Source organism: Cetorhinus maximus, chromosome 13 (genome assembly GCF_964194155.1).
Source record: "Cetorhinus maximus chromosome 13, sCetMax3.hap1.1, whole genome shotgun sequence".
NCBI classification, from domain to species: Eukaryota; Metazoa; Chordata; class Chondrichthyes; order Lamniformes; family Cetorhinidae; genus Cetorhinus; species Cetorhinus maximus.
The window spans coordinates 3,407,119-3,672,628 of NC_135891.1; the positions used below are offsets into that span (position 1 = coordinate 3,407,119).

A 265,510-nucleotide genomic window follows, 5' to 3' on the forward strand; every position below is an offset into this window, starting at 1 on the left:
AAGTCTTATTTTTTGATGTATCACAATGAGCGCTTCAGTTTATTTGATCTAATTTTCCAGAATCCCATCTCTATCATTTTCACTTAACACTATCCAGCTGTCTTGTTAATGAATCCAGTTTTGTAAGCTCACCCGCCCTCCCCAGTAAGACCATTCGATCTGTTTCCCATCCTGTGCAGTGAAACGCTCTTCCACAACCCTCCTTAATTTCACAGCCCGGTATCTGTAACCTCCTGACCTGCTCCTCCACCACTTCTGAAATCATTCTTTCAGTTTCAAGTGTACTGCCCAGCTGAGTTTCTTTTATACTTTAGATGAAAACACTGCACTATGTTCAAACGTGAAAAAAAACCCAGCATATTCTACAATTGCACAGCAGATCAGTCAGACATTTAAATGGAAAAGACAGGTTGACATTTTGAGTGAAAACCAGTCATTAACCCATCTTTGTTGACCTCCATTACCTCAGCCCCATCAATGTCTCATATTTAAAATTCACAACCTTGTTTTTTTTAAATCCCTCCATGGCATTGCCTCTGCCTATCTCTTTATTCACCTCCAGCACCACCACTTTCCCCAATGCAAAATGCTCTGTTCCTCTGACCTTCTATACACCGCCCTTACGTTTGTGTGAGGCCAGAATTGGAGGAGCACAGACATAAAAATGCAAGTATTTCTTTGACTGGCAGAATCTTTCATATTTTTAAAAATTTTCGATTAATAAGGGACCCAGTCAGTGTTTAGTTCTAGCTGTTATTTCTGTATCTAAATAGTCAGAAGGTGGTGCCCTGCAGTGTAAATATGATGACGTAGTTAGCATTTCAAACAAAGGTACTTTTCATTGCTATCTCAATGCCTGTAGTTGAGAGCAGAGACACCTACAGAGATGTGCTATCATTACAAGAAGCAAAGCAATTGCTGGAGCATAGAGAGGAAATAATAGGCATCGGCCAGATCTTGATGAAATGCTGCATCTCACAACGTGCAATTAGTTGGACATTTTCCTGTGCCCTTCAGCACAAGAAGTTTTTGCACCTTAACTTGCTGCAAGTGTGACCTGATGACAGTGCAGAAAGGGCAACATGGCATCTGGGGACCTCAGTGAACAGCGGAATCAATAGTTTATCTCCTTAATCAATGAGGCTTAGGAATTAAGAAAGGAACAAAGGAATGCTGGAGAAGGAATATATGCAAATTAGAGTCAAATTGAGTACAGGAAGATAAATAAAGAGAGGGAAAGAAATATTGGATTAAGAGAGAGAGAAAAAGAGACAAAAGGAAAATAAAGAAAAAATGTTAATGTGTAAAATTTGAAATATTAAAAATCCCTATTAATATATTACCCGTAGGAATGAGAGCCTACAGTTTCTCAGGCTGGGCTGGACTGTTTGAGATATATTTCAGGAATATAAATGTCCTCATTAAAAAGGTCCTTAAGTTGCTAAGTGGCAGCTCTAATTTTCTGTGGCAAGTTTAATGGGTAATGCGTATGTCAGTGCAGCAACTTCACAAAACACATGGCGCGGTTGGCAGCGAGGTATTGATTTTTCAGGGTTAGTCACGGAACAAAGCAAATCGCCCAGCCATTTGTGACGATTTGCAATTCACAGTGTTTCCCTTCCTTGCCACAGGCAGTGGGATGACTTGTACATTACTAATGGTGACCACCATTAAACATGCCATCATCCTGGGGGAGATGGTGGTACAGTGGTAATATCACTACAACAGTATTCCAGAGGCCGGGTTAATCCCCTGGGGACATGGGTGCAAGTCCCACCACAGTATCAATTCAACTAATAAAATCTGAAATTGAAAGCTAGTCTCAGTAATGATGACCATGCTTTTGTCATTAAAAAAAAAACACCTTTTAGGGGAAGGAAATCTGCCATCCTTCCCTTGGCAAGCCTGCATGCAATTCCAAATCCACAGCAATGTGGTTGCATCTTAACTGCCCTCTGAAATGGCTGAGCAAGCCACTCAGTTCAAGGGCAATAAATGCCGGCCTTGCCAGTGATGCCCACATCCCATGAAAGAATTGATAAAAAATCCTGACAGCAAATTCTGGGCCATAGTATGTTTTGGAGTTCCATCATAGTGCCATTGTCATTCAAACCACACTGAGTGACGCTTAGGGAATATTGACAAGTCCAAGCATTTAAATATTATGTGATAGGCTTTGAGGCAAAGTTAGATGAACATAATTTTTTTCCAAAAAGTATTGACATGTCTTTTGTAGAAGGGGTGGAATGTGAAATCTAATCTATTATCGTCTTGACAATGTAAAACACTCTGCAGTAAGTGGATGAGTTTATAAAGACACTGTAAATCCCCTCTAGAATGCCACCATTCAGAATCATTGCAATAACAGTGTCATAGAGGCAATTTGTTTTTAAAAACTGCCTTGTTCCAGGTCCATGCTGAGTAAGTTGATCACCCTACATTTGCCAATTGGCTTTAGTTTCTTGAGGGAATAAAATTAGTCAGGCTTATTGCTGCTAATCACTCTGCACTGAGCCCTGCTTCAAACTGATTGTATGAATTAGGCACCATGGTTGGAAGCTATATCAACACTCATGAGGTACCAATGAGCAACGGGTAGTTGTGCAACACTAACCTAGCTCATAGCCAGCAAAGGAAGAGAGAAAATCACCTGAAAAAGCAGTTTAGTATGAAAGGTTTTTATTAGGAATATGGTAATATGCAATTTATATCAAAAACCAAAGAATATCAGAGAATCTTATAAAGGAGAAGGGTCTCTTTTTCAACTATGAACTTAACTATTCCGACGATCCCTGTAGCCTCCTTGAGCCCTACAAGCCTATAACATCTCTGCTTTTCCGATTCTAGCCTATTGTACATCCCTGATTTTGCTCACTCCAACATTGGTGGCCGTGCCTTCAGCTGCCTGGATCCTAAGCTCTGCAATTCCCTCCCTAAATTTCACTAAAGCACTCTGCATGCTTCTCCTTCTTTAAGAACCTCTTTAAACCTACCTCTTTGACCAAGCATAAGGTCACCTCTCCCAATATTGCCTTCTTTAGCTCAATGTCCATTTTCTGACTACATCTCTAGGAAGCATTTTTCTATCTTAAGAGCATAAAATGAATGTAAGCTGTTATTGAATATTTATGTGTAAATAAGGCATACATAATGTTACAGTGTGAATTTCTATTTTGATTCGCACTCACCTATGATTCACACTCAACTTGATCCATATTCACTAGTGACTAAATCCCATGTTGTGTGACAGATGCTCCCAGGTGAACAGGATTTTCATGCATTCTCATCAACTCTGCTACTTTCCAAGATTCCACTTGGCTTGAGTTTTGCATCATCAACAAATTTCTTAACCATGAGAAGGGATTAATGTGAAACTCCAGAACTCTGCTGGTGGCTTAGATAGCCAATGCACGACACCGTGTAAATAATAACAGGAAGAAGTCATTCAACCCCTCAAGCCTGTTCCACCATTCAGTTAGATTACGGTTGATCTGTAGCTCAACTCCATTTACCTGTCTTTGCTCCATACACCTTGATGTCCTCACTCAACAAAAATATATCAATCCTAGTCTTGAAAGCTCCAATTGTTTCCCTGCATCCACAGCCCTTTGGGAGAGAATTCCAGGTTCTGGCTCCATTTTTAAGATTGTGCTCCCTTATTCTGGATTGCCCCATCAGCAGAAGCCTCAACTTTTCTTGAGTATATGGTAGAATATTTGACTCTCTCAGACTAGGAAAGTTCATCTACCAATCACTGCATCCCAGGATTTAAGTCCCCCCACCCCACCCTCCCTCCCTTCGGCAACGTGTTGTTGACCCCACTTTGTCTCTTGCCTCACACCGAAACCTGGTGAGTGTGATTGAATGCAATGTTCTTTTCAATCACTTTGCTTTTCCGAGTTTCTCATTGCTCACTCTCGAGAGATAAGCAGCTACTGAATTACTGGAGGCAGAGGTGGACAGAAAAGCTGACAAATATTTTATTATTTTCAGCACTGAAAATGCCAAGTCAAAAATTTTGCCTTGAATGCATGGAGCTGGCATTCCCCTCTCCTCGATAAAGGACAGAACTGTTCTATTTCTCAATTACATCCAAATTGCACTGCGACAAACAGGTTTTTTGACTGGATCTGCCAGTTCAAAATGAAACTCTCATGAATACTCAGTCAGGGAGACTTCCCAGCGTCAGCAACATTAGTGTCCCGTGAAATCTATATCTAACTCATGATGAAACATTGTAGACTTAACAGAGAAAACTCATCTCTCGCAGCGTCCAAATTCATCTGGCGAACCGGATGAGGTTGGCCTAATCAATGGCAGCATTCAACCTTGACAAGATTACAGAGATGTATCTGACTGTCGATTCTTTCTAGGATTCGGACTGCAGCAGGACCACATAGGAACGGGATCTTAGTATTTGTGTCAGCAATGCAGAAGCATTAGCAGCTGCACCCCAACATTCTTGATCAATTGAAAATGTCCACACACAGTCCTAGCCTTGATCAACGTGTTTAAACACCAATTCTCTGAGCAGCGTTTGCTGTCATCAGTCTCTTTGTCCAACCATGTCAAAAGTATGTCCCTTTGTTATACTTGCTGTGGGTTCCTTTTTTTAAAAATAAAAACACCAAGTTCATGGACTACATCCCACACACAAGACATCACCAAGACTGAAATGAGTAAAAAGGATTAAATAAATCAGAAAATGGTAATTAAAGGATATATCTTCCTAGATTTCCTATTTCTAGGAAAAAGTAGACTTGAATATGCAGCAGTATTGCTGCTAAAATTGAAAAATGTCCTGGAAACATTGAAATCAGGTATTTTCTGGGGCTATTAACTTCTGTCCTTAATTGTAGAGTGTTTGAGCCAAACCAAATTATTCATGTACCCTGTCCTCATGATAACACCCTTAAAATTAATCATATTTAACAATGAAAATATAAATAGAATGTAAACTGCTGTGTCGACAGATGAGATCATGAGGCTGATTATATTTTACTACTTCTGGGTTATCCTTACAGCCTCACTTTTGCAAATAGTTAGTTATACAATAATAGAGTTAATCTCTGTGTTTATCGTTACAATTAGTAAGGTTTAGTAAGTTGCTCTCCTCGCCCATGCTGGGCTATGACTTGAAAGGAACAAGCAGCCTTCCATTGCAAAATGTAAATGATTATGGATTCGCCAAAATAATGAGCACCAGCAGGTCAGCGGGTTTCATCACTCCAGGCTGAAGTAGAAATGGTGGGGGGGGGGGGGGAGGCATCAAAACTCAGATTAACCCTATCCTTGCCCAATTCTGTCTCGCTCCCTCTCTCTTACTCACACAAACACACACACTTTTAGAATATTTTCCAGGGGAGTTACTGGGCAATGATCAAGATTAGGAATCTAGCTGATTTTTCTCATTACTGCAGTCAGTTGTAGCATTGATTGTAACACCAGGTGTAACAGCATTACTCTCGCCCAAGCTGAAATCAGTTCACACAGTGCAGAAAGCAGATGGAACTTGGATATTCCTGGTCTCTATGGCTCAGCATTTCACAGCTTTTATCAACTATACCATCAGAAAGCTGAGCTAAGTTGCCTAAGAGTTAGTTACCATCTCACGCTGTCCATTAAATGCTGAAATGATTGGAATACTACAATCCACTTTTTCTTTCCTTCTAAATGGAGTGAATACTGTGTTTCAAATGCATCTTGGCATGAATGTATGATTTATCAAGGGTAGGTTATATGTCAGAATGAATATAAATGCAACACAGGACAAATAGATCATGACCACCCCCCGCCCATCCCTAAAACTAGCTTCCCAGAGGCTTGCTTGTTGCTATAGTGATGTTGTCTGCAACAGGGAGCAAGAAGATTCCTATTGAGATGTCAGACCAGGGCCAGTAGAGGTGGCAGTAAAGAGAGTAAACAATGCAACTAAAATATCTCCCCTGATTTATCATCCTGGATGTAGAAATTGGACCATGCTTGAATTTGGGTGCAATACAGGAGCACCAACCACTGTATGGGCCTAAAGAGCCGGGCAGAAGGATCAAGTGAAATGGGTCTGCTGGCCTCATTTGTACATTACAAGTGAACTGTCATCACCATTCAGAGACCCAGATGAAGGCATCCATCATATAGTGAAGTGCAGTCAGTCAGTCAGCTAGGCTGTCTACTATAGGCAGCAAATATGTCTGGAAGGGGTAGGAAGGGGGTGTGGAGGTGGGAGTAAGGCAATCAGAAGATGGGTGGCTAGTGGTGCAGGTGTGTTACTCTTGCCTCCAAATACACTTAGTAAAAAAAATTATGCTGTCTTCCTCTTGGCAGCCTCCAGCTGCCCCTTTAAGACCTAATAGTTCAGCTTAGCACCCGATAAAACTGACTGAAGTAAGCACAGCTATCCAATTAGGCAAATGAACCACAAATGAGTGTTGGACCCCTGGTTTGGATAGACAGTGGGTCTAATGCCTGTTTCAGCCAACCTCCCTGATATGATAACACAGCACCCACACTAAGGTGGCTACCAGTGCACTGCTAGTGTGAAATCAGCATGTGCATGCTGCACTCCAGCCCCCCACCCCACCCTACCCTACCCCACCCCACCCCACACAAGCAAGGACACTGCACAGTCCAATTTCTGGGTGCAGTGTTTGAGGTTAACATCAAGAGGACCAAACACAAATATATTCTGGAATAATAGTATCTCATAATGCAGCAGGAGGCCATTTTATCCATTATGACTGTGCAGGCTCTTTGGAAAAGCCATCAAATTCCTGCGCTTTTTTTTTCATTTTTCAAGTATTTATCCAACTCACTTTTGAGAGTTACTATTGAATTTGATTCCACCAGGCAATGCATGCCAGATCATAACCTGCTGTGTATAAAGAAAAATCTTCTCATCTCTCCTCTAGCTCTTTTGCCAATTACTTTAAATATGTTCCCTTTGGTTATCAACTCCCCTCTTAGCGGAAATGGTTTCTCCTTATTTACTCTATCAAAGCTCCTCATAATTCTGAACCCTTTGATCAAATTTTCCTGTAACATTCCATGCCCTGAATTGAAAATTCCCAGCCCTTCCGATTTCTCCACTTTGAGTAGGAGACAAAATGTGTATTTTTGTTGAATAGGGAGTGGAGGGGTTTTTTTTTATGGTTTCCATAAAAAGATTTCTTTAATGCATGCAAATATTAACCTCCACTAACTTTACTTTAGATCTCTAAAGATCTCAGTAGGCTGAAACGCACCAGTAGGTATAATTGAGTTGTTCTTATACAGATATTTCCATTAGTAATGTACTCATCAAATTCCTTAACAGACATTGCAGCAATGCTGGAATGAGGGGGAGGCGATGGACTAGTAACCCAGAGACCCAGGGTAATGCTGTGGGGACCTGGGTTCGAATCCCGCCATGGCAGATGGTGGAATTTGAATTCAACATAAAGAAAAATCTGGAATTAACAGCCTAATGATGACCATGTTGCCAATTGTTATCACTAATGCCTTTCAGGGAAGGAAATCTGTCGTCCTTGCCTGGTCTGGCTACACGTGACTCCAGACCCACAGCAATGTGGTTGACTCTGAAATGGCCCAGCAACTCAGTTAAAACAAACTGCTACAAAATCACAAAAAAAGGAATGAAACTGGAGGGACCACCCAGCATCGACCTAGGCACTGGAAACGACAATGGCAATCGCAGCCCTGTTGACCCTGCAAAGTCCTCCTTACTAGCATCTGGGGGCTTGTGCCAAAATTGGGAGAGCTGTCTCACAGACCAGTCAAGCAACAGCCTGACATAGTCATCCTCACGGAATCATACATTACAGGTAATGTCCCAGATGCCACCATCACCATCCCAGGGTATCCCACTAGCAGGACAGACACAGCAGAGGTGGCAGCACAGTGGTATACAGTTGGGAGGGAGTTGCCCTGGGAGTCCTCAACATTGACTCCGGACCCCATGAAGTCTCATGGCATCAGGTCAAACACGGGCAAGGAAACCTCCTGCTGATTACCAAGTACTGCCCTCCTGCAGCTGAGGAATCAGTGCTCCTCCATGTTGAACACCACTTGGAGGAAGCACTGAGGGTGGCAAGGGCGCAGAATGTACTCTGGATGGGAGACTTCAATGTCTATCACCAAGAGTGGCTCGGTAGCACCACTACTGACTGAGCTGGCCAAGTCCTAAAGGACAGAGCTGCTAGACTCGGTCTGTGACAGGTGGTGAGGGAAAAACATACCTGATCTTATCCTCACCAACCTGCCTGCCGCAGATGCATCTGTCCATGACAGTATCGGTAGGAATGACCACCGCACAGAAATTGTGGAGACGAAGTCCTGCCTTCACATTGAGGATACCCTCCATCATGTTGTTTGGCTCTACCACCGTGCTAAATGGGATAGATTTTGAACAGATCTAGCAACCCAGGACTGGACATCCATGAGGCGCTGTGGGCCATCAGTAGCAGCAGATTTGTACTCGAACACAATCTGTAACCTCATGGCCCAGCATATCCCTCACTCTACAATTACCATCAAGTCAGGGGGTCAACCTTGGTTCAATGAAGAGCGCAGGAGGGCATGCCAGGAGCAGCACCAGGCATACCTAAAAATGAGGTGTCAACCTGGTGAAGCTATAACACAGGACTACTTGCGTGCCAAACAGCATAAGCAGCAAGTGATAGACAGAGCTAAGCGATCCCACAGCCAACAGATCAGATCTAAGCTCTGCAGTCCTGCCACATCCAGTCGTGAATGGTGGTGGAAAATTAAACAACTCACTGAAGGAGGAGGCTCCACAAATATCCCCATCCTCAATGATGGAGGAGCCCAGCACAGCAGTGCAAAAGATAAGGCTGAAGAATTTGCAACAATCTTCAGCCACAAGTGCCAAGTGGATGATTGGCTGATCCACCTTGGCCTCCTCCGGAGGTTCCCAGTATCAAAGATGCCAGTCTTCAGCCAATTCGATTCACTCCACATGATATCAAGAAATGGCTGAAGGCACTGGATACTGCAAAGGCTATGGGCCCTGACAATATCCCAGCAATAGTACTGAAGACTTGTGCTCCAGAACTTGCCGCACCCCTAGCCAAGCTGTTCCAGTACAGCTACAACACTGGCATCTACCCAGCTATGTGGAAAATTGCCCAGGTATGTCCTGTACACAAAAAGATGGACAAAGCCAACCTGTCCAATTACTGCCCCATCAGTCTACACTTGATCCTCAGTAAAGTAATGGAAGGGGTCATCAACAGTGCTATCAAGTGGTCTTTGCTTAGCAATAATCTGCTCACTGATGCCCAGTTTGGGTTCTGCCAGGGCCACTTATTTCCTAACCTCATTACAGCCTTGGTTCAAACATGGACAAAAGAGCTGAACTCCTGAGGTGAGGCGAGAGTGACGGCCCTTGACTTCAAGGCAGCATTTGACTGAATGTGGCAACAAGGAGCCCTAGCAAAACGAGTGAATGAGAATCAAGGGAAAAACTCTCCACTGGCTGGAGTCATAGCTAACACAAAGGAAGATAGTTGTGGTTGTTAGTGGTCAGTCATCTCAGTTCTAGGACATCACTGCAGGAGTTCCTCAGGGTTGTGTCCTAGGCCCAAGCATCTTCAGCTGCTTCATAACCTTCATTCATCATAAGGTCAGAAGTGGGGATGTTCACTGATGATTGCACAATGTTCAGCACCATTCATGACTCCTCAGGCATTGAAGCAGTCCATGTCCAAATGCAGCAAGACCTGAACAACATCCAGGCTTGAGCTGACAAGCAACAAGTGATATTCGCACCACTCAAGTGCCAGGCAATGTCATCTCCAACAAGAGAGAATCCAACCATCGTCCCTTGATGTTCAATGGCATTACCATTACTGAATCTGCCAATATCGACATCCTGGGTGTTACCATTGACCAGAAACTGAACTAGGCTAGCCATATAAATACCATGGCTACAAGAGCAGATGAGAGGCTAGGAATCATGCAATGAGTAACTCACTTCCTGACTCCCCAAAGCCTGTCCACCATCTACAGGGCACACGTCAGGAGTGTGATGGAATACTCCCCACTTGCCTGAATGAGGGCAGCCCCAACAACACACCAGAAGCTTGGCACCATCCAGGAAAAAACAGCCCCTTTAATTGGCACCACATCCACAAACATTCACTCCCTCCACCACTGACACACAGTGGCAGCAGTGTGTACCATCTACAAGATGCACTGCAGGAACTCACCAAGACTCCTTAGACAGCACCTTCCAAACCCACAACTACTACTATCTAGAAGGACAAGGGCAGCAGATAGATGTGAACACCACCACCTGGAAGTTCCTCTCCAAGTCACTCACCATCCTGACTTGGAAATACATTGCTGTTCCTTCATTGTCGCTGGGCCAAAATCCTGGAATTCCCTTCCTAACAGCACTGTGGGTGTACCTACACCACATGGACTGCAGCAGTTCAAGAAGGCAGCTCACCACCACCTTCCCAAGGGCAAGTAGGGATGGGCAATCGATGCTGGCCCGTCCAGCGATGCCCACATCCCATGAATGAATTTTTAAAAATGCCAGTAATACCTAATATTTGCGGAACTTAAGCAGAATCTCTGATAAGACAGGGAATGAGGCAGATAAGAGGAAATATGGACATTTCATTTATGCAGTGGGTTGTTGTGATCTGGAATGCACAATTGGAAGGGGCGATGGAAGCAGATTCAATAATAACTTCCAAAGGGAATCTGGATAAATACTTGAAAAGGAAACAATTTTAGGCCTGTGGAAATAAAGCACAGATGATTGGGAATAACTTGATAGCTCTCTCATAGAGCAGACTCATGAATGATGGACCGAATAGCCTCCTTCTGTGCAGTATGATTTAATGAATCTGACTTGGAAGAGGCATTGGAAGAATTCCAAGCATCCCAATAAATGTGTGGGCCTAGATAGGGAATATTAACCAGCTATTCCACTGTATCAAGTATAACAGGCCAGCCCTGCCCTGCATTTAACTCACATTCACCCATTATCAAATGGTTAGGGGCGATCAAAAGTAAGATTTCAGGTGGGTTTTCTTTGCAGTCCAGGGTCTCCCAGGCTATCTCGTTGCCCTTGCCTGGCTCGTGTTTATACAATGTTAATTGGGAATAAAGTCTGAGGCCGCACTGAACCCCCGGGAAGGGCTCTGAAAATGATTTCATTGGAGATTATCATTATTTAGTCATCATTAATGAGTCGAGGCAGGTTTGTTTGAACCCCGATACTACAGTCCGTGCTGCGGCGTTCGCTGTCTCAGGTGCTGAACGCTTTCGCCGGTGACACTTGAATTTGACATCGCTTTCAGGACCAAGGACAGCTCTTAGCTGAATTATGTTTTCTTATACCTTCTGATCTCGCCAGAGACGCGCGAAGTTAATTCACCGTTAGCAATTATTTAAAAGTACAAGCTAAAGGGTGAGAATGGACGTAGAAAAATAAACCGGTTTCAGTTTGTCTTCTCCGTTTCGTGAAATATTTTGGAAGTCTGAATATCTTATTTAAATATTATTAGTATTTTTGAACTTCTGTCTGTTAAAAGCAGCTTATAAGGCGCCGAATGCAGCCTTGTTCTGCAGAATCAGCTTCCCACTCCATCCCAGAAATAAGCAAAATTAGCCCTAAAATCCTGGTTTTTATTTTCACCCTCGCTGATGTCTAATTGGTATTTAGAGTTATATTAAAACCTATTAGCGTGGGCGCTTAAGGTGCAAATGAATTTTGCTATTTATCGTATCGTCTATCTTGTAACAACAAAAATATATCAGCACTAACTTACAAAGCTTGAGAAATCATTGAAGCGTGACTAAATATCGCGTACAAAGTGATGCCACCACCAACCCCACACAACACCCCCCCACCCGCAACACACACACACACAAACAAATATACACACGCATACTCCCTCCATCAAAACAAGTCAATACGTTTAGAATGACACTGTTTCTATTATTGAGGAGAGAAACACTGATCGGGTTCAAAAGAATCCGTTCTAACTATAAAATAAATGATATCACAATAAGCTCTGGCATTCACTGTCAGGGTTAGAGAGCGATGCTAGAGGAGGAAAACATAGGTGAGCGTATTACCTTGTGCAGTTGTTCTGCATTATGTGTTTGCATGTGTGTGCGTCTATCTGTGTGTGGTATTACATGAATGTGTGTTTGTATCTGAGCTTGTTTGTATATCTGTACGTGGTGTATGTATAAGTATATGTGATATATTTATGAGCGCAAGTATGTGTCTATGGATGTCAGTTTGTGTGAGATATTGTGTGCATTGGTGTTTGGATTTGTATGTGTATGGGTGTAAGTGTATTTTCAAGTATGTAAAATACTATATAGGTGAGTGTGATGGATGCAGTTGTGTTTGATATTGTGTCAGAGTTTGTGAGAAGGTCTTTGGATTAATATCATTGTATGTAAACTGGTGTGTATGACCAGAAGTGTATCAGTGTGAATGAATTGATGGGGTTGTTTAGAAGGGTATGTATGACTGGTTGTGTGTGAGATTGTATGTGTGACATTATGTGCATATGTGTGTGTGTGTGGTCCAGTGTGTGTATAATTGTGTCAATTAGTGTGTGCATGTATGTGTCCCTGTGTATGGATGTGTGTCTCTGCATTTTTGTGTTTGTATAATAGCATGTCACCACATCTGTATGCATGATTGTGTGTGAATGAGTGTGTGGTTGTGTGAGGCTGAATAAACATTTCAGGTGTTTGCCTGTGTATATATAATTGTGTGTGTAGATTAATGTGTATGTTTGTGTATAGTTGTATGCATGTGTGTGGGTGTGTGTGTAGTTCGATATATATATATACACCTATGATTGTGTGTAGATGTGAGTTTGGTCAGTTGTGTGTCATTTTGTGCGTGTGGCTGCATTTGAGTGTGGTTATGTGTGTGTAAATGTATTTGTTTGTGTGCATGTGTGATTGTATTTATGTGTGTTTGTGCACATGTGTATTTGTTTTTGTAAATGCTGTTGTGTGTGTGGTTGTGTTTGTGGTATGGCTGTGTTTGTGTGTGTGTGTGTGCTGGTCTGTTTGTGAGTACGACTGTGTGTTTTTGCGTGTGTGGTTGAGTGTGGCTCTGTTTGTATGTGGTTCATTGTGTGTTTGTGGTTGAGTAATTGTGTGTGGTTGTAGTTGTGTGTGTGTGTAACTGTATGGGAGTCTGAGGTGTGTGTGTGTAATTGTGTGGTTGTGTATATAATTTTGTGTGGGTAGGTGTGTGTGTGTGTGTCTGGTTGTGTGTTTGCATGGTTGTGTGTGGGTGAGTAATTTTGTGTGATTGTGCGTGTGTATGTCTGGTTGCGTGTGAATTTGCGTGTGTGGTTGTGTGAGTGTGTTTGTGTGTGTGAGTTTTTATGTACGAGTGTATGTATGTATGTATGTGTGTGTGTGTGTGTTGGTACCTGTGCACATTACACCCATTACACTGCCTTCATTAAACATCAATCTTCCGCCGATCTGGAGGAGTGCGTGTCTCACTTCCGAGCAGCTTTTTAACTGATCGCCAGTCTCCGCTCAGCCCCTGTAGCTTGTGAGCTCGTGTTCCGCGGAGTGAGATCGGCCGAAGCACACGATCAACTCTTTGGGAAAACTCGGCTAATGACTCGGGCACACTTGTAGATCGGAGCTGGGCTGTGGAGTGAAGTGAGCGCCGCTCTCACCTGGGGGAGATGCGGAGAGGAGGGGGAGGCAGGGAGATCTGTTGTGTGGGCTCCGGCTGACCGCCTCGCCCGGAGTATCTCGGGTCTGTGTCTCTGTCCCGCTGGATCCTGGCAGCTCGGAGTTTCGCAGACCGGGAAGAGGCAGAATGAGAAATTGGATTTTATCAGAGCAGCGGCGAAGGGAAGGCGAGACACCGGCTCCATCCAGGACAGCGAGTGTAACCTGGATTCCACCGGGAGCGTAGGGCTTGTGGACCGGAATGCTTCGCCCGTGAAGGACTCTCGCACACACGAGAGAGGCTCGTGATTAAGGGAGTCAGCCAGCCGGGCAGACCCTAAACCGGGACTGAACACCTGGGATCGTCTCATCTTCACCCGGGATAAACGATCTGGCTCCAGGAACTAACTGGCCATCCACAGTCTCAGGATAAAACTACAAAAGTTAGACCAAGGAGAGGGTCTGACCTACCCGGGTTGGGGGGGGTTGGGAGGTTGGGGGGGGCGGTGGTGGCGGGGAGCTGGTATCGGCGCTGCCCTCGGAGGGGGTTTGATTCCGGCTCCGAGGAATTGCTTTTTGCGGGTGGGCGTCGTGTACCTGGATCGTTCCGGCTTTAGCAACTGGCATCGGAGCCGATCAGGTCCTACTTGGGGGGGGCGGGGAGAGGGGAGGGATATTTGTCCCGACCTGGACAAAAGCCAAACCGACACAACCCAGGCCAACTAAAGCTGAAGTGATCCAACCGGTGACAACCCAACCCGAATTAACCCACCCCAACCAATCTAACCCAAACTAATCTAAACCAACCCAAATTAACCCACCCCAATCTAACCCAAACTAATCTACCCCAATCTAACCCAAACTAATCTAAACCAACCCAAATTAACCCACCCCAAACAATCTAACCCAAACTAATCTAAACCAACCCAAATTAACCCACCCCAAACAATCTAACCCAAACTAATCTAAACCAACCCAAATTAACCCACCCCAAACCAATCTAACCCAAACTAATCTAAACCAACCCGAATTAACCCACCCCAACCAATCTAACCCAAACTAATCAAAACCAATCCAAATTAAACCCATTCCAAATCAATCTAACCCAAACCAATCTAAACCAACCCAAATTAACCCACCCCAGCCAATCTAACCCAAACTAATCTAAACCAACCCAAATTAACCCACCCCAAACAATCTAACCCAAACTAATCTAAACCAACCCAAATTAACCCACCCCAAACAATCTAACCCAAACTAATCTAAACCAACCCAAATTAACCAACCCAAATTAACCCACCCCAAATTAACCCACCCCAACCAATCTAAACCAACCCAAATTAACCCACCCCAACCAATCTAACCCAAACTAATCAAAACCAATCCAAATTAAACCCATTCCAAATCAATCTAACCCAAACCAATCTAAACCAACCCAAATTAACCCACCCCAGCCAAACTAACCCAAACCAATCTAAACCAACCCAAATTAACCCACCCCAGCCAAACTAATCTAAACCAACCCAAATTAATCCATCCCAACCAATCCAACCCAAACTAAACTAAATTAACCCAGACTAATCCATCCCAAACTAGTCCAATTTAAACCATCCAAAATAACCCAACTCAACTAAACCCAAGCCCGGTTTCCCCTCCCGTAGCCGTGCTCCCGGTTGGAGGGTTTCTTCGGTTGCACAATTAATTTACTTAATTGCTAAATTATTTTAGGGCGTGTGCACGTTGCGGGAAGCGCGCAATCCTGCGCGTCCCCGCGGCCGAAGTGCCCGGGGTGCTGTTGGTGGGGGAGGCGGGGATGCGGCGCGCTGGAGCCGGGCTCTGGTGGTCATGAAGCGGCAGAACGTGCGGACTCTCTCCCTGATCCTCTGCATGTTCACCTACCTCCTGGTGGGCGCCGCCGTCTTCGACGCACTCGAGTCCGACTTCGAGACCTCCCGCAAGCGGCTGCTCAACTCCAAGCGGATGGAACTGAAGAGCAAGTACGGCATGAGCGAGGAGGATTACAAGGAGCTGGAGTGGGTGGTTTTCCAAGCCGAGCCGCACCGGTCTGGGCACCAATGGAAATTCGCTGGCTCCTTCTACTTTGCCATCACCGTGATCACGACCATAGGTGAGAAAGGTTCGAGGCTTTTAAAAAGAAATGTGTTCCACTCACACAGGGACCGACTGGCAATGAGTCCAGCGGAAGTTCTGGAGCAGAGATCTAGAGAAATACAACTGGGAAAGGGGGCAGGAGAGAGAAAGTTTGGCAAACATTGGACTTGGGAAACCTGAGCTCTGGTCGGGCGGCCTAATTGATAGAGGTCCATCCCGATGATAAGTCAACAAGTCCATTGTGATTGTGTCAATGCGATTACAAGGATGGTAGGAGGTAAACTGGACAGAACCTCATCTTTTATTAGCCCAGTAATTCCCAGTTTCTAATGCCTAAAAGTATACTGCAAAAAACGATCATGACCTTACTTCAGAAATATAGCCCCATCAGTTCCAACCTTCCCCAGTAAGAATACGAACTCGAAAAGGAGACTTTACCCTTAGCAGTGGGATTGGTCTCTAGTTGCTTCGAGGATTCTAGAGAGAGACGACAGAGCCGTCATCAGTAAAACATTCTGCAAGTAATGACAAACTTTCAACAGGAAAGGCCGGGTATTTAAAAGCTGCCATTGAGATCCAGGTTTTTAACATTATTTCAATGTTTTCGAAAACCCATTAATTACTATTTACTTCCCTGTGCGTCCCTGTAATGCAGGAAATTGCATGGAAATGGATCCAATTCACTACGCTGGGGCAATATGGCGCTGAGGGTCCATCCACTGTAATTTCAGCTGTTCCCAACTCAAGTATCCTATCCGGGGAGAGAAATGCATCATGTGCAGCCAATCATCTCAAGGAGTCAAACTAATCAGACAAGGGCTGGAATTTTACAGGAGACAGCTGAGATCCCGCCTCTGGGGCCAAAATCAGGAGATACACCTTAGGCTGGAGATGGAACCCGGGAGGAATGTACCCAGTGGTGGCAAGTTGAGTGACTATCGCCAGGGCTGTCATCCCAATTAAAGATGGCATTAGTCTGGGAATAGTGTACTTCTGCTTGGGTTTATTGTAATTGAGTCTGTGGGATTAGTGTAATTCTAGCTGTGAGATTACTGTAATTTAGTCTGGGATTAGTGTAAATCAGTCAGTAGGATTAGTCTAATTCAAACAGTGGGATTGGTGTAATTCTTTTAGAGATTAGGGAATTCTGTCTGTGAGATTAGTGTAATTCAGTCTGGGATTAGTGTAATTTACACTGGGATTAGTGTAATTTACACTGTGGGATTAGTGTAATTTACACTGTGGGATTAGTGTAATTTACACTGTGGGATTAGTGTAATTTACACTGTGGGATTAGTGTAATTTACACTGTGGGTTTAGTGTAATTCAATCTATGGCATTAGTGTAACTCAATCTGGGATAGTCTAATTCAGGCTGGATTTAATGTAATTGAGCCTGGGATTAGTGTAATTCTGTCTGGAATGTGTCTTCTTCCAGCTGTGAGACTTGTGTAATACACCTTTGGGAATATTGTACTTCAATCTGGTTTTGTGCAATTTGGTCCATGCATTCAGTATAATTTAGTCTATGAGGTGAGTGCAACTAAATGGGGATTTGTGTAATTCCATCGGTGGCATTAGTGCAATTCAGTCTCAGGCTCCCATCCCCCTGCCAAACTAGTTTAAACCCCCACCTCCCCCTCCAGCACTAACAGACCTCCCAAACTGCAAACAGTTTGGCTTGCACAGGTTCCACCTCCCCCAAACCGGTCCCAATGCCACAGGAATCTGAACCCTTCCCTCCTACACCACCTCTCTAGCCATGCATTAATCAGCTCTAGCCTCTTATTCCTATGCTCACTAGTGTGTGGCACTGGTAGTAATAAAGAGATTATTACCTCTGAGGTCCTGCTTTTTAGTGTCTTACCTAGCTCCTTAAAATCTGCTTTCAGGGCTGCATCCCTCTTTCTACCTATTTTGTTGGTACCAATGTGAACCACGACCTCTGGCAGTTCACTCTTCCCCTTAAGAATGTTCTGCAGCAACTCTGTGGCATCCTGGATCCTGATACCCAGAGGCAACATGCCATTCTGGAGTCACATCTACAGCCACAGAAATGCCTGACTGTTGCCCTAATGATCGATTCCCCTGCCATTGTTTCTCTTCCACTCTTCTTCCTTCCCGCCCATGCAGCTGAGCCATCCCTGGTGCCCATTGCCCTCGCCAGTGTCCAAAATAGAAAACTGGCTTGTGGGTGAGACGGACTCAGAGGACTCCTGCACTACCTGCCTTGTTCTCCTGGACTTTCCCTCTCTGCCTCGGGGCACATGACCTATGGTGTGACCACCTCCCTAAACATGCTATTCACGTAATTCTCAGCCTCGCAAATGCATCACAGTGGCTCGAGTCACTGCTCGAGCCCCAAAACCCAGAGCTCGAGTTTCTGCAGCTGGTGACACTTGCAGCTCGTGTGCTTGTCTAGGCCACAGGAAGTGTCCACGACTCCCCACGTGCCACAGGATGGGCATTCCGCCTGGCTGAACTGCCCTGCCACACCTTAAACTTACTTTTGGGTCTATTTACTATAAACTGGAGACTAGACAGTAAAGTAGACTTACTCACCAAGCAGCTCCTTTTCCCTTGCCTATAAATTAGTTACTTAAGGGTCATATAAAACTTTTATGTTTTTTCTATAATCCAGCTATTTACAAATTAAGTGTTAATTATTTACTTTTTCAATTAATTGCTTTTAATTAATAAACACAACTACTCCCAATAAACTTTACTACTGCCACTACAAAAACCTTACTAATAACATAGCCTTACAGTTACCAATAAATTGTACCAGCTCTTAAAAGATGAACAAGCAAAATAAGCAAAATGCTTACCGCCCAATCACTTACCTATTTCCTGTGATGTCACACTTTAATTGTCCCCGAATCTGAGCCCCACCAGCAGATGCTCCGGGTCTACAGGAAGTCTCAACCCCTCTCCCGCTTTTTGAAACACCTGGATTTGCTTAAGTGTAGTGTAATTCAGCCTGGGACTCGTGTCATTCAGTCTGGGATTAATGTAATTCCATCTGCAGGATTAGTGTAATTCAGACTGAGATTGATGTAATTCAGCCTGGTGTTAGTGTGATTCAGTCTGGGGTTAGTATAATTCAGTCTGTGGGAATAGTGTAATTCAATCTGGGGCCAGTATAATTCAGACTGGGATTAGTGCAGTTCAACCTGTAGGATTAGTATAATTCAGATTGGGATTAGTGTAATTCAATCTGGGATTAGTGTAAATCAGTCTGGGATTAGTGTAATTCAGTCTGTGGGATTAGTATAATTAAATGTGGGATCAGTGTAATTCAGTCTGTAGGATTAGTGTAATTCAATCTGTGGGATTAGTGTAATTAAGTCTGGGATTAGTATAATTGAGACTGGGATTATTGTAATTGAGATTGGGATTAGTGTAATTCAATCTGTAGTATGAGTGTAGTTGAGTCTGGGATTAGTGTAGTTGAGTCTGGGAGTAGTGTAGTTGAGTCTGGGAGTAGTGTAGTTGAGTCTGGGAGTAGTGTAGTTGAGTCTGGGAGTAGTGTAGTTGAGTCTGGGAGTAGTGTAGTTGAGTCTGGGATTAGTGTAATTAAATCTGTGGGATTAGTGTAATTAAATCTGTGGGATTAGTGTAATTCAGCCTGGTGTTAATGTGATTCAGCCTGGGGTCAGTATAATTCAGTCTGGGATTAGTGCATTTCAATCTGTGGGATTAGTGTAATTATAATTAAATTATAGGGCATTAATAATGGGGGATTTCAACTTCCCCAATATTAACTGGGTTAGTCATAGTGTGATATGGTTAGAGGGAGCAGAATTCTTAAAATGCATCCAGGAGAGCTTTTTAAGACAGTACGTAGAAGGTTCTAGAAGAGAGGGGATGGTCCTGGACTTAATTTTAGGGAATGAAGCCGGGCAAGTGGTAGAGGTATCAATTGGGGGGCATTTTGCAGATAGCGACCATAACTCCGTTAAATTCAAGGTTGTAGTGGAAAAGGACAAGGATGGGCCAGAAATCAGAGTTCTAAATTGGGGGAAGGCCGATTTTAATAAGATCAGATATGATTTGGCCAGAGTGGACTGGGAGCAGCTACTTTTAGGTAAATCTGCGTCAGAGCAGCGGGACTCATTCAGGAAGGAAATAGGGAGAGAACAGGGCCAACATATTCCAGTAAAGATAAAGGGTAGGACCAACAAATCCAGGAAACCCTGGATGTCGAGGGATATACAGGATTGGATAAAGAAAAAAAGAGAGGCTTATGGCAGATACCGAGGGCTCAAAACAGCGGAAGCCCCAGAGGAGTATAGAATGTGCAGGGGGAACTTAAAAAGGAAATTAGGAGAGCAAAAAGGGGACATGAAAAAACATTGGCAGGCAAAATAAAGGAAAATCCAAAGTTATTTTACAAGTACATTAAGAGTAAGAGGATAACTAGGGAAAGAGTAAGGCCCATTAAGGACTATAGTGGTAATTTGTGAGTGATATACAGAAGATATAGGTAGGGTTCTAAATGAATACTTTGTGTTGGTGTTCACAAGTGAGAGAGACATCGTGGGTATGGAAATCGGGCAGAAGGACTGTGATATAATTAAAGAAATTAACATAGAAAGGGAGGAGGTTCTAAGTGATCTGGCAGGCTTAAAAGTAGATAAACCTCCAGGCCGGTGTGAAATGTATCCCAGGCTGTTGAGTGAGGCAAGGGAGGAGATAGCAGGGGCGCTTGGCAATAATTTTCAAGACCTCTCTAGCCACAGAAGAGGTGCCACTGGAGGACAGCCAGTGTGGTACTGTTATTCAAGAAGGGAGGAAGGGATAAACCAGGAAACTACAGGCCAGTCAGTCTAACCTCAGTGGTGGGGAAACTATTGGAAGCAATTCTGAGGGACAGAATTAATCTACACTTGGGGAGGCAGGGATTAATCAAGGACAGTCAGCGTGGTTTTGTTAAGGGGAGGTCATGTCTGACCAATTTGATTGAATTTTTCGAAGAGGTGACCAGGTGTGTAAATGAGGGCAATGCATTTGATGTAGTCTACTTGAACTTCAGCAAAGCTTTTGATAAGGTTCCGCATGGGGGACTGATAACGAAGGTAAGAGCCCATGGGATCCAAGGCAGTTTAGCAAAATGGATCCAGAAGTGGCTGAGTGGCAGGAAGCAGAGAGTGATGGTCGAGGGGTGTTTTTGTGACTGGATGCCGGTGTCCAGTGGGGTTCCACAGGGATCGGTGTTGGTCCCTTGCTGTTTGTGGTATATATAAACGATTTATACTTGAATGTAGGAGGGTTGATCAGCAAGTTCACGATGACACGAAAATTGGTGGGGTGGTAAATAGTGAGGAGGATAGCCTTGGATTACAGGAAGATATAGATGGGCTGGTCAGACAGGCTGATCAGTGGCAAATGGAATTTAATCAGGATAAGTGTGAGGTGATGCACTTGGGCAGGACAAACAAGGCACGGGAATACATGATGAATTGTAGGACCCTGAGAAGTACTGAGGATCAGAGGGACCTTGGTGTGCATGTCCACCGGTCCCTTAAGGTAGCAGGACAGGTAGATAAGGTGGTTAAGAAGGCATATGGGATACTTGCCTTTATTAGCAAAGGCATAGAATATAAGAGCAGGGAGGTTATGCTGGAACTGTATAAAATGCTGGTTAGGCCACAGCTAGAGTATTGCATGCAGTTCTGGAATCCGCATCATAGGAAGGATGTGATTGCACTAGAGAGAGTGCAGAGGAGATTTACCAGGATGTTGCCTGGCCTGGAGAGTTTTAGTTATGAGGAGAGATTGAATAGACTGGGGCTATTTTCCCTGGAGCAGAGGAGATTGAGGGGGAACATGATTGAGGTGTATAAAATTATGAGGGGCATAGATAGGGTAGACAGGAAGGAACTTTTCCTCTTGTTGGAGGGACCAATAACCAGGGGGCATAGATTTAAGGTAAGGGGCAGGAAGTTTAGAGGTGATGTGAGGAAGAACTTTTTCACCCAGAAGGTGGTGAGAATCTGGAACTCACTGCCCGAAAGGGTGGTAGAGGCAGAAACCCTCATAACATTTAAGAAGTATTTGGATGTGCACTTGCAATGCCATGGCATACAAGGCTATGGGCCTAAATGGGATTAGAGTAGTTAGGTACTTGTTTGACCTCGATGGGCCAAAGGGCCTTTTTCTATGCTGTGGACCTCTATGACTGTATATAATTCAGTCTGGGATAAGTGTCATTGAGACTGGGATTAGTGTAATTGAGACTCAGATTAGTGTAATTCAGTCTGTAGGATTAGTGTAATTCAGTCTGTAGGATTAGTGTGGTTCAGTCTGTAGGATTAGTGTAATTCAGTCTGTAGGATTAGTGTGATTCAGTCTGGGATTAGTGTAATTCAGTCTGTAGGATTAGTGTGATTCAGTCTGTAGGATTAGTGTAATTCAGTCTGTAGGATTAGTGTAATTCAGTCTGTAGGATTAGTGTAATTCAGTCTGTAGGATTAGTGTGATTCAGTCTGTAGGATTAGTGTGATTCAGTCTGTAGGATTAGTGTGATTCAGTCTGTAGGATTAGTGTGATTCAGTCTGTAGGATTAGTGTGATTCAGTCTGTAGGATTAGTGTAATTCAGTCTGTAGGATTAGTGTAATTCAGTCTGTAGGATTAGTGTAATTCAGTCTGTAGGATTAGTGTAATTCAGTCTGTAGGATTAGTGTAATTCAGTCTGTAGGATTGGTGTAATTCAGTCTGTAGGATTGGTGTAATTCAGTCTGTAGGATTGGTGTAATTCAGTCTGTAGGATTGGTGTAATTCAGTCTGTAGGATTGGTGTAATTCAGTCTGTAGGATTGGTGTAATTCAGGCTGGGATTAGTGTAAATCAAAATGGGATTGGTGTAATTCAGGCTCTGTAATCAGTGTAATTCAGCCTGGGATTAATGTAGTTCAGTCTGGGGTTAGTGTAATTAAATCTGTGGGATTAGTGTAACTCAGTCTGGGGTTAGTGTAACTCAGTCTGGGGTTAGTGTAACTCAGTCTGGGGTTAGTGTAACTCAGTTTGGGATTAATGTAATTCAGTCTGGGATTAATGTAACCTATCGGTTTGGATTGTGAATTGGTTAACAGGCAGGAAACAGAGAGTAGGAATAAGCAGGTCATTCTCAGGATGGCTGACTGTTACTCGTGAGGTACTGCAAGGATCAGTGCTGGGGCCAGAGCTGGCCACAATCTGTATAAATGATTTGCTGTAGGGCCAAATGTAATATTTCCAAATTTGCTGATGATACAAAACCAGGCAGGGTTGTGAGTTCTGAGGAGGGCACAAAGAGGCTTCCAGGGGACTTGGACACGCTAAGTGAGTGAGAAAGAACATGGATAATGGAATATAATGTGAATAAGTGTGAAGTTATCCACTTTGGTAGAAAAAAACAGAAATATGATGTTTCTTAAAAGGTGGGAGATTGGGAAGTGTTGATGTCCAAAGGGACCTGGGTGTCCTTGTTCATGAGTCACTAAAAGTTAGCATACAGGTGCAGCAAGCAATTAGGAAGGTAAATGGTATGTTGGCCTTCATCACAAGGGGATTTGAGTTCAGGGGTGAAGATGTCTTGCTGCAATTGTATAGAGCCTTGGTGAGACTGCACCTGGAGTATTGTGTACAGTTTTGGTTTCCTTATCTAAGGAAGGATTTGCTTGCCAAAGAGGGAGTGTAAAGGAGGTTCACCAGACTAATCCCTGGGGTAGCAGGATTGTCACAACTGACATGTGGGGGGCTTTCAAACATCAGTTGATAAGAATTCAGGACCGGCATGTTCCTGCTAGGATGAAGGATAAGTATGGCAAGTTTCAGGAACCTTGGATAACAAAGGATATCGTGAGATTAGTCAAAAAGAAAAGGGAAGCATTCATAAGGGCTAGAAGGCTGGGAACAGATGAAGCCTGTGGAGAATATAAAGAAAGTAGGAAGAAACTTAAGCAAGGAGTCAGGAGGGCTAAAAGGGGTCATGAAAAGTCATTGGCAACCAGGATTAAGGAAAATCCCAAGGTCTTTTATACATATGTGAAAAGCAAGAGGGTAGCCAGGGAAAGGGTAGGTCCACCCAGGGACAGAGGTGGGAATCTGTGTGTGGAACCAGAAGAAATGGGAGAGATACTAAATGAGTACTTCTCATCAGTATTCACCAAAGAGAAGGACTTAGCGGTCGATTTGTCGGGGGAAGAGTGTGTAGATAGCCTGGATCATGTTGAGATCAAAAAAGAGGAGGTGTTAGGCGTCTTGAAGAATATTAAGGTGGATAAGTCCCCTGGGCCAGATGGGATCTACCCCAGAGTACTGAGGGAGGCAAGGGAGGAGGCTGCTGGGGCCTTGACAGAAATCTTTGTATCCTCACTGGCTACGGGTGAGGTCCCAGAGGACTGGAGAATGGCCAATGTTGTTCCATTGTTTAAGCAGGGTAGCAGGGATAATCCAGGAAATTACAGGCCGTTGAGCCTTACACCAGTGGTAGGGAAATTATTGGAGAAGATTCTTCGTGACAGGATTTACTACCATTTGGAAACAAATGGGCGTATTAGTGAGAGGCAGCATGGTTTTGTGAAAGGGAGGTCGTGTCTCACTAACTTGATCGAGTTTTTTGAGGAAGTGACAAAGATGATCGATGATGGAAGGGCAGTGGATGTTATCTACATGGATTTCAGTAAGGCCTTTGACAAAATCCCTCATGGCAGACTGGTACAGAAGGTAAAGTCGCACAGGATTAGAGGTGAGCTGGCAAGATGGATACAGAATTGGCTTGGTCATAGAAGACAGAGGGTAGCAGTGGAAGGGTGCTTTTCTGAATGGAGAGCTGTGACTAGTGGTGTTCCGCAGGGATCAGTGCTGGGACCTTTGCTGTTTGTAGTATACATAAATGATTTGGAGGAAAATGTAACTGGGCTAATTAGTAAGTTTGCAGACAACACTAAGGTTGGAGGAGTTGCAGGTAGTGAAGAGGATTGTCAAAGGCTACAACGGGATATAGATCGGTTGAAGACTTGGGCGGAGATATGGCAGATGGAGTTTAATCCGGACAAATGCGAGGTAATGCATTTTGGAAGGTCTAATACAGGCAGGAATTATACAGTAAATGGCAGAACCCTTAAGTGCATCGATGGGCAGAGGGATCTGGGTGTACAGGTCCAAAGGTCACTGAAAGTGGCAACGCAGGTGGAAAAGGTAGTCAGGAAGGCATATGGCATGCTTGCCTTCATCGGCAGGGGTATTGAGTATAAAAGCTGGGAAGTCATGCTGCAGCTGTATAGAACCTTGGTTAGGCCACACTTGGAATATTGCATGCAATTCTGATCGCCACATTACCAGAAGGATGTGGAGGCATTGGAGAGGGTGCAGAGGAGGTTTACCAGGATGCTGCCTGGTCTGGAGGTTATTAGCTATGAGGAGAAGTTGGAGAAACTCGGATTGTTCTAACTAGAGCGATGGAGATTGAGGGGCGACTTGATAGAAGTTGACAAAATTATGAGTGGCATGGACAGAGTAGATAGTCAGAAGCTTTTTCCCAGGGTGGAAGAGTCAATTACTAGGGGACATAGATTTAAGGTGAGAGGAGAAAACTTTAGAAGAGATGTGCGGGGCAAGTTTTTTACGCAGAGGGTAATGAGTATCTGGAATTCGCTGCAGAGGAGGCGGTGGAAGCAGGTACGATAGTGGTGTTTAAGAGGCAGCTTGACAAATACATGAATATGATGGGAATGGAGGGATACGGACCCCGGAAGTGCAAAATGTTTTAGCTTGAGAGGCAATATGATCGGCGCAGGCTTGGAGGGCCGAAGGGCCTGTTCCTGTGCTGTACTTTTCTTTGTTCTTTGTTCTCTGTTCTTGCATCTGTATTCTCTAGAGTTTCGAAGAATGAGAGGTGATCTCATTGAAACTTACAAAATTCTTACAGGCCGTGACAGAGTCGATGTAGATAGGATGGTTCTCCTGGCTGGTGAGTGTAGCATCAACAAACACAGTCTCAGCTGTTATTGAATAGCAGAGCAGGTTTGAGGGGCCGAGTGGCCTACTCCTGCTCCTAATTCATATGTTCGTATGTAGAATAAGGGGCAGGCCATTTAGGACTGAGATGAGGAGGAATTTCTTCACTCAGAGGATGATGAATCTTTGGAATCCTCTAGCCCAGAGGACTGTGGAATCTCAATCTATGAACATGTTCAAGACAGAAATTGATAGATTTCTGGATATCAGCGACATCAAGGGATTGGGGATACTGCAGGAACATAGGGTTGGGTTAGATGTTCAGCCATGATCTGTTTGAATGGCAGAGCAGGCTCGACAGGCCGAATGGCCTACTCCTGCTCCTGCATTTCTATGTTCCAATCAGTTCAAATTAATCTGGGGGATTAGTGTAATTCATATTGCGGAACTTGTGTAATTCAGTCTCTGTGATTAGTATAATTAAGGCTATGGTTGGTGTAATTCAGGCTGTGGGATTAGTGTCATTCTAGCTATGAGATTAGTGTAAATCACTCTGTAGGATTAGTCTAATTCAGACAGTGGGATATTCTTTTAGGGATTAGTGTAATTTACACTGTGGGATTAGTGTAATTTACACTGTGGGATTAGTGTAATTTACACTGTGGGATTGGTGTAATTTACACTGTGGGATTAGTGTGATTTACACTGTGGGATTAGTGTGATTTACACTGTGGGATTAGTGTGATTTACACTGTGGGATTAGTGTGATTTACACTGTGGGATTAGTGTGATTTACACTGTGGGATTAGTGTGATTTACACTGTGGGATTAGTGTGATTTACACTGTGGGATTAGTGTGGTTTACACTGTGGGATTAGTGTGATTTACACTGTGGGATTAGTGTGATTTACACTGTGGGATTAGTGTGATTTACACTGTGGGATTAGTGTGATTCACTCTGTGGGATTAGTGTGATTCACTCTGTGGGATTAGTGTGATTCACTCTGTGGGATTAGTGTGATTCACTCTGTGGGATTAGTGTGATTCACTCTGTGGGATTAGTGTGATTCACTCTGTGGGATTAGTGTGATTCACTCTGTGGGATTAGTGTGATTCACTCTGTGGGATTAGTGTGATTCACTCTGTGGGATTAGTGTGATTCACACAGTGGGCTTAGTGTGATTCACACAGTGGGCTTAGTGTGATTCACACAGTGGGCTTAGTGTGATTCACACAGTGGGCTTAGTGTGATTCACACAGTGGGCTTAGTGTGATTCACACAGTGGGCTTAGTGTGATTCACACAGTGGGCTTAGTGTGATTCACACAGTGGGCTTAGTGTGATTCACACAGTGGGCTTAGTGTGATTCACACAGTAGGCTTAGTGTGATTCACACAGTGGGCTTAGTGTGATTCACACAGTGGGCTTAGTGTGATTCACACAGTGGGCTTAGTGTGATTCACACAGTGGGCTTAGTGTGATTCACACAGTGGGCTTAGTGTGATTCACACAGTGGGCTTAGTGTGATTCACACAGTGGGAATAGTGTAATTCACACAGTGGGAATAGTGTAATTTGGACTGTGGGTTTAGTTTTATTCAGGCTGTGAGATTAGTGTAATTAAATCCAGGGTTAGTGTCATTCAGTCTTGGATTAATTGGTTGGTAGTACAGAACTTCAGTATTGCTGAAAGTAGAGACATGCTGCCAAAGCATTTCATCTTGCACTCATCAGGACAGTTTGCTGTTATTATCTTGACATATTAATGGGAACTGCATGAGAAGACAGTGCTGATTGGCTGGTTGGAAAGTGGGCTCTGGTTGGTCGAGACTTTGCCATGAAGAATGCACCAGGGAACAGTTAACTGCCAAGCTGTTGTTCAAATTCAAACCAGCAGGTCAACTTTGATTGGGCAGGTCATTGTCATGGGGAATGAACAAGGGGATGGCTGTCCCCCAAGCTTTTGTGTAGTTGAAAAAGCCGCAACGTGTGAATACACTCCCTCTGTCTGAAAAGTACAGAGCCCTGTTTGTGAATATATGTAACTTCCAACATATGTGAGTGAGTCACACTGAGAGCCCAACTGACAATCTTAAATTGGTTTTCAGTGTAATTCTTAACACAATCAGGATTGTTTAGCAAGTGTTGTCTAATCATGGAATCACATCTAATGAACACAATGTTTTGCAAGCATGACTGATTGGATACAATCTGCACTTTGCCTGTTGCGAACAGCCGAAGGTCAGAAGCTAGGAATCCTGCAATGAGTAACTCACCTCCTGACCCTCCAAAGCCTGTCTACCATCTACAAGGCACAAGTCAGGAGTGTGATGGAATACTCCCCGCTTGCCTGGATGAGTGCAGCTCAAGAAGCTCGACACCATCCAGAACAAAGCAGCCCCTTGATTGGCACCTTATCCACAAACATTCACTCCCTCCACCACCGACACACAGTGGCAGCAGTGTGTACCATCTACAAGATGCACTGCAGGAATTCACCAAGGCGCCTTCGAGAGCACCTTCCAAACCCACAACCACTACCATCTAGAAGGACAAGGGCAGCAGATAGATGGGAACACCATCGCCTGGAAGTTCCCCTCCAAATGACTCACCATCGTGACTTGGAAATATATTGCAGTTCCTTCACTGTCGCTGGATCAAAATCCTGGAACCCCCTCCCTAACAGCACTGTGGGTGTACCTGCACCACATGGACTGCAGAGGTTCAAGAAGGCAGCTCACCACCACCTTCTCAAGGGCAACCTGGGATGGTCAATAAATGCTGGCCCAGCCAGTGACACCCACATTCCGTAAATGAATTTAAAAAAAGAACGTGCTGTTTGACTCAATCCACCAGTAGCCTACATACCTGGCATCACTCCAGCATTGAAAGTCATATACCACATTACTCATTTATGTGATAGGCAGAACTTCTTTTTAGCTTGACTGCAAAATCCTGTTAGTAGTGAATACCACTCATGTTGCTACTGCACAGTAGCAGTGCGAAATGGCTAACCTCACCTGTTGGCTCAAATTTTTGAGACACTTTAATCTGAAGCAGACTGGGCAACCTTACTGGCGACCTTAGGCCCAATGATGAGTGATATACAGCGAGCAATGATCTGATCAGGGTAGCCATTAACCTGCAGGATGGCTCTGATGCGCCTTATTTCAGCATCAAGCTTGCATGGTGAGTAAATAGCTTACGTGCTGTTTATGAGGTTGTCAATAAGGCCGACCGTATAGCGCTTGGAACTGTAGGAATCCCAACGCATATATTGACCAGTGAAGGTAGGCTTGCAGTAGACAGTCGTGGAGAACCCATTGGCAGATTTCTCACCCAGCACTTTGAGGAAAGGGAACTCATTTGACTGCTCCATTTCAAAGGTGGATTTGAGTGCAGGATGGAGCCCATCATGGATTGTAAGGAAGTTCTTACATGCAGCTGCAGATTCAAATATAGCAAATGTACTAACTACATATTGGAAATCTGCAAGGGGGTAGTAGGTTAGGTGTAATCCCATTGTAGGTGTATTTCTCATGGAAACCGATAAAGATGTTTGTGAGAGCTGAACCTAGAGGATTCCCTGGCAACACCACCTATTTGGGCATACATGGTGTAGTTACAACTGACTCAACTGCACAGGTTGCTGAGTTCATAAGTTCAATGAATACAGATTCTGACAATGGTGGTGCATCTAGATCACCATGATATAGTGACACAGTGCAAACACCTATGGTTCCCTTGAGTGGTACATTGGTGAATAGGCTAGCAATGTAAATGAGCACATGGACACAGCATTGCTATCGATATGCAAGTCCTGTGTGGTCTTCGCTATGTATTTGGAAACCTTGCTCAGAACTGGTTGTAGCAAATTGACCAACCATTTGGCCAAATCACGTTATGCAGATATAAAAACAGAAAAAGCCGGAAAAACTCAGGAGGTCTGGAAGCATCTGTGGAGAAAGCAACAGAGTTAACGGGTGGAATTTTCCCAAATTTGCACCAAGTGTGGCAGCAGGTGGATCAAATGTCGGTTTACTCACCGGCCGCGATGATGGGTTTTCACACAGGAAATGTCCCAAGCCCACTTCATTATTTATGCATTCCCGGGAACCACGCCGTTTCCATGGTGAGTGGGCTGTCATTCGCAGATGAGGAGCCTCTGGAGTCGGTCATGTCACAGTTGCTGCAGCTGCAAAGGCAAGCTTGGGAACATCAGGAAGGGATGTCCGCTGCACTCCTCAGATTGCAAGGCACAATGGAGGAGTCCGTCCGTCTTCAGGCTGAGGTTATAGTGCCGGCATTGTCAATGCACCGAGGTCAACACTGGTAGGGTGCAATGGAGACCTTGGTCCAGAGCTTGGCCTCTGCACTGCTGTGTGGGCTCAACTCCCTCCCTGATGCCATAGTTGGCCTCCAACAGTGTGTACGTGAGAGGGGTGCTGGGCAGCTCGATCTCACTCCAGTTTCCCCTTCCTCTCACAGGGTCAGTCTGGGGCCCTCGGGCACCCATAGGGAGGAGGATCAGCAGGTGCACACTCCGGGGCCATCAACCCAGGCGACTCTGGGAGTGTCCGACCAATCTGACTCCCCTCTTCCTGTAACCTCCGCAGCTCCAGCTCCACAGGCCGAGGAGGGTGCCACTGCCACACAGCAGGACCCCGAAAGCAGGCCGGGGCCCTCCAAGTCACGGCCCTACAGAGGATGTCTGCCAAAGTCATCACAGACAGGGCGTAGCAGTCAGCAGGCTGCCTCCACCGCTACTGTGGATGTCGGGGGAGCACCAAGAAATGGCGGCAGGGTTAGGACAGTTAAGGGGAATTAGTTGCACAGCCTGGGCACGGGTATTAATCACTTGTACATATTGTTCATTATTGCCAATAAATTCCCAAGAATGTCCCCCTGCCTATGGCTCCTTGTTCTGATGAGCAGTGTTCTTGTCACTCAGATGTGAAACCTTTCTGCACAAGATAAAGGCAGGTGTCTCAGTCCAGTGTCTCTTCCCTGTGTCTGTGCAGCCTTCAGACCAAAGTGATGGTCCGGCCTCACACTCCCTGGACATATTACTGATGCCTGCACCTCGATGGTGCTGGTCATTGCTGCCAGAATGTACTGGGCAGGTGCCACAGAGTTCCCTCATTCTCCCTGTGCTCTCAGCACCTTTAAGGTGGGGCTGGCCCCCATCTCTTCAGCATCTGTGACCAGTGATGCTGTGCACCAGCTCCTGAAGGGCTCAGGTGCTGAAGGTGGACAAAGCATCAGATGCTTCTAAAGATTCATGGCTGCATCTCTATGATATAACCTGGATCACAGAGCACAAGTGAGCTGCCCTCGGCCAGACAGGAGTCAGACATTCACAGAGGCTGTGTGAAGATCTATGGAGTGTCCTCACTGCAGGTCGTCATCATCCTCCTGCGATTGAATGACTTCTAGGGCCTCCACTGCATCTCCGTGACAGGAGCTTTCTCACAGAGGGTATTGGCGCTGCCATAAGCCAGACTGGAGTCAAACATTCACAAATTCAATGCGAGGACATATGGGGTCAGCTCACTGCATGTCGTCATCATCCTCCACAAATCTAGCAGCTATGAGGGCCTCCCGAGCCTTGTCTAACCAGTGCGAGGGTCTCATCCCTGTCATCGTCACCTCTGAGGAACTCCTCAGCCTCATCTCCATCAGCGCCCTCCTCATCTGAGACGATGTGCAGCTCCTCCACCTCCTCCTCAGCAGCCGCTCTCCCCGTTGCAGCGCCAGGTTGTAAAGGGCGCAGCAGATGCATGACACCCTCTGCAGACTGTATTGCAGGCTCCATCAGATCGGTCCAGGCACCAGAACCTCATCTTCAGCACCCCTGCTCTACCAAGTTGCGAGCTGCAGTATGAGCCTCATTATATCTTCTCTCTGCAGCAGTCTGAGGCCGCTGCACGGGTGTCATCAGCCACGACCTCTGCGGGTAGCCCTTGTCCCTGAGGAGCCATCCCTGCAGCTTCTGTGGACCCTGGAAGATTCCAGTGATCTGTGACTGACTGAGGATGTAGGAGTCATGTAAACTCTCTGGAAACCGTGCGCACACCTGCAGGATGTGTTTCTGGTGGTCATATACCAGCTGCACATTCAGTGAGTGGAAGCCCTTGCGGTTGATAAAGACCATTGAGTGCAGCAATGGAGACCTGAGCACCACATGAGTGCAGTCAATCACACCCTGCGCCTGTGGGGATCCCGAGATCAGGGCAAATCCAATGGCCCTTCCATCCTGGCTGTCCCGGTCCCGGGCGAAATGCACAATGTTCTGGGCCATGGAGAAGATGGCATCCGTGACCTCATGGATGCATTTGTGGGTGGTGGATTGTGAAATCCCACAGAGGTCACCTGTGGAGCCCTGAAAGGAGCCACTGGCGTAGAAATTGAGCATCACGGTCACTTTTACAGCCACTGACAGTGGATGCCCTCCATGTCCCATTGGCGCCAAGTCCTGCAGTAAGTGGCAGATGTGAGTCACCAGGTCCCTAGACATGCGCAGTCAATGGCAATACTGGTTCTCAGTCATCTGCAGGAATGACAGGCGGTGTCCATAGATCCTGGGCGTCGCTAGGCGCTGACCAGCAATGGCTCACTGTCACTCCTGGGCAGCGTGTGCGGAAGCCCCAGCAGCCCCTTCTTCATGAAGTTGCTGCTCCTGCCTTTGCACGGCCAGGAGCCTCAGTCGCTCCCTCCTCCATCTTCTCTGCTCTCTGTGGGCCATCAGGCACACAGCTAGGTCACCAGGACCCATGATCCTGACGTGATCCTCCTGCAGCATGAAAGAGAGAGAGACATGGTTACCATGACTGTACTTAGCACCTTTCCTGCCCCTGTGTGGCCACCACTTAACGCTTCCTGGAGAGTGCTTGTCACCCCTCGGATGGCCAGAGATGAGTGCGCTGCATGGCTGCCCTGTCAGCCTGTGACATGGGGGACACTGGTCCAAACCAGAGTGCTGAGATTGCAAGAGGCTGTGAGCACCTCCAGCAGTGACTGCTCCATGGCCAGTGTTGGTGAGGAGATTGTACAACGTGTGCAGTCCAACTGCTCCCTGGTCCAATAAAGTGGTTGTAGACTCGCAGTCTGTGTCGGGGTTAGGCGGGGTAAGGGAGGGGGGTGGTTGGGTGGGGGGTCAGTGGGGGAGGCCTGGAGCACTTGGTGGCCCTTTGGTGCCCCCACATTGCTTGCATGGGCGGGCAGGCTAGGAACCCGACTGCAATGATATCACTGTGGCTGTGCCTGAACTGTCTCAGTTGCAGAGAAATGGCCAGTTTATTCAGGTGTCCCCACTGCGCGGCCACTCTTCTCACTTACCCTGCCCCCCACCTTGACTTCTTGTGTGCGGGATCCAACGCCAGGGCAGCAACCCCCCCCCCAAACAACAGTCACCTCTGTGGCTGGACAGCAGCTGCCCCCGCACACACCCACCAACAACAGTCTCATCCGTGGCAGAGCGGCACTTGACCCCGGCCCCCCCAGTGCCGCTGAAGTCTGCCAAGCAACAGGCGACCCTGGCGATCTCTGCAGAGCGATGCTGTTCACTCACATCCAGTTCCCCAAAGTGCAGGCCGCCAAGTGCATGTTGCCTGCGTGCTATTGTGAAACACGTCGACGTGCTTTCCCGCTGATGTGGATGGACTATCCGGCAGGGGTCCAAGAGCCTGAGGGAATGGCCTTTTAATGATACACTGATGTGTTACAATGAGCTCCCCGATGACTATTGTCAGGAAATGGCTGAGCAGACAATCGCAACCTGCCTTCCCGCCCTCGTGAAGCCAATTGAGCCATATTGTCCGCTCACGCCACCTATCACGCCCGCTGACAGAGGGCACAGAAAATTCCACCCAATGTTTCAAGTGCATATGACTCTTCCTCAGAGCTGAAGTGTTGTGCAGAATGTTGTGCAGAACCAGCTATAGATAAGATAGGGTGTAAAGGGACATCACTTTTGTATATCTTGGGCAGCCTATACATATGCACCATTTGGAGGAAACACTGAGGGTGGCAAGGGTGCAGAATGTACTCTGGGTGGGGGGACTTCAATACCCATCGCCAAGAGTGACTCGGTAGCACCACTACTGACCGAGCTGCTGAGTCCTAAAGGACATAGCTGCTAGACTGGGTCTGCGGCAGGTGGTGAGGGAACCAACAAGAGGGAAAAACATACTTGGCCTCATCCTCACCGACCTGCCGGCCGCAGATGCATCTGTCCATGACAGTATCTGTAGGAGTGACCACCGCACAGTCATTGTGGAGATGAAGTCCCGCCTTCACATTGAAGATACCCTCCATCGTGTTGTGTGGCACGACCACCATGCTAAATGGGATAGATTTCAAACAGATCTGGGCATCCATGAGGTGCTGTGGGCCATCAGCATCAGCAGAATTGTACACAACCACAATCTGTAACCTCATAGCCCGGCATATCCCCTATTCTACCATTACCATCAAGCCAGGGGATCAACACTGGTTTAATGAAGAGTGCAGGAGGGCATGCCAGGAGCAGCACCAGGCACACCTAAAAATGAGGTGTCAACCTGGTGAAGCTATAACACAGGACTACTTGCGGGCCAAACAGCATAAGCAGCAAGTGATAGACAGAGTTAAGCAATCCCACAACCAACAGATCAGATCTAAGCTCTGCAGTCATGAATGGTGGTGAATAATTAAACAACTCACTGGAGGAGGAGGCTCCTCAAATATCCCCATCCTCAATGATGGGGGAACCCAGCACATCAGTGCAAAAGATAAGGCTGAAGAATTTGCTACAATCTTCAGCCAGAAGTGCTGAGTGGGTGATCCATCTCGGCCTCCTCCGGAGGTCCCCAGCAACACAGCTGCCAGTCTTCAGACAATTTGATTCACTCCACGTGATTTCAAGAAACGGCTAAAGGCACTGGATCCTGCAAAGGCTATGGGTCCTGACAATATTCCAGCAATAGTACTGAAGACATGTGCTCCAGAACTTGCCACGCTCCTAGCCAAGCTGTTCCAGTATAGGTACAACAATGGCATCTACCTGGCTATGTGGAAAATTGCCCAGGTATGTCCTGTACACAAAAAGCAGGACAAACCCAACCCAGCCAATTACCACGACATCAGTCCACTCTCAATCATCAGTAAAGTAATGGAAGGGGTCATCAACAGTGCTATCAAGTGACACTTGCTGAGCAATAACCTGCTCACTGATGCCCAGTTTGGGTTCCGCCAGGGCCACTCAGCTCCTGACCTCATTACAGCCTTGGTTCAAATTATGGACAAAAGAGCTGAACTCCCGAGGTGAGGTGAGAGTGACTGCCCTTGACATCAAGGCTGCATTCGATAGAATGTGCCATCAAGGAGCCCTAGCAAAACTGGAGTCAATGGTATTCAGGGGGAAAACCTTCTGCTGGTGGGAACCATACCTAGCACAAAGGAAGATGGTTGTGGTTGTTGGAGGTCAGTCATCTCAGCTCCAGGACATCACTGCAGGAGTTCCTCAGGGTAGTGTCCTCAGCCCAACCATCTTCAGCTGCTTCATCAATGACCTTCCTTCCATCATAAGGTCAAAAGGGAGGATGTTCGCTGATGATTGCACAATGTTCAGCACCATTCGCAACTCCTCAGTTACTGAAGCAGTCCATGTTCAAATGCAGCAAGACCTGGATAATATCCAGGCTTGGACTAACAAGTGGAAAGTAACATTCATGCCACACAAGTGTCAGGCAATGATCATCTCCAACAAGAGAGAATCCAACCATTGCCCCTTGATGTTCAATGGCATTACCATCACTAAATCCCCCACTATCAACATCCTGGGGGTTAGCAATGACCAGAAACTGAACTGGACTAGCCATATAAATACTGTGGCTACAAGAGCAGGTCAGAGGCTAGGAATCATGCGGCAAGTAATTCACCTCCTGACTCCCCAAAGCCTACCCACCATCTACAAGGCACAAGTCAGGAGTGTGATGGAGTACTCCCCACTTGCCTGGATGAGTGCAGCTCCCACAACACTCAAGAAGCTTGAGACTGAACAAAGCAGCCGCTTGATTGGCAGCACATCCATAAACATTAACTCCCTCCACCACTGACGCACAGTAGCAGCAGTGTGTACCATGTACAAAATGCACTGCAGGAATTCACCAAGGCTCCTTAGACAGCACCTTCCAAACCCACGACCTCTACCATCTAGAAGGACAAGGGCAACAGATAGATGGGAACACCACCACCCGGAAGTTCCCCTCCAAGTCACTCACCATCCTTACTTGGAAATATATCACCGTTCCTTCACCGTTACTGGGTCAAAATCCTGAAACTCCCTTCCTAAAAGCACTGTGGGTGTACCTATACCACATGAACTCTAGCAGATCAAGAAGGCAGCTCACCACCACCTTCTCAAGGACAACTAGAGATAGGCAATAAATGCTGGCCCAGCCAGCAAAGCCCACATCCTGTGAATGAATAAAAAAACAAAACGCAGATGCAGTGAACCGTGAAGACAAATCCTATCAGATATACTATCTGTCAGCTTGCTATTCGCACTCAGGTCCAACAAGCATTTTTGAAACTTGCTTTTGATCAGTGTTGTCTGGTCATGCTTAGCTGCTGGTCCAACGGATATATATTTAGACCCATCATTAAGAATGCTATGCTAGAAGCTGCATCTATTCATTCACAGGGCCCTGTCCTGCAGGTTGAAGGAACGTGTCCACACATTGTGCCTTTTTTCATCTAAACAAAAGCTTGGGGAATAGCCATTCCCTGATTCATTCCCCTGGCAATGCGTTGACCAATCAGAGCTGACCTGCCTGCTTTGAATATGAACAAAAGCTTGGCAGTTAACTTATTCGCTGGTGCATTTTCCATGCAAATGCCTTTACCAATCAGTGTCTACTTGCCAATCAATCAGCACTCTCTTCTCAGGCAATATAAATTGTTGTTCCCTTTACTATTTGTATACTTGAAAACTATGCTGATGAGTGCAAGAGGAAAAGCTTCAACAACATGTCTCTATTTTTTTCAGCAATGCTCTGGGGTTTGTGTAATTCCGTCTTGAATTAGTGTAATTGAGGCAGTGGGATAAGTAATTCGGTCAGTGCTAGTGTAATTCAGTCTATGGGATTAGTCTAATTCGGTCAGCACTAGTGTAATTCAGTCTGTGGGATTAGTCTAATTCGGTCAGCACTAGTGTAATGCAGTCTGTGGGATTAGTCTAATTCGGTCAGCACTAGTGTAATTCAGTCTGTGGGATTAGTCTAATTCGGTCAGCACTAGTGTAATGCAGTCTGTGGGATTAGTCTAATTCGGTCAGCACTAGTGTAATGCAGTCTGTGGGATTAGTCTAATTCGGTCAGCACTAGTGTAATTCAGTCTGTGGGATTAGTCTAATTCGGTCAGCACTAGTGTAATGCAGTCTGTGTGATTGGTCTAATTCAGTCAGCACTAGTGTAATTCAGTCTGTGGGATTAGTCTAATTCGATCAGCGCTAGTGTTATTCAGTCTGTGGCATTTGTGCAATTCAGTCTGGGATTATGTTATTCAGTCTATGGGATTAGCGCAATTCCAGATCTGGGATTAATGTAATTTAACCATGGGATTTGTGTTATCCAGGCTGTGAGGTTATTGTTTCTTTTATTCATTCTTGGGATGTGAGTGTTGCTGACTAGGCCAGCATTTATTGCCCATCCATAATTGCCCTTGTTTAGAGGGCGCTTAAAAGAGTCAACTACATTGCTGTGGGTCTGGAGTCACATGTAGGCCAGACCAGGTAAGGACAGCAGATTTCCTTCTCTAAAGGACATTAGTGACCCGGATGGGTTTTTACAACAATCGACAATGATTTCATGGTCATCATCAGACTTTTAATTCCAGATTTTATTTTTATTGAATTCAAATTCCACCATCTGCCATAGCAGGATTCGAACCCAGGTCCCCAAAGCAATACTCTCGGTCTCTAGATTACTAATCGAATGACAATACCACTGCCTCCCCCTAAATTGTTAGTCAGGATTTGGATTACTGTAATTCAGTCTGTGGGATTAGTCTGAAATCAGGCTGTGGATTTAGTGTAACTCAGTGTGCAGTTAGTTGTCATGTGTGTTATGATGATACAAGGACACCAATCACTCATAATGGATTGTGCAAACGTGTTGTGGGTTCATTTATTAATTGTAGACACATGTGAACAGATATAGAGGGATGGAAAGCTTGAGGATGACAGAGCTGTATGCCTGTGTTCTGCTGCAGGTCAAAGTGAAACTGAGGCTGGATCACATGACACACTTCCCTTCTCGTGATGGCATGCTGCTATCCCTTAAAGCATATGACAACACTCCCCTTTCTTAAAGATGCATTCCACCCCCCACCCCCACCACCCCCCCCCCACCACCCCCACCCCCATCCCACCACCACCCTTCCAATGGAGTATAACTATTTACAATACATGTCCATGTTTAGTTACCATTACATTAGTATATAGGACTGGTGAATCTATGAGTCTCTAAAGCGTGGAGGTGATCTACTGGTACACCCAGATCTTGGTTCTGAACAAATTCTTGTCACCTTGACTGGTTGCCACGGACCTCCTGTGGGATCCTGGATGCAAACTTGCTGTACCAACTGTAAGCTTGGTGATTCTATACCCACATTTTTATCATGTGAATTGGTTATCTTCTCTTGCAGTTTTAAAACTAGTGCTCTAGTTTCTGAGAGAGCAGAATGGGTAATAGTAGGTAAATTGGTACACACTGGTCGGCCAAACATGAACTCTGCTGGTGATGGAATAGTTGCACTTTGAGTTATCATTCTCAAATGTAACATTGCAATGTCTAGATTTTGTTTTGTTTCTCTACATTTGATAATTATGGATTTCACCCTGCAAATCATTTGTTCAACCAGGCCATTATATCTGGGTGATGAGGAGAAGATGTAGTGTGATCGATATTCCACTTCTCTTACATATTCCAAAATGGCTTACAAATAAATTGTGGACCATTATCCATAATGATCTCTCTAGACACACCAGATAAACTTAAAATAGCACTTACAACATGCGTGAAAGTTATACTTGACATGTTGTGCAATTGTCGAATAGTAGGGTACTTGTAAATTAGTTGACGATGATGATGAAATCAGTGCCATGGACATGAAAGATGTCAGATGTGATTTTGGACCAAGGATGGGTAGGAACATCATGTGGAATCAGTGGTGCTTTGTGCTGACTTGGTATCTGCTCTTGACATGTCTCACACTTCTTGACGATGACTTCAAAGTCATTGCTCATTCCCAGCCAATAGACTGTCTCTCCTGCAGGTCTTCTCATCTGATCTATTCCCATGTGCAAGTTATGAAATTGTTGAAGAATATCAGGTTGCAAAGATTCCGGTATGATGACCTGCCTACCTTTATAAATGACTCCGCGGGAGATGCCTAGCTCACCCCGGTAAGGCCAAAATGGTCTCTCACATTTATGGACATGCTGAATTGAATCAGGCCATCCTTCAATGATGGTTTTCCATGGTTTCTGTAGCGTGGAATCTTTCACCATTTCATCTTGTAACTGCTGGCATTTGCATTGTGCAAAATATACCCGATCAGCTGACGGACTTGCATTCTCCTGCAAGTGTAGTGTTGCAGATCACTTGAGGCTGCCAATGTTGTCAAAAAATTCTGGATATTTCGATTTTAGATCATTAATTGAGGTGATAGGAGTAGTTTCTGAGGTTGACCTGCCGTGTGATGTCTGACTGATTCCACGCATTGCCACTAGTGTGAGGTCACAGCATGCTGGTAGACATTCAGTCGCTGGACCTTTAGTCTCCATGATGTAGAATACCTGTGGCACCCAGGAGGATTGATTATATTTGTACTCCAGGATTATGGAACCTGCACACATAATTAGTGAACCGTTGTATGCCGAGAGTTTCAGACCAGTGGGTTTCACCATGGCCTTCCATGCCTGTTGATATATCTCTTTTAGAACTTGCAGTAGTGTGTTGGCAATTGCCCCATGTCAATCTTGGGCAATAATAAATAGTTACCAACTTTCTTAGGACAGATAATTTGAATCTTGGCAAACACTTCAGATGGCATCCATGTTCTCTGCGAGATTGATGGTATGAAACATGTGTTCCCCACTCCTCGTCTCATCAGCATATCATTATCATTTTCTCTAGTGCACTGCCACTGCCGATTGCCTTTTCTGCCACATACCTTTCAGTATTGATCGAAAAGTCACCTCACCTTCCACATGGTTTGCTAGATTTGGGTGCTCTAGTGAATTCATCAACAATTGGGATTGTATTAAGGACCTGGAAGCTTCATCGACCTGCAACGATCACTTCATACTTACGTCCATCCTTGAGTAGCTCTTCAATGCTATACATTTTGGGTTTGTCTAGCAGATCTTTTCAGAACTCTTCCATGGGAGTGGATGCTATCGCCAACCCAACGATTCTGTTTGAGGGATTAGTGTAAATCGACCTGGGGGATTAGCGTTCTGGAATTAGTGCTATTCATCCTGGGTTTAGTGCTATTCATTCTGGGATTGGTGTTATTCAGGCTGTGGGTTTGGTGAATTCAGTCTGGGGTTACTGTAATTCGGTTTGTGGGATTGGCGCATCTGAGTTAGATGTTGGTGTAATGCAGTCTGTGGCCAATGTAATTCAATCAGTGCGATTAATGTAAATCAGGCTGTGGGATTAATGTAATTCAGGCTGTGGGATTAATGTAATTCAGGCTGTGGGATTAGTGTAATTCAGTCTGGGATTAGTGTAATTCAGTCTGGGATTAGTGTAATTCAGTCTGGGATTAGTGTAATTCAGTCTGGGATTAGTGTAATTCAGTCTGGGATTAGTGCATCACAGCGGCTGGGATTTTCCGGCCCCTTCGCGGGCGAGGTGGCCCCCCAGCCAGAAGTCCATTGACTGGCGGCAGGACCGGAAGATCCTGGCAGCTGCGGAGTGTGGACAATCCCATCCAGTGTGTTGGATAAGTGTAATTCAGTCTGTGGGATGAGGGTATTTCAGTTAGGGATTAGTGTTATTCAGGCTGTGGGATCAGTGCAATTTAATCTGTGGAATTAGATTAATTGTGTCTGGGATTAGTGTAAATCAGTCTGTGATTCATGTAAATCAGTCTTTGGGATTAGTGTAATTCAGGCGTCAGGTTAGTGCGTTTCAGATTTCAATCTGGGATTAGTGAAATTCAATCTGGGATTAGGGTAATTCAGTCTGTAGGATTAGTGTAATTCAGTTTGTGGTATTAGTGTAATTCAATTTGTGGGATTCATGTAGTTCAGTCTGGGGTTAGTGTAATTCGATCTGCAAATAGTGCAATTCAATTTGTTGTATCAGTGTAATTCAGTCTGTGATTAGTCTAAATCAGTCTGAAATTACTGCAATTCAGTCTGGGTTTAGTGCTATTCAGTCTGTGGAATTAATGTAATTCAGTTTGAAGGATTAGTGTAATCCAGACTATGGGATAAATTCAACTCATTTTGGGGATTAATGTAATTCAGTCTGTGAATTTAGTTTTATTCAATCTGTGGAATTTGTGCAAATTATACCCAATTTTCTAGTAGGTTTTCCAGCACTCTCAGATCTATGCTCTCTGACCCAACTTGTGTTTTGTGGAATCATATAGCTGTGTGCAGCTGCACTGCCGATATCAATCATTGTTCTTTGCCCCTATTACCCTGAGTGCCTGGACTAATGTCAGAATCTTGATTTTTGTGTCCTTTCTGCATATTGACTGGACAAATCAGATTGGCAGGAGTAACATGGAAGACGAATTTGTAGAGTGCATCAGGGATTGTTTCTTAGAGCAATACGTTGCAGAACCTACCCAGGAACAGGCTATTTTAGATGGAGAAATGTGTAATGAGGTAGGATTAATAAGAGATCTCATAGTTAAGGGTCCTCTAGAGGGTATCGATCACAACATGGTAGAATTTCAAATTCAGTTTGAGGGCAAGAAATTCGGATCTCAAACCAGTATCTCCAATTTAAATAAGGACAATTACAGAGGTATGAAGAAAGAGTTGTCTAAAGTGGGCTGGGAAAATAGACGAAGGGGAAGGTCAGTGGATGAGCAGTGGCAGACATTTAAGCAGATATTTCATAATGCTCAGCAAAAATTTATCCCGGTCAAAATGAAGGACTCGATGAGAAGGATGAATGACCATCGTTAACAAAGGTGGTCAAGGAGAGCATCCAATCAAAAACTAAGGCATACAAAGCCTGATGCACTCTACAAATTTGTCTTCCATGTTACTCCTGCCAATCTGATTTGTCCAGTCAATATGCAGAAAGGACACAAAAATCCAGATTCTGACATTAGTCCACACACTCAGGGGGCTGAATTTTTCCGTCAGTGAGCAGGGGGCGGGGCCCACTCACCGACATGGGGTGACATTGGGAGGAAACCCCTGACGTCATCCCGCCCCATTTAAATCTCCAGGAAGGTGGGGGTGCAGCGAGATCAGCTGTCCTCCCGCCGACCTGTCAATGGCCAATTGAGGCCATTGACAGGATAATTAAAACAATTAAAGGACCTGCCCGTCCAACCTTAAGGCTGGCGGGCAGGCCAGGGGCCCCAGCGGGCTTCTGATAATACATGAAACCTCATCCACTGGCGGGTTGAGGTTTCATGTAGGGTTTAAAAAAGTTTATTAAAGTTTCGGTAAAATTTATTAACATTGTCACAAAAGGGGGACATGTTAAGGATTTTTTTATTTTTCTATTTTTAAAGTTTATAAAGCTGTCAGCGCTCTCCCTGAGGTAGCAGTTAGCCTCAGGCATGCGTGAAAGAGCGCATTCTCGCTTTTGGGGAATTCCCCCCACTGCCCGCACAGGGAGCGCATAGCGCTTCCCGCCGGGCATCACGCTGGGCGGGCCTTAATTGGCCCGCCCACTCAAAATGGCGGTGGGGCCCGCTTCTCCGGCGGGGATCGGCTCCCTGCCCGCCGGAGATTGGGTCGGGCCCACCCGTCCAACAGGCAGAAAATTCTGCCCAGGGTAATAGGGGCAAAAAACAATGATTGATATCGGCAGTGCAGCTGCATGCAGATATATGATTCCACAAAACACAAGCTGGGTCAGAGAGCATAGATCTGAGAGTGCTGGAAAACTAGTGGTAGTCCAGAGGATTGGGAATTTTTTAGGAACCAGCAGCGGTTGACTAAAAAGCTAATAAAGTGGGAGAAAATTGATTATGAAAGTAAATTGACAAGAAATATAAAAACAAAACAGCAAGGGCTGATACGGTATGTTAAAAGAAAGAGAGTAGCTAAAGTGAGACCCTTGGACAATGCAACTGGAGAATTGATAATGGGGAACAGGGAAATGGCAGATAATTTAAACCGATATTTTACATCGATCTTCGCAGTGGAAGACACTATAAACATTCCAAAGATGTCAGATAAGCAAGGAGCTAATGGGAGGAAAGATCTTGTAACAGTCTCTATCACGAAAGACAAAGTATTTGACAAACGAATGGGACTAAAGGCAGACAAGTCGCCAGGACCTGATGGCCTGCATCCAAGGGTTTTAAAGGAAGTGGCTGCAGAGATAGTGAAGGCATTGGTCGAAATATTCCAGAACTCCCTGGATTCTGGGAGGGTCCCAGAGGATTGGAAAACCGTTAATGTGACCCCCCTGTTCAAGAAGGGAGGGAGACAATAGGTCAGCCAGCCTAACATCTGTCATTGGGAAAATGCTAGAATCCAATATTAAGGAGGAAATAGTAGGACATTTAGAAAAGCTTAACACAATCAAACAGAGTCACTGCAGTTTTGTGAAAGGGAAATCATGTTTGACAAATTTGCTAGAGTTCTTTGAGGATATCAGAAGCAGAGTTGATTAGGGGAACTGGTAGATGTAGTGTATTTGGATTTCCAGAAGGCATTTGATAAGGTTCCACATAAAAGGTTATTGCACAAGATAGGAGCTCATGGTATTGGGGGTAATGTATTAGCATGGATTGAGGATTGGTTAACACACAGAAGGCAGAGAGTCAGGATTAATGGGCCTTTTTCAGGTTGGAAAGATGTAACTAGTGGAGTACCACAATGATCAGTCCTAGGGCCTCAATTATTTACTGTCTGTATTAATGACTTGGAAGAGGAGGCACAGTGCAATGTACCCAAATTTGCTGACAATACAAAAATAGGTGGGAGGGCATGTTGTGATGAGAACATAAGGAATCTGCAAGGGGATATAGACAGGTTGAGTGAGTGGGCAAAAACCTGGCAAATGGAGTTTAATGTAGGAAAGTGTGAGGTCATGCACTTTGGTAGGAAGAATCAAAAGGCAGACTATTATTTAAATGGAGAGAGACCCAAAAAAGTGCAGCTCAAAGGGATCTGGGTGTTCTTGTGCATGAAACACAAAAAGTTAGCCTGCAGGTGCAGCAAGTAATTAAGAAGGCAAATGGACTTTTGGCCTGTTTTGCTAGGGGGTTGGAGTTTAAAAATAGGGAAGTTTTGTTACAACTATACAGGGGTTAGTGCGGCTGTACCTGGAGTACTGTGAACAGTTTTGGTCCCTGTATTTAAGAAAGGATATACTGGCATTGGAGGCAGTTCAAAAGAGATTCACTAGGCTGATTCCTGGGATGAAGGGGTTGGCTTATCAGGAACGGCTGAACAGGTTAGGCCTTTATTCATTAGAGTTTAGAAGAATAAGGAGTGATCTTATTGAAATGTACAAGATTCTGAGGGGACTCCAAATGGTAGATGTTGAGAAGATGCTTCCACTGATGGGGGGATGTCAGTTGTCTAGGGGACATAGTTACAGGATAAGGGGACACTCATTTAAAACTGAGATGTGAAGGAATTTCTTCTCTCAGAGGGCAGTGAATATCTGGAATTCCCTACCCCAGAGAGTTGTGGAGGCTAGATCACTGAAAGTATTTAAAGAGGAGGTACATAGATTTTTGAAATATCCGGGAGTTGAGGGTTATGAGGGACTGGCACGAAAGAGGAGCTGAGGCCTGGGGCAGATCAGCCATGATCCTATTAAATGGTGGGGCAGGCTTGAGGGGCCGAATGGCCTGCTCCTATTTCTTATGTTTTTATGTTCATTGCCTTTGTTGAAGGTGTCATTGTAGGAGTTCAATTGGTATAAGTAGTGAGATTCACAAATAACCAGACTCTTGTGGCTAGCACAACAGTAAATCTACAGGTACCAATGGAAAGAATGAATGAAGTTATGAAAGTTTACAGAATGAAAATTAACGTACAAAAAAGGTGAACATTATGAAGACTGCCAGGAATACATAATCATGGGAGAGGAGAGAGGAGAGGGATCAAGGGGGCAATCTATGGGTGGAGCCAGAGGACATCGCTAGAGTGTTGAATGAATACTTCACTTCCGTCTTTATCCAAGAGAATGAGGATGAAGGTATCGAACCCGGGGAGAGAGACTGGGAGGTTCTTACGCAAATTGATATAGGGAGTGACAAGGTATTGGAGGTGTTTTCAGGTTTAAAAGTGGACAAATCTCCAGGCCCAGATGATTTGTGTCCCAGACTGCTGAGGGAGACAAGGGAGGAGAGATCACAGGGGCTCTGACCCAAATTTTTAATTCCTCTCTGGCCACGGGGGAGGTGCCAGAGGACTGGAGAACAGCTAATGTGGTACCGCTATTTAAGAAGGGTTATAGAGATAAGCCAGGGAACTACAGGCCAGTGAGTCTCACGTCAGTGGTAGGGAAACTATTGGAGAAAATTCTGAAGGAGAGAATCTATCTCCACTTGGAGAGGCAAGGTTTGATCAAGGATAGTCAGCATGGCTTTGTCAGAGGGAGGTCATGCCTAACAAATTTGATTGAATTTTTTGAGGAGGTGACCAGGTGTATAGATGAGGGTAGTGCAGTTGATGTAGTTTTTATGGATTTCAGCAAAGCCTTTAACAAGGTCCCACATGGGAGACTTATAAAAAAGGCAAATGCACATGGGATACAGGGTAATTTGATAAGATGGATTCAAAATTGGCTTAGTTGTCGGAGACAGAGGGTGATGACAGAAGGATGCTTTAGTGACTGGAAGCCAGTGTCCAGTGGCGTACCACAGGGATCTGTGCTCGGTCCCCTATTATTCATCATTCATATAAACGACATAGATGACTATGTGGGGGGTAGGATTAGTAAGTTTGCAGATGACACAAAGATTGGCCGGGTGGTTAACAGTGAGGTTGAGTGTCTTGGGCTACAGGAAGATATAAATGGGATGGTCAAATGGGCAGATAAGTGGCAGATGGAATTTAACCCTGAAAAGTGTGAGGTAATATACTTTGGAAGGAGTAATTTGACAAGGAAGTGTTCAATGAACGGCATGACACTAGGAAGTTCTGAGGAACAAAGGGACCTTGGCGTCTGTGTCCATAGATCTCTGAAGGCGGAGGGGCATGTTAGAGGGGTGGTGAAAAAGGCATATGGACACTTGCCTTTATCAATCGCGGCATAGATTCCAAAAGTATGGAGGTCATGTTGGAGTTGTATAGAACCTTGGTGAGACCACAGTTGGAGTAGTGTGTGCAGTTCTGGTCGCCACATTATAGGGAGGGTGTGATTGCACTGGAGGGGGTGCAGAGGAGATTCACCAGGATGTTGCCTGGGATGAAACATTTAAGTTATGAAGAGAGGGTGGATAGACTTGGGTTATTTTTGTTGGAGCAGAGAAGACTGAGGGGCGACCTGATCGAGGTGTACAAGATTATGAAGGGCATGGACAGGGTGGATAGGGAGCAGCTGTTCCCCTTAGTTGAAGGGTCATTCATAAGGGGACATAAATTCAAGGTGAGGGGCAGGAGGTTTAGAGGGGATGTGAGGAAAAACATTTTTATCCAGAGGGTGGTGATGGTCTGGAATGTGCTGCTTGGGAGGGTGGTGGAGGCGGGTTGCCTCACATCCTTTAAAAAGTACCTGGATGAGCACTTGGCAAGTCATAACATTCAAGGCTATGGGCCAAGTGCTGGTAAATGGGGTTAGGCAGGTAGGTCAGGTGTTTCTCACGTGTCGGTGCAGACTCGATGGGCCGAAGGGCCTCTTCTGTACTGTGAGATTCTGTGATTCTGTGAAGATAAGCTCAACAGGTATCATAATTTAACTACCTGAGAACCATCTTAGCAGAACATGCTTACAGCCATAAAGAAATCAGAGTTAGACTCACAATGGCAAAGAATACATTTTCCAAACATAAAGGCCAGGATCTTTAGGTCGGCGAACAGGGGGTGGGGCTCACTCACTGATGCGTAAAATGACACAGGATGACATCGGGTGGAACTCCGAACGTCACCCTGCCTCATTTCAATTTTCAGTTTGGCGGGGGCACAGCCAAATCAGCTGTGCGCCTGCCAACCTGCCAACGGCCTATTGAGGCCATTTAAAAAGTAATTGAGGTACATAATGTACCTGCCCAACCAACCTTAAGTTTGTCGGTCAGGCCGGGAGCCCTTGCATTCTTAAGAAAAAGCGTGAAACCTCATCCACAGGCGGGATGAGATTTTATGAGGGTATTTAAAATTTTAATAAATGTTTGATTAAAAGTGATGGACATGTTCCAACTCACATGACAGTGTCACATGAGGGGACAGGTCAGGGAAATATTATTTTTGCCCCTTCACCATTTTTAAATTTGGCGCCGATCTCCCTGAGGCAGCACTTAGCCTCAGGGAGATCAGTGCACTCTTTCACGTGCATGTACAAAAGAGTGCACCCCCAGCTGAGGGAACCCCCCTCACCCACACAGGGAGTGCATAGTGCTTTCTGGCAGACGTCATGCTGGGCGGGCCTTAATTGGCCAGCCCACATAAAATGGCGATGAGCCCTCGACTGAGGGACGCCAATCAGAGGTTCGCCCACCCATGCCCGCTCCTGCATATCCCCCCCCACCGACGAGGGGAAAATTCTTCCCAAAGAATTGCTCAGCAAGAGAGAATTTTGATCGACAAGGAAGTCAAGGGTTATTCTAGAGGCAGACAGGAAAGTGGAGTTAAGGCCACAATTAAATCAGGCATGATCTTATTGAATGGGGGAGCTGACTCAATGGGCTAAATGGCCTACACCTGCTCCGATTTCTTCTCTTTCTTTTAAAAATGAGTTGAGATCTAAAGAAAAGAATAGTCTGTGATTTGGAGTGTCTTACTGCATGGAGCTGAAACACTAACCTTGAGAAAAGATGATACCCAAAGGCTGGTAAGTTGTGAAATGTGGTTCTGGAGAATGATGGAGTGGGTCAGATGGAGAGAACAGAAGAGCAATGAAGAGGTTCTCAGAATGGTGGAGGGGGGAAAGGTCATTTGTGAACATCATCAAGAAAAGGCAACAAGGTTGGAATGGCCAAATTCTAAGGTACGAGAACTTCCTGAAGAAAGGTTAGAGGGATGTAGATGAAGAGCGAGGAAGAGAAAGACAATTTGAAATTGAAATGGGAGGCTCCAGGGGCAACTGACGAGGAAATTGCAAGACCACAAAGTGTGGAGAAATGAGCAGCGAACCCACCCTTAGGCAGATCACTACTACTACTTGCTCCTGCCTTGATTAGAATCTATTTGATCTCTTGCATATAGGAGAAAATTTCAGCTGTGATGTTTTACTGAAGCACTTGATGATTAAAGCGCTAACAGCAATGGCATAAAGGAGGCAGTTAATAAATGACCAACATTCACACTGCTCTCAAACAGCAATTGCTGCCCACTTAATAGACACCATTAATCTTCTGGGAATAGATTTACTTGAGCGAGGCTGATTCTTACGTACAAAATCTGCTTAACCCGAGCTATCTTTGAGAGAGAAAGAGAGATGTGGAGGGGAAATGTTACACCTTCAGGTTCAGTTTGAAGTAGAAGCTGATACAGTTTGCAGGGGCCTTCAATCACGTTGATCAAGAAGAAATATTGGATACTTGTGATAAAGGGGCAGCAATAATTGTAGGTGGCAAGATGTGACAAGTGGAGTCCTGCAGGGGTCTGTGCTGGGGCCTCAACTTTTTATAGTTTATTTCAATGACTTAGATGAGGAGAACGAAGGCATGGTAGCTAAATTTGCAGATGACACAAAGATAGGTAGGAAAGTATGTTGTGAAGAGGACATGAGAGGTTGTAGACAGAGATAAATAGGTTGAGTGAGCAGGCAAAAATCTGGTGGATGGAGTATAATGTGGGAAAATGTGAAGTTGTTCACTTTGGCAGGAAGAATAAAAAAAGCAGAGTATCACTTAAATGGAGAATGACTGCAGAATTCCGAGGTGCAGAGGGATCTAGGTGTTCTAGTGCATGAGTCACAAAACATTAGCATGTAGGTGCAGCAAGTAATTAACATACAAACATATGAATTAGGAGCAGGAGTAGCCACTCAGCCACTTGATCCTGCTCTGCCATTCTATAAGATCATGGCTGATCTAATTGTAACCTCGGCTCCACACTCCTGCCTACCCCCGATAACCTTTCACCCCTTTGTTAATCAGGAATCTATCTAGCTCTGCCTTAAAAATATTCAAAGACTCCGCTTCCACTGCCTTTTGAGGAAGAGAGTTCCAAAGACTCTCAACCATCTGTGAGAAAAAATTTCTCCTCATCTCTGTCTTAAATAAGTGACCCCTTATTTTTAAACAGTGACCCCTAGTTCTAGATTCTCCCACAAGAGGAAACATCCTCTCCACAACCACACTATCAAGACCCCTCAGGATCTTAAAGGTTTCAATTAAATCACCTCTTACTCTTCTAAACTCCAATGGACACAAGCCTAACCTGTCCAGTCTTTCCTTATAAGATGACCCGTGCATTCCTGGTATTAGTATAGTAAACCTTCTCTGAACTGCTTCTAATGCGTTCATATCTTTCTTTAAATAAAGAGATCAGGGCCAGGATTTTCCATTTGTCAGGTAGGCTTGGCGGGAGCGGGCGAGGGCAGTTGTGGAGCCGACTGCCGCCCGCGATTAGCTCCACACTGCGATTTCACGCGGTGAGCCAATTAAGGCCCGCCCTGCGTGGATCGCGAGTGGTAGCACTGAGCGCTACCTGTGTGGGTGGGGGGGAGGAGGGAGAGCCGGGCCTAGCGCGTAGTTTGCACATGCGCGCGAAAGAGCGCTACAATTTCCCTGAGGCACGGAGATTGAAGTGCTTTTTAAAAAGATTAATAAAAAGCAGAAAAATTCAATGAAACATGTCCCTTCATGTGACTGTATCACATGAGATGGGACATGTTTTTAAGTTCAAATGAAACTTTTTATTTAACTTGTAGTAGCTTCAGGAAACCTCATCCCACTCATGGATGAGGTTTCCTGACAAACATAAAGGCTGCTGGGCCTTTTTGCATAAAATTCAGGTTAATTACCTGGTTAATGGCCTTAATAGGCCTTTCAATTACCGCACGACTTCACGATGATGTCGGGATGCACGCCCGCATGCCGGATGAAAACTTCTGCCCCAGTACTGTACACAGAATTCCAGATGTGGTCTCACCAGTGCCCTGTACGACTGAAGCATAACCTCCCGACTTATGTAATCAATTCCCCCTCACAATAAATGATAACATTCTATCAGCTTTCCCAATTACCTGCTGTACCTGCATACTAACCTTTTGTGATTCATGCACTAGGACGCCCAGATCCCTCTGAATCTCAGAGCTCTGCAATCTCTCACCATTTAGATAATAAGCTCCCTTTTTATTCTTCCTGCCAAAATGAACGATTTCACATTTGCCCACTTCATATTCCATTTGTCAGATCTTTGCCCAATCACTTAACCTATCTGTGTCACTTTGTAGCCTCCTTACATCCTCTTCACAATTTACTTTCCTGCCTAACTTTGTATCATCAGCAAATTCCTTCAGTCCCTTCATCCAAGTCACTTATATCAATTGCAAAAAGTTGAGGCCCCAGCACTGATCCCTGTGGCACACAACTCATCACATCCTGCCAACCAGAAAAAAAAACCCATTCATGCCAACTCTCTACTTTCTGCCAGCCAGCCAATCTTCTATCCAGGACAATATGTTACCCCCTACACCATGAGCTTTTATTTTCTGCAATAACCTTTGATGTGGCACTTTATCAAATGCCTTCTGGAAACCTAAGCATGGTACATCCACCAGTTCCGCTTAATCCACAGCACATGTGACTCCTTCAAAGAATCCAATAAATTGGTTAAACGTGATTTCCCTTTTACAAAACCATGTTGACTCTGCCTGATTGCCTTCAATTTTTTTAAGTGCCCTGCTATAACATCTTTAATAATAGCTTCTAACATTTTCCCTATGACAGATGTTAGGCCAACTGGCCGATAGTTTCCTGCTTTCTGTCTCTCTCCCTTTTTGAATAAAGGAGTTACATTTGCTATTTTCCAATCTAATAGAACATTCCCAAATCTAGGGAATTTTGTAAAATTAAAACCAATGTATCAACTATCTCACTAGCCACTTCTTTCAAGACTTAGGGTGAAGTCCAACTAGACCTGGGGATTTGTCAGCCCACAGCCCCAACAATTTGCTCAGTGCCATTTCCCTGGTGATTGTAACTTTCTTGAGTTCCGCCCTCCCTTCCATTTCCTGATTTGTAGCTATTTCCAGGATGTTCCTTGTCTCCTCTATAGTGAAGACCGAAGCAAAATACCTGCTTAATTCATCAGCCATCTCCCTACTTTCCATTATCAGTTTCCCAGATGCACTCTCTATAAGATAAACGCTCACTTTGTAAACTGTTTTCTTATTTAAATATCTATAGAATCACTTACTATCCATCTTTATATTGCTAGCTAGCTTTCTCTCATACTCTAATTTTTGCCTCCCTGTTAATCTTTTTGTCGTTCTTTGCTGTTCTCTATATTATTTCCAATCTTCTGACCTCACCCATCTTTCCATAATTATATGCTTTTTCTTTAAGTTTGATACTGTCTTTAACTTTTTTAGTTAACCACGGATGGTGGGCCCTCCCCTTAGAATTTTTCTTTCTTATTGGAATGTATATATTCCGTGTATTCTGAAATACCCCTTTAAATGTCTGCACTGAAATTCTATTGACATATCCCTTAACCTCATTTGCCAGTTCACTTTAGCACACTCTGCTTTCATGCCCTCATAATTGCCCCTATTTAAGTTTTTTTTTATTCATTCGTGGGGTGTGGGCTTTGCTGGCTAGGCCAGTCCTTGAGAAGGTGGTGGTGAGCTGCCTTCTTGAACCGCTGCAGTCCATGTTGTGTAGGTACACCCACAGTGCTGTTAGGAAGGGAGTTCCAGGATTTAAAATACTAGTCTTGGATGCACTCGTTTTTCCCTCAAAATGAATGTAAAATTCAATCATGTCATGATCGCTGCTACCTAGGGTGCCTTCAGTAGGAGGTTATCAGTTGATCCTATCTCGTTGCTCAATACCAGGTCTAGTATAGCCTGCCCTCTGGTTGGCTCCAGAACGTGCTGTTCTAGGAAGCTATCCTGAAAACATTCTATGAACTCTTCATTTACGCTACCTTTGCCCATCTGATTTTTCCAGTCCAAATGTAGATTAAAATCCCCCATGATTATTGCTGTACCTTTCTAGCAAGCTCCCATTATCTCTTCTTTTATACTCTGTCCTACCGTGTAGTTACAATTAGGGGGCCTGTACACCACTCCCACAAGTGACTTCTTGCCTTTATCATTTCTCACCTCAACCCAAACTGCTTCTACACCCTGGTTTCCTGAACTTAGGTCATCCCTCTCTAATGTGCTAATGTCATTAATCAACAGAGACACCCCTCCACCTTTTCCTTACTCCCTGTACTTTCTAAATGTCACGTACAAGAAGGCTAATGGAATGCTGTCCTTTATTATGAGACAAATTGAATATATAAGTAAGGATGTTTGGCTTCAGTTATACAGGGCATCGGTGAGACCACATCTGGAATACTGTGTGCAGTTAAGGTCTCCTTATTTAAGGAAGGATGTAAATACATTAGAAGCGGTTCAGAGGAGGTTTACTAGATTGATACCTGGAATGAGTGGGTTGTCTTATGAGGAAAGGTTAGACAGACTGGGCTTGTTTCCACTGGAGTTCAGAAAAGCGAGGGGTGATTTGATTGAAGTAAACAAGATCCTGAACAGTCTTGACAAGGTGGACGTGGAAGAGTTTTTCCTCTTGTGGGTGAGTCCAGAACTAGGGGGCACTGTTTTAAAATTAGGGTTCGCCCTTTTAGGACAGAGATGAGGAGAAGTTATTTCTCTCAGAGGGTTGTGTGGCTTTGGAATTCTCTGCCTCAGAAGGTGGTGGAGGCGGGGTCATTGAATATCTTTAAGGTGGAGGTAGATAGATTCTTGTTAGGCAGGGAGATCAAAGGTTATCGGGGGTAGATGGGAATGTGGAAATCGAAACACAAGAAGATCAGCCATGACCTTATTGAATGGCAGAGCAGGCTTGATGGGCCGAATGGCCTACTTCTGCTCCTATTTCAAAGGTTCGTATAATCACAGTTATACTGTAGCTACTGAACCCAGAGTGGTATCTTCTATCCCTACCATGTGTGTTCAGGTTGCTTTGATTAATGTCAGCCTCTCACTAATTTTTATTATTGCTGTATCACACCCACCCAAAGTTCTAATGTGCCCAGTGTAGGCGAGAAACAGTGCATGATGATCCCAAGGAAGATTGACAGCCGAGCCTTCAGCTGCCGAGGCCCCAGTGCTCTGGAATTGACTCCCAAAGCCTTGCATTCACGTAGCACATCCTGCACATCCCTAAGTGCTTTCATGCTGATGAAATGTAGTCATTGTGATAGTGGAGGAAATGTGGCAGCCAATTTATATACTCTAAGCTCCCACAAGCAATGTGATAATGATCAGATCATTTGTTTTTAGTGGTGTTGGTTGAAAGTTAAAATTGATTACGCTAACAGGCTCCTCAGAGGTGGTAATGTTTCCGAAACCCAGAGGCCTAGATTCATGTTCTGAAGAATGAGTTCAAATTCCACCTTGGCATCTGGGGAATTTGAATTCAATTCAGTTAATTAATAAATTAATTCAATTAATTAATAAATCTGGAATAAGATACCAGTCTTGTTAATAATGATCATGAAACTACTGAATTGTTGCAAAAACTCACTTGGTTCACTTCTGTTCTTTAGGGGAAATCTGCTATCCTTGCCTGGTCTGTGATTCCAGATCCATGGCAATGTGATTGGCATTTAGCTGCCCTCTGACATGGTTTAGCAAGCTACTCCATTGTAGCAGCTCAACAACACTTGCTCAAGGACAGCTATGGATGTGCAATAAATGCTGGCCTTGCCAGTGATGTTCACATCCCAAGAACAAATAAAAACTTGCTCCTCTTCAAACTTTTATGTCCACCTTAGATGGTAGATAGGACTGTGGTTTAAATTCTAATCTGAAAGATGGCACCTCCAACAGTGCAGCATTTCCTCAGTTCTGTACTAGAACGTCAACCTAGGCCTGGAGTGGGGCGTCAACCTCACCTTGTGACACAGGTGAGAGTGCTACCAACTGGCACATACGCTGCTCCTTAAAACTTACCTCTTCAACTAAGGTGTTGGTCATCTGCCCCAATATCCCCTTAAGTGGGTCCATGCCAAATTTTCCTTTATTCTTTCATGTGTGGAATGTGGGCATCACTGAACTGAGTTGCTTGCAAGGGGCACTTCAGAGGACATTTAAGGGTCAACCATATTGCTGTGGCTCTGGAGTCATGTGTAGACCACGGCAGGTTTCCTACCCTAAGGGACCAGATAGTTTTTTACAGCAATTGATGATAGTTTCATGGTCACTGTTCAGACTAGCTTTATAATTCTAATTCTAATTATAATTTTATAATTTTATTAACTGGATTTAAATTCCACCATCTGCCCTGGAACCCACTGGCCATTCAATTACTAGTTCAGTGACATTACCATTACATCACCATCTCCCCATGTTCCTGTGACGCATCTTGGGAGGTTTGACTATTTTAAAGGTGCTACACAAATACAAGTTTTTTTTAATGTATGTGGGTCTCAACTAAGCACTTGACTTTTTAAGTAATGCAGGCATTTTTTTGCGCTGATGCGTAGCCAGGATATCTGCAGATTGTCAGTACAACTGCACCTGAAGGAATGTGTTGACCCAACCCTAGCATTTTTTTTTTAAAAAAACAACCAGTTTAAAGAAATAAGCCAACTATAGTATAGTCCTGAAACGGAAACAAAAAATGCTGGAAAAACTCAGCAAGCCTGACAGCATCTGTGGAGAGGGACAGAGATAATGTTTCGAGTCCATATGACTGCTGTCAGACCTACTGAGATTTTCCAACATTTTTTGTTTTCGTTTCAGATTTCCAGCATCTGCAGTATTTTGCCTTTATTATAGTATTGACCTGCCTGGATAGTTTTAATGCAAGATACCAAAATCTGATCTTTAAATCCCTTTCAGTCACAGACTTCAGTGGAAGGTATATCTAACTGCTATTCCAAGTTGCAAGTTGAGCAAGGATATTTGCAGTGTGCCGGTACATTAACTGTAGTTTGCATTTAGGAGTACAGTACCATAGTGGTTATGTTACTGAACGAATCACCTGGAGGCCTGGAGTAGTGATCAAGAGCTCAAATCTCACCACTGCAGCTATGAAACTTAAATTCAATGAATTAAATAAATCTCAACTAAAAAGCTGGTATCACCAATAGTCATCATGAACTACTGGCATTTCTGTAAAAATCTATCTTATTTTCTAATGTGCTTCTGATCTAGACGTGCCCCTAGCCAAGCTGTTCCAATACACCTACAACACTGGCATCTACCAAACAATGTAGAAAATTGCCCAGGTATCTCCTTTCCACCAAAAGCAGGACAAATCCAACCCAGCCAATTACCATCCCATCAGTCTACTCTTGATCATCAGCGAAGTGATGGAAAGGGTCGTCAATAGTGCTGTCAAGTGGCACATACCCAGCAACAACCTATTCACCGATGCTCAGTTTGGGTTCTGCTAGGGCCATTCAGCTCCAGACTTTATTAAAGCCTTGGTCCAAACATGGACAAAAGAACTGGACTTGAGAGATGAGGTGAGAGTGACTACCTTTGGCATCTTGGCAGAATTTGACCAAGTGTGGCAACCCTGGCAAAATTTAAGTCAATAGGAATCAGGGGGAAAACTTTCCACTGGTTGGAGTCATACCTAGCACAAAGAAAGATGGTTGTAGTTGTTGCAGGTCAATCATCTCAGGACATGCAGGACATCACTGAAGGAGTTCCTCAGAGTAGTGTCATAGGTCAAACCATCCTCAGCTGCTTCATCAACACCAAAGCTCCTTCGACAACACCTTCAAAATCCATGACCTCCACCACTTAGAAGGACAAAGGCAATAGCCGCATGGGAGCACGTCCACCCACAAGCTCCCATCCAAGTCTGTACCAAACCACTGTTATTGTACAGGCGTACTAGCCCAGGGCTCTGGATGATTAGTTCAGTAACATAACCACTATGGTACTGGACTCCTAAATGCAAGCTACAGTTATTGTCCTCACTATCCTGACTTGGAACTATGTCGCCATTCCTTCATTGACCGTGGGTCAATAACCTGGAACTCTCTTCTTAACAGCACTGGATGTACCTGCACCACATGGGCTGCAAGGGTTCAACAAAGCAGCTCACCATAACTTATTGAAGAGCAATTAGGGCTGGGCAACAAATGCTGACTTGCAACAACACTCACATCCCGTGATGAATTTTTAAAAAAAGTCATTTAGAGAAGGAAATTTGCTGCCCTTACCCTGTCTGACCTACATGTGACTCTAGACCCACAGCAAGGTTTGTTGATTCTTAACCGTCCTCCCTAATGACCTCGTGAGCCACTTGGCTGCATTCAAGAAGGTGGCTCAGCATCACCTTCTAAAGGGCAGCAGGATGGTGTAGCAGTGTGGGTAAAGCTGAGCAGAGTGGGACAAGAAGGGACAGAGAGTTTAACAGTAATTGTGCATCAGCGAGTAAGGTCCATGCAGGGAATAGTAGTAAAAAAATGAAATTAAAAGCTCTTTATCCAAATGTACAAAGCAGCCACAATAAGATAAATGATCTAGTGGCACATGTAGGGATAAATAATTGCATGGTAACCAAGGTGAAGAATGAATATTCCAAATATATTTCAAAAAGACAGTCGGAAGAGCAAAGGAATAACCATGATAGTAAACGATGACATAAGGAATGATCTTGGCTCAGAAGATCATGAAGTAGAATTGGTATGGCTGGAAATTAGGAATAGCAAGAGTCAGAAAATGCTGTTGGGAGTAGTTTATAAAACCCCTAACTGTAGTTATATTGTTGGGTAGAGCATGAAACAAAAAAATTATTGGATTGTGTAACAAAGGTAATGTAATAATTGTGGAAGACTTTAATCTTCATATAGGCTGGTCCAATCAAATTGGCAAGGGTGGTCTAGAAGATGAGTTTGTTGAATGTTTTTGTGCTAATTTCCCGGAGCAATGCATTGTGGAACCAACTAGTGTTGTGATCCCAGACCAGACCCCCAAATTTAGTTATGATCCAGTTTGGAACCAGTAACTTTTGTTGCAAAGTATGCAAAAATTTGAAACCCCAGTTACTTACTAAAAGAATAAAAGCCACAAGATTCCATGGTTTTAAGAAAAGAAATGTTACTGTACTTAAATCAGCAAAGCAAACAGTCAACACTATCTCTCTTATACTCTAACATCCAGAATTAACAGGAGGTAAGCATGAATTAACAGGCAAACTGGTCAAACATACCACAAACTCCACATTAAATTACAGACACCACCAAGACAGATTCCATACATCTCCCAGCAACCCATATCACCGTGAATCAGAACAATTCATTAAAACCCTGTCTTCCTCATGAAGAATTTCAGCACCTCTCCTAAGAATTAGTTTGATCCCCAGCTGACAGCAGCTCCTGAGTTCCATGGGTACAATCATCACCAAAAGGACACACTATTCCCGATCTTTCTCAGATCTTGTCCCAGATCCAGCCTCATGGGCATCTTTTCCAGCTGACCTGACCTACCTCTGAGACTGTGTCCCCTTGTGTTGGCCAGACTACACTCCAAAGTCTAAACACAAGCATAGTCCCAGCTCCTCAACCATGCTGCTATGACTAACTGCTCCTGGGCTTCCCCGAGCCCCAATCTCCCCAGGTGCCTCAGGCAAATACTGTACCTGGGCTTCCCTGAGCTCCAACCCCCTCTGCAGCATGGAGCTAATGGCAACACTTCAGGTGCATGGAGCCAACTCTCCTCTCCATCTGGTCTCAAGTCCCTGTCAGGTGGGCTTGTTTTCCCACTGTAAAACCCCAACCCCGTGGTTGTTGTTTGCATGCTATCTTTCACACGTGTACATTGCTGTCAGGATGACTGAGCATTTCAGGTTCTGAGATCTGAGGCAGGGCCTGGAGGCTGATGCTGTCCAATCACCACAGGAACTGAACGCAATGTGAACCAAGCTCTCAGCTCAAAGCCCCCAGCAAAAGAAACTTCAAGATATTCCCAAGCAGCATCAAAGAGAAACTGTAACAGAGAATGCACAGCCCATCCCCCTGATGACCTCTGTGCCTGCACTGCAATCCCAAGGCATGCTGGGAATCGTAGCCCTCGACTACGAAAACCCACCGAAAAATCCCAGGAATACAAAATCCTCCAGACGTGACCCCTTGGGTAAAAGCAAGCTTCACCATAGTGAAGGTTCCTTCACAATGACTTTACAGTTTCTTTACAACAAGCGCTTATCATCATAAACTTTTCTAACAAAAAGGATATTGTACATGTAACCTTTTCAGTTTTCACAATTACACATATGGTATTTACAGATTTACAAGAGCTTAACAAAAATGAAAGAAACTACATGGCAACATATCTACCAATCAAAGTCCACTTGCCAACTAATCAGCCCTCTCTTCTCATACAGTATTAATACATCGTTTTCCGTGACATTGGCATTCTTGCGATTTGTCCTGATGAGTGCAAGATGAAAAGCTTTGGCAAAAAAGTCTCTTTTTTCAGCAATACTCAAATTCTTTGTTATGTCGAGGCTTGGAGTGGGACTTGACTTATATAATAGCCTTTCTTTCACCCCATAACCTAAGCTTTCCTTTAGCCAATTCATGCTGTCTGATTTTCCCCTCTCTTTGAAACTCTCTTTCCTTATCTCTTTCCTCCCTTGCTAACTTCTCTTCCTGGAGTTCAAGTTCAAGTCTTTGCATTTCTCTTTCTATCTCAAGCTGCCTCATCTCTTTTTCTTGTTCAAGCTACTTCAACTGCAACTGAATTCTGGCCAACTTATGCTGTGTTCTTACCTGAGTCAGGCTTTTCTTCTTCGAATTACAAACGCTGTGCAATTACCTCAATCATGTCTGATCTTTAGCCCCTGCTTTGAACTAACTTTGACTTTTCTACGAATGCTATTAGCCTAGCCTTGGTTAATTGTTACAAATCACTCGGGGATAAATATTCCCTTTGCAGAAAAGTCATAGCAATTGACAAAGCTATTCTGCTTTTCAATAATTATAGTAAAATTCACTGTGAGAATGTTCCAGCACCTGTATCCATCTGTGGACTCGAAACCCCACAAAGTACTCCCAAGTTTGTTACGATCCGGACCAGACCCTGATTTTTGTTACGATCTGGTTAGGGTCCAGTAACCCTTGTTGTAAAGTAGACAAAAGTTGAAATACCAGTTGCTGACAAAAAGAATAAAGCCACAGAAAGCCACAACCAACAGAAGAAATGTTACCGTACAAAATTCAATGAGGCAAACAGTCAGCATTATCTATCTTATTCTCTAACATCCAGAATTAAGATGACATAAACATGAATTAACAGGTTGAACACAGCACAAACTGCACATAAATGGGAGATACCACAAAGGCAGACCCCATAAGTTTCTCAGCAACCCACCCAGACATCAGTCATCGCTCTTAGTCACAAAAATTCTTTAAAACTTTTTTTTTCATTCCTGGGATGTGGGTGTCACTGGCCAGGCCAGCACTTATTGCCCATCCCTAATTGCATTTCACATTGCTGGATTGGTCTGGAGTCACACGTCGGACAGCAGATTTCTTTCCCTAAAGGACCTTAGTGAACCAGATGACTTTATACAACAATAGCAATGGTTTTGTGGTAATCATCAGACCTTTATTTCCAGATTTTTTATTAAATTCAAATTTTAACACCTGCCGTGGTGGGATTCAAACCTGGGCTCCCAGGACATTACTGCGGCTCGCTGGAATACTAGTTCAGTGACAATACCACTATGCCACTGCAGGTGTGTAAAAGCAATAACAACAGGGTAATTATATTAGGTGATTTCAACTTTCCCAACATTAATTGGGATAGACATAGTGTTAAGGGCTTGGATGGAGTGGATTTCTTGAAATGTGTACAGGAGAACTTTTTAGGTCACTATGTAGAGGGTCCAACAAGGGACGGTGCATTGCTGGACCTAATTCTGGGGAATGAAGCCAGACAGGTGGCTGAGGTGGTGGTGGGTGAGCATTTTAGTGATAGCGACCACAACATGGTACAATTTAAGCTTGTTATGGACAAAGAAATCGACAAGTTGCAAAAATATGTTTTGGATTGGGGGAGAGTGGATTTTAGTAAAATAAGGCAGGATCTGGCCAAGGTAGACTGGGAACAGTTACTTGTGGGGAAATCTACAAAGGAGCAGTGGGGGGTGTTCATAAATGAAATGGGGAGGGTACAGGCTCAACATGTTCCCTCTAGGGTGATAGGAAGGAGTAACAAGCCCAGAGAACCATGGATGACCAGAGATGTTCAGGATACGATGAGAAGGAAAAGAGAGGCTTTTAGCAGGTACAAGGGAAGCAAATCAGCGGAGGCATTAGTGGAGTACAGGCAATGCAGGGTGGAGTTTAAGAAAGCAATTAGGAGAGCAAAGAGAGGATATGAGAAAGCTCTGGCTGGTAAAAGTAGGGAAAATCCCAAGATACTCAATAAGTATATCAATGGGAAGAGGATAACCAGGGAAAGAGTAGGGCCCATAAGGGACCAAGGAAGCAATCTATGGGTGAAGCCTGAGGACATCGCTAGAGTGTTGAGTGAATACTTCACATCCGTCTTCACCCAAGAGAATGAGGATGAAGGTATCGATCTCGGAGAGAGAGACTGGGAGGTTCTTACGCAAATTGATATAGGGAGTGACAAGGTATTGGAGGTGTTGGCAGTCTTAAAAGTGGACAAATCTCAAGGTCCGGATGATTTGTGTCCCAGACTGCTGAGGGAGGCAAGGGAGGAGATCGCAGGGGCTCTGACCCAAATTTTTAATTCCTCGCTGGCCACGGGGGAGGTGCCAGAGGACTGGAGAACAGCTAATGTGGTTCTGCTATTTAAAAAGGGTTGTAGAGATAAGCCAGAGAACTACAGGCCAGTGAGTCTCACATCAGTGGTAGGGAAACTATTGGAGAAAATTCTGAAGGAGAGAATCTAGAGAGGCAAGGTTTGATCAAGGATAGTCAGCATGGCTTTGTCAGAGGGAGGTCATGCCTAACAAATTCGATTGAATTTTTTGAGGAGGTGACCAGGTGTGTAGATGAGGGTAGTGCAGTTCATGTAGTTTATATGGATTTCAGCAAAGCCTTTGACAAGGTCCCACATGGGAGACGTATAAAGAAGGCAAATGCACATGGGATACAGGGTAATTTGATAAGGTGGATTCAAAATTGGCTTAGTTGTAAGAGACAGAGAGTGTGTGACAGAAGGCTGCTTTAGTGACTGGAAGCCAGTGTCCAATGGCGTACCACAGGGATCTGTGCTCAGTCCCCTATTATTTGTCATTTATATAAACAACATAGATGACTATGTGGGGGCAAGGATTAGTAAGTTTGCAGATGACACAAAGATTGGCCGGGTGGTTAACAGTGAGGTTGAGTGTCTTGGGCTACAGGAAGATATAAATGGGATGGTCAAATGGGCAGATAAGTGGCAGATGGAATTTAACCCTGAAAAGTGTGAGGTGATACACTTTGGAAGGAGTAATTTGACAAGGAAGTATTCAATGAATGGCATGACACTAGGAAGTTCTGAGGAACAGAGGGAACTTGGCATGTGTGTCCATAGATCTCTGAAGGCGGAGGGACATGTTAGCGGGGTGGTGAAAAAGGCATATGGGACACTTGCCTTTATCAATTGAGGCATAGATTACAAAAGTAGGGAGGTCATGTTGGAGTTGTATAGAACTTTGGTGAGGCCACAGCTGGATTAGTGTGTGCAGTTCTGGTCACCACATTATCGGAAGGATGTGATTGCCTTGGAGGGGGTGCAGAGGAGATTAACCAGGATTTTGCATGGGTTGGAACATTTAAGTTATGAAGAGAGGTTGGATAGACTTGGGTTGTTTTTGTCGGAGCAGAGAAGACTGAGGGGCGACCTGATCGAGGTGTACAAGATTGATGGGCATGGACAGGATGGATAGGGAGCAACTGTTTCCCTTAGTTGAAGGGTCAGTCATGAGGGGACATAAGTTCAAGGTGAGGGGCAGGAGGTTTAGGGGGGATGTGAGGAAAAACGTTTTTACCCAGAGGGTGGTGATGGTCTGGAATGCGCTCTCTGGGGGAGTAGTGGAGGCGGGTTGCCTCACATCCTTTGAAAAGTACCTGGATGAGCACTTGGCATGTCATAACATTCAAGGCTATGGGCCAAGTGCTGGTAAATGGGATTAGGTAGGAAGGTCAGGTGTTTCTCACATGTTGGTGCAGACTCGATGGGCTGAAGGGCCTCTTCTGCACTGTGTGGTTCTGTGATTCTGTGATTCTCCCCCATCTTCCTTACAAGGAGATTTCAGCTCTTCTCCTTCAAAGACCTAGTCTGATCCCCAGCCAAAAGCATCTCTACTCCACCTGAGTTGCACAGGTACCGTCCACACCCAAAAGGCACACAATTCCAGATCTCTCCAATCTGCTCCCAGACCCAGCCTCCTTGGTCTTCTTATCTATCTGAGCTGACCTGCTTCTGAGCCTGTGTCCCCCTGTGTTGACCAGGCTACACTCCAATGTTTAAACAAAGACACACTCTCAGCCCCTCAGCCATGCTGCTACCAACATACTGCTTCTCTGCTTCCCAAGGCCCATTCTCCCCATCTGCACCAGGCAAACACCACATCTGATCTTTCCTGAACCCCAACTCTCAGCTGCACTGAGCAGACGCTGCTCCTGGGCTTCCCGGAGCCCCAACCCCATGAGCAGCACAGAGGTAATGGAGGCACTTCAGCTGCACGGAGCTGACCCTCCTCTCCCTCTCTCCTCACTCCCTATCACTGTAGGCTCGCTTTCGTGGCACAAAGACTTGGACCCGTGGTCATTATTTTCATGCCATCTTTCGCAGGTGGGCGCTGCTGTCAGGGTGTCTGAGCGCCTCAGCTTCTGTTCTGAGGGGGGGGCGGCCTGGAGGCCAATGCTCTTCAGCCGCCACTGGAACTGAACGCATTGTGAACCACGCTCGCAGCTTGAAGCCTGCAGCGAAAAATGCTTCAAGCCTCACCCGAGCTGCTGCCAAAGAAAAGTTAGAATGGAGCATGTGTGGCTCATCCCCCTGCTGCTCTCTGCATTTGTACCTGCGCTCCCAGGCATACCGGGAATTGTGGTCCTTGGCTTTCCACCCAGAAACCCCACTGAAACAATCCGGAAATACAAAACCTTGCTGAAAGAAAGAGACATGCCGAAGCTTTTCATCTTGCACTCATCAGGACACTTTGCAAGAATACCGATCTAAGGGGAAAAAACAACAATTTATACTTATTGCAAGATGAAAATTTCTGTACTACCAAAAGACTATTTGAATACAAAATCCTTCACAGTAAGCCTAAAGCTATTTTATATGTAGTATTATGTAATGAGGCAAGACTAATTAGTAATCTCAAAGTAAATAATTCACTGGGAACTGGTGATCATAAAGCAATTGACTTCCATGTTAAGTTTGAAAGTGATATACCCTAACCATAAACAAGAATCTTAAACATAGACAAAGTAAACTCCAGGGGGCTGAATTTTCCCCCCTTTGGGTGGGGGGGAGTTGATGGGCGGGCGTGTGCAGGTGTGCTTCCGATCGGTGCTCCCGATTGGAGGGGCGGTGCCATTTTACGTGGGTGGGCCAATTAAGGCCCACCCAGCGTGATGTCCACAGGGAAGCGCTATGTGCTCCCTGTGCGGACGGTGGGGGGAATGCCTAAAATTGAGAGTGCACTCTTTCGCACATGCGCATGGAAGAGCGCACATCTCCCTGAGGCTAAGTGCTGCCTCAGGGAGATCATCTCTACTTTCAAAAATATTAAAAATAGAAAAAAAAAATTCCCTTACATGTCCCCCTCATGTGACAATGTCACATGAGTTGGGACATGTCCATAATTTCCAAAAAAGCTTTATTAAAATTTTTAAAACCCTACACGAAACCTCATCCCACCTGTGGATGAGGTGTGCTGCTTTTTCTACTTCCCGCTGGGGCTCTTGGGCGACCCGCCAACCTAAGGTTGGTCGGGCAGGTCCACTACTTACTATAATTGCTCTGTCAACGGCCTCGATTGGCCATTGACAGGTCAGCGGACGCGCAGCTGATTTTGCTGCGCTCCCGCCTTCCTGAAAATTTAAATGGGGCGCGGTGACATCGGGAGTTCCGCCCGACATCACCGCGCATCATTTTATGCGTCGGCGAGTGGGCCCCATCCCTGCTCGCCGACGGTAAAATCCTGCCCCATAAGTATGAGAGGAGATCTGACTTAAGTTGATTGGGTAAATAGACTAAAAGTTGTGGCCGTAAATAAACAATGGGAAACATTAAAGAAAGGATTCAAAGTGTTCAACAAAAATACATTCTGTTCAGAAGCAAAAACTCAGCAAGACAGATCCATCCCCTGCCCACTCAGGAAGTTACAGGTAGTATTAGATTAAAAGAAGAGGTTATAATGTTGCAAAGAATAGTAGCAAGTCTGGGGATTGAGAGTGTCTAGAAACCAACAAGGGCCACCAAAAAGTTGATAAGGAAGGGAGAACATAGGATATGAGAGTAAACAAACCAAGAATCAGGAATACAGACACAGATTGTAAGAACCATAGCAAGGAAGAGAGTAGCTAAGAGAAACTGGGGTGAGATGCTTGATGTGTTATAGAGTGAGAATTGTGATAACCATTAGAAGGGAGAAAGATATAATGAGTTTGGTGGAGGTGCAGGGCCGATTCATCGCAATGATACCTGGGATGAAAGGGTTAAATCACGAGGTTGCAGAAAATGATCCTGAATTTTCTTCGGTAAAGGAAATTGAGGGGTGATCTGATTGAAGTGTTTGACATAAGAAAAAGATTCAATAGGGTGGATAGAGAGAAACTATTTCCTTTGGTGGAGTTGTCCAGAACCAGGGGGCACAAAATCTGGGCCATTCAGAAGTGATATCAGGAAGCAATTTTCAGACAAACGTTCAATTAAATCTGGAACTCTCCACCCCCAAAATGTTACGGATCAATTAGATCTTTGAAGACTGAGGTTGTGGGGCTTTCACAAGATTTGGATATCAAGGGCTAAGGAGCTAAATGGCTAATTAATTTTTAATTTGTCCGTGGGATGTGGCTATCACTGGCCAGAAGGTTTATTGCTCATCATTAATTCCCTTTGAGAAGATGGTGATACTTCCTGGATACAAAAAATTCATATTGCTGGGGATTAAAAACAGAAAATGCTGGAAATACTCAGCAGGTCAGGCAGCATGCACAGAGACAATCAGAGTTAACATTTCAGGCTGATGATCCTTCCTTCATCAGGACTGATATGTGTCTGAAGTCATGTATCAGTCAGACTGGGTAAGGACGGCTGATTTCCTTCCTTGAAGTACATTAGTGAACAAGATGGGCTTTTACGACAACCCATAGTTTCATGGTCACAATTATTGATAACAGTTTTCTATTCCAATTTACTGAACTAATTGGATTTAAATTTCTCAAGCTATTAAGATGGGTTTTGTACTCATGCCATCAAGATCATTAGTTCAAGTTTGCTTGTTTATTAGTCCACTAACATAACTATTATGTTACAGAATGTAGTTGAAGTACAGATCAGCCATGATCTAAATGAATGGTGGAACAGGCTATAGGGGCTGAATGGCCTACTATTGTCCTTACACTCTTACGTTTTTCCCTCTTTACCTTTCTTGCCTCTTCTCCTGAAAGTAAGGGTCTGTGCTGAAGTTCTGACCTTGAATGCTCAAGTTGCTCCAGTATCTTCTGATGTTCTAGAATAACAAAACTGTGAAACTATATCATAATCCAATATGAAAACTGGTAAAATAATTGAAGGGAAGGCTGATGGTGTGATTCCTGAGATGCCTTTGATGAGAGCTGATCATTTGATGAGTTTCCAGTGAAATAAATGTCATGTTATCTATCTAGATCAGTGGGGAGGCTTACTTAGAATTTACAGAACAGAAAGAGGCCATTCCTTCTCAAAACCCTGGAACTCCCTTCCTAACAGCGCTGTGGGTGTACCTACACCATATAGACTGCAGTGGTTCAAGAAGGCAGCTCACCACCATCTTCTCAAGGGCAATTAAGGATGGGCAATAAATGCTGGCCCAGCCAGCAAAGCCTACATCACGTGAATGAATAAAAAAATAATTCGGCCCGATTGGTCTATGCTGCACACAAGCCTCCTCATGCACCTCTTCATCTCACCCTATCAGATAGTTCCTGAAGCCCAACTCAGGGAGTTCTCCTGGTGACTGGGCCAACCACCCTCACTCATCCAATTCGACAGGAAATCACCAATTAATTGGCTGTTTATTTTGATGATGTAGAGTAAAGGGTTAACATCCAAAGCATACATGAGGCTGATGTAATAATGATGTCAGATCACATGACTGAGAAGTAAGAAAGATCTGGAAGGAGGAGAAGCTCCATCCTCGTGTAGAGGCCCAAATGTGTAAATACTTGCTGTAAATAAAGAGTAATGGTTTTGGGAAACTATAGACTCGAGCAGCTTTCTTTGGGAGAACAGGCAACCCCCAAAACACCCGTCTAGACCCCAGACACACCACAAAACAGTTGCTGTTTCTGATCTTGCTGCGCATGAAATTTGTGCCTGCGTAACAGCAGAATGTGTTATCGCATCTGTAGGGCCTTTGAAATGTTTCTGAGAAAAAGAAGGACTTGGATTTCTATAGTGGTTTTGTAAATCTCAAGACGTCCCAAAGTGTTTTGCACCTGGTGAAGTACTTTTGCAGTGCAGTCACTGTTGTAACACAGAAAATGCAACAGCCAATTCGCACACAGCAAGATCCCACACACAGCATGGTGATAATGACCAAATCTATTTCTGTGATGTTGATTGAGGGGTAAATATTATCCAGGACACTGAGGAGAACTCTTCTGCCCTTCTTCAAAATATTGCCCGAAGTTTTTCTACGTCCACCTGATAAGGCAAACAGGACCTCAGTTTAATGGCACCTCTGAAAGTGCAGCAGCCCCTCAGTACTGCACTGGAATGTCAGCCTAGGCTCTTGTGCTGAAATCTGGTCATTATCACATTGCTGTTTCTGGGAGCTTGCTGTGCGCAAATTGGTTGGCACGCTTCCTACGTTACAACAGTCGCTTCATTTCATTGGCTGTAAGCCTGCCGCAGATGCATCTGTCCATGACAGTATAGGTAGGAGTGACCACTGCCCAGTCGTTGTGGAGACAAAGTCCCATCTTCACATTGAGGATACTCTCCAACCTTCAAAAGTTACGGGGAGAAGGCGGGAGAATGGGGTTGAGAAACTTATCAGCCATGATGGAATGGCGGAGCAGGCTCGATGGGCCGATTGGCCTAATTTCTGCTCCTATGTCTTATGGTCTTATGGAGAGGAACAGAGTTATTGTTTCAGGTCAATGATCTTTCATCAGTTCTGATGAAAGTTCATCGACCTGAAACATTAACACTCTTTCTCTCTCCTTAAACGTTGCCTGACCTACAGAGTATTTCCAGCATTTTTTTTTTAAATCTCTGGATCAGGCCTCTAGTCTGGTAATATAACCACTGCACAAGTCCTCACACTCACATGGTGTAACAGGCGCTTTTCCAGCTAGCAGATAGGCCACTGGGTGCTACGCGCTCACAGACTGGTCTCCATATTGGCTTTTCTTTCACTTCATGTCTGCATAACGTAAGGAAATGGTAACTTCTCTGTTCTACCCACAGACGGAATTGTCAAATGTTGACAGACCTGCTGAGTGTTTTCAGCGTTTTCTTTGCAGATGACACCAAAATAGGTGGGAAAGTAAGTTGCAATGAAGAAATAAGAAATTTACAAATGGATATGGACAGGTTAGGTAAATGGGCCAAAATTTGGCAGATGGAGTTTAACGTGGATAAGTGTGAGGTTATCCATTTTGGTCGGAAGAATAAAAAGGCGACTTATTATTTAAATGGAGAGAAACTTCGGAATGTTTCAGTGCAGAGGGATCTGGGTGTCCTCGTGTATGAATCGCTGAAAGCTAGTATACAGGTACAGCAGGTAATAAGGAAGGCAAATCGAATTTTGGCATTTATTGCTAAAGAAATATAGTATAAAAATAGGGAAGTGTTGTTGCAACTGTACAAGGCATTGGTGAGACTGCACCTGGAGTACTGTGCACAGTTCTGGCCCCCTTACTTGAGGAAGGATGTAGTTGCACTGGAGGCGGATCAGAGGAGGTTCACTAGATTGATTCCAGAGATGCGAGGCTTGTCTTATGAGGAAAGATTGAGCAATTTAGGTCTATACTCGCTAGAGTTTAGAAGGATGAGAAGAGATCTAATTGAGGTGTATAAGATGCTAAAGGGGATAGACAAAGTAGACGTGGAGCAGATGTTTTCCCTTCTGGGGCATTCTAGAATGAGAGGCCATAGTTTTAGGCTAAGGGGTGGTAGATTTAAATCAGAGATGAACAGGAATTACTTTTCTCAAAGGGTCGTGAATCTGTGGAATTCACTACCTCAGAGTGCAGTGGATGCCGGGACGCTGAATAAATTTAAGGAGGAGATAGACAGATTTTTAATTAGTAATGGGTTGAAAGGTTATGGGGAGAGGGCGGGAAATTGGAGTTGAGGCCGAAATGAGATCAGCCATGATCGTATTGAATGGCGGGGCAGGCCCGAGGGGCTGAATTGCCTACTCCTGCTCCTAGTTCTTATGTTCATATGTTATGATTGTGGTTGTTGGAGGTCAGTCATCTCAGCTCCAGGGCATCACTGCAGGAGTTCCTTAGGGTAGTGTCCTCGGCCCAGCAATCTTCAGCTGCTTCATCAATGACCTTCCTTCCATCATAAGGTCAGGAGTGGGGATGTTCGCTGATGATTGCACAATGTTCCGCAACATTCATGACTCCTCTGACATTGGAGCAGTCCATGTCCAAATGTAACAAGACCTGGACAATACCCAGGCTTGGGCTCACAAGTGGCAAGTAACATTCACACCACGCAAGTGTCAGGCAATGACCATCTCCAACAAGAGAGAATCTAACCATCGCCCCATGATGTTCAATGGCATTACCATCACTGGATCCTCCACTATCAACATTTTGGGGGTTACCATTGACCAGAAACTGAACTAGCTCATTGGCTGGACTGAACTGGACTAGCCATATAAATACTATGGCTACAAGAGTAGGTCAGATGCTGGGAATCATGTGACGAGTAACTCACCTCCTGACTCCCCAAAGCCTGTCCACCATCTACAAGGCACAAGCCAGGAGTGTGATGGAATACTCTCCACTTGCCTGGATGAGTGCAGCTCCAACAACACTCAAGAAGCTCGGCACCGTCCAGGACAAAGCAGCCGGCTTGTTTATCACCCCATCCACTAACATTCACTCCCTCCACTACCTTCGCACAGTAGCAGCAGTGTGTACCATCTACAAGATGCACTGCAGGAATTCACCTTAGACAGCACCTTCCAAACCCACCACCACTACCACCTAGAAGGACAAGGGCAGCAGATAGATGGGAACACCACCACCTGGAAGTTCCCCTCCAAGTCACTCACCATCCTGACTTGAAAATATATCGCCGTTCCTTCACTGTCACTGGGTCAAAATCCCGGAACTCCCTCCCTAACAACACACCCTGTGTTCCCAGGATGGCTTTAATGGATGTTTGTCAGGAGTGGAACTGAGACACAGACAAGTGTTAGGAAGTTATGAATGTGCAAAAGCTTCAGACAGGAAAAGACCAACTCATCCATTAAAACCGTTCCCAAACAGTCACGACCCAGACACTTGCTATCTACTCCCAATTCCTGGGTCAGCGTCTCTGCTCTGTCTCAGCCAGTGAGCTAGTATGGGGTCTACAATTGGTTTCATTACCTTGGGACACCACATGGACTGCAGTGGTTCAAGAAGGCAGCTCACCACAACCTCCTCAATGGTAACTAGAGATGGGCAATAAATGCTGGCCCAGCCAGCGAAGCCCACGTCCCATGAATGAATTTAAAAAAGGACATCCGGTGGTTGTGAGAAGTGCTACATAAATGCAAATCTTTCTTTTTGTTTTTATATAACAGTACATTTATAACTAGGAGCTCAGATACCTTTCAGAATGTATTTCAACTTCCCACTCATTACTTTTCAGCTGTGACTCAGGGAGTAACACTTTTATGATTTCTGAGTCAGAAGATTGTGCATTCAAATCTCACTCGAGATACTTAACTGCACCAGGTTGACAATCTGGCGCAGTACCATGGGAGTGCTACACTGTCGGAGGTGCCCTCTTTCCGGGGGAATGTTAAACTGAGACCCAGTGTGCCCTATATCAGGTGGATTTAGAAGATCCTGTGGCGCTATCTGAAGAAGAGCAGGGCAATTTTCTCTCCTTCGTGACAATAGTTATCCCCAGACATCCCTAAAACAGATGATCTGGCCATCATCTCATTGCTGTTTGTGGGAGCTTGCCGTGCATAAATTGGCTGCTGTGTTTTTGACGTTACAACAATGATTACTCTTCAAAAGGATTTAATTGGCTGCTGTGGAGCATTTTAGGATGTCCTGAGGTCATGAACAGGTGATGTGTAAATAAACATTTTTCATTCATTCCTTTACGAATGTTTTATTTTTCAATCAGCTGTGCCCCTTGTGATGAAGGGGAGGAGGTGGCATAGTGGTATTGCCAATGACTGGTATTCCAGAGTAATGCTTTGGGGGACACATAATCAAATCCCACCACAGCAAACGGTGAAATTTGAATTCAATAAAAATGTGGAATTAAAACTCTGATGATGACCATGAAACCATTGCTGATTGTTATAAAAATAAAATCCATCTGGTTCAATAATTCCCTTTAGGGAAGGAAATCTGCTGTCCTTACCTGATCTGCCCGATATGTGACTCCAGATCCAGATTCACAGCAATTGTTGACTCTTATCTGCCCTCTGAACAAAGTCATTTAGGGATGGGCAATAAATGCTGGTCTAGCCAGCAATGCCCACATCCCATGAATGTATTAAAAAATACCTTGCAGCATCAACCTCTCCAGAATGCGGCATCTAATAGCACAGAGTAAACCCTAGCTCTCAATATTTTTGACTGCAGGCTGTAATTTGTCACCTGCAGAGATTTTTAAACCTCTCTTAAATGGTGTGGTAAGTGTTCCCAGGATGGCTTTAATGGATGTTTGTCAGGAGTGGAACTGAGACACAGACAAGTGTTAGGAAGTTGTGAGCATGCAAAAACTTAAGCCAGGAAAAGATCAACTCATCCATTAAAACCGTTCCCATACAGTCACAACCCAGACACTTGCTACCTATGCCCAATTCCTGGGTCAGCGTCTCTGCTCTGTCTCAGCCAGTGAGCTACAATTTGGGGTCTACAATTGGTTTCACTACCTTGGGAAGACTGGAGGGGTTAGGGAAGAGTAAAGTCACCTAAGAAGTGATGGGTGTAAGAGGACAGGGAAATCTTCAGCTGTGATGCATCCCACAGCAGAACAGCCTACAGCCATCATTATCATGTGTTCCTATGTGAGTAACTGTCACTTGGATATCATAGCGGCTTAGAACTGTTCCTGTCAGAAAGCTTGAAGAAGAGGATGAAGCAACTGAGAGGAAATTGGAAAAAGGAAATTGATTTATATGACAAATGAATAATGTTATGAAACTATGAAACCATACACTGTCTCGAGGTGCTTTTCACAATCATTAAACAGAATTTCTGTCTCTAGAGAGCTGTTAAATCAGACACAACAGTTACAACAGATCTCAACTGTATTATTTTATTCTCGCAGTGGTATTTTTGTTACAATGATCAGTTCAATTACTACGTAAGTGTGTTAAAAATACCCAAATCCACTTCAATTGGATGTAATAATTTCACAAAATCAGAAAGCAATAGCAAGTAAAGTGTTAGAGCGTCTCTCATAGTAACTCATGGCAACATCGATAGCTATTTTATTCAGCGTTTTCCAAATGAAAAATCTCAATTTGTAAATTAATCTTCCTTTTAGGTAGCACATGCTTTGTGAATTGTCTTCCATCTTGTCGGAGACCAGCTGATATTTGCCAGTGAGGCTCTGTCAGCAGTAATGTTTCATGTGCCGGCCTATATTAGAAAGTTTGGTGTGGGGATGAGAGGGGTTGTTCTTAGAGCAGAGAAAATTAAGAGGATATTTAATAGAGCTATTTAAAACGATGAAGGGTTTAAATGGAGTCAATCAAGACAAACCTTTTACAAAGCTGAAGAATCGATAACGAGAGGGCACAAATTTAAGCTGATTGGCAAAAGGACCACAGAGGAGACATGAGGATAAGTTATTTTGTGCAGCAAGTGGTTATAGGATTTGGAATTTGAGTGTCAGATACAGATTCTATAGCAAGCTTCAAAGGGGATTGGATAAATACTTGAAGGAGAAAAAGGAGCTTCTGGCTCCGAGGCGGGGTCGCTACCCACTGCACCACAGGACGTCCTGGGGTCAGTTATGTTCTAACTGAATAGTATAACAGGCTCAAGGGGACAAATGGCCTCCTCCTGTTCTTGTGGTCACATCCTCACCAAACTCCAAACTGGCTCATTAGATAGGGACATGGAGCAAGAATTCTGACTGATTCAAGCCCCCATTAGCTGAGGAGCATCAGGATAACTATTTGTGAGATCGGCTAACAGTGCATACTGTTTTCTAACCTGAAGATCATTCTGTTTTGTATTGTTTACAGTACATTAACTAGCTGAACCATTGAAGAAACTGTGGTGTGCACATATTATACATATTAAATTGTGCTAACAGGTCTTTTCTCTTTGCTCTGATACAGGTTATGGTCACGCAGCTCCAGGCACCAATGCTGGCAAAGCCTTCTGTATGTTTTATGCAGTCTTGGGGATCCCGCTGACTCTAGTGATGTTCCAGAGTCTGGGAGAACGCATGAACACCTTTGTTAGATACCTGCTGAAGAAAATAAAGAAATGCCTGGGAATGAAGAAGACTGAAGTCTCCATGGAGAACATGGTAACTGTTGGCTTCTTCTCATGCCTGGGCACCCTGTGCATTGGAGCAGCAGCATTCGCACACTTTGAGGATTGGACCTTCTTCCATGCATATTATTACTGCTTTATAACTCTTACCACCATTGGGTTTGGGGATTTTGTGGCTCTACAGAACAATGAAGCGCTACAGAAGAGGCCTCCTTATGTGGCATTCAGTTTCATGTATATTCTCGTTGGACTGACTGTGATTGGAGCCTTCCTGAACCTGGTGGTGTTGAGGTTCCTCACCATGAACTCAGAAGATGAAAAGAGAGATGCGGAGGAGCGTGCTGGGAATAGGGACCACGCGGCTATGACCATCGGAGAGGACATTCAGAGCAGGAGCACTGTATTATTGCCCCTGGAGGAAGGACAGAGTAGGAGTAATCTGATCCCCCTGATGGAGGGGGAGGTGGAGATAAGGCGTGAGAGTCTACCAGAACCTGTCTCAGATGTTGGTTCTCTTTGCTCCTGTATGTGCTATAGATCTCAGGACTGTGAAAGTCCCACTGGCTTCCACCATGGCTCCTTCAGTGCCCATACCAACCCAGTTTACTTCAATTCCATCTCCTTCAAGGTGGATGAGATGTCGTGGAGTGCACGAGAGAACTTTGTCTTCTCCTCCCCTGGCAGCACCACCTCCCTTGGATACCCCCCCTTCAGCCAGCACCTCCGAGCCCGTCGGAGGTCAGTGTGAGCCCACTGCATGTGCACTAGTTGGAGTTTGCTCGGTGGAAACGCTCATTGCATTGGCAGCAGCAGCAGCAGCATGGCAACCAGTGCCAAAAAACAAGCATGGCTATTGCACACCAAAGCTCAGTAACAGCTCGTCTGGGCTACTGGGTGAATGGAGAAGCCCTGAGAGAATGGTCAGAACATGTGAAGCCTTCCAAAGATGTCTGAGTGACACATGGCTCCAGAATTAACCGAGAGTCACAGGTGTGAACCCTACTCTTTGTACTTCAAAAACAGGTTAAGACAAACGTTAATGCAGCCAGAATTTGATTGCCTGTTCAGACAACGTGGATCTGGGAATAATCCATTTTTCACTTGGATTTCCCTCAATCTCCAAACCTATCAGATTGCCTTGGGTGTGACCGGAGCTGATGATTTGGTCTTGCCAACGGGAAGGCACGAGTCCCCCAGGGTCCGGCACGCACTTTGAACTTGCCACCAGGCTGCATGTTGTAATGTCCAAAGTATTCAATTTCTCAAACATTTCACGGAGGGCTGCTGCAAAATACTGGTCCTCGCAAGCAATCTGCTCTTTGTACGTGACTGTTGACGTCTAGTCTCTGAATTTAATGCTGCAACAATAGTAACAACAAAAACGACAAAATCTAGACACAAGTTTACTCTGCATAAGGCTGGACTTCCTGTGGAGACAAAGAGGTGATAGATTCAGCCCTGTGGAGTAATGTTGTTATTAGAATCCTCAAGGGATTTGCCAGGTTGTGCAGTCCCTGCGTTGTTCCTGAAACAACCCCTAGGGGTGACATGATGCTCTGCTACAATACAGAGGGACACAGGTGAGGGAGGCGGTGGTAGGGGGTGGGGCTGGGGGGCTCTGGGGTGGGGCGGAATCGTTGCAGTGAGCCTCCAGTCAGCCTTAGGCACCAGGTTTTTAAAGAATACCTCATTCGTATGCATCAGGCAAGCTGCCTGCTCAATGTCTTACCACAGATCACCAACCCCCAGATTAGTAACATGGATGGTAGACAAGTTGGTCCAAAGGTGGGTGGGGCGTAGAGAGTAGGGATATATTGCAGAGTCAGGGACCCATGTTATTCTCCCAGAGCCCAAAGGAGCACTCCCCTCTCCGGTCCTGTTCCTCTTTATAAGCACCAGTGCTTTAGAGAGCAGAGTGACAACAGTGTATCATCTACCCTGTATTTTGTTACAGTTCCCCTTGGGGAGGGAGTGGGGTGTCTCACACATGTCGGAGAGGTTTCACCCTCACGCTCACGACATGCCCAGGTCGACGAGCCTCCCACCTGAATCAGGTAGGTGCCTTGGCCCCAGTGAAAGTTCCAAAGGGCAATATGGTGGCAAGCAGGAATCCACAGGGGCAGATAAGTAAGTAACCACTGCTGAACTTTTAACCCCATCCCTTGACACATCTTCACCAGGCAGACAAAATTAAAAGCAACCTGTGCACTTGCGAGAATTTTTTAAATTCGTTCGTGGGATGTGTGGGCATTGCTGGCTGGGCCAGCATTTATTGTCCATCCCTAATTGCCCTTGAGAAGGTGCCTTCTTGAACCGCTGCACTCCATGTGGTGTAGGTACACCCATGGTGCTGTTAGGGAGGGAGTTCCAGGATTTTGACCCAGCGACAGTGAAGGAATGGCGATATATTTCCAAGTCAGGATGGTGAGTGACTTGGAGGGGAACTTCCAGTTGGTGGTGTTCCCATCTATCTGCTGTCCTTGTCCTTCTAGATGGTAGTGGCTGTGGGCTTGGAAGGTGCTGTCGAAGGAGCCTTGGCGAATTCCTGCAGTGCATCTTGTAGATGGTACACGCTGCTGCTACTGTGTGTCGGTGGTGGAGGGAGTGAATGTTTGTGGATGCGGTGCCAATCAAGTGGGCTGCTTTGTCCTGGATGGTGTCAAGCTTCTTGAGCATTGTTGGAGCTGCATTCATCCAGGCAAGCGGGGAGTATTCCATCACTCTCTTGACTTGTGCCTTGTAGAAGGTGGACAGGCTTTGGGGAGTCAGGAGGTGAGTTACTTGTCACATGATTCCTAGCCTCTGGCCTGTTCTTGTAACCACAGTATTTATATGGCTAGCCCAGTTCAGTTTCTGGTCAAAGGTAACCCCCAGGATGTTGATAGTGATAGCCTGCTATTCTAACGGAGGTGTCAACCTGGTTAATGCAAACCAAAGGATGCCCGAGTCATGATTGAGGGCTAACAGAATTCATATGTAAGTTTGTAATTTAACATCACACAAAGTGACTCCATCCCATTTGGGGCTGAATTTCTCCTGGTAACACTCGCGTTAACAACCTTGCATAAAATTCTACTCTGCAATTTTAACTCATTAATTTGTTTGTTTATTTTCAATCAATAAATCACTTGATTAAAACAGAACAGTGCAACGTTATATTAGCAGAGAAACTTAAAGATCAAGTTTAAATCTTCAGGAGATGACCATACCAGTTGCACAACGTCAGACAGTGGGGTGATGAGGGGTTTAGTGGTGGCAGTGTGTATCCGATCAGTTCAGCAAGGCCGAACTGGGAGGGAACTCGGAGAATTGAGGAAGTGCGCGAACCAAGAATTCCAAGACCGGATTTTTTACGAAGTTAAAGTCCATAGGTTTATTTTGCAGAACTTGAGGAAAAAAGAAAAGATGGAACTCAGACAGGGCTCCAGACTGGAAATGAAGTGGGGCTTGGATAACATTATCACTGTAATCTGTTTCCAGGTTCTAGTTATAAATAATTCCACTTTTAATATTGCCATAAAAAAATAAGTCCTTTTTGCATGAGTATTTATATATGTTGTGGGTTTAATGAGTCTGCTAACATTACTAAGTCCAGCATGATCTAGCGATGCTGAATTCAAGTGGCTCTGTTGCAGTCAGTAATTCAAAAGTGCCATTTTCACCAGCCCAATTCCTGCCAGATTAGAATTTACAATGCTGGTTTATAACTGTCTGTAACCCAGGCAAACAAGACAATCCAGAAGATTAATCGTCTAAGAAATTGAATAATGCAATGAGAAGGCTACAGAGAGGCCTCCCCTTAGAACAGAGTTCATTCTCATTGTTTCAAATGCAGAACAGCTTTTTTTAAATGTAAGTTTCTAAAATCTAAAATCTGCATTCTCATGTCCGGTGCACACCCATCCACCAACCAAACCACCAAACAGAGGAAATCAAAAGTAATTTGGAGGGTGGGAATCTTTCTCATTTCGTCCAGTTAGATTAATAGTGACAGTTTCAGGAATTGGACTGAGCTCAACAGGGCTGAACACCTGAGCTGTTGTGAAGTAGTGGGAGAATGCATGGGCTGATTAATAGTCTGACAGGCCGCAATACTCCTTCCATGGGCTGTAGAGGTGTCAGCTGTGGCTCAGTTCATAGCACCCTCGCCTTTGAATCAGAGGGTTGTGGGTTCATGTCCCACTCCCGGAAAACCAAGAACTGTGATTGTACTCGAAAGAGTTGCAATCTGTGACTGTTGATAACTCGAAAGAGTTTCCATGGGCTGTAACCATTCTCATTCCACCCAATATTTTGGGGGGGGTGGGGAGCAGTTGGCAGTGGTGGTTAATGAGCTCCCACAACTCATGCAATACACGAGGATCCTATTGGATGTAAGTCCAGAATTCAAAGCTGGAACTTCAGCCGTCACTTACTGGGACTGTCTGTAGTGAGGATTAAAGCCTGCAGTGTGAACCATCCGCTAGATGATGAAGCAGCCTTAAACCACTCTGCGAAGGCATTTCCAAAACCCATCACAAGTCCAAAGAAATAACAGACAAAAAATTCTCTTCACTTCCAACAAGAGCCAAATTTTGATTGACAAAAAAATGCAATCCATCTTTATCTCAGGCTTCCCACAGGAACTCATTAGCGCTGACACCAGTGGTCAGCCGGCATCAGTCTGGTTGAAGCCCTTTAACAAAAGCCCTTTGACCTCACAAAGAGCAGACCAAAGACCCTGCTGTTCCCCCTCCAACCTCAGAAAAATTTAAAGGGCCAATGGAAATTGATTGGAATCCCAGTTTAGTCCAGGTTCTACCCCAAACCTCACTTTCCACTATCTCCAACCCTAGATGTTTTGAAGTCTGAGATGGAATTATTTTGGGTCCCTTGATGACTCAGTGAGGAATGAGGTATGGCAGCGAAATATAACACCGAGGAAGATTGCAGCTTAATTTCTGGTCAGCTGTGAGTTAGCTGATCTCTGCCAAGACAACTGAGGTACAATTGATCTCAGTAATCCTGGGCTGGAGAAGGGGAAAACTAGCTAGGGATCCCCTCCCAATTGCCATCCAGGAGCTCCTGCTGGGAGGTGTACATGGAATGACAGGATCTGGTTCAACTGGGAAACCCCTACAGTTGAATAGCTTGTTGAGACTCACTGCTGAAGCCCTTACAAGAAGACGGGTTTGGTATTGGGAGAATCCAACACCTATGGAACTTCATGAGAAGTAGGGAGAACATTGAGAGAAAATTGAGAGAAACTGGTTACTTCCGTCCTCCATTCTTAGATAGAATTCTCCATTCAGAAATTGTAGACCATTATTGAGAACTTGTGTATTGGGAAGAGAATCATTGAATGTGGGAAAGAATGAACACTCTGGAATGCGCTGACAGTATAGGGCCTGAACTGGGACGGGAAACAGAGAATGCAATATCGTCTAAACAATTAGGGCAACAGAGTCATTTCATGGAACCAGAAAAGTGCTGGCAGGTCAGCACATGGGTCAAATTGAATAGAAATTTACCCCCAAGAGCAGACTTGTACTGACTTAATTGAGAAAGAGGAGGTGAACTTAAACATGGGGACAGAGGACACAAAACAAACAACGTCACACTGACTGCCCGTTATATGGTCTGGACCATCATCTGTTCCCTGTCGGAACTGAAAGATGATGTTTGCTATCCTACATCTCTGCTCATGTCCAGTTTCACCCCAGTATCTCTTGAACAGCTTGCTATTCTCAAGGTTTTGCATTCCTATAAATTTATTACAACTTTTAGGAACTGTTTAGTGATGAGAATATCATTTTCAGTAACAATGTGAGGCTCAACAACCTGTGCATTGTTGATTAACCTCAATCTAACCTTCTGTCTTCACTCTCGGTCCAAAAGTACATTGAATTATTTCAACCCATTTATAGAGTCTGTTTCAATTGCCTTCCCTGGCCACTTATTCAATAAACCTATTACTTTTTGAAATCATCAGGTTCGAGGCCTATTCCCTTTTAATAAGTTAGCCTCTCCTACCCATTTTTTCACAATATCTCTTGTCTTCCCAGAAAGACATCCTATCATTTTTTGAACCCAGTTTGATTGTCTACTTTAATGGTCTCACTTGCTACCTTATTCAGTAAATCTATTGCCCTCAGCTTCTCTTCCTATTACAAACATTTTCATTGTTAAATTGAGCTTCAGGCATTTGAACTCTTCACCAAAGCAAATAATTTATTTGGGTATACTTTGTCAACCTCCTTCACTGTCTTGCAAACATCAACTAGATCAGCTCCAAAGTTCCTCCAATTAAACAGAAACCAAGACCAATGTTCTTGATCTTTCTTAGATCCCAAAACTCAAGACTATTAAACATTTCCTATCAAATTGCCTTTGATTAATTGATCTAGAGCAAGTTAGTCATGAGTTAATTGTGTTTTGTCCGTCATCTCCAGTGCTTCCTAGATTGGGGTTCATTTTGACAGTGTAATGGTCAAAGATGAGTGCTAGCAAATTGGCTGCCCCATTACATCTCTCCCAATTTTAATTGACTTCAATAAAACTCGGAAGAGATGTAACACAGTTTGTCAACTCACCATCAAGTACTTTACACTATTATACAAAGTCAAGATCCAGCCCATATTCTCTACTCTTTTACTCCATATCTCTGATCCCCTGATAAAGTTCTTTCAGTTCCTTCTTGCAGCAAACCTCAACTTTGTTCCTTTCAAGAATTAACTTTCTCTGGTGCAAATCCAACTGATATTTCTTGCTTAGTTCCAAATAAAGGTCATTTTGGCAAAAACCTTTCTGTAGCTGCTGCCTCTTTGCCCCTCAGACCCATCACCCTGAGAACGTACATATGGTAATGTTGCAGAGAGCTCAACCAAGCTGATCCAGAGAGAGTAGCTAGTTTTGAACATTAGCTGCAATCAGAGTTCAATTGCAGTTGGAATTGCAGCTCTGATGAAGAGTCATACAAACTCGAAACGTTAACTCTGTCTTTCTCTCCACAGATGCTGTCAGACCTGCTGAGTTTTTCCAGCATGTTTTTGTTTTTGATTCAATTGCAATTGGTTCTGCCTGACACTCATCCTGTATTGAGAAACTTATTGAAGGCCAAAAGCCCTTAATGAAGATAATTAGGTTGGAAAAAGTGGAAGTAGCCATATAAAAAAACTCAAGCAGGAGTGTTTAGGCAACACCACAGTCGGTGCTTAAAAGCTTATACAGTGCTACAGTATACAGGAAGGAAAGGCCTACAGGAGGTGAGGAGCTCCTTAGAGTAGAGTCCTGGAAAGGAAAGAGTTGGAGGATGAGACAGTGCAATGACTCTCTGTTGCATGGGGTATGGAATCGAGATTACGGTGTTGCAGTTTGATTTCTGACCAGTGCTCACAATTAATCAGTCTCCACAGCAGCAGCTTGGTTTCCCTGTCCTGGAATTGCAATGCAGCAAAGATGCAGAGGAGGAGGAGTGTGTGGGACAGTGTGTTTTGGAGTTTGGGATGGATCATAAAGGAATTTCAAAGAGGAAAGGCATAACTGTAAGCCAGGAATTTCCCCTGAGCTGCTCCTGCTCCTGTAGGAAGTAGGTAAACGGTGGTTTCTGCCACATTTCTGACCAAGTTACGAGGCAGTAAAAAAAATCCTAGGAAACTTAAGGTCATATTTTTTCTCCATTTATAATATAAACTGCCTATGTGAATACTTCACACTGTAATTGCAACTTTACCTTTGTGGCAGGGGGTGTGGGGTTGGGGGATGGACAGGAGGGTGTAATTACCTAGATAATAGAAATGTATAATTGAAATATAAATTTAAGGACAGAATGTTTATCTTTTAAAGAGGGATTAAATAATTTCAGTGCATCCAGGCCAAATGATCCCCTACTCTCCAACCTCACTTTACCCAAAGACTAACCCCTCCTTGGGGGTTAGCGCAATAGCAGATTTTTTATTCATTCGCAGGACATGGGCACCATTGGCAAGGCCAGTGTTTATTTCCCACTACCATGACAACAAAATGACTTACTCAGCCAGTTAATAACCAACCACATTACTGTGAGACTGGGGTCAAATAGATTTGGCGGACAGCAGGCTTATTTCCCTAACAGGCATTAGCGGACCAGGTGGGTTTTTATGACAATTTGGTAGTTACAGGGTCACAATTACTGATATTAATGTTTTTATCCCAAATTAATTTAAGCAACTAAATTTAAATTTCCCATTTGTTAGAGCAGAATTTGAACTCCTACCTCTAGGTTCATTTATTCCAGTCTTACAGTCACAAGTCAAGTTACATAACCACTATACTACCATCACTGTTGATTATATGTGTGACCATGATTCAACCAACCACTGACTGCAACACAAATAAAAATGTGGCAAGGTGTATAATGGGCAGCAGAATTAATGTTGTTCATTTTATACTATTGCCCATGGTAATGCCAGAGGACAATGACTGGCACTGTTGTAATTGTAAATATTTATAATGACAAGACTTTAAATGGTATTCAATTACACTAACATCCTTTTAATGGAGAATTAAATACAGTCATTGAAAAAAACAATCCATACTGAATAATTTACAATGGAAAAAAGCACCTTAGTTTTCCAATAAAACCTCTTAAGAAGGGAAGACTAATAGATTGTGTTATCTTATTTCCATAAAACATCCTTAAGTACTGAATATTCAATGAAAAATAACCATTTGTTTTGCAAAGCAAAGAGGAAATGGTTGTTTCCTCTTTGCCAATTAGTGTGAGCATTGATCTCAGAAACTTACTGTATACGTGTGAAATTTCAGTTTTGCCATACACACTAATCCTTATAGTCTTGCTAAGCAGAATTAATAGTAAGTAGAACATATGAACAGGTGGACAGCATTCGGCCCCTTGAGTGTGTTCTGCCATTTAATTAGATCATGTTTTAACCCCATTCACCCATTATTGATCCATATTCATTGATACCTTTAACCAACAAAACCTGTTAATCCCAGTTTTAAAATTTCAGTTGATCCCAGAATACATAGCCTTTCAGGGCACAGAGTTATAGATTTTCATTGTTTTATACAATGTGGTCCTCATAACTGAACCTTTTTAACAATGGTATCACTTTGGTAAATCTGCGCTGTACTCTCTCTAAGTCCAATAATTCCTCCCCAAAATGTGGTGCCCAGAACTGAACAAAATAGGCTAGATAGATTCTAACTAAGGTTCTGTGCAGCTGGAGTCTCTCTTCTTCCCATTTCTGTTCCAGACTCCTTGAGATAAAGACCAACATTCCATTAGCTTTTTTGAATTACTTGTTCACTTGTGCACTAGCTTTTAGTGACTCATGTACCTGGTCACCAAAACCCCTTTGCTCATCTACTCTCCTTAGTGTCTTGCCATTTAAAAAGAATCCCAATTTGTCTTTCTTGGACTACACATTTCTCCACATTGAACTCCGTCTGCCACAGTTTTGCCCATTGTAAGAAAATTCAAACTTTATCCACAAAGGCTTCAACTGTTTGATGTTTCATGCAAGCGTTTTTAATTTCAATTCAAATTCAAGCCAGAGAGAATTCTTATTTACCAACTACAATGGCCCAGCTCTCCAACTCCAAGTGTTATGTGCCCTGTTGTAGCTCATACTGATGTTTATTGGGGCCTTGATTGAAATCACTTGACAGGTTTTATATATTCAGTTACAATATGCAGTGTTCAGATCAATCTTCCATCCGATGGTCAGGAGCCAACATATGATGGCAGATCCGAGGACAGTTTTACCCAGATGGTTTCTGATCAGATCCAATAAATGATCCTGCTTCTTCCTGAAGGCAGTTTTCAGTAGCACAGAAGATTTTGTAAATTCAGTTATTCCCCATGGTTTGTCAGTGGTGTGTATTTTAGCCTTTGAACAACCCAAAAATAATGCAATCTTTTTTCCTTGATATATGTCTAAAAGCATAGAAAATGGAAGCAGGCATAGGCTATGCAGTCCCTCGAGGCTTCTCCACAATTGAATAAGATCATGGTTGGTCTTCTCCCTCAGCTCCACTTTCCCATACTGTCCCCATATTCCTTGATTGTCTTAGTGTCCAAAAATCTATCAGTCATAGTCTTGAATAACTTTCTCCTCATCTCAAAATGGCTGATCTCTTATCCTTAGAACATAAGAACATATGAAAAAGGAGCAGAAGTAGGCCATATGCCCCTTCGAGACTGCTCTGTCATTCAATAAGATCATGGTCGAACTGACTGTGGCTCTAACTCCACTTTCCTGCCTGCCCCCATCCCCCCTCCATAACCCTTGACTCCCTTAATTGTAGACCAAAAATCTATCTAACTCAGCCTTGAATATATTCATTGACCCAGCCTCCACTGCTCTCTGGATTAGAGAATACCTTCTAGTCCTAAACTTTCCAACCAGGGAAACAACTTCTCACCATCTACCCTGTCAAGCCCATTCTACTCAATCTCTCCTCACAGATGAGCTGGGAACTTGCAGATGATGGTGTTCCCATGCGTCTGCTGCCCTTGTTCTTCTAGGTGGTAGAGATTGCAGGTTTGTTGGTATATATGTGTGTGCATGTGTATGTTTGCGCATGCATGTGTGTGTGTATCATGCACAAGGGACACTGATGTAATCATCCAAACATATCACTTATTTATTTTTGTTGTTTTTCTGAATTACAGTCAGGACTGTTTTGTGAATCAAACATTCTTTTATTCTTATAATTTGAAGGAATATCACCACATGAACAGAACTTGTGCTGAAGAGTAATCTTTGAATGACCAAAAAAGTGTTATTTACCTCGAAAGAGGGTGAATTTGCTGAGGAAGTGCCCCCACTCAGCTACAGTAATTTCCATTGAGTAAACTGCGAAGAAAGCGTAGTTAGCGTGAAATGGAGAGACGGTTTGTGGGGTTGGATTAGTATCACTCGCTTCCAACAGGATCCCGAAACGTTTTGCCTGCTTTATCTTTTTTGAACCGTAATAATTGCCGGATCTGTGGTGGGCAACTTGTGCATGACTGGTGCAGATGGTATAAACTTGAAGGGTCAAATGGTCTTTTCTCACAATGTTCTGCTGTGCGTGTGTTTGCAGGCTATTTGACTCTGGAAGCCATCACAAGTGAGAATGATTATGCCCTCACCCTGATTTATACACTCTTAACCTTTCCAACAGTGACCTGCGATTGGGAGGAGTAGGAATCCTACTCAGGTCAATTGTCGTCCCTATTGGCGACCCACCTAGGATCCATTAAATAAGCAAAGAGTGAGGACCAAAACTCTGACCACACTTTTAGCTACTGCTTCCTGACATCTCCTTTGGCTCAGCGTCAATTTTTGTTTGTTAATGCTCCTTTGTGAAGAGCCTTGGGATGCGTTCCTCTGTTAAAGGAGCTATATTAATGCAGTAGGTAACAACATTATTTTTTTGATGTGAGTAGCCACATTGTGGACGTTATTGTACCGTGTTATAGCTGCGCCTTTCAGAAGCATCAACCCTTCATGTTGCCATTCATTTCACGCAATTTCCAGGAAGCTCAGAATTGATGGAGATTTTGTTCTGCTTTGTGAGTAATAACCTCAGTCAGATTGCTTGTTCAGGGTAACTTGGGGATATTTGGAGGAATCGTGTTTGAGAACTGATAGAGAGAAAAGGATTTTGTCTGGCGGGTGTTGTTATTGAAACCTCCTCAGGCTGGAGAGGAAATTTAAGCACAAGAGGCAGGAGAAAGGATCAGAACATATTTCCAGAACTGTATATAAAATTCAGGAGAGCTGCTAAAGATCTTTGATTTATAATGCTGATGAGGTACCCTGATAATAGTGGACACACCTCACCTGATAGGGTGCAACAGTGTTGTTGACACTACTTTCAATGCTTCAAACAGTTAGAATCTGTGGGGTGACATTGTGGCAAATCTGTGGGCACACTGATGTTCTGTGCCATGTTATACTTGAGGCTCTTTGCTCTTTCCACATCCTGTGTAGTCAGAAGCAGCTGAGACATGTTTACACAGTACTACTAACCTTCTGGACTGGCAAGGCAGAAGATTGTGGTCTTGGACTCCACTGCAGAGACCTGATCACAAAATCCAGGCTGATACTCCCAGTGCAGTCAGGATGTCTCATCCTTCAGAATGAGATGTTTAACCGAGGCCCCCACCTGCCCTCTTAGGTGGATGTAAAAGATCCCATGGAACTATTGAAAGAAGGACGGGGGAGTTCTCAATCCTGGTCAGTTCTTATCCCTTAACCAGCATCACTGGAAACAAGCTATCTGATCATTATCTCATTGCTCTTTATGGGAGCTTGTACAAACTATTTGCCTCATTTCTTTCCTTCTTAGGCAGACCCCCTAGAATCGAGGATGACTTGCTTCCACTCTGGTTCGATGGGTTCTGATGTGGCTGATAAATCCAAAGAACGAGCTGCAGGCTTTGCCACATGTGGGGTATGTGCTTGAAGGGTTACGTAGGTGAGTTGTTTGGAGGTTTGTGCGCGCTCTCTCTGACGCCTCAGCTTTGCCTCTGCCTCGCCCGACAAAGTCTCTTGATGTGTTCAGTGCCTCCCTGAAAGTACCTTCTCCACTTTGGTTGATCACAAGCTCCCAGGAGTCGGCAGGAATGTTTGATCTCTTCCGGAATCATCCCGGCAGTGTTTCCACTGTCCTGCTGGGAATATCCAGCCATAAGTATTGAGTAGAGCAGTTTCTTCAGGAGTCTGGTATCAGGCATATGAGCCACATTCCCTCTCCAGCGGAGCTGGTTTTGAGTGATTAGCGCCTCGAAGCTGGGCATGTTGTCTTGGGAGAGGACGCTCCTATTGGACCACCTTTCTTGCCACCAGATTTGGGGGATCTTGCAAAGGCACTGCTGATAATGCTTCTCCAGTGCTTTGAGGTGAGGCTGTAGATTATCCAAGTCTCTGGAACATACAGGAGTACAGGGATCACCGCTGCCCAGTAAACATCGACCTCAGTCTCAGGTTCGATATCCTGGTCCTCAAATACATTGGAGGTGATGATGAATTTTGCCATCTACTTCTGCCTTCACCGAAAGGAGGCTCCAAAGATTTGGAAAATGGTCCATATTTTCCTGGACCTCGCAGTTGACCTGGGGGGAGGGTGTTGTGCTGTGGGAGCTGATTGGAAGGGCAACCTTGGTTTTCCAGATGTTTAGTAAAAGCACACTGAAGCTCAGTGACTGAGGCTGGACTGGTTTTGGTTTTGGATTGACGGCTGCATAGTTTGCACAGTTTCCTGTTCTGTAAACTGGCTCCAAGCCTGTGGGTAATTTTCTGGAGGTGAGGTGCAGCATTGCAATGAGGGATATGGAGAAGCGAGCTGATACAATGACACAGCCTTGTCTGACCCCGGTCTTCATTGGGATTGAGATTGTTTTGGTCCTGTTGGTGAGGATTGCCACTTGCACCTCATCGTGGAGTAGGTGGAGGATGGTGACAATTTTTTGAAGGCAGACAAATTTGAGGAGGAAACTCCATAAGCCTTCGCAGTTGACAGAGTCAAAGGCTTTCATGAGGTCCTAAAAGGCCATGAACATCGATTGATGCTGTTCCTTGCATTTTTCTTGAATTTGCCAGACAATGAAGATCATGATTGTCTGATCATTATCGCATTGCTATTTGTGGAAGGTTGTGTGGATTGGCATTTTGAGACATTCTGAGCTGTGAAAGCTCTACAGCAATTCAAGTCTTTCTTTTGCTGCACAAGTAGGGAGGGGGATTGGAGGATGAATCAGCTTTGGGCTCTGCATCTGGGATTATAAATTCTCCTTGAGTGTTGGCACACAACGTGTAATAGTGAATTGACAGCAGGTTCAGCACTGGATTTGGAAAAGAAAGCAAGAGAAGCATTTTTTTTAAAAAGGAATTAAATAAGGTTCTTAATTCATTTTTAAATTTTAAAATCTCATTCTTGACAAGGGCTGAGGTCAATGCTGAAATGGTCCCAGGAATGTACTTATCCAGCATGACAGACGGATAGTCAGCAATTCATGGCTGCAGGGTGGAGCGGAGGAGGGGTCTTTGGGGGGTAGGGGCGATGGGTGGAAACCCCCAGGACAATTGTTCAAGCAGTTAAATATGCCCATCTTCATCATTTTTCAGGACTTTGGGTCAGTCTCCTGCAGACATTTGTGCTGCTTCATTTTGTAAACACTACAATGGAACCACCTTAAACTGAACTAGCAGAAAATCCAACAGAAGCAACAGGCGTCTTGATTTCAGAAAGTCACCCCTCCCCCATATTTTCCCCAGCCTCTCTCCTCTCCCCCATCTTTCCCCTCCCCCATCTCTCCTCTCACCCACCTCTCCCCTCCACCCTCTGTCCCCTCCCCCTGCCTTTCCCACACCCCAGGCACCGACCACATAGGCAGGTGGTGGTGAGCTGCCTTCTTGAACTGCTGCAGTCCATGTGGTGTAGGTACACCCACAGTGCTGTTAGGGAGGGAGTTCCAGAATTTTGACCCAGTGACTGTGAAGGAATGGTGATGTAGTTCCAAGTCAGGATGGTGAGTGGTTTAGAGCGGAACTTGTAGGTGGTGGTGTTCCCTTGAATCTGCTGCCCTTGTCCTCTGAGGTGGTAGAAGTTGCAGGTTTAGAAGGTGCTGTTGAAGGAGCCTTGGTGAATTCCTGCAGTGCATCTTGTAAATGGTACACACTGCTGCTACTGTGCATCAGTGGTGGAGGGAGTGAATGTTGAAGGTGATGGATGGGGTGCCAATCAAGCGGGCTGCTTTGTCCTGGATGGTGTCGAGCTTCTTGAGTGTTGTGGGAGCTGCACTCACCCAGGCAAGTGGGGAATATTCCATCACACTCCTGACTTGTGCCTTGTAGATGGTGGACAAGATTTGGGGAGTCAGGAGATGAGATACTGCAGAATTCCCAAGCCTGAATGCTGTCCACATCTTAAATCTTTTTCCTCTGCTTACTAATCCTCTTGCAACTGGGAATGTTTACTCCTTATTTTCTCAATCAAAACCCTTAAACATTTCGAGCACCTCTATTAAATCTCCTCCTAATCTTCTCTGCTCTAATGAGAACAATTTCAGCTTCTCTAATCTCTCCATGTAACTGAAGTTATGTTCAAAAAGATGTGATCTTGCAGTTTATGTATGTTGGTTGTAACTATGTACCTCCATGATTTCATTCTTCAGGTACTAACGTTACTGTAGTGGAAGCTGCTTCTTCTGACATGTTAATTTTATGTATCAATCTCTCCTTCATTCTCCTGCAAGTACTGATTTATACTAGCTGGTCATTTGTACTTTGCTGAAGTGCCCACTTTTTTCGAGCAGACACAGAGAGTGTCAATGGGCTATTTAACTATTGAGGCATCACAGGGAACTGTTGGCCTGAGCTCAGTAGATTGTGCCCTTGCCTCTGAGGTAGAAGATCATGGGTTTAAATCCCAGTCCAGGGACTTGAACAAAATCCAGGCTGGCACCCCCAAGTGCAGTACTGAGGGAGTGCATCACTGTCAGGGGTGCAGTACTGAAGGGGTGCAGTACTGAGGGTGCACTGCATCATCAGAGGAGTGGTACTGAGGGAATGCATCACTGTAAGAAGTGCAGTACCGAGGGAGCGCTACACTGTCGGAGGAGAGGTACTGATTGAGTTCTCACTGTAGGAAGAACAGGGTTGCCCTGGCCAACACTCTTTCTTCAGTCAACATCACTAAAACAGATTATCGGGTCATTATTGCATTACTGTTTGTGGGAACTTGCTGTGCACAAATCAGCTGCTGAGATTCCCTATGTTCCATATGGTATGTAAAATTGCTACTGCCCAAAATCCTTTATTTATTCATCCAACACCCTATATTCCAACAATGACTATGTAAAGTATTTGGGACATTCCGAGGTTGTGAAAGGTGCTATAGAAATGCAAGTTCTTTCTTTTGAAACAGAACACTTTCCCAGCTCAACATCCACGCTCATGCATTTTTCATTGGAGGTCAAGTGATAGAAATCAGAAGCGGGAACCTGAAGTGATTTTACATTTCTACAGGGACGTTGTGCCCAATGGTGGGAATTCTACAAGTTCCCCAATTGAGTTAAATAACAGAGTGTGCACTAGGATCAATTTGGGACTTTTAAGGCCTATATCCCTTGCTTGTATGTTTATCTATTGAGACACTGAATAGAATTAATTGGCTCAGAATCACCTTCTCCCTTATTTATCAGAAATGGTCCATTTCAACACGTGGTATATTGGAATGAATTATTTTAACCATTGTAGCCCATGTAGATTTAGAAAATCTGAATGCCCGGATTTTCCTTCCCTAACTCCCCTCACCATCCCTTTCACCCACCCTGCAGGGTAGCAGGGCAAAGAGGGGGTGAAATGGAACAATGAGATCCAGTGTCTCCTCCCTACCCCAGCCTGCAGTTTCAGCTGAAGAAGTGGATTAGCTCTGAACCCTTCAGCTGCAAATGGATAATTCTTCCTAGTGGATATCACGAACTGAGAGTCATAGGATCATCCAGCCCACAAGGAGGCCACAATCTGGCTTATCGTGTCTCTTCTGATCCTTTGAAAGAGCTAATCACTTAGACCCACTCCCCCAGCTCTTTTCCCCTAGCCCTGGAATTAATTTATTGTCACGTATTTATAAAGCTCCCTTTTGAAAGTTATTATTGAGTCTGCTCCCACCCTCCTTTTCAAGCAGTACATTCCAGATCATAACAACTCATTGTGTAAAAAGATATTTTTCTCATGCTGCCAATTATCTTCAATCTGTGTCTTTTGGTTAGTGATCTTCCTGTCAAAGGAAACACTTTCTCCTCATTTACCCTATCTAAACCTTTCATGACTTTGAACGCCTCTCAAATCCCCTCCCTTAACTTTCCCTCCTGTAAGCAAAACAATAAATACTAGGTTTTCCAGTGAAAATAATTTAAATCCCGCATTCCTTTTATCCAGTGTCCAGATACTGTCAGTTTTCCCAGCAGTTTATCACTAAACATAACACTGAGTGGCACTGTGCTATACAGATGTGGGTACATTCCCTAACCCGTTCTTGAGGAAGTTAAGCCTAGACATTGAACTTTGCAGAATAAGCGTATGATTGCATAACCTTCCTATGACAGCAGTTCGAATGGAAGCGTTTGCCTTTATATTCTAAACCCTCCCTGGACATAGCACTTTAATGCATCAGTGCTTTAAGCCTTTATATGTTAACATCATGATCAGTAACATCTAGGCTCTGATTGTGGGAATACAGTACAAAAATGGCCACAGTATGTGAGGCATTGCCTGAGAAAAGAGTACAGTAATGGTTCTATTGCCAGAGGAGTAACCTCGAGATCATAGACTAAGATGCCATTGGATATATGTTCAAATCCTATTGAGGCAGTTTATGAATTTGTATTTGATTTTTAAAAAAATTCTGGAAATAAGAATGTGCAAAAGTGACGATGTCGAATTGTAATAAAAACAAACACAACTAGTTCATTGAATGTCTCTCAGGGAAACAAAACCTGCTGTCATCACCTCGTCTGGCTTATATGTGACTCCGACGCCCAGTCCAATATGATTGACTTTCCTCCTGAAGTGTTGCAGCAAACCACTCAGTTTGCCGGGCAGCTAGGGGTAGACAATAAATGCCAGCCTTGCCAGTGGCACCCACATCCTGAGAATGATTTTTTTTTTAAAGTTAGCCAAGACTGATGTTAAATAAGCAGGGTCAGGCTCAGCTGTGACACATCTCAGGTCAAACAGGATTCTCTAGTTTGGTAAATGAGGAATGAGCAACAATTTGCATTTATACAAGAGTGTAGAAAGTTTAATATCATAAAACATCCCAAGACACTTCACGGGTGCATTGTAAAACAAAGTATGAGACCGAGTCACATAAGGAGGTATTAGGGACGGGTGACCAAAAGCTTGGTCAAAGAGGTAGGTTTTAAGGAGCATCTTAAATGAAGGAGAGGGGGGGTCAGTTGGCTCAATTAGCTTGATGGCTAGAGTACTGGCTGTGGTATTTCATGGAGGCCTTGCCTCTTTGCCTTGACTTGAACTTGCAGGTGGCACCCCTCAAGCTATGAGTTGCCAAAATTGTCTGTCTCATGGTGAGAGATGCCTATGATCATTTGGGACTATGGCTAGATGAGTGAATGAGATGAAGTGAATGAGAGTGAAGTAAAGAGGCAAAGAGGGAGGGAGTTCTAGCAATTAGGGCCCAGGCAGCTGAAGGCATGACCACCAATGATGGAGTGATCAAAATCAGGGATCCAGAATTGGAGGAGATGTCGGAGGGTTGTAGGACTAGAATAAATGAAGGACATAGGGAGGGGGGAGGGGGGGAGGTGCTGGTGAGGCAGCAAGCTGCTAGAAGGCAGATAGCACCTGTCAACCAAACTCCAGTAAGAGAACACCTCCAGATCAGAGAGGAAAATCTGGAACAAAACAAAAGCATCCCTGGCAGACTCTGTATGTCATTAAAAACAGCCAGCAACCCCCTTGGAGTTAATCAACACAACCAGTGGGAGTGAAAAGCTCAACTCACTCATTCTGTCATCAAAATGTGGTCGGCTGCATTTTATTTCAACTCAATGCTTTGCCAAGTGAATCCATCGGAGATTCTCTGTGTGAGAAATTAACTGAGTGACCTATCAATTTCCCTCATCGAGCAACTGGCACTTCTGTTGAAGTAGGAACAGAAATGGAGTCAATAGGTGTAAGGCTGTGGTAGGGTAGCAGTTATTGTCCAGGAACCTAGCAATCCATACTTTGAGAGTTCAAATCCCACCATCGGCACTTTGCGAAATTGAATTTAATCAATCTGCTCATTTATGAGTCACCACTTGGAAAATGAAATGAAGATTAGTTTTTTTTTTAAAAAACTGGTTCACTAAATGTCCATAAGCGAGGTTAAACTGTAACCACTGCCCAACCCCCACTGCCATTCCCACCCCTGCAACCTACATGTGACTCCAGTCCCTCACTGACATCAGCGGAAGTCAGGTTGGCCATTGTGTAAAGGTAGGTGCCTGCTCTGTTTGCAATAGTCTCCTGCTGGTGTTAGGATGCCTACTCACCCCACTCCTCCCCACCCCCTATCCCAGGGGTCATGCTGCTCTTTAACATTTCATTTGCAGCTCCCAGTTGGATCGTGCAAACATGAAAACAGCCTAAAAAAAAATTAAATCCATAAAGTTTCTGCCACATTTTATTGTGGGGATAAAAAGCTGCACTTTACAGTTTCAAATAACTATTTTAATGAAAAGCATCAATGTGTAAATAAACCTGTTTGAGTGGTGTAGTTACACCGTGGCTATAGAAAATGCCTTTGATTTTGAGGAACAGGTTTTACAGCTGTGACTATTATTGGTTCTTTATATAGCTGAGATGATAAATTATTCTGAATGTGCTATTAAGAGCTTTCTTTATCACAAGAATCAATAGCTGAAAACATTGTCTTAATTCTAAGCATCTTAGTTTAAAATTGGTTTCAAAGAGGATTTTACTAAATTATAGTTCAAATTCACAGCTAGGTCTATTTTTAATCCTGATTGATTTTCTACTGATACATAAACTCAATACATCTATTTTATTTGTTATATATGCAAATTATGCATTCTTGGCAATTTGGCATGTACTTGGTTTAGAAATGCTGAATTTTCATCTTACATTTTATTTTAGGCAAATCTTTCAAAAAGGTTCTTCAGGTAAAAAAGGTTGCCAACGCTCCCCCCCCACCCCCAGCCGATATGCTTGCCTCTTAAAACCCCTTGAAATAGCTCAACAAGCCTCTCGGTTATAAAAGAAAGCCCCAGCCAGCCCCACTACACATTATCAGAGCAAGCACGCCCGGCCAAGCCTGGGAGCAGTTGCAAAAGGAAAGCATCTATTTGGGCTCTGAGGTTCTGAAGTCATTCATCACTGACAGATTAGTGCAACAGGCCCACTGCCTCTGCTTCTGATAGTGACACTTGTGATAGGATGCTCGCTCTCTCTCTCTCTCTCTCTCTGGATCTGAGATTTATTATCAAACCTTTCGCTGTTCCAGGCTTGTAGGAGATAAAGTGCAGGGCTGCAATGATGTGTTGACTCATCAAACTGCTGTGCCTGCACAAGAAATAAAGGAAGCTAATTGCTGGAAATTTCATTTGCACTAATGTATTTCAGGCTCTCTGTGCTGGCCAATTTCTGATGTAGATATTTAATGGTGGGGGAAGGGGAGCTGGGGTGGTGGGGGGGTGCGAGGAAGTGCTGAGCATGTGAAGTTTGTAAGGAGTGTATGTATGAGATAGGGATTGTAAGACTGTCACTGCAGCAGCAAAAGGAAAACCCTTGTACAAATTGTAATTAGATGCAGATGTTTTCTATTTGATGTAAACAATTTGCCGTGTATACATTTTGGAAAGGATATGGCCTGGATTACCAAGACACTTTTATATTTTTATCAATAAAGGAGACGCATTCCGCCTGTGTCCCTGTTTCTTTTCTTACCAGATCAGAGTACCGGCCATCGAGCCGCAGCGAGTTAAAAGTAATCCAAGGGCTCCGTTAACTAACTCAGTAACTCAGTGTGGTCAGTGAGCCACCTGGACCGGGTGTGGTGAGTTGGCTCAGTAACAGCTTGGGGCGTGATCAGGCTTCATTTGACTTGGACAAGAGTTCCTGCTCTGGGTTCCATAAACTGGGCTCGTATTCCCCCAAATATCAAAGATAAAAGGGATGATTTGATTGAGGTTTATAGGATTTTTAAAGGAATTGATAGGGTTAGTAGAGGGGAACTTTTTCCTCTGGTGGGGAGTCTAGGACAAAGGGACATAACCTTAAAATGAGAGGCTAGCCATTCAGGAGAGAAGTTAGGAAACATTTCTTCACACAAAGATAACAGGGTGGAACTCTATCCCCCACAATGCAGTAGATACTGACACAATTAATCGTTTCAAATCTGAGACCAATAGATTTTTGCTACAGAAGGGTATATAGGAACCAGGGCAAGTGGATGGAGTTAAGGTACCAATCAACTACAGTCTCACTGTTATACAGGCTTGAGGGGCTGAATGGCCTCTTCCTCTTCTTAGCAAATGCATAGATATTGGCTGATTGAGTTTGTCCATGATCCCCAACACCACCAGAGGGGTAAATCCTACAAGCATTGAAGCTCAGGCACATTGATTTGTGGGTGAAGGGAGGGAGGAGAGAGGGAAAGAAGAGACGGGGAGGAATGGGAGGAGGAAGGAGAGGTATGGGGAGGAAGTGGGAGGATGAGTGAGGGGATAGAGAGGGAGGAGTGGTGGTGGAAGGAGCAGGACGAGGGAGGAGGGGAGGAAGGGAATGGGGAATGTAAGAGGAGGAGGAGGAAGGGGATAAGGATGAAGGACCTGAGAGGAGGAAGAGAAGGGGGAGGGGGAGAAGGAGGAGTGGTGAGGGAGGCAGGGAGGGGCGGGATGGAGGAAGGGGGGAGGAAGGGAGGGAAGGGGAGGGGGAATGGGATGGCAAGGGAAGCATTTCAGAATGGGATTTCATCCCAACACAGCCCTAGCACAGCCACCCTCTCCCTGCCCACCGACCTCAGCTGACTCCCTAAGCCTGGCAGCATTTGCATGATGGATGTGGGCTTGGCACCAGGGGGGGTTTGGCCAGACCTGGGGTGGGGGGAGAGTTGGTGTGTGGTGGGGGAAAGATGGGACATGGGAGGAAGGAGGTGGAAGCAGGGGAAGAGGGTGGTAGATTTGGAGATGAGCTGCACTAGTCATCACTGGAAGGAGAGGAGAGGAAGGTGACCAGCTGCCCGAAGAATAATTAGTCGGGAAGGTGTAATGGGAAGGTCAGTCCAAGCGTATTCCAAAGGCTGGCTGCCCAGTTTGCTGGGGGATGAGGTGTTGTGGGGGTTTGTGTAAGGATCAGGAAACCTCAGCCTTCTTTCCTGTGTTCACACACACACTGTGAGCAATGGGAATGGCATTGGGAGCAGCTGGTGCCTGTGGAACTGTATCCCAGTCAATACCTTTCAAAGAGGAGGGGAGAATGGAGGTGTCTGGGGGCAAAGTGTGCAACTCATATTTTTGGGTAAAAAAAACGATAAAATACTCATGGAATGTGCTAGAATGCAGGTGTGCAGAGACATACACATTGGAACATGGGTCAAAGGCCATCAGGCGGGATTACACTTGCAAAGATTTTGAATAATCAAGTTACCCCAACTCCAGAAAATTAGGATGGAATCGTGCCAGATTTGCACTAAGTGCGGTAGCGGGAGAATAAAACGTTTGACCCACCAGCCGCAATGCCGGGTTTTCACACCGTATCATGCCAAACCCACCACTTTATTTATGCATTCCTGGGAAACACATTGTTTCCATGGCAAGCGGGCTCCAACTTTCCTGCCCGCCATCACCTCGCCGCTTCATCACACCAGACGCCATGTTTAAAGTCCAGCCGTGTGCACACATCTCAGTGCGTCCAGCCCAAAACTACTGCAGAGAAGATGTCCACGAAAGGCAAAAAGACTGAAGCCCCCGGGTTTAGCGATGAGTCACTGGAACACCTTTGGATGCTGTGGGGGCCCACCGCAATATCCTCTACCCCCGCTCTGGCCGCAGGACAGGCAGCGGCGTGACCAACCAGGCTTAGGAGGTGGTTGTCAGCACCAATGCCCTGCAAAAGAGGACAGCCACCCAGTGCCGCTACAGGGTGAATGGTCTCATCCATTCCACCAGGGTAACTCACTCTTCTCATCACTCTCAACTCACACACTCACAAACCCATCACACACCCACAGGGATCTCACACCTCAAGGGACAACACCACTAACCCTCACACACACCCTCACATCCCCATCAGGATCATATCCTCTCGAGCTCGCTTCCTCATCCTGTCCATGTCTCCGCTCACCACACAAACATTCCACTCAGCGCCATGTGTCCTGCTCACACTCTCTCCATCTGTTATTATGCAGGAGAAGCTGGCTCACAACAGCAGGGAGAGGTCCCAAACTGGAGGTGGAGTGCCCCAAATTAGGCCCCTCACTCACTTTGAGGAACATACCATCGTGTTGACTGGTGAGGACGTGGACCCTGCCTGCGGTGACGGTGAGGTCAGCAGTGAACACCCACATAAGAATCTTACACCACATCATCCCTCTCTCAATGCAAATCTGAGTGCTCTCTCTCCTGCTTTTAACTTTGCTGCCATACACTCATTATATCCACTTTGGTTCACAGGGAGCTCTGCCAAGGGACCAACACCCTCAGCCAGCCAGTCCCTCAGCTCCATCCACATCCTCACCTCCAGCCAAGAAGACACCACCTCCATTGAAGAGCTGGAAATAAGCCGCCTGGAAGACCCGTTACTGGAGACAGAGCAGACAGCCCACGAATGATTCTGGAGGGTAAAGCGTGCATGTGGCAGGGCCTTTCAGAGCCTCAACCAAGCTCCCACGCACGTGGATCCTTCACATTTCACACTCATCTCAATATCCTGAGCATTTTCAATGCTGCCTGCTGGGGTTTGCTTTCAGTTGTCCATCTGAGCCTGACCTGCATCTTCGCCCACCCACTGACCGCACTCCCACGCTGCACCTGGTCTCACCCACCATGACTCTCGTTTCACTTTCCATTTGGACAGATTGATGCTAATTCACTCCCCCATCAGTTACCCTCCCCCGGTAACCCATTTCCTTTCTCCCACCACTGTCGATCCCCATCAGCGTCACCTTTCACCTCCCCACTGTTACTTACTACCCATGGCCCTTTTCCTTCGGGGATGTCCAGGTGAACGTGTACGTTCCCTTCCTTCCTGAAATCCCACACCCACCCACATTCACCTCCCAAACCTCCTCCTTCCCACCCCCACGGTCCATGCCTGTCACTTGAGCCCCCAGCAACCACCCTCACTGCCCCTTCTACCGCTACTGTCAAACCCTCACCCTCCCACCCTACCGCCTCACTCTGCCCTCAGTTATTCTCACCCTTCTTCCATACCATGCCCCCCTCAACCCTCAGTTCCCTCCCAGGAGGAAGGCATGGACTCACCTCACCCCTTCCATGCACGTCAACATGCATATCCCCCCTCCGCACCCCTTCCTCCCCCAAGACACCCTCTCCTTTCCACACTCCTCCCCTTGCACCTTCAACTCCCCCCTTACACCTACCTCCCCAGTTGCAGTATTCTCCCCAGTTACCCCCTCCTCCCCCGCCCTTCACCCTCACCCTCATCCCAACCTGCCCCCAAGCACCTTCATTTGCCCCTCCCAACCTCACCTCACCCTGACACCTTCATTCCCCCACTCCTAACCTCACCACCCATCTCCGCCACCTCTTCCTCTCCCAGCCAAACTTACCCCTTCCTCCCCAACCCCCTCAACTATCATCCATTGTGAGCATCAACGGTGAATTTCCACCCTCCTTGAGCTGCTTCTCAGCAGAGCCATGTCCATGAGGGCCCACCCAGCATGTCATGAACGTTCCTCCAGTGTGCTGTTGCTGTCGGGCTCCAGTATCTTCTGCTCATCAGGTGCCGGCAATGTGAAAAAAGCCCTGGCGGGTAAGCCCCAATTTCTGTACATCACACTTGTCAAGACATGTTCTGCACTGGCGTGTTTTCCCACCAACGTGGATGGACAATCCAGCAAGGGGCTCAGTTCCGGCAGGCTGGTCTAATAATGATATGCTGATGTATTACAATGAGATACCCAATGTCCAATGGTGTGAAATGCAGCCCGCTAATGGAGGGCTAAGCGGATGATCGCAAACTGGTTTCACGCCGTCGTGAAACTGATCGCGCTATTTTGCCTCTTCACGCCACTGAACACGCCCGACGCCTGCAGGAACAGAAAATCCCAGCCTTAGTTTCTGTCCAATAGAGCCAACAGTTTTGGCAATAACAATGTATAGGTCACCTGAGAAAAGGTCTTTCTTTCTGGATGTCTTTCTTAGATTGTCTCCAGGAAACCCCCAATGCATCACCTCCTGAAATTAGCCTCTTCACTGTGGCTATTTCTTCTTGCTGTTTGCCAAGATATATTTTGCAAAATTGATACTGCTGTGTCAAAGCGCAGTTAAAGGTAAGTTCATGCCTGAGCTATGGCACTGCCATGAAATGATGTTGTGAATTCTTGCCCAAGATTCCCAAGATGATAGTTACTGAGCCCAGCCTTTAACCATCCCTTGGTGCAAAGATGTTTTTATTATTAATTCCTGGGATGTGGGTGTCATTGGCTGGGCCAGCATTTATTGCCCATCCCTGGTTGCCCTTGAGAAGGTGGTGGTGAGCTGCCTTCTTGAACCGCTGCAGTCCATGTGGTGTAGGTACACCCACAGTGCTGTTAGGGAGGGAGTTCCAGGATTTTGACCCAGCGACAATGAAGGAACGGCGATATATTTCCAAATCAGGATAGTGAGTGGCTTGGGGGGGAACTTGCAGGTGGTGTTGTTCCCATGTATCTGCTGTCCTTGTCCTTCCAGATGGTAGAGGTCACAGGTTTGGAAAGTACTGTCAAAGGAGCCTTGCTGAGTTGCTGCCGTGCATCTTGTGGATGGTACACACACTGCTGCTACTGTATGGTAGTAGCGGAGGGAGTGAATATTGAAGGTGGTGGATGGAGTACCAATCGTTTGGGCTACTTTGTCCTGGATGGAGTTGAGCTTCTTGAGTGTTGTGGGAGCTGGACTCATCCAAGCAAGTGGGGAGTATTCCATCAAGCTCCTGACTTGTGCCTTGTAGATGGTGGACAGGCTTTGGGCAGTCAGGAGGTGAGTTACTCACCGCAGGATTCTTAGCCTCTTACCTGCTCTTGTAGCCACAGTATTTATATAGCTAGCCCAGTTCAGTTTCTGGTCAATGGTAATACCCAGGGTGTTGATAATGGGGGATTCGGTGATGATAATGCCATTGAACGTCAAGGAGAAATGGTTCGATTCTCTCTTGTTGGAAATGGTCATTGCCTGGTACTTGTGTGGCCCTAATGTTACTTGCCACTTGTCATCCTGCCAGGCAGAATGAATAGAATAAATTGATTCCTCACAGAGAATGAAAAACAAGTGAAGACTTGCCTTTGAGCGCTCTCCCGCACCATTAGCAGGGTCCAGAAGGCAAAGGTAAAAGTGCAATGATGCATGTGTGGGAGAAGGAAACAGGGCAAAGAGTCAAACATTAAGCAAATTATGAAACATAACCATTGTTTGTTTCTTTTGGATTCTCCAATAAAGCAATGATATTAATGACAACAGCAACAACAACATTTATTACATTCAAAAAGCACTAATGTCACAAGGCACTCCACAGAAACCTGAGGAAGAAATTGACACTGAGCCAAAGAAGATTATTAAGACAGGCAAACAAATGTTTGGTCAAAGTGGTGAGTTTTAAAGGTGGGTCTTAAATGAGGAGAGCGAGCTAAAGAGCCAGAGAGGTTTCGGGAGGGAATTTCTGGAGCTTAGGGCTGATCTGAAGGCATGACGATCAATGGTGGAGCAGTGGAAGTGGAGGATGAACATAAGGCCAGGTCAGAGGGCTCAGGGTATTTTGTATGGCTGGTGGAGGTTGCAAAAGAGGGAAGGGCTGATGTTTTGAAGGAATTTAAACAAAGAATGAGAATTTTATATTCAAGGCATTGAGCCAATGTAAGTCAACAAGGACGGGGTGAATGTTAAGTGGGGCCTTGCACTGTATAGGATGCGATCAATAGAATTTCACATCAGCTGAAGTTTACAGTGTAGGTTGGGAGAATAGGAGTTTGTATCAAAGACATAGATGGGGCTTCAGTAACACATCCCTATTTTCAATCCTCTGTACTCCCTCTATCCTCCTTCTACCCTCTCTACCTTTCCATGCTTCCCCCACCCCTCCCTCTAACCCTCCCCTCCCCCTGCCTTTCCTCTGTGCTTTCTCTGCACCCCCTCTGCCCTCCCCTCCCTCTGCCCCACCCCCATCCTGCCCTCCCCTCTCTCTGCCCCACCCCCATCCTGCCCTCCCCTCCCTCTGCCCCACCCCCATCCTGCCCTCCCCTCCCTCTGCCCCACCCCCATCCTGCCCTCCCTTCTCTCTGCCCTCTCCTGGCTCTTGAAAGCTCCAGCGACACAGGGCAGAATGTTCCATCCTGGGACTCCAATTGACACAGCCTCTAAAACCAGCTGGGGGGACAGGGTTGCAGATTCCCACTACACTTTGAGGGAAAAATTGCTTCCTGATTTCCCTGCTGGAAGGCCTGACTCGAATTTGCTGTTCACTTGTTCCGGATTCCACCACCAGAGGAAATTGTTTCTCCATCAAATCCTTTTGACAGTTTAAACACTTTGGTTAGATCATCCTCTGCCTTCTAAACTCAAGAGAACGCAAGCCACATTTATGCAAGTTGTCCAACATAAATGTAACCCTCTAAGCCTCTAAACTGTTTGGGTTTTGCTAGTTAATACCCCATCCATTAGAAAATATCCTAATACCCACCCCCCATCAGGTGTTGACCTGTTGTCTGAAGCCATGTAAAAGGAATCTCTATTCCCATTGACATGTTTATCCCTCCCAGCCAGTCAGCAATATACCCCGGGGGTAATGGGGCTTTGCCTGGCCAGTCAGCAATATACCCCGGGGGTAATGGGGCTTTGTCTGGCCAGTCAGCAATATACCCCGGGGGTAATGGGGCTTTGTCTGGCCAGATGTCACTTTACTGAAACCAATTACCCTCCTCCGGGGTACTCCATGAACATCACTAAAAATGCTGATGATCAGATCATTATCACACCGCCATGGGCTGAATTTTACAAGGGGGCATATTGCTCGCACCACACATGCCCCACCTCTCCTCCCAACGAAAATTCGATGGCAAGCACACGGGCTTTAAGAGAAGGCTGTCCCCACAGTGACCTCACGCTGCCCCCACCCGGCCTTAACAAGCTGAGGGTCGGACCTCCCACCCCCTCCGTGGAAGGAAGTCCCGCCCTGAAGAGCTGAAGACGGCCAATCTGATTGGCCGGCAGTTCTTGCGGCCCCCCTGCAGAGGCCAGACGAGAGTAGTGGGCCCTGCTGAGACGGCGAGTAATCCCTGGGAAGGAGACAATATGGATCCCAGAGACAGGGTAAGCCAGGCCTTCTTGGGCTGGGAGGAATCAGGCAACCTTTGGGGGAGGGGGAGGGGGAGGGACCGTGGTGGTAGTAGGGAGATGGGTTTTGGAGGCCAGGCAGGGAGACACAAAAGGGGGGTTAGTAATATCTTGGGGAAGGGTGACCCCAGTGCACACAGGCCACCCCTCCCCCCTCCCCAAGGAAATACCTTCCTCCCTGCCTTTTACCAATTTTGGTGAAAAATCGGCCTTCCAGTGCCCAGTGTATTATGACAGTGGAGGCAGAATTAGGCCTCAATCCCTTGATTGAGCAGCTAAAGGCCTCGATAGGCCTAAGGGTGGGCACCTTACCCACCGACCTTATTATAGGGACCGGGTCGGAGGTGGGTGGGAAGGCAGTGGGCTGATGACCTGTCATCTTTTACATACCCTACCCCCATCACAAACATGCCTGGTTGCGGGGGGAGGGGGGGTGGTGGGTGCTGTGAGTCCAGGCACTTATGTGGGATCTTGCTGTGTGCAAATTGGCTGCCACATTTCCTACATTACAACAGTGAATACACTTCAAAAATACTTCATTGCGAAATGCTTTGGAGTGTCCTGAGGCTGCGAAAGGCACTATATAAATGCAAGTTCTTTCTTTTTACAGCACTAGGCAGTATAACGATGAGGAAAGTACAACAGCAAGGCCGGTAAACTGTGTACCTGAAGACCGAGAACCCTCAGTCGGCCAATCGCTTTCCTTGTGTTTTATCTCCACATAAAATTAAATTACACTGACACCCTCTGCTGGTGGGATCCCGTAACAATGGCTGTAACTATTTAAATACAGAAAAGAAGACTTGCATTTATATAGCGCTTTTCATAACCATCAGACGTCTCAAAGCCTTTACAGCCAATGAAGTGCAGTCCCTGCTGTAGTGTAAAGTAACGCATCAGCCCGATTAACTCCAGAAACAGCAAAGTGACCACGACCTGTTGTTTTGGTTTTGAATGAGGGGTGAGTATTGTCCAGGACGCCAGGGGGAAATCACCTGCACTTCTTCAAAACAGCACGATGTGATCTTTTACAGCCACCCAAATAGGGGCCTCAGTTTAATATCTCAGTTGGGCCTGAATTTTTCCTTTGGTGGGCTCGCCCGATCGGTGGGCCCGGGAGTGATCAGGAGACAGAGCACTGACCGCAGTCAGCGCCCCCCTGACCACGATTTCACGCTGGCTGGCCAGTTAACAGCCAGCTAGCCAGCAGGTAACATGCGCTGAGAAGCTCCGTGCTGCTGGGGTGGGGGCGGGAAGAGGGTGGGCGATGATGTCAGCGCGGGCTCAGGGGGAGCGCTGAGAGAAAGCTCCCTGAAGGCAGAGAGCTGCCCCGGGGAGCTGCGGACCTGCAAATGCTAAAATAAAGGTTTAAAAAGCTGATAAAAGATATCCATGCGTTACAATCAATTACCTGAAAATATAACTGATAGGAAGGTTGCCCACAGACATTTATTTTTATTTTATCTCACAACGGAAATTTCATCCTGCCCTTGGATGAGGTACAGATCTCAGAGACTGACCAGGACTGACAGTAAGTAGCTATGTACACCTGAAACAGAAAGAATCGGCAATCTATTCAGCAGCAAAGAACCACAGGTGTGTTCTGTCTCTGTGCACTATCTCTGCTCTCTGTCTCCATCCCTTTGAAATTACTGAAATGTCTGATTCTGTCGCTTTCTTGCTGATGTGAAACAAGCTTCTAGGACTCTCCCAATTTCACTCTCTCAGCTGTATCTCTCGCTCCCCCTTTCTCTTTCTCCCTCTCTCTCTCCCAATCTCTCGATCTCTCTCTCAATCCCACACTCTCCCAATCTCTCTCTGCCAATCTCTCGCTCACCAATCCCTCTCCTTCTCCCAATCTCTCTCTCTCAATCTCTCTCTCTCTTTCCCAATCCCTCTCTCTCAATCTCTCCCAATCACTCATTCTCTCTCCCAATCTCTTGCTCTCACTCCCAATCTCTCGCGCTCTCCCAATCTCTCTCTCACTTGCTAATCCCTCTCTCCCTCTCCCAATCACTCTCTCTGAATCTCTCCCTCTCTCCCAATCTCTCTCTCACTCTCCCAATCTCTCCCCCACTCTCCCAATCTCTCTCACTCTCACCCAGTTCTCTCTCACCCTCCTAATCTCTCATTCTCCTAATTTCTCTCTCTCTCTCGCTGAATCACACTCTCTCTCCCCCATCTCTCTCACTTCCCCAATCTCCCTATCTCCCAATCTCTCTCTCTTCCAACCTCTCTCTCTCGCTCTCTCCCAATCTCTCCCTCACTCTCACCCAGTTCTCTCTCACTCCCAATCTCTCACTCTCTCCCAATCTCTCTCTCACTTGCCAATCCCTCTCTCACTCCCCCAATCACTCTCTCTGAATCTCCCCCTCTCTCCCAATCTCTCTCTCTCTCACTCTCTCCCAATCTCTCCCCCACTCTCCCAATCTCTCTCACTCTCACCCAGTTATCTCTCACCCTCCTAATCTCTCATTCTCCTAATTTCTCTCTGCCTCTCTGAATCACACTCTCTCTCTCCCATCTCTCTCACTTCCCCAATCTCCCTATCTTCCAATCTCTCTCTCTTCCAACCTCTCTCTCTCACTCTCTCCCTCACTCTCACCCAGTTCTCTTTCACCTCCCAATCTCTCTCTCTCTCCCAATCTCTTGCTCTCACCCCCAATCTCCCGCTCTCCCTCCCAATCTCTCTCTCATTCGCCAATCCCTCTCTCATTCTCCCAATCTCTCTCTTTCCCAATCTCGCTCTAATATTCCTAATCTTTCTCTCCCTATCTCTCTCTCCCTCTCTCTCTTTCCCACTTCTCTCTCACTCCCCCAATCCCTCTCTCTCTTTCTCCCCTTCCCTCTCTCTCCCAATCACTCTCTAACACTCCTAATCTTCCTTTCTCCATCTCTCTCCCTTTCTCACAATTTCCCTCTCACTCTCCCAATTTCTCTCTCTCCCAATCTCTCTCTCTCTCTCTTACCCATCTTGTTCTTTTCTACCTGCTGTTTACACCAGCCTCTCACAGATAGTCAATGTCTCACACCTGTCTCACCTTTCACCTCACTGACATTTTTCTCCATCTAGCCAATCTCCCCAGCATGCTGCCTTGAACAGTCAGTTTTACAGTTCCTTTGTTGAATTAGCACTCCTAAACGAGCTCAGGTCCTTTACCAGGTAATTAATCCTGACAACTCGTTTTAGTTACCTGAAAACTCGTTCTTTGTCCGTGTATTGGAAAATCTAATCTCCTTCACCTGTCATCACTTGTGTATTTTCCAATGGGTCACCGGACAGTGGACAGCGCACCAGGTGCTTTTCATCCTTCCTTAGCCCTGGACCATCCCGTACTTCCCCAAGCGTTACCCTATCTGACATCAGCTGACTTGGAGCAAAGTGCAGGACCTCCCTGCTATGGGTGACTGCGTTCCACATCCAGCAGTGCTTTCACTCCTGAACCAAAAGGCCATCCCATTCCCCCACTAGTTGTCAAGGCAAGAATAGATTCAAACCATTGAGAGTTGGTGCAACGGAAATGGTTTCTTGTTCCGTCATTTTAGGAAGAATAATGCTCTGACATATTGCATGGTCAGAAAGCCTACTGACTCTTCGTACCAAGCCTGAGGCATGAAGAAGTGGTGGGAGAGGGTGGGGAGAGATAGCAAAGAGATCAAAGTTTCAACCCAGTGAACACAGCTATAACTTTGAGAGAATTAGAGGAAGAGGATATTCATCGCATTGGCAAATGCATCAAACATCCATGAAGATCCATTAACACCTACAGACAGCAGGTCATGGAGTCATAGAATCATTACTGCACAGAAGGAAACCACTCCACCCATCGAGTCCATGCTGGATCTATAGAGCAATACCCTCAGTCCCATTCACCCCCGAGCTATAGAGCTACCTGATATCTCAGTGCCTCCTATGTAATTCAGCCAGATGTATATGGTAGGCTCAAAATTCATTGCCAATGGTGTAGTGAGTTAACTAGGAACTGATTTATAACCATTGACCTCAGTACCTGTGGGCCAGGGTGAGCTGACTGGCTACTGGAGCTACGCTTGACAAAGAATATGAGACAGAAAGAGTTGTCCAGGCCTCAGGATGTCGACTCTCAGGACAAAAGGGCAAAGAGAAAAAGTGAAATCTAAAACTTATCTCAATCCTCAGTATATTTCATTCGAAAGAAATATTCACTTTATTGAGCATTTGCCAACTTCCACTACCCACCCCCCACCCCCACCCCACACACCCCAGCAAGTGATTTAACTAATTAAAGCAATGAGCAGCTCAGCCACACAGAGGAAGATGGTTCTAACTTGAATTCATAGTTTGACATGAGGTGCCTGACCTCAGCTAGCTTATCAGTGGGGGTTCTACAATGTGTCTCAGTGTCCTTGTGTTAGGGAGGGGAAGGTGTACACGTATTGGGTGAGGCCAAATTCACATTTACCTCTGAAGCTCAAATGACCTGCTGTCTCTCAGTATCGAGAGTCACGCATGAAGAGTTTGGAGGATGGGGAGAAGTGTCAAAGTACGACAGCATTTTCACTCCAACCAACTTCAAGAGCAGGAGAACATTTGTCAAGGAAATGAAGACGTCCAAACTAGTCAACGTGATAAGACCTGGTAATCAATCCAAGTCAAATATCTTCCTGCATCCTTTCCTCACTGACGGGTTGTTTGTGTTCCTGCACACAGTGCTTATCGATTCCTCGATTCCAGTTTCTCCCACTTCCCAAGAAAATCATCTTTATTGTAGGAAGCTACATAAGAGATTGATTAAAAGATTTCCCAACAAGCAACAACTTCCTGTCAAGTGGGATGAGCCCTGACTACTCAAAATAAATAGCATTGAAATAGAATCATAGAAACACAGATCAGAGGGAGACCATTCGTCCCTTCTTGCCTGTGCCAGCTCTTTGAAAGAGCTACCTCATTTGTCCCTCTTGCCCTGCTCTTTCCTCATAGGCTGGCAATGTTGCTCCTTCAGTATTTATCCAATTCCATTTTCAAAGTTACTATTGAACCTGTTTCCACCACCATTCTAGATCATAATAACTCACTGTGTAAAAAAATTCTCCACTGCTTCTTTCTCCAATTACCTTCAATCTGTGTCTCCTGGTTACCAACCTTTCCTGACATTTCCCCTTAATTATGTTATTAAAACCATTCATAATTTTAAACACTGTTATGATCTCAGTAGACACCAATAACTTAAAAAAAAATAGAAAATCCCAGTTATTTACTAAAAGAATGAAGCCAAAAGATTCCATGGTTTAAAACAGAAGATTTTTTACTACACAAGAGTCAAATAATTCAAACACTAAATACTATCTCAGATAACCTATACTCTAACATCCATAAACAATATAAATAAAACATGAATTAACAGGCAAACTGTGGTCGATAATAGACTATGAATTGCACATTAAATTACAGATGCAATCAATGCACATCTCAGGAATTGGCTCCGCAGTCCACTCAGATTTTGGTAGTCACACTCAATAATAAAGTCCTCACAACGTTGTCTTCCTCACGAAGAATTTCAGCTCCTTTCCTCCTAGGAGCTAATCTGATCTCCAGCCGACAGCAGTGCTACAGAGTTCTACAGTCACAGTCTTCACCACAAATGGCCCACGTCTGCAGAACCTTCTCAACTCAGCCTGGGGCGGGGGGATAAACCCAGCAATGTTATCTTCAAAAAACATAAACAGTTGCAGGAATTTATTCCCAGCTCCTCAAACTGGGCTCCCCTTCTTCAGATTGCCTGTGCTGCATCACTGGACTCCATCAACTGCTATTACCTAACATGCAACTGAGATCTGTACCCTTTTATATCTCTCAACTAGGTTCAGTCTGCACAGAAGTTTTAGTTTAAAATCTTAGGGGTTTTTTTTTGTTTTCTTAGCAACTGGGATGGTCAGTTTCCTTGCTGTTTCTCTTTTCAGTTTGGTTTCTTTTTTCCAGTTAGGGCCTGACTCAAAAAGTACAAACTATAAGAGCACAGATTCTCTCAGGACACCTCTACTAAAATTCCCCTTAACCTTCTCTGCTCTAAAAGAACAATCCCAGATTCTCCAGTCTCTCCACATAACTGAAGTCCCTCATCCCTGGGAACATTCTAGTAAATCGGCTCTGCACCCTCACCAAGGCCTTGACATCTTCCAAAATCGTAATGCCCCAGGATTGTAAACAATGCTGCAGATGAGGTCTAACTCCCATTTTATAAAGGTTTAGTGTAACTTCCTTACTTTAGGACTCTATGGGCTGAATTTATTTGCTTTGGGGGTGGGAAGCAGGAGCCAGGTGTGCTGCCAAGTCCCAAACCTCCCCCCAAGGGTGAAGCGGTCACTCATTGGAATTTTGACTGGGATGCCCTTTTAATTGGCACAGAGACAGGCTCCCTGTCCAGTTTAGGGTGGCTGATGGGAAGAGGGCCCAGGTGGGGTCCAAAAATCCTGCCCTGTGTTTCTCAAACATAGGATCCCATACACATTTTTAACAGCCTTCTCGTCTTGCCCAGGCACCCTCAAAGATTTGTGTACTTCATGTTTTCCTCTCGCAGGGTTAGTCCTGTTCTGTATGTCATATTTCCGCTTAACGTCACCAATCGCACATTGGTGATTTTCTCGATTTATTTCAACGTTTCGAACACGTTCTCTTGTTATACTGAGAGGCTGTTTCCTGATGCCAGCTTCATGTGCAGTTAGAATATAAGACAGTGTTTGAACGCTCTCAAGCCGCCATTCAGCAGGGGCAGAGAATTTCAGTCCAGATCCTGAATTCATAGAGAATTACAGCTCCTGCTGTCCCACAGTTGCAAGCCTGAAACATCAGGTGAATGCAACAAACTTGCTTCTGTCAACAGACAAAGTCCTACAAAGAAATAACGTTGACCTATTACACGATACCCACTGGCCTCTTGTCACCGTCCAGAGTCAAATTCCACTGACCCAACTTTACAGGATCCTGACTTCAGCACCAAGGACAGTGAATAAAGACTCAAAGCATTGGAGCCTCAAGATACAGAACGCAATGCAAGGATGGGGAACATTGCCCGGTGTGATTTAATTGTTTGTTAATTTGTTTATGGGTGTAGAATTCAGTGCTGGAAAAGAGGGATGCACTCTTTTCTCCTTTCAGAGACTGGTGTATATCCAACATTTTCTATTCCGGAGGATTAATTTTTCCAGCTGAGGAACATGGGGCTGAATTTTGCATTCCGTGGATGCGCGCCCGACCCAATCAGGCCTAAACTCGTGCGATAAGATGTTGGGTGAGCATCCTGACGTCATCGCGCGCTCGAACGATATTTTGTTCGGCGGGTGCACGCACAAGTCGGAAGTGCGCCCACCAATAATTAAGAGGGAAATCAAGCTCATTAACAGCGCAATTGTCTCTGATTTTTCGTGGCCCGTCCAGCCTTACGGTTGACGGACAGGCGAATTGGCCAGGCGACCTTTGCATTTTTCATCAAACCTCATCCAAGGGCGGGATGAAATTTCTGTTATGAAATGAAATAAAAATAAGTTTCTGTGGACAGCATTTTTATCAGTTATATTTTCAGGTGACTGATTTGTGATGCATGGACTTTTTTTTTTGCAGCTTTTTTAACATTTACTTTTAGCATTTTCAGGTCTGCAGCTCCCCGAAGCAGCTGTCTGCCTTCCCTCCCGGCTATTCCCTGGATTTTATAAGGTTACAGGGTGATTTAATAGAAGTTTTCAAGATATTAAGATGGACAGATGGGGTAGATGGAGAGAAACTACTGGGGAGTCAGGACCATAGCCTAAAAATTAGAATTAGATCTTTCAGGAGTTAGGAAATTAGGAAACATTTCCACACACAAAAAGTGGTAGAAGTTTGGAATTGTCTTCCACAAACAGCCCCCACCCCAGCTGCACTGAGCTTTTCAGCGCGTGTTTAACATTGGCTGGCTGTTAGTTGGCCAGCCAGCCTGAAATCACGGTCAGGGGCTGATCGTGGTGGGGGACCCATTTCCCAACCACTCCCGGGCCCACCAAAAGCAAAATTCAGGCCGTGGGAACAGGAGGTGGCCATTCAGCCCCTCAAGTCTGTTCCACCGTTCAGTGAGTTCATGGCTGATCTACGCGTTACTCCATATGCCCTCCTTTGCCCCATATCCCGTATACCTTTAATTAACAAAAATCTATCAATCTCATTTAAAGTTAACGATTGACTTAGCATCAAATGCATGTTTGTGGAAGAGAATTCCAAACTTCTTCCACTTTTTGTGTGTGGAAGTGTTTCCTAATTTCCTAACTCCTGAAAGGTCTAATTCTAATTTTTAGGCTATGGTCCTGACTCCCCAGTAGTTTCTCTCCATCTACCCCATCTGTCCATCTTAATATCTTGAAAACTTCTATTAAATCACCCTGTAACCTTATACATTCCAGGGAATACAACCCTTCTTTCGCAATCTCTCCTTGTAATTTAACCCTTGGAGTCCAGGTATCATTCTGGAAAATCTAGACTGCACTCTCTTCAATTCCAGTATATGCTTTCTAAGATGAGGTGGCCAGAACTGCTCACAGTAACTCCAGATGTGGTCTAATCAGAGCTTTGTATAGTTGAAGCATAACTTCTACCCCATTGTATTCCTCTAGATATAAAGGCCAACACTCCATTAGTATTGTTGACCATTTTCTGTACCTCTGCATGAGATTTTAATGATCTGTGTTCCAGGACCCGCAAGTCTCTTTGGACCTCCACAGTATCTAATTTTTTACCATTTACAAAGTCCCCTGTCCTAACCTTTTTAGGCCCAAATTCGATGACTTCATATTTGCTGGCATTGAAATCTATTTGCCACAGTTTATCCCATTCATTTAATCTATTAATATCAATGTAATTTTAATCTACACTGCTTACAATGCCGCCCACCTTTGTGTCATTGACGATTTTGGGTCCATGGCTTTCTATCTCATTTTGGGCTTCGATTGTGTTAAAGAGCCTCATCTGTTGGAAACTAGTTCGGGAAACATCTGCACTGAATTTCTGATATACCCTTTCAGTGGGTGAGACTTTCAGTCACGAGCGCATGTGTACACAGAATAGAAAGTCTACGACATGCCACTTGCAGGTGGCTTTGCTTTCATGTCCTGTCTCAGTACATTGTGTGGAACGCCCCGTGCCTTGCATTTAATGCCAACACCTGTTTTACCCAATGTTCTATGACCCCTTGTTTCTGATATTTGTGATAGCATTGTTCCTACCCCTGATCTCTCAGCTCTATATGTGTGTTGGCCTGTCTGTGTGTGTGTGTCCGTGTGTCTGTCTGTATCTGTACATTCTTGTGTATGTGCGTGTTTGTCACCTGTGTATCTGTGTGTGTTCCCATGATTCTGTGTGTGCCCGTGTTTGTGTGTGTGTGTGTGTGTGTGTATGTGTGAGTAGAGGACAGTATAATTCAGAATGGAATGTTGACAGCAAGGTATTCTCTGGGCAGTGAAGTCTATTCCCTTCACTAAAGGTCTCTAACTTGTCATTAACCAGCAGGAGGTGCACTTGTTACATGAGAACATTCTTGGTGCATTTCTTTATGTGAGAAGCTCCATTGTTTTTCTCTCTAGATTCTTATGCTGAGAAACACATCCACAGATGCCAAGTGATTTTTCTTTTTCTGATCCTTGGATGTGAGTCCTTAACCATTCCCATCCTCAGCAGTTTTCTGTAAATATGCTCGGGTCAGGGAAGAGTGTTCTGGGATGAGCCTGAACAGATTTTTTCTCTTCCTGGTTACAGATACACAGGCCAATTGGGATTACAATGGTCTTAAACATTCACTCCCTCCACCATCAATGCACAGTAGCAACAGTGTGTAGAATCTACAAGATACACTGCAGCAACTCGCCAAGCCTCCTTAGACAGCACCTTCCAAACCCGTGACCTCGATCACCTAGAAGGACAAGGGCAGCAGATAGATGGGAACGCCACCACCTGCAAGTTCCCCTCCAAGCCACTCACCATCCTGACTTGGAAATATATCGCTGTTCCTTCACTGTCGCTGGGTCAAAATCCTGGAACACCCTTCCTTAACAGGACTATGAGTGTACCTACACCACATGGACTGCAGCGGTTCAAGAAGGCAGCTCACCACCACCTTCTCAAGGGCAACTAGGATGGGGGAAAGTTCTGACTTTGCCAGCAACACCCACATCCCGTGAAACAATATAAAATGAAAAGGAACCCTTTCGATTAAGCTGGTTGATATCAACTGCAAGGAGTCAAGTTTCCAGTCTTTCTGGATCGATGTGAGATTTCATCATTTCGCTTACAATGCATGGATAAATAATTAATGTTTATGTAGCATCCAATTCCTTTCCTCAGGATGTTTCAATGGATTATTTGCAGAGTCACTGTAATGCAGCAACCAAATTTTAACCAGGGAAATCAAACAAACAGGAAGTTAATTGAATGAGCAGTTAATCTGTGCTTTGGTTGTGGGTCTTGAAGGGAAATGTTGGGACCAGAGACCTGCTGGGTTGGCTGCTCTTCTTCAAAGAGAGTGGCTGTGGGATCTTTACATCCATCTGAGCAGGCAGTCTGGATCTCAGTTTAAAGTCTCATCTGAAAGATTAAATTTGACATTGCCCTAGCTGTAAGTGCAGCACTCCCTCAGTACTGCCCTCCAACAGTGTAACACCCCCTCAGTACCATCTTTTCCCACAGTGCAGCACTATCTCAGTACTGTCCCTCCATCAGTGCAGCACTCCTCAGTACTGACCCTCCATCAGTGCAGCACTCCTCAGTACTGTCCCTCCATCAGTGCAGCACTCCTCAGTACTGACCCTCCATCAGTGCAGCACTCCTCAGTACTGTCCCTCCATCAGTGCAGCACTCCTCAGTACTGACCCTCCGACAGTGCAGCACTCCCTCAGTACTGACCCTCCGACAGTGCAGCACTCCTCAGTACTGACCCTCCGACAGTGCAGCACTCCCTCAGCACTGAACACCTGACAGTGCAGCACTCCCTCAGTACTGACCCTCCGACAGTGCAGCACTCCTCAGTACTGACTCTCCGACAGTGCAACACTCCCTCAGTACTGACCCTCTGACAGTGCAACACTCCCTCAGTACTGACCCTCTGACAGTGCAACACTCCCTCAGTACTGAGCCTCTGACAGTGCAGAACTCCCCCAGTAGCATGCTCAGGTATCAGCCTAGAATGAGGTTTTAACAATTCCTCACAGTGATTGCTCAATTTACTTGCAGACCTCAAACTTCTTACTAGAAAGTGAGAAGAGTAAATCTTACACTGTCACAAAGTTTAATCATTCAATTTATTTTGTAAAATATTCAGATTGGATAAACACATCATTTTCCAGTTTTACAAATAGGTGTAAAAGGCCTTTAGGCAACAGGCTCCTGAACTAAATAAAAACTTCACACCAAAGCATTTATCTGGAAAACAGTTTCTTTAGCAGTTTTAACATTTACATCAAACTGTGCAATTGCCATCCATCACTTTATCTCAAATTCGACTCTTGAGTGATGTAGCAGGACTGCAGTTGACTGTCTTACTGATTCACACCTACAGGATTGATCAGATCTACCTACATAGAATTCTACCATCATACGTCACCGGCAAAACATTAAGTTTGACATCAAGGTCTCTCGGTGTTTGATATGTTCAGAGTCATTCAATGAGGGGATTGGGTCAGAGGTTGTGGGTGATACAAATGCTAACACACAAAACACCGACACAACAAGTCTCAAAGTCAAACTTGTCAATACTGAGGGAACCAGCTATTTGATTTACGTAAGATGCAATTCTAGGATTGTTCTACTCCAGTATAAGCTTCCTACACAAAAAACCTCAAAAACGTTTCACAGTTGGGAGAGATGAAATTATGGAGGATGCTAAACTTTGCTGTAATGCTTCTTTAGCTGAAAGCTTGGACCATTGGGATAATTTTGTTTTCAAATGTGAAGTGCTTTTTTTTCCCCCCAGGTCTGGCTTAATTTTATATCCTTCCAAGGGCTGCTGCCCCGGAGTTGCCAAGTAGATCCACAAACCCCCGCCCTCCACTCCCTAACTTGTGCATTTTCCAGTTCACTCAGGCAGTGGGTCAAAGACAAATCATTAGTCACAAAGTGCCTTCTTGATTCAGATGAATGATAGCTTGTCGCCTAATGGGCAGGACTAGCTCTGTTGTCCGTGAGATGGCATGAGCTGTCCTTTCTCATTGCACAGATGAAAACACATCAAATGCTCTAAGTTGTGATATCTCTGTTATTTCATTTCATCTCATCTTCACTTCATCGGGAAGGACATGAACACTGCTTTTGGGAGATAGTTATAATCATTCCCCATGGTATTTATCAACATGTGGTACAATCAAGCAATCCACTTTGGAAAACCTTGTGCTCTATTAGGATTATTACACTGGGAGATATTTCAATGGGAGTTACCCCAGCTCTGAGGGATCCCAAATGATATCCTCTAAGTGATTTGATTCAATGTGATAAAAATGCATTTGATGGGACATTTACACAATAACTCTGTACAGGAGCGGCAGTGAAGACCAGTGGCTCTGGATCAGAGTTATTCTGTTGCCTGTGCTTTGCATTATTTTCTTTTATGACTCCAGGTTTAATCTGTCCATTTGAATGTTGAAAATTATATAGAATTACATATCATTTACAGCACAGAAAGAGGCCATTCAACCCAACTGGTCCATGCTGGTGTTTATGCTCCACACGAGCCTCTTCCCACGTTACAACTAACCCAATCAAGATATCCTGCTATTCCTTCCTCCCTCATGTGTTTATCTAACTTCCCATTAAAGGCATCCATGCTAGTTACCTCAACCACTCCCTGTGAGAGTGAGTTCCACGTTCTAAGTGATCTTTGGGTAAAGAGATTTCTCCTGAATTCCCTATTGAATTTATTGGTGACTATCTTATACTTATAACCTCCAGTTTTAGTCTCACCACACATGGAAACATCTTCTCTACGTCAACCCTATCAGAATCTCTTCATAATTTTAAAGAACTCTACTAGAATACAAGAAGTTTTCTTTTTCTTAAAGTTAGCTGTGAGCATGTAAGTGACACTTCAATTAAAGACCATTGACCACATTACGCAGCATTCAGTTAATCTGTTCTCAGTGAGGTTCTTGATATGCAAAGTCAAGCAGTTTAGAAAGAAAACAATTCTCACTATGACTGTGTCGCTGGTTATCTGATGGATTGAGTGGGCACAGTATGGGCAGAGATCAAAGATTGATCAATGTGCTAGGGCCAAATCCTAGTGCCTGTATTACCATCAGAGAGTGGATCCAAGCACAATGGACCCCAAAAAGAACCCTTTCACTGAAAGATATTTACAGTTGGATTCTTTGCTAAAACAGTATATGCTGAATTAGTCAACACAGGGGCTAGCTCATCACTTGTGCAACGCCCCTGGGCACTTTGCTTTATGTCCAGTGAATGAGAGTGATTAAGTCCATCAAACTAAAGCTGCTGCTTTGAGTCCAGCTGCTTGTTCTGCTGAGCTACTTTGAAAGGGTAGGTGGATCGATGGCTTCAGTGAAACCATGTTTTACATTTCAATCATAAGGCCGATCACTGGCTCAGGGCTTGTATTATGGCCACGTTCATTGAAATGAACCTGAGTTTCCTGTTTATTGTAGGTGCTCTGTGTATAAAAGCACTATGGCCTGGCCGTACATCTGGCATTATTTCCAATGAATCTCGTAATTTCCATGCGCTATCATTTTCCATGCATCCCGCCAATGTTTTCCATGCATCTTGTAATTTTCCGTGCGCTATGTCATTTTCTATGCATCCCGCCAATGTTTTCCATGCGTCCTGCCATGCAGCATGCTATTACTCATGCACTCCCTTAATTAGCATTCATCTAGCCGTTGCTCATGCATCCCGCTACAACTCCCTCGCATCCCGCCATCGTTTTCCATGCATCTTCCATTTCCTGTGCATTCCTTCTGTTCAAACAATGACCTCTTCAAACCCTGTTTCATAGCTGTAGAAAACCTCACTGAGAAACAGAAAGTAACTTTTGATATAGGGACAAAGGGGGCCACTCAGCCCATCGAGCCTGCTCCATCATTCAGTTAGGTACGGTTGACCTGTAGTCTATATATGTTTATATGTTTATCTGTATCTATATAGACATGTATCCATATAAATATGTAAGCTCAACTATTAAAGAAAGACGTTGTTAGGGGTAAGGGATCTGACTTCAAAATAATTCTTTTCTGGACTATGCCAGTGGGATTTATGCCTTGGACCTTGATGTTTGAGACTTGCACTTCTGCTGTAGAGAGAGTTCATCTTGTGTCAGTCTATGAAGTGAATTAATAATAAGGCATTGATGGATCCACATAGAAGGTGTCTAAAGACAGCAGAACCAAGATTCAAACAGGAAAGGCAGCGCTGCAAAATATTGTATAAAGCCAAACTGGGATACTGCAGCTTAGAATACTCGACGAGTGATCCAGAGGTGGTGCGTTCAAATCCCACCATGGCCAGTTATAAAATTGAACTCACGTGGTGAGCTGTTCCTGGAAATTACCATTAAAAAGCTGCCAGGTTATCACAAGCTCACAACCAGTTCACTAATGTCCTTCAGGAAAGTGAACCTTCCACTCCTAACTGGTGTAGCCCACACGTGACTTAAGTCGCACACTGTGTGCTTGATTCTTAATGCCATCAAGGCAACTAGGGGTGAACAATAGGCACTGTCCTGCCCAGTGATGGGATCAGTATAGGGTTGTGGGGGAGGGATCATGATATCCGTCATTCAGTTTGAGGTCACCCGATGTTTCTTTGGAGGACCTGGCTCCACTTGACTCCCAGAAACTTCTGTTGCCCATCATACTCCAGGGTTAGGCTGCAAACCGGGAAGCTCCCTTTCTCGATCTTTGGACTTGGTATATTGCCACTTCCCCAGTTCCCAGCTCCGCCCCTCTCTCCCAAGTCAGGCAAATCTTGAGTTCGACACCCATACCCCACCAACACCCCAACCAACGGGGTGAAACCTTAGCTCCACCACTGACGTTGTCATACCCCAAAAACAAATAAATACATAAAAACAATTCAAGGTGGAATGGGATGGAAGATAGAATGACATTTACCTGAAGGCATCACTGCTCAGTAAATAGTTCCCACCAGTATGGTCAAGGTCCCGGGCAACCTGAGCCTTGATTGTCTGCATTTATCTGAAAATTCTCTGGTGCGCCCACCAATGGACAGCTCCTTGACATGCCTCAAGTTTATGTGTATAAATCAATTACCAATCAGTTTTATTTTTATCAAACAGGAGGTGTGGAGGGAGAGATAACTGACATGCAGGGGACTGTTTTAAGCTAACCCGCCATGTAGACAATCGATTAATACCTGCTAAATTTTAGTCTCCACTAATTGCTGGCAGGTTTAAAATGAGCATTCTGTCCAATCCCATCAGTTTCCCATGTGGTGGTTTAGGTTAAACCATCCCCTCACAGTCTGACGTGCAAGGAGATGGATGGGACGTGTTTGCCTGCATGGAAAACCCTCTAATGGAACTGTGGCAGCATCAGAGACTCAGACACATCCTGAACCAAGGAGGACTGTTAATCTCAACACTGGAGCTACACTGCTGTAGCACCAATTTTCCACCCATTAAACTGTTGAGTCTCTCCTGCTAGGAGGATGGGATTCACCCTGTGAACACAATCCAGGGACTAATCTGGGAACAGCTCCCCCTCACCAGTGGCCTCACTCTCTTGCAGGGCCCGGCATCTCTAGACCTCCATTCACGGCCTGCAAAAAGTTGCCTGGGCTGAGATCCAATGTCCTAACTCCTACCTCTTAACTCTGCAGTGAAAGAAGTTAAGTGGCTAGTAGATAGAAGCAGGAGCTTCCAAAGAGAATTCAACGAGCAAGCAAATTGAGGTAATGATCCTATGGCTTGGCTTCTTGTGATGGAGCTCATTGCTTCCGCAATTGGCCGCTGGGGAATAATTGGTCTTTCCAACCTCTGAGCTAGCATTCTGGGCAAAAGGTGTCTGCATCATTTGGGAGAGGTCTCCTGAATTAGCAAAAGGTTAAGCGGACTGAATAAGATTAGTCTCCTTAGAGCAGCAAAGGAGGCTTAGGAGAAATGTCCAAATTGATGAGGGGTTTTGATAGAGTAAATAAGGAGAAACTGTTTTGAGTGGAAGAAGGCTCAGTATCCCGAGGACAGAGATTCGAGAGGATGAGAGGAGATGAGGAGAATTTCTTTTCTGCAGCGTGTTGCTGTGATCTGGAATGTGCTGCTAGAATGGACGGTGGGAAGCAGATTCAACAGTAACTTCTGAAAGGGAATTGGATAATTACTTGAAGGGGAAAAAATTGCAAGGCTTTGGGAAAAGGACAAGGGGAGTGGGGCTAATTGGACAGCTCTTCCAAAGAGCAAGCACAGCATAATGGGCCGCATGGCCTCCTTCTGTGCTACATGCTTTTCTGAATCGTCTAGGAGATTGTGATATCAAGTGAGCCAAAGCAACACCACGATTTGGCTGAGATTTACTTTAAAAGATAAGGGGAATCTTTTTGCCAATAACTTCATTGCAAAGTGGAATCCGTGGAGAGTTGATTATCTATAGTTTGAAACTACTTTCACCCCTTGTCAGTTCAGTTGAATGACTGCCAACCTCACTCACGTGAATGATCGGTCAGAATCTCAGGCAAATTAAACTGTCAATTCCAGAAAATGTTTGACAATCAGGCTTTGTTTCAAAAATTCATTTCAGAAGCTCAGGGGAGAGGGGTGGAAGATTCCTGAGGCCTTTTAAACTAGGATTTCCAAGAGCAAATTCCTGGATTTTTTTTTCTGCAGCAGTGAATTGCCAAAAATTGATTTCCCCCTGAATTTGAGGGTAGAGATGTGGCAAACGATTAGTTTGTGGTTTTAGTACATAACTTATAGTTTTAGGAATTAAAGTTTTAACTGTAGAAAATGCGATAAATGAAGTTTAAGCAAATTTGGAGCCTGCTACATTTAACAGATCAAGGCCATGTTGACTTCAGAGGTTGGCAGTTAGAAAGGTAAGATCATAAAACAGCAGGTGGGCTTACTTAGCTAAAGAGCTGGAGACTTGAAGTCTGCAATGCTTAAAGAAGTGCAGTCCAGTGAGATGTTTTTGTTTTGCGAGTCAGAGCTAAATTAGTCAAAAAGCATTCAGTGAAACGTTGCAAAACTCATTTGCTTCATCAGATCAAAGAAGGAATTGTAAATGAAGGATAATTAATCTAAAGGTCGGTTTGAAGACAGGCCAAAGCAAGCTACATTGTTATGGAGATAGGTGGAGTTTAGGGAAGTTTTCTGGTTTCAATTTACCTGGGTGTTTTTGCTGATAGAGTTAGTTGCAGTTTGGACCTCATGTAGTTTGCAGCTCACTCAGAGAAGATAGTCAAAATAAATGAGTTATCTAGACCTGCACTATAAGCTGAGTAAAAAACTAACCTCATCATTAACAATGTGGAAGGCAGTTAAGGCTTAATGTCACTTTGAATTTTGTGAGAGAACAGAAGCGGGAAGATTGCTTAGTTAAAACTAGTGCAATAATCTACAGTGGTCCTCACAGAGTCTTGTGTTAAAGAAAGCAACAAGCAGAGTTAGCTTAGAAGTATTGAAAAATAACCCAAACAAGGGATTGAGGCCTCCATTGTCAAGAGAGGATAAATGAAAGTTTTACCTCTGAGAATAGCTGGATCTGAGGAGAATTCTCCAGAGGACTGTGGCACACTTATGAGTGGTCTCTATAGAAGTAAATTACTTCAAAATTTATATGTTTTATAAGAGAATTCTTGAGGGACGTAAGAAATAAAGCTGAGTGCATAGCATACGTAGCTATAAACCATATTGTTAAGTTAATAGTGCTTGCTTTGTTTAGAAAAAAAGTGACATCTTGTGGTGTCTTTCTATTGGTTAAAATGAGATGTGCGAATTTATCTTTAAATGTTAACAGTCTCTAACTGGATTGTAACAGGGTGCAGTGAAGAAAAGTGATACTTCCCATTGTTTATTTGACAAAATTCCAGTCCAGAACATAAGAACTGGAAGGAGTGGGCAACACAGCCCCTTGTACCTACTCTGCTGTTCAATAAGATCTTGGCTGATCTTCTACCTCAAATCCGCTTTCTCAACCTACCCCTTGATTCCCTTAGTGTCCAGAAAGTTGCAGATGAGCTTAGCAATGTCATGGATACACTATCATGCAAAGGTCATCCTGGACTATATATGCATAGCTCATACTTCAAAATTAAATTTTAGTATCAACATTAATCAGGTGCTAAAATATTTAGACATATATCCAAGCATTCAACATTGTATGGTTCATGCACAAATACTATTAATGGATTTTACTGCTCAAATATCTTGACAATCTTTTCCAAACTTGGAAACTAACTCCTGGACCTACCTCTGATATCTCGAGAAGGTGGTGAATGTGTGTGAATAATTACACGTTGTTGTTTAGACTTACTATGGTGAGAATGTGGAACTCACTGCCACAGGATGTGGTTGAGGGAAGTAGCATGGATGCATTTAAGTTGAAGCTAGATAAACACATGGGGCAGGATCATCCGGTCGGCGAGCGAGGGCAGGGCCCATTCGCCGATGTGTAAAATGACGCGGGATGACATTGGGTGGAACTCCCCATGTCACCCTGCGTCGTTTCCATTTTCAGGTCAGCGGGGGCACAGCCGGGTCAGCTGTGCGCCCACCGACCTGTCAACGGCCTATTGAGGCCATTGAGAAACTAATTAAAATCACTAATGGACCTGCCCGTCCAAACTTAAGGCTGGCGGGCAGGCCGGGAGCCCTGGCGGGCTTCTGAAAAAACATCAAAACCTATCCACAGGCGGGATGAGGTTTCATGAGGGTATTTAAATTTTTAATAAAGTTTTCAGTTAAAGTTATGGACATGTCCCAACTCACGTGATAGTGTCACATGAGGGGATATGTCAGGGAAATTTTTCTATCATTTTTATTGCAAATTTTAATTCGGAGCCGATCTCCCTGAGGCAGCACTTAGCCTCAGGGAGATCAGTACACTATTCCGTGCGCATGTGTGAAAGAGCGCACACCTGTTTGAGGGAATCCCCCCTGCCCGCACAGGGAGCACATAGCGCTTCCTGGCAGACGTCACGCTGGGCGGGCCTTAATTGGCCCGCCCACTTAAAATGGCAGGGTCGGAGGTGCACCCGCCCGTGCCCACTCCCACACCTCCCCCTACAACGGGGTGAATATTTTTCCCATGAGAGAAAATGAAACAGAAGGACATGCTGATAGGGTGAAATGAAGAGGAATGGGAGGCAGATTCTGTGGGGCATAAACACCAACATAGTTGGGGCGAATGGCCTGTTTCTGTGCTGTACATCCTAAACAATGCTCGCTGCCCTGAGGATTAGTGATAGTTAAAACTAAAATAGATCTTTGACAAGTTTACCCTCGTGAAATTGGCCTCTAAATTCCCCTCCATATTTTAGTCATGAAATTTTTTAAAAACTGTTTTTTAAATGGTCAATGAAAACTGATTTTGAAGGTTTTCCAATCTTGCCAGAAGGTCCCAAGATGAGGGTAAGGGCAGGGAACGGCATCCTCACGATAAGAGGAATGATCAGGCACTCGGTAGTCACGCCATGATTCAGAAGAATGAGAAGCGAGACACTGAGAGATTTCACAATAAACAATTTCCAACCTTAAAGGTGCTGCCTGTCAATAGGTCTAATGATCCCCCAGACCAAAGGTCCAGTGAGATTGAATATTTACTCATTTACTAAATAATCTTTTACGCATTAATGAAGGTCCTTGTATTAAATGCAATGACTCCATAGCCAAGCCTTTCTGTCTTAAAAAAGAACATAGGAAATAGGAGGAGTGGACCATTCGCCCTCTTGAGCCTGTTTGGCCATTCAGTACAACCATGGCTGATCGTCTACCTCAACTCAACCTTCCTGTACATTCCCCATATCCCTTAATTCCCCTTGTATCCAAAAGTTTATCAACCTCTGTCTTAAATATCCTCAATGACTGAGCATCCACAGCTCTTTGGAGTAGAGAATTCCAAAGATTCACACCTTCCTTAGTGAAGAAATTTCTCCTCATCGCAGCCCTAAATGATTAACCTCTTATCCTGTGTCTCCATGTTCTAGCTTCCCCAGCCAGGAGAAAGAACCTTGCACGTCCACCCTGTGGAACCCCTTAAGAATTTCATATATTTCAATTAGATCGCCTGTCATTTTTCTAAACTCCAGGGAATATAAACTTAGTCTTTTCAATCTCTCCTCATAGGGCAATAGCCAATTCCAAGGCCCGGTCCAGTGACCCTCTGTTGCACTCTTTATGTTGCACAATAAGGACAATAACTGCTTGGGAGTATTGATGTACATAGGAGATGAGGTTAGTCCCAGGTGATTGCACTCAATGGATGATAGTGAATCAGCAGCCATGTTAAATCCTGCCCCCTATCAATTCTCAGTGACCTTCTTTGAAGGCAAACAGCAGGTGGGTTATAAAATGAGCTGTGGTTCGCTATCCTGTTTTGAACTAAGGCCCAAGACTAATTTCACTTTCATGATGCCTGCTTCATCCACTCCATGGACATCAGTGCAACAGTGTTGTGCTTTACAGGAAAAAACACAATGAGTTTTGTTCCTGTCACAGTGAGAGGCATCTTGGCAACAGGAAATGGAACACTTTTCATTTCAGTCACCCAGTGGCAGCATCAATCACTCCCACATACAACAATTTCTAAACAGAGAGTGAAGCTCTCTCTGCATTCACTCAACCATGTGCGTCATCCCTTGGCTCAGCAGGGTACCCCTTGCATCATTCGGGTGTTGCTTTCCTATTTCAGACAGTACGTGGCCACTTTGACTGAGGTGGCCAATTCTGGTGCCAAATTATTATTTTAAGAATTCATTTGAGAGCTGGCAAGGCCAAAGGTCTGATATCCCAAATTGCCTCTGGTGAGCTGCCTTCTTGAACTGCTGGAGTCCATGTGGTATAGCTACACCCACAGTGTTGTAGGGGAAGGGAGTTCCAGGACTTTGACCCAGCGACAGTGAGGAAACAGCAATTTAGTTCCAAGTCAGGATGGCATGTGGCTGGGAAAGGAACTTGCAGTTGGTGGTGTTCCCCTGCATCTGCTGCCTTTGTCCTTCTAGATGTTAGAGGTCACGGGTTTGGAAGGTGCTGTTGAAGGTGCCTTGGTGAGTTGTTGCAGTACATCTTGTAGATGGTACACACTGCTGCTACTGTGCGTCGGTGGAGGAGGGAGTGGATGTTTAATGGATGGGCTGCCAATAAAGCAGACTTCTTTGTCCTGGATAATTAAGGAATTCTGTACTGGGCATTCTAGGAACAATGATTAAGATTGTCCAAATTTCATTCTACACATCTACAGTCAGCAAATGCAGATTTTCATTTAACTCACCATGAGAGCAAAGCTGAGATATTCGACACAGTGAGTTGGATGAAGTATTTCACTGTCACACCCAATTCCCCAGTTTCCTCAATTTTAACTAGAATTTGCAGCACAGAAACAGGCCATTCGGCCTAACTGGTCCATTCTGGTGTTTATGTTCCACAAGAACTTCCTCTCACCCCTCTTCATTTCACCCTACCCCCATATCCTCCTATTCCTTCTCTAGCTTCTCCTTAAAGATATCTATACTATTCACCTCAACCATTCCCTGTAGTAGTGTCGTGAGTTCCATATTCCCACCAACAACAACCAACCCCCTCCGCCCCATCCCCCTCACCCCCCCACCCTCCCTCACCCCCTCACCGACCCGCTCTCTGGCTAAGAAAGTTTCTCCCAACTTCACTATTGGATTTATTATTGACTGTTTTATAATTATGGCCTTCAATTTTGGTCTCCCCTACAAGTGGAAACATCTTTACATCTATCCTATTAAAACCCTTTCATAATTTAAAAACTTCAATCAGGTCAACTCTCAGTCTTTTCTTTTCTAGAGAAGAAAACCCTCTCCTGCTTGTTATAAACTCTCAGTTCTAGCACCATCTTTTTTGCACCTTCTGCAGCAATGCTTCTATGTCCTTTTTTGTAATATTATGAAGAGTTTTAATTGGCTAGATATATAGAGAAGATGTTGCCACTAGTGGATGAGACCAGAACTAGAGGACATAAACATGCGATGGTCACCAATGAATATCCAATAGCGAATTCAAGGCAAACTTCTATCCTCAGTAAGAATGAGCACAGAAGAGTGTGGAACTGACCTCCACAGGGAGTAGTTGAGGTGAATGGTGTAGATGTAATTAAGGCAAAACGGGATAAACAGATGAGGGGGAAAGGAATAAAAGTGCGTTAATGGGGTGGGATGAAGGTTGTGAGGGAGCTTGTGTGGAGCATAAAGACTGGCAGTGGCCAGCTGGGATAAATGGCCTGTTTCTGTGCCGTACATTGTAATGTAGAGACTGCAAAGTGGTCTAAATGCATTAACTCCTCAGGAAAGCTAAGGCTTGAAATAAGGCAAGGAGAAAATTGCTTTAACATACATCAGATTTTAACCTTGACTCATAAAAACAGTTAATCCACTTAAAGTGCAGATTTCTGCAATCCAGGGGAGATGGACTAATCTGCAAGAAAATTTGCTGAATTCATCAAAATAAACTCCATATCATCAATTTACTGAACACAGCACCAGGTGACACTTCACTCTGACTCCTCCCCATGCCCAACCACCGGAGAGAGAAATGGGGGTGGTGGTGGTGGGAATGGTGGGGAATGATGAGAGATGGAGGGGAGAGAATGGGAAAATGGGCACAGGGAGCATGGCAGGGATAACAGGAGAGGGAGCGGTGCATAGAACTGAAGAGGACTAGTTCTAGCTGGTAGCAGCGTCCAGGGGTGCTGTGGAGATGGTCTATGGGTGCCCCTGCTCCCACTAGTTCCACACAAATTGAAACTTACAAATAAAATAAACTTAACTTGTACTGGCAGCCTCCAACCGTCTCTTTAAGAATCATTGGTTGAGCAGCTGAAGACCCAGGAATGTGGGGCTGAGGTTACATTCAGATCAGCCATGATCTTATTGAATGGCGGAGCAGGCTCGAGGGGCTGAATGGCCTACTCCTGCTTCTAATTCATATGTCTGTATGTTCGTATGACTCCAAAAACCTGAATGAGACTTTTCCGTCTCCATTCAGTCCTAGTAAATTTCAGGGGAAATGTTTGGAACAGGTGTTGGTCCCAATGCCTGTTACCGGCAGTAGCATAGAATGTCTAAATACCTCCTGGCCTGTTACGGCATTAGATACATTTGAGATTTTATTGGGCATAGGAAGCAGAGCCAGGCAATTGGTTCTTTTTTGTCCCCTTCAACGCCTAAAAAGCAGAACACAACAACAGGCCCAACTCCTCCCTTGGTGTTGGGTTTTGAGCTAATCAATGTAAATATCTACAGAATTAAGAAATCTACAACTCCAGCGGAACAAAAGCCTCTCGTCATGAGAATTAAATGAAAGGGTCCCACAATTTAGCAGCTAAATCAGCATCTGTACAGATCAAACTTAGGCCATCCCATTATTAAATTAATTTGCTTTGAACAAAATAATATCAGAAAGAGGAGCGGAAGTAGGCCATTCAGCCCCTCGAGCCTTTACCACTATTCAATAAGATGATGGCTGATTTTCTACATCAACTCCGCTCTCCTACCCTGTCCCTATATCTCTTGATTCCCTTAGTGTCCAAAAATCTTTCGATCACAGTTCTCAATATACTCAACAACTTAGTATCCTCACTCCAAACCCTATTGCCCTCACTCTGACTCTATTTCCCTCCTCCTAATTCACATCATCCCCCCCTCTCCGGCCCCATTACCCGCTCTTGGACCCCCTTTTTCTTATACCTCTGACCTCCATTCCCAAGCCCCACCCCACCCCACCCTGATTCCCCATCTCCCCCTGAACCCCAGCCTCCCCTACAATTCCATTCTCCAGTCTTCCACTTCCCGACCACCCCCACCCACCCAGATCGGTATGCCCCCTCACTAACTCTCACTGGCCGCTTTGTGCCCATCCATGCCTGTGAAACAGGCACAATGCAGACCAGATGTTCCTTTAGTGAGCAGATAAAAGAGGAAGTGGTCCACATAACCAGGAGCATCACCCAAATTCCCCCCTTCACTCCCCCTGTCTAGGGTGCTTTGATGCCAGTTTCGCAAGGAAAATTCAAGGCTGCAAAGTTCAATGACATGTGGTTATTCTGTAAACAGGGAATGAAAAGCAGGCTATTCACCTGTCATATGCCTAGCTTTCCGTTAGAGCGATTATTGGAATCATTAGGGCTAAAAGCTCCTTTAATAGGTTTTTAAAATAATGTTTAAATCACACTACTGAATTGAGGTGAAAATTGAACTCTGTTCCTTGAAGCAGGGCAGGTGGAAGTGTTTGAGTTATGGGACTATAGATGTCTGTTGAAAATTAATTGGGCACATATATTGACAGGGTCCTTTAACCCCCATAATGAAATAATCACTTGGTGGTTCAGAACTTGAATATTGCTGAAATGAGAGACATGTTGCTGAAGATTTTCATCTTACTTTCATCAGGACAAATGCAAGAATGTCAAATTTCAAACGATTGCAACAATTTATACTACAGGAGAAAGGGGTGTTGATTCATTGGCAAATCAACTCTGATTGGCAGAGACATTGCCATGGGGAAAGTAACATGAAACTATGGGGAATAGGGATTGTTTGAACTATAGGGAACTATATGGATCGTTTGAAATTTGGCATTCTTGCATTTGTCCTGTTGAGTGCAAGATGAAAAGCTTCAGCAACATGTCTCTCTTTTCAGCAAGAACCAAAGGGAGACTAATGAGGAGGAGTCACAAGCTGCTTCCATTCCCTCTGATAATTATTTTTCACGCTTTAACAAGAATTGGAACCCAATGTCAATCCATTAACTCTAACTTAGTCCATCCATTGCTCCAAAAAATATCTGCAGCCAGTGCAGAACAGGTGAACTTTAAAAAAGCCATGCAGAGGAAATAAAATCCAAAAGAAAGGATTTGTTACTGACTGGACAAGAAGAATGTAATTGGTGATTTTATAGGACTGAAGAGAGTTGTAGCCTTTAATCTTCATCTCCTGAGTGTAAAATATCACTCAAGTAGCAGCATTTAAATTAATTGAAATGAAATCGGGGTGAAAATAGGAGGGTGACCTCTGTAATAAATATGTGATGTTTCCCAATTTTCCTCAACACTATAGCCAGGTAATACTTTGCACTCGGGTGCTAACGATGTATCCCGTAATGCTTGACAATGTTCCTGGCACTCTCAACACTTGACATTATTTTTAAAGGGACATTGAAGGAAGATTCAGGCACAATGAGACATTCCAATCATTGTTTCCCACCCTGGTGTTGAATAAAAGGCCCTTTAAATTTTTTTTTTTTTTTTGCTGCATTAACATGAAGCAATCTTGATGCCTGCAATATTCCAAATGGTTGTCGGGATAAATGTAGCAGGTAAAATCAATCCCCAGTCCCCTCTAGTGAAACAACTTTGAATGCAAGTATTACACAGCTTATTCTAGAAAGATCCTTACAATGCACAATCCTAAAGATTTTAAACACTTTCAAAAGTTCAATATTAGTATATATATTTAAAACTAAACCACTAACAGACTTTCATAGTTAGATTAAAACAATCGAAGAAAACGTGTCTGATTATACTTTTTACCTGTAGATGAATTTTATTTCTACATTTTCACACTTATCAATCTTTCCTTAATTGTAATTAGCAAAACTACTTGTGGTTTTATGGTCATTTTGAACCCTGTTCTTATTATTTATTACTAATGTCTACAGTAAGGCTAGTTATTCAATAAAATTTCTCACATTTTCCAACATACATTGAGAAGAGAAGAGAAATCCTATATGGCTGAGTCCAGCCTGCTTCTAAACTGCTACATGTGCTGCATTGATAGGTTTTAGTAACTACAGACCAGTATAGAAATACTTAAAAGTGCCAGAAGTCAGAAATGTGCTTTGCTTTTAAGTCACTACAGGGCTAACGCTTACCCAAACATGCATTTAGTTAACTCTTCATCAATTTAATCTGTTAATATTTAAATCTACTGTAATAGCAACCAGCAAACCTTTGTTCTGTTTTACTAAAACTCTCTTTATCATTAAACCCGGGATTCGTCACAAACTTATCTTCCAGCACCATTAAAAAGAAACAATTGTCACTTTCCTCCCTTAGGTTGCTGTATGATAATTCTAAAAGCAAGAAAACCAGGTTAACTAGAATAATATGAGTTTTTTTTTAAAGAATGACATGGTAATATTAACAACAGGTATTGTAACTTTACAACCAGGCTTGTGTGAAACAGAACTGTTTTGTGAATTGATAACCAATCAGGGCTGGTTAGAAGGAATGGTCTCCAATAATCCTCTTCCTATTTCTATTGCTTTGAAGGAATTAATTAATTAATTAATCCTTTAACTGCCATCGACAAATCCTTCTGTATCGTAAATTAGCCAAAATTAATTTGGATTTCTTATTTTAATATGGGTAATTATTTTATCTGAAGGTTCATTTCAATCTAATATATTTTGAAACTGGTGCAAATAAAGTGCTTCTTTGACAAATTTATATCTGGATTTAATTTAATAAATGGCAATAAAAACTGAATGAGGGTTTCTTGAGAATAGTCAGCGATTAGATGCAAATGCTGAAGATTGAGATTGGACGTTGATTTTTTTCTGATAGATTCAAGTGAGATTTAATTTGGAATATGAACAGAAGTTTTAATGAGAATTCTTCATTCCTTCAGTTAGACCGAAGACCCCTGCCTCCCAACGTGAGCCTGCCAACCTTGTACATTGTTTGCTTTCATTGAATGTAAGGACAAGGTTGGCACAGTTCTGAACACACTTACTCCACGCTAAACCCAACAGCCTTAATCTAAAATATTACTCTTGCATGCTGCAACCTACAACTACTACATCCTCTCTTAATACACTGAGAATGTCTTAAAGGTTTCAAATTATTTTTAATTAAAGAGAGTTCCAGTTTTTTTTTTAAATATTCAGGATGCATCCTTGTGCTGCCGCCCTAGCTCCTAATTATACAAACTCTCTTCTTATCCTCTTGCACTCTCTCTTCAGACAAACTGCTATTCGTAATTCATGCCCGCTAAACTGACCCTCACTCTTCATCAACATTCAAGGTTGACAAATTTCCCGACTTGCAAGACAATTATTGCCAAAAAATGTTCTGCCATTCTTTTTTTTAAAATCAGTGCATTAAGTGGCGAAATAGATTAAAGTAGCACTGAGAACTACATTTTATTTATTTACTGGTGTAAACTCTAATGATAGCAAATTGCCAAGTAGTATATGTTGGAAGCGTGTGGTGACATAACTTAAGTGCAATGCCAAGACAATGGAATGACAATGAAGAACTATCCATGGAAATTGGTTTTCCAACCCTCAGGAATGATAAATTTTCCCTGGGACTATAGGACTAAGATGTGCTGTTTACCCTACCGGTTACCAACACCCCCACTGTGCATTGATGTGCAGAGCTCACAGTTAAGCTCTAGATTTTTAAGACAACTTTGCAACTTTGATGCAAGTGGTCAAAGCACATTGTTTGCGTTCTAAAGAGACAGGCCCTTCAAATAGTCATGGTTTTAACAGGTGCTTTAGAAATGTGCTGGCTCACAGAATGATAATCTAAGAAACCATCAAAAAGAATTGTAAACTGCAGTTGGAGAAAACCACTTGGCACATTAACTAGATGGTGAGGTAATAGAAATCTATAAAAAACTGAGAATGGTTTTAGACAACTGCTTCATGAAAGAATGCAACTGTGACCGGCCCACACAGGGACGGTGCCAGACATGGAGGTGGAAGCTACCTCCTCCCCTCTTTGACGCCATTGCCAGTCACTCAATTATCCTTTAGCCAAAAGAGGCTCCAGGGGGTATGACCGAGTCAAACATGCATCGTGTGGAAGGGCACCCCCCTCCCGTCAAGGGGCCCCCACAGCCCCTTGTACACTCGGCATTAAATAAAGACTGAGAAAGGTTCCGCTGTCGTTAGGATCGGTCACAGCAGGGTCCAACGGTGCTCTCCAAGGAGAGCTGCGAGGCGTTGCGCAGGAGCGGCGCCAAGGGCGGGTCCACCATGGAGCAGGTGGGAAAGAGCTTGTACCATCCAATCGCCGCACTCGAGAGATCCAAATCTTCCAGCAGTACCTGGGCCACGCCCATGAAGTATTTACGATCCATCCGGCCATAGTTACCCCACACAATCACCTTGCAGGGCAGAGAGAGAGAGAAAGAAAATAAATCACATTGGCAGATTTTAATCATGCCATCATTGTAAAAATACTTTTTTTATTTTGAAATGTGCAGAGGTGGGAGAAATCACTCTTCGTTATTCACATGCTCCAGGCAAGGGCAAAAAATAACGACCGATTCTGGGACCCCAGTGCTACATTGACCCTGGTCATTTCTCAGGCTCCTGCTCCCCGTAACCCTGCAATTTTTCCTCTTTCGAGCATTTAATCCAACCCCCTTTTGAAAGCTCCTATTGAATCGGTATCCACAAGAACCAAAGGAAAAGAAGCAAAGTATCAGCAAGAAAATAGGCCCCCTGAAAAATAAGGAACTTGCATTTCTACTTTGCCTATTACAGCTATTGAAGTCATTTCTGAACTGCTGGAATGTAGGGAACAGAGCAGCCAATTTATGCACAGAAAGCTCCCACAAATGTGATAGCGACCAAATAATTTGGTTCAGTGATACTGTTGATGGATAAGTATTGGGCAGTGCCCTAGGCTGCTTTATGTCTACCTGAGTGCCTCGTTTTAACATCTAATCCAAGACAGTGTCTCTGGCAGTGCAGCACTCCTCAGGACTGGCACTGGGGGTAGTGCCAGCCTAGATTTTGTGCTTAAGTGGGGTTTCACAAAAATGCTCAGGGGACCAACTGTAGCAGTGAAGAAAGAGGACCCAACTTGTCCTTTTAAGAGTCTGATTCATCAGATATGTTGTCTCAGGGGCGCCCTGTACCCACCTTCTATGAGTGAGGTTTCCACTGTTGAAGCCTCAAAAAAACCTTTCAGAAACAGGGGTTGACTTATACAGCGCGTGGGCTGTTGGTGGGGTCGCCACAAGAGGTCTGTGCTGTGTGGGCATGTCTTATACACCAGGTCTACTTATACACCTCAATCTACAGTAGCTGCTATTTCAATTCAGAATCATGAAGGCCATATCTGGTCAAGATCAACAACCAAAAATTGCATTTAAATAGCACCTTTAACATAGTAAAATATCCTAAAGTGCAATTATCAGGCAAAGATCTGGCACCGGAGCTAATCACACATTCACACACTCACAAACAGTAACACTCACACACTCACATTCACACTTACCTTCACACACACACACAAACTAACACACGCTCATACACAAACTCTCGCACTCATGCTTATCATTTACAATCACATTTGCATACATTCACACACTCTCACATACACACTCGCTCTCACATACAAAAACTCACACACACACACATCTACACAGACACATATTCACATTAGCAATCATATTCACTCACATTCACATTCACAATATATTCACAATATATTCACACTCACTTTCACATACACATTCACGCACACTCAGATTAACACACACATTCACAGTCATATTCTGTCTCACACACATACTCACATTCACACATATATTCACTAAATTGCACTCACACTGACACAGCCACACTCACACTTACATACTATGCACACATTTCAAACATATCACACACACAACATATACTGGCACACACACACCCATGCTCATACACTCACACACCATCACACACACTTATACTGACATTCACATGCGCATGTATTAACTCACTCACAGACTCATATACACCCACCCACACGCACAGACACAAATTCACACACACTCACACACATATACACTCATCCACGCTCATAATCACATGCTCACACATACACTCACATACACACAAACACACCAACATCACGCACACTCACACGCTGACAACGCTTGCAGTACTTTGTGAAGTTTGTACTCAGTTGATCTGTACACTGACCATTGGGCCCTGCCTATCCAGTCCAGCCAGGTGTGACCACTGAATGTAACAGCAGCGTTCACTCCATCCCTGAATTTAAACATTGTCACCTTGAGCCCCTCAATCACGCCCTGTACTGACCTGCAGGATCTTTCCCTGTGGATTCTCAGTGAAGACCAGGATCTGCTGGTACAGGGGATCCAGAGATTTCCGAGCCATCTTGGTTTTCTTTTTTGCAACACAAATTCCGTTCTCCAACAGGTAGAGTTTAATGTAAGCAGCTGAAATGGGGGAAAGAAACAAATTACAGACCGAGCTGGGAGCGTGAAACTCACTCCATCCTGTCAAATATTCTCCTCCTTCTGCGAGGAGAGTGATAAGAACAGCAGAGACTCATCAGGGAAAGGAATGAGCTACTTGTAACACTTTGTTCTTGCAGAACTGAGAACCTCAGTCTGGGCAAGTCTTGGCCTGTCCGAAAATCCTCAGGAGGACTCACACGTGTTTCTGATTCCACTGAGGCTTTTAAAGCTGTGGAGTGGGGAATTCCCGATACAATACTTCGATCCCGACAAACCCAACCAGGGCGAGGGAGGGACAAACAAAACATTCAGGGAGGGAGTGGATGGTTGAGGGGAGGAGCAGATGATCGAGGGTGGGAGTGGATAGTCGAGGGAGGGAGCAGATGATCAAGGGGGAGTAGATGATCAAGGGGGAGTGGATGATCAAGGGGGAGTAGATGATCAAGGGGGAGTGGATGATCAAGGGGGAGTCGGTGATGGAGGGGGAGTGGATGATCAAGGGGGAGTCGGTGATGGAGGGGGAGTGGATGATCAAGGGGGAGTGGATGATCAAGGATGAGTCGTTGATGGAGGGGGAGTGGATGATCAAGGGTGGGAGTGGATGGTCAATAGGGGGTGTGGATAATTGAGGGCGGGGGTGGAAATTTGAGGGAAGGAGTGGATGGTCGATGGGGGTAGTGGACGGTCAATGGGGTAAGTGGATGATCACGGGGGCGAATTGATCCTTAAAGGGGGTGGTCAAGGGGATCGGGACAGGGTTGCATTACCTGGTGGAGACTTTGTGCCGGGTTTCGGGGTGAGTCCACGGGCCTGAATCACCTCGACCTCAAGCTGCCCGTTCCTCTCCAAAATTCCAATTTCCACATCACCTGTCAATCAAATTGGATCAAAAAATCTCTTAGGTGTGTGTTATTCAGCCCCCTGTTAATCTGGAACATCCCAACCTAACAGGAAGTGAAAAGAATGAATGAAAGGCAAGAAGAGAAATCTTTCATTTAGACAAAAGCAAAATGTGAATGCAGGAAATCGGGAAAGAAAAATAGAAAGTTCTGGAATGGAAATAGCCTGGCAGCATCTGTGGAGACAGAGAAACATGGTTAAAGAGCTGGATCTTCCCTCAGGTCCCAGCCTCAACTGAGTAAGAGGTGATCTGATTGAAACCTTTAAGATCCTGAGGGGGTCTTGACAGGATGCATGTGAAGAGGATGTTTCCTCTTGTGGGGGAATCTAGAACTAGGGCCACTGTTTAATAATAAGCGGTCACTCATTAAAGACAGAGGTGAGGAGCGTGTTTTTTCTCTCAGAGGCTCGTGAGTCTTTGGAACTCTCTTCCTCAACAGGTGGTGGAAGCAGAGTCTTTGAATATTTTTAAGGCAGAGGTGGATAGATTCTTGGTAAGCAAGGGGGTGGAAGGTTATCCGGAGGGGGGTGGTGAAAGAGCGGGATGTAGATTTGAAGGGGTTACTATCAGATCAGCCATGATCTTATTAAATCTTATTAAAGCCTGCAGGAGCAGGCTTGAGGGGCTGAATGGCCTACTCCTGCTCCTTGTTCACATGTTCCGCGCACCAGCCCCGTCTTTGTGGCATGGAGCCTCTGGCTGTGTCCGTTTAGTCTCTACGCATCACAGGTGCCACTAAGTCAGTGGCAAAATTCCAGGGATGTTTCAAAATCACCTCTAACTGGCTGCCCACCTCTGTGGAGCTGGCAGCTGATCCTCTGCCTAGGCAGTCACTGGGAAATTTCCCCGAAGGCAGGAGTGCATCAGGAAACCGTCCCCACACATCATCCCACCAACTCCCCACCCCCCCCCACAACTAAAATCCTGGGCCCCCCTGCCTCCACACTCGACACAAGAGGCTGGGAAAGTTCCACGCAATATTTCAGGTTCAATAATGAAATGGACAGAATCTCGTTGATGTGTCAGGGGGTCTTGCTCGCTGGCTAGGGAGCTGGCAAGACACCCACAGCGCTCTTTTTGGGAAGGCCTGCCAAACCACAAGCCAAACAGGCAGTGGAGAGGCCAGTGACAGGCTTTCACCAGCAATCATAACTGCGGGGATGGAAGTCTGCCTAGCGAGAGCGATAGACAAAAGATTTTTTAAAACTGGACAAAGGCTTTAAAATGACTGAAGCCGTGGCTGACTATGACCCAAGGAACTCTCTGGCATTCAGAATAGCTGCCACCCCGTTATTTCTGAAGAGATTGTGAATGCAGAGACCAAATTCCAATGGAATTGTACAAAGGCCATTTACATTTCTAAGGTCAGGCCTGGCCAATGGAGACTACCAGTCTGATAGGACAGATGTCCCTGAAATCTTTTTTTGAAATCCTTAATGGTTGAAACATTACCAATCCCAAGAATCCAGACTAAGGAATATACATCCTTTGTACAGGCCAAAGTGGAGAGGTGGGAGTCACATGACAACCCCCTCACCAACAACACCCCCCCCTCCCCCTCCACCCACAAACTGGTGGAACCTGTAATATTGCCTTGTGGAGCTGTAAAGCAGTCTGCTGTCTTCTATCTAGCAAGCAGCAGCTTAGAACCAGAGCTCTTTCCAAGTTTAAATGTCTGCACTCATCTACGCTGTTTCTACTGGAACTTCTGAACTTCTGTACCAGCGCCTACAAGGCTAATTCATCTCTACGTGGTGCCTATCTCATTGTGGAAGTCGTCCCTACTGGAAAAATGGATTATCCAGCATCAGTCTTTAACCTGCCAACTCTGTGAAAGGGTACACCATTGGACTTTGATTCTGGACTCTGGACTCACATGAAACAATAATTCTTTATTCTGTGGCTTTCACCCTGTAAACCCCTTTCTTTCTCCATTCCCCCCTTCTTTTACTGTATGAGTGAAAAAGGATTGTGACCCCTCCTCTCATGTTTGAGTTTGTGCGAATACACCTCTGAGTTTACCCTATCTCGAGTTTGCTGTGGGGTTCTTAATAGAAATTGGATCACACCAAAACTGAGGGGTTGGGAAATATGCCACCACTTATAAAGGGGGAAATAAAAATCAAAACACCTTTCTGTTTACGGACTGGTGGTGAGAGGAGAAATCAGAGCTGTTTAAATTGATCCCCCTCCTACAACAGGCACCAGAGTCCCAGGATCACAGAGGGCCTGGACCACAGGGAAGTAATGTGGGTTGGGGAGAGGGGTATTTCATGGAGTGGGGCCACTGGGATCGGCAGCAAGGGCAGGGGGTGGCTTTCGTCGGGCTCATCCCCTTCCCGATAGGGGTCACAATGTAACCTCCTTTTTCACTCATACAATAAAAGAAGGGGGGAATGGAGAAAGAAAGGGGTTTACAGGGTGAAATCCACAGAATAAAGAATTATTGTTTCATGTGAGTCCAGAGTCCAGAATCAAAGTCCAATGGTGTACCCTTTCACAGAGTTGGCAGGTTAAAGACTGGTGCTGGATAATCAGTTTCGATCAGAAACTGATTGCCTTAGATCTGGGACGCCTGTCCAGCCCTTCTCCCCTGCCAAGCTGACAAGCAGCGTTATAACAGCCATCCACGCCAGTGGGCCCACCTGCAGCTGGGTTAATCCCAGCGAGGGTGGGCTCAGGCCCTAAAATGGTCATCAATTGACAGTGGGGCCTTCCCGCCTAGAAACTAATTCTGGTGGAGGCAGGAAGGCGGTGGGGTTCCAGTATGCCCATGGGGAGATGCTGGCGTAGTGGCAGTGTCACTGGACCAGTAATCCAGAGGCCCAGGGTAATGCTCTGGGGACACGGGTTTAAATCCGCGGAAGCTGGTGGAATTTAAATTCAATTAATGAACCTGGAATTGAAAGCTAGTCTCAGTAACGGTGACCATGAGACTATCATCGATTGTTGTAAAAACCCATCCAGTTCACTAATGTCCCTTTAGGGAAGGGAAATCTGCTGTCCTTCCCCGGTCTGGCCTACATGTGACTCCAGGCCCACAGCCATGTGGGTGACTCTTAGCTGCCCTGTGAAATGGTGTGGCAAACCACTCCATTCCAGGGCAATTAGGGATGGGCAACAAACGCTGGCTTTGTCAGCGATGCCCACACCCCATGAAAGAATGAAAAACAAAATCCCACCCAAATCCTTCCCACCTCCGAGCTCACCGCCAGCAAGAGTTGAAGGTTCCGCCCATTAGCTCGGTTTCTCTCTCCGCAGGTGCAGATTGACCTGCTGAGGATGTCCAGCACTTTCTGGGCAGAATTTTGCCTCATCAGGCGGGCGCAGTGTTCAGCCCAGGAGCTGCTGTGCAACAGTCCCCTGCCCGCGATCGGGCACCGACTGTGGTTTCATGCTGGCTGGCTAATGAACAGCCTGCCAGCCTGAATCGCACGCTGAAACGCTCAGCGCTGCCTGGGTGGCAACCGGCGGGAGTGGGGGGGGGCGGGGTGTGGGGTGGGGGGGCGCAGTGGGAGCAGGACGAGCGCAGAAGTCAGCGCATGCCGCTGGGGTACGCTCAGTGAAAGCTCCCTGAAGGCACAGAGCTGCCTCAGGGGGCTGAAGATTTTTAACATGAAAAATAAAGAATGGAAAAATACGGGAAACATGTCCCCTCATGTGAGTCTGTCACTTATAAGATCATAAGACGATAAGTCATAGGAGCAGAAGTAGGCCATTCGGCCCATCGGTTCTGCTCCGCCATTCAATGAGATCATGGCTGATCTGATAATCCTCAATTCCACTTTCCTGCCTTTTCCACATAACCCACGATTCCCTTACTGATTAAAAATCTCAGCCTTGAATATACTTAACGACCCAGCCTCTATAGCCCTCTGCGGTAAAGAATTCCACAGATTCACTACCCTCTGGGAGAAGAAATTCCTCCTCATCTCTGTTTTAAGTGGGCACCCCCTTACTCTGAGATTATGCCCTCTGGTCCTAGACTCTCCCACAAGGGGAAACAACCTCTCAGCAGCGACCCTGTCAAGCCCCCTAAGAATCTTATATGTTTCAATAAGGTCGCCTCTCATCCTTCTAAACTCCAATGAGTACAGGCCCAACCTACTCACCCTCTCCTCATAAGAAAATCCCTCCATACCCAGGATCAACCTAGTGAAGCTTCTCTGGACTGCCTCCAATGCCAGTATATCTTTCCTTAGATAAGGGGACCAAAATTATTCACAGTATTCTAGATGTGGTTTAACTAGTGCCTTGTACAGTTTTAGCAAGACTTCCCTATTTTTATACTCCATTCCATTTGAAATAAAGGCCAACATTCCATTTGCCTTCCCTATTACCTGTTGAACTTGTATGTTAGCTTTTTTAGATTCATGCACAAGGACTCCCAAATCCCTCTGTGCTGCAGCTTTCTGCAGTCTTTCTCCATTTAAATAGTATTCAGCTCCTCTATTCTTCCTGCCAAAGTACATAACCTCACATTTTCCCACATTATATTCCATCTGCAAAGTTTTTGCCCACTCACTGTCTATATCCCTCTGTAGACTTCTTGTGTCATCTTCATCACTTGCCTTCCCACCTATTTTTGTGTCATCCACAAACTTGGCAATAGTACGTTCACTTCCCTCATCCAAATCATTAATATATATTGTAAATAATTGATGCCTCAGCACTGATCCCTGTGGTACTCCACTAATTACAGGGTGCCATCCCAAAAATGCCCCCTTATCCCAACTCTGTCTTCTATTCATTAGCCAACCCTCTATCCATGCTAATATACTACCCCCAATACCATGGGCTCTTATCTTATTAAGTAGCCTTATATGCGGTACCTTTTCGAACACCTTTTGGAAATCCAAATATATTACATCTACTAGTTCCCCTTTATCTATCCTGCCTGTTACATCCTCAAAGAATTCTAAAAAATTTGTCAGGCATGATTTCCCCTTCATGAAGCCATGCTGACTCTGCTTGATTAGATTATGTATTTCTAAATGCTCTGCTATTACATCCTTTATTATAGACTCCAACATTTCCCCAGTGACAGATGTTAAGATAACTGGCCTAGAGTTACCTGTTTTTTGTCTCCCTCCCTTTTTGAATAAGGGTGTTACATTGGCCGTACTCCAATCCTCTGGGACTTTTACAGAATATAAGGATTCTTGAAAGATTACTACCAGTGCATCCACTATCTCTGTAATTACTTCCTTTGATATCTTAGGATGCAACACATCAGGTCCAGGGGACTTATCAGTCTTTAGCCCCATTAGTCTCCCTAGTACTTTTTCTCTAGTAATAGTTATTGTATTTATTTCCTTCCCCCCCATCCCACCCCGTTTTGCCCCATGATTATTTAGTATTTTTGGAATGCTATTAGTGTCTTCTACAGTGAAGAATGAAGCAAAGTATTTATTCAACTCCTCTGCCATTTCCTTGTTCCCCATTATTATTTTCCCAACCTCATTCTCTAAGGGGCCTATGTTCACTCTGTCCTCTCTCTTCCTTTTTATATATTTAAAGAAGCTTTTATTGTCTGTTTTTCAATTACTTGCTAGTTTACCCTCAAAGTTTATTTTCTCCCTCTGTATTATCTTTTTGGTCATTTTTTGTTGGTTTTTAAAACTTTCCCAATCCTTTGGCTTAGCACTAATCTTTGTCACATTGTATGTTTTTTCTTTCAATTTGATACTATCCTTAACTTCCTTAGTTAAGCAAGGTTGGTTTATCCCCTTCCTACAATCCTTCTTCCTCACTGGGATATATCTTTGTTGTGAGTCATGAACTATTTTCTTAAATGTCTGCCATTGTTCATCAACCATCTTTCTTGCTAAACTCCTTTCCCAGTCCGCTCCAGCCAACTCTGCCCTCATTCCATTGTAATTACCCTTATGTAAGTTTAGCACAGTTGTTTCCCACCCATGTTTCTCACTCTCAAACTTAATACTAAATTCTACCTTATTATGGTCACTGTTTCCTAGGGGATCCTTTACTCTGAGATCATTTATTAAACCTGCCTCATTACACATTACCAGATCCAAAATAGCCTGATCCATGGTTGGGTTCACAACATATTGTTCTAAAAAAACTGTCTCGAATACTCTATGCATTCTTGCTTGTGTCTATCTCTGCCAATTTGATTTTCCCAATCTACATGGAGATTAAAGTCACCCATGATAAATATACTGCCTTTTTTACATGTCCTCATTATCTCCTGATTTATTCTCTGTCTTACAGCATAGCTGTTTCAGGGGGCCTATAGACTACTCCCACCAGTGTCTTCTTCCCCTTCTTATTTCTTACCTCCACCCTACATCCATTCTACACCTTCCAATCCAAGAACATTTCTTGATATCGTACTTATTTCATCTTGCAGTAACAAAGCTACCCCACCACCCTTTCCTTCCTGCCTGTCCTTTTGAAAAGTCACATATCCCTGAATATTTAGTTCCCAGCTTTGATCTCTTTGTAACCATGTTTCCATAATGACTATAAGATCATACCCATTAGCCTCTATTTGTGCCGTTAATTTGTTTATTTTGTTCCAAATACTACATGCATTTAAGTAGAGAGCCATTAATTTTGCCTTTTTACCATTTTTTTCCCCCTTTGACCCTATTTGCTGCTTTTTTATTGTACACTCTGTCCCTTCCTGTCACACTCTGGGTATCATTACCTAAATAGCTGCCCTGCAAGGCTGCCATACCCTTTTGCTTTGTAAGCCTACGTATCCCCTTTCCAGAACTCTCCTCGAGCAAGGACATGTTAAAAATGAGTTTTAAAAGTCTTTATTTTAATCATTGGTCAAAACCTCATCCCGCCCGTGGATGAAGTTTCGCAAAAAATGCAATGACCGCTTGGCCTATTCGTCTGCCCGTCAAACAAGCGGCTGGACGGGGAGCGAAAATTCCATTTAGTTCATTGATTAAGGACCTTAATAGGCCTCTTAATTGTCGGAGGGCACGCTGCTGCCTCTCGCACGCACCCACGAGCGAAATATCGTGAGAGGGCGTGATGACATCGGGACGCCCGCCCAATGTCATCGCACACTATTTTACTCCCGTTCGGGTCAAGCATGTGCCCACACCCGACGAGGGGAAAGTTCTGCCCTCTGTTTCCTTTTGCATTTCATAACCTCAGGATGTCCCAAAGTGCTGCACAGACAATTAAGCATTTTTGAATTGTTGTCACTGTTGTAATGTAGGAAATGCAGTGGTCAATTTGGGTACAACAAGCTCCACAAATAACAATGGTTGAGGGATAAATAATGGCAAAAATTCCCCTACTTTTCTTCCAATAATGTCATGGGATCTCTTAAGTCCCGTGCAGTTCTGCCATATCCTGTCATGAATGGTGGTGGTCAATTAAACAACTAACAGGAGGAGGAGGCTTTGCAAATATCCCCATCCTCAATGATGGGAGAGTCCAACACACTAGTGTAAAAGACAAGTTTGTAGCATTTGCAACACCTTTCAGCCAGAATTGCCAAATGGATGATCCATCTCGGCCTCCTCCTGAGGTCCCCAGCATCAAAGATGCCAGTCTTCAGCCAATTCAAATCACTCCACGTGGTATCAAGAAACAGCTGAAAACACTGGATACTGCAAAGACTATGGGCCCTGACAGCATCCTGGGAATAGTACTGAAGACTTGTGCTCCAGAACTAGCCACACGCTCCTAGTCAAGCTGTTCCAGTACAGCTACAACACTGGCATCTGCCTGACAATGTGGCATCAAGGAGCCCTAGCAACACAGGAGTCAATGGGAATCAGAGGGAAAACTTTCTAGTGGTTGGAGTCATACCTAGCACAAAGGAAGATGGCTGTGGTTGCTGGAGGCCAAACACATTAGACCCAACATCACTGCAGGAGTTCCTCAGGGTAGTGTCCTCAGCCCAACCATCTTCAGCTGCTTCAAAAATGATCTTCTTTCATCATAAAGTAAGAAGTGGGGATGTTCGCTGATGATTGCACAATGTTCAGCACCATTTGCAACTCCTCAGATACTGAAGCAGTCCATGTCCAAATGCAGCAAGAGCTGGACAACATTACGCTTTGGGATGATAAGTGGCAAGTAATATTCATGCCACCCAAGTGTGTGGCAATGACTGTCTTCACCAAGGGAGAATCGAACTACCGCCCCTTGACATTCAAATGGCATTGCCATTGCTGAATTCCCCCACAATCAACATCCAGGGGTTATCATTGACCAGAAACTGAACTGGACCAGCCATATAAACACTGTGGCTACAAGAGCAGGTCAGAGGCTGGGAATTCTGTGGCGAGAAACTCACCACCTGACTCCCCAAAGCCTGTCCGCTATCTACAAGGCACAAGTCAGGAGTGTGATGGAATACTTCCCACTTGCCTGGGTGAGTGCAGCTCCAACAACACTCAAAAAGCTCGACACCGCCCAGGACAAAGCAGCCGCGTGATTAGCACCCCATCCACAAACACTCCCTCCCTCCACCACCAATGTACAGTAACAGCAGTGTGAACTATCTACAAGATGCACTGCAGCAACTCACCAAGACTCCTTTGGCAGCACCTTCCAAACCCATGAACTTATCACCTAGAAGGAGAAGGGCAGTGGACACATGGGAACACCAGCACCTGGAAGTTCCCCTCCAGGCTACTCACCACCCGGACTTGGAAATATATCACCGTTCCTCCACTGTCACTGGGTCAAAATTGTAGGACTTGCTTCCGAACAGCACTGTGGGTGTACCAGTTCAAGAAGGCAGCAAACTACCACCTTCTCAAGGGCAATTAGGGATGGGCAATAATTGCTGACCTAGCCAGCGATGCCCACATCCCATGAAAGAGTTTTTAAAAATTTTGAGAGTGCCGTTGGGTCCTTGGTTTAAAGTTTCACCCAAAAGGTGACACTTCCAACCATGCAACATTTCCTTGATACCTTACTGGGTGCGTCAGCCTAGATTCTGAGGATCAAGCCTCTAGACAGGGATTTGACCTTCTGACTCAGAGGTTACAGTGCTACCTACTGAGCCACAGCTGCCACACAGGGTAACTTAGAAAATTAACTTTTCTTTTGCTTTTCAGTCACACACGCTCAGTGTATTTTTGGATGTAGAATTGCGTGAGCATGAAAACTGTGACTTCGTTAAAGACCCAAATCACATCATGATCCATGGGACTGACGTTGGATCATGTTATTAATACTGCCTGACTTCTGAGATTCAATCACATACTGCTGGCCATCTGTTATTATGAGACTGACAACTTTCTCATAAAGTGATTATAGTATATTAATTGAAACCTGGGAATCAGATAAACAAGTGTCAGCTGGTTGGCCTGAGAATGCAATAGGGGGCTATGACTTTGTTTTGTGAGGAATTGTTTGCAGGCACTCAATTATTCTCAATTGTCCAAAAGAAACATTTCAGCTTTATTGGTTAGATAGTTTGAAGCAAAGGGGAATATAGAGATATTAGAGCCAGGCAGATATGCGGAATTAGGATGCTGCTCAAGTGGAAAATAAGCACCAACAGTGACTGCTGGTGAAAACAGCTCTTTTCCAAGTTAACTGCCATGTGTAATTCAGTAACGTTGCCGAATAGTTTTGATTCGGGGTTCAGTACATGGTGTTACACTGACCCCACATGGTAGAAAGGCAGAATTGATGCTGGACTCAGGGACATGAAGGACAAACCTGCAGGTAACTGGAGTCCACTACAGTACTGAATATCAAGCCTATACAGAGATTTTATAAGGAATCTCAGCTACTCAAAGCCTCAAGGATTATTGATCTATTTAGTTTAGAGTGGCTTAGACAATGATGTGACCTGACACTGACCTTATGAAAGAATTAAATGGCTGTATCGTATCCTTATTAAGAGAATTTTCTGGTTTAATGGATTGGGACGGAATAGGTGTTAGAGTAGGGATAGGTTAAATGATCGACAGCTCCTCTTTTCCCGGAGAGTAGTGAGCTTCTGGAAAGTGTTTCCAGCTCTTGAGCTGAGTGTTGGTCTCTGCTTTCAAAACGGAGCTGAACCAGCTCCTGACTGGCTCAGAGATATAGAGGCAGGAGTTTTACAGGTATCACTTGCTCCCTGGGATCTCCTAGTTTTGATCAACTGTGGAGGTTGGAAAATAATTTTCCAAGTGTTTCTTCCCTTATTGGCCTTGAGATTTTCTCTGTTTTTTCCTTTATCTATATATAGGAGGGGGAAGGAAAAAGAAAATCTTACATTTCTATAGCGCCTTTCATGACCACAAGATGTCCCAAAGTGCTTTACAGTGAATGAAACACCGTTGAAGTGTAGTCACTGTTGTGATGTAGGAAACACAGCAGCCAATTTGCACACAGCAAGCTCCCACAAACAGCAATGTGATCATGACCAGATCATCTGCTTTTGTGATGTTGATTGAGGGATAAATATTTGCCAGGACACTGGGGAGATCTCCCCTGCTCATTTTCAAAATAGTGCCTTGGAACCTTTTACATCCATCTGAGAGGGTAGACTACGACCTCAGTTTAACTCTCGTGTGAAGAACGGCACCTCCGACAGTGCAGCACTCCCTCAGTGCTGCACTGGAGCATCAGCCTTGACATTTGTGCTCAGTTCCTAGACCCTACATCCCCCGATACAGAGGCAAGCGTGCTCCCAACTGAGCTTCAGCTGACAACTGAATGATTAGGTGGAAGTGTCAATGCTCCAGCCATCATGAAATGTTGGGCAGCCTCGATGAATGAGCTTCTCTTCACCTTCCTGTTAATGTTGCAAACTCAAGTTTGAAGGTGACATCACCTTGAGGCAGCAATAACCACAACAGAACATTCTTGAATATGTAAATTACACATCCCCAGGGGTTTTACTGAGACTTAATGCAGTTTAGTTAAAAAATTCATCTCTATTAAAGAACTAGGAATGGCGTGGAAGGTTTTAAAGGTTGGTTTAACTCAATAGCGATGAAGCAATTAAAAAATAAGGCAGGAAAAAGTCAGGAGTTAGGGGTGGAATAAAATAATCATTACAGAAAAAGGAATGAAACCAGCTGTGAATAAAGAAGATATTTCACATTTTAATTTCTTTTATAAGAATATGTCATCAAAACCAGATCAGAGGTGGAGCAAGATCCAGAAGGATTCCAAGGGCAGAATGGATTTAAAGAGAACCATGTCTCCACATCACAGTTAATAACATTGTTTAAATAGCTGAGAAAAGAATGTCAACAAACACATTAACAACTTTACCACCCAAATCAACAGTGTATTTTCAACCAAAATGGCTGTTATTCTCTATAATATACACAGAGGCTGCTATATCACTATAATATACACAGAGGCTGCTATATCACTATAATATACCCAGAGGCTGCTATATCACTATAATATACACAGAGGCTGCTATATCACTATAATATACACAGAGGCTGCTATATCACTATAATATACACAGAGGCTGCTATATCACTATAATATACACAAGGGCTGCTACAGTATTTCCCGCAAGATGCACAAGAGGCTGTGATTCTCTACAACATAAATATATTAAAGCAATTATTATCTCATAGTTACTGGGATCTTGCTATGCACATTTGACAGCTGTGATTTTTTTACAATGCAACATCTCAAAAGTAATGTATTGGCTGTTGAGAACTTTGGGGCATCTCGTGGATATGAAAGGTGCTAAAGAAATGCAAGTCTTTTCTGTATGGGAGGGGTTTCGGAACATTTCTGAGACATGACACAGAATGATAGGAGCTGAAACTCATTCTTTATCTCTTTTCCTCACTTTGTGTCTTACCAATATTTAATGGTCTGTCTCTGTCTCACTCTCTAACTCTTACCGATTTCTCTCACTCTGTCATTCACTCTCTCTTTCACACTCTCAAACACATTGGCCATGATACTAATCCCCCATTCTGTGTGGTAGAGGATCGCGGAGGTTTCAAACTTTAAAATCAGGGAATATGTGCCATACCCTCCTGCTGCCACTCTTATAGTAGAAGGGATACTTAATGTGTGTGTGTGTGTGTGTGTGTGTGTGTGGGGAGGGGCGGGGTTGGAAAATCATATTTAAACCAGGACCCCGAGGTGAAGATGGAATCCTGGTTTGAGTTGAAAAGTTGCGGATGGAATTCCCAGGATGCGGAAGCGAAGAGGAGGAGTGAGCTGCCAGGTCCAGCAGGTTTAGTGTCTCTTCCAGCTCTTCTTGTGCATCAGACAGACCGTATTCTCTCAATATCTCTCTCATGCGGCCCACAAATGTGCACAGGGTCAATGCTGAAGCTCTAGTTGAGGTACCAAGAGTGTCTTACCCATCGATGGTGTGGCCAAAGTTTGACGGCCTACAAACTGTGCGGGACCCATTCCATCCAGGAAATCCCTGAACAGCCCATCAGACGCCTGGCAAACTCCACTGTAGTTCAAGCTGAAGAGAGAAGAACAGTCCAGTTATTTGCAAGACAAGTCAAATCTGGTTGCAACCTAATCCTTTTATTGTTTTCTACCAAGTCCAGATTCAAACAATGTCATTAAGCAGTAGACATAATGGATAGAAGCATAATCTTCATCAATCCTTCTGGTCATGGCACCCCACTATTGTTAAGGAAAGCTCAAGATCTTTGTGGGGCTCTAGTCAGATACACAATCCTAGATAGTTCATTCTACCCTGATAACAGTTATGATGAACAAGGGCCCCCACAAATAATGTCATTCTTACAAAACACCAGATGCTAACTTGCTCACCATCCAGGCATCTTGTCCGCATCCTATCTAAAGATTGTTTGTCTGTCTAACTAATGATGAGGATTGAACTGCGGATGCAGGCTTGGTAGACCTGCATTTTATTGTTCTCAGCCAGTTCCTTGTTGTTTTACCCTTTCATTCTCAGCTTGGACATAACAGCTGCAACTTTTGCAGTGCATGTTGATTTCAGCATCAAGTGACAGATTGTTGGTGATTGTGGAGGCGAGATATGTGAAACTATCAACCACCTCCAGCATCAGTGCTGATAGATGGCAACATACTGGACCATGACATTCATCTTTCTGCTGCTAATGGTCAAACCAAACTCTTTACAGGCATGAAACAGTCCATTTGTTGCTGAAGTTGTTCCTCAGTATGGAATGCTAGGGTGGCATGGAACAACTCTCTGAAGAGGAAGTCGGAGCACATTTGTTTTGGCTCTCTGCAAGGCTGAAAATTGTCCATTAGTTCAGGTATGTAAGCAGACACCCTCTGTGGATGACCTGAAGACCTAAGCCTCTCCACCACTCTCTTGCTTTTGAGACATTCCTTAAAACCTACCTCTTTGACCAAGCTTTTGGCCTCTTTTCTTAATATCCCCTTGTGTAACTCAACGCCATTTTTTGATAAGCCTCCTGTGAAGCACCTTAGGACATTTTACTACATTAAAGGTGCTCTATAAATACAAGTTGTTGTTGTATCATCCACTATGGCCCAGAGTTAAGCAGCAACCCAATTATTAGGGGCAGGCTGCATTAATTTTATTCAATCTGGGATTTGAAATGTTTGCTCAGCAATATTATAAAACCAATTTCAAACTGGGACTGAGCCATAGCTGTGTCGCATTTATCATTTTGGTTGAATTTTACAGTCTAGATTGATTGTGAAGAAGTTTCTTTGAGTAACAACACCAGAAAGTGCAGTCATAAGTCATGTATACCAAAAGATCACCACCTGTTCACATCCCTAGTCTATATTGAGTGAGGGTGACAGGCAGCAAAAGGGCGCTACAAATGCACTCAGTTTCCTGAGTTAGTTTAAAAAACAGTTTTTTTAAAAGTTGCTGATGTTTTTAACTATTAGTTACCCACAGTGCCTCCTTCTGCTAAAACTGTAAGAGCAATTCCACAATTAGTGGAAAAGGGTAGAAGAAATGGGGGTTAGTGACTACAGCAGATCCATTTCCCACTGGTTCCCATTTTAATGCACTAGTTGAAATACAATCAGATGGAGAAATGGATAAACAAACTGAGTGAATCAGTTTTTTGACTCTTGCAGGCTTTTAACATACGCTTATCCCTTTACTTGTCTAGCTCCACTTATCTCTTGCTCTTTCTCTCCTTCTGTCTCTCTCTTTCACAGACACAAGACAAGATAATTAAGTTGCTCCTGATAAATATATCATTATATGCAGTCCTGGATAAACAGTAATACAAACTACAATTTGATTGTTGAATGGAAAGATGACACTTTCAGCTGGTGAGAGCTATTACTATTAGCTAAGAAAAAAAACCAAAGAAAGCAGCTCAAATTTGAAGGCCTTACTTGTCTTTTATACATTGCTTTAGCGCTGTCACATACATTTTGACAACGTGTATTTATAAAAGATAACTATTGTTCTTAGTTCTGAGATGTAATTCTAAGATCACCAATATTGAATAGTGTCAGTCATCTAAACATGAAAACTGTGATAGATCTGTCAGAATCAAGAATAGCAAAGAAGTGCCTTTGCCTGAATCTACACTCAGCAGGAATGGCATAACTTGGTTGCTTTGAATTTTATGGTTTGGAAGCGACTGGAACTCTGTTATTAAACTTCTACAGAGCAACATTGGCCCAAATTTTCCTGTCAAAGTACTGTTGTTACTGGTGCGCAGATGGTACGGCAATTTCACTCAAGGAGTAGATATATAAATAGTCATTTGGTAGTACAGAACATGGGTATCACTGAAAAAAGAGACACATCGGAGCTTTTCGTCTTGCACTCATCAGGACACTTTGCAATGATACCAACTATTTACACTGTGTGCGAAGAGAGTGCTGATTGGTTGGCAAGTGGACTCTGATTGCAGAGACGTTGCCATGGAGAATGCACCAGTGATTGTGACTGACGGTTAACTGCCAAGCATTGTTTGAAATTTAAACCAGGCAGCTTGACCCTGATTGATCAAGGCAATGCCCTAGGGAATGAGTTAGCAAATGTGTGGCAATTATGGTTTTATCTAATGTGTAATATACCTTTAAGAAGAATGATATTAAGAAAGATCACATGCTCTTGGTATCCATTAGGAGAGTAGCATGGCCTACCTCAGCAGTTAGTAGTCAGTAGTGTAGAGATAGAGTTTGAAGTGAAATCACATGTTTAGTTGCTGCTGAGTACCTTTGCAAATGAACTAAAAGGTTCCACCTAAGAAGTGTCTGCTGATCAACTCTTTCAATAATACCAACTCAGCCACTTCTCACAACAAACTGGTGACGAGGATCCACAGGATCCAATAAACTGGCGACGAGGATAAAACAAGATAAATCAAGAAAAATGAAATCGGCACTGTACCTCGCACAGTAATTGTAAGTAGAGGTTCCATTCGAATTGAAGAAGTAATTCCCTCTCAGAATGCCGCAGTTCGGAATAATTGATCCTCTCAATCAAGCAGCAGACGATTGGTCTCAGTACATTGAATGTCTCACGTTCTTTTTCCAAACGAACGAGATATCAGGGGAAGAGAAGAGGCGGGCAAACTTCTCAAGTACATGTCGGAATAAAGACTATGGCTTAATTCGCAGTTTGACCGCACCCTGTGCCCCAGATTCGAAAAATTTTGATGAATTGGTGGACCTCGTGAAAGGTCATTATCAACCAAAGCCCTCAGTAACAATGCAACGGTTCAAGTTTAACTCAAGAAATAGAGCCCCAGGGGAGACAGTTGTTGCTATGTGGCAAGTTTGAAGCAGTCAACGGAACATTGTGAGTTTGTTACATCTGTACACGACATGCTCAGAGACCATTTAGTGTGCGGTGTGAATGAGAACATGATTCAGGAGAGATTATTGTCCGTAGCGAGTTTGGATTTCGAAAAGGCGCTAGAGATAGCGCTGGCCATGGAAAGCGCAGTAAGAGATTCAAAAGCCACACAGGGCAGGCAAAATGGTGCCGTCCTCCACATCGGATGGGAAACCCCAGCCAAAAAGGGCGCGAAAATGCAAGACTCTGCTGAGAAGCGGGAAACAACCCCCGCTGGCTGGAAAATGAGAAAAAAATGACAGCAGAAAACCAAGGAGTAAGTTCAATTGAGGTGGAAACAAACAATTTTTTAACGATTGGCACTTCAAAAAAAATAGAATATTTTTATTGTCATAGAAATGGACATATAATGAGATGGTGCAAGGAAAGAGTCAGGCAGACTGTTAAACAAGAGAAAAAACTCAGTGAGATCTACAATGCAGAAGAGCCTGAAGCAACAAATTCAGATTTTCCTTAATCTGAAGGTTGGAAAAACAGAATCAATCTATGTAACAGCGAAAGTGAATGGTTGACCGATTGGAATGGAAGTGGACACAGGAGCTTCCACTACAGTAATTGGAGAACATACCTTCAGACATTTAAATATCAGTGAACGTCAATTAAATCTAGAAGAAACAACTGCCCAATTAAAAACATACACAAGTGAAGACATCCAAGTCAAAAGCATAAGTAGAGTAACTGTCCATTATGGAAGGCAATTGGTAAAACTACCAGTGTTGGTATTGAGAGGCAGAGGACCAAGCCTGTTAGGGCAAAAATGGCTAAGGGAAATCAACCTTGGGTGGCTACTGAGACTCCAAAAGGAAACAGGAAGTGTTCCTGCTTTGGAAAAGGAGTGTGTAAAGATTCAACAACCTGTAGAAATGTAGGCTGCATTGAGCCAAAATGTGGAAGAACAGCAGAAGGAACTCGAAGAGGCCCTGTTTAAGGGCAGAGTTCGAGACGAGGTGAGCAACCTCTGAAAGGAAAAAGAAAACCTGCCGAAAGACCTTCACACAACACAAGATTCCCCGGGTCAAGGTTTGTACCTCTGGAAAAGTATGAAAAGAAACAGAAAGAATTCAGCACTTCTCTGAATAAACTGAAGGATGAGTTGGCAGAGAAGACACAACAATGTTCAATTTTCCAGGAGGCAGCAAACAAACACACAAAAGAGACGGAAGAGCTGAAGAATCAGCTAAATGAAGCCAAAGAGGCTTTGGAGGCAAGAGTCACAGAATTTTCTAGGAAGCAGACAGATGGTGAAATTAATGGAAGACTCAGCCACTGAGTTCACTCAAGTCGGACTTGCTGTAGTCTGGCCAATATTGAAGCCGAAGAGAAGGGCGAGATTAAAGTCAGTGCTAGAAAGAAGAAGGCACATAGAATGAAAACACAGAAACACAAATAAGACTTTAATCCTGGCAGCATATGAGTATACATAGGCCAGCGGTCAAATCGCAAATGCCGATGCACTTAGTTGTTTACCTTTACAAGAAAATGATGAGCAAGTCCCACTCCCACAGGAACTTGTTTTATTGTTAAATCTCTTAGATTCATCACCGGTATGTGCTCAACAGATCAGAGACTGGACCAGTAGGGACCCAGTCATATCTCAAGTACAAGAACAAGTGCTTCATGGTTGGCCACAAGAGCCTGTATCTGTTGAAATGAAACCGTACTTCAACAGAAGACACAAAATAACCGGCCAAGATGGTATCTTATTGTGGGGAGCACGAGTGATAGTTCCTCCAAAGGGAAGGGAGCCACTTTTAGTTGAACTACACAGTGCCCATCCAGGAATATCCCGAATGAAGACCATAGCTCACAGCTACTTTTGTGGCCTGGGATGGATGGCGAAATAGAGAGTTTAGTGAAGAATTGTGTGCAATGTCAGCAACTGCAAAAGTTACCTTCAACAGCCCAGTTACACCCTTGGGAGTGGCCAGGAAGACCATGGGTGCGGTTACACATTGACTATGTGGGACCTTTCATGGGAACAATGTTTCTGCTCATTGTTGATGCTCACTCAAAATGGATGGACATATATGAGGTGAAGTCACTAACGTCTTCTGGTACAACTGAGGAGTTACCAGAAGTAGATGTTTCTGATAACAGCACGGCATTTACTGAGTTTCAGCGGTTTATCAGCCTCAATGGTATCCCTCATGTAAAAGCTTCACCGTACCCACCCTTTCTCAAACGGACTGGCCAAAAGGGCAGTTCAAGGCTGGCATGAAGAAGTTAAGTGGAGATTCCTTAGCAACCAAGCTAGCACGCTTTCTTTTCCATTATAGGACCACCCCTCACACAACAACACCTATGGAGTTACTGATGAAACACTGTCTCAGGACGAGATTGAGTTTAATAATGCCGAATTTAGAGGGGAAGGTGGAAAGGAGTCAGGGAAGTCAGAAAACTAGACACGACTGGCATAGTCGTGAGAGGAAATTTACCGTGGGAGAGACGGTATGTGTGAAGAACTTTGAAGAAGGACCAAAGTGGTTACTGGGTGAAATAAGTGCGGTGACTGGACCTCTATCTTACCACATGGAGATGGAAGACCGAGTCATACGGAGACATGTGGATCATCTAAGGAAGAGGGAAACAAATCACCATGAACTGATTTCACCAGTGTTCACAACCGGATCAGCATTTCTTGTTGAGAGAACTTAATCCAGTACAGACATGTCTGATGTTCCTGTGAGAGTTGAGGATACAGAACTGCAGGTGCCCACTGAAGCAGCTGATGTTCAGGCAACTCCAGAAAAGGAGGTTCCTGATAAGTCATCTGAAGTTGTAGAGGTGAGACACTCCACACGCATAAGGAAATTCCCCAGAAAGACTGAATTTGTAAATTACTTACCCGTGTAAATATTTTGCTATCTTGATAAAATTGTACTTGTAAATATAAAATGTATTTCAGAGTAAAAGGGGAGGGATGTGGTAATTATGGTGTGTTTAGTGTGTAATATACCTTTAAGAAAAATGCTATTAAGGAAGGTCACATGCTCTTGGTATCCAATAGGAGAATAGTGTGGGCTACCTCAGTAGTTAGTAGTCAGTAGTGTAGAGATAGAGTTTGAAGTGAAAGCACACGTGTAGTTGCTGCTGAGTACCTTGGTAAATAAACTAAGAGTTTCCACCTGAGGAATGTCTGCTGGTCAACTCTATCAATAGTACCAACTCAGCCACCATTCACAATAAGCATGTGATGAAGATCCACAGGTCCAACAGAATGGCTGTCACTTATTTTGTTTAGCTGAAACAGGTGCAATATGTGTACATGTTCTTTCTGTCTGCAAAGAACAGGGTCTGTGTATTAATGTTTGTAGCTTCTAGTACACAAAACGTGTCACACGGAGAGTCTGACTGACAATCGAGAGGGAAAAACATACTTGATCTCATCCTTACCAGCCTGCCTGCTACAGGTGCATCTATCCATGACAGCACCGGTAGGAGTGACCACCACACAATCTTTGTGGAGATAAAGTCCCGTCTTCACATTCAGCATTCACTCCATCATGTTGTGTGGCACTACCACCGTGCTAAGTGGGATAGATTTTGAACAGATCTAACATTACCACCAAGGCAGATCTAGCATTAACACCAAGCCAGGGGATCAACCCTGGTTCAATGAAAAGTGCAGGAGGGCATGCCAGGAGCAGCATAAAAATGAGGTGTCAACCTGGTGAAGCTATAACACAGGACTACTTGCGTGCCAAACAGCATAAGCAGCAAATGATAGAGCAGCAAGTGATAGAGCCAAGCGATTTCACAACCAGTGGATCAGATCTAAGCTCTGCAGTCCTGCCACATCCAGTCGTGAATGGCGGTGGACAATTTAACAACTCACTGGTGGAGGAGGTTCCACAAATATCCCCATCCTCAATGATGGAGGAGCCGAGCACATCAGTGCAAAAGATAAGGCTGAAGCATTCACAACAATCTACAGCCAGAAGTGCCGGGTGGATGATCCATCTCGGCCTCCTCCAGAGGTCCCCAGCATCACAGATGCCAGTCTTCAGCCAATTCGATTCACTCCACATGACATCAAAAAATGGCTGAAGGCACTGGATACTGCAAAGGCTATGGGCCCTGACAATATTACAGCAATGGTACTGAAAACTTGTGCTCCAGAACTTGCCACAACCCTAGCCAAGCTGTTCCAGTACAACTACAACGTTGGCATCTACCCGGCAATTTGGAAAATAGCCCAAGAATGTTCTATATACTAAAAGCAGGACAAATCCAACACAGCCAATTACCAGCTCATCAGTCTACTCTCGATCATCAGTAAAGTAATGGAAGAGGCCATCAACAGTGCTATCAAGCGGCACTTGCTTAGCAATAACCTGCTCATTGACGCCCAGTTTGGGTTCCGCCAGGGCCACTCAGCTCCTGACCTCATTACATCCTTGGTTCAAATGTGGACAAAAGAGCTGAACTCCAGGGGTGAGGTGAAAGTGACTGCCCTTGACATCAAGGCCGCATTTGACCAAGTGTGGCATCAAGGAGCCCTAGCAAAACTGCAGTCAATGGGAATCAGGGGGAAAACTCTCCACTGCCTGGAGTCATACCTAGCACAAAGGAATCATTTGCTAGGTCAATCATTTCAGCTTCAGGACATCACTGCACGAGTTCCTCAGGGTCGTGTCCTCGGCCCAACCATCTTCAGCTGCTTCATCAATAATTTTTCTTCCATCATAAGGTCAGAAGTGGGGATGTTTGCTGATGATTGCACAATATTCAGCACCATTCACAGCTCCTCAGATACTGAAGCAATCTGTGCCCAAATTCAGCAAAACCTGGACAATATCAAGGCTTGGGCTGAAAGTGGCCAGTAACAAGTGCCAGGAAATGACCATCTCCAACAAGAATGAATCTAACATCGCCCCTTGACATTCAATGGCATTACGGTTGCTGAATCTCCAACTATCAACATCCTGGGAGTTACCATTGACCAGAAACTGAACTGGACCAGCCATATAAATACTGTGGCTACAAGAGCAGGTCAGAGGCTGGAAATCCTGCAGTGAATAACTCACCTCCTGGCTCTCCAAAACCTGTCCACCATCTACAAGGCACAGGTCAGGAGTGTGATGGAATACTCCCCACTTGCCTGGATGATTGCAGCTCCCACAACATTCAAGAAGCTTGACACCGTCCAGGACAAAGCAGCCCACTTGATGGGCACCCCATCCGCAAACATTCACTCCCTCCACCACCGATGCCCATTAGCAGCAGTGTGTACTATCTACAAGATGCACTGCAGAAACTCACCAAGGCTCCTTAGGCAGCACCTTCCAAACCCACGAACACTACCACTTAGAAGGTCAAGGGCAGCAGAAGCATGGGAACACCACCACCTTGAAGTTCCCCTCCAAGTCACTCACCATCCTGATTTGGAGACATATCACTGTTCCTTCACTGTCACTGGAACTCCCTCCCTAACAGCACCGTGGGTGTACCTACACCACATGGACTGCAGCGGTTCAAGAAGGCGGCTCAACACCACCTTCTCAAGGGCAATTAGGGATGGGGAACAAATGCTGGCCCAGCCAGTGAAGCTCACATCCCATAAAATGAATTTTTAAAAATTGAAGTTTAAATGTAAGTTTGGTGGAGAAAAAACTCGGTAAACATCTAAAGGCTGGCAAATCCCACAGACTTAAGATAATTACAAATCAAAAGGTAACTTGTGTTTACTGGATAAAGTAAAATGGTGAGAGTCAGCTAAAGAACTGGAGACATAAGGTCTGCAGTTATTTGAGTAAAAGAGTGTAGTATAAGGTTGTTTGTGCAGAGCAAGTGTTAATGTGGGACTGGAGAACAGGACCACCCACAGTGTGATGTAGAGAGTCACAAGATGGTCAACTGTGTGTGGTAGAGTCTGGAAGAAGCTAACAGGGAGACGGCACGCATATAAGGCTGTACCTTGGAGATATTATGTGTTAGCAATAAATGATTTGTGTTCAACCATACAAGCCTCCAGACCTCTTAGTGAGACACCAAAGAATGTTACAACATGGTGGCAAGTGAAAGATGGACTCTGAAATCCCGAACGCGTGGAAAAGTAAAGAAACTAGAATCTGACCTGCTAGAAGCACGCCAGAATTGAAGACACGGTTGGAAATTACCTAAAAAGAAGCTCCATTGCAGGCCTGGAGGCTGAAGGACTCCACCAGGACACATGGAGGTCCCTCGCCAGACTTAATCGAAGGCAGAGTCAAGGGGCCTAGCCAGATCACAAGATGCTGGACAAAAATCAAGAAAAGAAAATTGCTGACAGGCAGCAGAACAATCACCGTGCCGATAAAAAGCCGGATGGGATCGAACGCAGAGGCAGGGCCGTAGAACCTGGCCAGATCACAAAAGGCTGAGCAAAATTCAAAACAGAAAATTGCTGACAGGCAGCAGAATAATCACCGTGCCGATAATAAAAGAACCCGAGTGAACGCGGAGCCAAGGGATCTGGCCAAATCTCAAAAAAAGGTGGGCAAAATGCAATAAAAATGCAAAATCTACTATTTAAAGACTGCAGCAATAAGGATCAGCACAAGCATACCCAGAGCACAGCTGGAGGAAAGCTGCAGCAGGATCCACAGCTGGCTCCAAAACACGCAGCGGCAACTGAATGAAAAAAAATGCTTCTAACAGCAGCCAGAGCTAAAGAAAAGTCACCTTCTCCGAGCTTAAAAAACAAAGTACCCGGCCCAAACGGCTTGCTTGAGGATTTCCTGCCGTCATTTAGTTTAAAGAGTGGGGCCCAAGATGGCTGCAGGAGCCCGCCAAGATCTGAAAGATAGGAGAAGAACAGAGAGAAGAGAAAACAAATGGCAGCTGCAACACCATCTTGAAAAGAAACTTTAAAGAGGTACACGCCTGTTATCAAAAACAGCCATGGGTAGTAAATTAAAGCTACCAGGTCAATTTAAGCTGATGCAAGGGCCAACCTGGACCCAAAATTGGGCATCATGGAGAAGAAGATTTTTTGATTACAGGCGTACATCAGGGTTAAGTCAGAGATCAGATAGTATAAGTTAATACGTTTCTATACTTGTTTGGTGTATTTGCGGATGAAGTGATCCTAATGGAGGATATAGGTGAATCCTCACCCGTATTTGGTAGGATATTAAAAGCCTTTGACCGCTATTTTAAACTCCAAGTGGCGGAGAGCGCAGACCTTAAAAGAACGTCTAGAACACACCCAATAAAGCGCCAAAGAGGCAAGGAGACCCCAGGGTGAGGGAGACAAGAGATCCAAGGGCAAGGGAGACAGGAGACCCGAAGCTGACGGAGACAGGAGGTCCCAGGCTGAGGGAGACAATACCTAAGCCAACCACAAGATGGTCACAGACCTTGTCAGCACAATGAAGTGCACGGGCCAAAGAGTTTAGTGCAGAAGAAAGAAGCAGCTAAGAAGCAGCAGGATGGCTTAAAAAGAGAGCTTTTTGAAAACGTCAAATAGGTCACCTCATAATCTTCTCTGTCACAAGGAGAACAGGCCAGACGTTTGCAACCTCTGCTTGTGACTGAAGTCCCTCATTCTTGGCAACATCCTGATAAACCTCCTCCGAACCCTGTCTAATGCTTTGACATCTAATTGGGTGATAAGGTACCGTGTTGCTGGCCCTCTTCACCCAGGCCCCAGAGGCCTGGTTTCTCTGATAATGTGACGTTATCACCTCCTACTTTCAGTAACTTGCCACCAAGAAAAGATGCAAGCTGAAATGTGCAAAGGAGGATGTCTAATAAATGGCAAAAGCCATTGGATGCCCTCCTGCAGCAAAATGTGCTCAACCTTTAGGGAATAATTCCACTGATTGGATTCTGAAGAATGAACTCAAAGGGTATGACTGAAAGCGATGACATTTTTTGGGACAGAGAGGCACTGGGGCTGGGTTAAATCCATTGGGGTTCAAGGCAACAGGGTGAATGTGAAGGAGTTTTGTTTATTGAAATTCTTCTTGATGGGAGTGAATGGAGAATGCCTTAGGCATTTAAATTCTACAAATAAAAATGAATGGCAGGGGGTTTTCCCATTGAAGTTCTACACAAGGGGCAGTTAATTAAAAAGAGTTTGTCCACTGAGACTCAGAATAATGGGAATGAATGAGAAAGTGGGATTTGAGACGCTGGAAGTGAATGGGAAAATGGTTGTGCCCATTCAAATCTCAGATAAAAGGTTTGCAATGGGCACAATAATGTTGTGATTATGGTACTAGACAACAGAGGCGTTGAATCTTTCATTGTAATTTGTGAAATGGAGATAAATGTAGGAATTTATGAGAATGAAAGCTTTTGGATTGTTGTAAAAACCTAACAAGAAAGGGAGTCAAACTCCTTTACCTGACCTGCTTTATACAAATCTCTATTCCAAGATTACAAGGTTGACTCATGGTGGCCAGTGAAGAGCTTTTGTTTGTTGAAACAATACAGAAATCCCATCACCTTTTCAGGGCAACTAAGGTTAGACGATAAATGTGGCAGCGATATACATTCCCAGAACAAATGCAAAAACGTCCATTAGGATTCTGCACAATGCCAATAAACAGATAAAAGTTTGATTCTTTAGAGTAATGCACAAAGGGAATGAAAGGGAAAGCAGCACTCTGTGTTAATGGAAAGTGACTCTAATCAATGGGATTGATTGGAAAAGTGCATTGGCCCACTAGAATTCTCAATGGAAGTGAACGGAGAAAGGTTTGCTCCATTAGAATTCTACTCAAAGGACGTGCATGAGGAAGGATTTAACCATTGGGGTTCTATTCTATGGAAGTGAGATGAAAAGGAATCACCCACTGAGTTCCCACACAATGGCAGAGAATAGAAGAAGGCTTGTCAACGGAGATTCTTGGTAACAAGAATGAGAATGGGTTTTTCTTTTCAGATGCTACACAACTGGAGTGAATGTTTAACTATCAGAATGCATCTCCTGGACCTGGCCTCAGTGCAGTGGGTGACTGATAAAATAATCAAATAAAGCATAATCAGTAAAAATCTTCAACTGACCATTTCATGGATATGGTCCGGCCAATTAACATAAGTGGATGGCTGCAATGCCTCAGCACAAAGTTCAAATAAATCTTGTTCAACTACTTAGCAAATAAATGCACTCAATTAGCATCATTAAAGAAGGATTTATTGCTTGTTCATCAAACAGCCGAATGTTTGGCAAAATCTCTGGATTTCACAGAGAGCTAATGGAAATCCTGATTCAGCTACTGCGCTGTGAGAAGTGAGTGAAGGCAAATATCATTGCCTTTTTAAAGGGTTAACACTCACCATTTTTTCCTGCAAATTTTCTTGATTAAATAAAAGATTTGTTAAGGGCAAACGGTGTTTGATTAAGTTAATTGAGGTTTTTGATGAGGTAACGGAAAGGGTTAATGAGGGTAATGCAGTTAATGTGTCTGATGAAGGGCCACATAATTGGCTTGACATCAAAGTTAAAGCCCGTGGAATAAAAGGGAGAGTGGCTGCATGAACGCAAAGCTGGCTGAGTGACAGGAAACATAGAGTAGCAGTGAACAATTACATTTTGGACTTGGGGAAGGTGCACAGTGGAGTTCCCTAGGGGTCAGCGTTAGGACCATTCATTGCCCTGGTCTGTATTAATGATCTCGGGCAGAATGTTTAGCTTGGCGGGCGGGTGCACGCCCGACCCACTCGAGCGTTAAATAAAGCCCGTTGGTGTTGTCCTAGCGTGCCGATGTCAACGTGCACTCTCACAATATTTGGCGTGATGCAGACGGAGGTGTGCCCGCCATTAATCAAGTGGCCAGTTAAGGCCCTTGAGACACCGATTGTCCCCGAGTTTACGAAGCCCGTGCGATTTTTAAGCCGTTGCACGGGCAAAACGAGCAGGCGGGCAGGACCCAATTATCTAAACCTCATCCACGGGTGGGATAAGAGGGGTCAGTGGCCTTGTCAAAGTGATTAATGAGGAGTGCAGGATATCACTTTGCTGCTGGTTGCTTCTATGAACAGAACAGCTTCATCTCGCTTCACAGCTGCTTTCAGATATTTTAGAGGCTTCAGTTCTGGACTCAGTGTTACTTTCCAGGCCCCCGGAGGATACAGACAGTGTGGACCCTTCCAGGTATCAGACAGCCTTCCCTTACCCTGGGAATGGGGATCGTGGTCTCCACTGGAGGCACCTCCTCTGAGGAGGAAGAGAGGGGCAGAAGGGAGAGGAGGCCGGGTGTCCCAATGCAGCTTCCAGGGGAGGGACCTGTGGGAGGAGAGGCGCAGGCACAAGGGGGGCAGGGTCAGCAGGGAGTCCAAGGTGGAAGGGGCTGCAGAAGATGCCACTATCCTGCTGCCAGGGTTTACAGGCGGTGATGCAGCTACCTCAATATGTCCGCGGTGCAATGCCGAAGGAGGCTCGGTCTCTCCAGGGAGACAGTGACCTCCATCTGTCAGAGGATCAGCCCTGAGATCAGCTCCGACTGTGTGGATGGACACCCCATGCCAGTGGCTCTGAAGGTCACAGTGGCCTCAACTTCTATGTGTCTGGCTCTTTCCAGGGGTCAGTGGGGAATCTGTGTGGAGTCTCCCAGTCAGCTGTCCACAGTTACGTCAAACTTGTGACAGGCACTCTGTTCAGGTGGGTACTGACTTTATTTCTTTACCATACAGGCGAGGCCAGCCAGACAGAGCGATCCAGAGGCTTCGCGGCCATTGCTGGCTTCCCCCGTGTCCAGGGTGCTATAGACTGTACACATGTGACTATCAAGGCGCCAGTGGGTGAGCCCAGTGCCTTCGTCAACAGGAAGGGCTTCCATTCCATGAACGTGCAGATAGTCTGTGATCACAGGATGCTGATTCTACAAGTCTGTGCAAGGTACCCAGGCAGCTCCCACGACGCCTACATCCTCAGACACTCCCAGGTGCCGGGGCTCTTCAGTGCTCCAGCCCGACTGGATGGATGGCTGCTGGGCGACAAGGGCTATCCCCTCAGAAGGTGGCTCATGACGCCTCTCCGCCATCCAAGAACAGAAGCTGAGCAGCGGTACAATAGGAGCCACGGCACCACAAGGGCTGTGGTGGAGAGAGCCATCAGTCTTCTCAAAATGCGCTTCCGATGCCTGGACCGTTCAGGGGCCGCACTCCAATACCCCCCAGATCGTGTGTCACTGATAGTGGTTGTATGCTGCGCTCTCCACAATCTAGCGCTGGAAAGGGGGGACGCAGTGGAGAAAGAAGATCTTGACACAGCTGCACAGGCAACAGTCCAGTAGTGAGTCCGAGGATGAGCACGGTGAGGAGAATGCTGAGGGCATACACACAGACCTGGGTAACCTACAGGGAGGCAGGGAGACCTGGGCGCTTTGATCCAACGCTCCTTCAGCTAGCCCACCAAATAAGAACCACCAGCACATGTCAGGACTGCAGGCTCCATACTCGATCCCTGACAGGACCAGTTCCTTGGTCAACAACATACTCTCTGTGCCTTTGCAATAAAGCTTCAGGAGACACACGTCCATCATTACATCATGGCCTACCCTGCACCTACAGGACAAATGAAGCATCCAGAGGCCAGTTGCACAAAGTAACATCTCATTTACTTGAGAATGTTAAAAGTAGCAGAAATTGACATGAACCAGTGTTTTCCATCAGACCATTAAAAACTGAAGAAAAATGGGGGAACCAAATATCACCCGTGATAAGCCCGTGTTGTGTTTAAGGTGCTTTAAGTTTTCGCTTGTAGGTGCTACGTCTGGGTGCTCCCCCCTCACTGGTACCAGTATTGGAGGCAGCTGCTGACTCTGCTGTCCTGTTGGCCTCGATGACCTTGGCGGGTGTCCTCTGGCCCGTGGAGCCTGTGCTGGCCCCGCCTGGGAGAGAGCGGCCAGTGCCACGTCTGGCATCTCCCCAGTCGCCGCAGCCTCATCAGATGCCAGGGTCACTGGCAGAGGGGCAGAGGAGCTGCTGCCATCATCCGGAGCGTCCTGAGAGGAGCCCCCAGAGACGACAGGCAGCTTGTGCGCCAACGTGAGGTCGTTCTAGACTTCCCTGCTCACCATTGATGGACGGGCACCTAGCTGGGATACTGGGTGCCCAATCCATCTCCCACACTGACACTGACCAGCTGAGGTCATTGCCTGTTTGTGGGCTGCATGTCTGAGCGTATCCCCAGGATCCCCGGATTGAATGCCTGGAGGAGCCTCTCCATGAGTCACCACTCTCTCCAGGGAGGAAGCATTGCGCTCGGCCATGAGGGTCAACACAGTGCTTATGCTCCACAGGGACTCCTCCAAACGGAGACCATGGCACAAAGACCCTCATGGATCTCCGCCAGATCCTCCCGCACACCCTGCTGGACATCCAGCATCTGCTGCCTCAGGAACAACTCCAGAGGCTCATCATCAGCCACGGACTGAGCATGTTCCTGGTCCCCAGCAGTCCTCTAACTGCCGATGCCCTGGGCACTCTCTGCCTCCACCTGCACCTCAAGCGAGTGTGAAGTGCCCTCACCAATGTGCACCGATAGACTACACGGTGACGTTATGCCCAACAAGGTGCTGGTATCTGCGCTGGTGCCTGCTTGACAGAGAGGGTGTGACGCAGACACATGGTGAGCATGCTGGTCCTCTGGGGTCAGGGGTGGCCCTTCAGGTTCCTCATAAAAAACTGCTGGTGAGCCTAAAAGGGAGAAGAAGGACATGTCAGTTGAAGTCATGACACAGTCACTGTGCATGTCTGGCACCCTGAGGAGACAGAGATAGGCATCATGGTGCCCTCGTCTTTCCATTATCAGTGGGGATTCCAGGCTCCAGGCTCACATCAATATCGAGACTACACTGGAATGGTTACAATAACCAACATTCTTACCTCTGTGCACTGCACTCTCACCTTCCTCTGACACCCCAACCTCACTGCAGCCGCTGACCGAGGTGCATGGCACTTCTCCAGCTCCAGGGCCTCCTGCTCATATCGCGAGAGGATGAGGAGGTGAGGGGGTCCCGCGCCAGCCCGTGACCTCTCACCATTGTTATGGGATGTTTTCTCCTGAAAGGACAGAGGAGCATTGATGAGTCCGCTCTCTACCTGCAGCACCATTGCAGCCTGGCCAACCCCACCTGAGGGACACCTCGCAGGGCTCAGCCGATTTGTGAACCTGGAGCCACAAGGCACTCAGTCCAAGCAGTCAGGGCTCACCCCCTTGGCCAGATCCTGTCTCATTGACATTTGGCACTCACACTCTAACATCTCTGAGGTCCAAGGGGGGGAGATGGGCAGCTCTTAACTGTTCTGCAAAGTGACCCACGGTACTCACCCTTCCCCATCGCAGGAGATTGTTGAAGCGTTTCCGGCACTGCCCCCATGTGCACCTCACCACGCTGTGGCTGCTGACCCTGGGTACCACCTCCCCCCAGGCCTTTTTGGTGAGAGTGGGGTAGAACCTCCTCCTCCCATCCTTGAGGACAAGCGTTTCCCTCCTCGCTGCCACCTCCTCCAGGAGGGCTGCCAGGCAGTCATCCGAAAAACATGGGACCAACTGCCCCACCGGCCTGCCCGCCTGCCTGCCACGTCCACCCACGATGGTCTCCATTGGCAACACCTCCGCGTCCCTTGGTGGCAGCCCTCCAGGGGTTGCTGAGGCAGTATTTGAATTGGCCGCCCGGGTTGCCATTGGACTCGGTGGACATCATGAGCCTTCTGCCCCCCCACTCCCATTCCCCCCCCCCCCACCACCCCCCCATCCCCCACATGCCCCTTCACGCACATTCCAGGCAGTGTATCATGCTGGGCAGGCCTTAATTAGCCCACCCACGTAAAATCGCGGAGCGCTGCTGACCATGGGCGGCGGCCGGATTCCTGACCACCCCTGTCGATCCCGCACACCAAGGGTAAAATTCTGCCCCCTTGACTTGGGTGTGCGGGACACAATTTCAAAATTTGTTGATGGCACAAAACTTGGAAGCATTATGAACGATAAGGATAGTATTGACGTCAAGAGGACAGGGACAGGCTGGTAGAATGGGCAGACGCACGGCATGCAAAATTTAATGCAGAGAAGTGTGAAGTGATTTATTTTGGTAGGAAGAATGAGAAGAGGCAATACAATCCTAAAAGGGGTAAAAGCAGGAACAAAGGGTCCTGGGGGTGAGTGTGCATAAATTGTAGAAGCTGGCAGGGCAAGTTGGGAAAGTGGTTAGTAAGGCATTCGGGATACTCTGCCATTTCAATAGAGGCATAGAGTATAAAAGCAAGGAGGCTATGATGAACCTGTATAAAACACTGTTTCACATCAACTGGAGTATTGTCTCCAATTCTGGGCATCACACTTTAGGAAGGATCGGGGAGGGTGCAGAAAAGGTTTACAAGAATGGTTCCCGGAATGAGGGACTTCAGTTCCATTTATAGGTTGGCGTAGCTGGCGCTGTTCTCCTTATGGAAAAGATTGAGAGGAGACTTGATAGAGGTGTTCAAAATCATGAGGGGTCTGGACAGAGTAGATAAGGGAAAACTGTTCACATTGCTGAATGGTTGAAAACCAGAGGAAATCAATTTTAAGTGATTAACAAAAAAAACCAGACATGACATGAGGAGAAACATTTTTGTGCAGCAAGTGGTTAGGATCTGGAATGCGCGGCCTGATAGGGTAGTGGAGGAACATTCAATCACAGCTTTCAAAAGAGACTTGGATAATTATCCGAAGAGAAAAGATTTGCAGAGTTACAGGGGCAAGGCAGGGCCAGTGGGACAAGCTGAGTTCCTCTTGCAGAGAACTGGCAAAGACACAATGGGTTGAGTGGCCTCCTTCTGTACTATAACTGTTCTATGATTCCAATAACTAGGAATGATACCAGTGATGGAGCGAGATGGCAAGAGGTGGAAGGAGAGATTTTTCACGGTCCTTCACCCGAGTCGGTGGCAGAAGAGGAGAAATAAGACAGAGTTCTGTAACACAGGATCTCCACCCACTTCAGCTCACACTCCACTCATCACGCTCAATTCCAGGAAGGAAATGCAAAGGAGACAGTAATAATATGGTGACATCAAAAGCTCCATTTACTGTCATTTCTGCCTGATTCACATTAACTGCACAGAAATACATAGAATCTGCAGCATAGAAAGTGACCATTGGGTCCAAATAGTCCATACTAGTGTCCATGCTCCACACCAGTCTCTTCCCATCCCTCTTCATCTCATCCTATCAACATATATGTTTATTCCATTCTCCTTCATGTGCTTATCTGGCTTCCCCTTAAATGATTAATAATCATAATAATGCAAAGTAGATGTTCAGGGTTGTTGAGTGCCTGGGTTGAATGTGTTTGGTACAATTAATAGATTACACTTTTTATTTCTGTGAGGTTTTTTTTCTTTTAGCAACCACTTTGGCATTTCCTTTTGTGCCTTTTCTAGAAGTTGTTGTTCTCTTGTGCTCTCTCTATTTTGGACAGGGTGCAATGTGTTACCAATTAGCAATTCCTCTGTACCTATGCTTCCTGGAAGAAGAGGAGTGACAAAGAGATGCCCAGCCGGATATGAGGCACCCACCCACCAGTGCCCCAACCCAGGGTGTAGCGGCAGAGATGTTCCTCCCTGTGTTTGGTTCATTGGTGTTACAACAAACGAAGACTGGAAAGGGATTAGTCCATGAGCTTGTGTGAATGGCATGAGTTAATGAAAAGGTACTGAAATTCTAATCAATCAGAGCAATTGGAAAGAAGCTGGTCACTGGAATTCTACACAACAGGAATGAATTAGAAAGGAATTTTCCATGGGAATTTTAAACAGTGGGACTGAATGGGAAAGAATTGGCCCATTGGAAATCTATTCAACAGAAATAAGTGAAAATGTGATTATTCACTGAGATTCCACACAGTGGCATGAAATATAAAGGTCTTGCCTACTTGGATTCTGTTCATGCAAGTGAGTGTGAATAAGGAACTGTGCTGTCCAACTCCTGGCCACATTGGTGAGGAGTATGAAGTAACTGTCCAGCTGTCAAGGAACTGTGAAAGGAGTGTCAAAGCCGTCCACAAAGAGTTAAAGATGTCCAGCAAGTGTCCAAGGATACTCGGTGAGTTCGCCTAGAGTGGGTAAGGAAAAAGGGTAATGGGTTAGGGACATAGATTGGCATAGAGGGTATGAGAGGCCATGGGAGTGGGTAGAAGGGCCTGATTTGGCATAAGTAGTATGAGGGCAATGGAGAGGGGATTGGTGGGGTCAAGGGTTGGCATGAGGGCTGGAGGGTTGTTTTTTGTTTTAATCTTAAGTGAGCTTGCACACAAGCAGGGGAGAGAGCTCATTGTGAGTGGGACACAGCCAGAGTGAGTGTGGGTATTGGCAACTTGGTGCACAGTGGGAATTGAACTGGTAAGTCTTTCTCTTTAATTTTTGTAAGTTCAGTAGTCTAGTTAAAAGGTTGGTAAGGTAGCTGACTCAGCTGACTGTGTGACAGTTAACTGTCAATCACCTGAAGCCTCATTAGGGCCTGAATAGGTGTTAATTACTATTTGAAGCTTAACGAGTGTGAGTCACCTCAGCTCTATTTAAGAGAGGGACTATTAGAAGCACACAATCAATGAGCTTACACATGAGCAGGGGAGCGAGTGAGCTCATTGTGAGTGAGACACAGCCAGAGTGAATGTGGGTATTGGCGATTTGGTGCACAGTGGGAATTTGGGGAAGAGTGGTTCTTTGCATTTTTTCTTTGCTATCCAACTTCTTAATTCTTCAGAGAGTGGTCTTGCCCTGCTGCAGCAGTAGAGGCTACAAGGGAGAGAAATGACTGGTAAGTAGTGGGTAAGGTCGGGTAAGTATTTACTACTTTTATCACTTATAGTTTAAGGTCTTTTTGTGGTTTATAGTTTGTATATTCTGTAGTAATGAGGATCAGGAAAGAAGGGTCCTAGAGTAATTGATTAAAAAGGTTTAATTTAAAGGGATAAGTCATGGCAGGAGATCTCAAAGCTGTGGTGTGCTCCACGTGGGAAGCCGGGAACATTTCCAGTGCCCGGGACCAGCATGTGTGCAGGAAGTGTGTCCAGCTGCAGCTCCTGGAAGCTCAGGTTTCAGAGCTGGAACGGTGGCTGGGGACACTGTGGAGCATCCGCGAGTCTGAGAGCATCGTGGATAGCACGTTTAGAGAGGGTCACACCACACATGAAGGGACTTGAGAAAGGAAGGGAATGGGTGACCACCAAGCAGTCCAAGAGAAATAGCTGGTAGTTCAGGAGTCCCCTGGGGTCCCGCTCGCAAATCGGTATTCCATTTTGGAGGCTGATGAGGATGCTGGTTCCTCCAGGGAGTGCAGACAGAGCCAAGTTTCTGGCACCACAAGCAGCCTGTCTGTATAGGAGGGGAGGACCACCAAAAGTAATAGGGGTTTCTATAGTCAGGGGAGCAGATAGGTGCTACTGTTGCCATCAACGTGACTCCAGGATGGTATGTTGCCTCCCTGGTGCCAGGGTCTGGGTTGTCACTGAACAGCTGCAGGGCATCCTGAAGGGGGAGGGTGATAAGGCAGAGGTCATGGTACATGTTGGTACCAATGACATAGGTAGAAAGAGGGATGAGGTCTTGCATCAAGAATTCAGGGAGTTAGGCAGTAGACTAAAAAACAGGACCTCTCGGGTTGTAATCTCTGGTTTACTCCCAGTGCCACGTGCTAGTGAGCACAGAAATAGGAGAATAGCGCAGATGAATATGTGGCTTAAGAGTTGATTCAGGAGGGAGGGTTTTAGATTCCTGGGTCACTGGGACCGTTTGTGGGGAAGGCGGGACCTGTACAAGTGGGATGGTCTACATCTGAATCAGAGTGGGACTAACATCCTTGCAGGTGGGTTTGCTAGTGCTGTTGGGAGGAGTTTAAACTAATTCGGCAGGGGGAGGGGACACAGAATGTTGGCAGAATAGGGACAGATCATAAGACAGTAAAAAAATCAAGTCAGAGGGAGTACAGCTGCATTAAGTTTCAAGGGAGTAAGGCAAGGCTGGATGGCCTCTACTTTAATGCCAGGAGTATTACAGGTAAAAAGGATGAGTTAGGGTGAGGATTGACATGTGGAATTATGATATAGTAGCCATCACTGAGACATGGTTGAGGGAGGGGCAGGATTGGCAGCTCAACATTCTGGGATATAGAATTTTCAGGCGAGACAGGGGAGGGGGTAAAAGAGGAGGAGACATTGCATTATTAGTTAAGGAGTCAGTTACTGCAGTAAGGAGAGATGATATCTTGGAGGGGGCATCGAATGAAGCTTTGTGGGTAGAGCTTAGGAATAAAAAAGGGGCAGCCACATTATTAGGTGTTTATTATAGACCCCCAGATAGTCAGTGGGAAATTGAGGAGCAAATATGTGCACAATTCGCAGAGATGTGTAAAAACAATAACAATAGGGTAATTATATTAGGTGATTTCAACTTTCCCAACATCAATTGGGATAGACATAGTGTTAAGGGCTTGGATGGAGTGGATTTCTTGAAACATGTACAGGAGAACTTTTTAGGTCAACATGTAGAGGGTCCAACAAGACACGGTGCAGTGCTGGACCTAATTCTGGGGAACGAGGCCAGACAGGTGGCTGAGGTGGTGGTGGGCGAGCATTTTAGCGATAGCAACCACAACATGGTACAGTTTAAGTTTGTAATGGGCAAAGAAATAGACAAGTTGCAAAAAAATGTTTTGGATTGGGGGAGAGTGGATTTTAGTAAAATAAGGCAGGATCTGGCCAAGGTAGACTGGGAACAGTTACTTGTGAGGAAATGTACTGAAGAGCAGTGGGGGGCATTCAAAAGGAAATGGGGAGGGTACAGACTCAACATGTTTCCTCTAGGGTGATAGGAAGGAGTAACAAGCCCAGAGAACCATGGATTACCAGAGATGTTCAGGATATGATGAGAAGGAAAAGAGAAGCTTTTAGCCGGTACAAGGGGAGCAAATCAGCGGAGGCATTAGTGGAGTACAGACAGTGTAGGGTGGGGCTTAAGAAAGCAATTAGGAGAGCAAAGAGGGGATATGAGAAAGCTCTGGCTGGTAAAAGTAGGGAAAATCCGAAGATATTCTATAAGTATATCAGTGGGAAGAATATAACCAGGGAAAGAGTAGGGCCCATAAGGGAACAAGGGGGCAATCTATGGGTGGAGCCAGAGGACATCGCTAGAATGTTGAATGAATACTTCACATTCGTCTTCACCCAAGAGAATGAGGATGAAGGTATGGGACTCGAGGAGAGAGACTGCGAGGTTCTTGAGCAAATTGATATAGGGAGTGACAAGGTATAGAACTTTGTTGAGGCCACAGCTGGAGGACTGTGTGCAGTTCTGGCCGCCACATTATAGGAAGGATGTGATTGCACTGGAGGGGGTACAGAGGATATTCACCAGGATGTTGCCTGGGGTGAAACATTTAAATTATGAAGAGAGGTTGGATAGACTTGGGTTGTTTTTGTTGGAGCAGAGAAGACTGAGGGGCGACCTGATCGAGGTGTACAAGATTGAGGGGCATGGACAGGGTGGATAGGGAGCAGCTGTTCCGCTTCATTGAAGGGCCAATCACGAGGGGACACAAGTTCAAGGTGAGAGGCAGAAGGTTTAGGGGGGATGTGATGAAAAACTTTTTTACCCAGAGGGTGGTGACGGTCTGGAATGCGCTGCCTGGGAGGGTGGTGGAGGTGGGTTGCCTCACATCCTTTAAAAAGTACCTGGATGAGCACTTGGCAGGTCATAACATTCAAGGCTATGGGCCAAGTGCTGGTAAACGGGATTAGGTAGGTAGGTCAGGTGTTTCTCACGAGTCATTGCAGACTCTGAGTCTGTGAGTCTGTGACAGCTACTTTCCCAATGTCAGACATGATTAACAAACAGAATCTATGGAATGGCTGTTTGAACAACAGCGTTGTCTTTCAGGTGAGATGGTTAAGCTGAGATCCTGTCTGCACCCTCAGTCGGGCATAAAGGATCCTCTGGCACTATTTCAAAGAGGAGCAGGGAAGTTCTCCCTGGTGTCCTGACAAATATTTATCCCTCAATCAACATCACTAAATGGCCAGATTATCTGGTCATTATCACTTTGCTGTTTGTGGGAGCTTGCTGTGCACAATTAGCTGCTGTGTTCCCTACATTACAACACTTCTGAAAGTATTTTATTGGCCGTGAAATTCTTTGGGATGTCCTGAGGTTGTGAAAGGTGCTCCATAAATGCAACTCTTTTTTTTTCTGCAAGTAGGAGCTATAAATATATAACAGTCACTAATAAATCCAATCGGGAATTCAGGAGAAACATCTCCGAGAGAATGGTGAGAATATGGAACTCGCTGCCACAGGGAGGTGTATACTGTTGATGTATTTTTGGAGGAAGTGAGAGAAACACATGAGGGAGAAAGCAATAAATGGATATGTTGATGGGGTGAGATGAAGAGGGGAGATTTATGTGGAACATAAACAGCAGCATAAACCTATTGGGCTGAATGGCCTGTTTTTGTCCTCTAAATACAATGTTATTCTTTGCCCCTCAAGCCTGTTCCACCATTCAATTAGATCATGGCTGACCTGTAACTCAAACCCATCTATCCGTCAATAACCTTTAATATCCTTACTCAACAAAAATCCATCAATTTCAATTTTGAAATTTTCAACTGAGCCCCAACCTAAATTGCTTTTTTATGAACATACGAAATAGGAGCAGATGTAGACTGTTTAGCTCTTTGAGCCTGCTCCACCATTCTGTTGATCTGTTTGTGTTTCAAATTCCACATTCCCATCTACCCCCGATAACCTTTCATTCCCTTGCCTAACCAGAATCTATCTACCTCTGCCTTAAAAATATTCAATGACCCCATCTCCACCACCTTCTGAGGCAGAGAGTTCCAAAGTTGCACAACTCTGAGAGAAAAAAATTCTCCACATCTCTGTCCTAATTTTAAAACAGTGCCCACTAGTTCTGGACTCACCCACAAGAGGAAACATCCTTTCCATGTCCACCTTGTCAAGGCCATTTAGGATCTTGTACACTTCAATGAACTCATCCCTCACTCTTCTAAACTCCATTGGAAACAAACCCAGTCTGTCCAGCCTTTCCTCATGAGACAATCCACTCATTCCAGGTATCAATTTAGTAAACCTTCTCTGAACTGCCTCCAATGTATTTATATCCTTCCTTTAAATAAGGAGACCAAAACTGCACACAGTATTCAAGGTGTGGTCTCACCAATGCCCTGTATAACTGAAGCATAATATCTTTACTTTTATGTTCTATTCCCCTCATAATAAAGGATAGCATTCCATTAGCTTTCTTAATTATTGGTTGTACCTACATAGTAACTTTTTGTGACTCATATACTAGAACACCTAGATCCCTCTGCACCTCAGAATTCTGCAGCCGTTCTCCAATTAAGTCATACTCTGCTTTTTTTATTCTTCCTGTCAAAGTGAACAACTTCACATTTTCGCACATTAAACTCCATTTGCCAGATCTTTGCCCACTCACTCAACCTATTTATATCCACCTGCAACCTCCTCATGTCCTCTTCACAACATACTTTCCTACCTATCTTTGTGTCATCTGAAAATTTAGCTGCCATGCCTTCACTCCTCTTACCTAAGTCATTAATATAAATTGTAAAAAGTTGAGGCCCCAGCACAGACCCCTGCAGGACTCCACTCATCGCATCTTGCCAACCAGAAAAAGGCCCATTTATGCATACTCTCTGTTTTCTGCCGGCCAGCCAATCTTCTAACCACGCTAATATGTTACCCCCTATGCCATGGGATTTTTATTTTCTGCAATAACCTTTGATGTGGCACTTTATCAAATGCCTTCTGGAAATCCAAGTACAGCACATCTGCCTTTTATCCACTGCACATGTTACTTCTTCAATGAACTCCAATAAATTTGTTAAACATGAATTCCCTCATGCTGACTCTTCCCGATTACCTTGAGTTTCTCTAAGTGCCCAGTTACCACTCCTTAATGATCAATTCTAACACCTTCCCCACAAAGCTAACGTCAAGACAACTGGTCCATGATTTCCTGTTTTGTGCCCCCTTCCTTCTTGAATTAAGAGGTTATATTTGCTACTTTCCGGAGGGACAGTTCTAGATTTCCACAACTGCTTGTGTTATGGAGTGGCTCCTGACATCACCCCAGCTCTAATTTTAAGGTTATGCATTCCCATCCCCATCCCCCCTACCCTTGTTCTGGACTCCCCCTCTCAAGGGGAAATAGTTTCTCTCCATGTACCCTTTCAAATTCTTTAAACATCACAATTGGATCACCCTTAATCCTCTGTATATAAGGGAATACAAGTTTATTCTATGCAACCTATCCTCATAATTTAACCCTTTTAGCCTCGGTATCATTCTAGTGGATGTGTGCTATACCCACTCTAGAAAGAATTAGATGGTGAGCAGCTTCCTACTCTTTTTTTTTTGATCCTCATTTTAACAAGGCAGCTTCAATCCTTTCCACACGCACTGTTTGTTGTAATATGCCTTTAAGGGATAGCAGCATGCCATCACTAGAAGGGAAGTGTCATGTTATCCAGTTTCAGTTCCACTTTGGTCTGTGTGCAGAACATAGCACACTCAGCTCTGCTACTGGTGTCTTCAAGTTTTCTACCTTTGTATAAATGTTCTTAGGAGCCTAGTCTTAATAAAGGAACCCAGGACATGTTTACTTATGAATGATTGGTGCCTTTATATCATTACAAAAACACGACATGATGCTCAGTCAAACATTATGGCAGCAAGATCAAGTACAGGTGCGACATGGTGAACAGCCTCAGATTGTGCTACATGGCATGAGATGAGCCTTGATGCTTTGGTCAGACCACAATGAAGTCGCAGCATTGGAGAGTGTTGAAAACAGAGTGCTGACTGCTCAGCGGGGCTTTGAAAACATGGGGGCCAAGATAGGCTCAGATAAAGAGCTGGTAAGCAGACAGGTCCCTCGTGGAGAGATTGTCAGCTCCATGACTGGGGCAGTGCATTGAGAGGACCAGCTCAGTCAGGGAAGGTGAGTGACCAGGCAGTGGGCTGGATTGATAGTGAGTGAGGGAGAGTCAAACAAAAACAAAAAACCCATCATAAAATCAGACTAGAGAAGGGTGCGATTATAACAGGTGGCTTTATTGCTGAACAATAAATTGAAAATAAAACAAGGAGGAAGATCAAAGGGATATTGTCAAAATGTCCACAAAATTCCCCAGTTTGAATCGGAATACATCTGACCTACTATCCGAATTGAAAACGTTTAAACAGCGTATAGAGCTCTGGTTTTTTTTGATTCAGGTGTGTCTGAACCAGACAAGCAAGCTGTAATATTTTGCTTAGCAACTGGGAATGAAGGTCTACACAGGATGAACACGTCAGGATTAACAGCAGAAGAGCTAAAGGATCCCCAAAAGTTATGGACTACATTGGAAGACCGGTTCAGAATCAGGTTAAACTTCCATATCCATCGACTAGCGTTCATGGAACTTCAACAACAGCTACAGAATCCATAGGCCACTCCATCGGGTGATACAGAGAAAAGGATACGCACTGTGATTTTTCAAATGCAGAGCTAGCAGACAGAATTGTTGAATTGGTGATCACATCCACTCCCATGGAAGCAGTCCAGAAAGATCTGCTAGACAAGCCCAAACCTATAGCATCGCAGAGCTGTTCATGGATGGACGTAAATATGAAGCGATCCTCACAGGTCAATGAAACTTACCGGTCCTAAGCACAACCACAATTGTTGACGCACTCATTAGAACATCCAAACTTAGTAAGACATGTGGAAGGTGTGGCCTTCTGCACACTCCAAGGAAATGCCCAGCTCTCCACCAATCCTACAAGGCATGTGGCAGAAAGGGCCATTGGCAGTGACAGGGCACTAGAGCAAAGGCTGATGCAGCTACAAAGAGCCGTGCACTGATCCAAACAGACCAATCACAACAGGTACCTTCACAACAGGTACCTTCACGCAATAAGAACGACCATCTGGTGCCCCATAAGAAACATAGGGCAGCTTTTTCCAGTTGGCGAGCAGGGGCGGGCACCACATGCCGACGTGTAAAATGATGCGCGTTGATGTCGGGCTTGCATCCCGACATCACCGCGCGTCATTCGGATCTTCCTTTTGGCGGGTACGCACCGGAGGCGACTGCGGGCCCGCCGAACTATCAAAGGCCTGTTAAGGCCATTTAAAAACCAATTAATGTCACCATCAACGATGCCCACCCAGCCTTGAGGTTGGCGGGGGGGCAGGCGAAGAGCCCGAGGTTGGCGGGCGGGCGGCGGGGGGCAGGCAAAGAGCCCAAGCAGCCTTCGCGCTTTTCATGAAAACTCATCCAGGGGCGGGATGAAGTTTCAAGAAGGTTTTATTAAATTAATAAATAAATTATGCTCAATTCACAAACATGTCCCAGCTCATGTGACACTGTCACTTAAGGGGACATGTCTGAATAATTTAAATCTTTCTCTTTTTCTAATTTCAATCTGAACTTAATCTCCCTGAGGCAGCTCCGTGCCCTGGAGATTTCAGCGCTCCTCCGTGCGCGTGCGTGAAAGAGCGCCGGCCCCGACAATTCCTCCTCCTCCTCCTCCTCACCCCCACCCCCCCACCCGCACAGGTAGCACTGAGCGCTACTGGGCGCACTTTACACCGGACGGGCCTTAATTGGCCTGCCCACATAAAATGACGGCGCGCAGCCAATTGCGGGTGGCGATCGGCTCCATGCCCACTCCCAACTGGCCCACCAGACAGGCAGGAGATTCTGCTCATAGACACCATCGCACCACTCAAGGTGTTTGCCAAGATTCAAATTATCTGTCCCAAGAAAGTTGGTAACAACTGGCCAAGACTGACACAGGGTCAAGTGCCAACATCCTACCTCTGTGGATTCTGAAAGATGTGTACCCACAGTCACGGAATGCCATGACAAAACCAACAACCGTGAAGTTTTCGCCGTACAACGGTTCACTAATTCCATGAGCAGGATCTGTAGTTCTGGAGTGCAAGTACAATCAGTCTTCCTGGGTGTCACAGATGTTCTACATTATGGAGACTAAAGGCCCAGCGATTGTAGGTCTACAGGCATGTCGTGACCTCCCACTAGTAACAATCCATGGAATGAGTCAGACCTCATCCGGCAGATCAACCTCAGAAACTACTCCTACCACCTCAGTTCATGACCTAACATTGAAATATCCAGAATGTTTCAATAAAATTGGCAGTTTCAAGGGAGCTGCAACATTACACTTGCAGGAGAATGCAAGTCTGTCAACTGATCTGACACATTTTGCACAACGTATAAGAAAGTGGATTTTTTTTAATATGTTGGGAATATGGTGATATTCTGTAAAGATGGGTTTGTGTGTGTTTGTGTGTGTGTTTGTGTGTGTGTGTGTGAGAGCGTGCTTGTGTCCATGATTAATTAAATGGGAGAGAAGGTTCATAGAGACAGCTTGCCTGTGAGAGTTGAGACAGAAAATGGTAAAGGAGCTAGATGTATGCATTTGTAATGAGAGGCTATGGTGAAGTTTAATTTACAAGTAAATATGTTGGGTTTGAAATTTGCATCATGAGATAAGTAAGTGCTTGACTTTTTAGCAGTTGAATTTCAAAGGGGAGTTAAAGGGACTTCATAAGTAAACAAAGGATGGCTTTTTAATTTTACTTGACCTGAAAGTGGAGAAAATAGGAAAACATGAAAGATCTTCATATTTTGGAAAAGTTGAGTTCAAAGAGATGTTGAGAGCAATGGAATCTAAGATGAAAGGGAGGGAAGATATTTAAGGAAATATGTTTAACTGAGTGGTGGTGGCTGTGTGGAGGAGATGTCCTGAGACCAGCTCTATGCAGAAGGTGTGAAAACTGAAACAGCCAGCCAGTGAGACCAGAAAAGTCTTTGTTTCAGAAAGCAGGTTGATTCTGAACTCTCTTGGATTTCCACAGCAGAGTGGAAGAGAATGAGAAGTCATGTGGTATACCTTTACTAAAGTAACAATAGTTTTTGCCTTGGGTAATATTACTGGATTTTTAGAGTTAAAAATCTATAAGGGAGCTGTTGCCAAATAGCTTACTTGTATGTTCTGACCAAGCGGGGGTTTTAGGGGGATGTTTTTTAAGACTGTATTAACTGTGTAACTTTAATCTTTTATGCTTAAGCACTTTTTTTTTCTTGTTAATAAACCATATAATTTTAAAATCCTAAAAGTGTTACTGGAATTCTATGCTTCTGGGATAAGCAGTTTTTCCCTCATTTTCAAAATACAAAAAAAAAAGGTTGTGATCAGTGAGACAAGTTTCTCTCTGGGATTTGACTTGTTCAGCAAATAACATCAAATGTGGTCATAACAGGAGCTACAGGAAAAAAACGGCAAAGTTGCAGTTAGGATTAGCCACAGGGGCGAGGAAAGCAGACGTGTTTGCAGTAATAGCGCAGCATTTGAAATTGGAACGGATACCCGAAACTCGTGGAGTTACAGCCGGAGGTTGCAAATGAAGAAGCTTGAACCTGAACAAGCAATGGAACTGAAAATAATTTGAATTGGAGATGAAAGAGAAAGAAAAAGAAAGAGAATTGGAATTGAAAAGGCTGGAGGCAAAAGAAAAGGAAAAGGGAAAAAGTGAGGGAAAGAAAAATAAAGAGAAAAAGAAATACAGAAACTTGACCTCTAGAGGGAGAAATTAGCAATGGTGGAAAGAGAGAAGGAAAAGGATAAGGTTGGGTGGGGAATAAAAGTTCTAAACTGGGGAAAGGCTAATTTTACTACGAAGAGATACAATTTGGCCCAAGTGGACTGGGAGCAGCTACTTGCAGGTAAAACGGTGTCAGAGCAGTGGGAGGTATTCAAGGAGGTAATAGTGAGAGTACAGGGAAAATATGTTCCCATAAAGACAAAGCGGGGGGACCAAGTCCGGAGAACCCTGGATGTCAAGGGATATGAAGGTTAGGATTAAGAAGAAAGGAGAAGCTTATGGCAGATACCGAGGGCTCAATATGGCAGAGTCCCTAGGGGAGTATAAAAAGTGCAGGGGGGAACTTAAAAAGGAAATTAGGAAAGCTAAGAGAGTGCATGAGAAAGCATTGGTGGGTAGAATAAAGGAAAGCACAAAGGGTTTTTAAAAAATATACAAAGAGCAAGAGAATAACTAGGGAAAGAGTAGGGCCAATTGGGGACCATAGAGGTAATGTGTGTGTGGACCCGGAAGACGGGGTTACAGTCCTCAATGAATACTTTGTGTCGGTCTTCACAATGGAAAAGGACGACGCAGGTATAGACATCAGGATATTAAAGGAAAGGGGGTACGAGCAGGTTTAGTGGCCTTAAAAGTGGATAAATCCGCAGGCCTGGATGAGATGTATCCCAGACTGTTGAGGGAGGCAAGGGAAGAGATATCAGGGGCCCTGGCAATAATTTTCAAATCCTCTCTGGCCACAGGTGAGATGCCAGAGGACTGGAGGACTGCTAACATTGTCCCATTATTAAAAAAGGGAGGAAGAGATAGACCAGGAAATTACAGGCCAGTCAGTCTAACCTCGATGGTGGAGAAGTTACTAGAAAGAATTCTGAGGGACAGAATATATCTGCACTTGGAGAGACACAGATTACTCAGGGATAGTCAGCATGGATTTAAGGGAAGGTCGTGTTTTATAAATTTGATTGAATTTTTTCAGGTGGTAATGTTGATGAGGGTAATGCATTTGATGTGGTCTACATGGACTTTAGCAAGGCCTTTTTATAAGGTCCCTCATTGCAGACTGGTCAAGAAAGAAAAAGCCCGAGGGATCCAAGGCAAAGTGGCACATTGGATCCAAAATTGGCTGAGAGGCAGGAAGCAGAGGGTGATGGTAGAGGGATGTTTCTGTGACTGGAAGTCTGTTTCCAGTGGGGTTCATCAGGGCTCGGTGCTGGGGCCCTTGCTGTTTGTGGTGTACATAAATGATTTGGACTTAAATGTAGGGAGTATGATCAAGAAGTTCGCGGATGACACGAAAATTGGTAGGGTGGTAAATAGTGAGGAGGATAGCTGTAAACTGCAGGAGGATATCAATGGACTGGTCAGGTGGGCAGAGCAGTGGCAAATGGAATTCAACCCGGAAAATTGCGAGGTAATGCACTTGGGGAGGGCTAACAAGGCAAGAGATTACATGGTGAATATTAGGACCCTGCAAAGTACTAAAGATCAGAGGGACATTGGTGTGCCTATCCACAGATCCTTGAAGGTAGCAGGGCAAGTAAATAAGGTGACTAAAAAGGCCTATGGGATACTTGCCTTTATTAGCCAAGGCATAGAATACAAGAGCAGGGAGGTTATGCTGGAATTGTATAAAATGCTGGTTAGGCCACAACTGGAGTACTGCATGCAGTTCTGGTCACCACATTATAGGAAGAATGTGATTGCACTGGAGAAGGTGCAGAGGAGATTTACCAGGATACTGCCTGGGCTGGAGGGTCTGAGCTATGAGGAAAGATTGGATAGGCTGGGGTTGTTTTCCTTGGAGCAGCGACGGTTGAGGAGGGACCTGATAGAGGCGTATATGATTGAGGGGCATAGATAGGGTGGATAGGAAGACACTTTTCCATTTGTAGAGAGGTCAATAACCAGTGGGCATGATTTAAGGTGAGAGGTAGAAGGCTAAGAGGGGAGTTGAGGAGAAATTTTTTCACCCAGAGGGTGGTGGGAGTTTGGAATTCACTGCCTGAGAGGGTGGTTGAGTCAGAAACTCTCGTAACATTTAAGAAATATTTAGATATCCACTTGCATTGTCATAGCCTCCAGGGCTATGGGCCAAGAACTGGGAAATGGGATTAGTGTTGTCAAATCTTTGTTCACCAGCACAGACACGATGGGCCAAATGGCCTCCTTCTGTGCTGTAAATGTCTATGAATCTATGAGTCTATGGGAAGGAAAGAGAAAGGGAATACCGGCTTAAAAGGCTGGACCTTAAAAAAGGGACCTCAGATGCTGAGGAATGTTCTGATAGTGAAACGACCACCTTCAACCCAAAACCCAGTGGGGAGATGTTTAAATTTGTACAAGCGCTTCCAAAGTTTGAGGAGAGGGATGTAGAGACATTCTTTATCTCAGTTGAGATGATAGCCAAGCAAATGAAATGGCCACAGGAAAACTGGACGTTGCTTTTACAAAGTAGGTTGGTAGGTAGAGCTCATGAGGTATATGCAACGCTCTCAGAAGAAGTATCTGTGGATTATGAAGCAGTAAAAAGGGCTGTTCCGAGTGTATATGAGTTGGTTCCTGAAGCGGACAGGCAGAAATTTCAGAATGTAAGGAAACAGTCTGGACAGACTTGTATTGAGTTTGAGGGAGTAAAACAAAGTAATTTTGACCATTGGATATGGGCATTAAAAGTAGAGACAACATATGCAGCTCTTAGAGAAGTAATTCTTTCGGAAGAATTTGAAGATTCACTTCCTTCGGTAGTTATACCCCATGTGGAAGAACAGAGGGTTAAAATGGCTAGGCAAGCAGCGGAGATAGCTGATGATTATGAGCTGGCCCATAGATCAAAACATGTTTCCCGTCGCCCTTTTAAATCCGAGAAGGATTGGAAGTGGGAAGGTAAAAGGAAGGCAGGTATTCAGGGAAGAGAAGCAGGGAATTCTCAGGAAATTTCTCCTCAGGCCAGAAGGGAAGGTGCTGAGGGTGGTAGTGACACTGGAAGACTTAAATGTTTCCATTGTAATAAGGTTGGGCACACAAAATCAATGAGTTGGAGGTTACAGGGAAAACCTATTGCAGTAATTGGAACTCAGAACAGTCCTGGAAATAAGACCACTGTGTGTTCAGAGATCTAGAAGCAAGAAAACCCAGTGGTTTGTGTATGGGCGGAGCAGGGAGAATCAGTGGTATCTAGAGAGGTGGGAATGTGTTCACAACTTACCAAGGGAGCTCTGAAGGGCTGATTACAAAAATGTTTAAAAATTTTATATGCGGAAGGGAAAGTCTATCCATGTGTACAGGGTGGAACAGGCAAAGGTATCAACATTTTAAGGAACGTGGGGGCTAGTCAGTCCTTAACATTATGAGATAGTGCTATATGTTGTCCAGAGGGGATATTGCAGGAAAGAGTATTAATAAGTGGAATTCATGGAGATACTAAACATATTCTATTGTGTAAGGTAAATTTTAAAAAATAGGTTGGAAACAGGTGAGGTGATTGTTAGAGTAGTGGAAAAATTATCCATTACAGGGGTTCAATTCATCCCAAGGTAATGATATAGCTGGGTCACAGGTGTTGGTGATGCCTTCTGTAGTCGAGTAGCCTGTGGAGATGCAACCAACAGAGGTGTTGCAGAAAGACCATCTTGGATTGTTTCCAGATTGTGCAGGAACGAGATCGCAAACTCACAGGTTGAAACAGGAAGAGGGAGAATCGAAAAGAGAGGGGAAGGATGTTGACATCCAGTTCGTTGGATCTGCATTTGAAAAGGTTGTTCAGGAAGAGAAGGTGGGAGAGAGTGAAGCTGAAGTGTTTCAGATCAGTGAAATTAATAGAGTTACAGCAGAAAGACCCAGGAATAAAGCAGTTATACCAGGCAGCTTATTCAGAAATAGAGGCAGAATGTACGAAAGGTCAAATATTAACCTGTATTCCTCTTTTTTCACAGATGCTGCCTGACCTTCTGAGAATTTTCCAGAATTTTCTGCCTTCATTTCGGTTCACTTCTTCTCCGTCAAGTTTTTGACGTTGCCTCAGGACATTGCCATGAGATTGGTCAGGTAGGGTCTACGGAAAACACTTATACCCCAGCTGGAGATCTGAGTTAGTTTCTGAATAACCTCAGGAGGGATATATTGTCTTCGGAGAGGACACAACGTGGATTAACCAGGGTGATACGGTGGGGAGGGGCATAAAGGGTTAAATTACAAGGACAGGCTGCATTGACTAAGCTTGTGTTCCCTCGAATATAGGAGATTAATTGCTAATCTAATTGAGGTGTTAAGGTGTAGGCTGCATAAGCCCAGGCCAATCCCCTCGAAATTGGTACTTCTGGCCTCCATTTTGCACCTGAGAAAAGCAGTGCATGATGGGGCCCAATTTCTCTTCAATAACTCTCACGCAGATAGACACGCAGGATTTTAACATCCCTTGAAAGGAGTTTCATTGCCTTGCTTTGTGATTTGAAAGTCAGTTGCTTCCAAGAGAGAGGAAGGTTCTGTCGGTTATCAGAGGTGACCATCGCTGTGACTGTGATTTGGGGAGAGGATGGTGAGTGCTGACAGACAGGATGAGAGGAATCGGCCTGGATTAAGGAGGGCTGAAGTGATTGGAGCAGGCATGAAGAAGAGGGCCTCAGCGTTGAACAAGGAGCCTGATTTGACAGCCAGTCAAGACAGGCAAATTTGTACAAAAAGCACTTCAGACAGAAACAGAAGGCGAGGTCACAATGGAACAGAGACAACAAGAGAAATGCTAATTACGGGGTGAACTCATTGACAGAAGAACTACATCCAGGGAATATAAATGTGAGTGCTAGGAAAATTGAACAGGCTGGGGCACATTTCTTTAGAGGAGAGAAGGTTGAGATGTAACCTGATAGAGTCTTTCAAATTCTATAGGGGGTGGGGGTGCCGATGGGTGAGATAGGGAGATGTTGTTTCCACTTGTGGGGGGAGTTCAAAAATCTCGGGGCCATAAACGTGTGATAGTTACTAATAAATCCGAAAGGGAATTAACAAGTAACTTCTTTACCCAGTGATTTGAAGGGGTGCATTGCAGATTCACCAGAAGGATGCCGGGGATAAAAGGATTACATTATAAAAGCAGTTTGCATAATCCAGGTTTGCATTCCCACGAGTATAGGAGATTAAGGGGTGAGATATATAGAGTGTTTCAAGGTGATTAAAGGATTTGATAGGGTAGAGTAGAGAGAAACTACTTCCTCTGGTGTGAGATGGTGGAAATCTGGAACTCTATCCCCCAAAAAAGCTGGTGGCTGGGATCAATTGGAGATTTAAAAACTGACACTGATAGATTTTTGTTAGGTAAGGACATTCAGGATTACAGAACCAAGGTAGGTGTTATAGAGATGATTTTTCCAGGCAACTTTTCTTGGTGGAAATATTGAGCTTTATTTACAAGACAGCAACAGCAGCTACATCTGTGCATCAAACTCCATAACTAAAGAAGACTCTCTTCCTAGCAGTCCCCCATGCTGCTAACCCATTGGTTTACACAGATTATGCGCTCTTACAACACTGGATTATTCTTAAAGCTGCTGTTCTACGTTTAGCTAAGTACTACAGTAGGTAAATGGAATAAAGATACAGATCAGCCACAATCTATTATTGAAACAAGCTCGATTGGCTGAATGGCCTTGCTGGCTCCTGTCAGATAAGTAACTATGTCACTTTTTCTTTGAAAGCATGAGGTCCAAGGGAGACATAAACGTGGCAAGGTTTACAAACATACTTTGAAAGAAACCAACTATTACATTTTACACACATCCCCTTTCACAACCTCAGGATGTCTTAAAGTGCGTTACAGCCAATGAAGTACTATTTTGAAGTGTAGTCACTGTTGTGATGTAGGATACACCGCAGCCAATTTACACACAGCAAGATCCCACAAACATCAATGTGATAATACTAACGGTACTTTGTTCAAGAAATACATTCACAACCCAAGGGCTGGAATGCAGTGCAACCTACATCGGAAAATTCACATATAGATTAAGTAATCAGGTTAAAAACATGTAACAATCATGTAGTAACAAAAACATACAAGCAAATTCAACAGGTAAGTGGTGGGTCACACAGCAAAGGAACGGTAAAACTGAATTAAAAGAGCTCTCTCAGTACTGCCCCTCCAACAGCACAGCGCTTCCTCAGTACTGCCCCTCTGACGGTGCAGTGCCCACTCAGTACTGCAGTACGGCCCCTCCGACAGTGCAGCAGTCCCTCAGTACTGCCCCTCCAACAGCACAGCGCTTCCTCAGTACTGCCCCTCCGACAGTGCAGTGCCCACTCAGTACTGCCCCTCCGACAGTGCAGCAGTCCCTCAGTACTGACCCTCCGACAGTGCAGCAGTCCCTCAGTACTGACCCTCCGACAGTGCAGCAGTCCCTCAGTACTGACCCTCCGACAGTGCAGCAGTCCCTCAGTACTGACCCTCCGACAGTGCAGCAGTCCCTCAGTACTGACCCTCTGTCAGTGCAGCAGTCCCTCAGTACTGACCCTCTGTCAGTGCAGCAGTCCCTCAGTACTGACCCTCTGTCAGTGCAGCAGTCCCTCAGTACTGACCCTCTGTCAGTGCAGCAGTCCCTCAGTACTGACCCTCTGTCAGTGCAGCAGTCCCTCAGTACTGACCCTCTGTCAGTGCAGCAGTCCCTCAGTACTGACCCTCTGTCAGTGCAGCAGTCCCTCAGTACTGACCCTCTGTCAGTGCAGCAGTCCCTCAGTACTGACCCTCTGTCAGTGCAGCAGTCCCTCAGTACTGACCCTCTGTCAGTGCAGCAGTCCCTCAGTACTGACCCTCTGTCAGTGCAGCAGTCCCTCAGTACTGACCCTCTGTCAGTGCAGCAGTCCCTCAGTACTGACCCTCTGTCAGTGCAGCAGTCCCTCAGTACTGACCCTCTGTCAGTGCAGCAGTCCCTCAGTACTGACCCTCTGTCAGTGCAGCAGTCCCTCAGTACTGACCCTCTGTCAGTGCAGCAGTCCCTCAGTACTGACCCTCTGTCAGTGCAGCAGTCCCTCAGTACTGACCCTGTGACAGTGCAGCACTCGCTCAGCACTGACCCTGTGACAGTGCTGCGCTCCCTCAGCACTGACCCTCCGACAGTGCAGCACTCCCTCAGTACTGACCCTCCGACAGTGCAGCACACCTTCAGTGCTGCATTGGAACCATCAGCCTGGAGCAGGACTTGAACCCACACCTTCCTGTTCCAGTAGAGGGGAGAGCTACCACTGAACTTTAGCTGACACCTCCTCTGTCATTTTACCAGTGAACTGTCTTGTGCAGTAATAACTGAATACCTCACTTTATCCTGATCACTCCACAGTGGGTGCGATGCTGGGAGGGGGGAACTAATAATACTTTGAGGTGGTTTTGTTATAAATCTTGATTCGTCTTTCAGTTTTTGCTGTGATTTACATATTCATTTCCTTTGTGTGCAATTTGAAACTAGCTTCATTTTGCATTAAGTCAGCTCTGTTGTTAACATCGCCCTGCACTTGTAAAATGAATTCACTGGTGATGACACGATCTATGTAAATCATTGTGGGTGAAATTCGCCTTGGGAGGCATCACACAATGGGTGACAGGGAATCAGCAGCTTGTGTTACCCCCCACCTGATTTTATATTGCATTGGCCTCAACGCAGTTTTCCCAATTCCCAAGAAATTTGTGCTGGGAAACAGATTCCAGGTTCCTTGTCCAGGCTTGGCTTGAAATTCCAGGAGTTTTGTCGGTTAAGGAGTTATCTGATCGCAATCTTTAAAATGCTCAAAGATTCAACAGATTAGATGGAGGGTACCTATTCCCTCTGGTGGAGGAATCCATAAGGAACATATGAAGAGATGTGTAGCAAAGGTGAGTTAGTGGAGTTTGAACACAGATCTGCTATGATCTGGTTGAATGGTGGAACAGTCCTGAGGGGCTGAATGGCCTCCTGCTCCTGCTCCTGCGGTCCGGCTCTTCCTTAAAGGAATTCAACAGATCAGCATCCACTGCTCTAACCGGAAAGCTTGTCCACAGGCCCACCCTCTCCTGGGGGAGGAATACACTGAGAACTGGATGTCCTGGTCAGGATCAGTTCCCTATAGGTAATTCCCAATGAACGCTGTTGGTGTGGTAATGTGGTGGTAATGTAATTTCACACTCAGCGAGTATTGGGGAAGGCAAATTGGGGTAGGCCATATAGTTGTTGTATTCCAGAAAACCAGGAGGTGAAGAATGGAACCAGGGCCAACCTTTACGTACCTTTATCAGCATTTATTTACAGAGTTACACATTGCAAACATACACCTCCTAACCCAAGCACCACACTTTCAAACCAGTGTCTATTTATAGGAGCACAAGTGAATCCCCAGTTAATACCCACCATCTGCATAGCAGGAAATACAATTAATATACAATTCACAATAATTGGCAGCCAATCTGCTACTTTATGCCGGCCTTTAGCTCCCCTGAGGCAGCTCTCTGCCTTCCGGGAGCTCTCTCGAAGTGTTCCCCCACGCCCACGGTAACATCATCACCTGCCCCCTTTCCCACTCCACCCCAGCAGCGCTGATCTTTACAGCATGTGTTTCACCCTGGCTGGCTGTTAATTGGCCAGCCCGTGTGAAATCCCAGTCGGGGGCCGATCGTGGTCAGGGGCCCGTTTCCTGGCTGCTCCCGGGCCCGACAATCGCATGCGCCCAATGACTGAAAAATTCAGGCCAGAGTGTGCAGGTTAGACCAGGTAAGAGCAGGTCTGGACTTGGTTGATTTGTTTGGATAGCCAGGGTACCCCTTTGGAGAGGTAAGGAACACTTTTGGATATGGTCCAGGAATAACTTTGGGAGTGGTAAGGCACTCTTTGGAATTGTTGAAAGTGAACATGATTGCGCACCTTTATACTCTCAAACTCATTGGAACTGTCAAGGAACTGTCAAGTTGTCAAGGAACTGTCAAAGAATACTAGGTGAATTGGCATGGAGCGGATAAGGGCAAAGGGTGATGGTGGGTATGGGTTAGCATGAGATGGTATTAAGTTAGCATAGGGGTTATGAAGGGCCAAGAGGATGTGGGGGGCATAAGGGGTATGGGAGCCATGACTGGTGAGTAGAGCGGCATGGGTTGGCAAAGAGGATATGAGGGGCCATGGGGGTGGGTGGAGTCAAGGTGGCATAGGTTGGCATTATTTCCCTGACAACTTTGAAAGTTTTGCCTACGTCTATGTTGATTGATCCATCTCCGGGCGTGGTGGCTGAACCATAAAGCTCAACAAGATCCCAATTTTAACTCTTTGCCCACGTTTGTTCAGAGCGGTGCTGGTAACAGAGGTGATGTACAAGGCAGAAAAATGCACACAGGCCCAGGAGGCTCGATCCCACGAGGTTCCTGTCCAATACGAAGCCTACACTAAGCATATTTCATCGAAACCAAGTATATTGTGAGGCGATTTGTTGTATTTAAATGGCAGGAGGTGTTCCTTTTCCCAGTAAATAGTGGATCTCCAGAACAGGTTATTGGCTTATCTGGTGCACACCGATGACTCTCTGAATTCCTTGAAGTGGGAGCTGAGCCTGTTTCTGGCTGGGTTACATATCATCTCTTACAATAAGGGAATTCAGGAGCAGTGCGGGCTCCTGGACTGGTTTTGCTTGCCCTAGGAGACTTGGAGGAGAATTTTCAATATTTTTTCCCCCACATTGGTCTGGGTTTTTAATCAGATCTTTTTAGCCTCTCTTGGCAGGTTATGTGGTCTTGGTAGAGTCAGAGAGTGGATATGTTCTGATACACAAGCTGCATTAGTGTTGGAAAGGCCGGCTGAACCGGAGGGTCATTAGCAGCCCATCGCTGTTTGTATTCTTAATGCAGGGTATAAAAATTTCACCGCACCTATTCCTTCATCATATTTTGATACAGATTTCGGGTGAGCGGTAATGTAGTTGTGCCAATGCCACAATGTATTACAGGGGGTTGTATGCAGGACGGGAGAGCAACCTTGGCAGCCAGGGCCCAAGTAATTCTTAATGCAACTCTGAAGCCATAGCCCTCGTTCAGGGAGGGTAATTAACTCACCTCAGCTTCCTGCTCCTTACTGCCCACCAATGACTCCTCCTGGGAAGTCCAGGTCGGCAGACTTGCAACAGACCTCAGGGTCAGTCTTGAGTACGATGCTTGCTGTGAGCAAGTGATGCTGAGACTAATTGTCTAAGATCACATCCAGGCAAGGTAGACCAGAGATAAGCTGTCAACCTTGGAGCCTTGACCCACCTCCCTGGAAATTACATGGCTGGGGGCCTGGAGGGGAGGGAAGGAAAGAGGCAACAAATACCAACATCATCATCAACATCCTGGGGGTTTCCATTGACCAGAGCTGAACTGGACCAGCCATATAAATACTGTGGCTACAAGAGCAGGTCAGAGGCTGGGCACTCTGTGGAGAATAACTCTTGTCCTGATTTCCCACAGCCTGTCCACCATCTACAAGGCACAAGTCAAGAGTGTGATGTAATACTCTCCACTTGCCTGGGTGAGTGCAGCTCCCACAACACTCAAGAAGCTTGACACCGTCCAGGACAAAGCAGCCCACTTGATTGGCACCACATTCACAAACATTCACTCCCTCCACCACCAACACACAGTAGCAGCAGTATGTACCATCTACAAGATGCACTGCAGCAACTCACCAAGGCTCCTCCAACAGCACCTTCCAAACCTGTGACCTCTACCATCTAGAAGGACAAGGGCAGCAGACCGATGGGAACACCACCACCTGGAAGTTCCCCTCCAAGCCACTCACCATCCTGACTTCTAAATATATCGCCATCCCTTCACTGTCGCTGGTTCAATATCCTGGAACTCCCTCCCTAACAGTGCCATGGGTGTACTTACACCACATGGACTGCAGTGGTTCAAGAAGGTAGCTCACCACCACCCAAGGGCAATTAGGGATGGGCAATAAATGCTGGCCTCTCTAGGGATGGCCAAATCTCAGGAATGAGTAAAATAAAGTATCTAGTCATGATGCTCGTGACATCAGGGTTTGTGGGGAGGATTTGATGGGGCAGCAGGTCTTCTCCTGTCCATTAATTTCCAATGTTTGGAAAAATCAGAGGTACCTGAACCGGTGAATTGTGTGAGAAAATTAGAATCAGAAACAAGTGAAACATAATAATTACACAATGTTTGATGGTAGAATCCTGGTATTGGTAAATGGGCCCATTGGAGCAAGAGGCTCCTGTTAGACTGCATTCGGCATCACAACTACTTTGACAAAGAAGAGATTTGAAATGTGAGGCTCACTGGGAGTGAAATTGGTTTTGAACCAGTGGGCATTTTCTGTCTGATTTGTACTCTTTCCAATACTCTTTCCCACTGACCTCAGTTTCAACCCCCTCTTTCTGGCGCAGGCACAATGGGCTAAATGGCCTCTTTCTGCGCCATAACTTTTCTATGGTTCTATAGAATGATGGGTCAACACAAATGCCATTTTCCTTAATTCCTCACGCTCCCCTCTCACCATAATGGAGCCTAAGACCCTCAGCAGGGCACATCAGACATTTTCCCACTTACTTCCCTTCAGACCCGTAGCTGTTCATGCTTTCCTCGATGGACTCGTGGCTGGCTTGCCGCAGCGTTCGGCTCGGCATCTCGACAGCAAGCCCTGTCTCCGTGCTGCGTTGGATTGCACCTCGTAGTTTTCGGCCATCTCCGTCTATGAAAATAAGACGAATCTGTTAGATAGTGCCGGACTTTCATCCCTCAGGATCACCTGACACCTAATCCTGTTTCCCAGACTGACCTTCCCAAGGTGAATCATTAGGGCAGTCAAACCCAGATAACTGGAGAATGCCCTAGTCAGGGATTTCATGCAGGCATTATTTATTTAACTGGTGGCACTGTTGACACCATTGAGCTCCCGGTCCACCAATTGGCCAGAAGCTCTTGGGGTTGGGGACCCATCTTTTAAAGGGACAGCAGCCCTAATGGCAACTAATAACTAATTTGTTTCCAGGCAGCCAAATAATAAGGCCGGAATCCCACAAACCACTGTGGTAGGGTTGCCGTACCCCACCCAACACCACCCCCCACCACCAACCCAACCACCCACACCCCCTCCCCACCAGATTAAGGACCCGTCACTGGGACCCTGACAAAAGTCCGGCTGTCATGTCTCAAATTACACATAGACTGTGTCCTGAGATGTTACTGTTTGAAAGGAATCTATTTAATTTGCATTTGAATGAATCGATACGATTTCCACCATCTCCCTCAGGAGACAGGAGTATGGAGATTGCTTGTGAGGATTAGTAAATGATTAGTAAATGTTACCTAATCTAACTACCAGAAGGTGATGTAGATGGACCTTGGTCGTATTTTGTCTAACGACGCCTATGTGGCCATTGCTTTCAGGTATTCTACAGAGTCACCACACTCCTGATTCTAGTTCAGACCCATTAAATAAAGTGACCACTGCTGTGACTGTGCCAAGCAGAGCAGACTACGTAAGAGAGGCCACACTCTCACTCAGGCTCTGGCGCAGCAGGGTCAGAGAGGCAAGCCCTGGAAAAGGGTGGGGATATGTGGAGGTGGTGACAGTGGGCTGGAGGGGCCTTGCAGAGGGCCATTGAGGGCCCAGTTAGGAGGGATCCCCACCCCAAGCCCACAGCAAACCACCAGAGTTCACCGGGCACTCTCCCCATACAGTAGAAGGCCGCACTGGTAAAATGCCAGGGTAGCGGCTATTCCACATTCCCTCACCATTCTTTGAGCCCACCCCGCAGCTCATCCCTCGAGGGCTGGTAAAATACAGCCTAACATGTGATGAGTTCTGCTTGGGAGGAACAGGTGACCTTCGACCTACGGTTCCCAAAGCTCCCCACCACTGGGGGTTTCTTCACCTCACGTCTGGCTCTGTTGTGCACTCATTGATTGAATGGGATCACTGTGATTAGTTAACAACTCCACTATCATTGTTTCATGTGATCACCAGGATGGTAAAAGGAGGATTAGATGGACTTTGGTCTTTTATCTCCTCACGATGTCCATGTATCTAAGACACTAAACTGTTCGGTAGAAACAATGACAGAACAAACAGAAACCAACCATGTTACTCCAACCTGCGGCAACTTTACTTCATTTGACTCTGGGGGCTTTCAATTCCATAATATTTATCAATATTAATTTGCTCTTCATCTATCATATTCAAATGCCCAGTAATAAAAGTGAGTCAAGAAATGAAAGTAATTACAGTTCAGCATTTTCATCTTCAAGTGACTCACAACAATTATGTAATTGATTTATTAACAATCACTAATAACTGGATTCAAAGGAGTCACAGTCTCTACAGGAATAGAACAAGCCAAGATTCAATGGTTTGGATAGAATAGGTCCTGTCACAGAAGGGAAATTATAGTTATGAAGAGGGACTGGGAATATTTCTACTGGCAAAGCCTAGAGGATAATCAGTGGGGTTTTGGAAATACAAGTAGGCATAAATACTCCGCCTGAGAAAGTTAGTGAAGAAGAAAATATTATATCAGGCACTGTGTTAGCTGTGGCTCATTTCATGGCTTGCTTCTGAATCTCTTGCTTCTAAATCATAAGGTTCATGGTTCCAAGTTCAGCCCAGAGTTTGAGGACAAAAATTAAGGTTGAAGCTCCACTGAGGGAGTACTGCACTGTCAGGGGTGCTGTCTTTTGGATGAGATGTTAAACTGATGCTCCATTTGAGGCTCGGATGGCCATAAAAGTCCCCGTGCTGCCATTTTGAGGAAGAGCAGGGGAGTTCTCCCTGGTTTTCCTGGCTGATGTATATCCCTCAATCAACATCACAAAAAGCAGATTATCTGGTCATTATAACATTGGTGTTTGTGGGACCTTGCTGTGCACAAATTCGCTGTTGAGTTTCCCACATGACAACAGGATCTACTCTTCAAAAGTACTTCAAAGCACTTTGCAGCCAATGAGGTGTCTGGCGGTTGTGAAAGGCACTATATAAATGCAATGTTTTATTTATTTCATGACCTCAGGATTGAGACAGTTTTTTAGAGGATTGGTGAAATGTCTTCACACAGAGAGTGGTGAAGCTTTGGAATTCTGGTTTAAGGTTAATGGCTGAGACAGAAGCTATGTCAAGATTGGGTTTGACTGGTGGATGAAAGAAAGGGTGATGAAGGAGATATAGGGACAGGGTGGGCAAATGTGATTCAGACTATTTGCCAAGGGGAGTGTGAGCAGAGATATGGACTGGTTGGGCTCAAGATCTATTTCATGTATTGACACTGTTATTAACCTGTTTACTCAGAGCACAGTTCCACAGATCATCAGCACCTCATCCAATTGCCCTTGTTCGTAGATGATCCCAAGCCTAGGGAACCATCACAGCCACTGTCCACACAGGTCCACTTTCCAGTGCCTATCACTGGCTTATGGTCAAGTGTGGGAGCTCCAGTTGTCTTCTTCACATCCAGGTCCCAGGCACTGAGGTCAATTGCAGGTACCCAACCAGTGCCTGAAGGTCTGTGCAATCAGATCTTTGCTTACTGAACAAATAGGTGAATAACTCACCCACAATCAGGTCATTGCTAATTACATTTGGAGCCTGTCTTTGGTTGAGGAAATCAATTGGCAGAAAGACTGTCAAGGCACAGTTTGTGTTAACGCTTTGATTCCCAAAGCTGCTTTATTCAGCTGTGGGAATCGGTTGCGTGGGGCAGTCTGATTCTATACAGAAAGCATAGTTTTTGCTGCCTCCAGACACAACAATTTGAGTATTGCTGATGGGTAACCCACAATCTATGCTCCTTTAAGCTCTTCCAAAGCTCTGCTACACTTTATCCCAACTCTCACCACCCCTGTGCTCATTGGCACCCAGTCCAGCAATGTTTCAATGTTAAAATGTTACATTAGAAGTTGAGAGCTAGGGGCAGGAGTAGATCATTCAGCCCATCGAGCCTGCTCCACCATTCAACATGATCACAGCTGATCCTTGGCTTCAACTCCACTTCCCCATCCACTCCCAAATCCTTTGATTCCCTGACAGACCAGAAATCTGTCTATCTCAGCCTTAAATATATTTAGTAATGGAGCATCTAGAGCCCTCTGGGATAGAGAATTCCAAAGATCCACAACTCTTTGAGTGAAGAAATTTCTCTTCATCTCAGTCCTAAATGATCGGCCGCTTTATCCTGAGACTGTGCCCCTATGTTCTAAAGTCCCCAGCCAGGGGAAACAACCTCACAGTGTCTACATTGTCAATCCCCCCTTCAGAATCTTGTATGTTTCAATGAGATCACCTCTCATTCTTCTAAACTCAGGGAAATATAGACTCAATTTTGATCTTTATGCTCAAATCCATCAATGGTTTCATTCCTCACTATAATCTTCTCCAGCCCTAGAACCTTCCTCTCGATCTACGCACCTTCAATTCTGACCTCTTGTGCTTTCCCGATTTCCTTTATATCACCATTGGCAGCCATGCCTTCCGTTGCCTGGGCCCTAAGCTCTGGAATTCCCTCCATAACTCTCTCCACTTCTCTCTTTCCTCCTTTAAGATGCTCATTAAAACCACCTCTTTGACCAAGCTATTGGTCAGTTGTCCAAATGTCCTGCTTTGTGGCTCAGTGTCAAATTTTGCTTGATAATATTTCTGTGTTGTGCTTTGAGAGAGTTTAGTATGTTAAAGGTGCTATATAAATGCAAATTTTTATTGGTCACTGCATGAGCACCTTCTCACAATCGACCTTGCCCTTTATAAAAGACAGTGGGTTAGAAATGTGTCTACATCCTGCCCAATTTAACAGAGAAATGGAGAGTGCCTAATTACACAGGTGCTGGTACCATTGCTAAATTCATAGGACCCAGGTTTTTTTTATCCATTCACGGGATGTGGGCTTCACTGGCTGGGCCAGCATTTATTGCCCGTCCCTAGTTGCCCTTGAGAAGGTGGTGATGCGCTGCCTTCTTGAACAGCTGCAGTCCCTATGGTGCAGGTACACCCACAGTGCTGTTAGGAAGGGAGATATGGAGGGATACGCCAGTCGCTCCTCTCAGGTCTCCACAGGTGACCTCTGTGGGATATCACAAGCCAGATCTTGGATTTCCCACAGGTGCAGGATGCAATCGGCTGCACTCACATAGCGCCCAGATCTCCGTCGCAACACACTGGTCAACTTCATCAAGAGCTTCCACTCACTGAATGTGCAGCTGATGTGTGACCACCAGAAATGCATCCTGCAGGTGTGCGCACGGTTTCCAGGGAGTGTGCACAACTCCTACATCCTCAGTCGGTCACAGATCTTCCAGGGTTCACAGAGGCTGCAGGGTTGGCTCCTTGAGGATAAGGACTACCCGCAGAGGCCGTGGCTGATGACACCCGTGCAGCAGCCTCAGACTGCAGCAGAGTGAGTAATGAGGCTCATGCTGCAGCTCGCAACTTGGTGGAGCAAACCATCGGGATGCTGAAGATGAGGTTCCGGTGCCTGGACCGATCTGGTGGATTCCTGCAATACTGTCCATAGAGGGTGTCACACATCCTCATTACCTGCTGCGCCCTTTACAACCTGGTGCTGCAACAGGGAGAGGAGCTGGCTGAGGAGGAGATGGAGGAGCTGGAGGTCTCCTCTGATGAGGAGGATGCCAACAGGAATGAGGGTGAGGAGAGGCGACAATGACGGGGATAAGGCCCTCGCACTGGCTAGACGAGGCAGCCACACTCATAAAAACAAAAAACTACTGCGGATGCTGGAAATCCAAAACAAAAACAGAATTACCTGGAAAAACTCAGCAGGTCTGGCAGCATCGGCGGAGAAGAAAAGAGTTGACGTTTCTGCCGAAGGGTCATGAGGACTCGAAACGCCAACTCTTTTCTTCTCCGCCGATGCTGCCAGACCTGCTGAGTTTTTCCAGGCACACTCATAGCTGCTAGATTTGTGGAGAATGATAATGACATGCAGTGAATTGACCCCATACATCCTCACATCGCATCTGTGAACATTTGACTCCAGTCTGGCTTATCACAGCACCAATACCCTCTGTGAGAATGCTCCTGTCATGGAGATGCAGTGGAGGCCCTAATAGTCGCTCGATTGCAGGAGGATGATGACGACAGGCATTGAGGACACTCCATAGATCTTCACACAGCCTCTGAGAATGTCTGACTCCTGTCTGGCCGAGGGCAGCTCACTTGCGCTCTGTGATCAGGGTCATATCATAGAGACGCAGCCATGAAACTTTAGGAGCAGCTGATTCTTTGTCTGCCTTCAGCACCTGGGCCCTTCAGGAGCTGGAGTACAGCATCACTGGTCACAGATGCTGAAGAGATGGGGGCCAGTCTCAGCTTAAAGGTGCTGAGAGCACAGGGAGAATGAGGGAACTCTGTGGTGCCTGCCCACTACATTCTGACAGCAATGACCAGCACCGTTGAGGTGCAGGCATCAGTAATGTGTCCAGGGAGTGTGAGGCTGGACCATCACTGTGGTCTGAAGGTTACACACTGCACAGGGAAGAGGCCCTGGACTGAGACACCTGCCTTTATCTTGTGCAGAAAGGTTTCACATCTGAGTGACACGAACACTGCTCATCAGAACAAGGAGCCTCAGGCAGGGAGAGATTCTTGGGAGTTTATTGATAATAGTGAACAATATGTACAAGTGATTAACACCCGTGCCCAGGCTGTGCAACTAATTCTTCATAACTTTCCTAACCCTGCCGCTACGTCTTGGTGCTCCCCGGACATCCACAGCAGAGGTAGAGGCAGCCCGCTGACTGCTACACCCTGTCTGTGATGACCTTGGCAGGCGTCCTCTATAGGGCCGAGACCTGGAGGGCCCCAGCCTGCTTTCGGGGTCCTGCTGTGTGGCAGTGGCACCCTCCTCAGCCTGTGGAGCTGGAGCTCCTGAGGTCACAGGCAGAGGGGATTCAAATGGGCCGGACACTCCCAGAGTCGCTTGGGTGGATGGTCCCAGAGTGTGCACCTTCTAATCCTCCTCCCTATGGGTGCCCGAGGGCCCCAGGCTGACTCCTTGAGGAGAAGGGGTAGATGGAGTGAGATCAAGCTGCCCTGTACCCCTCTCACACACACACTGTTGGAGGCCAACTATGGCGTCAGCGATGGAGTTCAGCCTGTGCAGCAGTGCAGGAGCAACGTCCTGGACCAAGGTCTCCATGGCGGCCGCCATCCTGCCAGTGTTGACCTCGGTGTGTTGACAATGCCGGCGCTATCACCTCAGAGTGAAGACAGACGGACGCCTCCATCGTGCCTTACAATCTGAGGGGTGCAGCGGACATCCCTTCCTGATGTTCCCGAGCTGCCTTTGCAGCTCCGGCAACTGTGACATAACCGAGTCCAGAGGCTCATCATCTGACTCAGACTCAGCAACGTTCTGGCCTCCAGCAGTCCCCCGAGTGCCGGGGACCTGGGAAGTCCCGGCCTCCGCCTGCTGTGGATCAGACAGTGTGATGTGCTCACCAGATACTCTAAAGCTAGGTCCCACCGAGGTGTGTGTCTCTGCGCTGGTGGAGGGTGTGGGTGAGGCTGTGACGGGATTTCAGGGAGGGTGCCTCCAGATTCCTCTTCAGAGGTTTCTTCGGGATTTGATTGGAGGCCCTGGGTCATGGACTCTGTCGGCTGTTTCCCAGATGTGCCTGTGAAAGCTACGAGAGATAATCAGTGCATGGCAGTGGCCTGTGAAACAGGACACATCACTCACAGCCTGGTTGTCTGATGGATGTTGCACTGCTGGATCCTCACTTGGTAGAGCAGCGCCGACCTCACTGTCAGCACAGGACCGGTCCCGGTCATCGCTGGCCAGCTGGATGGCTCTGTTTTCAAAGTCTGTGAGGACCTTGATTTCAAGCATTCCCCACCGGTAAGTGACCTCTCCCTCTTGTTGTGTGCCAGCTTGTCCTGCATGGATAGAGATGGAGAGAGTATAAGCAGGATGCCTGCCAGGCCAGATGATAAGTATGCCTGGCCTGTGTGGGTGGTGAGTGGTCCCATGGACAGGATGAGGACAATGAAGGTGTGTATGTTAGAGTGGTGGTGATGTCCCTTGAACTGGCAGTGAGTGAGGGTCCTGTGGGTGTGTGATGGGTTTGTGAGTGTGTGAGTCGGGAGTGATGAGAAGAGTGACTTACCCTGGTGGAACGGAGGAGATCATTCACCCTCTTGCGGCACTGGGTATCTGTCCTCTTTTGAAAGGAGTTGGCGTTGACCACCACTGCCATTGCCTCCCAAGCCGGGTTAGTGCTGTTGCTGCCCATCCTGCGGCCAGACCAGGGGTAGTGGACATCCCGGGGGGGCCTCCTCGACATCCAAAAGGTGTTCGAGGGACACGTCGCTGAACCTGGGGGCTGCCGCCTTCTTCAGTTCCAGGGCCGTGTCTCCCGGGCAGCAGGGGTGAGCTGGAAGCGCTGGTCACTGAGCTTGTGGCTGGACTTTAGACATGGTGCCCGGCGTGATGCAGCGGCGAGGTGATGGCGGGCGGGCGAATGAGAGTCCGCTCACCATAGAAACAGCGTGTTTCCCGCGAATGCATAAATAACGTGGCAGGTTTGGGATGATATGGGGTGAAAACCCACCATCGCGTCCAGCAGGTAAAACATTGTTAGACCCACCCGCTACTGCATTTCGTGCAAACCTGGAATGATTCCACCCTTAATGTTCAAGCCTATAAACCTCTTAGTTAGACACTAAACAAAGCCTTACAAGTATTGCCCCCCTGACAGTGCAGCACTCCCTCAATAATGCCCCTCCGAAAATGCAGTACATACTCAACCTGCCCCTCTGACAGCATAGTGCTCCCCAGCAGTGACCCTCCAACAGCACAGTGCTCCCACAGTACTGACCCTCTCCCAGTGCAATGTTCCCTAATGACACCCCTCTGACAGTGCAGCATTCCCTCAGTACTGCCCCAACAGTGCAGCTCTCCCTTAGTACTGACCATCCAACAATGCAATACTCCCTACTGCTTTTCTGACAGTGTAGTGCTCCCTCAGTAAAAACCCTCCAACAGTGCAGCCTCCCTCATTACTGATCCCCTGACAGAGCAATGCTCCTTCAGTACTGACCCTCCAACCATGCAGCACTCCCTCAATACTGACACTCTGACCACGCAGCACTTCTTCAGTACTGACTCTCCCACCATGTAGCATTCCCTCAGTACTGACCCTCCGACTGTGCAGCACTCCCTCAGTATTGGCCTCCAACAGTGCAGTGCTTCCTCAGTACTGACCCTCCAACAGTGCCTCATTCCCTCAGTACTGACCCTCCAATAGTGCAGCACTCCCTCAGTACTGACCCTCCCAAGTGCAGCACTCCCTCAGTACTGACCCTCTGACAGTGCAGCACTCCCTCAGTACTGACCCTCTGACAGTGCAGCACTCCCTCAGTACTGACCCTCTGACAGTGCAGCACTCCCTCAATACTGACCCTCTGACAGTGCAGCACTCCCTCAGTACTGACCCTCTGACAGTGCAGCACTCCCTCAGTACTGACCCTCTGACAGTGCAGCACTCCCTCAGTACTGACCCTCTGACAGTGCAGCACTCCCTCAGTACTGACCCTCTGACAGTGCAGCGCTCCCTCAGTGCTGCACTGAGCCTGTTAGTTGCAATCTAGTGCTCAGGTCCCTGAAATGGAGCTTAAATCCACAACCCTGATGTCGGAGGCAATTGTGCCATTCACTGAGTCACAGGTGACACAATCCGAATTTAGCCATCTCAACGTAACCCAAGACGTGAATACTCTGCTGGAAAGCAGAATGGATTAACATTCAGAGCTAAAAGTTACAGGTAAAGAAGCAAGTGCCTGAGGTTTCTGGCTGTTTGATTTATGGATGAGGCAGTGCAGTCTTACTGCAGCGAGTGGGGGAATGACCCATTCTCACCCCTAATGTGCTGGGAGATTATAACGAACATTAATGCCAGCTCAGTGGATGTGGCTGCAGTGACACAAAAACTTGATCGTAGGAGATCACCACCATCCCACAACACTAACGAGAGAGATTGAACATACATGACACATATAGTGAGCTCCCACTCACACTCTCCAATCAGTCTCGGAATACCCCCACGGTCTCGGAATACCCCCACGGTCTCTGAATACCCCCCACGGTCTCTGAATACCCCCCACGGTCTCTGAATACCCCCCACGGTCTCTGAATACCCCCCACGGTCTCTGAATACCCCCCACGGTCCCCGAATACCCCCACTTATTGGCAATATGCCACCAGGTACGGTGTACAGAATACAGATACATCCTTCCCCTGTAAGAATTTCTTCCCTCATAACCTGAAATGTTGTATCTCCATCTTTTGCCCCTTCCCAATACTTGTTCACATAACTCACATTCATTGTGGACTGGACACTAACACTAGGGTGTTTATTATGTTCCTGCATCCACTCAATGTATGTGGAGTGAGGAGTGTGTGAGGGGGTCAGTTGGGTGAGGGTTTTTGTTGGGTGGGGTGAGGGGTGAGTTAGGAATGGAGGAAGTGTAGGGGAAGGGTTGAGGGGCTGGGCTGAGTGTGAGGGGGTGAAGGGGTTGGGGTTCAGGGGGTGAAGGGGTTGGGGTTCAGGGGGTGAAGGGGTTGGGGTTCAGGGGGGTGAAGGGGTTGGGGTTCAGGGGGGTGAAGGGGTTGGGGTTCAGGGGGGTGAAGGGGTTGGGGTTCAGGCGGGTGAAGGGGTTGGGGTTCAGGCGGGTGAAGGGGTTGGGGTTCAGGGGGTGAAGGGGTTGGGGTTCAGGGGGGTGAAGGGGTTGGGGTTCAGGGGGGTGAAGGGGTTGGGGTTCAGGGGGGTGAAGGGGTTGGGGTTCAGGGGGGTGAAGGGGTTGGGGTTCAGGGGGGTGAAGGTGTTGGGGTTCAGGGGGGTGAAGAGGTTGGGGTTCAGGGGGGTGAAGAGGTTGGGGTTCAGGGGGGTGAAGAGGTTGGGGTTCAGGTGGGTGAAGGGGTTGGGGTTCAGGGGGGTGAAGGGGTTGGGGTTCAGGGGGGTGAAGGGGTTGGGGTTCAGGGGGGTGAAGGGGTTGGGGTTCAGGGGGGTGAAGGGGTTGGGGTTCAGGGGGGTGAAGGGGTTGGGGTTCAGGGGGGTGAAGGGGTTGGGGTTCAGGGGGGTGAAGGGTAGGAGATGGAGGGTGGTAAGGGGGTGAGTTGGGTGACTGCCCCGCCCATTGTGGTCCTCAGCTCTCCAGACTGTGCAGGTTCTCGGTCCACTGTCCAAGTTCTGCAGGTCACACCAGGCTGACAATACTTCTTTAGCCAAGATGGAGAAAACAAATCAGCCACAATCCCATCCAATCGCTAGGCAACGTGAGTCAGCCCCACCAGCCTGGGATGGTGTGATTTCCCATTCCCCCCACCTCCCCACCCCATGTCAAACAGCGCACTGTTACTCAGTGGCTAGGCTCAGACATAGAGAACATAAAGTACCAGAGGACATTCGAATTCCAGGCGGTGTTTTGAAATTCTTTAAGGAGAAAGATCACTCAGTTTAATCACTGAAATTTAAAATTCTTTGCTGTTTTGACAGTCAGAGCCAGCCACAGATTGCGTTTCAGTTGAAGAGGGGACCAGGGATGCATGACATAATTTTTGACAGAAAAGAATTGAGAAATTATATGCATAGCTTTCAAATCTCCAGTATAAATTAGGCTGCTTTTAAACTGTAGCTCATTGCTGACAAATTAATATTGGTTAGGATGCAGAATTAAGTACAAACATCAGAGCTGAACAAGTGAACAGCCACTAATGCACTAAATTATAGACTGGGGTCTGATTATTGATCAAACAGCACAATAAATGACAATGAGTTAAAGGCGGTGATTAGTCTGTGCCATCCTAAGGACATCATTCCTTGAAGAAGTGAAAGTTTGGCTGGGTGTTAACTATGCGTTTGAAGGAAAGCAGGGAAGATATGGGCCAATATTTATCCCTCAACCAATATAGCTAATTAAAAATATTATTTGTGGGGTCTTTCTCTGCGTGGGTGTGTCTGTGTGTGTGTGTGTGTGTTGGCTCCTGTGCTGACATTACAATATTGGCTCTGCTTCGAAAAGTACTTCATTAGCTGCACTGTGCTTTGGGACACCCTGATTTCATGGAAAGTGCAATCGGAATGCAAGTCTTTCTTTTCTTTACTTTAAAAATAAATCAAAGCAGTCAGCAGATCTAGAAACCCTTCCGCATTCACTCCAACCATTTGCAGCTTCTCTATGGACAAGACAATTTTAATAGGAACATCTCTGCACAGATGCTGTCGAGTCCCACCACCTAACCTGCAATCTCTCACTTAACTGAGAATTGTTTATGAATTGTTGATACATTACATAGTAATTACACAACAGAAACAGGCCACTTGACCCAATTGATCCATCCCAGCGTTTATGCTCCATATCCTGCTTCATCTCACCTATTAAAATATCCTTCTACCTCTTTCTTTCTTGTGTATTTATCTAGCTTCTTAAATGCATCATAATCTCCTTAAATTAATCAGGATTAATTAACAATGAGCTACAGAAACATGGGCCAGAGTTTTATGTCCTGACTCATACGGCCGCGAAATAGCACAAGATGACGTCAGGTAAGTGTCCAGACATCAACGCGCACTCGCGCGATATCTCTCTCGGAGGGCACACGCGGCAGTTGAAAGCGCACCCGCCGACATTTAAGCGGCAATTAAGCCCATTAAGGAGGCAATTGAAAGTGATTTTTCATGGCCCATCCACTTTTACAGTTGGTGGACAGGCCAATCGGCCAGGCGGCCTTTATATTTTTGCTCAGACCTCGATCCAGGGCGTTACGAAATCTCCATGGGAATATAAAACAAAAAGAGATATGTGTTTTTTTATGAGGTTTGCTTTCAGGTGCTTGATTATGCTGCATGGACATATTTTGCAGCATTTGTGTTGTTTCACTTATTCTGTGGGGGTCTTCAGCTCCCTGGGGGCAGCTGTCTGCCTTCAGGGAGCTCAGTGGAAGCGCTCACCCAGCACCCGTGGTGACATGGGTGCCCACCTTCTTCCCACTCTCACCGGGAGTTCTGAGCCTTTCTCAGCACGTCTTTCACAGTGGATGGCCATTAATTGGCCAGCCGGTGTGAAATTGTGGTCAGGGGCGAATCGTGGCCCGTTTCCCATCCACTACTGGGCCCGCCGATTGCGAGCGCCCGACCAAACAAAAAATTCAGGCCATGAAAAACAAGTGAAAAGGGCACTCAGTAGCCATGCTGTGTTAACTCAACATTATTGCAATTAATAAGCTCTTCCTTAAGGATTGTCCCTGTCTGGTTGATGCTCTGTAACTAAAAAGCTGAAAAAAAGAATTTTTTTATTAAGAGCTTTCATCTCACTGAGGAGGCTTTCGGCCAATCCACATCCAACAACCTGCTCTGAAAACACTGCTCATGTTTTGACAGCTATGACAAATTCCTCCACAGCAGCTGAGATAACCCACATCGTTCTAAAAGAATAAGTCAACTTGACATATCTCTCAACATTAATGGATCCTTTAAAAGAATTCCAAGCTCTGGATCCGGATTCACATTGTCATCAAAAACTAATCAGTTCTTCCTTGAGCAATACCCTATCTGTATTCCAAGTTTCTTGAAACTGGTCCTTTAGGTTTTGAGATATATTATTCACAGATTAACAAACAGGGGGGATAATATTACCTCCACCCATCTTCAGTGCCGGGAAGCGGGGTGGTGTTGGGGAGGGTAATAATGTGTAAATTCACTGAAGCATTTTGCCTACCATGCAGGAGGGCAGTGTAGATGGGGAGTGGTTTATCATTACATTTTAATCCCCACCTGTGCTCTGGTATAACGCGACTCTATGCTGCGAGGCAGACCTCATGGGATTTTCCCATGCATTGTCCATTTCCAATTTTCTCACCTGCAAAGACACTGACTGGTGTCCTCCAACATCTCACCAAGGGTCTTCATGTCAGGCCCTAGACAGTGACTTTAAGTGGTTGACATGGTAGCTTTACAGCTAAGTCCAGTACTGTACATGCTGTCCCTCCAAGTCCTCACCCCTCCCAATCTCTGTGACCTTCTCACTCCAAAGTCTCTGCACTTCTCTAATTTTGGACTCTTGCCCATTCCCAATGTTCATCACTCCACTATCAGTAGCAATGCCTTAAGTTGCCTAGGTTTATTCACTGGAATTCCCTCTCTAAACCTTGCTGTCTCTCTACCTCTCTCTCCTGCTCTAAGTCACCTACATACAAGCTTACGAACTCGGAGCAGGAGTAGAGGAGGCCACTCGGCCCCTCGAGCCTGCTCGGCCATTCAATAGGGTCATGGCTGATCTGATTGTAACCTCCCGCCTACCCCCAATAACCCTTCATCCCCTTGTTAATCAAGATTCTATCCAGCTCTGCCTTAAAAATATTCAAAGGCTCTGCTTCCAATGCCTTTTGATGAAGAGAGCTCCAAAGACTTATAACCCTCTAAGAGAAAAAATTTCTCCTCATCTCTGTCTTAAATGAGCGACCCCTTATTTTTAAACCATGATCCCTAGTTCTAGACTCTCCCGCAGGAGGAAACATCCTCCCCAAATCCACCCTGTCAAGACCCCTCAGGATCTTAAAGGTTTAAATCAAGTCACCTCTTACTCTTCTAAACTCCAGTGGATACAAGCCTAACCTGTCCAAACTTTCCTCATAAGACAACCCTGTTACTAGCCTAGTAAACCTTCTCTGAATTGCTTCTAACACATTTACATCTTTCCTTAAATAAGGAGACCAGTACTGTACACAATTCTCCACATGTGGTCTCACCAGTGCCCTGTACAACTGAAGCATAACCTCCCTACTTATGTATTTAATTCCCCTCACAAAAATGATAACATTCTATTAGCTTTCCTAATTACTTGCTGTACCTGCATACTAAACTTGGATGCACTAGGACATCCAAATCCCTCTGAATCTCAAAGCTCTGCAATCTCTCACCATTTAGATAATATGTTTATTTTTTTATTTTCCCTACCAAAATGGACAATTTCACATTTGGCCACATTATACTCCATTTGCTAGTTCTTTCCCACTCACTTAACCTATCTATGTCACTTCATAGCCTCCTTACATCCTCCTCACAATTTACTTTCCTGCCTATCTTTGTGTCACCAGCAAATTTAACAACCATACCATCTACCCCTTCATCCAAGTCATTTATACAAATTGTAAAAAGTTGAGGTCCTAGCACTAATCCCTGTGGTACACCACTCATTCCATCCCACAAACCAGAAAAAGACTCATTTATGGTTACCCTCTGTTTCCTGTGAGCAAGCCAATCTTCTATCCATGCCAATATATTACCCCCTACACCATGAGCTTTTATTTTCTGCAATAACCTTTGATGTGGCACCTTATCAAATGCCTTCTGGAAATCTAAGTACAGTACATCCACCGGTTCCCCTTTATCCACAGCACATGTGACTCCTTCAAAGAATTCCACTGAAGTGGATAAATATGATTTCCCTTTCACAAAACCATGTTGACTCTGCCTAATTGCCTTAAACTTTTCTAAGTGCTCTGCTATAAGATCTTTAATAATAGCTTCTAACATTTTACCTATGACCGATGTTAAGCTAACTGACCTGTAGTTTCCTGCTTTCTGCCTCCCTCCCTTTTTGAATCAAGGAGTTACATTTGCTATTTTCCAATCTAATAGAATCTTCCCAAAATCTAGGGAATTTTGGAAATTTAAAACCAACGCATCAACTATCTCACTAGCCACTTCTTTTAAGAACCTAGGATGAAGTCCATCAAGACCTGGGGGCTTGTTAGCCCACAGCCTCAACAATTTGCTCAATACTACTTCTCTGGTGATTGTAATTCTCCTGAGTTCCTCCTTCCTTTCCATTTCCTGGTTTACAGCTATTTCTGGGGTATTATTCGTATCCTCTATAGCGAAAACTGATACAAAATACCTGTTCAATTCATCTGCCATCTCTTCACTTTCCATTGTTAATTCCCCAGACTCACTTTCTGTAGGACCAACACTCACTTTGTTAACTCTTTTCTTATTTAAGTCTATACAAACTCTACTATCTGTCTATATATTTCCAGCTAAAGTTCTCTCGTCCTCTGATTTTCCCTCCTTATTAACCTTTTAGTCATTCTTTGCAGTGCTTTATATTCTGTCCAATCTTCTGACCTGCCACCTGTCTTTGCACAATTATATGCTGTTTCTTTAAGTTTGATATTGTCTTTAACTTTTTTAGTTAACCATGGATGGTGGGTTCTCCCCTTGGAAATTTTCTTTCTCATTTGGAATGTATCCATTTTGTGTATTCTAAAATATCCCTTTAAGCAGTCTGCCACTGCATCTCTATGGACCTATCCATTAACCTCATTTGCCAATTCACTCTCTGCTTTCATGCTATCATAATTGCCGTTATTTAAGTTTAAAGTACTAGTCCTGGACCCTCTCTTCTCTCCCTCAAACTGAATGTAAAGTTCAATCATATTATGATTGCTGCCACCTAGGGGTGCCTTCACTAAGAGGTTATCAATTAATCCCATCCCGTTGCACAGTACTAGGTCTAGTACAGCCTGCTCTTTAGTTGGCTCCAGAAGGTGCTGTTCCAAGAAACTATTCCGAAAACATTCTATAAACTCTTCATCTCAGCTATCTTTTCCCAACAGAATTTTCCAGTCTATCTGTAAATTAAAACCACCGATAATTATCACTGTACCCTTCTGACAAGCTCCCATTATCTTTTCCTTTATACTCTGTCCTACCTTGTAGTTACAATTAGGGGGCCTATATACCGCCCCCACAAGTGACATTTTATCATTTCTCATCTCAACCAAAACTGCTTCTACATTCTGGCTTCCTGAACTTAGGTCTGTCTCTAGTGCGCTAATGCCATCATTAATTAACAGAACCACCCCTCCACCTTTTCCTAGCTTCCTGTCCTTCCTAAGTGTCACATACCCTTCAACATTCGGGTCCCAATCTATGTCATCCTGCAGGCATTTCTCTGTAATGGCTATCAGATCGTATTTATTTATTTCTATGTGCGCTATCAGTTCATCTGTTTTGTTTAGAATGCTACATGCCTTTAGATACAAAGCCTTTGATTTTGCTCTTTTATTATTTTTGTAATGTCTGGCATTATCTGCTGATTTTCTCGTACTTTCTGTCCTTTCCTGTCACATTCTGTTTATCATTTCTCATACTTTCTCTCTTGCCTTACCTCCACTCTTTTGTTTACCACATCTTTCCAAATGTGATCCCTTGCCCCATTATTTACTTCTTGTTACCGACGCGTTGACCAGGACTTTGGTTCCCTGATCTCTCTGTGTGGCTCAGTGTCTGATAGGGCTTCTGTGAAGCTCCTTACCGCATTTTTCTATTGGTCTCACTTGACTGGCTTTTTTTTAGGAATCGCACCTGTTGGAGGAATACAGAAACCTTGGAGGGTTGGAGGACTGCAGGAGGTTACAGAGATTTGAAAATTACCAGTGCCGCTGTACAGATTGTTGAACCAAAACCTGGGGTTTCGTTATCTCAATCTTTTAACTGTTCATTACTGAAACTCACTGTGGCATCATTCCTTTCTAACTTCACTCACTGCAACAAAGGTAGAGTTAGATGACAAATTAGCCATGATCTCACTGAACAGTGGAACATGAGGCTTGAGGGGCTAATCCTGTACTTACATTCCTCTGTTGTAAATCTAGATCGGCATTGCCAGACACGTTTTCTTCCAGATTAAACCGAATGATTTTTTTTTTAATGTAAAAGATCACACCACATTATTCAGAGAAGAGCAGGAGAGTTTGTCCTGGACAGTACTTTTCCCTGAAACAATACCACTAGAACAGGCTCTTTATCTCCTGGGTCATTGCTGTGTACAAATTGGCTGCTCTGTTTCCCCTACATATGAATAGTGTCTGTACATCAAAATCGTTGAATGACTGAGAAGTACTTTCTACTTCAGATCAGAGGGTTGTGGATTCCAAGTCCCACCTCCAAAGACTTAAGCGTGTAATCCAGCCTAGCATTTCATTATGGTACTGAGGGAGTGCTACACTGTCCAAGGTGGCATCTTTCAGATGAAATAAACTGAGGCATCCTCTATGCTCTAACATCCCATTGCATTATTTTGAGTTCTCCCCAGTGTCCAGGACAATTTTTACCCCTCATCAAACAGATTATCTGACAGGTCATTTATCTGATTGCTTGTTTGTGGGATCTTGCTGTGTACAAATTGTCTGCCACCTTTCCTGCATTGCAAGAGATCAATCTATTTTTACACATGAAGGGAATGAAGGGATGTGGGGATAGTGCGGGAAGGTGGAATTGAGGTAGAAGATCAGCGATAAATGGCAAAGCTGGTTCGAAGGGCTGAGTGTTCTCCTCCTGCTTCTCTTTCTTATGTTCTTATTCAAAAACAAAATACTACAGATAAAGTGCCTACACTTTAGAAATATGTCATTGGCTAGAAAGTGGCTGGAAAGTCCTGAGGAAAGAAAGAAAGACTTGCACTTCTAAAGCTCTTATCACTTACAGCCAATGAAGTACTTGTTGAAATGTAGTCATGTGTAATGTAAGAAACACAGCAGCCAAATTGTACACAGCAAGATCCCACAAACACCAATGTGATAATGATCAGATAACCTGTTTCAGTGATGTTGGTAGAGAGATAAATATTGGCCCGGGCAGCAGGGAGAACTCCCCTGCAAGATAGCATCATGGAATCTTTTATATCCTTCTTAGAGGGCAGGCAAGGCCTCAGTTTAACATCTCATCTGAAAGACAGAACTTCCAAAACTGCACTGGAGCCTAGATTGTCATACTCAAGTCCTGGAGTGGGATTTGAACCCACAATCTTTTAACTCAGAAGCAAGACTGTGACCAACTGAGATGCACAACTGACACCGAGGCTGTGAAAGGGGCTATACTAATGCAAGCCTTTGAGTTACCTTATACAGCCAGTGAAGTACATCCATGAATCAGAGAAGAAGGTGATTAGAAAACATAAAGCCTGCAATCTCAGCGCTGATCACCATGGGGTGACTCTTGATGGAAGTCAAGTGCATAGAGATTCTCAATGAGGACTTTGCCAGGCTTGTTCTCTGTGGAATATCGTATCTATGCTCACTGTTCTCAGCTCAGAGAGGAAGGACAGCCATTTCTGAGGGATACGGAGAGATGATCACAGTCTGGGAAATTATACCAACAGGACTCAGCCCTACAGAGGAGAGGGATCGGGGAGGTGGAGGGGGATTGGGGGGGTGGGGTGGTTTATGAGGTCCAAGATTAGTGGAAAAAAACCTTCCATCCTGTTAATTACCCCACTTACTCTAACGATTTACTCCATAATTAGAGCCCATAAATTAAAATCATTGCCAAAAGATCTAGAGGGGAGATGAGAATTCTTTCGCTCAAAGGGTTGTTGGAATCTGGAATGCCCTACCTGAAAAGGTGATGGAAGCTGATTTGATTAAATAATTTTACACCGGAGTTGGACAGATATGTGAGGATGGGGCTCTTACAGGGTAACGGGCAAAACACAAGGGAGTTGGAGCAAGCGCAACTGCTCTTTCAAAAAGCCATCACAGCACGATGGGCCGAACAGCCTCCTTCTCTGCTGTAACTTTCTATGGTTCTAGAGACAAGGATTCTGCCACTAACAAACAGCCTACAATCCAATATCCACACAGTCACCATTCTTGTAAGCATAAACAGCTGGAACTCTAGCTGTGCCACAACTACATGTGGAGTATCCTTTATGTGAAAACCTCGGGGCTGATTGCATTCTGGATTTCAGTTCATTTCAGTTTTCGGATACCACATATAAACTTACATCACAATAGCTTACACATAAGCTGGCTATGGTCTAATGTAAATAAGATGGCTGGAAAATTAAGATGTCTCGCTGAATAATAAATACAAGTTTCTTTTTGACACATTCACCACAAAGGTCACAGTGTAAACAGTGCAGACAGGCAATTAGATTTTCCAAGCTAAAGGTTGATGAGGTTCAAAAACAGCGTGACCTTTTGTCTATGACATCTTTGGCAATCTCTTCTTTGCCTCCACCTATCACTGGCCCTCTATCCAGCTCTACCTGTCCCACCCCACCTCAAACAGCTTATATTTCACCTCATTTCTATTTTTCTTTAGTTCTGTTGAAGAGTCATACAGACTCGAAACGTTAACTCTGTCTTCCTCTCCACAGATACTGTCAGACCTGCTGAGTTTTTCCAGCTATTTTTGTTTTTGTTTTGGCCCTCAATGAACCAGTTGGGTTTTTACAACAATCAATGATGGTTGTCATGGTCACCATCACTGAGACGAGCTTTATATTCCAGATTTGTGTCAATCGAGTCGGGGGAGATGGTGGTGTAGTGGATTAGTATCCAGAGGCCAGGCATATCCTCCAAGGACATGGGTTCAAATCCCCACCACAGCAGCTGGGGAAAGTTAAATTCAATTAATAAAATCTGGAATATAAAGTTAGTCTCAGTAATGGTGACCATTCTCCTGTTAGGGAAGAAAACCAGCCATCCTGGTCTGGTCTGTGTGTGACTCCAGGCCCACAGCAGTGTGGTTGACTCTGAACTGCCCTCTGAAATGGCCATGCAAGTCACTCAGTTCAAGGACAATTTGGGATGGGCAGCAAATGCCAGCCTTGCCAGTGACAACTGCATCCCATCAAAGAAGGAAGAAAATATCATAGGCAGGATTTGAACCCAGGTCCCCAGAGCATTAGCCTGGGCCTCTGGGTTACTAGCCCAGTGACATTACCACTCCACCACCATCTTCCCAGCACAGACTTGTAGTCAGAACAGGGGGAGTTGCCAACAGTGACTCCTGGAAATGCAACTAGAATGTGCAGCAGCAAATCCATTCTGACTGATCCTAGATTTGAGTGTTTTATTTTATACAAGCTTCAAAAACATATTGTGAGCTCTCACATTAATAAATACATCACCATGAGGACAGTTACTTATTTCAGAGTCTCTTACCCAAAGCGCGCGGTACCTAAAATGTGGTGGTGACTCCAGGAATATATGACACACACGCTGCTTATCAAACTCTCTGTGATTCAACATTTCAGAAATTAAATGATTACACAGAGTGCAGCATTGGAGAATGCTGCCCTAAACACCACAGTATGAAATAATGCTGTAACAGACGGATATCCTGCATACTGAAGCATTAAACAGCGGTGTTGTTGCCCTATAGACTGCAATGTTCAATTACTGTTTTATATACACTGCAGTGTTAAATAGTGCTGTTACACACTGAGGCTCTGTAATTTACAGTGTTAAATCACGCTATTATAAACTTCTGCCCTAGTTACTGAGGCATTAAATAATGCTGCTCTATACTCCTGTCCTACATAAGAAATAGCAGCAGGAGAAGGCCATTCCGCTCCTCATGGCTGCTCCACCATTCAATAAGACTGTGGCTGATCATTTACCTCATACTCCACTTTCCCACACTATCCCTTAATCCCTTTGCCACCCAGAAACTATTGATCCCTGTCTTGAATACATTCATCGACCGAGCCTCCCTGGGTTGGAGAATTCCAAAGATTCACAACCTTTTGAATAAAGACTGCATCTATTGGTAGACTGATGTGTTAAATCGTGCAGCTTCTAGTTCTCCCCAGTACAGGCATGGACTGCTTCATTATCTAAGTTATATACTGATTAGATGTATATTGCAAGCTTGGAAATTGACAAGCAGTGTATAGGGCAGAAATATAGAGTATCGCCATTAAAAACTTGTGTTAACAAATCATATCGTCTTGTGGAGAGAGAAACAGAGTTGACGTTTCAAGTCCGTATGACTCTTCATCAGAGCTGAAGAAGGGTCACACTGACTCGAAACGTTAACTCTGTTTCACTCTACACAGAGGCTGCCAGACCTGCTGAGTTTTTCCAGCATTTTCTGTTTTTATTTCAGATTTCCAGCATCCGCAGTATTTTGCTTATACCATCTCGTGGATTGTACTACAGAGTTGAATCATGTGGATATATGGTGTTCCTCTATATACTACATTGAATCATGTTGTTATATTCTGCTGCCCTGCATGCTGGTTTGCCACTTAAACTTCCCTATTCATGTTTCAACTTATACATTTTACAATTTAGCACTGTTGACATAGAAATGAGTAGAAAGAATTGAGGTGCAGTATTGTCCTACAAATTGAAAAACTGGCATCAATACCCAAATGGCCAATCCATACTCTCAAACGCTAAATTGTAAAGTTTCTTGTGGCACATGAAGCTACAGACTAGAGCCAATGACACACACACACACACACTACAGCCTGTCTCACACACACACACTACAGCCTGTCTCACACATACACTACAGCCTGTCACACACACACATACACTACAGCCTGTCTCACACACACAGACACACACACACACACACACTACAGCCTGTCTCACACATACACTACAGCCTGTCACACACATACACTACAGCCTATCACACACACACACACACACACACTACAGCCTGTCTCACACACATACTACAGCCTGTCTCACACACACACACACTACAGCCTGTCTCACGCATACACACACTCTACAGCCTGTCCCACACACTCACACACACACTACAGCCTGTCACACACACACACATACACTACAGCCTGTCTCTCACACACACACACTACAGCCTGTCTCACACACACACACACACACACACTACAACCTGTCTCACACACACTACAGCCTATCTCACACACACGCTACAGCCTGTCTCACACACACACACACACACACACACACTACAGCCTGTCTCAAACACACACTACAGCCTGTCTCACACGCACACTACAGCCTGTCTCACACACATACCATTCCTAATTCCTACCCTGTCCACAAGAACATAAGTGTTAGCTGTGTCTCAGTTGGCAGCGTGTTCTCTTCTGGGTTGGAAGGCCATGGGTTCCACGTACTGCTTCAGAGACTCAAGTACATAATCTACACTGACACTTCAGTTCAGGACTGAGGGGGTGCTACATTGTCAGAGATGCTGCGCTTAGACAGGTTAAACTGAGGCACTGTCTGTCCCCTCAGGTGGATGCAAAAGAGTTGATGGCCAGTATTCCAAGGAGAAGTCTCTCTGGTCAATGTTAACCCCTCAGCCACAGAGGCCATTTGGGCCATTGAGTCTGTGCTGTCTCTTTGAAAGATCCTCTGCTTTTCTGATAACCCTTCAAATGTTTCCCCTTCCCCTTTTGAATGTTCCTGTTGAACCTTTTCACACCCTCCATTCAGTCAGTGCATTCCAGACTCACTCCTTAAAAACATTCTCCTCACCTCCTCTCTGGTTCTTCTGTCAATTGCCTTCAAATCTGTGTCCCTCTGGTTACCGACCCTCCTGTTACTGGAAACAGTTTCTCCTTATTTATGCTATTAAAGCCCTGCGTGATTTTGAACTTCTCTATTCAATCTTACCTTACCCTGTCTGCTGCAAGGGCAACAATCCCAGCTTTACCAGTCTCTCCATGAAAATGATAGCCCTCAGCACCATTTCCTTCAATCTGCACTGCATCCTGGTCAAGATCTTGGCATTCTTCCTAAAGCATCCTGCCCACAACTGGACACAACGAATTAGATTTAATGCAACCGTCACAGCGGGAACCATGTCAGTCAGGCCCAGGCCCACTTAATCGTCGGAGAGGCCTCACGTCGGCCTCCCAGCAGCGAGGGAACCTCCCCCGAGAGCTGAAGGGGCTAACGCGGGATTCCTAGCCAGCGGCGGGATGTTAATCAGGATCATTAATGAGTCGATTGACACCCATCATCCCCGGGCTCACCACAGTTTAGTGGTGGCTCAGGGATTAAACGGAGGCCGCACGGGTCTCCCGGACCCTCGGAAAGCCGCCCAACATAACCAGCCGGGTTTGCTAGTGGTTTCCCGGGGGATGGAGGGTGGGCCCCTCGTTATCAGTCACTCTGTGCCCGATCGAGGAAGCTGGCATCGGGCAGGTGGGTGACTGACTGCTGAAAGCGATCCCCCTGCCCTTGTCCCCAACATCCCCTCCCCCCTCCCCCACCCCATAACCCCCTCCAGCCCGCCCTCACTCAACATTGACCTGGGCCCCACAATGTGCCCGAGCCTTGTGTGGGTGCAGTGATGCCAGCAGCCACCGCTCCCACTGGCACTGTCGGCGATGACAAGCTGCCGGCTTCTGATTGGTCAGCAGCTCTGGGCGGGGGTGACTTCTCCCACCAGGACCTCAGTCACGGGGAAGGCCCAATGGCAGCTACATAAGTGCCTGAAGGGCAGCTGATTCCGGAATTGAGTGGGGTTCCCCACCAGTTCCCCAACTGGTAAGCAAGACCCCCATCAGCCCAACAAATCCCGGCCTGTGCTCCAGGTGAGGCCTAACTAGTGTCTGTTCCTGGCTGCCTTTAAAATTGTACACAGCCTCCACTCATTCTTTCTACCAAAATGAATCACTTCGCACTCCTCTAGATTAAATTTCATCTGCCGTCTGTCTACCCATTTCACCAGTCTGCCTGGGTCCCTTTTGAAGCCTGTTACTATACTTTGTGGCTTACTATATTTCTGAATTTCACATCATCATCAGCAATTCCAGATCATCATAACTCGCTGTGTTTAGCAAATGATCGGTCCTCACCTCTCCCCTTGTTCTTTTGCCAATTACCTTAAATCTGTGTCCACTTGCTGACCCTCTTGTCAATGGAAACAGTTTCTCCTTATTTACCCTAGAAAGCTCTTCATGATTTTGAACATCTTTATTAAATCCACTTCTCACATCTCTCCTCATAACCCGTAACTCTCACCAAACTGCCAGGTCCATTCCGACCAGTACGAGAACAACTGCAAAACCTCCAGGTATATCTCTGGGATTACTGGGAAAAGGGCCAGACTCCTTGGCAGGAGTCGAACAGAGAACACAGTGGAACGTGGCTGCTCATTATACGAGGAAATTCACTGCCAAACCAACCAAACACATTCTCAGGTAAACCAGGAATTCTGTGAACAAGATCAGCAACTTCAGCCAGAACCCCTCTGGAAGCCGAATCAAGAGCTAACTTGAGGAATACGGGAAAAATTATTGGGAATTTTATTTCGAAGCGCACCAGAAATTCTGTCAGGAATCACAACAGTGACGTTGACAGGAATCTCATCAGGAATTTCATCAGGAATCTCATTGGGAACGCAGGAAGCACACTAGAGACCTCATGAGGAAACAAATCAAGAAGTTGATTTGGAACTACATCTGGAATTCCATTGGGAACATTGTTAGGAACACAAAGAAACTCTATCAGAAACCTCATAGGCAACACAGGAAGAATGCTGGAAACAGCACCCAGAACCACCTCAGGAAGGCGGGAATTTTGTGAGGAAGCACATCAGGAATTCCATCAAAAATCTCTTCAGAAACATCAACTAGCACTTCCCTGAGACCACCATCAGGAAGCTTGTTTGGAGAATAGCAAGGATCCTTGTCGGGAACACATCAGGGATCTTTGCAGGAGCAAACTCAGAGGACGGATCTTGACTCAAAGCAATTTACAAATTTGAACTTGCCTATAATAAAAACTAACCTTCATGGTAAACAGGTAATAGGCCTCACTGGAGCCTCTGTTACTCTGTTATTTACAAATAAATCCAGAATCTAATCAACTCCAACTTTTTAAGCCTCCCTGCATTGGATTTAAACAGTTATGACATGTTGTTATAATGATATAAAGGCACCAAACTTTCATAAGGGATTGGGTAACCACACTGTTTGTTCCTTTATTTTGAATAGGCACACGAGAACAATTATACATGGATAGAAAGCTTGAAGGCATCAGCAGCAGAGCTCTGTGTGCATGTGTGTGTGTGTGTACTTTGCTCAAAGACAAAAGTAAAACTAAGACTGGATCACATGACACACTTCCCTTCTAGTGGTGTCACGCTGCTATCCCCTAAAGGCAAATTACAACAAGTTAGACAGCGTGCCCACAGCCACATGCTGCATTTGCCAGGCTTGGACCGGTGGCAGCAGACCTGCCTTTAGAACAGGTCTTAGACGTAGCCTGGGACAGCCTCCTCTACAAACATCTACCGAGGTCCTGAATGAAATGAGTTAGAACTATTTCAATCAGGTTTCCAGGGAACAACAAGATCAAACCAATTCGAGAAATTTTGGCACAAGCCCAACAATCTCATCAGTAATTGGCTTGAGGGCATCAGGGAGTTTCTGTTTTACAAGAGTCCTTCCATACTCAATCCAGGAATGTTACTGCTAATAAACTACATCAAACCGTCAGCAATAACATACAAAAGCACGCCAGATCAAAGCTGCTGAAAATACACAGCAGTATCCAATAAATCTAAATTGGTCAAATTCAAATAGTTTGAAAGTGGTTTTGGAACCCCTGATCACTGGAATAAACTGAAGGGATAACTGAAGGGAACGCTGTGATGGGAAGTCAACCTTTGAATCAGCGCAAAGATTCCCCTTTAGAAAACTCGTCAAGAAAACAAAGAGAGAGGAAAAAAAACTCATCTTTAAATAGCATTTTTCACAACTGCGAGATGAACCCAAGAGTTTCATGGCCAGTGAAGTACTTCTGAAGTGTAGTCACTGTTGTAATATAGGAAATGCAGCAGTCAATTTGGGCACAGCAAGCTCCCACAAACAGCAATGAGATAATTGCCAACAACAAAAATATGTATTTATAAAGTTCTTTTGACATAATAAAATGCCCAAGGTGCTTCACAGGAGGGTTATAAAGTGTCTTTGACACCAAGCCACTCAAGACAATATTGGGGCTGTTTGTCAAATGCTTGCTCAAAGAGATAGGTTTTAGAAAGTGCCAATAGACCAGATCTTCTGTTTTATTGATGTTGGTTGAGAGATAAATATTGATCAGGACATCGGGGAGAACTCCTCTGCTCTTCCTTGAAATGGGGGCTTTTTATAGCCACCTGAGAGGGCAGGGATGTCTTCGGTTTAATGTTGTACCAGAAAGGGAACCCTCTCTGACAATACAGCACTCCCTGCATTGGGAGTGTCGGCCTTGGATTATGTGCTCAATTTTCTGGAGTGGGACCCAATCCAACAAACTTCTGACTCAAAGGGGGGAGTATTACCCACTGGGCCACAGCTGAGATGGAAGACTGAGTCATATCATGCATCTGGTCTGAGAACTGTTAAGTGCCTTTCGTTTCAGTACAGAATGGATGAAAACCTTCCCTTTTGAGAGCTGTCATCTGTCACCTTGACAAGAAGCACAAAAATATCTCCGATGCACGTGGGCCAGCCCCTGTGAGGCTGACAGCTGAGTTGGCTGGCCACTGGAGAGTGCCTCTAGGCAAGCGTGGTGCTCCAGATGGCATTTACAGGGCACTGTAAGTATAGCAGCTGCCTGATCAAACACCTCTTCCTGATAATTCACTTCCCCTGTTCTGTGATTCTTTACACATCACAGGAAGCATGAATTTCAGAGGTGAAAATTTTGATCGTTTGCTTTTTGACCTGCTGTTGTTTTTCAACTACTAATACTGAGCCCAGTTCAGCTCTCATCTCATTCATAGTTCTAGCTGGTTGATGAGAGGCTGAGAGCCATTTGTCTAGAAGCCAAGGGGGTGACCTGATAAAGATCTTTAAAATTGTGAAGGAGTTTGATTGGGTTTGCTAAGAAGGTGGTTGAACTTGTAGGGGAGTCTAAAACTAGGAGCCATTAATTTCAGATAGTCATCCGTAAATCAAATAGCAAACTCAAGTGACACTTCTTTAGCCAGAGTGCTGAGAATGTGGAACTCACTACCACAGGGAGCGATTGAGGTGAATAGTGTAGAGGCATTTAAGGGAAGCTGGATAAACACATGAGGGAGAAAGGAATGGAAGGCTATGTTACTAGGTTGAGATGAAGAGGAATGGGAGGAGGTTCATGTAGAACATAAACACCAGCACAGAGCAGATGGGCCGAATGGCCGATTCCTGTGCTTTAAACTCGATGAACTTCTATGACATTTCCCTCGGAGCTCAATCACCTTATAGAAACAGCCCATGCATCAATGTTAATTCAGTAGCCCCTGGGATAAAGCTCAGATACATACGAACCTGCACCCTGGCAATGCATGGTACAAGACTATATGTTAGTAGTGCAGTGATTATGCTACTGAACTAGTAATCCAAAAAAACGTGAGTTCAAATCCCCTCTCTCTCCCCCCCCCCGCACCCCGTGACAGTCTGGTTATTTGAATTCGTCTTTTTTAAATTGGAAATAAAAAGCTGATATCAGGAAAAATGAAGCTGTCAGATTGTCATAAAATCCAAACTGATTCACAAACATTCTTTAGGGAAGGAAACCTGTCATCCTCACCCAGTCTGGGCCTTTATGTGGCTCCAGTCCCAATGCAGTTGGCGAATAAATGCCTGCTGAAATATCCACTCAGACGCATCAAGCAGCTACAAGGAAGGTGGTTCATGGGGGAGGCCTACCACCACCTTCGGAGGGGCAATTTGGGATGGGCAATAAATGCCAACTTTGCCAGCGATGCCCACACCCCGATAAAGAACAGCAAAAAACATTAGCTGCTGAATGCATGTTGCTTTCCGTAGCAATCGGGATGTGAAAGATGAGATAATAGGATAAATAAGCAATGGAAAAGAACAAAAAAAAAACAAATCCGATTAAAACAGTGAAGGGAACTTGTGCCCAAGACATTCAATGCCTAAATAACACAGAGGAACATTAAGCTTTAAGTGTCAATCTAACTCAACACTGAGTTGAATTCTAAGTTCTTGTCCTTCACCAGGGCTTGAGCACATAATCTAAGCTGTCAATGCCCTGCAGTACTGGAGGAGTGTCATACTGTCATTCTGAAATTCGTGTCATACAAGTGCCAGGCAATGAACAAGAGAAAACCTAAGCGTCTTCCATTAACATTCAACAGCATTACCATCTCTGGTTCCCCCACTATCAACATCTTGGGGATTATCATTGACCAGAAACTGAACTGGACTAGCCATATAAATACTGTGGCTACAAGAGCAGGTCAGAGGCTGGGAATTCTGTGGTGAGTAACTCACCTCCTGACTCCCCAAATCCAGTCCACTATTTACAAGGCACCAGTCAGGAGTGTGATGGAATACCCTCCACTTGCCTGGATCAATACAGCTCTAATAACACTCAAGAAGCTCAAGCCCATCCAGTACAAAGCAGCCTGCTTGATTGACACCCCATCCACCACCTTAAACATACGCTCTCTTCACCACCGAAGCACAGTGGCAGCAGTGGGTTCCATGTACAAGATGCACTGCAGCAACTCGCCAAGCCTCCTTCGACAGCACCTTCCCAAACTCCAAACCTCTACCACCTAGAACTGGAGTATTGCACCCAGTTCTGGGCACCACACTTTAGGAACAATGTCAAACCATTAGAGAGAGTGCAGAAACTTTCATAAGAATGGTTCCAGGGATGAGGAACTTCAGTTATGTAGAAAAATTGTAGACAGTGGGATTTATCTCCTTAGAGAAAAGAAGATTGAGGGGAGATTTGATGAAGGTATTCAAAATCATGAGTGGTCTGTAAAAAGCACCTGTAAGTCTGTAAAAGCGAATTGTAAAAGCTTCTACAAGTGTGTAAAAGGAAAATGAAAAAGATTAGTGAAGACAAATGTAGGTCTCTTACAGTCCAAAATGGGAGAATTTATAACAGAGAACAAGGAAATGGCAAAGCAATTAAACAATTACTTTAGTTCTGTCTTCACAGAGGAAGACACAAATAACTTCCCAGAAATGCCGGGGAACCAAGGGTCTAGTGAGCAGGAGGAACTGACAGAAATTAGTATTATTAAAAAAATAATGCTGGAGAAATTAATGTGACTGAAAGCCAATAAATCCCCAGGGCCCGATAATCTACATCCCAGGGTACTAAAGGAGGTGGCCATGGAAACAGTGGATACATTGGTTGTCATCTTCCAAAATTCTATAGATCCTGGAACAGTCCCAGCAGATTGGAGGGTGGCAAATGTAACCCCACTATTTAAAAAAAGAGGGAGGAAGAAAACAGGAAATTACAGACCAGTTAGTTTAACATCAGTAGTGGGGAAAATGCTACAGTCTTTTATAAAGGATGTGATAACAGGACACTTGGGAAATATCAATGGGATTAGACAAAGTTAACATGGATTTATGAAAGGGGAATCATGTTTGACAAACCTACTGGAGTTTTTTGACTAGCAGAATAGATAAGGGAGGACCAGTGGATGTGGTGTATTTGGATTTTCAGAAATCTTTTGATAAAGTTCCACATAAGAGGTTCATGTGTAAAATTAAAGCACATGGGATTGGGGGTAATATATTGGAATGGATTGAGAATTGATTAGCAGACAGGAAACAGAAGGTAGGAATAAATGGGTCTTTTTCAGAGTGGCAGGTGGTGACTAGTGGGTACCACAGGGATCAGTGCTTGGGCTCCATATTTGAGTCAATAAGCTGAATATAATGAAGCTTCATGATATTCACACCAGCAGTGAAAATTTGTAATGTACAAAGGTTTGAGAACCTATGGTTTTTTTCATGAGAATTATGAGGAAACTAATAGAAGATTTCAAAATGATGAAAGGATTTCGAAGAGATAAACTCTGACAGATTGATTGCACAGCTGATGAATTAATAGAAAGAGAAAAGTTAGAAGGGAAGATTTTCATATGGAGGTTTATGAGAATACAAAGTGTTTTACCACAAGTGGCGACTCACAGAATTGCCTCCACAATCGACTATATCAATACTGCCTTGACCAGCTTCCCACCTGACATTCCCCATAAACTTCAGCTCTTCCGTTACTCTTCTGCCTGCATCATAGCTCGCCCCAAGTCCCACTCACCCCATCACCCTGTACGCGTTGACGCATATTGGCACCCCCTGTATGGCAATGCCTCAATTTTAAAATTCTCATCCTTTTAATCAAATCCCCCTCCCCATTGTCTCACCCCACCCTATCTCTGTAATCTCCAGCCCTTTAACCCTCTCTAACCACCTTCAATTCTGCCCTCTTGCACATGATTGAATGATCACTGGAGCATTGCTGGCTGTGCCTTCAGCTGCCTAGGCCCTAAATTCTGGAATTTTCTCTCTCAACGTCACCACCTTTAAAGAGCTCCTTGAAAACTATCTCTTTGAATACACTTTTGAGCATCTGGGCCAATATCTCCTGATATGACTTGGTGTCAAATTTTGTTTGATGATTTCTCCTGTGAAATCACTTTCGACATTTTACTACATTAAAGGTGCTATATAATTGCAAGTTCTTGTTGTTACTGAGACTATAGGACTAACTCCACAATACACAAAGGAAGTTCAAGCCTGCTGCCAGATTACAACACTATGGATTGGATTCTCCAACCCACAGTCTCTCCAAAGGGCACAGGCAGCCCTGGAATTACCCATTGAAAAACATCAGTGGGGCATAGAAATGTTAGGTAGTGTGAATATTGCTTTTCAGATTATCAAACACCTTTCAGGACAGTGTAGAGGGAACTTTACACTCCATCTAACCCCGTGCTGTATCTGTCCTGGGAGTGTTTGATGGGGACGGTGTAGAGGGAGCTTTACTCTGTATCTAACCCCGTGCTGTACCTGTCCTGGGAGTGTTTGATGGGGACGGTGTAGAGGGAGCTTTACTCTGTATCTAACCCTGTGCTGTACCTGTCCTGGGAGTGTTTGATGAGGGCAATGTAGAGTAAGCTTTACTCTGTATCTAACCCTGTGCTGTACCTGTCCTGGGAGTATTTGATGAGGACAGTGTAGAGGGAGCTTTACTCTGTATCTAACCCCGTGCTGTACCTGTCCTGGGAGTGTTTGATGGGGACAGTGTAAAGGGGGTTTTACTCTGTATCTAACCCTGTGCTGTTCCTGTCCTGGGAGTGTTTGATGGGGACTGTGTAGAGTAAGCTTTACTCTGTATCTAACCCCGTGCTGTACCTGTCCTTGGAGTGTTGGGTGGGGACAGTGTAGAGGGAGATTTACTCTGTATGTAACCCCATGCTGTACCTGCCCTGGGAATGTTTGATGGGGACAGTGTAGAGGGAACTTTACTCTGTATCCAACCCCATGCTGTACTTGTCCTGGGTGTATTCATAAGGAAGGAGTTTGCAAAAAAGTAAACCTGTTTCGTTGTCCATCATTGATACCCTTCTCCTTGATGAACACAAAAAAAACTCAGCAAGGGAAGGAGTTCAGTGTTGAGCTTTATGATCTACAATATATCAAAAGCAGGGTCACAAAAGAAGAGGAGGTTTCAACCATGAATTATGGTACATTGATGCCGTATGATAAATGAATTTTAGACAGCAGGAATTATTCAAATTCATGTTATATAAAATGAGAGTTCGCACATGCTATGCAGTTGCTATGACTCCAGTTGAAATTATGAATGAAAATATCGAGTGGAAGAATGACTCTGCTCATGAGCAGCTACATGGTAAAAGCAGCCACAAAGGTTTCCTTTGCTTGATGTTTCAAAGGGTGCATTCATGATTTTACTACAGGTTGCAATTTGAACAGTAACTGTCTCCTTACTTTACAGATAAGATCTCTTTCAATGAGTACGATGTGTTTATATAATGCATTGTGCAGGGTAAAGTGAAAATCGAGGCACCCTTCATTACCTGGTGCAATTATCGTATGTTTCTGTCACTTTCATTGACTCATAGAATCATCGAATGACACAGCATAAAAGGAGGCCATTTGGCCCATCATGCCCCGTGTCAGCTCTTTGAAAGAGCTGTCCAATTAGATTCACTCTTTCCCCGTGTATTTCAATTACTTATCCAATTCCCTTTTGCAAATTACTACTAAATCTGTTTCCACTACACTTTCAGGCAGTGTGTTCCAGGTCAGAACGACTTATGGTATAAAAATAATTCTTTCATTCATCTGCCAATCCATTAAAGCTGATTGTGTCTTTTATGGTCATAGCATGTAAACAATTAAACACTCATGGATTTGGCAAGTGTATCCATTTTTTTAAAAAACCTGTTGTGGTCAAACGAGGAGAGGGAAAAGATGGAAGTCATTCGACCCCTCCTGACCTCACGGTAACACTTCTATCAAATCTCTTCTTAACCTCTTTCCCTTTAAGGGAAATAACCCCAGCTTCTCCATCCCTGACAGCGTTCCAGTAAATCCCTGCACCCCTCTCCAAGGCCTTGTCATCCTTCCTAAACGGTAGAATAATATATCTAGGATAAATAGAAGCATAGAATCATAGAATGGTTACAGCACAGAGGCCATTCAGCCCATTAAGTCCATGCCAGATCTCTGCCAGAGCAACTCAGCTAGGCCACTTCCAGACATTTTCCCCATAGCCCAGCAATTTTTTGTTCTTCAGATAATTATCCAATTCCCTTTTAAAAGACATGATTGAGTCTTCGTCCTCTACACTCTCAAGCAAAGCATTCCAGATCCTAAACGCTCGCTGCATAAAGAAGTTTTTCCTCACGTCGCCACTGATTTTTTTTGCTATTCACCTTAAATCTCTGCCTTCTGGTTCTCGACCCTCCCATCTATAGGAACAGTTTCTCTCTATCCACTCTGTCCAGCCCCCTCATGATTTTGGACACGTCTATCTAATCTCCTCTTAACCTTCTCTTCTCTAAAGAGAACAGCCCCAGCTTCTCCAATCTATCCACATAACTGAAGTCCCTCAAACCTGGAACTATTGCTGTAAATCTTTTCTGCACTTCCTCTAATGCCTTCACATTCATCCTACAGTGTGGTGCCCAGAATTGGACACAATGCTCCAGTTGAGGTCCAGCCAGTGTTTTATAAGGGTTCGCGGTTGCTTCCTTATTTTTGTACTCTATGCCTCTATTTACAAAGCCCAGGATCCTGAATGCCTTATTAACCTTTTCTCAACCTGTCTTGCCACGTTCAACTATTTCTTCACATATACCACCCGGTCCCTTTGCTCCTGAACCCTTTGTGGAATTGTAAACTTTAATTTTCACAGCCTCTCCTCATTCTTCCTACTCCAATGTATCATTTGATGCTCATCTGCCATGTGTTCACCCATTCCACTAGCTTGTCTGTGTCCTCTTGAAGTCTACCCTATCCTCCTCAAAATTCAAATACTCCCAAGTTTTGTGTCAGCTGCAAATGTTGGAATTGTGCCCTGCATACTCAAGCCTCATTCATTAATAGAGTTGAGAAGAACCAGGAGTCCTAATACCGACCCCGGGACACCCCTCTCTAACCCTTTCTCCAGTCTGTAAAACAACCATTTACCGCTGCTCTCTGATTCATGACTTTCAACCAACTTCATATCCATGCTGCCACTATCCCTTTTGTCTCCTTTGACTTTGCTGACAAGCCTGTTCTGTGGCACTTTATCAAACAATTTTTGGAAGTCCATATACACCACATCAGCCACATTACCCTCATCGACCCTTTCTGTTACCTCTTCACAAAACACAAGTAACTTAGTTAAACATGATTTGCCCTCCTGGCATTTCTCTTTTTTTTATTATTTCATGGTATGTGGGCATTGTTGGCAACACCAGCATTTGCTACCTATCCCTAATTGTCCTTGACCAGAGTGACTTGCTAGGCCATTTCAGATTCAGCCACATTGCTGTGGCTCTGGAGTCACATGTAGATCAGACCAGGTAAAGAGAGCTGATTTCATTCTTTAAAGTACATCAGCGACAATCATGGTCTTCATTCCTGGGAGTAGCTTTCAATTCTGGATTTCTTTTATTAGTTGAATTCAAACTTGGGTGGGATTTCAACCTATGTTCCTTAGGATTACTGGTCTTGTGACATTACCATTATGTCACCATCTCCTCTGACAACACCATGACCCCCAGATTATTGTTTCTTAAAGCTTTCCCACAACTGAGGTTAAACTGACTGGTCTTTCTTTAAATTCTTTCTCAGGACATGGCCGTCACTGGCTGGGCCAGCATTATTATTGCCCATCCCTAACTGCCCTTGCAGAGGTAGGTGGGGGTGAGCTGCCATCTTGAACCGCGACAGTCCATGTGGTGTAGGTACACCCACAGTGCTGTTAGGAAGGGAGTTCCAGGATTTTGACCCAGTGACAGTGAAGGAACAACAATATATTTCCAAACCAGGATGGCATGTGGCTTGGAGGGGAAATTCCAGGTGGTGGTGTTCCTCTGCATTTGCTGCCCTTGTCCTTCTAGGTGGTAGAGGTCACAGGTTTGGAAGGTGCTGTCGAAGGAGCCTTGGTGAGTTGCTGCAGTGCATCTTGTAGATGGTACACACTGCTGCTACTGTGTGTCGGTAGTGGAGGGAGTGAATGTTTGTGGATGTGGTGCCAATCAAGCCGGCTGTTTTGTCCTGGATGATGTCGAGCTTCTTGAGTGTTGATGGTCTGTAGCTGCTGGTCTTGTCCTTGTACGCTTTCTTGAACAAGGATGTAACGTTTGCAATTCTCCAGTCCTCTGGCACCACTCCTGTCTCTAAGGAGAACTAGAAGATTATGGTCAGTTGCTCCTCAATTTCTTCCCTCAGTATCCCTGGATGTATCTCACCAGGTCCTGGTGACTTGTCAACTTTAAGTACAGGCAGTCTATCTAATACCACCCCTTAATCAATTTTTTTGCCCATCCAGTGTCTCAACTACCTCCTCTTTCACTACACATTTAGCAGCTTCTTCTTCCTTGACAAAGGCAGTTCAAAGTACTCAGTTAGTCATAGCTCTTATAAATAAATAGGCTCAAATTTATACAGAATAAAATCAAATTCTACCAAGCTGAGTGCAAGACAATTACTATATTTTTGTGTTAGTTTCTGTCAGGTCAGTGTAGATGACGTAGATTGGGTCTGATTCTTGCCACAGATTGACAAAGCAAAACAGGGGAACATGTGCGTTGTCAGAAACTGCAGAGAGCCATCAAACCCAAACTCTCACTCCCGAATGAATTTCTAAACCTCTGTATCACTCTGTACAACATTAACTTCACAAAGGTCATTGTGAAGGAGATTAGGATTTGAGGGTACAAATCATCCAAACACTTTGATGAATAAACCCCCACCCCTCACTGTAATACTCTGATATACCCCCAACCCCTCACTGTATATACCCCAACCCCTCACTGTATATACCCCAACCCCTCACTGTAACACTCACCGATATACGCCCACCCCTCACTGTAACACTCTGATACATCCCACACCCCTCACTGTAACACTCCGATAGATCCCACACCCCTCACTGTAACACTCACCGATATACCCCCACCCCTCACTGTAACACTCACCGATATACCCCCACCCCACACTGTAACACTCTGATACATCCCACACCCCTCACTGTAACACTCAGATATACCCCCACCCCTCACTGTAACACTCACCGATATACCCCCACCCCACACTGTAACACTCTGATACATCCCACACCCCTCACTGTAACACTCAGATATACCTCCACCCCTCACTGTAACACTCACCGATATATCCCCACCCCTCAATGTATATACACCCACCCCTCACTGTAACACTCTGATACATCCCACACCCCTCATTGTAACACTCTGATAGATCCCACACCCCTCACTGTAACACTCTGATATATCCCACACCCCTCACTGTAACACTCTGATACATCCCACACCCCTCACTGTAACACTCTGATACATCCCACACCCCTCACTGTAACACTCACCGATATACCCCCACCCCTCACTGTAACACTCACCGATATACCCCCACCCCTCACTGTAACACTCACCGATATACCCACACCCCTCACTGTATATACCCCCACCCCTCACTGTATATACACCCACCCCTCACTGTAAAACTCTGATACATCCCACATCCCTCACTGTAACACTCTGATACATCCCACACCCCTCACTGTAACACTCTGATACATCCCACACCCCTCACTGTAACACTCTGATACATCCCACACCCCTCACTGTAACACTCTGATATACCCCACACCCCTCACTGTAACACTCTGATACATCCCACACCCCTCACTGTAACACTCTGATACATCCCACACCCCTCACTGTAACACTCCGATATACCCCCACCCCTCACTGTAACACTCTGATACATCCCACACCCCTCACTGTAACACTCTGGTATACCCCACACCCCTCACTGTAACACTCTGGTATACCCCACACCCCTCACTGTAACACTCCGATATACCCCCACCCCTCACTGTAACACTCTGATACATCCTACACCCCTCACTGTAACACTCCGATATACCCCCACCCCTCACTGTAACACTCTGATACATCCCACACCCCTCACTGTAACACTCTGATATATCTCACACCCCTCACTGTAACACTCTGATATACCCCACACCCCTCACTGTAACACTCCGATATACCCCACACCCCTCACTGTAACACTCACCGATATACCCCCACCCCTCACTGTAACACTCTGATATACCCCCACCCCTCACTGTAACACTCTGATATACCCCACACCCCTCACTGTAACACTCTGATATACCCCACACCCCTCACTGTAACACTCACCGATATACTCCCACCCCTCACTGTAACACTCAGTGACATACCCCACCCCCCATTGTAACAATCCCTGATATACCCCACACCCCTCACTGTAACACACTGATATACCCCACACCCCTCACTGTAACACTCACTGATATACCCCACTTCCCTCACTGTAACAATCCCTGATATACCCCACACACCTCACTGTAACACTCACTGATATACCCCACATCCCTCACTGTAACAATCCCTGATATACCCCACACCCCTCACTGTAACACTCACTGATATACCCCACATCCCTCACTGTAACAATCCCTGATATGCCCCACACCCCTCACTGTAACACACTGATATGTCCCACACCCCTCACTGTAACAGTCACTGATATGCCCCACATCCCTCACTGTAAAAATCACTGGCCACCCCACATACCTCACTGTAACACTTTGGTATACCCCATAACCCTCACGGTAACGCTCTGATAAACCACGCACCCCTCGCTGTAACACTCACTGATATACACCATGCCCCTCACTATAACACTCACTTGTCTGCCCCAAAACTCTCATTGTAACCCTCACTTATATACCCCACACCGCTCCCTGCAACATTCATTGATATACCCCACACACATCACTGTAACACTCACTGATATACCCCACATCCCTCACTGTAACATTCACTAATATGCCCCACATACATCACTGTAACATTATGATATGCCCCACATTCCTCACTGGAACATTCGCTGATATACCCCTCACCCCTCACTATAACACTCACCAGTCTACCCCAAACTCTTCACTGTAACACTCACTGTTATACCCCACACCCCTCACTATAACACTCATCAGTTTAACCCAAACTCTTCACTGTAACACTCACTGTTATACCCCACACCCATCACTGAAACACCCATTGATATACCCCAGATCCCTCTCTGTAACACTCACTGATATACCCCACACCCCTCACTGGAACACTCACTGATATACCCCAAATTCCTCACTGTAATGCTCACTGTATACCCCACACTCCTCACTTTAACACTCTGATATACCCCACACCCCTCACTGTAACACTCTGATATACCCCACACACCTCATTGTAACACTCTGATATACCCCACACCCCTCACTGTAACACTCTGATATACCCCACATCCCTCACTGTAACACACTGATATACCCCACACCCCTCACTGTAACACTCTGATATAACCCACACCCCTCACTGTAACACTCTGATATACCCCACACCCTTCACTGTAACACTCTGATATATGCCACATCCCTCACTGTAACACTCTGATATACCCCACATCCCTCACTGTGACACTCATTGATCTACACCAAACCCTTCACTGTAACAATCATTTATATACCCCACACCCCTCATTGGAACACCCTCTGATATACCCCACGCCCCTCACTGTAATACTCTGATATGCCCCACACCCCTCACTGTAACACACTGATATACCCACACCCCTCACTGTAACATTCTGATATACCCCAATACCCCACACCCCTCACTGTAACACTCACTGATGTACCCTGCACCCCTCACTGTAACACTCTTTGATATACCCCACAGCCCTCATTGGAGCACCCACTGATATACCGCATACACCTCACTGTAACACTCAATGATACACTCCACCCCTCAGTGTAACACTCATTGATATACACTTCACTGTAACACTCACTGATATACCCCACACCCCTCACTGTAACATTTACTGATATACCCCACACACTTCACTGTAACACTCTGATATACCCCACATTCCTTACTTGAACATTCGCTGATATACCCCAGATCCCTCACTGTAACACTCACTCATATACCCCAAATCGCTCACTGTAACGCTCACTGTATACCCCACACTTCTCACTGTAACATTCACCGATAAACCCCACACTCTTCACTGTAACATTCACAGATATACCCCACGCCCCTCACTGTAACACTCTGATATACCCCACATAGCTCACTGTAACACTCTGATATACCCCACACCCCACACTGTAACACTCTGATATACCCCACACCCCACACTATAACACTCTGATATACCCCACACACCACACTGTAACACTCTGATATACCCCACATTCCTCACTGTAACATTTACTGACATACCCCACACCCCTTCCTGTAACACTCACTGATATACCCCATACACATCACTGTAACACTCTGATATACCCCACACTCCTCACTGTAACACTCTGATATATCCCACACCCCTCACAGTAACACTCTGATATACCCCACACCCCTCACTGTAACGCTCTGATATATCCCACACATCACACTGTAACACTCTGATATACCCCACACCCCTCACTGTAACGCTCTGATATACCCCACACATCACACTGTAACACTCTAATATACCCCACATCCCTCACTGTAACACTCATTGATCTGCACCAAACCCTTCACTGCAACACTCATTTATATATTCCACACCCCTCATTGGAGCACCCTCTGATGTAACCCACACCCCTCACTGTTACACTCTGATATACCCCACACCCCTCACTGTAACACTCACTACCCCACACCCCTCACTTTAACACTTTGATATACCCCACACACCTCACTGTTACACTCTGATATTCCCCACACCCCTCACTGTAACACTCTGATATGTCCCCCCAACCCTCACTGTATCACTCTGATATACCCCATACCTGTAAATGTAACACTCTGATATACCCTACACCCCACACTGTAACACTCTGATAAACCCTACACCCCACACTGTAACACTCTGATATACCCCACATCCTTCACTGTGACACTCATTGATCTACACCAAACCCTTCACTGTAGCAATCATTCATATACCCCACACCCCTCATTGGAGCACCCTCTGATATACCCCACGCCCCTCACTGTAACACTCTGATATACCTCACACCCCTCACTGTAACACTCTGATATACCCCACACCCCTCACTATAACACTCACTGACATACCCCACACACCTCACTGTAACACTCACTGACATATCCCACTCCCCTAACTGTAACACTCTGATATATCCCACGCCCCTCACTGTAACACTCTGATATACCCCACACCCCTCACTGTAACACTCTGATATACCCCACACCCCTCACTGTTACACTGTGATATTCCCCACACCCCTCACTGTAACACTCTGATATGTCCCCCAACCCTCACTGTATCACTCTGATATACCCCATACCTATAAATGTAACACTCTGATATACCCTACACCCCACACTGTAACACTCTGATATACCCCACATCCCTCACTGTGACACTCATTGATCTACACCAAACCCTTCACTGTAACAATCATTTATATACCCCACACCCCTCATTGGAGCACCCTCTGATATACCCTACGCCCCTCACTGTAACACTCTGATATACCTCACAGCCCTCACTGTAACGCTCACTGATATACCCCACACCCCTCACTGTAACACTCACTGATATACCCCACACCCCTCACTACAACACTCTGATATACCCCACACCCCTCACTGTAACACTCTGATATGCCCCATACGCCTCGCTGTAACACTCACTGATATACCCCACACCCCTCACTATAACACTCTGATATACCCTGCACCCCTCATTGTAACACTCTTTGATATACCCCACAGCCCTCATTGGAACTCCCACTGACATACTGCATACGCCTCACTGTAACACTCAATGATACACCCCAACCCTCAATGTAACACTCATTGATATACTCTTCACCGTGTCACTCACTGATATAGCTCTCACCCGTCACTGTAACAATTTGATGTACCCCATACGCCTCACTGTAACACTCACTGATACACACTTCACCGTGTATCTCACTGATCTACCCCACACCCCTCACTGTAACAGTCCCTAATATTCCCCACAGATCTCACGGTAACACTCATTGATATGCATCACACTCCTCATTGCTACACTCATTGATATACCCCACACTGTAACACTACCTGATCTACCCCACACAGTAACCCTCCCTGATATGCCTCACTCTGTAACACTCCCTGGATCACCCCACACAGTAACCCTCCCTGATACACCTCACTCTATAACACTCCCTGGACCACCCCACACAGTAACCCTCCCTGATATGCCTCACTCTGTAACACTCTCTGGTCCACCCCACACTGTAACACTCCCCGACATACCCCACAGCTCTAATGATATTGTTTTCTGTATTAATGATACTACAAATATTTTTCATTGGTATATCTCAGACTCTTCGTTCTATCATTCTGTTACAGCCACACAATATGAGCGAGAGACACAGGTACCAGAACAGATATCACTGAAACTTCAACAACAATTGCTTTCATTTATATAGCACACTTAAGGGTTACATTGCATTCACAAATAATATATGACTCCAAGACATTTAAGGAAATATTGATACAAAAACAAAATATCGCATATGCCATAAATCTGAAATAAGAGCAGAAATTGCTAGGCTTATCAGCAAATCTGTTAACATTTGTAGAGAGAGAAGCTGTGTTTACAGGTCTGTGACCTTTCATATTTATGAACATTCTGGTTCTGCTTCAGACAGTGAGGGGGATAGAGGGAAGGATAGGTCATTGAGAGACACCTGTAACAGCGGAGTCTTTTTTATTTCTTCATAGGATGTGGGCTTTGCCGGCTGGGCCAGCATGTATTGCCCATCCTTAGTTGCCCTTGAGAAGGTGGTGGTGAGCTGCCTTCTTGAACCGCTGCAGTCCCTGTGGTGTAGGTACACCCACAGTGCTGTTCAGGAGGGAGTTACAGGAATTTGATCCAGCAACAGTGAAGAAACGGTGGTATATTTCCAAGTCAGGATGGTGTGTAGTTTGGTGGGGAACTTGTCCTTCTAGATGGTAGTGGTCGTGGGTTTGGAAGGTGCTGTTGAAGAAGCCATGGTGAGTTCTGCAGTGCATCTTGTAGATGGTACACACTGCTGCCACTGTGCATCAGTGGCTGAGGGGGTGAAAGTTTCAGGTGGTGCATGTGGTGCCAATCAAGTGGGCTGCTTTGTTCTGGATGTGTTAAGCTTCTTGAGTGTTGTGGGAGCTGCATTCATCCAGGCAAATGAAGAGTATTCCATCACACTCCTGACTTGTGCCTTGGAGATGGTGGACAGGCTTTGGGGAGTCAGAATGTGGATTACTCTCTGCAGAATTTCCTGCTTCTGACGTGCTCTTGTAGCCACAGTATTTATATGGCTGGTTTCTGGTCAATGGTAACCCCCGGGGTGTTGATACTGAGGAATTCAGTAATGGGAGTGACGTTGAATGTCATGGGGAGATGGTTAGGTTATTCCTTGCTGGAGATGGTCATTCCCTGGCACTTCTGTGATGCGAATGTTACTTGCCACTTAGCAGCCCAAGCCCTAAATGTTGTCCAGGCCTTGCTGCACAAGAACACTGACTGCTTCAATATCATCAGCGAATATCTTTTCTCCTAACCTTATGATGGAAGAGAAGTCCCTGATGAAGGAGCTGAAGATGTTTGGGCCGAGGACACTACCCTGAGGAACTCCTGCAGTGATGTCCTGGAGCTGAGATGATTGACCTCCAACAACCACAAACATCTTCCTTTGTGCTAGGTATGACTCCAACCAGCGGAGAGTTTTCTCCCTGATTCCCATTGATATCTAGCAAATCTGAAGTCAATGAAAGTCACCAATAAGAGGGCAGGTATCGGCAAAAAAAAGCAGATATCAGTGAGTGACACCAGTAACAGAATACATTCATTGGCCGCTCAACTGGAAACAAAATACATGGGTCACAGTGCACCCCTCGTTTTAAAATGAAATTTTACTTAAATCAATAAAAATCTGGAATTAAGTCTAATGCTGACCATGAAACCTTTGCCACCTGTTGTAAAAACCCATCTGGCTCTTTGATGCTGGGGACCTCAACATCAACTCTGGACCCCATGAAGCCTGATGGCATCAGGTCAAATATGGGCAAGGAAACCTCCTGCTGATTGCCACGTACCGCCCTCCCTCAGCTGATGAATCAGTGCTCCTCCATGTTAAGCACCACTTGGAAGAAGCACTGAGGATGGCAAGGGCTCAGAATGAACTCTGGGTGAGCACTTCAATGTCACTAAGAGTGGCTCGGTAGCACCACTACTGACCAAGCTGGCTGAGTCCTGAAGGACATAGCTGCTAGACTGGGTCTGCGGCAGGTGGTGATGGAACCAACAAGAGGAAAAAACACACTTGACCTCATCCTCACCAACCTGCCTGCCGCAGATGCATCTGTCCATGACAGTATCGGTAGGAGTGACCACTGCACCCTCACATTGTGGATACCCTCCATCGTGTTGTGTGGCACTATCACCATGCTAAACGGGATAGGTTTTGAACAGATCTATCAAATTGTGACTGGTCATCCATGAGGTGCTGTGGGCCATCAGCAGCAGCAGAATTGTACTTGAACACAATCTGTAACCTCATGGCCCGGTGTATCCCCCACTCTACCATTACCATCAAGCCAGGGGACCAACCTTGGTTCAGCGAAGAGTGCAGGAGAGCATGCCAGGAGCAGCACCAGGCATACCTAATAGTGAAGTGTCAACCTGGTGAAGCTATAACACAGGGCTACTTGCGTGTCAAACAGCATAAGCAGCAAGTGATAGAGCTAAACGATCCCACAACCAATGGATCAGATCTAAGCTCTGCAGTCCTGCCACATCATTCATGAATCGTGATGGACAATTAGACTACTCACTGGTGGAGGAGGCTCCACAAATATCCCCGTTCTCAATGATGGAGGAGCCCAGCACATCAGTGCAAAAGATAAGGCTGAAGTATTTGCTGCAATCTTCAGCCAGAAGTGCCAAGTGGATGATCCATCTCGGCCTCCTCCGGAGGTCCCCAGCATCACAAATGCCAGTCTTCAGCCAATTCAATTCATTGCACTTGATATCAAGAAATGGCTGAAGGCACTGGATACTGCAAAGGCTATGGGTCCTGACAATATTCCGGCAATAGTACTGAAGACTTGTGCTCCAGAACTTGCCGCGCCCCTAGCCAAGCTGTTCCAGTACAGCTACAACACTGGCATCTACCCGGCTATGTGGAAAATTGCCCAGGTATCCTGTACACAAAAAGCAGGACAAATCCAACCCGGCTAATTACCGCCCCATCAGTCTACTCTCGATCATCAGTGAAGTAATGGAAGGGGTCATCAACAGTGCTATCAAGTGGCACTTGCTTAGCAATAACCTGCTCACTGACGCCCAGTTTGGGTTCTGCCAGGGCCACTCAGCTCCTGACCTCATTACAGCCTTGGTTCAAACATGGACAAAAGAGCTGAACTCCCGAGGTGAGGAGAGAGTGACTGCCCTTAACATCAAGGCCGCATTTGACCGAGTGTGGCATCAAGGAGCCCTAGCAAAACTGGAGTCAATGTGAATCAGGGGGAAAACTCTCCACTGGTTAGAGTCATACCTAGCACAAAGGAAGATGGTTGTGGTTGTTGAATGTCAATCCTCTCAGTTCCAGTACATCGCTGCAAGAGTTCCTCAGGGTAGTGTCCTCGGCCCAACCATCTTCAGTTGCTTCATCAATGACCTTCCTTCCATTATAAGGTCAGAAGTGGGGATGTTCACTGTTGATTGCACAATGTTCAGCACCATTCTTGACTCCTCAGGTATTGTCCAAATGCAACAAGGCCTGGACAATATTCAGGCTTGGGCTGACAAGTGGCAAGTAACATTTGCACCACACAAGTGCCAGGCAATGACCATCTCCAACAAGAGAGAATATAACCATCATCCCTTGACATTTTATGACATTACCATTGCTGAATCCCTCACTAGCAACATCCTGGGGGTTACCATTGACCGGAAACTGAACTGGACTAGCCATATAAATACTGTGGCTACAAGAACAGGTCAGAGGCTGGGAACCCTGCGACGAGCAACTCACCACCTGACTCCCCAAAGCCTGTCTACCATCTACAAGGCACAAGTCAGGAGTGTGATGGAATACTCTCCACTTGCCTGGATGAGTGCAGCTCCCACAACACTCAAGAAGCTTGACACCATCCAGGACAAAGCAGCCTCCTTGATTGGCGCCACATCCACAAACATTCACTCCCTCCACCACCAGCACACAGTAGCAGCAGTGTGTACCATCTACAAGATGCACTGCAGAAACTCACCAAGGCTCCTTAGGCTGCACCTTCCAAACCCATGACCACCACCATCTAGAAGGATAAGGGTGGCAGACACATGGGAACATCACAACATTGAAGTTCCCCTCCAAGTCACTCACTATCCTGGCTTGGAAATATATCAGCCGTTCCTTCACTGTTGCTGGGTCAAAATCCCGGAACTCCCTCCCTAACAGCACTGTGGGTGTACCTACACCACATGTAGTGCAGCAGTTCAAGAAGGCAGCTCACCACCACCTTCTCAGGGCAATTAGGGATGGGCAATAAATGCTGGCCCAGCCAGTGACGCCCACATCCCGCGAATGAATAAAAAAAGCTGGCATAAGCATGACTGGCCAAACGCCCGCCTCCTGTAAGGTTCTCTGATTCCATGGGTCTATTTGTTCAATGCAGTAACAGAGGACATGATTTGTACATGGGGTATTTTATTGTGTCATAGACAGTTTCTGTAATTTAATAGAATGTAATTCCCCTTGGCTGAAGGCAGGGTGAGTATGTTTGTAGTACTGGTTTTTGTGAACAGGATTTGGGGATATATCATTGGTACAAAGACTAGTCCAGCTGTACATTGCCATCGTACTGGGTAATGCATATGAGACCATCTGCCTATAGGGAATAAGGGATCTTTCTTTGACACTCCCGGGGAGCACTACACTGTTGGAGGTGCTATCTTTCAGGTGAGACATTAAACTGTGGCCCTGTCTGCCCTCTCAGATAGGTGAGTTCTCCCACGTGTCCTGGCATAAGTTTATCCCTCAACCAAGATTGATACAAACAGATCCAACCATTATTACATTGCTGTTTGTGGGATCTTGCTGTGCACAAGTTGGCTGCAGCATTTCCTACATTACAACAGTGACTGCACTTGAGAAATATTTCATTGGCTGTAAGAACTTTGGGACATTCTGATGTCATGAAAGGTGCTATAGAAATGCAAGCCTTTCTTCTTATACCAAGCCAAATCCATGGAACTCGGAGTTCACGGCACAGACATCGTTTGGCTGCTTCTTTGCTGGAGTAATCTCACATTAATCCCGCTTCCCCACTCTCTCCTATGGCCGTGTATCTTCCTTTGTTTCAAGTGCTCACGTTCCTTGAAAAGATGCAATAATCTCTGCATTAAGGACTCCCCGTTGGTAAACATTCTGCGCTCCAGTAATTCTGAAAATAGCCTGTCTCCTCATTCTTTCAGTGATAAGTTTAAATTGACGATCCCCTGTTACTGACTCCCCAACTACAGGAAATAATAATTACCTAATCCCGTTATCAAAACCTACAGAATATAAAATAACCCTCAATCCCAGTAAGGAAGGAGGTTTTAGGGTACTGTTTGCTTTGCAAACTAACCACTCCTGATATTACCTTTCTATCTTTGTTGCAGTTCTTTGTTAGTTTTTGGGAATAGCATTGCTCAATATGTCTGGATCATCCCACATAAACTGATAGATTCAGGACCCAGCTCCCGCTCTCTGCATCTGACACTCACCCTTCCCCGATGACCAGCTCTTTCCAGTCGAGAAATGTCATTGCATTTCCCTATAATCCCCACCCCACCCACCCAGGACGTGGGTCTGGAGAAAGGTGGTGTGGAGTACGCCACATCCCTCTGCCCATTCCATAACTCTAAAGTGTTAGATTCTCACCAACAACAGCTTCCATTTGTATAGCAAAATACCGTGGATGCGGGAGGTGGGAAATAAAAACAGAAAGTGCTGTAAAAACTCAGCAGCATGGGTGGTGAGAGAAGCAGAGTTAACAGAGTTAATATGACTGTCATATTGGACTCAAAATGTTAACTGTTCCCCTCTCTACAGATGCCACCGGACCTGCTGAATTTTTCCAGCACGTTCTGTCTTTATTCCATTTATATAGCACCTGTAATTTTGTAAAAAGCAGCAAGACACTTCACAGGAGCAATTATCAAACAAAATTGGACACTGAGCCACACAAGAAGATAATAGGACAAGTGGTCAAACGTTTGGTCAAAGATGCATGTTTTAAGGAGAAGCACAAGGACAGAAGACCATAAGAAAGAGAGGCAAGAGTGGCAGAGAGGTTTAGGGAGGGAACTCCAGAGCTTAGGGCTGAAGCTGAAGGCATGGCCACCAATGATGGAGTGATTAAAATCAGGGATGCTCAAGAGACCAGAATTGGTGGAATGTGATCTCTTAGAGGTTTGTGGGGCTAGATGAGGTTACAGAGTCTGGAAGGAGTGAGACCACAGGGGGATTTGAAAACAAGGGTGAGAATTTTAAAGTCTGGGCACTGCTGAACAGGCACTACTGATCCAATGTGGGTCAGCCATGAAGCTGTGGGGATGTGTTGTGGTTGGGTAGTTTCGAGTTCACATGGGCTGTTTGAGGGTCTTGATGAAGAGACGCAACCATGAATCAACTGTAAGATGGAGTGGTGTGGTCCCCGATGTCTGACTAAAACATAATCAATAACTAAAGTAACTCATTGGAAATCAATGAAAACAAGAGGACAACGAGAAAGTGGAACCACACCAAACGACAAGGGGAAAGGGCTCAGGAAGGGAAAAGGATAAAGTAAAATAAGCTGTCCCATTCCTCCACACTCCAGTATGGGTAACAGCACATTTCCGACTCCTGTCTGCTCTCTCTCAGTGGGTCATAGGAGACGGGGACAGGCAGCAAATCATTTTCTCACTCTGGAAGAAGCGTACAGCACGAAAGGACTCAAAAAGATCGAGATGGGCAACAATTAGAATTGCAATGAAGAGCAATGGACTCAGTTCAGTCTCAGAGTCCTGACAAGAAAAATCCCGAATACCAACCAATTTTCACTTAAAATTTTACACCGGGGCAGCATTGATCCTGGGACTGCCAACAGTGACCCACTGGAGTGAACCAAGTCTACAGTCATCACTCGCACCTTCAAACTTTGTGCATCACCTTCACTGAGCCTTATAGTCCAGCAGCAAGATAGATCTGTTTTTCCTTAATTATCTTTCTCTCTTCCATTAAGAATCTTTCTCTCTGACCCTGCTATCCTTTTTGTCTCTCTCACACATGTTTGCTTTTGCCTCCTTCCCTCCCTCCCATCTTTTCAGTGAGAATCACTCTGCCTGGCTGTTCCATTGCCTCAGATACTGCTTTTCTTCCTCCTCTTCTCTCTCCCTCTCTCTCTCTCTCAATAAAGCTTCTATCTTTAGAAATCCAGCCTGACCTGTTTCCACATTCCTTTTGCCTACTGTGTATGATTAGGAGAGGGAGCTGGGTCTAGTAAACATTTATATCAGACAATCACATTGATTCAGAATAAATCAGTTCTCTGAATACTTTCTCAGATTCGCTTGATAGGATTGTAGATTTACCAATACATTAGTTACTGTATATCTAAGTTTCATTCCTCGCTCTCACACTCATTCTTTGTGTCTGTCTTCTTCCCTATAATTTCCAGTGACTCCCCCTTGCTTTCTCTCTCTCTCTTGTCTCTTTCATTCTCTTTCTCCTTACTATTTAATAGACTCTCTCTCTTTCTCTCTCTCTCTCACTTGCCTTTCTGCATGTCAATTCCACAGACTCTTTCTCTCTCATTCCCCATCATCCCCACAGACTCTTGCTCTCCCATTCGTTATTTCTCACATTCGATCTTTCTTTCTGTCATCCCTACAGACTCTCTGTCTCCCTTTCTCTCCCTCATTCTTTCTTTCTCCATTGCCCCCAGATCTCAAACTCTCTGCCCATTAAGGCAACCTTCCCTTGTGACCCCTCTTATTTCCTTGACCAAGTTCAGATTCAGCTCATCACACCCTGAACCATCATCCAGGGAGACTCACAAGGCAATCAGCCCGTCCCTTCACTTACCAGCATCGTCCTCATCGAACGAGTTCATACAGGGGAAGTAGATGGCCAGGGCTTCAAAGGAAGCTGACAAACTGATCCTACTCTGCGACCTCTCGATGTTAAATCCCGCTGGACCCAGGTCGGAGGTGGGCGCTGGCTTTGGCGCTCTCGGGGGCGCATTTTTCACTCGTAGCACTGCACGCGGCGTCTTGGCAGTTTTGTAGGGTCCAGCAGTTAAAAAGAAACCTGCCCCCTGGAGCCTTTCCCCAAGCGTTTGGTTTTGAGGGGCTGACTCTGTTCTCTCTAGGTCTTCACCTCTGTCTCAATGTTCTTGTCGGTCACAGTCCGCCCCTTTCTTATAAATGAAACTGCACGGCACACACTTCAGCCAAGGCGCTGTTGCTGGGTCTGTCGTTGTCTTTATCAGCAACCTTTGTTCATTCTCTCCCACAGTGAATAATTTTCACTGCTCCTCAAGCTGCACAATGACATTTCTTAGCTGGAGCTTTCACACAAACCATCAGCTCCAGCAGTTTCCTCTTACACTCTAATTCACTGAGAGCTTAGCATTTGGAGGGGGACGGTTGAGTTAGGGGGGGGTGCGGTGGGGGGGGAGATGAGTTACAGAATGAGAGGTGGGATTGAACTCACATCTGACGTCTTAATCTACCAATCTGTGCCTGGGGTGGGAACTGAGGCGCGGAGCCACTCAGCACTCAGTGAAGGAAAGGCTGAAGCGAATGAATTAAGTGTCAAAATAGGCAGCACTTCTGCATCTCACTGCCATTTTATATCTTGCCCTGGATTACCTGTGTGTGTTTGTCAGTGTGCCTGTGTGTTTGTGTCTGTCTGTGTCTGTATGTCTGCGTGTGCCTGTGTGTGATTGTATGTATTTTGTTTGTGTGTGTGTCTCTGTGCCTGTGTGCACCTGCATCTGTCTGTGTGTTTGCATCTGTTTGGCTGTGTGTTTGTTGTGTGTGTGTGTGCGTGTGTGTATGTTTGTGCATGTGTGTATGTGTGTCCATGTGTGCCTAAATAAGTATGTGTAAATGTGAGTCTACACGTTTGTATGCATGAGTGTGTATTTTTGTGTATGCATGTGCTTATAGGTGTACTTGCGTGTGTCTGAGTGCCTGTCCCTGTTTGCGCATGCATATGTGAAGAAATCGTACAGGGAATGACAGCAGCAGAAAGAGACAGCTGTCAATCTTCAGGCAGCGTAAATGACTTTCAACCACATTCCCAGCTCATCAGTAACTGAAAATATATTGTTCCCATACAGTGGTCAACGCAGCTGGTTTGAGCGTCCAGTTTCGATGGGCTTGGCAGGTACCTTCTCAATGTCCTGTTTAACTTCCTGTCAGCAAACTATCACCAAAACAGGAAAGATGAGTCACTTCTGACGAGATAGACAATTGGTGGAAGCCATATCCTTAAACTCCTGACAGAAATACTGCTGAAACCAATTGAGAATTTCTCTCTGCCTCTAGTTCAATCAAACAGGCAGGAGTTGAGGTTGTATTTACAGCTCAGTGTTTGGGAAACAGATAAAAACTGAACAAGAATTTATATATCTTTGAAGGACGGCCAAACGGTTAGAAACGAAGGTGTCTATAAATGTAAGCTCTCACTCTCATTCCAGCTAACTGTGCTGTTTTTGAATGGCAGATATCATAGAATTACACAACAATGAAGGAGGCCATTCAGCCCATTGTGCCTGTGCCAGCTCTTTGGAAGAACTATCCAATCAGTCACACTCACACCCACTTTTTCACCATGGCCCCGCAGTTTTGTTTTTGCTTTTCAAAAGATCAATGTATATGAAGAGATCAATGCATTTAACCCTTTGTGCTTTACATAATCAGAAAGGCTAATTGAATGCTGACCTGTATTTAAGTGAACTGGAATTCAACAGTGAGGCTCCAGTTGTCCAGAGCCCTGGTCAGACTCCAGCTGGTGTAGCTGTCCTCCATTCTGGACACTGCATCTCAGGAAGGAGATATTATCCTTGGAGAGGGTACAGCACAGATTCACCAGAATGGTAAAGGGTTAAATCATGAGGAAAGGTTGCATAAACTTTACGTGTAGTCCCTCGAGTTTAGAAGGTTGAGGCTGATCTAATCAAGGTGTTTAAAATGATTAAGGGATTTGATAGGTCAGACACAGAGAAACCGCTTTCTCTGTCGAAACAAAAGGGCACAATCTTAAAATAAAAGCCAGGCCCTTCAAGAGCGACATCAGGAAGCACTTTTTACACCAAGGATAGTGAAAATCTAGATCTCTCTCTCCCAAAAGGCTGCATAACTCAAGAGCAACAGAATTTTTTACAACTGCGATTGGCAGATTTTTTGCTGGATACAGGTATTCAAGGGATATGGAGCAAAGGCAGGAGAATGGAGCTCAGATCCAAATCAACCATGATCTAGTTGAATGGCGGAATGGGTTCAAGGGGCTGAATGGTCTCCTGGTCTTTTACATTGTGCCCATTCTCTGTTACAGATTGCCCATGTCCCATTGACCCCCCCCATTACACCAATTTCTTTGTTATTTTGTAGGCAGTAAGCTGCTATAGTCCAATATTCATTGCCTGAAAAGGGGGTGGAAGCAAATTCAATGGCCTGGATTTTGGGGTGGTAACTGAAGAGTAAAGGGTTAACATCAGAAGCATACACGGTGTTGATGTAATAATGATGTCAGATCACATGACTGAGGAGGGGGAGAAAGAGACCGAGAGAGAGAGGGCGAGGGGGAAAGAGAGAGAGAGAGATCTGGAAGGAGGAGAAGCTCCAACCTTGTGTAGAGTTCCAAATGTGTAAATAATTGCTGTAAATGAAGAGTAGTGATTTTAGAAAATGTAGACTCGAACAGCGTACTTTAGGGGAATAGACAATCCCCAAAACCCCTGTCTAGACATTGACCACACAATGAAACATGGTGAAAGCAAGTAAAACACCCAACAGACTTTAAACAGAAGAGACAGGACTGGTAAGAAAAGAGACCCTTGAAGGAAGGACAAGAGAAAAAGATTTAAGACTCACCAAGATGTTGAACACAGACCCGGGAGCGGACAGCAGTGAGCAAAGGCCCAAAGCAACAAGCAGTAGCATAGAAACGGGGACAGTTCCATAGCTCAGCAGCAGCATGGAATCCAAACCACCACTGCCAGAATCATGTCAGAGTGCAGAAGGCTTGCAACAGGCCCAGAACTGGAACAGCTGGAGAAAAAGGTTCACAACGTACAAAACTGCTTCAGGGTTACACGGTAAAGGTCAAACAGGCAAGGCCAGTACGTTACTGTATGCAGTGGGATCTATCGCTGACAACATGATAGGCAAGGTAAGGGGTTGATGAGGCTTCAACTTCTTATGAAGAAGTCCTGTAAGCTGTAAACTCTTATTTCAGCATCTGTCAGAATTTAATAATAGAAAGGGCTAAATTTAATAAAAAGGAAGCAAAGGCCAAGCGTGTGCAAGGCTTCATTCACCAGCGATCTCTATAGGCTGGCTGGGAACTTCAATTATGGAATCTTAAAGGATGAGCTGTTCACAACAGTATCATAGTCAGTGACCTAGAGGAAGCATTATCAGATCTCTTTACAGGCAAGAGAAGATTTAATACTAGTGAAAGCAGTGCAGACTGCAAGGCCAGCAGAACTCACGAAACAGAATCAGGCGTTGGTTCGAGTGAGACCATTCAGTTTGCAGGCCATAAAAGAGAAATCGCACCAAAGCCTAAGGCTGCCAAAATGGGGAAACGTGTGCCAAGCACCATTCTGAAATGTCTTTGGTTTGGTGGGAACAAGCTGGACAAGGGAGAAGAACGTCCAGCAGGGGTACAGAATGCCACAGCTATGGAAAAACAGGCCATTTCAAAATGGTTTAGCCCTCAAAAATGTTGACAACCTGTAAAAACAGAGAGAATATTTTAAAACAGAGCCAGATATAAGATGTGAAAGAACCACAAGCAAAGGAACCAACCTTCCTGGGGGAGGTAAATGATACTGAAAACAAGTATTGGAGTATTAAACTCGAGGTGGATGGACACCCCACAGAATTTAAACTACACGCAGGAGCAGGGGTTTCTGTTTTATCAGATAAAGTCAAATGGCTCAAACAGATTACACTGCATCTATCAAATTACAGGGTCCTGGTGGGACAACTTTAAAATTGAAAGGCCAACTCATGGCAAAGCTGAAATAAAAAGACCAGGACATCCTCGAACCTCTCTATCTCATTCAAAATCAAAAATGCTGTCTGCTTCATAGAAAGGCCTGCCTAAAACTGAAATTAATCTATGAAGTGGATGAAGTTGCTGATGAGCATTACAATAGTGCACTTTGAAACGAATTTCCAAAATTGTTTACAGGCCTAGGGAAGTTAAAGACCGAGAATCATATCACCCCAGGAGCTGATGCTAAACCAATTTGCCTCCTTACCCTGAGGAAAGTCCCTCACCCACTCTTGGGCAAAGTCAAGGGGTGAAATTGAAAAGATGTAGCAGCAAGGGCTTATCCCAACAGTTACCATGTGCACAAAATGGTGTTCAGGAATGGTTACAGTCCCAAAGCCAAACAGCTCTGTAAGAATCTGTGTGGAATTAACTCAACTAAACAGATCAGTCAGAAAGGAGATCCACCAATGACCCCAGTGGATGAGAGTTATGCCAAACTGGTCAAGACTACTCTTTATTCACCAAATTGTTTGCCAACAGTGGATTTTGTCAGTTGCCCCTGGACAAAGAATCCAGATTGTTGACACATTTATAATGCCATCCGGCTGTTATTGTTTCAATGGATTATTGCCCTTTGGGATAGTGTTCACTTCTGTAATTTCCCAGAGAACAATGTCTCACACTCTGGAAGGCATGGAAGGAGTAATATTCCATGTGGATGATATACTTTTACATGGCCCCTCCATGGTCACAGGGCCAGAGCAGTCCTGAGAGTCTTACAGGATGCAGGCCTAACATTGAATGAAAAATCTGAGTTTGCCAAACCTAGGATCAAGTTTCGAGGTCACGTGGTACAAACCGTTGGAATCACAGTTGATCCACAAAAAACTAAAGTAATCAGAGAATTTCCATGACCCAGGAACTTAACTAAGCTTCAAAAATTCTTTGGGATGGTCAACCAAGTGGGCAAGTTCCTGTCAAATTTAGCAGAGGCCTACGAGCCCGCGAGACAGCTGGTGAGGCAGGGTCAGCAGTGCTGCTGGAACATGGACCAGTAAAATGTTTTCGAAAGGATTAAACAACTTTTAATCTCTTCTAAAACCTTGGCATATTATGACCCAGAATTAACGACCATAGTAGCAGCAGATACATCGTCTACAGGTCTGGGGTCAGTTTTATTTCAAGTACAGAGAGACAGCAACATAGACCAGGCTAATATGCCTCTAGGTCACAAACAGGACAACGAGAGCAACGTGGGCGTGTGAATGATTTTCAGACTACGTTATGGATTACTTTTCAAAATCGAAACAGGCCATAAACCACTAATCACCCTTCTGCACGTGAAAGAAATTGTGAAGATGCTGCCCAGAATCCAGCAGTTCAGACAGAGCTTGGTGAGATATGACTCCATCACAAAGTATGTGCAAGGGAAGTATCAAACAACGGCAGACTCAATGTCACGAGTACCATTAAGAGGAACTAAACAAGAGGATTTACTCATCATTGAGGAGGTTGAAGCATATACATCGTTAGGGCTGCATCTTCTGGTCGGCGAGCAGGGGGTAGGGCCCACTCGCCGACACATGAAATGACATAGGGTGATGTCGGGCAGGTATCCCAACGTCACCCCGCGTCATTTACATTCTCAGGTTGGCGGGCGCGCAGCCAAGTCGGCTGCTCACCCGCCGACCTGTCAACGGCCTATTAAGGCCATTAAATAAGTAATTGGAATCATTAATGGACCAGCCCGTCCAACCACGCAGGCTTCGAGAAAAACATGAAAACCTCATCCATGGGCGGGATGAGGTTTTATGAGGGTATTAAAATTTTTTAAATGTTTAAATAAAAGAAATGGACATGTCCCAGTTCATGTGACAGCGGTACATGAGGGGACATGTCAGTAATTTTTTTTCTAATCTTTATTGAACCTTTCAAACCTGAGCCGATCTCCCTGAGGCATCACTTTGCCTCGGGGAGACCTGTGCGCTCTTTAATGGGCATGCGCAAAACAGCGCACCCCTGGCTGAGGGAATTCCACCTCCCACCTGTACAGGGAGCGCATAGCGCTTCCTGGCGGACATCAAGCTGGGCGGGCCTTAATTGGCCCACCCATGTAAAATGGCAGTGCGCCCCCAACTGGGGGCGCCAATCGTGAACCCACCCGTCCGCTCCCGCACATCCCCTCCCAACAGGGGGGGAGAAAGTTGCCCTTAATCACTCAGCACTGACCAGCTACTGCAAAAAAGTTGCAGGAAATAAAACAAACCCAGCAGCAAGACGAAGAATGTCTCCAAGTCTCAGATTGTTGTCTGGAAGGATGGCCAGACTACTACTCCCCACGAATCCAATACCATGGCAGTACTTTGAGCAGTGCAAGAACCTTACAGTCATTGTTGATTGATGAGAGAATATTCATATCAAGAACACTTAAGCTTGATATTATTCAAAGACTTCACCAAGATCACCTAGGAATAGCAAAATGTCATGTGAAAGTGCAGCAATCAGTCTGCTGGCCAGCCATTACTCGCTCAATAGAAGAAATGATTTTGAACTGTTGTCACGACTCATCGGGGATCGTGCGCTGTAGCATCAAGCCCCACTGCTCCCTGAGCCGTGACAAATGTGAGAAGTTTAATCAGACCAACAGATTGCCCCAATTCTACCTAACTGTTTAATTTATGCGTTTTTTAATTCATTCATGGGATGTGGGCTTCACTGGCTGGGCCAGCATTTATTGCCCATCCCTAATTCCCTTGAGAAGGTGGTGGTGAGCTGCCTTCTTGAACCGCTGCAGTCCATGTGGTGTAGGTACACCCACAGTGCTGTTAGGGAGGGATTTCCAGGATTTTGACCAAACGACAGTGAAGGAACGGTGATATATTTCCAAGTCAGGATGGTGAGTGACTTGGAGGGGAACTTCCAGGTGGTGGTATTCCCATGTGCCTGCCACCCTTGTCCTTCTAGATGGTAGTGGTCGTGGATTTGGAAGGTGCTGTCTAAGGAGCCTTGGTGAGTATCTGCAGTGCATCTTGTAGATGGTACACACTGCTGCTACTGCGCGTCGGTGGTGGAGGGAGTGAATGTTTGTGGATGTGGTGCCAATCAAGCGGGCTGCTTTGTCCTGGATGGTGTCAAGCTTCTTGAGTGTTGTGGGAGCTGCACTCACCCAGGCAAGTGGGGAGTATTCCATCACACTCCTGACTTGTACCTTGTAGATGGTGGACAGGCTTTGGGGAGTCAGGAGGTGAGTTACTTGTTGCACGATTCCCAGCCTCTGACCTGCTCTTGTAGCCACAGTATTTATATGGCTAGTCCAGTTCAGTTTCTGGTCAATGTTAATCCCCAGGGTGTTGAAAGAATACAGGTGCCAGGTTTGTAAATTTAACAATTAAGTAACTGTTTATTAAACAAATTGTCTGCAACCAGTGGCAAAAGAAAGAAATATGAACTGCTAACTTTTAATTCTATAACTTAAACTGTACTCCTTCTGAAACCCTTATACACAAACTCACATAAGAGAAAACATGGATTTTAAGGGTGAGATAAAACAGTTCAATAGCACCAATCTGGAGTTCAGGATTAGATGAGTTGACTTTTCTTGCTTTTTTCCAAATTCCTTGCAGGTTGTTGTGGCTGACAGGAGGTGGTCTCTCAGCACTTGCAGTCTGTGGTTCTCTGCTTGAATCTTGCTTTTAATGTCTCTACTGGTGATTTTTCCCCTTTTTCACCGAGCAGGGGTTTCTCAAGGAAAGCAGATAGCTAGCCAGCTAGTTACTATGGCAGGATTACTGGAGTCTTACAAAACACAGGAGAAAGAAGTCCTCTTTTCAGGCTAGGAGCTAATCTACTGCACTATCCTCACACAAATCCCGGCCAATCAAAATGCCATGCTTGGCAGCACCATATTAAACCAGGTCTCCTTTCCAGCACCATTCTGTCCAACCTGGCCCACACTGTTCCACAATAGCAACATTGTAGGTTTTCTTCTTCCTGCTCCATTGAACATCTCTCTTAAATTGTAGCCATGGTCATTTTTAAAACCGCAGTTCAAGAAAAAATAAAAAATGTTCTTTACACTGTCTTGTGTTGTAAACAAACAAGGAGAAAAAGAACCACTATTACCTTCTACTTTTCCATCAAGGCCATGAGAGCGTCTCGGAATTGATTAATTTGCATTTAAGGGGAAACCTTCCCTGTTGTCATTAATTATTACTCACGATGGATTGAATTAAACAGGTTGCACAGTATCACAGCAGAAGCAGTCACATCCCATTCTTGGGATGTGAGCATTGCTAGCAAACCCAACATTTATTGCCCGTTCCTAATTGCCCTTGAGAAGGTGGTGGTGGTGAGCTGCCTTCTTGAACCCCTGCGGTCCATGTGTTGTCGGTACACCCACGGTGCTGTTAGGGAGGGAGTTCCGGGGCTTTGGAGGAGCGCAGAGATTTAGGAGGGTTGTAGGGTTGGAGAAGGTTGCAGGGATCTGGAGGAGTAAGGCCATGGAGGGATTTGAAATAAAAGGCTGAGAATTTTAAATTCATGGCATTGCCAGGCTGTGGGCTAATGTAGAACAGCAAACATCAGGAGTAATGGTTGAATGGGATGTTAGGATACAGGCAGCAGAGATGTGGATAATTTCAAGTTTACAGAAGATGGAAGGTGGGAGATGGGCCAGAGGAGCATTGGAATACATGAGTTGAAGACTCTGTCTCAGTGGTCTGTGTATTCAAGAGATTCTCCAACTGAGGTTGGAACCTCTGACACCACAAACTCTGCTGCATATGCCACACCATCAGTGCCACCCTGTAATTCTGCTAAGCTCTCATTGGCTGATAAAAGAAAGAACCTGCATTTATATAGCATCTTTTATGACCTCAGGATGTCCCAAAGTGCTTTACAGCCAATGGATTACTTTCAAAGCACAGTCACCTTTATACTGTTGGAAACATAGCAGCCAATTTTGTGCACAGCAGGTTCCCACAATTAGCTATGTGACAATGACCAGATCACCTGTTTTAATGCTGTTGATTCAGGGACGAATATTGGTCAGGGATACCGGGGAGAAATCCTCTGCTTTTCTTCAAATATTGCCTTTTGCATCTACCTGAGAAGGCACCTAATAGACAACACCTCCGACAGTGCAGCACTGCCTCAGTTCTGGCATGTCAAGGGTACACGCAGTGTTTGATAAAGATACATATTCCACTTAGCTGTTTGTTGGCACTCCAGTTATTCAACTGAGATCTAAAATGTCTCCACTCAGCCCACACACATCCATTAATGTTTCACCGTTTCCAATTATGGGTTCTATAAATAGCTGTAGGGATTCATGATATTTAGTGATCTCAATACCTCTATTGTATTAATAGAAAGCTAGGTTGTATTTCTGAAACTGTGTCATAATCAGAAATAGCTTGTCCCATTCACAGGTTCACAAACTCATATGTTACTGATTGAGTAAAGTTACTGAAAAGTTACAGTCATTGAATGAATCATTGGCATAGTGGCAAATGTGATGCCTTGTACTCAAATCGTATCGATCAGCGAGATCCCATGTTCAATTGGTGGCTTAGGGTGAGTGACAGTAATAGCAATACCACTAGTGGCCTTAGTGTAAGAAGTCAGAGAAGTTCAAGTACTATTCTAGATACTTGAGCACAAAATCTAGACTGACACTCCCAGTGCAATACTGAGGGAGTGCTGCACTGTTGGAGGTGCAGATAAGATATTAAGTTGAAGCCCTGTCTGCCCTCTTAGGTGGAACTAAAAGATCCCAAGATTTAATTTTGAAGAAAAGCAAGGGAATTCTCCCCATAGCCCTGGCCAATCGTTAACCCTCATCTGGCATTGTTAAACAGACTACCTGCATGGCCATTATCTCACTGCTGATTGTGGGAGCTTGCTGTGCACAAATTGACTGCCACATTTCCTACACTGCAACAGTAAATACACTTCAAAAGTAGCTCATTGGCTGTAAAGCATTTTGGAATGTCCTGAAGTTGTGAAAGGCGCTATATAAATGGGTGTTTATTGTTGTTTTAACATTGCCCTCATCCAGTTAAGGCACTTACATTTAAGGTGCACAGATTGGTTGCTAGGGCAAAGAGCTAGCGACCAATCAGCAGACAAAGAACCAAATCCCAGAGAGGCTCTATTGTCCTGACTGAGATCAGATACCTCAGCACAAATTGATGAGGCCCCATTGTTCTAAATGTAAAGGGACTTTGGGACGCCAATATTATGAAGGATAAATACTTATTCTCTCAATCATCCCCTTTGATTTTATTGTTTAATTTTATTAACCACCTTGTCCTTCTAATATTCCTATTACAACCCTGCATGCCATGCACCACCCTATGGGTATGGCTAATGTGTGCGGGTGAATCAGCATTGGAAAGTCAGAAGCGACCTCCCTCAGGCACATTCAGTTTGCGTGTCTGTACCCGGTGAGAAAAATGCTGTGAGCAGGATCAATCCCAATGATTTTAAACTTCACGCAGGAGTCCTATTGCTCTTTCAGTCCAGCTGTTCGGGCTGGGTGCTGGGAGAGAGGTATGTTTAGATTCCTCGTGGGTCGTGTAGTTATTCAGTCGTGTCTGACAAATAGAGAGCAGCAATTTTACAAACTCTTAGTTCCCCTCCTCCTTTCCACCAATTCTTCTCTTGCTCTCTCAGCTTCTGAAAGTATTGAATCCTTGCAAGTTGGCAGTTCAATAAAAGCTCAGCATCCTGATTGCTGTGGGTTAGGGAGTGTGAATCAGTCATGGTGTCCTGTCCTGGTCAAAATGTTGGAAAGTGTGAAATATTACACATACATATATATGTATGTATATATATATATATATATATGTACGCATGTATGTGTATATTGTATGTACATGTCTGTTTATATATACGTTTGTGTATGTATGTGTGTGTGTGTGTGTGTGTGTGTGTTTGGTGTGCGTGCGTATGTGTGTGTGAGTGTGTCAGTGAGTGTGTATGTTGTTTGAGGACAGTCACCTTGGCAGCAATTTCCCACTTCAGGCATTTTCTGTCGATGGGGATATTGCACTGTGGGTGGTATCACAGCTCAGCCCAATCCCATTTACTCCTGACGTGCACATTTCCAGCAGGGGTCACTGGAACCTTGTGACCAGCTCTCCCTCCATCAATGACCCTGGTGCTGATGTCAGTGGCACTGGCCTCACTGAGTCCAGTTAACATCACAGTTTGGGGATTAAATTTAGGAACTTCCCAGTTTGCATTCAAAATGATGAGGCCTTTGATGGTGTAAATAGGGAGAAACTGCTTCCACTTGCAGGAGGGTCAGTCACCAGAGGGCACAGAATTAAAATAATTAGCAAAAAGTGGGAGAGGAGAAATTTATTTTAAGCAATGAGTTATGATGATCGGGAACACATTGACTGAAAGAGCAGCGGAAACAGCTTCAAAAGCAACTATTGAAAAAGAATTCAATATATACTTGAAGGAGCAAAAAATGGTAAAGGCTGTGAGGAAACAGCAGGGTAATGGGATTAATTGGATAGCTCTTTCAAAGAGCTGGCACAGCCGCGATAGGCCGAATGTCCCCCTGCTGTGCTGTATGATTCTACAATCATATGTGTACCAAACTAATCACTGCTTTAGCCTGCTCAGCCCTGAATAACGCTTTTCATTAAAGATTAACATCTCTCTTCAGATGCACTAATTAAAAATTAACATTTTTTTTATTCATGTGGGGATCACCGGCAAGGCCAGCATTTGTTGCCCATCCCTAATTGCCCTTAAGTTAGAGGCGCAGTTAAGAGGCAACCACGTTGCTGTGAGTCTGGAGTCACCTGTGGGCCAGACCAGGTAAGGACAGCAGATTTCCTTCCCTAAAGGGCATTAGTGAACCAGATGGGTTTTTGTGATAGTTGTCATAGTCACCATTACTGAGACTAGCTTTTGATTTCAGGTTTTATTAATTAATTGAATTTAAATTCCACCATTGGGATTTGAACCCGTGCCCCCAGGGCATTAGTCTGGGTCCCTGGGTTACTATTTTAGGGGCATCACCACTTTACCACCATCTCCCCTATAAAACCTGTTACTTCTCTGATACAGAACAGTTACCAGAGGTGATAGGATGGTGGCACATAATTTACAAAAAAGATTTTGGTCTTTTTATTTTTTGTGCAAATCTAGTTTTTTCAGGGATTTGGACTCTGGTAAAATTTTGCACATAATCACTACAATTGCACATTCGATAACTGATGCTCCAGGAACTATTTCAAAGCACAATGTTCAGGTGCCATCACTAACTGTAGGACCAAATTCAGGCCCCTTCTGGCTGCCATGTGATGCATCAATTTACAGCATCGACATCGCTGGCTAATATCTCCCAGGGCCGCACGCCAAAACGTTGTGATTATTTACATCTTTTACAAATTTGCCATTGATTGATGCTTGATCGATGGTTTTTGTTCCTCTTTTAGGTTACTTGGAATATACGGCACAGAAACAGGCCATTCAACCTAACTCATCCACGCTCAAACTTCATCCCAACTTTCCTCATCTAAATCTATCACTGTAACCCTCCACCCCCTTCGACCTCCATTGCTTCCCCAGCTTTCCCCTTAAGTGCATCTCTATTATGTGTTAATGGGGTGTGCTAAAAGGGCATCAAGGTGAATAGCAATGGACAGGTGCCTCCCTCGATTGAAATATGAACTTTGAATATTAGATATATTCAGTTTTGGGGAACGAAAGGTGTGCATGGTAGCTTGAAATATTTTGCCAACGATCTGATGCTTTCCTCCCGTTTACAAAAAGATGATGGAAATGCAGCAAATAATCCATTTTAGATGATATGTCATGCTGCTGCTGCTGAGTGAAGAGGCCAATCCCTGAGAGGCTGGTTCTTTCACAAGTGCCATACATGACTCTACCAGGTGAGGTGGGTTGTTGTTTTCAGCGTTGGCGTCTGTTGCCAATCCACTGTAACTACCGTTCATCGTGGTGATGCATGGCAGCCCACAGGAGGTGTTGCCATTTTCCTCTGTCGTCAGTTAGCGTCTCTCAGATGCGATAATCGATGTTTAGGGCCTTCGGGTCATGCTCGCAAGCATCCTTGAAGCATAGCCTTCGGCATCCCGCTAATCCTCTGGCTCCAGCTGCCTCAACATTCAAAAAATCCTTGTTTTTGTGGATTCCATCCTGCGGATGTGCCTGAGCCAATGGAGCTGCCTCTGTTTGATGAGTCTGACAAACTCGGGAACTCTGCCTTTGAGAGGACTGCTGCACTCATAGTTTTGCCCTGCTAGATATGCCCATCATGCACCACAGGCAGCGAAATGGAACTTGTGGAGCTTGTTATTTCAAATTGTTGCTCCTCCGACAGTGCAGCACTCCCTCAGTACTGACCCTCCGACAGTGCAGCACTCCCTCAGTACTGACCCTCCGACAGTGCAGCACTCCCTCAGTACTGCCCCTCTGACAGTGCAGCACTCCCTCAGTACTGACCCTCTGACAGTGCAGCACTCCCTCAGTACTGCCCCTCCGACAGTGCAGCACTCCCTCAGTACTGACCCTCTGACAGTGCAGCACTCCCTCAGTACTGACCCTCTGACAGTGCAGCACTCCCTCAGTACTGACCCTCTGACAGTGCAGCACTCCCTCAGTACTGACCCTCTGACAGTGCAGCACTCCCTCAGTACTGACCCTCTGACAGTGCAGCACTCCCTCAGTACTGACCCTCTGACAGTGCAGCACTCCCTCAGTACTGACCCTCAACCAGTGCAGCACTCCCTCAGTACTGACCCTCAACCAGTGCAGCACTCACTCATTACTGACCCTCTATCAGTGCAGTGCTCCCTCAGTGCTGACCCTCCAACAGTGCAGTGCTCCCTCAGTACTGTCCCTCTGACAGTGCAGCACTCCCTCAGTACTGACCCTCAACCAGTGCAGCACTCCCTCAGTACTGACCCTCCATCAGTGCAGTGCTCCCTCAGTACTGCCCCTCTGACAGCGCAGCACTCCCTCAGAACTTACCCTCCGACTGTGCAATGCCCCCTCAGTCTAAATTAAGTTCTGGAGTAGGTGGGGTGAAGTACAGTGAGAAGTGGCTTGTGTGGAACATAAACACAAACATGGACCGGTTGGGACAAACAGAGGTTACAACACAGGAACAGGCGAATTGGGCTTTATTTCGTCTTTGCTAATTTTGTAGTAGGAGGATCTCTGAGAGGAAGTAAGCACAGTCAGTACTCTCCAGGAGATTGCAGGACCATGAGGTTTGCACAAAAAATTCATGTTGTTTCACATCTGTTGAAGGTTGGCTGATCTCCAGATCTGACCATTGACCTTTGATTGAAGATTAAAGTGATTAAATATTTAGTTTGAAAGCATCCGAAATATGTTTGTCACCCCTGCTCTTCAAGAGTTGATTTCAGTCCTCCATCTGAAATCTGAAAGCATTTTCCTCCTTTCCCTCAATTGAAACCAAGGCTTTTCGCAAGAGTTGCTGTTCCAACTGGGAGTTGCCAGATCTCCAGGATTGGCCTGGGGTTGAAGATCCAACATCCTTCAAACAAACCAGGAAAAAATTCCCGAGGCAGTAAAAAAATTGTCCCTTCTCTTTGAACACTTTGTTTATTAATGATAAAAATATTGGAGCCATGAGAAAAGGCTGTTTGACTGACAGTCAAAAGTCATCCATTTGGTTATTGAAGAGTAGGTTTGCTTTCCGATTGACCGTGGGAATGTGGGATGCTGGGGGATAGGCATGTCAAGGGGGCATAGTCATCAGTGTTGGGGCCTCCATAATTTAGAATCTCTCTCAATGACTTGGATTAAAGCAATGTATGCCGAGGACACCAAGATGGGTAGGACAGTAAGTTGTCAAGAGGAGGAAAAGAATCTACAAAGGGATAGAGGTAGGTTAATTGAGTGGGCAAAAATTTGGCAGATGGAGTATAATGTGGGAAAATGTGAATTTATCCACTTTGACAGGAAGTATAGAAAAGCAGTATACTGTTTAAATGGAAAATAATTGCGGAATTCAGTGGGCAGAATTTTCCATGCCCGTTGGCATCATGGTGGGCGTGACCGGGCAATATGGCAGGAAGGCCCAAAATCAGCTTCACGCTGTCATGAAACCGGTTTGCGATTGCTCAGGCTGCCCGCCAATGGTGAGCCACGTTTCCCGCCATCAGATGTCGGGAACTTCATTGTAATACATCTGAATAGAACTATAAGCCCCGTTCACCGGAATCATCCCCCCGCCCCGTGTCAAATCTACCATCCACGTCAGCGGGAAAACACGCCGGTGCAGAACACGTCTTGACAAGTGTGACAGGCAGAAGTCAGGACTTACCTGGTTCACATTGCGGACATCCCAGGAGCGGAAGATGCTGGAGCCCAACAGCAACGGCACATTGGACGGACGCCCATCGCGTGCTGGGTGGATTCTCATGGACATGGCTCCCTGGGGTGGGGGGGGTGGGGTGCAGGGTGGAAGGAATAACAGGGGGTGGAATATCCAGGTGAATGTGCAAGGCAGGGGTCTGGGGAGTTGATGACTGCCTCCTGGGGAGCGGAGTGAGGGAATGGTGAGTATGAGAGAGGGCAGAGTGAGCTGGTAGAGTGGGAGGGTGAGGGTGCAAAGGGATTGGTAGAAGGGTGGTTGTTGGGGACTCAGACCCTGGGGGTGGGAGGAGGTGGTCGGGGAGGTTAATGTGGATGGGGGTGAGATTTTCCGGAAAGTGGGGAATGTGCACCTGGACACCCCGGAAACAAAAATGTTGTGTCTATTGGTGATGGTGGGCTGGTGGAAGGTGACGCCAGGAAAGTCGACAAATAATGGGGGAAAGGAAATGGGTGACTGGGGGAGGGGAAAGGATGGGGAGATAAAGAAGAATGTTACACGTACCATACTTCCAAATCCAAAAGTGAGAGGGGCCTCATGTTGTGGGGGGGGAAGGTGCAGCATGGGAGTGAGGTCAGTGGGTGGACGGAGATGCAGGTCAGGCTCAGATGGACAACTGAAAGGGAACCCCGGCAGGCAGCATTGAAAATGCTCAGGACAGTGAGATGAGTGTGATGGAGGAAGGCTCTGTGTGTGTGGGAGAGCTAGAACGAGGCTCTGAAAGACCCTGTCTCTCACGCACACACTTCTCCCTTCAGAATCACTCCTGTTCCGGCTGTGTGCGGCTGAACTGCTAGTGATGGGGGCGGGGGGGGGGTGGGGGGGGGTGGGTGCAGGGGGAGGACTCACCAAGTCTGAAGCTGAAAGACACCATTTCACAATATTCAGTGAAAGTGAATATATTTTAAGATTATAAAGTAACAAAATGTGTTCACCTGTGCAACTGTGGTCAGAATTTCTTAACTTTTCTAGGCCTAACACTTCTAGGTGCTGCCCTGACATCCGCAGCAGGGGTGGAGACAGCCTGTGCAATGGTCGGCCCTGTTGCCTCTGATGACTTCAGTGTGGGTCCTCTGGAGAGCCGAGGGCTTGAGGGCCCTGGCTTGCTCTGGCTGTCCTCCTGTGGGCCAGCTAACCCCTCTGCAGGGACAGAGGACGGGGTTGAGGGGGTCACAGGCAAAGGGGACTCGGAGGGAGAGGACAGCCTCTGACATTCCTGAGTGGATGACCCGGGGTGTCCAGCTGCCACCTTCTTACAGGTGCCTGAAGGCCCTGGCCTGAATCCTTGAGGGGAAGGAGCACAGGAGGGGATGTCGAGGTGCCCTGCTTCCCTCTCGTGTTGCCAATGCAGGAACTCACCCACGGCTCCCACGATGGAGTGCGGGTTTGCACACATCTCCGCATTCTGCTGGACCAGGGTCTCCATGGCATCCACCACCCTCCCCATGGAGACCTCCATACGGGCACATGTGGGCACCACTTCATCAGAGAGCAGGCAGATGCACTCCTCCGAATTGCAGGCCACTCTGTTGAGGTCTCCCAACAGCTCTGTGTGATGTTCTCCCACCTTCTGCTGACTCTCCACGATGAGTTGGAAGGCCGAATCTAGAGACTCATCATCTGACTTGGATCTCACAGATGCCTCATCCCCAGCAGCCCTCCGAGTGCCAGGGAGCTCGGCTGAACCTGCCTCCTCCTGCTGTGGACACGTGTCCGTGAGGTGACCACCAGATTGTGAACCTGAGCCTGCTCTAGATCGAGGTCCCACTGAGGTGTGTGTCTCTGCGCTGGTGGAGGGTGTGGGTAAGCGCTGTGATGAGTCTTCCAGGCTGCTTATTTCCAGCTCTTCAATGGAGGAGGTGTCCTGTTGACTGGAGGTGAGGATGTGGATGGAGCTGAGGGACTGGCTGGCTGAGGGTGTCAGTCGCTTGGCAGAGCTCCCTGTGAACCAAAGTAGAGATAATTAATTGAAAGCAAAGTACTGCGGATGCTGGAAATCGAAATAAAAATAGAAAATGCTGGAAAAACTCAGCAGGTCTGACAGAATCTGTGGAGGGAGAAACAAACTTAGCGTTTCAAGTCCGTATGACTCTAGAGCCACCTCTTCTAGAGATAATGAGTGCATGACAGCAGAGTCAAAAACAGGAGAGAGGGCACTCACATTTGCATTGGGAGAGGGATGATGTGGTGCAGGATCCTCACGAGGATGTTCACCATCGACCTCACCGTCACCTCAGGCAGGGTCCACACCCTCACCAGTCAGCACGATGGCTGCTCCTCAAAGTGAGTGAGGGGCCTAATGTGGGCCACTCTACCCCCCAAGTCTGGGACCTCTTCCTGCTGATGTGAGCCAGCTTCTTCTGTAAGAATAAAAACAAAAAGCTAAAAGCTACTGCGGATGCTGGAAATCCAAAACAAAAACAGAATTACCTGGAAAAACTCAGCAGGTCTGGCAGCATTGGTGGAGAAGAAATCAGTTAACGTTTCGAGCCTTCACGACCCTTCGGCAGAACTGGAGCATAGTTAGGAGAAAGGAGAAATATAAGCTTATATTTCTCCTTTCTCCTAACTATGCTTCAGTTCTGCCGAAGGGTCGTGAAGGCTCGAAACGTTAACTGATTTCTTCTCCACCGATGCTGCCAGACCTGCTGAGTTTTTCCAGGTAATTCTGTTTTTGTTTTCTTCTGTAAGAAAACAGATGGAGAGAGTGTGAGCAGGACACATGGCACTGAGTGCAATGTTTGTGTGGTGAGCAGAGACATGGACGGGATGAGGAAGTGAACTCGAGAGGATATGATCCTGCTGGAGATGTGAGGGTGTGTGTGTGAGAGTTAGTGGGCCCATCCCTGTGGGTGTGTGATGGGTTTGTGAGTGTGTGAGTTGAGAGTAATGAGAAGAGTGACTTACCCTGGCGGAACAGAGGAGATCCTCTTACGACACTGGGTGGGTGTCCTCCTTTGCAGGGCGTTGGCACTGACCACCCCTGGCACCACCTCCCATGCTGGATTGGTGACCCTACTCGCTGGCCTGCGCCCAGAGCGGGGGTAGAGGACATCGCGACGGAGCATCCTAAAGGTGCTCGAGGGACGTGTCACTGAGTAGGGGGACTGCAGTCTTTTTGCCTTTCAGGGCCTTGTCTTCCATGCAGCAGTCCTGGGCTGGAAGCGCTGAGAGGTGTGCACCCGGCTACACTTTAAACAAGGCGCCCAGTGTGAGGAAGCGGTGAGGTGATGGCAGGAAGGGTAAATCGGAGGCCGCCCACAATCGAAACAGCATGTTTCCGGGAGTGTATGGTTAATGAGGCGGGATTGGGATGGTACGGTATGAAAAGCCGCCATTGCAGCTCTTTCCTGCCTGCTTCGGTACTTAATACAAATCCAGGATGATTCCGCCCAGTGAGACAGAGGGATCGAGTGTCCTGGTGCATGAAGCAGAAAATAACTACTCACAATATACCCTGACACCCTCTTAACACATTCAAAATAAAGTTTTCAGTATACTATCTAAGAAAGAAGGAAGGACTTGCATTTATATAGTGCCTTGCACATCCTCAGGATGCCCCAAAACGCTTCATGGCCAATTAATTACTTTTGAAGCGACGTTGCTGGTGTAATGTCGAGAAACACAGCACCAACTTGCACATGCCATCCCGGGGCATCCTGAGGATGTGCAAGGCACTATATAAACGCAAGTCCTTTCTTCTTTCTTGGATAGGAGACTGAAGACCTTACTATGAATGCATTAAGACAGTGCCAGCTGATATCATGAGTAGCTATTTCTCGGTGGAGATCCGAGAGTGTTTGATGGGAAAAAGTAAAGTCACAATGACCTCAGATGTGTGCTAGTGTTTGGAAACACGCGTGCCCTTTTTTGCAAAAAAGGGTAGTATTTAATTCGCAGTTCCTTGGTTGAAACCCTACAATATGGGATTGACTTGATTTCTCAGGTTGGTGTGAACAGGTCAATCACGGGCTCAAAATGGGGTCAATGGATGTACCCAGCCTGTTAACAGAGACACATCACCCGGTGTCATTCTCACATTTACATCTACAATTCCACTTAACTCTGAGCTGCAAGACATAATTTGAACACATTAGTTTATGATTAATTTTGAAGACGATGCTTTATTTTCCATTTTGCAAGCTTGCATATTAAAACAAAAGGGAGACAGAAAATCATAATGATGCTCACGATCTTCAGTTTCCTAATTGCTCTGTGACATAATTTAGCAGCTAATTAAGGCTCTATTTGGTTCGTATTTCACATAAACCTCTTTGTCATGCTCGAAATAGAGATAAATATTAAGGATGGAGCTTTTATTGATATGCTCTTGAAGTTATTTTTATTCATTCTTGAGATAGGAGCGTCACGGGCAAGACCATTTATTATCCATCTCTAATTGCCCTTGAGTGGATGGGAACCACCTTCTTGAACCGCTGCAGTCCATGTGGTGTAGGTACACCCACAGTGCTGTTAGGGAGGGAGTTCCAGGATTTTGACCCAGCGACAGTGAAGGAACGGCGATATATTTCCAAGTCAGGATGGCAAGTGACTTGGAGGGGAACTTGCATGAGGGGAATTTGGCATTCCCATGCATCTGCTGAGGGACTGAATGTTTAAGGTGCTGGATGAGGTGCCAGTCAGGCAGATTGCTTTGTTTAGCATGCCACAACCTACAAAAAGCTGTGATTAGACTGGGTATCTCTTTTAGGGTCAGCGTGGACACAATGGATCAAAAGGCCTCCTCTGTGCGCTAAATTTTTCTATGGCTGGAATTTAGCCGTCCCCGTTGGCATTGGGCGATAGCGGACAATATGGCGAGAAGACCAAAAATCGGTTTCACGCTGTTGTGAAACCAGTTTGCGATTGTCTGCTCCACCCATCAATGGCAGGCTGCCTTACCCACCACCACATGTCAGGAATGTCATTTTATTACATTTGCATCTCATTATAAGCCCGGCTCGCTGGAATCATCCCCCCCACGCTGGATCGTCCGGGCACATCGGTGTGATTGCACACCAACGTGTTTCACAACTGTACATAAGCGACATGCACCTGGTGAGCTGCATTTCACTCGGGACTTTGAGGTTTATTTGCCTCCCTCGTTTCGGGCAGCGCTCGCAGTCATCAGCGCCAGGATTCACAGGCAGCACCACATCACTTTTAGGGGCTCACGGGCAGGTCTCTACCTATCAGACCAGCCGTATGTGGGTGACGTTTCGACAGCTGCAGGTCTAAGGCTTGCTTGGGGAAGGGGGAGAAGTGGCCTCAGGCAAGGGGAGAGGCTGCAGGGCGAGGGCTGTACTGGGGAAGGGGGGTATCCCAAGGTGTGTGTGGGGGCACATGTTGATCTGTACAAGTGGCCTCGAGATGGTGAGGGCTGAGGAGGCAGTCTCCAGAGGAGATGAGGCCAGGTGGAGATGTGAGGGTGTGTGTGAGAGAGTGAGTGGAGATGTCCCTTGAGCTGGCAGTGAGTGAGATGCCAGTGAATGTGTGATGGGCTTGTGAGTGTGTGAGTTTAGAGTGATGAGATGGTTGCCTTACCCTGGCAGCACGGATGAGATCATTCATCCTCTTTCTGCACTGGATGGCCGACCCCTTGTGTGCAGCATTGGCACTGACCACCACTGCCATCGCATCCCAAGCTGGAGTGGTGATGCTGATGGACCTCCTCCAGAGCTGGGGTAGGTGACATCGCAATGGGCCTCCACCGTGTCCAGAAGGCACCCCAGGGATGCTTCACTGAATTGTGGAGGGGCTGCACTCTTCTTGGTTTTTGGGGCTATGTCTTCACTGGAGCAGTCCTGGGCTGCGAGCATTGAGAAGAGTGTGTGCGGCTGCAGTTTAAATATGGCGCCCTGCGTGAGGAAGCAGTGAGGTCACGGCGTGATAGCAAATCAGACGCTGCCTGCCAGCGAGATGGCGTGTTTCCTGTGGCTGCATAATTAATGAGGTGGGAATGGGACAATAGGGCGGGGAAAGCTGCCATTGCGGCCGGCAAGGACAACATCATTTCCCAGCCCCTCACTGCACCAAGTGCAAATCTGGGGCAATTCTGCCCTGTGTTTCTGTTGAAGGAAATGCCTTCAACATGACAATGCGATAATCCTTGAATTAGCCAAGAGCATTCACAACCTGCCAAGCGTGGTCTGGTATACAAACTGCTCAATGAGATAGCAATCACGGACACCCACAAACACAACACCAGCATCGGGCAATATCTACATCGTGCAGATTCTGGCTATCAAAAGCAGCCTGGCTCTACATTTCTATGTGCCAGGATCCTTCTAGTATGCCTAACATATTAAGGAGGTCACAGATGCATTATTCAGCAAGTCCATCACTTATATCAGTGACCAACAGTGAGGGCCAGCAACGCTCAGCAGAATTGCCAAAGACAATAAGCACATCACTACCAACAAAACAAAAACAAAAATACCTGGAAAAACTCAGCAGGTCTGACAGCATCTGCGGAGAGGAACACAGTTAACATTCGAGTCTGTGTGACTTTTCATCAGAACTAAGGAAAAATAGAAAAGAGGTGAAATATAAGCTGGTTTAAGGTGGGGTGGGACAGGTAGAGCTGGAGAGAGGGCCAGTGATAGGTGGAGATAACCAAAAGATGTCACAGACAAAAGGACAAAGAGATGTTGAAGCTGGTGATATTATCTAAGGAATGTGATAATAAAGGTACAGATAGCCTTAGTGGGGGTGGGGTGGGGTGGGGTGAAGGAATCGAAATAGGCTAAAAGGTAGAGATAAAACAATGGATGGAAATACATTTAAAAATAATAGAAATAGGTGGAAAAAGAAAAATCTATATAAATTATTGGAAAAGGGGGGGGATCGGAAAGGGGGTGGGGATGGAGGAGAGAGTTCATGATCTAAAATTGTTGAACTCAATATTCAGTCCGGAAGGCTGTAAAGTGCCTAGTCGGAAGATGAGGTGCTGTTCCTCCAGTTTGCGTTGAGCTTCACTGGAACATTGCAGCAGGCCAAGGACGGACATGTGGGCATGAGAGCAGGGTGGAGTGTTGAAATGACAAGCGACAGGGAGGTCTGGGTCATGCTTGCGGACAGACCGAAGGTGTTCTGCAAAGCGGTCACCCAGTCTGCTTTTGGTCTCTCCAAAGTAAAGGAAACCGCATTGGGAGCAGCGAATGCAGTAGACTAAATTGAGGGAAGTGCAAGTGAAATGCTGCTTCATTTGAAAAGAGTGTTTGGGCCCTTGGACAGTGAGGAGAGGGGGAGTAAAGGGGCAGGTGTCACTACAAGCAAATGCTGTCAGGCCCTCTCCCTGTGCCTTGCATAACCAGAAATGAATTTCTGAAATCTCAGAATGGACAGGATGTGCAAACGAAAACTGCTCCAGGTCAATGTCTGCGATCTCCAGGGCCCTGTTGCTACTTTCACTCCAACCTTCATTTGAAAGAAAATCATCATCTCTGGATAAACACTGTCAGAGTCCCTGCAATTCTCCTCCAGGCTGTTTTAAACCAGAGGGCCTCAGCACTAATTATCTTTCAGGTAAACATGTTGCAACCTTTAGACACAACACTGGGCTCAACAATTTCAGATACTGACCACCACTTCCAGTTCCAGTGACAGCTGTTGGAATGTTTCTGCTCTGTCCTCCTCGAGACCCACCTTATGTTTCTTGTCCCACCTCATCTCCCTTCCCCTTGCACCATCTTCCTTTCATTATTTAATTATTCCTGAATTCCACCCTATCCCAGATTTTCCCTTTTGTTCCCTCCTCCCCTCCCGCTTTTCCATGCCTCTGCTTAAAACTTGTTACAACTGTAAAATTTTACAGTTCTGACGAAAGGCATTAACTTGAAAGGTTAACTCTGTTTCCCTCCCTTAGATTCAACTGTGACATTCAACAGCATTATCATCACTGAATTCCCCCACCATCAACATCCTGGGGGTTACCATTGACCAGAAACTGAGCTGAACTAGCCACATAAATACTGTGGCTACAAAAGCAGCTCAGAGGCTAGGAATCCTGCGGCGAGTAACTCACCTCCTGACTCCCCAAATCCTGTCAACCATCTCCAAGGCACAAGTCAGGAGTGTGATGGAATACTTCCCACTTGCCTGGATGAGTGCAGCTCCAACAACATTCAGGAAGCTGGACACCATCAAGGACAAAGCAGCCGCTTGATTGGCACCCCATTCACCAACTTAAACATTCACTCCTTACACCACCGATGCACAGTAGCAGCAGTGCGTACCATCTACAAGATGCACTGCAGCATCTCACCAGGGCTCCTTAAACAGCACATTCCAAACCTGCGAACTCTACAAACTAGACATGGGTAGCAGGAACATGGGAACACAACCACTTGCAAGTTCCCCTCAATTCACAAGTCATCTTGACTAGGAAATATATCGCGGTCCCTTCACTGTCACTGGGTCAAAATCCTGGAACTCCCTCCCTAACAGCACTGTGGGTGTACCTACACCACATGGACTGCAGTGGTTCAAGAAGGCAGCTCACCACCACCTTCTCAAGGGGAATAAGAGATGGACAATAAATGCGGGCTTTGACAGTGATGTCCATATCCCGTGAATGAATTTTAACCTGCATGCCAAACAGCAGAAGCAGCATGCATTAGACAGAGCAAAGTGATTCCACAACCAATGGATCACACCTAAGATCTGCAGTTCTGCCACATCCAGTCTTGAATGATGGTGGGCAATTAACTCACTGGAAGAGGCGGCTTCACAAATATCCCCATCCTCAATGATGGGGTAGCCCAGAGTATCAGTGTAAATAACAAGGCTAAAGCATTTGCAGCCAGCTTCAGAAGTGCCAATTGGATCATCCACCTTGGCCTCTTCTGGGGGTCCTCAGCATCATAGATTCCAGACTTCAGCCAATTCAATTCACTTCACATGATATCAAGAAACGGCTGAAGGCACTGGATACTGCAAAGGCTATGGGACCTAACAATATTCCAGCAATAGTACTGAAGACTTGTGCTCCAGAACCAGCAGCGCCCCTAGCCAAGCTGTTCCAGTACAGCTACAACACTGGCATCTACCCGGCTATGTGAACTATTGTCCGGTACATAAAAAACAGGACAAATCCAACCCGGCCTATCACCACCGCATCAGTCTACTCTCGGTCATCAGTAAAGCAATGGAAGGGGTCATCAACCATGCTATCAGGCGGCGCTTGCTCAGCAATAACCTGCTCACTGATGCCCAGTTTGGGTTCCGCCAGGGCCACTCAGCTCCTGACCTCATTAAAGCCTTGGTTCAAACATAGACAAAAGAGCTGAACTCCCGAGGTGAGGTGAGAGCGACTGCCTTTGACATCAAGGCCACATTTGACTGAGTGTGGCATCAAGGAGCATGAGCAAAACTGGAGTCAATGGGAATCGGGGGAAAACTCTCCGTTGGTTGGAATCATACCTAGCACAAAGGAAGATGGTTGTGGTTGCTGGAGATCAGTCATCTCAGCTCCAGGACATCACTGCAGGAGTTCCTCAGGGTAGTGTCCTCGGCCCAACCATCTTCAGCTGCTTCATCAATGACCTTCCTTCCATCATAAGGTCAGAAGTGGGGATGTTCACTGATGATTGCACAATGTTCAGCACCATTCGCGACTTCTCAGATACTGAAACAGCTCATGTCCGTATGCAGCAAAACCTGGACGATATCCAGGCCTAGACAGATAAGTGGCAAGTGACAATCGTGCCACACAAGCGCCAAGCAATGACCATCGCCCCTTGACATTCAATGGCATGACCACCGTTGAATCCTCCATTGTCAACCTCCTGGGGGTTACCATTGACAAGCCACTGAACTGGACTAGTCATATATAAACTATAGCTACAAGAGCAGGTCAGAGGCTGGGAATCCTGCGGTGAGTAACTCACCTCCTGACTCCACAAAGCCTGTCCACCATCTAGAAGGCTCAAGTCGGGAGTGTGATAGAATATTCCCCACTTGCCTGGATGAATGCAGCACCCACAACACTCAAGAAGCTTGACACCTTCCGGACAAAGCAGCCCACTTGATTGGCACCCCATCCGCCACCTTAAACACCCGCTCCCTCCACCACCGATGCACAGTGGCAGCAGTGTGTACCATCTACAAGATGCACTGCAGCAACTCACCAAGGCTCCTTCGACAGCACCTCCCAAACTCATGAATTTATCACCCAGAAGTCGAGGACAACAGATAGATGGGAACACCACCACCTGGAAGTTCCCCTCCAAGTCACTCACCATCCTGACTTGGAAATATATCACCGTTCCTTCACTGTCGCTGGGTCAAAACCCTGGAACTCCCTCCCTAACAGCACAGTGGGTGTACCTACACCACATGGACTGCAGCGGTTCAAGAAGGCAGCTCACCACCACCTTCTCAAGGGCAATTAGGGATGGGCAATAAATCCTGGCCCAGCCAACGATGCCCACATCCTGTGAAAGAATTTTTTAAAATTAGGGATGGGCAACGAGTGCTGACCATGCCAATGGCACTCACATTCCATGTGTATATAGAAAAAAGTGATGCTGCCAAACTTGATGGATATTTCCAGCATTTTCTGTTTTCATTTTAGATTCCTAGTACCCGTAGTATTTTGCTTTTGATATATTGTTAAGGTTAGATGTAGTGGGAGGAGCAGGTTTGTGTGGAGCACGAGCTGTGGCATTGGTCAGTTGAGTCAAAGGTGTGTTTCTGCGCTGTAGAACATATAGAATTCTCATTTGTCTTCAATGTTCTTTGGACCTCCTGCAATTTTCTAGCAAAAAAAAAAAGCAGCTGATTATTCATGTTTTTTCATTAAAGATGTTTTGGGTCATTTAAATTCACATCCATTCATAGGATTAAATGATTGAGGATTCAGATAACACCAGCTGGTCAGTCTTATAAGCTAGAAAAATTATTCATAAAAACTGCTCAGCAAGCTGCAGTTGGGGGCACTTATTTTGATTTAAATGCACTGTATTATAATATCAAAATCTTTTTAAGATATGACATTTAAAAATAATCTTGTTGGCTGTCCTATTTTCTTGGACTGTGAACTTAAGAAGAATGTATAAGTCTCGTTTAATGCAGGAAAGCAAACCGCATTAATGACTATTTGAAGCACTGATTTAAAGTAAAACACCTTGGGTACCATAGAGATGCTTACAGTCCTACAGCTCAGTTTAAATCACATCGGACTAGCCATGTGGTTAGGTTACTATTTATAGCTGTACTGTAGGTTTGGCTGCCAGGGAGGGTTAGACAACTGGGACAAGAAGATGAGAGGCTACAGCAAAATGCAGAGCATGTCTTTGCAGCCAGACTCGAGCAGCACAGAGGAGTTAAGTCTGATAGAAAATAGGTGTGCCAGTGTAGGGAATGGTGAAGACAAGACTAAAGGGGAGAAAACCTAAAGCAATGGAAAATGTGGCGGGGGGAGGGTGGAGTATGGCAATGACAAAATTTGGGGAGACCTACACCCCTAGAACCATTTTACAGCAACCTAGAGTGACCATCCAAGGACAGAAATACGAGCAGGAGTCTACTCTGTCATAAGAACATAAGAACTAGGAGCAGGAGTAGGCAATTCAGCCCCTCGAGCCTGCCCCGCCATTCATTACGATCATGGCTGATCTCATTTCGGCCTCAACTCCAATTTCCCACCTTCTCCCCATAACCTTTCAACCCGTTGCTAATTAAAAATCTGTCTATCTCCTCCTTAAATTTATTCAACGTCCCAGCATCCACTGCACTCTGAGGTAGTGAATTCCACAGATTCACGACCCTTTGAGAAAAGTAATTCCTCCTCATCTCTGATTTAAATCTACCACCCCTTAGCCTAAAACTATGGCCTCTCGTTCTAGAATGCCCCACAAGGGGAAACATCCGCTCCACGTCTACTTTGTCTATCCCCTTTAGCATCTTATACACCTCAGTTAGATCTCCTCTCATCCTTCTAAACTCTAGCGAGTATAGGCCTAAACTGCTCAATCTCTCCTCATAAGACAAGCCCCGCATCTCTGGAATCAATCTAGTGAACCTCCTCTGAACTGCCTCCAATGTAACTACATCCTTCCTCAAGTAAAGGGACCAAAACTGTGCACAGTACTCCAGGTGCGGTCTCACCAATGCCTTGTACAGTTGCAACAACACTTCCCTATTTTTATACTCTATTCCTTTAACAATAAATGCCAAAATTCCATTTGCCTTCCTTATTACCTGCTGTATCTGTATACTAGCTTTCAGCGATTCATGCACGAGGACACCCAGATCCCTCTGCACTGAAGCATTCTGAAGTTTCTCTCCATTTAAATAATGTTGTTCAACAAGATCATGCCTGTACTGCTTCAATTCCACTTTCCCAGCCCGCTCTCATTTCTGTAACATCCAAGAAACTATTGATCTCAACTTTGAATATACTCAATAACTGAGCATTCTGGAGTAGAGAATTTGGACAATTCACAGCCCTCAGTGAAGAAATTTCTTCATAGCTCAGTCCAAATTGGCCAAACCCTTATCCTTGAGTCTATGAGGACCCAGTTCTTGGAATATGAGGAATAGGAGCTGGGGTAGGTTTGTTTATTATCTACAAAAAATATTGGAGATGGAAAGGGGTGGGTGGAATATTTGGAGATGACAGGCCCTGATACCAGCCCTAGTGACAATCTCAGAATAAGAGTTCGGCCTTTTAGGACTGAGACGAGGAACAATTTCTTCCCTAAAAGAGTTGTGAACCTTTGGAATCTATCCTAGATGCTCAATCATTGAGCAAATTCAACATCAATTGATTTGGACACTAAAGGAATTAAGGGATACGGGAATAGTGGGAAGATGGAGTTGAGGTAGAAGATTAACCACAATGGTACTGAATGGGAGGGCAGGTTCATGGTCTACTCCAGCTTCTATTTCTTATGTTCTTATTTCATGTGATGAAACTTCCAGGAATAAGGCCAACCCTGCCCCTTGCAGATGCTAAGGCAGCTGATGCCTGTTTTAGGACCCCTCAGTGGAATTGGGCTACTCTGAGCTAAGCAGGTTTTGAGGCCTATCCTGTTCAGGCTTTCCGGGCATGGGTTCAATACAGCAAGTGGTCACCATCGAAAAGGTAAGGTTATTTTACTTTATGTTTTATGTGAAACCAGGAACAAACGTACTCTTCCCCGCTCCAGAGCAACCCTGAGACCACTGCAGGTCTGTGATTGGCTCCTATCTATGTTTTACTCCCTCCCCGGAACTTATTTTCTGGTCACTATTGGTGAGGGAGGTGTCTCAACATTAACTTTTAGTAAAATAAGTGATCTGCCGTGGAGATAGGGACCTGGCAACCCAGTCAAATAACATTACTGAGGTGCAAGACTTGATTTTGAACTATCCTGTCCACCATACACACCTGTACTCCTCTCACTTTGTCCAAGCAATGTCTTTGGTCAGGATTAAGATGTAAACCTACCCACAAGTCTTCTCCTGACTCAATTACCTTTCGAGTTTTCCTTTATATAAAAGACAGTCTTTCCAACAGCTTATCCCACCCCATATCCTTTCCTGAATTTTCAGTATATTTGTAAGTTACAGGTCCTAAATTTCCTTGGGCTTTCTGCTGCTGTAATAATAATATCAATACAGTTCAAATCCTTTTTACAATGCGGCAGAAGGTTTGAGGAAGTTCAGGGTCATGACCACTTCCATCACCCTGGTTAGTCATAACTCTATTCCTGTAACCTCAGAACATATGGCTGCCTCGAGTTCAGGAACTGATACCAGTGGTACCCAAATAGGAGCTAGCTCCAGTGGTACCCTAATGAGAGCTCGATCCAGTGGTACCCCAATGAGAGCTCGATCCAGTGGTACCCCAATGAGAGCTCGATCCAGTCGTACCCCAATGAGAGCTCGATCCAATGGTACCCCAATGAGAGCTTGATCCAGTGGTACTCCAATGGGAGCTAGTCCCAGTGGTACCCCAATGGGAGCTAGTCCCATGGTACCCCAATGGGGGATCGTCCCAGTGGTACCCCAATAACAGCTCGATCCAGTGGTACCCCAATGGGAGCTAGTTCCAGTGGTACCCCAATAGGGGCTCATCCCAGTGGTACCCCAATGAGAGCTAGATCCAGTGGTACCCCAATGGGAGCTAGTTCCAGTGGTACCCCAAAAGGGGCTCATCCCAGTGGTACCCCAATGGGAGCTAGTCCCGTGGTACCCCAATGGGGACTCATCCCAGTGGTACCCCAATGAGAGCTCGATCCAGTGGTAACCCCAATGAGAGCTCGATCCAGTGGTACCCCAATGAGAGCTAGATCCAGTGGTACCCCAATAAGAGCTCGATCCAGTGGTACCCCAATGGGAGCTAGTCCCCGTGGTACCCCAATGGGAGCTAGTGCCAGTGGTACCCCAATAGGAATGATGGTGGCATAGTCTTAATGTCACTGGACTAGTAACTCAGAAATCCAGACTAATGCTCTGGGGACATGAGTTCAAATCCCACCACAGCAGCTGGTGGAATTAAAATTCATTTAATAAGGCTGGAATTGAAAGCTATTCTCAGCAATGGTGACCATGGAACTATCACCGATTGTTGTAAAAGCCCATCTTGTTCATTAATATCGTTTAGGGAAGGAAATCTGCCATCCTTACCC

The 265,510-nt window shown here is 45.3% G+C and overlaps 2 protein-coding genes across 2 annotated transcripts; one reads left to right on the plus strand and one right to left on the minus strand.

Annotated features, from left to right (window-relative positions):
* Positions 1–15,543: 15,543 nt before the first annotated feature.
* On the plus strand, positions 15,544–73,896 carry LOC144688362 (potassium channel subfamily K member 9-like). The gene is made up of 3 exons (XM_078554828.1): positions 15,544–15,826; positions 72,989–73,548; positions 73,630–73,896. The coding sequence occupies exons 1-3, from the start codon at positions 15,544–15,546 to the stop codon at positions 73,894–73,896; spliced, it is 1,110 nt and encodes a 369-aa protein (XP_078410954.1).
* Positions 73,897–126,639: 52,743 nt separating this feature from the next.
* On the minus strand, positions 126,640–235,994 carry rims4 (regulating synaptic membrane exocytosis 4). The gene is made up of 6 exons (XM_078554831.1): positions 235,355–235,994; positions 186,420–186,561; positions 144,785–144,897; positions 132,367–132,468; positions 131,439–131,578; positions 126,640–129,508 (listed from the first exon to the last, which is right to left on the minus strand). Exons 1-6 carry the CDS (start codon positions 235,380–235,382, stop codon positions 129,290–129,292), a joined length of 744 nt encoding a protein of 247 aa, XP_078410957.1. The 5' UTR covers positions 235,383–235,994; the 3' UTR covers positions 126,640–129,289.
* Between the last annotated feature and the right edge of the window lie 29,516 nt (positions 235,995–265,510).

What these genes read in the sequence shown, in the direction of transcription:
- LOC144688362 (XM_078554828.1), top strand. Translation starts at nt 15,544, where the DNA reads ATGAAGCGGCAGAACGTGCGGACTCTCTCCCTGATCCTCTGCATGTTC. An exon ending in CACCGTGATCACGACCATAG is followed by an intron (nt 15,827 to 72,988) that starts GTGAGAAAGGTT and finishes GCTCTGATACAG; the next exon opens with GTTATGGTCACGCAGCTCCA. An exon ending in ACATTCAGAGCAGGAGCACT is followed by an intron (nt 73,549 to 73,629) that starts GTATTATTGCCC and finishes ATAAGGCGTGAG; the next exon opens with AGTCTACCAGAACCTGTCTC.
- rims4 (XM_078554831.1), bottom strand. Translation starts at nt 235,382, where the DNA reads ATGAACTCGTTCGATGAGGACGATGCTG. An exon ending in CGGCACAAAGTCTCCACCAG is followed by an intron (nt 131,579 to 132,366) that starts GTAATGCAACCC and finishes CCCCCATTTCAG; the next exon opens with CTGCTTACATTAAACTCTAC. An exon ending in CACAGGGAAAGATCCTGCAG is followed by an intron (nt 129,509 to 131,438) that starts GTCAGTACAGGG and finishes CTGCCCTGCAAG; the next exon opens with GTGATTGTGTGGGGTAACTA.